The 243,793-nt window shown below is 42.0% G+C and overlaps 2 protein-coding genes and 4 long non-coding RNA genes across 6 annotated transcripts; 4 read left to right on the top strand and 2 right to left on the bottom strand.

Moving 5' to 3' along the window:
* The first annotated feature begins 20,462 nt into the window (after window positions 1-20,462).
* On the top strand, window positions 20,463-71,780 carry FHIP2A (FHF complex subunit HOOK interacting protein 2A). The gene is made up of 17 exons (XM_037904050.2): window positions 20,463-20,724; window positions 33,279-33,357; window positions 35,729-35,898; window positions 38,967-39,071; window positions 39,428-39,550; window positions 43,712-43,984; window positions 44,825-45,021; window positions 46,301-46,415; window positions 46,528-46,604; window positions 46,704-46,896; window positions 48,907-49,076; window positions 50,017-50,160; window positions 52,254-52,344; window positions 54,870-55,013; window positions 64,685-64,825; window positions 67,116-67,219; window positions 67,305-71,780. Exons 1-17 carry the CDS (start codon window positions 20,680-20,682, stop codon window positions 67,408-67,410), a joined length of 2,277 nt encoding a protein of 758 aa, XP_037759978.1. The 5' UTR covers window positions 20,463-20,679; the 3' UTR covers window positions 67,411-71,780.
* A 2,413-nt stretch (window positions 71,781-74,193) lies between these two features.
* On the top strand, window positions 74,194-91,573 carry LOC122466486. The gene is made up of 3 exons (XR_006292020.1): window positions 74,194-77,145; window positions 88,305-88,474; window positions 91,154-91,573. It is a non-coding gene; the product is annotated as an uncharacterized LOC122466486 (long non-coding RNA).
* Window positions 89,441-110,180, bottom strand: LOC119566808. The gene is made up of 2 exons (XR_005226194.2): window positions 110,041-110,180; window positions 89,441-89,659 (listed from the first exon to the last, which is right to left on the bottom strand). It is a non-coding gene; the product is annotated as an uncharacterized LOC119566808 (long non-coding RNA).
* LOC122466485 lies at window positions 99,739-108,984 on the bottom strand. Its single transcript, XR_006292019.1, has 2 exons — window positions 107,910-108,984; window positions 99,739-100,091 (listed from the first exon to the last, which is right to left on the bottom strand). It is a non-coding gene; the product is annotated as an uncharacterized LOC122466485 (long non-coding RNA).
* Window positions 110,181-110,212: 32 nt separating the features above from the next.
* TRUB1 (TruB pseudouridine synthase family member 1) lies at window positions 110,213-154,019 on the top strand. The gene is made up of 8 exons (XM_007056324.4): window positions 110,213-110,616; window positions 114,176-114,271; window positions 120,488-120,543; window positions 137,718-137,799; window positions 148,220-148,292; window positions 150,908-151,047; window positions 152,129-152,185; window positions 153,144-154,019. The coding sequence occupies exons 1-8, from the start codon at window positions 110,463-110,465 to the stop codon at window positions 153,356-153,358; spliced, it is 873 nt and encodes a 290-aa protein (XP_007056386.1). The 5' UTR covers window positions 110,213-110,462; the 3' UTR covers window positions 153,359-154,019.
* A 19,978-nt stretch (window positions 154,020-173,997) lies between these two features.
* LOC122466730 lies at window positions 173,998-194,112 on the top strand. The gene is made up of 4 exons (XR_006292471.1): window positions 173,998-174,154; window positions 175,605-175,651; window positions 176,226-176,385; window positions 193,921-194,112. It is a non-coding gene; the product is annotated as an uncharacterized LOC122466730 (long non-coding RNA).
* Window positions 194,113-243,793: the final 49,681 nt, after the last annotated feature.

Raw genomic sequence — 243,793 nt, 5'->3', positions numbered from 1 at the left:
TAGATAAAAGAGTGAATCTGCAAGTCTTAGAGAAAGAACAAGGGCCACCATATTATCCAGGTCAATACCTTTGTATGATATACATTCAGCAAAGCCACTTTCTTATGATCTTTTTATTAGCAGAGGTTTAAATGTTTATTTTAGATATTTTTGTTACATTTTCTTCCCCCTTTCTGCTGTAAAAATCTACGAGGAGGTGGATATGCTACGTATTTAAGGTGTTGGACCCAGCTGAATTTTCCATGTAACCTCACCTGCTTTGAAAGATGGCCAATGTATCGCAACAAGATTTATCCCAGAGGATATTTTCCTTTGCCTAGCACCAATCCTGAGCTCACACAGATTCTACGCTAATTCCCCACAATGCCTTCTGTTATTTATTCTGGAAAGTCACAGTACAGAAATACAGATGCCAGTGGATTACTGAATTCTCTTGTTTATGGTGCTGCTAAAATAAAATGCTTCCTCATGCTGCCCTCTGCAGGATATGTTCTCACACATAATGGTTATTTGCTCTTTTGGCAAACCATGCTGGTTGCTTTACACACAAATGCACTGTTTCGAAACACAGAATTTATCTGTGTTCTATTAGATTGTACATCAGCTGGTGCCAACAAAATGTACTTTTTAGCATGATAAACAAGTTTTTAGTTTCATGGTTATTGGTGTTGAGGAGCTAGAAAAAAGGCCACCTTGATTTCTATAAAGGAAGCCAAAATATGAAGTCTTGAAGTAGGGATAAATATTCTGGATCTGCGGGAGCCCAAATAAACTCGAATATCATGGTATTTATAGTTTACCATGGGCTATATTTTGCCTTACTGAACCATTTATGGGACCAAATAAACACAATATCTGGTCTTCCGATGATATTTTTACCATTTGGGATCGGTTAGAGTCACAGAATCATAGAACCATAGGGTTAAAAGGGAACACAAAGGTCATCTAGTCTAACCCCCTGCCAAGATGCAGGATTTGTTGTGTCTGAACCATCCAAGACAGATGGCTATCCAGCCTCCTTTTGAAAACCTGCAGTGAACGACATTCCACAACCTCCCTATGAAGTCTGTTCCATTGTCCTACTATTTTTACAGTTAGGAAGTTTTTCCTGAGATTTAATCTAAATCTGCTAGGCTGTAGTTTGAATCCACTGCCTCTTGTCCAGCCCTTTTCTCCATCTTGTTTATGAAGGAATCACTGTGATCACCTACCTTGACCTCCTGTATAACACGGGACAAACAGCTTCTTTGAATTAATTCCTGTTTGAATTAGAGCATATAAAAATATCCAATCCTGATTTAAAAATTGATAGTGACAAAAAATCCATCACAACCTTGCCAAGAGCTAGGATTCATGATGTGACAGAGAGACTGCTGAGACTCATCAAGCCCTCGGATCGCTACCCCTTCCTGCTTCTCCATGTGGGCACCAATGATACTGCCAAGAATGACCTTGAGCAGCTCACTGCAGACTATGTGGCTCTGGGAAGAAGGATAAAGGAGTTTAAGGTGCAAGTGGTGTTCTCGTCCATCCTCCCTGTGGTAGGAAAAGGCCTGGATAGAGACCGTGGAAATCATGGAAGTCAACGAATGGCTACACAGGTGGTGTCGGAGAGAGGGCTTTGGATTCTTTGATCATGGGATGGTGTTCCAAGAAGGAGGAGTACTAGGCAGAGACAGACTCCACCTAACGAAGAAAGGGAAGAGCATCTTCACAAGCAGGCTGGCTAACCTAGTGAGGAGGGCTTTAAACTAGGTTCACCGGGGGAAGGAGACTAAAGCCCTGAGGTAAGTGGGGAAGTGGGATACTGGGAGGAAGCATGAGCAGGAGAGCGCAAGGGGGAGGGCTCCTGCCTCATACTGAGAAAGCGGGTCGATCAGCGAGTTATCTTAAGTGCCTATACACAAATGGAAGAATCCTGGGAAACAAGCAGGGAGAACTGGAAGTCCTGGCACAGTCAAGGAATTATGATGTGATTGGAATAACAGAGACTTGGCGGGATAACTCACATGACTGGAGTACTGTCATGGATGTTTATAAACTGTTCAGGAAGGACAGGCAGGGCAGAAAAGGTGGGGGAGTTGCATTGTATGTAAGAGAGCAGTATGACTTCTCAGAGCTCCGGTATGAAACTGCAGAAAAACCTGAGAGTCTCTGGATTATGTTTAGAAGTGAGAGCAACAAGGATGATGTCGTGGTGGGAGTCTGCTATAGACCACCGGACCAGGGGGATGAGGTGGACGAGGCTTTCTTCTGGCAACTAACGGAAGTTACTAGATCGCAGGCCCTGGTTCTCATGGGAGACTTCATTCACCCTGATATCTGCTGGGAGAGCAATACAGTGGTGCACAGACAATCCAAGCGGTTTTTGGAAAGTGAAGGGGACAATTTCCTGGTGCAAGTGCTGGAGGAACCAACTAGGGGCAGAGCTCTTCTTGACCCGCTGCTCACAAACCGGGAAGAATTGGTAGGGGAAGCAAAAGTGGATGGGAACCTGGGAGGCAGTGACCATGAGATGGTCAAGTTCAGGATCCTGACACAAGGAAGGAAGGAGAGCAGCAGAATACGTACCCTGGACTTCAGAAAAGCCGACTTTGACTCCCTCAGGGAACTAATGGGCAGGATCCCCTGGGAGAATAACATGAGGGGGAAAAGAGTCCAGGAGAGCGGGCTGTATTTTAAAGAATCCTTATTGAGGTTACAGGAACAAACCATCCCGATGGTAGAAAGAATAGTAAATATGGCAGGTGACCAGCTTGGCTTAACAGTGAAATCCTTGCTGATCTTAAACACAAAAAAGAATCTTACAAAAAGTGGAAGATTGGACAAATGACCAAGGAGGAGTATAAAAATATTACTCAGGCATGCAGGAGTGAAATCAGGAAGGCCAAATCACACTTGGAGTTGCAGCTAGCAAGAGACGTTAAGAGTAACAAGACGGGTTTCTTCAGGTTTGTTAGCAACAAGAAGAAAATAAAGGAAAGTGTGGGCCCCTTACTGTATGCAGGAGGCAACCTAGTGACAGGATGTGGAAAAAGCTAATGTACTCAATGCTTTTTTTGCCTCTGTCTTCACAAACAAGGTCAGCTCCCAGACTACTGCACTGGGGAGCACAGCATGGGGAGGAGGTGACCAGCCCTCTGTAGAGAGAGAAGTGGTTCGGGACTATTTAGAAAAGCTGGATGAGCACAAGTCCATGGGGCCGGATGCGCTGCATCCGAGAATGCTAAAGGAGTTGGCGATGTGATTGCAGAGCCATTGGCCGTTATCTCTGAAAACTCATGGCGGTCGGGGAAGGTCCCGAATGACTGGAAAAAGGCTAATGTAGTGCCCATCTTTTAAAAAGGGAAGAAGGAGGATCCAGGGAACTACAGGCCAGTCAGCCTCACCTCAGTCCCTGGAAAAATCATGGAGCAGGTCCTCAAGGAATCAATTCTGAAGCGCTTAGAGGTGGGGAAAGTGATCAGGAAGAGTCAGCATGGATTCACCAAGGGCAAGTCATGCCTGACTAATCTAATTGCCTTCTATGACAAGATACTGGCTCTGTGGATGAGGGGAAAGCAGTGAATGGGTTATTCCTTGACTTTAGCAAAGCTTTTGACGCAGTCTCCCACAGTATTCTTTCCAGCGAGTTAAAGAAGTATGGGCTGGATGAATGGACTATAAGGTAGATAGAAAGCTGGCTAGATCATCAGGCTCAATGGGTAGTGACCAATGGCTCCATGTCTAGTTGGCAGCCCATATCAAGCGGAGTGCCCCAAGGGTCGGTCCTGGGGCCAGTTTTGTTCGATATCTTCATTAACGATCTGGAGGATGGCGTGGATTGCACCCTCAGCAAGTTTGCAGATGACACTAAACTGGGAGGAGTGGTAGATACGCTGGAGGGTAGGGATAGGATACAGAGGGCCCTAGACAAATTAGAGGATTGGGACAAAAGAAATCTGATGAGGTTCAACAAGGACAAGTGCAGAGTCCTGCACTTAGGACGGAAGAATCCCATGCACCGCTACAGACTAGGGACCGAATGGCTAGGCAGCAGTTCTGCAGAAAAGGACCTAGGGCTCACAGTGGACGAGAAGCTGGATATGAGTCAACAGTGTGCCCTTGTTGCCAAGAAGGCTAACGGCATTTTGGGCTGTATAAGTAGGGGCATTGCCAGCAGATTGAGGGATGTGATCATTCCCCTCTATTCGACATTGGTGAGGCCTCATCTGGAGTACTGTGTCCAGTTTTGGGCCCCACACTACAAGAAGGATGTGGAAAAATTGGAAAGCATCCAGCGGAGGACAACAAAAATGATTAGGGGACTGGAACACATGACTTATGAGGAGAGGCTGAGGGAATTGGGATTGTTTAGTCTGCAGAAGAGAAGAATGAGGGGGGCTTTGATAGCTGCTTTCAACTACCTGAAAGGGGGTTCCAAAGAGGATGGATCTAGACTGTTCCCAGTGGTAGCAGATAACAGAACAAGGAGTAATGGTCTCAAGTTTCAGTGGGGGCGGTTTAGGTTGCATATTAGGAAAAACTTTTTCACTAGGAGGGTGGTGAAGCGCTGGAATGCATTACATAGGGAGGTGGTGGAATCTCCTTCCTTTGGGGTTTTTAAGGTCAGGCTTGACAAAGCCCTGGCTGGGATGATTTAGTTGGGGACTGGTCCTTCTTTGAGCAGGGGGTTGGACTAGATGACCTCCTGAGGTCCCTTCCAATCCTGATATTCTATGATTCTATGATGAATTGATCCAATTGTTATTTACCCTCAAGGTTTAAAATGTGCTCCTTTTTTTCTCGTCTGAATTTGTCTAGCTTCTATTTCCAGACATTGGATCTTGTTATACCTATGTCTGCTGTCATGGCCCCTAATTCACCTGTCTTGGGACCTGATCCAACATATATAGGAACTGAATTGGGCCCTTAAGGATCAGCTTGGGCATACAGGACTAGAAACTCAGGAACCAACTCACAGGACCACATGTTGTGTGTCTGCTCTGGAAACACAGTTTTTTTGTGATACCATAAGTCTCAGCCCCACAGAATAACCAATAGACAGACCCCACACTAAGCATGATGCAGTCTTTTGGAGGTTGAGGGAATTGGAAGAGGGAATACTAAAAAGAGCAAAAATTAATAGAAGTGAAAAAAATAGAAAAAACAGGACTAAGTAGGTACTTACATGGCCCCCATCACAGCAATATCTGAGTCCTTCCCATGAAATTAAAAATAGGAATAACACTAAGAATCCCTCTAGCTTCACCACTTGTAGGCAAAATAGCTTGATGGTGAGATCCCTGGTCATTCTTATCTCCTGTGGGAATGAGTTCTTTAGTTTAGTTCCAGTTCTTGTGAAAGGTCTGTCTCTCAAACTCCCCCACGTTATCAAGAATTTAATTTTTCCAGAGGTACAAAGCTCTTGCGGAATGTCATGGTCACAGAGGTGAGAGGAGCTTGCAGGGAGTTAGGGCCAATCGCATAGAGGTCTCTGAATAACAAACTGAACTGGACTCAGTATTTAGGAGCCAGCACAGACAATGGAGCACTGGGACAATATATTGTTATACAGACAGGCTGCTGAATTTTGTAGCTACTGAAGCTTTCTTCAAGCAAATAAATTACAGTAATCAAGCACACCCAGGGGTCATAAATGCACAGCTTCCTGTGGCCAGGTCTGTATTTAATGGAGCGCAATCTTCTGTTGCAGATAGGCACCATGTTGCAATACATAAATGCATGTCTTTGACTTGCCCATGCACATTTGGTTAAATGCACTCACAACAATAGCACCTGCAGCCTCACTTTATGAAGATCAGAATCCTGCTTGCTAAGACCTAGACTTAAAACACCAGCTTATATCATACAACATTTTAAAAGAGGGGAGAGATTTCTTGGTGAACCTCCCTACTTCTGACCAAACAGTCAAGGGAAGCGTGCAGCTATCCATGAAACATGGATCTCTATGCCCTCTGCTGGTGAAAATGGCTTTTGTTAACATGCCAGGAAATAACTAAGCCAAATTGCCAACTCATGCTACTTACTATTCTCAGACTGCTTGTGCCTCTAAAGTATTGGAAGTTACCCAACTATTTATCATAAACATACAATCATGCACATTAAACTTGACAGCAAAGTGGATAGTAGAAGAACCAAGGATAATTCTGGTGAACAAACTGGACACAGCTGGTGGAAGCAGAGGGCAGCCAAAAATCCTGGGGCTGGCCAGTGGCAGAACCAGAACCCAGCACAAGTTAGAGTAGCTGCAGCATGGCTCATACATGGGCTGGAGCAGTCCGCTAGTGACCATTCTACCAATCCAGGATCACCAGTGTATGTTGTGATCTAGCCTGCCCCCAAGAAGTCCTTTGTCTGTCCACTTTGCCGAGTGAAGGAGTAGGAAAGACAAAACTGGATCCACTGGGTTTACACCAGTCAAGAATTCCCCCATGTTGGGGGAATCCTCAGCTGCCAATTTAAAGCTGGTTTAAGATCCCTTTGCATTGCTGCACTAGAGTCCAAGGATCTGGCCTAAGGTCTATACTCCTTCCGGAAGATCTTGCAGGCATTGATTCCTAGTGGTAAAGCTATGTATGAAACAGCATCACCCAACACTTACATCATGTAATGTTATGAATAATTAACAGGTTTTTTTAAGTCTGCGAAGATCTGGGGTTTGCTAGATAATTTTACCATCGTTAACTATAGAACCACTACCAAGTGTCTCCATTGTACATATTTTAGACAGCTGGTTCAGTATTAAGATATTTTGATGATGCCAAAATTTTAGCGAACCCAAACTATGTGAAATAAAAACCCCACTGCTATGCATCAGAACAAATGTATTGCATTGAAAGTAGGACAAAAATTTCCTCTCAATTCTGAAAAAATATAAAAGGCACATATTTGTTGAAAATGTTCACTGTCCCATTTCTGCACTTGGACAGTCCTGGATCAGCATAAACTATTCTGCATGAGTCAAATTAGATAGACTCTGTCAGGATCAAAGCTTGCTCACGATTAAACAGATTATCTGATGCTGTTTTAGGGATTGACAGATTACAGCCCTTAATCCAAAAATATAAATAATGATGAAACCCTACTACGCATTACAAAAGAAAATCCACACAGCCAGAACGGAGCTTGAAATTTTTTCAGCGCTCAGGTATCTCTTTGCAAGGTCAAGACTGAGACCAAAATTCTCCTCTCCTCTCATATTCATTTGATATACTGTCCTGCTGTCCCTGTGGCTACAAAAGGAGTGTGGTCTAGGGCAGTAATTCTCAACCAGGAGTCAGGACCGGCTAGGCACCAGCAAAGCGAGCACGTGTTTGGGGCAGCACATTTCTAGGGGTGGCACATTTCCAGGGGAGGCATTCCAGCCATCCTTTTTTTTCAGGGCCGTTGCGCTCTCAGAGCTGCGCCACTTAGATGGGGCTAGGGCGCCGCGCCCCCAGCCGCAGCGGGAAGGGGAAGCCCCAGCCCCGGGATGCTGAGCTGCCAGGGCCCAGCCGCTACCTGGGGAGGAGACGGCGAGTCCTGCTGGGGAGCCGGGGCTGCGCTGCCTTGTGCCACCCCTTATATCGGGGCTTCTCTGCATGGCCGGGCGGGGGAGGGGGTAAAGCCCCTGCAGGCGCTGGGAGAAGGTGACATCACTTCCTCCACCTCCAGCGCCGCCAGCGAGCCCCAGCCCCACCTGAGCTTGGGGTGGCAAATTCTTTGCTTGGGGCGGAAAAAAACCTAGAGCCAGCCCTGCCAGGGGTACATGTACCCCTGGGGGTATGCAGAGGTCTTCCAGGGGGTACATCAACTCGTCTAGATGTTTGTCTAGTTTTACAACAGGCTACAGAAAAAGCACTAGCAAAGTCAGTACAAACTAAAATTTCATACTGACACTAACTTGTTTATACTGCTCTGTATACTATACACTGAAATGTAAGTACAATATTTATACTCCAATTTATTTAGTTAATAATTATATGGTAAAAATGAGAAAGTAAGCAATTTTTCAGTAATAGTGTGCTGTGACACTTTTGTATTTTTATGACTGATTTTGTAAGCAAGCAGTTTTTAAGTGAGGTGAAACTTGGGGGTACGCAAAACAAATCAGATCCCTGACAGTAGTCTGGAAAGGTTGAGTGTCACTGATCTAGGGGTCTGACTAAAGGACTCCTGAGTTTCAAACGAAGCTGACAGTGACTCCTTTTGTGGATTTGGGGCAAACCACAGCTTCATCCTTACTTAAACCAAATGCAACCCACTGAACGTACAGAACTTAATCCTTAACCTCCCTGCCTCAGTTTCCTCAATTTACCAAACTAACTCAAAGGAGTATTGGAAGAACTAATGGATTAACATCTGTACAGTGCTTTAATGAAAACTGCCAAGTATTTTTATTTGGAAGGGCAGAATATTGGAGTAAAGTTGCACCCTGAAGCTCTAGGAGCAGAATTTTTCTCAAAATATTATTATTTGTATTGAAGAACCCCAATCACAGAGCACTGTGCTAGTCTATGACATTCTTTCCTTAAAACTCAATTTTAAAGTTTCTATGGTCAGAATCTTACTCAACAGATCTGCTCCCTACGAGTGCTATACAGAATATTTGCTTACTATGCTGTCCAAAAGGTTTTATTACCACTGTTGACTCCCCATAGCTCTGCAGAACAAACACAGCTCTGGAAAGTAAATGGATTCTCTTCTGGCTTGTGAAACATCAGCACAGGTATTATCTAAGTCTGATCACACAATGTGTATTACTGGTGATAAATCAAAAGCCAGAGAGCAGTTTCACTTTCAGATCCCAGAATCAGTTTGCAGGGCTTGCGGTCAAAAAAAACATCTCTTAAGAGCTCCACTGTGTCATTTTTTTAGCCACCTTTTCAGAAGACAACTACAGTCAGCAGGTTGGTTTTTTTTTTAATTTTTCTTGGGATAAATTTAGAAGTTGGTGTCTTTTGGCTGGTCACCAGTAGGATTTTTCCCCAGTGTGCAATTGGGCCAGCTGTATTCTGGGTTTTTTTCACCTTCCTCCAGAAGGGATAACCCACAGGTGGAGACAGAATGCTGGAGGGGGCAGAGTAGTGCTCTAAGGGTTAAAGGGAATCCTCTTGCTTAGGCTACGACTACCCAACAGGTTAGGATGTGATTCTCAGCTCACACACACATACATCTTGTCTGAGCTAGCATGCAAAAATAGCAGTGTAGCCATGGTAGCTGTCCCAAGTATGTACCCACAGGGTTCAGGTGGGTTTGTAATTGGCACGGCTAGCCTATGCCACCGCTGCCCGTGCTACCACAGCTACACCACTAAGTTTAGCATGCTAGCTCAAATGAGAGCTAGCACAAATATGTCTACGCAAGCTGGGAATCACAGCCCTAGCTCATAGGTACATGGAGCCTGAGATGCCTGGCTGATGTGTCTTGCTCACACGCTTAGGATTCAACTGACTGCCAGAGGTAGGTTGGGAACGAATTTCCCCCCCAGGTCACATTGGCGGGGACCGCGGACTTTTTCCACCTTCCTCTGCAGCATGGATCACCTGGGCATGTCTCACCTGATCAATTCCCTGCCATTGCAGGAGCTTCAGGCATCGGTGGCACCTCAGTCTACTCTTGCCTGTTCTCTGCTTGTGGAATACAACAGTTCAGTGGTCTGAGGACTGAAATGCTTTAGTCTTAACTCAAGCGACTGGGCTCAACATAGGCATAATTGGGTGAAATTTAATGTTGCGTGATTTACAGGTAAAATTACCTGATCTAATTAACCTTCTGGCCTTAAATGAAACTATGAAAGGGAGAGAGGGATTTTAGTCACCATGGAACTCTTACTTGAGGGTGAGCAGTAAAACCTGTATATGAAGTTGTAGTGTCAGATCTTCAGCTGGTATAAATCAGTGTAATTGAATTGATTTCAACAGCTGTACTCCAATTTCCTTCTTCTGAGGACCTGAACCAGGAACTTTTTTTAATCTTTCTTATTTCCCTGTCTCCTTTTCAGTTTTCTGTTAGAGATGGTTTTTTCAGGTGCAGTTTTCCCCTGTAATGTTTGTTTGAAAGATCTGCAAAATCAGCAGGAGCAAGAGATTCTTCAACTGATTGTTCCTGGTAAGAAGAAGGGTTTGCACTACCAGCTAAAATGCTAATGTTAATATGGGTACTAAGAAATGTGCCAGTAGTTTCCATAACTGCTAATGAAACCAAGCTTGCTAGGTCCTAGTGTTTTCCTTATCATTCTTTTGTTACTCATGCAAAACAGATACAATTTGCTCCAATTCCCGCACCACACTGTGTAGAAGACAAGGGGAGCACAGAAATCAATCAACCATGAATAAAACTGTATATTTTTTTCTTACTTTAAGATATGTATATTAGGAAAGTCTAAGCAGCACATAAAACTGCTTTGACACCATAATTATGCTCATACACTTTGCAGACTATGACCCAGTGAAAGCAAGAATTCACTGAGTGCTTTACTGGCTACTTGCCATCCTCTGAATACTGTGTTTAATGTGGGGGGGGAGGGGGGGGGATGATGAGGAATTAATTCAGAAAGTTTAGAGTCTCAGATCATTCTGGAAGCTTAGAACCAAAATGAGGGTTAAAGTCATTATTGTTACGGCTAATTGCAATATAAAGAAAAATGTTTGCAACTTTAATAATTTGTAATTTATCTTATGCCACCCATAGGAGATTAGCTCATCATAAAATTTTGCAGCCATAAAGCAGCTTTCAGATATTGCATTATAGAGGCAGGTGATGTCACCACCGATCTGGCAATCCTCTGCCATCCATAACACTGTCTGTTCACCACAGCAAACCCCCCAAATCCATTTATTCACTATCACTATTTACATAGTCACAAGTAACAATAAGGTCTAGGTCTGGGGTGGACAAAGTTCAGTGTGACCTAAGTCTGGAACTCTTGATCCCGGAGCACATAATGAGATTGCAAATGTTTTGCTGGCAGGTGGAAGATATCTTGGAAAACTGGGACAATTGGTGACAGTTTACAGCATGTTTGTAGTACTGCTGCTTCAAGTTGAATTTGAAGTGGTGTCATCCTTCTCAGGCTGACAAGTTTCAGATTGCAACACATTATGTGAGAAAGATCCAAAATCCCAGACACCCTCCCCCCCAAAAAAAATTCATGCGGGAACTTTAATTTCTGAGGGATCCAGTCATTTAGTAAATAACTCTTTCAATACCCCTATTCAATGAGTCTTTCTTTCTGATGAAAATAATATTCAACAATAAAAATGAGGGGACACCAAAGTGAGTAGAATGTAGTTAACTTTGGGACTAAACTGACTGACTTCCTTTGAAATGAGAGACAATGAGAACTATACATGGGGTATTTCTAGGGATGGGAGGGGGAAGAGTCTGACAGTGCATCCTGGAATTTTGCACTCTGTCATAGGTGCAGCACAGTACCCAAAATCTCTCAGTGGGAATCCAAATCATCATGAGACCAATTGACTCCAAACAAGAGCTCAGGGCATTCTGTTACCCTGATTCGAGCTGAGTAGTATCTTATACTCCTTTTGCAGTACCCACTGGATAACAGGATGGTTTGCTCCTATAAAAGCCAGGCAGGCCAGAGAACAGCCAGCCCGGTCAGGGGAGGAGCCAGGCAGGCAGATAGATAGGTGCGACGCATCACCAGACCCGGCTGAGCAGCATTAGGCGATTGGGTCTGATTATTGCCACTGATATTGATGAGGGCCCCAATGACTACGAGAGGGTTGGGTGAACACTCCTCTGTGACTGCACTGTGGGACTACACAGGATTGGGAAACCTTGTGACTGTCCCTAGATTGAAAGAAAATCCTGATTCCTAGACTGCCAAAGGCTGGAAGCCCACAGCCTATGTTAGGGAGCAGGTCAATTGCTTTATCTTGTCACTCCAGGTCTTCCTATTTTGTGATTGGACAACAAACAGAACCCTGGGGTAAGAGCTAGGAACTGAGTTAAGTGTGCTGATTGTTTTCCCCAGGCTGGGGAGCATGCCTACCAGGAGTAAGAGTATCAAAATGTAGACTTAAGAAACATCCATTATGTAGCAAAGTCTTAGATGGATAAAACTGTTAAAAGGTACAATGCACTATCCCTAATCCCATTGATATTTACCTCACTCCTCGAGTAGTTCCACTGATTTCAGTAGGGCTTCTTGAAGAGGAATGCACTATTATGCAACATTTGACAGAAAATGTTAGGAAAAAATCATCAACCAAGTACAACTAATCCAATAAAAATTATAGAAACACGCCATTCAAACTCTTGATATGGATAACAGCTGCTAAATTTCTGTAGGGGAGGCAAGAGGATATTTTGCCATTACATTAAACAATACATGAAAAATACGGAGTTCTTCAATTTCTCTAGGTTGACATTAACAATCTACATTCATGTGTTCATTGTAACTCCATCTGAGCCTTCCAACATATGAGTTATACGCTCAGGGAAGGTCTACACTAGAAGCGCTACATGGGCACAGCTGCACCGGTGCATCTGCACCGCTGTAGTACATCTGGTAAAGACACTCTATGTCAACAGGAGAGCACTCTCCTGCAGGCATAATTACTCCACCTCCGTGAGATGCTCTCCTGCTGGCATAGCACCAGTGTGGATAGTGCTTAGATCGCTGTAACTTGCATCACTCATGGGGTGTCTTTTTCACACCCCGAGCAGTGTGGATTTGATTTAAATCATGATTTAAATCACTAGTCAGCGACTCAATTTAATCATGGATTTCTACATAAAAGTGCATTCTTGTTGGTTGTTATAACCTTACTACATATACTTCACAACTCAGAAATAGATGTAGGTTTCATTTTTAGAAGGTGCACACTATACATTTTTAAAGTGATTTATTTTGAAAACTTTTCAGATTACTTTTACAGCTATATCAAAAAATGAATGATTGTTTGGTTATTTCGTTTACCAAAGGTAATTAAAACAGATATTTATGAAGTCATTGGGAGGTAAACTATCTCCAATTCAACAGGTTAATCATTAATATTTGGAGGATTTTCTTGCCATGCTAAATTAGGAGGAGAACATCACCAGACAGACATTTAAATTGTTTTATTTAACTAACACAACAACGTTATGTATTCTGGATTTTTTTCTTCAACAGCAAACATATAATATTTTAACAAAACAAGCATATGAATTTTTGAATTTAGTTAAACATTCAAGTTTTTTAAAATCAGGTTTGTTTTTGTTAAAATTGTTTTTAACTAAAATAGTTAAATGAAATATTAAAAAAAAATTAAATCGACTATGTCAGCCAGATCAACATGAGAAACTTAAAATATTGGCTTCTGCAGCTAACTCCGTCCACTTCACCTTCATTTTCCTGTTTGTTCATAATCTGGAAAAGAAAAACAAGCTTTTCTGCTTCAGGTCCCAAACAATTTCTCAATTTGGAATGAATTAGTCCAAAGGAAGAAAATATTCTTTCTACACCAGCAGAAGAAGCTACTGCTGCTAAAAGTGAGATTATCACTTCAAAAGTCTCTGAATCCAAGTGCTTAAGTGACTTCCACCAGTTTACTGGTGCGACTTTCTTTAAAACATCATCAGCAAACATATATTTCTTGAATGGTTCTTATTCCCAAACTGGGTCTCTCTTACGGCCTGCTGCCATTATAGGTTTTCCCTTCTAGTGAGAGAATGGTATGGTAGATCTCAAATCAATGAAGGCTACACTCAGAAAGACCTCAAGCCTTCTGGAATATGCTGCTCAAACAATTTCACTTTTGTTTCTGCTGCCTGTCCCTCCCTTCTCACATTTATCTCCAGACTTCTTCTCCTTGTCCAGATCTATTCCACCCCCAACAATCTTCTATTCATTGAACTTGTTGAAACGTTGCACTTTTAGAGAGAGGTAAGGGATTGACTCTGTGTACACAAATTTGCAGAGGAATAATAGGGTTGAGGTCTGTTATTTCTCACCCCATAAGATTGGGTCCCTAATCCATGAACTATTGGAACTTATTTACAAAACTTTTCTTAAACATTACATGAATATATTGTCTCATACTATAGAATTAGAATTTATAATCCCTATTCGATGATGAGATATCTTTGAGCTATAATGTATCTTAATTAAAACTATCTTCAGATAGGTTTTTTCCTCAAAAAGCATTTTATCTGATTTTTATCCACCCTGCCCCTGAGCGACGTAAATTAGATCAACGTAAGCGGTAGTGTAGACCTACCCTCAGTAATAGCAGACTGAAAACCACCAACAGAAGATTTACTTCAACATTAGATCATATTTTTAAAACTTGGCCTTCTTTTTGCACCCACAATTATGTGCAGATTCAAGTGAAGTCATTTACATATCTAACTAATGTGGGCTTCATCAGGTAGTTAGACACCTAAATAAAATCAACTACACCTGCACACAACTGGTGGGGCAAAACTGTGCTCAACATTATTTCTGACCACCAAATTAATCTATTCAAAATCATGCCCTCTTGAGCGAACCCAAATGCATACAAAATCAATTAATGCAATAGAAAAATAAGGTCAGATATAATTTGTGGCAGTGGGAGCATGCAGATAACAGAGAAGAGTATCTGTCTATTACAAACAGATGAGAATATTGCATACACAACTGAATCTGTAACCAGAGCCAAAAAGGCAATGAAGAAAAAAGACATACATGTGTTTACTTCCTTCTTGTCTGTGTGTTCATTTGACCATCTATACAAACATAAAGCTGCAACTGACCAAACTTTTAAATATTTTACTGATTTAAGTCATTTCTTGTATGCTAACAGATATAGGATTAGGAGATTTCTAATGGAATAAAAATGTGCTTGCTTCAATGGCACACATTCTACATTTGTAATAGGCTTTTGAGCAGCAAATATCTGTAGGAAATTGTCTCTCTGAAAATCAGGTCTTATTTACAAAAGGTCTTAATTGGAGTCCCAAGATCAGAGGCATCTCTTGAAAATTTGGATTAACGTGACAAAGTCCACAAAGACAGTCAATGCCAGTGCTGGAATTAGAACTCCAAATGATTTGCTCAAATTTACACAGCAACTCAAAAGCTTGGGTCTAGTCTTGACTCAGTCTCTGTGTTGCTGTGTAACCTTTCCTTCTCAATTGTGTTTGAGATTCCTGATTCAATTGTGGTTTTTTTTTAATCTGTTGATTCCCCATAGACTCTGCAAAGCTACACTGATATTGTTTCACTGAAAGAAACTCTAATAAGATTGGAACCTTGGTGTCAGGCCAATTTAACTAGCCTGTTATCCCCTTCATGTGATAAGAATCCTTTACCCGGTTATCACAAACTCTAGCTTTATCAAGGTCTAAACTAGTTGGATGACTAAGCAGAAACAAAACAAAACAGCAGACCGTAAGATCTGCTTGTCAGGAAAGATCTTGATTTTAATAAGTCTAAACGTGATACCCCTAAACTAAAAATTCCTTCAATCTGGGTGATTCTATGATCAATTCAGCCATCAGGGCATGAGTAGGGAACCCTATCTTCCCAGAGGCATTTCACCTTTCCAGGAGCCCTTTGTGAACTCCTTCCACTGAATACCTGTGAAGAAGACAGCAAATGGATGGATGGTGAAGTTAACCCCTTATAAACTGGCAAATCCACACCCTGCGACACACAGATTCTAGTATTTTCAATTAAAGCTATTTTAGGGATCTAGCTTATTCTGCCTTCCCCACTTCCAAACAAAACCTTGATCAGTCATGGACTCTGTTACTGCTAATGACACTTATTTGTTCAACTGTGACTATTTCTTAAAATTATTAATTTTATGCAAAATTCTCTGCCCTTCCCATCAAATCCACACTCACCCACCGCCCAAGAAAAACATCCACAAAATACTCCATGCTGAAGATACAAAGACATTGCCCTTGTTTGTTTTCAATCTTACCTGTTCAAGTAAGAGTTTCAGAGAAAGAAAACACATACACTGATCTTCCAAACCAGTAGGATTAAAGAGACATGGACATGCAGTTTGGTCCCCAAATTTGGGTTCTCATCGATATATTACCAAATTTATTAAGAACAGAAATGCTTTTAGGATTTTTCAAAAATAGCAATGAAAACAGGTTTGTTTGATTATGGGGGATGTAAACATTTCCCAAACACAACAGCACCATGGTAATGCATAAGACCCAGAAAGTGAAATAAACTAAAAGTGAAACTGACAAGAAATTTGACCAAAGTACAGAAACTAAACAAACAGCATACACAGTGAAAAGTCAATTTGATTTTTAAATTACTGCAGGTTTAATAATCTGAGATATTAGGTGACCCAGGTAAGAATTTAAAAAAAAAATATTGGGAAGGATTTTCCCTCCTGCTGTAGCCCCAGAGATGAACAATGGAGAATTCCCACCACAGGCGTACTCAAGGTCCATCCACACTGCAAGCACTGGCATGGGGGACATGCTGGAGTGGGGCAGGAGGGGATGTTTCATGGGAGAAAGAGTGTGGGCCACAGTGTGTAGCTCTAGGATTCTGGACATCATTGCCACCCATACACAGCAGAGGGCAGGCTGCTATAAATTAAGAAATCCCCACGGGGCCATTTCAATGCCTAGAGCAGCTTGGAATCAGGAGGGCACAAAGGTGGCTTAAGGTCACTTTAGCCCTCCCCCAACACAGTGAATTTTGTGCTAAATCTCTAAAAGGTACAACACACAATCCCACTCTTAATTTTATCTTCAAAATATCCCTCTAATCATTCATTGAAAGTCTGGGTGTGAATTTGGTTATCATGTACATAAGAAATTATGATTCAGAGTGTAAAAAGTTTACAGGTATACTAATGTACTTTCCTTCTGGTTTACAAAATTTTGCCAAACAAATCTTGAGCTTCTCCTGAACAAAAAGTCAAATTGTTCTTCTGTGATGCTGACAAATATATCCAATACAGACTGGAGTGGTGCCATCAAGTTTTATAGGATATGAAGCTACATCTTCAGATATAAAAGGCTAGTGCATTACATCACTGTCTATTCCATTTAAATTAATTTAATCTGAACAATTTCCTGAACATTTAGGAGATAAAAAACAGCTATTGTTCCAAAAACAATCTCATTCTCAATTCAAATGTTTGACTCTCAGCTACTTCTTAATCCATCTTCAAGCAGGAGACTAAACTCTAATGCACAGCATTTACTATTACAGACCTCAGTACTTCACTACAGCAATGAAGCATGTCCCACAAAACACAACACAGCAAAACTCTGCTCCTACTCCTTTTAAAATTGATGGAAAAGTTTCCATTGATTTCAGTGGAAACAGAATTAGTCCTAAATCAGCAGATGAAAATTCGATTATTATATGGTGTGATGCTGGTTCTATGTCCATAACTGAATCATCCCCAGGAGCCCAAGGATCTTAAGCACGTCTATACTGAGTTTTTCTGCACTGTCATAGGTAAGTCACTTTTTGCATTATTTCTACGATAGTGCTTTGCACCGGTGTAGCAAAAACCTGCACTGGTTGGGGAAAAAAAAACAGTAGTGCAAGGCCTGAGATAACAACATATTTTTGTCTGATAATTTGAACTATTTCAGGAGTCTACAAAAATGCACAGCTACAATATATAATATATGCACTATGAACCAGATTCTATAGCATCAATTGCAGTTCTGCACAGAGTGGCTACAGATTCAAGCCCTATGTATTGGAGATTATATTCAGTATTATTCTCACTAACTCAATTTGTTATGTATAATAGGCTTAAGGGAGTGCTTAGGAGTAATCATAAAATGGTAAGATTCTCTTTTCTTAAAGTCAGAAATTCAGAGTTGAGCAGTCCTTGCAGGGACTCATTTTTATGACCATAAAACTAATTCTAAGCACATCTAAATGTTCTAGATGTTTTTAAAACTGTTTTATGTACAAAGGCACTCTTAGAATAATAAGAGGTGCTCAAGCACTTGGAAAAGCTCTGTTCTGCTTTACCATCTGTGTTTAAGTGATTTATGACTTCATAAATTATGAAGTATGCTTAGAAATACTTTCACTGTTAATAAAACTGTCTCCTTGTATATCTTCAAGGTGCCTAAAATGATTAACTGTTTCTTTGTTTGTTCTGCTACCCATATTGATGGATAAGCCTCATGCAGAAAAAAAATATTTTTGCACTTGTAAATATCATTTAAAACTCCCACACTCTTCTAGACACCCCAGTAAAAATATAGGAACTCAAAGAAAGTCCCCAAAAATTCACACTGAAGAAATCATATTATTATTATCGTAGATCAGGGGTTTGCAGTATTGTAGCTGTGTTGGTCCCAGGATACCAGAGAGACAAGGTGGGTGAGGTAATATCTTTTATTGGACCACCTTCTGTTGGTGACCTGAAGAAGAGCCCTGTGTAGCTTGAAAGCATGTCTCTTTCACCATCAGAAGATGCTCCAATGAAAGATATTACCTCACTCACCTTGTGTCTCTAGATCAGAGAGGTGTCATTCTGTGCAGGGGCCAAATCCCATATTCAATTATGATCTGTGGGCAGGGTATAAATTTAGGATTCCATATTTCCTGCAATCTACAGCAATCTCCCACTGATGCCATTGGGAGGTTAGCAGAGAACCTGACCTTTTAATAACTAAACTTTTAGGTGGTGTTTGTTCAGAACCTTACACATTCAGCATTGTTCAATGCGAAAATCTATTCTTCTGTAGGACTACCACCATATCTGCCCTTTATTTCTCTTCCTTCCTGTTCTGCTGTCTATGTTTTTCTCCATTTTCCCTGTCTCCTTTGTTCTTCCCTTTGCATTTCCTCTTCCCTGCCGCTACTCCCATTTCCCACCTCCCAACTTAAATAGCTGATGTTGACACAGAAGTATCATCATTGGGCTTTAGGGAATTAACACTTCAGAGTTATTGTCTGAAGCTTTCTGAAGATGCAGGCAGACATCAGGGCATCAGTTACATTCCATTCAATTTGGAAAGTTTGAAATTTACTAGAAATTTACTTCTTTTTTTAAATGAAAGCTGAGACTATGTCCTGTAGATCATAGGTTGTATATTTGACACCCCTGGCCTGAATACTATATTAAATATATTATTATTATTATTATTTGTCTTTTGAAAGCAATAGGAGCCCCCATCTGGACCAGGACCCCATCATGGTAGGCTCTGTACAAACGCATAATAAAATTATAGCCTTTTCCCCAAAAAGCTTACTGTTAAAACAAGTCCAAACATACTGAAAAATGCCTATTAAAACTTTTTATCATAATCTCACATTATGGACACTTTCCAGACATATGATCAAATGGATTAATGACCTCAATACAGAAATGCAGAGATACCTTCAACTTCTTTATACTATTGCTCGTATACAAAACCTACATCTACTGAGAACATACTGTAAAATATGGCTATTTGGGCCACCTAGAAAAGATAAATTTGGTAATCTGAAAATAAAAGCCTTAATTAAAAAAACATTTTTATTGATGCTTTCTTTTGTTGTTGATTATGAAAAAGAAACGTCTCAGCTATGCTCTGCGTCAGTCACTGTTCCTCAAGTACCTATGTACAATTATTCACTTGCAAAAACCGGTTTTGTTTGGTTTTAACTCTCACTTGTCATGTCACATTAAATGTAGGCTCCAATCACACATGCACTTAGACCTCAGTCCTTCAAACCTCACAGCAGTAAAGTTAAGCAAATGGCTAAATGTCGTCAAGATCAGAGCCTTACACCAGGACTACTCAGGTGTGTGCAGTTAAGCATGTGCATAAGAGCTTGCAGCGGCCCTGATTCTGCAAGCTACTCCATCTGTGAGTAGCTATACTAGAGGAAGTGGCTGGAGCGCCCTGTGGGTACGTCCAAACAAAACAGATTGTAAGATCGGATGACAGACCTAGGGTCCCATTTTCTGACAGAGACATGGAATCACCATCATTTCTACACTTTGCTAATGCTTTTACTTAACATGTTTCCTTTTACCCAGTTCTCCATCATATGGGAATCCCTGATCTCTATAGGCACGATGACAGGGACTCCACCACCCTTCCTTCTAGTATAGGATCCTTGGTGTCTAAGCTGCTGGGTGAGAAGATTCCTCCCCACCACAGGCGCATCCACCTCAGAAAAAATAATGGAATCCTTAGTCCCTGGAGAACTGGTTAGAGGAGATACCCCTGCCCCTCCCAATATAGGATCCCTTGTCTCTATAGGCTGAATAAATGGGATTTCCCCCCAAAATATGAGGGTGGACAAGGAGATTCCTGTGGGGCTAAACAAAGGGGCTGGTCCCAGTGGGACTAGAGGAGGGGGTTCCTGTGGGGCTAAACAAAGGGGCTGGTCCCAGTGGGGCTAGAGGAGGGGGTTCCTGTGGGGCTAAACAAAGGGGCTGGTCCCACTGGGGCTCCACGACCGGGCTCCCAGGCCCAGCGGCGGGGACTCCCCCGCACAGACCCGCTCTGTGCTGTGGGGGCAGCGGCCCCTGCCGGCCGAGCGGGGAAAGGCGTCTCCTCAGCAGCCGGCGCCGCCGCGCGGGCGGGTGTCAGTGCCACGGTGTCTGTCGGGGAGGGAAAGCAGGAGGCTGCCTGGCTGCGCCCCTAGCCCGATCCCCGCGGCCAGGCCCCCCGCATGCAGCCCTCACCCTGGAGCGGAGGCGGCGGATCGAGGAGCTCTCGCGATCCTCCCGGCAGCGGCTGCTCCAGTCCAGGGACAGGATGTTCTCCAAGCTCACCTCCATCCTGCAGCACGCCGTGGAGGCGGTAAGGCCGCCGGCCGGCCCCGCCGCGCCACACCGGGGATCCAGCTGCGGCCTAGTCGAGGAGCGGGGCCGCCTGGGGGAACGCGCCCGCTGATTGCCCCGTTGCTCCCCTTCCACGTTGCTCCCGCTCCGTGTCCCCTCGCCCCACCCGGCATCCCGCTGCCGGGGAGGGAGGTGACAGAGGTGGGGGCGCGATCCCCATTGTCCCCCTTCCTGTGCCTGCCGGGGGCGGCTGTTACGGCCCCTCCCCGCCCCCCCTGCCGCCCGGGGAGCGGTCCCCCTTTGGCCTGCCCCCAGGGCAGAGCGGCGAAGGATGGGGTAGCTGCCTGTAGGGGCCCTGGGCGGTTGAATGGGGACCGATGCTATCCGCACTGGCCCCTTCCCCAAGGAAGGGGTGAATTTACCCTCCCCACCGCGGGGGGCGAGAAGGGGGCAGCTGAGGGCAGCCAGCCTAGGCCCGTTGAGAGCAGTGCCCCCAGGGTCACTGGCATAGCCCCCTTGTCCCCGGCAGCCAGCGGGGAGAGGCGAAGATCTCTCTCTCGGGCCTTGGAGACGGGCTGAGAAATTCCCCAGAGGCCCAGCCACCGGTAGCGTCGTCGATAATAACCGCCCCCCCCGCCCCATTAGCCCAGGCAGAGAAGCAGAGGTGCATCTTCCCCCCTCCCTCCCCCTTCGGGATTTTAGAGCCAGTGTGGAGCAGTCACTGACCAGTATTCACATTGAAAGCTCCCCTTTCTTTGCCCCAAGGCAGAGGTGAGGATGCCTTGAGGAGGGGGGTTGTTAGTTATTGTTTCTGAGTGCCTAAAAACTTGCTGGGTGCTTTGCAGACCCAAGTAAAGCTACAGCTGGGTTAGGGGAGCTTCCCCGGATTTTCTTGGTCAGTGTGGTGGTGTAGCAGTGTCAGGGTCTCTCTTTGGTTTCCTGCACAGTTAACAGCCTCCAGAAATTCTGCTTTTTAATACATAAACTTTTTTGTTTTAAATTATTGACTGAAAAATCAAACTGGATTTCTACCAGGCTAAGTCAGTTGCATAGCCTCCAAAAAGGTTACATTTTGGGAAGTTAAGTAGCAGGGCCCATTTCTCAACTTGCTGCTTTTGCAGACTACGTAGCTATGATTTTTTGTCAAGATGGCTTTATTTTGTCTTCGCTATTTGCATGTTGTATTTGCTTTTCACAAGATCCAGATTTTTAAATTAGTTTATGAATTTGCATAGCTTTTCTCACTGACCTGTAAGTCTTGATTTGTCTTTCTTTACTGTTGTTTTTTATTTATCCGTGAAAAGTGTTTTGAGATAAGTGACTTACTATACTATATTGACAACTCTATGAAACCTGTAAGGCCCTGATCCTGCAAACACTTATACACATACTCAGATTTAAGTACCTGAGTAGCCCCATGACTTCAGTGGGCATAAGTGTTTGCAAGATTGGAGCTTGAAACGCTACAGCCTTAGTTTAGATGTTAAAGATGGGCAGTGAATTGGTAGGAATAATCATAAAATTTATTAAAGTAACCCTTAAAATGTTCTTAGAGAGGAAAACTGGTCTGCCTTAAAGTTGTTAATACCTGATGGGAGATGCACGTTCAGATGTGATCCTTCAAAATTTTACACACGTGCTTAGCTTTATGCATGTGAGTACTCACATTGATTTCAATAGGACTGGTCATGTGTAAAATTAGGCTCATATTTGTTTTCAAGATCATGTTCTTCCTGAGGTTATTGTTTTTAAAACTATAAAACCACCAGTGAGTGAAGTTTTTTAAAAAGATGGTGATTTCAATGAAAACACTGTGTTGGTGACCTGTACAAATACCATAATAAATAGAAGATTTATGTAGGACCAACAAATATTGGATGCGTGAGCCTGGAAACGGTATTCATGTGAGCAGTTTCATTGTCTTCAGTGGAACTACTTAAGTGAGTAAGGGTGGCAGGATTGGGTGAAAGACTTTTATTCTTGCTGGCTCTGCAATGAAAGTTAACTAATAAATATTAATTCCCAGAACTGGGCTTATATGATTGTTTACTTATTTGTGTGCCAATATAATCAAAAGTGCCTGTTTATTTTAGGGCCACAAGAAATACTAAGAAAAATCAATATGCCTATCAGTAAAGATAAGCAATTAGAGGATAAAACAATAAAAATAAATTAAATTTTAAAAAAATGGGAAGCATGTAATTTTGTGACTGCTATAAACCAAAACGCTCACCTCTTGGCATCCTGTTTACAAGTTGAAGTCCTCATCCTGTGTCTCTTAGTCTTATGAGTAAGCTCAACAAGTATTGTGGGGCTACTCACAGTAGTAAGTATTATGTTCAGTAATATTTGCATGATTAGGATATAAATAGTAAGAATTATAATGGTAAGAGTGAAACATGAACTCACAAAAGTGAGAGGATATTGAGCATGGCTACAACTTTCTCTTTAAGAAAAGGAGTACTTGTGGCACCTTAGAGACTAACCAATTTATTCGAGCATAAGCTTTCGTGAGCTATAGCTCACTTCATCAGATGCATACTGTGGAACTCACGAAAGCTTATGCTCGAATAAATTGGTTAGTCTCTAAGGTGCCACAAGTACTCCTTTTCTTTTTGCGAATACAGACTAACAGGGCTGTTACTCTGAAAACTTTCTCTTTGAGAGGTGTGTGGTACAGTATTCTAACCAAAGTACTGAGACCCAGAAACTTCTGATTTCTAATCCCAGTTGTTACTCCTTTGTGGTCTTAGTGCAGTGTGTCCTGGAAGTCAATAAACCCTGGACTATGTCAGATCAAGCAGGTGGGAAGGAAGGTTAGCTGGCTCCAGAGCAGTTTAGAATCACCTTCTATTTGTAAGGTCTATAGCAGTGGTTCCCAAACTGGGGTTCACAGAATGTTAGTTACAGGGGGTTTGCCAGAAAAATTTCACTAATGACGGCCAGAGGACCCCGGGCATTGGAGGCAGCAGGTGGGACAGCCTGAGCCCCAAGGAGAGCGGGTCCGGACAGTTGGGGCTGGCAGTCCGAGCCCTGGCAGTCAGCGGGACCTGCAGCCCAAGCTCAGTGGAGCTCAGTTGGCCGGAGTGGTCAACGGGGTCCGGCAGCAGGAGCCCCACGGAGTGCGGAGGAAATTTAAACTTAAATCCCTGGAAATATTCATTTTTAGGAGGGGGTTCATGAGATTTCACAATTTAGTGAAAGGGGTTCGCAGGCTGTTAAAGTTTGGGAGCCACTGGTCTATAGAAACAGGATTTTCAGAACACGTTGGAGCACTCGTGCCTTATCCTGCCTGTGGAAGTGATCCATGCCTGATGCTACAGAGGCAAATGTTCTCTACTTTACCAGTAAAGTTGATAGGTACATTCTACAGTACGGTGGAGAGGGATAGTGCTTTCCTGATCCCTTCAGGCATGCAGTTTTATTCGCTTTCGTAATGCTCCTGTCCTGCCCTCTAAGTACAGGAACAATTAACTTTAGAAACTGAGGGTACATCTACACTACCCGCCAGATTGGCAGGTATCAGGGATCGATTTATCGCGTCCAGTGTAGACATGATAAATCAATCCCCGATCGCTCTGCCGTTGACTCCTGTACTCCACCGCGGCGAGAGGCGGAAGCGGAGTTGATGGGGGAGTGGCGGCAGTCGACACCTCGTGTCTTCACAGCACAGGACTTCAGCTACGCTATTCTCATTGCTGAAGTTGTGTATCTTAGGTCGATATTCCCTTCCCCGCCATGTAGACCAGGCCACATATTCCTATAGTCCGAGTTCCCAGCTTGCAAGGTAACAGTTGATTACCTTTATTATCTTAGCTTTCACATATGAAATAATAATCGAGCCACAGTGACTGACTCTGTGACCTATGGCAAGGAATTCCAAAGGTTGACTGTACACGGTGTGTAATCATTTGTTCCAACTGTACTGCCCTTTAAATAATTGATTATCCTCTTGTTCCAACATTGTGATGGGGAAAAAGTAAGGGGCCAATCATTTTTCATTTTGCTTTCTTAATTTTGAATGTCTTAATCAAAATATTCTCTAGTCTTTTTCCTTTGCTGTCTAAATAATCCTAGTTTGTGGATGCTTTCTAAACACATCTCTTCTATATCTGCTGAAGCTCTTTATAATACAGTCTTTAAAAAATCCTAGTTTTTTGCAGTCTCTTATCACCTGTAAATCCTCCCCCGTCTCAGCTATCTTTGCTGTCCTTCTCAATCCCTGCAAAGATGAAGACAGTAATCCAGATGAGGATCCACCACTGTGTGATGTATTACGCTGATAGAATGATCATAACTATAATAGCCAAGTACAGTAGTGCCATCTTAAGACAGAGGCATCCTTGAATTTGATTTTGTGTGTGAGTTTTCCTGTTGTTCTGTGTTGTTTTAGGTCCAAATTCTTAGTGGGACTACAGGTATTTGATAGGGTTGATTGTTATGTTCCAGAGAGTCTGTCACAGGTTTGTTACAAACAGATGTTTTTACCCTGCCGTTAGACAAATGTGCTCCCTACCCGTGTATTTGTGTCTGACTAATCCAAACAGTGTTGAATCTTCAGGGCTGCCAAGAAGTGAATGACAATGCACAGCAAATGGGGTTTCAAGTTGTTGGTTTTTAGCTCTCTTTTTTCCCCCTATACTCCTCACTTCTGTTTTCATAAAAAGAAATTGAATCTTGAGCAAGTATGTGCTCCATTGTTTGTTTGGTCCAGGTTATGTCAAGATTGATTCTGCAAATTGCTAAGGGCTTGTCTACACTTAAAATGCTGCAACTGTACCTCTGCAGCTACACCACTGTAGCGCTTCGGTGACGACGCTGTCTGTGCCAACGTGAGGGGCTCTCTGTCAGCGCTGGTAAACCACCTCACTGAGAGCTAGTAGCTAGGTTGATGGGAGAATTCTCCAGTGCTGTCTACACCGAGGGTTAGGTTGATTTTTTCAGACCCCTGAGCGACACTAATTTCCTCATGTAGACCAGGCCTCAGTCTTTTTAAATACTAACCTTTGGGGCTTTTAAGAGATATTTACATGTAGAAAATCATAAACTTTGAGCATTTGGAATAGCTCTCAATTTCACTTCAAAGTAGGATAATTCTGTATCATTATATAGCTGATTGGCAATTACAATAGGTGTTAGCTGCTCCTAGGGTCTGTAAATTCTTACTAAATCTCTCTAGGTGCTTATCTCTCAATTGTACCTTATTACAAAGATACCTAATTTGTTTTAACTCCAGTTTCCTTTCTGTTATTGTCATGACAGGTTCCTTCTAGCCCAAACTAACTTTAACGAATGACTAGGCTTTTCTTTTAAAGAATCACTTAACCTTGCTTATACTGCCCTGAATCCTTACCTTCATCTGTATAAGTACTCAGAGTGAGGTGTTGTCTACTTGATTAGATATAATATAATAACTCGTGTTTCTGAGAGCAGATCAGACTAAACCCTTCCATTATAATTTCCTAATAATTTATCAAGGACTGTGGTGGAGTCTCTATCGCTGATAATTTTTAAATCAAGTTTGGATTTTTTTAAAGGTACACAGGAAACAAGCAGAGAAGTCCTATGGCCTGTGTTATTTAGGTCAGGCTAGAATCTATATGATTACAATAGTCCCTTCCAGTCTTATAATCTATGAATAAAATAAGAAAGTAGAAAAGCTTATTACTATTTCTAATGGTAACAGCTAAACTTCTGATCCTGCAAATATTTACACACGTGCTGAACTTTACACCTGAAGTGAATGGCGTCCTGTATAAACTAGTGGGTGGTTTCACTAACCAGAGAAGGGAAATAAAGCTACACACACTTTTTAAGGTCCGTTCCTCAATGCAAGTTTTATTATCCACCAAGCAGTCACAGATCAAAAGCAAATCAAATGAAAAATACTGGGCAATAATCCCCAGAGACTTTCCCTGTTTCAGCCATCTGGGAGGGAAGAGGACCCACCTTTTGCATCCCATTAAGGCCCCTTTGCTGTAACTTCCCCTTCCTTTTCACTCTGTGCTGAGCACCCATGTGACCTCCCAGAATCTGTTCAGAAGGTTCACTTCTACCGTGTACATTGGCCTGGCCGAGTGGCACTGAAGGGAAAACCCTGACCTCAGTCTTTGTGGCCTACCCCTAGTCAGGTTGTAAGAGAGCTGGGAGGTAGCCTTCCAAGGTCCTGAGTGTATGAAAAATGTTACAGCAAATATTTATAAAATCTGTGAAGAAAATCCGTCTGAATGTTGTCTGGTTTCCTGAGACTTTACGTATTTTTTTTTCCAACAACTCATAATTTTTTATTTTTTGAGAGTTGTATGTTGGGCAGATTTTATAGTTAGCAGTCGCCCCAAGGATCTGTAATTCCCATTAGATCGAAAGTACTAATTTTGGAGGGATATTTGGGTGGGACTGGGTCACAGAATCATAGAATATCAGGATTGGAAGGGACCTCAGGAGGTCATCTAGTCCAACCTCCTGCTCAAAGCAGGACCAATCCCCAATTAAATCATCCCAGCCAGGGCTTTGTCAAGCCTGACCCTTAAAAACTTCTAAGGAAGGAGATTCCACCACCTCCCTAGGTAACGCATTCCAGTGTTTCACCACCCTCCTAGTGAAAAAGTTTTTCCTAACATCCAACCTAAACCTCCCCCAGTGCAACTTGAGACCATTACTCCTCATTCTGTCATCAGCTACCACTGAGAACAGTCTAGATCCATCCTCTTTGGAATCCCCTTTCAGGTAGTTGAAAGCAGCTATCAAAGCCCCCCTCCTTCTTCTCTTCTGCAGACTAAACAATCCCAGTTCCCTCAGCCTCCCCTCATAAGTCATGTGTTCCAGTCCCCTAATCATTTTTGTTGCCCTCCGCTGGACGTTTTCCAGTTTTTCCACATCCTTCTTGTAGTGTGGGGCCCAAAACTGGACACAGTACTCCAGATGAGGCCTCACCAATGTCGAATAGAAGGGAACGATCACGTCCCTCGATCTGCTGGCAATGCCCCTACTCCATACCATCCTCCAGATCATTAAGGAAGATATTGAACAAAACCAGCCCCAGGACCGACCCTTGGGGCACTCCACTTGATACCGGCTGCCAACTAGACATGGAGCCATTGATCACTACCCGTTGAGCCTGATGATCTAGCCAGCTTTCTATCCACCTTATAGTCCATTCATCCAGCCCATACTTCTTTAACTTACTGGCAAGAATACTGCGGGAGACCGTGTCAAAAGCTTTGCTAAAGTCAAGGAATAACACGTCCACTGCTTTGCCCTCATCCACAGAGCCAGTTATCTTGTCATAGAAGGCAATTAGATTAGTCAGGCATGACTTGCCCTTGGTGAATCCATGCTGACTGTTCGTGATCACTTTCTTCTCCTCTAAGTGCTTCAGAATTGATTCCTTGAGGACCTGCTCCATGATTTTTCCAGGGACTGAGGTGAGGCTGACTGCCCTGTAGTTCCCAGGATCCTCCTCCTTCCCTTTTTTAAAGATGGGCACTACATTCGCCTTTTTCCAGTTGTCCGGGACCTCCCCTGACCGCCATGAGTTTTCAAAGATAATGGCCAATGGCTCTGCAATCACATCCGCCAACTCCTTTAGCACTCTCGGATGCAGCGCATCCGGCCCCATGGACTTGTGCTCGTCCAGCTTTTCTAAATAGTCCCGAACCACTTCTCTCTCCACAGAGGGCTGCTCACCTCTTCCCCTTGCTGTGCTGCCCCATGCAGCAGTCTGGGAGCTGACCTTGTTCGTGAGTAAAGTATCCAGAAAGAAGCTGGTCAGTGGTGTGTTTCAAAGCTCATGGAGCAAACTAGAGCACAGGCTCGTCAGCGAAGTGTTGGCTACTGGAGCGGGTGACCAGAGGCCATTGCCAGTCACTGCCGACTATAGTGGGCGGCTTTTGCAGTTCTGTTTATTGTGTTCCAGCCATCTGAGCTAGGAACACACACATCATTTTTTTTATAATTGGGATTTAAAATTTATTCCTGAAGGCTGAAAGCTTTTCTTTGTGTAATTGAGGACTGAGAATTGGTCATGACCCATGGAAACTTAATTAAACTTTAATTAAAATGGTTGAATATAATAAACTTATAATTATTTCCATGGGTTAAATATAACTGAGATGAGTAAATACATATTTCCCTTTTTTGCCTATAACTTGAAGGTGGCTCCTTCATATGTGGTAGCTCATTAGTAAACTTTGAATTGTGTTTGGTCTTGGTCCAGATCCTAGAAGACAAGTATCAATGCTTTTAGAAAAAAAATCATTATTCAAATTGGCAATAGTAATGCCCTGTTAGTTTCAGTGGGTAGATGATAGTTGGCTGTGGAGATTGAACTACCTTTTCACCCTTATGGGTGATCCCTCCTTATCAGGGTTAAAGCATGTTCTCAGGAATCTTGCACTTCTGCTAGTTCTGTACTTGTTCTGTAGATGAACACAATTTCTACCAGTATAACTATTTGAGAGGTGTGTGTGTGTGTGTGTGTGTGTGTTTTAAATAAAATAAATATATCAATACAAAATCTATGTGCATACCAGGCCCTAGGTCAGGGATGGGCAAACTTTTTGGCCTGAGGGCCACATCGGGTTTCCGAAATTGTATGGAGGGCCAGTTAGGGGAGGCTGTGCCTCCCCAAACAGCCAGGCATGCCCCCCCCCGCTTCTTGCCCCCTGACGGCCCCCCTGGGACTCCTGCCCCATCCAACCCCCCCTGTTCCCTGTCCCCTGACGGCCCCCCTGGAACCTCTGCCCCATCCACCCCTCCCTGTCCCCTGACTGCTCCCCGCCGCCCCATTGAACCCCTCCTCTCATTCCTGACTGCCCCCCTGGGACTCCTGCCCCATCCAACTACCCCTTCTCCCTGACTGCCCCCGGAACCACTGCCCCTGACTGTCCCCTGCTGCCCCATCCAACCCCCCCTTCCGGATTGCCCCCCCAAGACCCCTGCCCCCATTTAACCTCCCTGTTTACCGCCCTCTGACCACCCCGACCCCTGTCCACACACTCACCCCCTGACCACCACCCCAAACTCCCCTGACCTCTATCCAACCCCCCCGCTCCCTGCCCCCTTACCGCGCTACTGCTACAGCTGCGCCACCAAGAGCACCAGGACAGGCAGCCGTGCCGCCCAGCGGGAGCCAGCCACGCCACCGCGCAGCACAGAGCACTGGGTTAGGCCGCGGCTCTGCAGCTGCGCTGCCCGGCAAGAGTTCGCAGCCCCACTGCCCGGAGCATTGCACTGGCGGCGCAGTGAGCTGAGGCTGCGGGGGAGGGCCAGGAGCTCAGGGGCAGGAGGGTCCCGTGGGCTGGGTGTGGCCCGCGGGCCGTAGTTTGCCCACCTCTGCCCTAGGTTATACCAGGGGTAAAAAAAAATTATGTAGACGAGCCCTTGGTCTAGGGCTGTCCTTGAGGCACTTTTCACCAGCACTAAATCCTCTCTAGCCTAAGAGAAGAAAAATCTAAAACTTTAAAAAGTACTTTCCTTCAGTTTGCTGTCTTCCTCTGAAGAAGTAATTAGTTAGTAGAGGAGTTTCACTCCATCAACTACCCTCCTTTCCTACTCAGCCTGTTGTTTTTCTTCCTCTCAGTCTCTTATATTTTATAAGATTAAACCATTTTTCAGGGATTTCAGGAGCATGTAGGCCAGGGGCAGGCAAACTTTTTGGCCTGAGGGCCGCATCAGGTTTTGGAAATTGTATGGATGGCCGGTTAGGGGGGGCTGTGCCTCCCCAAACAGCCAGGCGTGGCCTGGCCCCCGCCCCCCTGCTTCTCACTCCCTGACGGCCCCCCCCGGGACTCCAGCCCCATCCAACCCCCCTGGAACCTCAGCCCCCCTGGGATCCCTGAGCGCCCCTGGAACCCCTGCCCCTGACTGCTCCCCGCTGCCCCATCCAATCCCTCCTCTCATTCCTGTCTGCCGCCCCGGGACCCCTGCCCCATCCAACCACCCCTGCTCCCTGTCCCTGACTGCCCCTGGAACCCCTGCCCCTGACTGTCCCCCATTGCCCCATCCAACCCCCCCTCTCCTTCCTGACTGCCCTCCTGGGACCCCTGCCCCCATTCAACCCCCCTGTTCCCCGCCCTCTGCCCGCCCTGACCCCTATCCACACCCCCGCCCCCTGACCACCACCCCAAACTCCCCTGCCCTCTATCCAACCCCCCCTGCTCCCTGCCCCCTTACCGTGCTGCCTGGAGCACTGGTGGCTGGCGGCGTTACAGCCGTGCCTCCCGGCTGGAGCCAGCCACACAACGCGCACCACAGAGCACCGGGTCAGGCTGGGCTCTGCAGCTGCGCTGCCCCAGGAGCTCACCCCGCCCCCCCAGAGCATTGTGCCAGCAGCGCAGTGAGCTGAGGCTGCGGGGGAGGGGCCGGGGGCTAGCCTCCTGGGATGGGAGCTCAGGGGCTGGGCAGGAGGGTCCCACGGGCCGTAGTTTGCCCACATTTGATGTAGGCTGAGGAAGCAATCCTGCAGTCCTCAATCAGCAAAACTCAGTGAGGCCAATAAGAATTTTAATTGAGTAAGAACAGCAGGATCTAACCCTGAATTACCTTTTCACCTCTAAGAGCAGTCCCTTGAGGGCTGTATTGAGGCAATTTGTTGGGGGAGAGACAATGTCTGGGAAGCTTGTGACTGCTGCTGCTCTCTCTGTGGATAAATTATTGTCAGTGCTGGAAATTGAAATCCTCAATCTGGCACTGGCTTTCAGAAACACTGAATTCACCTAGAAACAGATGAGGCTAAAATAGAAGTGGAGAGCAAAATCGCATCAGTCAAGGGTGAATTTTTAATATAATCTATTTTAGCGTTACTTTTGAAAATAATGTGTGCTGAAAAGCCATGAGGAAAAGCCCTTTATCCCTAAGAAATGCTCTCTGCAGCCATTTATGAAGCAAAATTTAGTTCTGATTATATATTATTATAGAAACCAGTACAAATTGATGGCAATAATGGCTTCAGCCACCCATCCCCGGCCAGCAAGGAAAACAAAGCCTGATATGTAAAGATCTGTCCTGTATCTTCAGCTACTTCTCTGTTTTGCAGTAACCAAACAAGATGTATAGTAAAATAAATATTCTGCTCAATGAAAGACTTTCAGATGCCTTTTTTTTTGCCTCATGACATTTGGTGCACTAAAATGTTATGAGGTAAAATGTAATGTCAGTGCCCAGAATAGCCTTGGGGGAACAGAAGAGCAGTCAGATAGCAGGGAATGGATAAATGGTGTATAAATTCGATTGCTTAGTTGACATTTGGGAGTGAGTGTCCTAACGCTGATCCTGTTAGCCATCATGCACAGTTACTTTTGAATGTCTTTCATTTCAAAGTCTTGTGTACAAAAGGTCAGTAATATTAAGAACTCCTCTTTCCTTCGGCACATGATGTGCTGTTCATATATTGGATTTTGCGTTTTTAGCCAAGATAAATGTAAACGTCATTAACTAGAGAAAAACGTTGGATGTATAAAATTTTCAAGGGTATGCAAAGGTTTGAGAGCCCTCCATTCCCATTGGCTTATTGGGATTTGAGGCGACTCAAGCCCCTAAAGGGGGAAATTGGAAGCAATGATTTATGGTTTGAAGCCTCAAATTTGAAATATCTAGACATGAAGAATCACAGATTCCAAATCCCACTGGAGTGACAGCCCTTGAGTCTTCTAAGAGGAATATACTGAGCTCCATGGAGTTTGGTCCTTTCCAGTAAGGATGACCTTTCCTCCTGTTATTGTACAGTATTCTACCCAGTGATTATCCAGCTGGCTGCTGCATCCTGGCCTCTGGAGTGGCTGCATTTCATTTCAGCAGTGTGTGGGTGAATTGTTTTGGCGCTCCTTCCTAAGAAGAATTCTGTGTAATGAAATAAAATATAATTAAATAGAGCCCAAGTTTGATACATTGAAGGTCTTGAGATTTTTGTTATAGGAGGTTCTATTCCGGTTGTGAATAGCTGTGAATGCCATGTCTTACGTTTGGGCCCACCGGCTGTGCTCCACCGAGCAATTATTGGCAATCCATAGAGAGCTGGGTGGCCATGATACTGGCTTCCCTTGTCTTCAGCTGCTCTTTTGAACTGTCCAGTCTCTTAATTCCAAAGAAGAGCCAGGAAGGCTATAAAAACAGCTGGAAACCAGAAGGAGTCGTCATCCTGTAAATGAAAGGGGGACCTCTTTCAGGGGCTGGAGCTGAATGAGAGAGGAATGTCCTGGGGAGAAATGAGGGAAGCAGCTGGCCAGTGTAAGCAGGGGAGCAGAGGGAGAGAGTGGGAAGGGGAGATGATATGAAGAGCAGAAGCAAAGGAGTGTGATTAACTTTCTTCTTAAAGGACGAAACACTTATATATAAAATTGTTGGGAAGTACTTTCTTATGTGAGCAATTCCTTTAGTTGCCGAAGTATGTTATATAATCACAAATGGGTGTACAGGTGTTTATGAGACAATCTCACTAATAAGATGTGGTCCATGTATGAACAATTTTAGAGCCACTGCTTAGGGATTAAGGATAGAGTCTCCTTCAGTCCTGCAGGAAATATATTTTGATCATTTCTTACCACTTAGTTTTTTTGTTTTGTTTTGTTTCCATAGCTTGCGCCATCCCTTCCGTTACAAGAAGATTTTGTTTACCACTGGAAAGCAATTACGCATTATTATATAGAGACCTCAGGTAAGAGAACTTTTTTTTTTTTTTTTTTTTTTTTTGCATCTTCACTATGGAAAGAGGCAAACTGGAACTACCTCGGTGCTGTTTAAAAGTGAAGATTGGGAAATAGCGAAACTGTTTTCATTAAGTAAGTTCCTCTTTCTTTTTCCAAAGTAACAAAAAACATTTGTTTTAAAATATCCTTTATCTTTGATTTACCTTTGACAAAGCACCTTGATAGAGGGTGAACAACAGCGGATGTAATGCCTCATTCCCTGTGCACTTTGTTGAGAATTGTACCTTTTAAGGTCAGACCTAATTTCTGGCTTCACCTGTTCAGTTCACTCTAAACACACATCTGCAGAAATGTAATCCTTCTGATAACCCTTCTCATTTCTGTTGCATTGCCTCTTTTCCTTTTCTTTCCAAGGTTTTACCACGTCTTCACAAAATCACTTTGCAGTCATGTACACTTGAACAATCATTTCTGAAGCCAGTCAGACTTTCATACAATGCTCAGTACTGGGCATCTTTCTGTATTTTATCTTGTTTAATTTTTTTCTCAGATTGTGTCTCTCCTTAAGGTATTTTGAGACTGCAACTGTGAAAGTTCTTACAGATTTCATCCATGTTTGACAGAATCAAACCAAAGTTAATTAAAACTCTAGTGTCTGCCTTCTGCTCTTCTTCATTTAATTTAAAAGCTGGCTGTTCAGTTGAATTATGGCTGTATTTGCTTAATGTAAATCACATTTCCACCATTCCAACAAATACATAAATAATCGTCCTCCTAATCACTTGTTCTAGTCTGTTGTCTTTAAAGACAAATATCACCATGCCCTATGTACTCTTATCTCTGCATGCCTATTAGAGTGGCTATTGAATGTTGTGTTCACAACCTCAGGACTTCTGATTTCTTGTTTAAATCAATATGTACTCAAACTGACATATAAGCATGTGTGGTGCAAAATAAAAATAAATTCAGCTTTGGCTTCGGTACTAAATATTTATTTGCAAAAACCCAAGCTTCCATTCTTGCTGCTACCTCTCCCTCACCACCACCTTCCCCCAAATGAAAATCTGCAAAAAGATCTTGAAAACTATGTGTTTGGATATGCTACCTTTGAAATCAATGGAAATTTTACCTTTACTTCAGTGGGAGCAGGATTAGGTCTTAGAAGCCTTACTTCAACAAGTCAGTCTAAGCTAACTGGTGACAGAGAGAAAACTGAAATTGCCCTGATGTGGCAATTCTCTTCTGTGACCTTGTTTCCTTTTGCATTCAAATGACCGTTACAGTATTTTAAAGTTATTGCATAAGAAGAAATGACTAATTCCACATTGCGTTAGTTGTTCAATTAAAATATGGCAAAATAAAAATTTGCTTCTAAATTCCTAGAAACACACCAGTGCCATACAACACCTTGGGTTAATGCCTGTTCTCAGTTACACTGGTGCAAATTCAAAGTAACTCCATGGCCTTCAGTGTAACTGAGATCAAAATTCAGAGTAACAGCCGTGTTAGTCTGTATTCGCAAAAAGAAAAGGAGTACTTGTGGCACCTTAGAGACTTTGTAGTTCTCTCTCTCTGTAGCTCACGAAAGCTTATGCTCAAATAAATTGGTTAGTCTCTAAGGTGCCCCAAGTACTCCTTTTCTTTTTGAGATCAAAATCTGGCTCTTTTCCTTTATAGCGATCTATGAGCTGAACTGTACTCTGAAATTTGAATAAAACAATACACAGTCTTAACAAAGACAATGTAATAGTCATACTTAAGAATTTTTTTAAAAAATTGAACTGAGCCTGAAGTTTGGATATACATTATTTGTGAGATTAAAAAAAATAGGCTTCTCTCTGTCTCTCACTCTTGAAGGAATTGTTCAAGTGGAAATGAAGTAGATTCTGGATGCTGTCCACAGATTCCAGTCTTGGATTGTTTTGGGACCATCTGACAAGTACAGTCTCAGAAATTTAGTATTCCACACTTTTTTTTTTCACATTAAGGTTAAACTTCTCTAGTATCTAGTAGTCCACATTTTCAAAAGTGACCAGTAATGCTTTGTATCTATTTTGAGATACGTTAAAGAGACCTGATTTTCAGAGGCATATGCTCAACCCTCTGGCAAAATCAGGCCCCTTTAAGGTGTCTCAGGTTAGGCATTCAAAATCTCTGTTTCCCTTCTGAAAATATGGGCCAGCATATTTATGTAGATGTGAATTATCCAGTTAATACTCTCTTTACCGCTCACTGACTATGTTGTAACAATTTTTTCAGAGGGCTCTTTTAATAGTTATTTTGAAAAATGGCCATGTTTTAAACCAAAGGTTTATAATTGAACTCAAAGGAAAATTTGGTTTTTATTTTTATCATTTTAACTGAATATTTTTTATTTAGATGACAAAGCTCCTGTGACTGATACCAACATTCCTTCTCACCTGGAGCAGATGTTGGATATTCTAGTTCAAGAAGAAAATGAGAGGGAATCGGGAGAGACAGGGCCTTGTATGGAATATTTGCTACATCACAAGATCTTGGAGACATTGTACACACTAGGGAAAGCTGATGTAAGTACATCTCAGGCGGTGGGCAAGAGCCTCATCCTTTGAGGTACTTAGGACCTTCAATCCCATTAGAATTATGTCAGTTGAGGATGGTCGACACCTGGCAGGATAAGACCCGTAAACTCTATGAAATCTTGCTGATGATCGTTTGTTTCACATTACCTAAGAATGTTGCTGGAGTTCCAAAGTAACATGAGCAAATGAGTGGTCATTCAAGTCGGCCAAAGTGAAGTAGTATGGTCCATTGGTTAGAGCACAGGACCTGGGAGATGGGAAACCTTGACTATGTGACCTTGAGCAAGAAGTCACTTTGGCTTTCTGCCTGAGTTTTCCCACCTGTATATGGGGATAATAATACTCACTCTCCTTTGTACAGCATTTTGCTTGGGTGACAAATGCTTTATTAAGTTTTGTTGTTTGTTTTTCTGAAAACAGTTGTGTAGATTACAGAAGCATGCTGTCCCTGATTTAGTGTTCTGAGCTGCAAAAGACGTTCAAATTACCCTCCATAAAACAGTCTCTTGGGCACTGTGCTCTTTAGATAACTTAATAAAGCAGAGAGAGGTATGGGTGAGATTCCATATGGCATCTCAAGTCCTTTTTGCTCTGCTCCGGTGGTGCAAAGGGGATTTAAAGCTGCCTTAAGGCACCACCTCAGGTTTTCCCAAACTATTCCCACCTCTGTGGTCCCCTCCCCAGCACAGGGCGTGCAACCAGAGCACAAGGAGCTCTCGCAGTCCTGGCTGGTGGAACAGCCCCTTTGGGGATGTAGCATGAGATAAACCAGCCCTGAGTCTACTCTAATTTGTGCCAGTCTAGTTTGATGGCTTACAGCCCCCACAACTGGTAGGGTGTGGGGGACCGAAAGGTGAGTAAAGCCACCTGTGCTCTATGCCCCATTCTGAGTCATGCTATACTGCAATTGGCAGCTTGGCCCTATATATTAAAAAGCCTTTTCAACTTCGTAAAGTTCTGAATTGCATGGGACCAATATTTTGTTTTAACTGTAGAGAACTGGATGGCTCAGGACTATCAGTTAGATGGTGATAGCACATAATTAGTACTTTAATTAATGTTTGTACAGTTTCATCTTTTACATACTCTAGTCACCTTAGAGCCTTTCACATCTATGTCACTGGTACAAATCTAGCCCAGGTCAGTAGTGACCACTTGGTGTTAAGTTTTCATGGCTATTCTGTGGCCTGTGTGAAGTTTGTTTTGGGACCTCAGTCCATTTCCCAGGAACAGGAAATGTCCTCAAAACTGCCACCGCCACTGTTGGTGCCATTCTTGGCAGCCTTATCCACTGAAAGGCCAAGGATTGACTGGATCATGGAGACTCAATTACTCTTTCATCCCTCATGGTAGTACCTTCATGTCATGGTGGAAGTCAATCAGTTGGGCAGTGTAAGAGCTTTCACTCCTGCTGCCTGTTCTGAGGATAAACAGAGCACTTCATTCTCCAGGGTTGTCAGTCTTGCAACGTTCACACATTCACTTGATGTTTCTTGTCTTGTCTGGTTGGTTCTTATGTGTAAAGATAGTTTTCAGTTTCTCTGAGCCTGTGGGACAGCAATCTCTTCCTTCTGGGAGCACCTTTCTCCCAATATTCCTATCAACGTGGCATCTGTCTTGCAGCCTGGTTAATGAGGTGCCATAATACATAACATGGCTGGGGTATTTAATTAGCAATGTATTTATTAGAAATATAGTTGGTTTGATACAACTACAAACTCCGTGAGGAAAACATGATGCAGTTGAGCTGTGTGAAATGCAAAACTGGCAAAGTGCTTTTAAGAGTCAAGAGAAGTCATTACATTTACAAAAATATGTCTGCACAAGTGATTCTTGGACAGCATGTCATTTATACTTTACCATTTGTGAATTACCATTCATACTTTACCACGTGTGGACTAGTTGACCTTTTGAGGTCCCTTTCAGCCCCTACAGTTCTGTGATTCAGTACACCTGAAATAAATACGTGGTTCAATGTGTGCAGGGTGTTGCAGTTAACTCCAGTTAGGGAATATTCTCACTTTGTTCTGACTATGGTATGTCTACACAGCAGCTGGGAGGAGTAATTCCCATCTTGGGTAGACATACACATGCTAGCTCTGTTTGAGCTAGCACCCACAAATAGCAGTGTAGCCACAGCAGCTCATAGTAGCCATCTGAATACAATCCTACCTGACCTCCTGTGTACATACTGAGGTGGCTAATCTAAGCTCCATGGCCACACTGCTGTTTTTAGGCGCTAGCTTGAGCAGAGCTAGTGCATGTATGTCTAAACCCAAGCTGCAAATCACACCTCTCAGCTGTTATGTAGACATACCCTTAGGCTTATTACATTATTCTACCATCACGGTATGGCTCCACTAGACTTTTTTAACTCAAGTTAATTGATTGTCTGTTAACTAACTAAAGTTAACGTGCTTGGACAAGCTACTATGAATACACCACAAATATTAGGGATTTACTTTAGGCTGAGCCCTTGGGTAGATTACAGGCATTTTTGTCCCGGAACAAACATTTGTGGAGTGTCCAGATTAGCATGTACAAGAGTGCTAGGTAATTCAAGCTAACTAGCAGTCAGTTAACTCAGATTTTAAAAAAATCCTCTCATGTAGACAAACCCTAAGTGGTGTGTTAAGTGTGATGATTTTACTTGCAGTAGAGCTGTACCTAAGTTGTTGATATATGATGTTGGGCTTCTGTAGTGGCATAAACTTTCCCACAACCCACTCTGTGTGTTCTGTTATACAACTGAGTTGGCTAGGCATAGGCTCTTAGATGTTAAAAATATCAAGTTTTGTGAAAATAAATATAATTTAAAAGCATGCATTCAATTAATTAATGTAAAGGGTGTGGTTTTTTAATAAAATAAAGCATGTATAGTTAGCAAGACCTAATATTTTCAGTTGTTTTGGATCAACTATTTAAATTGATCTGTTTATTTATGATAAAGCTGTTCAAAAGGATGTTAATCTTATTTCAATTTAATCTCAGCTGTTTTGGATGATCAGCTTGTATGTTATTTATTTCATTGTTGTTCTATTTCTGTTGTGGTCTAGTGTCCTCCCGGAATGAAGCAGCAAGTTTTGTCTTTCTATACCAAACTTCTAGGAAGAATTCGACAACCTCTTCTCCCACATATAAATGTATATAAACCAGTGCAGGTACGGTTCAAGTTTCAAACAAACATTTATTTGTGTATGGCAGGCTTTTTGGATGTCAAATGTAATGGTTTCTCTCTTGCGTGGAGTTTCTGTCTGGGGTTTTTTGTTTTGTTTTTAATCCCCCAGTGCAATAACAAATTACTGATTGGGACCTCTGAGTGTTACTGCAGTGCAAGCAGTAAATAATAATATCTCATGTATACCGGTGTAAATCTGGAGTAACTCTGTTGAAGTCAATATACCTTAATGTCATCAGAGAACCGCTTTGAGAAGAGAATTCAGCCTAGAGTGCCTACCAATAGGCTACTGGGTTTCTTCCACTTTTAATTGTCTACTTTTTTTCCCCCCACCCACAGAAATTAATCAGACTTTGCGGTGAAGTTCTAACAGCACCAACAGAAAATGAAGAAATTCAGTTTCTCTGCATAGTATGTGCAAAGCTGAAACAGGATCCATACCTGGTCAACTTCTTTCTTGAGGTATGTTTACAAGTATATTTCAAAACTGGTATATTACAACCAAAAAATTCCTGAGAAGCAGATTGGTGCTGCACTGGCTGCTTTCAATTAACTGAGTGTCATTTTCTTTAAAGTATTCAAGGGATTTTCTTTTATTTTTATTTTCTATTAGAGAAACAGTCTCATTCTTTTGTTCCGCATCTTCATTCAGAGCTCACATATTTTTCTGCTTGAAACCATGCCTAATGCAACCATTAGAGGGCACTCTCCAAATTAGAAAACCAGCATCTTAGGACTTGTCTACATTACCCGCAGGATTGCCGAGCAGGGGTCGATTTATCGCGTCTAGTGTAGACACGATAAATCGACCACTGAGCGCTCTCCCGTCGACTCCAGTACTCCACCAGAGCGAGAGGCGCAGGCAGAGTCGATGGGGGAGTGTCAGCTGTCGACTCACTGCAGTGAAGACACTGCGGTGAGTAGATCTAAGTACGTCGACTGCTGAAGTTCACGTAGCTGAAGTTGCGTAACTTAGATCGATTTCCTCCCCTAGTGTAAACCAGGCCTTAGTCAGTCAGTGGGGAAGTAACAATGTCGTGAGTGTAACATGGGAGTCCTGCATTCAGGAGTAAAATTGGACTTCTTGCTTTGTTCTTTGCCTCAGGTCATGGGAGAATAAGTGACTATCCCATGAGGCTTTGAATGCACCTTGCAAAATGCTGAGGGCCTTGGGGGATTGGGCCCTTAGTTGGTAGTGATGTATGTGGTCTGGAATGCTAGCCTGAATAGCCACAATGTTGGCTGACATCAGAATTAGAAAGTTTAACAGCAGGAAGATTTGGAAACTTCAGGATACTACTGAATTTAAAAGAGAGTTCTAGGATCACTGAGTTTTGTCTTAGAGCTCAGGCCAAGCCTTAAGAGATTATTGGAAGCTCCAATGTTTCTAATCATAGTAGCCCATGGCAGTCCTCTTCACAACTTCTAGAGGAGAGTTATTTTCACACAGGACATTTTAGATTCATTTAGTTGGAATACAGAGTTTGTTGATTCTGCCAGTCCATGCCCCTAGCCTTTCAGAGGCTCTAATTTGTAACTTGATATCTGTCTCAGACCTTGGAAGACCTAAGAGGGTAAATTCCCAGTATGCCATCTGATATTATCTTGCAAATTCCATTAACACAGACATAATTTATAGCTGAAACTCTGGTGCATCACTCCAAAACTGTACCTGCAGGTATATCTAAATATAGCATCTTGCTGGAAGTTTGTTTGTGGAGCTGTGCTATATCTCGTTTACTTCTAAAGTTGAAAAAAAACCCAGCAGGCACCTATCGGCTTTTTTTCAGTTGTTCTCTAGCGAATTAGTCATTCTATTACAGAAGTTTTCAGCTGTGTTGCTTAACAAGCATTAGGATCAGGGACTAATTGCATGGCTACATCTCTTGGGAAAATAAATTTGCTAGGTGAATGGCAGTTGAAGTAACCTTCTGTAAGCCATTTTTGAATCCTACTTAGATCTTGTGGCAGTGAGTTCCTCATGCTATTTGTGTGTGGTGTAAAAGAGTTTCTTTTCATCAGCTTTAAATTAGTTACCACTTAATTTATTGAGTGTCCCCTTGTTTCTGTATTGAGAGGATACATAGAAATGGCTAATTTACCTTTTCTGTCTCATTCATTATTTTATAAACCTCTGTCATGTCCCCTCTTACTCATTTCCTTTCTAAATAGTCCTTACCTTTGTAATCTCTCCTGATATGGAAGGTTTTCCATACTGTTGATCATTTCCACTTCCCTTCTCTGGAACTTTTCTATTTCTGCTGTATCTGTTTGGGTGGTGGTGGAGTGACGAAAATTGAATACAATATTCAAAGTGAGGCTCTACCATCAGTGTATGACATTACATTATATTTTCAGTATTCCCTACCCTTTTGGTTACTGCAAGCTAACAAGCTGTGAAGTCACTTAATGATAAAGTGAAGTTGCACCACTCTCAGCAGAATTTGACCCCCCAGTGTTTATCTACGTCATGAAAATCTACAAATGTATTTTTATATTGCCTACTCTCTACTGGGTTTTCTGATCAGGTCACTCAGAGGAGAGCTTTGTAGAAAGCATTGAATATGTATTTTATGTAACCTTTTTTATTAGGTGATTCAGGATCTTGTCCTCTACTCTTGCAGGAGGCAGGTGAGCAGCTAGACTGCAGAACTGCATGACTAGACACATGCAAACTTAAATATACACAGAAACTCTGAATGCATGTGTTCTGATGTACAGAGGCTGACACTACCTGCACCTATCAGAAGTAACTGAGTTTGAACATAGCATATCACTCTAAGGGTTCACTTGTGGAATTCAAGCTTTCTCATACAGGAGTTATTGTTCTTGATACAGGCACTTCCCATTTATAGACAACAAGAAATAGATCCTAGGAGGTTCAGTAATTTCAGTTTTAAGGATAATGTACATTAACATACTGATTGCTTTGCATCCTTAGGCCTTTCGCAGTGTAGAAAAAAGACCTACTTGTAGAAAAGACAATTTTATGTTCTCTGAAACCATAATCTTTCCAACATACCCCCAAATCATACTTCTGTTGGACCATGGAGTAGACTATAAATTGTGATCCCTGGGTTACCTCCCCATGGACTTCAGTATATTCGTGCACAGTAGCAATGCAGAACAGTGTCTCCACAAAGAATGCACATCATCTAGGCAAGTGTTCAGAGAATTTTTGTAGTTTGCTGTCTGACTGTCGTGTATTTATTTCCTCCTGGTTTGTGTGTACTAAAAGCTGGTAACCCAACTGGTGACTCTTTTAAATGTTTAATGCTCGTGCAATATTTGAAATAACTGTGGCCTTATCATAAATATCATAGGATCTATAATCTTATTACTGTGATCACTTGAAAAATTGGTCTTAAGATGAAGTCCAGTGTATGAGTCTAATACAGTATTTACTCATCTAGGTCTGTGCCAGAAAAACAGAGAATCCCTACCCCACAACCAATCTCTCACTCGGTCTTGTAGAACACTAATGTAAATATATCTTTTATTTGTACAAAACAGATTTATAGAAAGAAGGCTGGGTCACATTCTTTCAAGGTAACAAAGCAAATGTCCCTCAACTCTCAAGAAAGTGTTGTATGAGTATTAGGTGTCCAGTGATAACTTGGCACCCACTCCTTCCCCTCTATGAAATCTACTAGATATCTTTAAAAAATACAAACAGAAAAAAAATATCACTTGAGAGTAGCTCACAAGTCTTAGAGAGGCTTTTTTTCACTTTGAAGGCAAAATCTCTTCAAGTGAAGAATCAATTTCATTTTCTGATTGGAATCGGAAATGGTGTTTCCATAGTCACAGAGATAAAATGGATTGAGGTCTTGACCTGAAAACCATGTGCTAGTGTCAAAAGTTGCCTGCATAAAGTAAATGCGAAATTCATATTGGAGATTGGACAAATCAAATAGTATCCACTTCAGTTGTCTGATATAAAGAACAAAACCATCTCTTTTCCTTTGTCTTGGACAAGCTAACACAGAAGCAGCCTTAAAATGGTTTGGTATAGAGTTTGGGAGAAATTTTGATAAAGTACAAAATGTGTTAAATTTAAATATTCAGATGCTTCTGCACCCATAATATACTACACAACTAATACATCCAACCTTGTAAAGAGCTACAGTAGAACCTCAGAGTTACGATCCCCAGAGTTACAAGCTGACCATTCAACCACACAGTTCATTTGGAACTGGAAGTATGCAATTGGGCAGCAGCAGAGACAAAAAGAAAAAAACTGAAATACAGTACAGCACTATGTTAAATGTAAAGTACTAAAACAATAAAGGGAAAGTTTAAAAAAAAAAAAGATTTGACAAGGTAAGGAAACTGTCTCTGTGCTTTGTTTCATTTAAATTAAGATGGTTCAAAGCAGCATTTTCTTCTGAATAGTAAAGTTTCAAAGCTGTAAATTTTTGAAAGAACAATCATAATGTTTTGTTCAGAGTTATGAACATTTCGGAATTATGAACAGCCTCCATTCCCGAGGTGCTCGTAACTCTGAGGTTCTGCTGTACTTGATGTATGTGTTACATAAACCTTTATTTTCGTAAATTTCTGCTTTAGGGCAAACAGCATTTTGATCAGTATAATCTCCTGTCCTAATGTAATGCTTTTCAGAACAAGTTAAAAGCATTGGCTTCCAAAGGATCAGCAAGTGTAATTACAGAAGACATGCTAAAAGGCCAGGATTCGTTGATGACAGACGTTGGGCAGTCCATTCAACCTGAAGAAATATCTAATGCTGCTGGAGCGGAGCAAATAGAGAAGGAAGATGATCTATCCACAAGTCTGGATGAACTAAATGTCACTTCATCACCTGAGGCCTCAGCTGTTCGTCTAAACCAAGACTATAATTTAGTGAATTCTTTGCTAAATCTCACAAAAAGCCCAGTGAGTCATTTTCGATTCTACTCAGTGTGGTAAAATGAGTAAAGTGTTTTGGATGTTGCTGGAAGGGAGTCATTTACAATAGATATGTGTGTGTGTATATATATCATTTAATGCTTAAGAAATCAGATAGCTTTTTTTGGTAGACCATTTCTTTTGCAAATTTCCAGGTGAAAACAAAACAAAAAATTCTAGAAAATGAATTGACTGCAATCTGATATTCATTGGGATCAACTAGTTTAAGGATGTTGTATGCTTCCAAAGCAAGTTGAGTGGTTTAATTATATCACAAAGGAATATGGAAAATGGAAGAAAGGGCTACTTTATATAGCATCAATTAAACCAAAATAATAAACCAAACACACTTTTTGTAAAAGCTTCAGTAGACCTGATTCTGTCTGTGAACTTGATTTCTTGTCAAAACAACCACTATGGGTCTGATTCAAGTCCTGCTGAATTCAAAGGGATCATTTAGAATTAACTTCAAGGGGAACTGGGTAAGTAAGGCCCTGTTTACTGTAATGGTATCAAGAGCAGAAAACTTTACATACCCCATAGTTGTAAAGTGATGTTTTACATTAGATTAGGCCCAAGCCAGTGTATACTCTTTAGCACTGGTTATATAAACTTGAATGTTATGCTTACCATGTCAATAACCCTCTTCAAAAGAAAGATTCTAAAACAAGTTTAGTAGAAATATCTATTCTAATTTCTGAACACGGAACATCAAGAATCCACTCAGTCCCTTTTTGATTCTGTTTCAAAGATCCTTTGGTTTCTGGTGTTTGATTTCAAATAAATATCGTTCCTGATTTATTTAACTCTTCCATGTCTGTTTGACAGGATGGTCGAGTAGCAGTAAAGGCATGTGAAGGCCTCATGCTCTTAGTGAGTTTGCCAGAGCCAGCAGCAGCCAAGTGCTTGACTCAGAGCACTTGCTTATGTGAATTGCTGACGGACAGGCTCACCACACTCTACAAAGCCCTGCCTCTGTCCGTGGATCCATTAGATATTGAATCGGTTGAGGCAATTAACTGGGGGTAAGAATATTGTTTCTGTTTTTAATATTTTAGATAACTTTGTACCACATACTGAAACTAAATTTCTGCCATTAGCTAAGACCTCTAGTACAGATAAGGCACCATGCAAGCAGTTTCATTAACAGAATCCAGATACAATATAGTAGTACTCTTAAGACTTGAGACATACATTGCAGTGATTATTGAGTTATGCGCAGATTCGGCTGCCAGTCCATGCACAGTCAGTCATTTGAGAGCAGCTCTCCCATTGAATTAGATTAGAGATCTGTCTGTGGTATAACTGCAGAATCAGGCCTTGGATTATTTTCCTTTTTGAATGTCAAGGACATAGGAAATTAGTAGACAAACTTTTTGGTGCGTTCAGTGAGCACACGGATCCAAGAGAAACAGGAAGTATCTGTTTGATGAAGGACTGTTTTAACATTTTGGTAGTAAAAGTCAAGAGGGCAAATACAATTGTTATATAACTCATCAACATGGGGCAAAAGATAGTAAGCCTGTTGTTCTAACTACTTGTACGTTAGACTCTAAAAATACTTTTTACTTTGGAATTTACTTCCCCGTACCCTGCCCCAGCATACTGTCTTGGTCCCAGTACTTGATCGTGGTCTGTAAGTTTCTACACAGGAATGATATATCTGATTTTAAAAAGTTCTTTAGCAGCTAAAGGTGATATAAGATCCAGTGGCTGGAAATAGAAGTAACTAAAAATCAAATTGAAAATAAGATGCAATTTTTAATAGGGTAATCCACTGTTAGAACAACTTACCAAGAGATGTGGTGAATCCATCATCACTTGGAGACTTCAGATTGAGATTGACTGTTTTTGAAAAAAATATGCTCTAGTTCAGCCCCAAACTATGGAGTGGGCTTGGTAGTGTTCACTTATGTATTAGGGAGGAATAATCCCACTACCTCAGGAATGACTATGTCAATTTCTATGGCCTCTGTTACTTGGGAGGTGAGATTGGTGACCCTTCTGACTTAAAAACCTGTTAAAACATTCTAGGTCCATCCATGTAGAATTCTTCTGCTGGCCATACCAAGTATACTTTAGCATGCCGTTGAAATCAATAGACTGGTAATGATAGCACTGCAGGATTTGTGGAAGACCAGCAGGAAAACTGTTAATATTCCCTCTTTTCTCTCTAATTGCACTCCTGCTCCCATTAAAGCAGATGGAGAATGTTGCCATTGAATTCAGTGGGAGTAATATTGGGCCCAGTGTTCTTTAAAGGTATCTAAACTAAATATATATATTTGCTCTTGTGTCCTCCAGTTTGGATTCATATAGCCACAAAGAAGATGCATCTGCTTTTCCAGGGAAAAGAGCCTTGATTTCATTTCTCTCCTGGTTTGACTACTGTGATCAACTTATTAAAGAAGCACAAAAGGTTTGAAATGTTTTCTGGAATAAATATGGGTAATCCAAAACTAGTTTGGCAAATAATATTGTTCCACATCTCTTGAGTTTGAAAGGATAACATTTTGTGGCCTGTGTTTTAGACTACTGCTGTTGCTATGGCAAGATCTGTACGGGAACGATTTTTTGTTGGTGTCATGGAACCCCAGCTGATGCAAACGTGAGTAGTCTCTTCGCATGTGGAACAGCTGGATAGAAGAGAAGTTAAGTTGATATTTTCAGTTGGAATCCAGTAGCTAACATTAAACTTCTTGTTCAGTTCAGAGATTGGGATCCTTACATCAACAGCACTGTTGCATCGTATTGTCCGTCAAGTCACTTCAGATGTGTTGCTGCAAGAAATGGTTGGCTTTATACTTGGAGGACACAGAGAGCCAGAAACCCTGACAGACATCAACAGACATCCATTGCGACACAGGTTAATCGAGCACTGTGACCATATTTCTGATGAGGTGAGAAATCGTCATGTCAATGTGTCTAAAATGCTGCTCTGCTGTGAAAAGTGACTGCAAAAATGGCATTTTGAGGTCCCATGTTTATTGTGTGTCAGTCACTTCTAGCTGAGTTTTACAGGTAAAAAGATGGCGGGTGGGAGGGTTCTAACTGCCAGCCCTACAGAACTTCCCTTGGGAGGTGAAACTCGGTGTTGACTCTGACTAGAGCATCAGATTCTCTGTGCTGTATTTTAACATTATTTGCAGCTATGTATGTCCGTTTGGGGTTGCTTGTACATGTGTTACTGAGGATAGATTCTGGCCCCTACATGGGGAGTTGAATTTGTAGTTCTAATGATGATGCATCATCCCCTCTCTCCCTTAGTTGTGCAGGTTCTGGAATGCGGACAGATAAAAAGTAGTAAAAACGTATTCTTGTCACTACAGTCAGCAGATAGGACAGAGACTATACACTGTGCAAATGTGCTGACTAAGAAGGTGCTGTCATTCCTTTTATGCCCTGATCCTTAAGCTGTTCTATGCAGAGCCATTTTGAAATCACTTGACTGCAGTTTTCAGAGTAGCAGCGTGTTAGTCTGTATTCGCAAAAAGAAAAGGAGTACTTGTGGCACCTTAGAGACTAACCAATTTATTTGAGCATAAGCTTTCGTGAGCTACAGCTCACTTCATCGGATGCATAACAGTGGAAAATGCAGTGAGGATGTTTTTATACACACAGACCATGAAAAAATGGGTGTTTATCACTTCAAAAGGTTTTCTCCCCCCACCCCACAATGGCCCACCTTGATTATCATACACGTTGTAAGGAGAATGATCACTTTAGATAAGCTATTACCAGCAGGAGAGTGGGGTGGGGGGAGAAAACCTTTTGAAGTGATAAACACCCATTTTTTCATGGTCTGTGTGTATAAAAACATCCTCACTGCATTTTCCACTTTTATGCATCCGATGAAGTGAGCTGTAGCTCACGAAAGCTTATGCTCCAATAAATTGCTTAGTCTCTAAGGTGCCACAAGTACTCCTTTTCTTTTGACTGCAGTGAGGCTCCCCCTTGGAACAGCTTGATGAGTCAGCCTTTTCAGAAGAGAGCCACACATCACAAATGCTTGTGTTTGTTAAAGTCCTGGCTTTGTGCTTTCTGTTTTACACCACCCCTTATGCTTAGAGCAGCCTCTCAATTTAAATACTCCAAGCCCCTGCCCTCTGCTTCAGAAAGACCTCCCAAACCTGCCTGAGGTAAGAATCTGTGTCTTTATATGTCTATTTCACCTACCTACTTAAATGCAGCAGCCAATGCTTACAAACCAGGGCACCAAAAATTAGGCACTTAAATTTGTATTTAGGCATCTAAATGAATGAACTGAATATCAGACATACTGAACACCACTCAGATCCTACTGAAGTCAGTGGGAGATGCGGGTGCTCAGTATTGCTGAAAATCAGGCCACTTTTATTTTAGGTGTCTAACTTCAGGCATCCTGGTTTGACATTTTCGGCCTATAATTCCAGCCATAAAATCCCCATGGCACTCTGTGTCAATTCTGTATTGTATCCACTAGTGTTTTTAGGCCTTGATCCTATATCCGGGTCTACACAAGCGCAGGGGCCTGCCCATGTTGGTCTGGTTGTAGAATTAAAGCATTCGATTGTAATGTCTTTGGGCAGGGTTACTGTTAATTTGGCACAGTTCTCCTCTTTTACAGGACTCTGTCTATCTGATGCTTTAGAAAAGTTAAAGGTTGTCATGTGTATATTCTTTCTGACTTTTGTGTGGTCTCTTCATCTACATTAATAGATCACCCAGTATGATGATGATCCAGTCCTGACTAGGATATTTGAGTTCCTGACTAGGATATTTGAGTTTGGCTGTAATATGAAAGACTAATATTAAAGAACAATCTCCCATCATGCATAAACACAGCTACTCTTAGTAAGCTAAGAACAGTGGTTTAAGGAAACACTGCTTGCATTTATTTTAATCCTTTATTGTTTTTTTTTATGTTGCAGATCAGCATAATGACTTTAAGAATGTTTGAGCACCTTTTACAAAAACCTAATGAGCACATTCTTTACAACTTGGTTCTAAGAAATTTAGAAGAAAGAAACTACACAGAATATAAACCACCCTGTCAGGAAGATAAAGATGTGGTGGAGAATGGACAGATAGCAGGAGCAGTGTAAGTGTTTCTGTTGTATCGGTGAGGGACTTCACAATGGCTGAGTACACCTTTCACTTTTTATTTTTAAAAAAAAAAGCTTTAAGACAGTTTTTCTTCTTTTATCTAGTTGAAATAAAATTGAACGTGGATGACATTTAGTTGTCATTGTTTGCCATTTGTGTTAACAGCATTGTAAAGATTTAACCATAGTCAATGTAGATTAGTTGTTGCACAGTTTACTCCATGAGCAGCTCATGTATGTGATTAGAACAGTGATAGATGATTGTAAATTAGCAAACTTGTCTTTCTTACATAATAATACACACAGGTTCTGGTTTAGCAATTTGTATAGGCTTAACTTGAAGCACACAAGCAATTCCATTGACTTCAGTGGGGTTGCTAACATACTTAAGGTTAGTCATATGCTTAAGTATCTTGCTGAATCAGGGCCACAGTATCTTTAAGCTTCATAGTTTTTCATGAAGCTTACAAACACCCTTTTGTGCTTGATATATAAGCATTATCCCCTTTTTACAGGTGGGATGAGAGGGTGGGAAATCGGGTCAAAGAGATTAAGGCCCAGATCCTCAAAGGTGTTTAGGCTCCTAACTTTCATTGAAACCAATGGAAATTAGAACTAAATACCTTTGAGGATCTGGGCCTAAGTGATTTGATATGCAGAGGTATCGGCATCAGAGCCAGAACCGGAAGTTCCTGGCTCCAGCTCAGACCACTAGACTATGCCTCTCTCTCTTTTTTTAAGTTAGTCATCAATTTATAAATGTTGATACTTCATAATAATAATTCAGTGAAGTGGTATTGAAATTGTGATAGTCTAGAATGTGTGCTGGCTGGTCAGAGAAGAAAAATAGAGAATGTGCCTTTGATTCAGAAGGCTTCCTGCCTTCCCTAAAATTCCGTGAATTATCTGGTGTCTCTGTCTAATGTAAACTTACAGAGACCTGGAAGAAGATCCGTTATTTACTGATCTTTCTCCGGATAACACATTGTCGAATCAAGAGTGGCTAAGTGCTTCTCCTCCCATCAGCCCAGAACATCCAAAAAACGATGGGAAGACTGAAGTTCATAAAATTGTAAATAGGTGAGTTGAAAAAATAATTTTAAAAAACTGTTTTGTGTGTGTAATTTAAATCAGGGATGTAGTTAGCATAGTGCTGATGTTCTGTGTAACTTGGAGGAATGATGCACCGGAAATAAACTGTTTCATTCACTAGGCTATTCCATAACGGTTAGTGTTTTATAGAAAGAAAATAAAATAGTTCAACATAAACCAAAAGAGAACAGAAAACCTTTCCAGCCTGAGGTCCATTCTAGGTCTTTGCTCTCTGGAGAGGGTTCAGAGAAGAGCTGCAAGAATGATAAAAGGATTAGAAAACATGCCTTATAGTGATAAGTTTAAGGAGCTCTATCTATGTCGCTTAACAAAGAAAAGGTTAAGATGTGACTTGATCAAATCTTAAGTACCTATATGGGAAACAAACATTTAATAATTGGCTCTTCAGTCTAATAAACAAAGGGATAACAAGATCCAATGGCTGGAAGTTGAAGCTAAACAAATTCAGACTGGAAATAAGATGTAAATGTATTACAATAAAGATTATTAACCATTGCAGTAATTTACCAAGGGTTGTGGTGGATTCTCCGTGACTGCCAATTTTTAAATCAAAATGCGTTTTTAAAAAGATATGCAGTAGTTCAAAAGAAGTTACTTTGGGGAAGTTATATGGCCTGTGTTATACAGGAGGCCAGACTAGATTATCACAGTGGTCCCTTCTGGCCTTGGAATCTATGAATCTGAGTGTAAAGCTATCCCTTCTCATTGATATTCATTCTGTTTGGCTTCATCTCTCAAGCAGCCTCTCTTACAGGGCTTGACCATAGTCCTTCCCCTGAGGGAAGGGGAGGGAGAAGCTGAGTTATAGGTAACCGATTGCTTACTGGGGACCATGTCACACCTCTGTCCCCTATAACATTTGGCTGTGCACACTGGACAGCAACATGTCCAAGAGGACAGACTCTCTGATCTAAACTATTTAGTGATTGTAATTCTTCCAGTCATTAACATGAAAATTGGGGTTAGATGGTATTTGGTCAGTTAATACATATTAGCGAGGGAGCACTGGTATTTTGGTTCTGACCTACCTATGTACCCAAAAATAATCAGTCGTGTGAGAGGCAAGAAACAGACTGAGACCAATGGATATGGAATTGAATACTTAGTTTTTCCCCCCATATACCGTTGCATCCAGTTTATGGTGGACATGGTTTGGAGCACAGACAAAAAGCAATCTGCTAAACTGCCCATTTATATTTTCATCAGCGGAATGGAAATTTTCCAGGTATTTGCAGTGCTTTGATGGAAGAATGAACTTTTTTTCATACATAATAAGATCCACATGGCAGATTTCAGACTCCTGTATTCCTCTCTCCCTCCGTACACAGAACTCCCATTGGTGTCAGTGATAGTTCCATGATTGTAGGGAAAGCTGAACATTGGATACAAGATCTTTAAGCCACATTTTCTCTAACTGTCCAGAAACTGGGTAGTGAGAGCCACCATTTCCTGTTTGTGCTATATTCATGATAATTCTGTGACTGCCAAGGTGGTAGTTTTTGTATCACAATAAATGTCAGCAATATTTGTAACAGGAACATGTTATTGCAAATCATGTAAATTCTTAACTGTTCTTTCATCACAGAAAACTGACAAACTAATGATTTATTAACTAAAAAAAATTAGTAATAACTTTTCACATGAAATCCCTTCTTTTATTTGATTTATTTGCCAGTAGACTTTCCATCTAACTCTGCTTTGAGCTGGATGTAGTCTGATCTTTAGCAAATCCTTGGAATTGGTTATGATTCTCCACTTCACTTTTGCCTCCCTGCTTTTAGAAGTCACTAGCCCTCTACTGGCTTCTTCACACTCAGTGCTAGATATTCAAACTCTTATGCCCACAATTCATTAGCACAGGCAGTAGTTAAATAGATAGACATGTTTCAGTACGTTTCATAGCCCTTCTTCCTCACACAATGTTATTGGGTAACCCCCTCTGTCAACTGGAAGAGATCGGTCATTATTGTATCTACCACTCATGTATTGATAATGAAAAAATAGTGTCCTGCCATTGTGGGACTAGATTTATTTATTAATGTATTTTTGTTCCTTTTTAGCTTTCTCTGTCTAGTACCTGAAGAAGCCAAATCATCATACCATGTAGAGGGCACAGGTTATGATACCTATCTCAGAGACGCCCACAGACAAGTATGTCACACAACTATAGTCTTTTTCTTTTTCGTTTCTTCTTTTTTCCTCTTCATTAGCCAATGCTCTGGGTTTTGAATTGCTTGTGAGAATTTACAAAGGATTTGGGGACACGTACCGTTCTACTAAAAATATCTGAAGATAAGCTAGTAATGGGAAAGGTGAAAATTCAATTGCCTTGGACTAATCAGGAATTTACCTTTAGAGATTTTTAATTGAGTTCTGAATCCCCCTTACGCAGCTCTAATGGGAATTATAGATGATTTTAAATGCATTAATATTCCTGTAACAAACCTGCACCACAGATTGGTTCAGAAATTGCCTTTGCATTTATCTGCATTCCTCTACAGTAGAGGACTGCCTGGCAAGATCTTCGATAGAACTTAGTGGATGTTAAAATTCTGCAGAAGAGTTAACATCCCAGTGCTTTAAAATAATGGTTCAGTGAGACTAATGTGCAGCCTAAGGCATGCAGGTTTGATGTTAAGAAATTGGTGGGAAGGGAAAGCTTTAATTTTGCATATTTTGAAATAACAAAACATAGATTTTATTTCTAAAAACATGATCTAAAGTCTCCTTGGTCAGAGGACAATCAGCATTCGTTTGCTGCCTTTCTCATGAAGTCCTGTGACTCTCCTGTAATGGAACAGAATTGGGCATACAGGGTGCATGGGGGGTGGGGGTAGAGTAACGAGAACAAAAATACATGCAGTGGTACTCTAAGGATTTCCTACTCTCTGAATTTTGATAAGCACACATTCAAATAAAAAGCTTTGCTTTCTGTGCTTCCTTTATGGTTTTAGCCACAACAAGGGTCGGTCCTCGGGCCGGTTTTGTTCAATATCTTCATAAATGATCTGGAGGATGGTGTGGATTGCACCCTCAGCAAGTTTACAGATGACACTAAACTGGGAGGAGAGGTAGATACGCTGGAGGGAAGGGATAGGATACAGAGGGCCCTAGACAAATTAGAGGATTGGGACAAAAGAAATCTGATGAGGTTCAACAAGGACAAGTGCAGAGTCCTGCACTTAGGACGGAAGAATCCCATGCACCACTATAGACTAGGGACCGAATGACTCGGCAGCAGTTCTGCAGAAAAGGACCTAGGGGTTACAGTGAATGAGAAGCTGGATATGAGTCAACAGTGTGCCCTTGTTGCCAAGAAGGCCAATGGCATTTTGGGATGTATAAGTAGGGGCATTGCCAGCAGATCGAGGGACGTGATCGTTCCCTTCTATTCGACATTGGTGAGGCCTCATCTGGAGTACTGTGTCCAGTTTTGGGCCCCACACTACAAGAAGGATGTGGAAAAACTGGAAAACGTCCAGCGGAGGGCAACAAAAATGATTAGGGGACTGGAACACATGACTTATGAGGAGAGGCTGAGGGAACTGGGATTGTATAGTCTGCGGAAGAGAAGACAGCTGCTTTCAACTACCTGAAAGGGGGTTCCAAAGAGGATGGATCTAGACTGTTCTCAGTGGTAGCTGATGACAGAACAAGGAGTAATGGTCTCAAGTTGCAGTGGGGGAGGTTTAGGTTGGATATTAGAAAAAAAATTTTCACTAGGATGGTGGTGAAACACTGGAATGCATTACCTAGGGAGATGGTGGAATCTCCTTCCTTAGATATTTTTAAGGTCAGGCTTGACAAAGCCCTGGCTGGGATGATTTAGTTGGGGATTGGTCCTTCTTTGAGCAGGGGGTTGGACTAGATGACCTCCTGAGGTCCCTTCCAACCCTGATATTCTATGATTCTATGATTTCCTGAAAAGAGAGGAAAATGTGAAGGCAAAAATAGCAGGAACAGTAAAATTCTCATAATGTTCTAATTTTGGATGCAGGAAAGGGCATACTGTCTTCTCTTATTTCTTTCTTGCCTTGGGGAAAGGAGGATTCTGGGAGCAGTTTGAAAATAGGATTGGTTTCTGCCTCTTATTCTCAATGATATGCATGGTCTCAAATTATTCCACCCACAAAAACATAACCCTCCACATCGGTGCAGTTACACACAAACAGCTGCTCTGCCTCTTTGCATCTGTGCTTGGAAGCCCAGTGGAAGATGCACAAGTACCTATGCTGTGTGCACTGAAGAAGAATTCCTGGATCTGATTCTTCCCTCTCTGGCACCAGTTTAACTCCATTGACTTCAGTGGAGTTACTGATGGTTTAGGCGAATCACACCCAGTGTGTGTAAGTTACTGTGCCTGTCCAATTTGTGTCCCAAGCAAGTGGCTAGTTTAGGTCTCCATTTTCCCCTCTGGGTGCCTGTATAAGTCCCCCATAATGTTGCACACATCAAGAGGAAAATAAAGTGCCTGAATGAAGGCTGATAATAATTTTTGTCCTCGATGTTTTCAAAATGGGAATATTCTAAGAATAGGAGTTCTCAGATAGCTGCCATTGACACTCTCAAGTGGTGTAGGTTATTAAAAGGAAATGGTTTCCACAGAGGTTTGTAGCTTCTTGCTTTTTTTCCCTCTTCAATTGTTTGAGTATGTATTGTTGACTCTTTCTTCCCAGTTCCGGGATTATTGTGCAATCTGTTTACGATGGGAATGGCCGGGGTCTCCCAAATCTTTGGAAAAGTGCAATTTAGAAGCATCGTTTTTTGAAGGACATTTCTTGAAAATTCTGTTTGACAGAATGGGCAGGATTCTCGATCAGGTAACAAAACACATTGTTATGACTCGTTTCTGATGCTTTTATCCCTGATAAATGACTAATCTCCACCTGGTCACATCAATACCCACTGTAGATGTTTAACATAGTAGTGCATTATTGTGCAACAAATTCTGTGTAGCTTGACTGCACTAACTAGTAGCTGTTAAGTTGTTGGTTTTTACTAATATTGGCAATCTTGTCAACATGCTGAGGGAGCATTATCTATCTTATCCTTGCTTTAGGGCTCTCTAGATTACTAAATACTGAAGCGATTGGCACTTTATCAATAGCAAGGGTAGATGACAACATTCTCACTTACACTGAACGCCATAATTATCTGTAAAAAGAAAAGGAGTACTTGTGGCACCTTACAGACTGGTGCCACAAGTACTCCTTTTCTTTTTGCGAATACAGACTAACACCGCTGCTCCTCTGAAACCTATAATTATCTGTGTTAACTACCTGCTTTGTGTTCTAAATGGTTTCATGAATGATGCCCTCCACTGAATGTCATTTAAAGCTACAGATGATTCGTAGAGTAGAAATGTCACTACAGTATATGGAGGGCAACATGATACATAGGATCTCCTGTTGTCAAATTAACAAAAGCACAAGTCCTTCTTGCATGTTTGTCCTTCCAGGAGGAGGTGGGGTGTTATGAAGGAATAAAGGATAGGAGAAGAACTTTTTAACTACCTCTAATATTCCTTTTTGTTTTATAACTACATGGTCTTTGTATCAGTCTGATTTGTTCTATTTTGATTTTTCCAGCATTTATACATGGCTATACAGGTAGCCATGTAAATTCTTCAGTATATAGAGTATTTTACAGTCTAGATCTTTACTATATAATATTGTTCTCAAAGCACTGTGCAGCAAATTAAAAGCCAAACTGTATTACTATATCATCCCAGGCTTTCTCAGGGTTGGAATAAATATTCTCCTCTCACCAATGGTGCAAGGAAATTTTGAGAGGGTACTTTTTCCAAGCCCCCAGCAGATCACTTTAAAAATAGGTCTCTCCACCATTTCGCTATGTACCAATGTTAAAAATGTAGTTATCAGGGGTGAACAAATTGGCTGTGAGTTTAACGGGCTCATCTTGCTGAAAAAACATGAGTCTAATACATGAGGTCCAGACTAGTATAGTGGAATTTACAGAATATAATTCTGGGTAGAAAAGAAATCCTTTTTGGTTAACCCTATTTCACTTTTTCTATCTTAACACCCTTGGTCCACTACCAATCGCTCCCCCACCCCCCTTTTCTATTTATCTCTTCTCCTTTCTGCCTTTTTCCCCCTTCTTTGTGGCTGCATCTTCACGAGAAAAAACAAGTTATGTTGATAACTTGATATGCAGTAGCATATCACTGGCAATAACTAATTTGAGGTAAAATCCTAGTCAAAACTAGGCCGTTTATAGTTTGCACACAAGTTAGCGGGTCGATTTATGTGAAAACTATAAACTATAAAACTTGTCTTCACTAGGATTTGAACACGAGTTAGTTAACTCCAGTTAGCTGCCTCAAGTTAGGAACACACCTTTTCCCCCTAGTTAAGACAAGGCCTGAAATCTAAATTATTCCCTCGGTAGTGCTATGTGGAATGCTTCATAGGTGGTGTTGCTGTAGATGCAATGAAACTATTTACAGGAGAAGCATATGATATTAGAGAGGCCAGGTGGGTGAAGTAATATCATAGATAGTGTTCTAAGCGTGTGATACTAGTCAGTTCCCTCTGCAGCTAGCTCCAAGTGTAAAACTAGATGCTGCTGGTACCCAATTTCCTGTGATAGTGTACCACTTTTGGTCGGGGCAGAAGTAGAGCAGATCAGGGATCATGGCAGAAGGGCAACGGTGCACAGCAGATCTGCCATGGGAGTGCTTTGAGAAAAATGGGGTGTGATGATAATTTGTAAAACCCAGGAGACTGAAAAAGAACGCTGAAACACTTTCATTGCTACACCACTCTATCTAGGGGTTTTTGTCGTTTTCAGTTCTGTCTACTCTGTCCAGGTTGAGTATGCCAAGGATATGTTTTCAGCCTTCACATTGGTTTTCCTTGTTTTTTTTTTAAATTATTTTATAGATCAGGTTAGATACTTAATGCATTACTTAATACCGAATGTTTTCCATGTTAAATAGGGTTGGTATGAATCTCAAAGCAAGGAAACCTGTGTGTACGTATATACCATGAGCTGTTGAACTTTAATATTCCAGTCCTTTGACCTAGCTCACTGCAATTTGGGGGCTATGAGAAATTTTACATTTTGAAGGAAACAGGGAAATGCTCCTCTAGCATGTGGATTTTGTATCTGTCCAACCTCTTTTATCTGGATTAAGTTAAAGAACATTGTGTGCACTCCCAGTGTCTTGCTTCCAGTAAATATGTATTCTGTGCATTATTAACTAAAGCAATACTGGTTTTAAATAATAGATCTGAGTGTCATCTGCTTTTTGGAAAAGCTAATCTTATACATATGATAAAAAGAAAAGGAGTACTAGTGGCACCTTAGAGACTAACCAAATTATTTGAGCATAAGCTTTCGTGAGCTACAGCTCACTTCATCGGATGCATTCAGTGGAAAATACAGGAGGAGGAGATTTATATACACACAGAACATGGAAAAAATGGGTGTTATCAATTGTTACCAGCAATGCCCCTCTGCCATGTACATTGGTCAAACTGGACAGTCTCTACATAAAAGAATAAATGGACACAAATCAGATGTCAAGAATTATAACATTCATAAACCAGTCGGAGAACACTTCAGTCTCTCTGGTCACTCGATTACAGACCTAAAGGTCGCAATATTACAACAAAAAGACTTCAAAAACAGACTTCAATGAGAGACTGCTGAATTGGAATTAATTTGCAAACTGGATACAATTAACTTAGGCTTGAATAGAGACTGGGAGAGGATGGGTCATTACACAAAGTAAAACTATTTCCCCATGTTTATTCGCCCCCCCCCCCCCCCGACGTTCCTGTTAACTGCTGGAAATGGCCCACCTTGATTATCACTACAAAAGGTTTTCTACCCCCCGCTGGTAATAGCTCATCTTAAGTGATCACTCTCCTTACAGTGTGTATGATAACACCCATTTTTTCATGTTGTGTGTGTATATAAATCTCCTCACTGAATTTTCCACTGAATGCATCCGATGAAGTGAGCTGTAGCTCACGAAAGCTTATGCTCAAATAAATTGGTTAGTCTCTAAGGTGCCACTAGTACTCCTTTTCTTTTTGCGAATACAGACTGACACGGCTGCTACTCTGAAACCTATACATATGATAATCTTGTCTCAGTGATGAGACATAAATTGTAGCAAATAAAGGGATCAGAATATATCCCTAAGGGATATCAGAGGAACAAATACCTACTACTGAAACAAAAATAGCATCTGTTATTGAAGCACAATGTCAATTTGATATAGTACCTGTCAGTATGGCACAATTTCTGAGTTAGTCAGGCAAGATGTCACGGTCTGTGGTGTTAAAAATACTTGACTCCAAAAGAATTAAAACAAACTGCCTCAGTCAGCCAGCAAGAGTGAAATTGCTCAAGCTATTTCCTACCAAAAAGCCCACACTTTAAAGCTAAATTGAAACTTGCCCTGGGGATAATTCTAGTGAAGTGCTAATGTAACCCAGAAAAATGAAATGTTGGTTCTATCAAGTCAGATGAAAGTGACAAATTTGATGTGGTGTATGGTTATTTAAAGGTCCACATCAAATGACAAGTTTAGCAAAACATTCAGTTCTGCTTACAGATTGTTAGCCTTCCTTTAGGCTTTGTTATCATAATAAAGTAATTAATCCATAGCTTTTATATAGCACTTTTCATAAATCAATATCAAATTGCTTTACAAAGGAGGTAAATATTGTTCCAGGGGTAACTGCACCTGAATACCCTCTCCATGGTCAATTCCAGTAGCATCATGGCACGTCTCAGAACTCCAGCCATCACCTGTCTCTGGGAAGGGAGCATGGTCCCATTCCCTTCTCACCCTGGTTTTTCATGCTGTACAGTCCGTAGCTTATACTCTGATATCCCCAGCAAGTGGTTCTGCCCAGTGGCCAGCACCTGTGCAGTGCTTTCTCTCCAAGGGCTATGAACAGTGTTCCACGCAGCTCTTTCTCAGCAGAGTGCATTTATTTTTAAGATAAAAGCAATAAAACTCCCTACATGCTTACTAAAAGCTTATCAGTGGTCACCCCCAACTCCAACAATGGGCTCTGGGAAGTGTCCGTCTCTCCAACCCTTCAGCAAAGGCTGGGATCCCCCAAGGTCCTGTGAGTTTGTTGAATCAAAAGGAAGACCGCAAGTCAGTTAAAGATCATTGTTTTATATTAAAAGCCCTTTCATTGTTTCCTAGTCTCTTAGGGTATTTTCAAGCTGCAGCTGGAAGCGAGCCTCCCAGCCCAGGTAGACAGACTCGCACTAGCAGGGCTTGAGGTTGCACACTAAAAATAGCAATGTGGACATGGCATCTTGGGTAGCAGCTCAGGCTCTCAAGCCCACCTGACCCCCTAGACTTGAGAGTCCGAGCTCCAGCTCAGACTGCCATGTCCACACTGCTATTTTTAGCACACTAGCTCAAGCTCTGTTTGCACAAGTTTGTCTACGCGCCTGGGGTGTTGACTCACAGATGCAGTGTAGACGTACTCTGGAAAACCAAGCCCGAACCAGTATATGCAAACCACCTCAAGGGGTGCTGCTTTTTTGGAGTTGTCAATCGTCCCAAGGGTAATTACCCCTTACTGCTTTTAGTTCCTGGAAGAACTATGGTAACTCTTCCCCAAGGAGTAGAACGCAATCATATATAAACCATCTATAAATTTAATACAGTGGTCCCCAAAGGTACTGCATGGCATTGCAGTATGTCACAAGTGTCATTATCTTCATTAATGGATAAGGAAGTGACTTGCCCAAGGTTCTCCAAGCAGGCCAGTGGCAGAGCCAGTAGTAAAACAGAATCCAGATTTCCTCAGTCCCAGTCCAGTGGACCACTCTGCAGCCCCTTGTTAGTAATATACAGTATGCTTGCATGAAGCAAGCCTCTTTGTTTCTTAAAAGCTTATCTGGGCCTGTGTTTTCTTCCCTTCCTGCAGTTAGAAAGCTTTCTTTGCTGTGGAAATAGGTTGGATTGAGCTGCTTCTGGCAGGTATATCATAGAAGCAGTTCTCTGGTAGTCCCATTTGTTCCTGACACATTTAAAATTTCATTTAAAATATTACACTTGTAGCTCTTGTGGTTGTGAAAGAATCTTTCTGGCTCTTACTTCATGCAGCTGTCTTACTCAGTCTGCTGACAAGGAGACAGAAACAATAGCTCTGTGAGAAGAAACTATGGCCCTTGAAATTCCAGCTAGTTCAAAACTCAGCAGTCTCTCTCTGTCTGAGCCGCCCAGCCTGCTGAGAGCACATCACCCCTGTGCTTCACGGTCTCCTCATTGAATACTGAGTCATATTCAAGGTTTCAGTCCTCTTCTCTTCAGAGTCCTCCATGAGATTCCCTGGCTCAGATGACCAAGGACTTCCCACAGCATCTCCATTCCTCTGCAGCAGTCAACCTCAAGAGGGGGATGCAGGCACTGGAAACTTGTGAGCTTTGACAGTAAGCTGGGCTCACACTGGAATTTGCTTCTTCAAGAAATGGGGGTGAACATAGAGCATGAACATTTGTGCTTTCAGAATGACATGTAAATCACACTAGGACTTGCCTCCAGATTATAATCATCCTAATACCTAGCTCTTACACAGCGTCTCCTAAAGCTGTTTACAAAGGAAGGCAAGTACCTGTTTTCTCATCTTACAGATGGAGGCTGATAGACAAACATAATTCCCACTGGCTAGGGTTGGAGAGAGAATAAAGAAGTTCTTCAACTAACCTGTAAGGTACTTGAACTCCCCTTTGAATGGCATGTGATAAAAACGTAGGAGAGGTATTAACTGCTCCCTCACACTTCAGTGGGGTATTATCTCTGAAGTATAGTGATGACATTTAAAATGTCAGCATTAAGTATTCCCGGGCCAATCATTTTAGAAAGATCATCCAACTGTTTTGAGATTTTGTGCTGAGTTAGAATATCACCTCTCTCCCAATGGGATTCCTGTGTGGAGACGATCACTAGCTGACGAATAAGCACCAGGAACAGATAAAAGCTGTGGTGAAGATACAAGCTTCATGGAAATGGATTTGCTTTCTGGGCTGAGGGGATCCTCTTAAAGCTACCCATTGATTACATCCTTTTCCCTGAAAATCTTTCTTACCAAGGAAGGCTGGAGCTTCCTTTAGTACTTGACAGCGCTGCCTTTTGCATTTGGTTAGGGTTTGTTTGGGTAAAAAGGTCACTAGAAAGCAGCACAAAATATTTCCTTCACGAGGGACTGGTCCTGCAGGTTTCCTAGACCCACATCCAAACCTTCTTCTCCACCTTTCAGTACTTGGTGCTGTCACTAGATGGCGTGGCTACCTGTGGGTGTTTTTCCTAGTACAGAATAAAAGTGAAGGAAGATAAATACAGTACAAGCCGTAAACATGGTTTTGTATTTCACATTTTCCCGTCCCTGTCTTTCTAATGTGTGTGTCAGTGTAGTTTAGTAATCATTGAGGAAAAGTGAACAGCACTTTAATCTTATTCTAGAGAGATTCTATTCTATTTCTTTATAGAGATACTTCTTTAACAGCTATTCCCAAAGAATGGGGCATAAACTGTGTTCTCACCCAGGGATCCTGAAATTCTCAACCTAACTTAATCCAAGGCTGAGCTCAAACTACAAAGATTTTGGGCACTGATCCGGCATTAAAATCAGTGGTGCTCCATGCAGGTGCAGCAATCCTCCAAATAATATTAATCATAAGACCTAGGTCTTTTATAGCACTTTTCACCATGAGATCTTGCAGCTGTGTACAAAGTAGGGCAAGTATCATTGTCAGCGTTTTACAGATGGAGGCTGAGGTAGAAAAATAATTCCTATTGCACACTTATGATTATTTTATTATTATTAATAATCATATGTATTGCATATAAAATCATCTCTCCTTTAAATTAGGAACGGGGCTATAGGTATGATAGCTGACTTGTGATTTCAAATTAGAACAAAACAAGTAGTTTGAGTGCTGCCTGAAAACAGAGATGACGGTGATTTTAAAGTATTTATCTAAAATTCAGGCTGAAAGATGCCCACAAGAATCCAAAATGCGGATAATGGCATGTATTTGTTGCAGGAGCTGTCCAAGATGCACATCTATATGTTAAACAAGTTTCAGAGAGAATTCTGAGACTTCAGACTGTATGTGTGTGGTTTTTAAAAAAAAACAACAACCCAAAAACACCTCCTTCCAGAGACGAGTATTTAAATCCATGAACATTGAATGGTATCCAGATATTTAAATGATATATATAGGCACGCACACACACACACTCTGAAACAGAATCTAAATCTGTTACTAAAGATGTAAAGTAACCCAAAGTGTTAGGTATCAATTCTGCAAGGTACAAAGTGCCCGTACCTGCCATTGGCTTCAGTAGAAGCTGCGGGTGCTCAGTACTGCCACAAGGTTGGCTCCCAAAACTGTGAGCTAGGAAAAGCCTTCTAATTCACCACTAAACAGTCCTGCCTTGTATTAAGCTACAACCACACACCAGCATTAATTTTGCTGTAGCAAAACGCCTTTTTGCACCTGTAGGTTCCTTCTTCCTGGTTTTCATACAGTTGTATTCATTTTGATGGAATAAATGGGTCCAGAGAGATACCTGACCTGAAACTGTCCAACATTAAACAGTGTTAAACAAGATTTGGTATACAGATATCTCAGCCTGCTTAGTACCATGGCAAACACTCCATTAAACATTCTTTTAACCTTTTATTAATGGTGCAGCAAAGAGAGAAAATGCAGTTTTTGTCTCTGCTGTTGGCTCTCACTTGCAGTCTCACTGCTGGACAAACACAGGTCTAGCACATGGTCTTATCAGTCACTGGGAGACCTGGCAAACTTGTATTGTATCAGCATAGATCTGTTTAGGGCATTCCTTTTAGCTGCCTCTTTCTGATCATGGGCACAACATTGTTGCAAAATATGCAGTCTTGGCTGGCTGAGCCAGTGTCTTGTTAGACAGAAGGCAAAAGGAGAAGTGTGGGGAAGGAAAAGAAAACACTGGGGAGGGTGGGGCGTGACAAGGTCCCATGCCCCAGGTCGTATTCGGGATTGAGCTGGAGCAGGCAGCGATGTCATCTGGCTCCCTCTCTGGCTGAGTTTGGTCAGGATTAGGATGAAGATCCAGGCTCCCAGGAGATGGTGGGGATGGCAGCCATGATGGTAAAGCTTGCTCCAGTAGCTAGTTTTTATCCCCGAAGTCTCTCTCTTGAACAGCAGCGAAGGGGAGTGATGAGTAGAATAGCCCATCCCCTTATTCTTTTGTCCACATATTAGACCTGATTCCTGCCACAACAATTTCGGTTCATTGATTTCTGATCTGTCACTGGTTTTGTTTACCAAGTATTATCTTAATACAGTTCTTGAGTTATATCAGGAAGCCTTTTTGTTTGGTCTAATTGAATCTGTCTTGTTTTTGTACCTTTTCCCATCAGTATTTGTTATTATAGATTATTGTGACATTTTATGAACTTTCACTCACTTTGTACAGTTGAGCTCACAATTAGGGTACATTTGTACAATTAGGGTACATCACAATACCCACTCTAGTTGTGACAGCAACAGCTACTATAAACAGCCTCTGTAATTGCTACCTCAGCATATGCTTATTATTGTCTCCTGACTTTCCTGAGAATTCTCACTAACTGGGGGGCAGCTGGCCAACACTCGCACTCCGTATCATTCTGGCTGTGATCAGAGGTTTTCTGGTGGGTTTCTTGGCCACGTTGATGGTCTGATACACCGTTAATGCCAACAGTACTTCTGTAAGTGATAACTCCACAGCCATTCATTCTGGGTTTTTTCCCCACTGCAGCATGATGCTACCTTGGTGAATGTCGTGAGCATTGTCCAAATATGAAATGTAAATATCAGCAAAGGCCTTGGCAGAGCTATACAGATCCCCATAGCAAATAAAAACAATGAAAAAAGGATTTTCAAGTGTGAAGTCACGCAATGAAAACACATGTAAATGTTGGCAATTACAGACTTTCTGTTCAATAGCAAAGAGCCTGAGCAGTAGCCCTTGCTGCCTGGTCACATTCCTACCCTGCTGGGTTTTTTTATTTAGAAATCTTTTTGACGCTGATCATTTTGTTTATTATTGTGAGGAAAATTTTAGTATAGTTATTTATCTACCTGTCTTAGGTCTTTATATGGCTTCCATTACCATGTAATCTGTTGCTCAGTTTCTTCTGTTATGACACTTTATTAGTGATCAGATCTTGAGAGCATGTATATACTGCAGCTAGGGCGTAGCTACTTTCAGTCCATTACACTTCTGTAGCTAGCCTCATCTCCTGCATCTAATACATTAGGTCATGATGCAGCTTGCAAGAGCAGGAAAGTCCAGGGCTGATACACCTCAGTTGTGTTGTGAGGTAGTTGTGGGGATGGGAGGATTTGGGTCTGACTTGATACCCAGGATTTAGAGGAAAGTAGCTACATAAGTATGGGGTAGACAAAGAGGGAGTCATAATGAAAATAACAGTGTCCTTTTGTTTGTTTGCAGCCATACGATGTAAATTTACAAGTTACATCAGTGTTGTCCAAACTCTCCCTGTTTCCCCATCCACACATCCATGAATACCTTTTGGATCCCTATGTAAATCTGGCTTCAGGCTGTCGATCTCTATTCTCCGTTATTGTCAGGGTGAGTATACGACCAACTAACATTTATATGTGGCTACAGTGGTGATAAACTTAATAGCTGTGTAATGAATGCTAAAGGAGGGTAATTTTGGCTTTAGTATGGCAACTGTCTGGTCTGTTGAAAGGAAAACACTTTTTTTTTTTAAAGCACTGAATATGGATTTTCATACCAAATAACACTGGAGAATACACTTTTCAGTAAATCCATTTACTCTCCATTGGTGTCTCTGAAATTGTTTTACTTGCCATGTTTGCTGAGTTTCAAAGATGTGGATGTAAAATGATTTCTTTCAAGGTTTTGCCCTTCATCCTGCAATAAAGTTGTTTTAATTCTGAATGGGTCCTGTTGGAATCATTGACATGGCAGTGTCCTGTAATGCCATAAGTACAGGCATATGTCTGCACTAGACGTGGATTGTAAAAGAGCTGCTTTTATTGAGCCACAAGTCAATTACTCTCCTGAACATGCTGTGCTTTTGGATGGAATGCGATAGCATATCGTCATCTGCCCTTCAAGCCTGATTCATTCATCCTGTCCTACCTGTAACCCTACTGCAGATCCGTGTCCACTATAAAATTACTGTACGTACCTCAAGTCTCCCATCTCTCCCTCTGATCTCATCTCTCCCTCTGATACCGGGTATGATGAGGTCTGCAAACCACACACAAAATACAGGCAGGAACATGTTAAGAACCCTTCCTGCCTGCAGATCGCAAAACCAGCTCCACTGGGGATCCCCTGACAAATGTCAATTATGAAGAGACCTAGTCCCCAATGGCTGTAGCTAATCACTGCAAGCCCACATATAAAGAAAGAGAAACAGGATGAAAAGGAGCTGGGGCAGAAGAGCTTGAAATGTCCAGGGAGCAACGACTGTCTGCTAGAGGAGCTAGCACCAGGCTACTGCTGAGAGATTTAGAACCCCCTGGAAGCACAAGGAAGGTAGATGGAGATAGAAGCCCTGAGAGCCAAGGGCTTTTTGACTTGTTTAGGTTACCTTTACGGCCTCTGGCTTCTTCTGTTTGATTTGATTTAAGCCATTATTGTGTGGGTCAAACACCAATGTAAGCAGCTCGAACTGGAAGTCACCCCTTCTGCAGTCCCGAAAGCCAATAAGCTATTGGGTAGTTTCCTATACCAATATTTAGGGAGCCAAATTCACCACTAGGATAACTGTGGAGTCAACAGAGTTCCACCTATTCATAGAGCAGTGAATCGGACCTACAGTTACCTGGGCCTACAATTATTGGGACTTCAAGTCTCTGTTCATCAGTTGTTCCCATATCTCTAAGTCCTACTCATGTTTTTAGTTCTTATGCACTAACACTGTCTAGTGACGAGGTTACAAATTGGTTTATGAGTCTGTACAACCCAAAGGCACATGATTTTAGATTCAGAGATTCCTCAAGTTCAGTTCCTCCAACCAGCAGGGGCATTGTGTTATGTGAAGATGACTGTACTGTATCCAGGTGCTCCCTCATGGCCTCTGCAGTGCCCTGCCCCTCTTTCCCCTTATTCAGGGCTCTCTAAACAAAGTCAGAGCCCTTCTTGGGGTCTGGGTTTTTAATTAAGTTAACAAAGTTGCCAAAAACACATAAGAAATCTCCACCCATCCTTAAACTGGGCATAGCTCTTCCTTCCGGAAGGACTGTCCCTTCCTCAGGGACCACTTCAGGAGACCCTCTCTCCCTGCAGGTTCACTCTGCAGTCCCCTTCCAGCTCTGCTCTTCCTTTGAGCTCTCTTTGCTGTCACTCACAGGCTTCATCTAGCTAGGGCTCTGAAGGAGTCAAACTTGCTCCTTGTAGCTGCTCCTCCCCACCAGTCCCAGGTCCACACAGTCTCCTCTTACCTGAGCTTTCTCGGGTTACTAACCAAGCTTCCTGCCTTGGGAAGTCTTAACTGTACAACCACCTGCAGCTTCCTGCTGCCTTTTTTATTGGAATCATTTGATTTCTCTCACCTGAGGCTAATCTTGTAATCAGCCCTGGCTTAGCCCCAGGCTCTCCAGCCGGGGGCAGGCAGCCCTGTTGCCATGACACTCCAAAATAACATGGTCTCTGCAATAATTAGCAGAGGGAATGCTGTAGATGTCTGGCAAACTAGATCAAGCTGAGTCTGAGCCACCTGAGTCAGTGGCAGAAAGATTCTGAATATCCCTCACCCATGTTGGGCAATTGTGAAGATGAATTAATGATCTTGTAAGTTGATCATTATTTGAATTCTCATTGGTTGTCTCTTTATTTGGCTCTCACTTCATATGCTACTACTTTGCCTCTGTGTGATTTACAGGTTGTTGGAGATCTTATGGTGAGAATCCAGCGCATACCGGATTTCACTCCCAAACTTCTGCTGGTCAGAAAGCGTTTGCTTGGATTGGAGCCTGAAGGGCCCATGTAAGTAAATAAATTGCAAATCCTCCACACAAACTGTTTTCGTGTGAGGCTTCTTCTTAGCTCCTGTTGTTTTTTCCTTTCCCAGTATTGACCACATGACATTACTGGAGGGTGTGATTGTACTGGAAGAGTTCTGTAAAGAGCTAGCAGCGATTGCATTTGTGAAATACCATGCCTCATCTACACCCTAAGCAGCCGCTTGAAGTGACTGGGCTACAAAATCGAGTGTTTCAGTCAAAGAAGACTGTTGACTCCACCAGACAAGAAGGGAGAGAGCCTCCTAACAAAGTGTTGATATAATTTGACAGTTGTTATGGATGGCAGTGGAGGGTGAGTTCTTGGTCACTGTTCATGATTTCTTGGCACTCGCTGCACTCCGATGGAGATGTAATCAAATGGACATTGAACCCAGGATGCAATCAAAGGGACTTCAGGGCAGACAAAACATAACATTTCCAGTCACTGTTTGAAGAGCTGAAAAAAATGTCTGAAGACCACAAACTTCAGAACTTTGGTTACCAGGCCATTGTTTTAACAACATTTTAGGTGGTAAGGATTTTTGATATGTTCTGGGGCTCATATACTTCAATTGTCTTTTGTGATCGTTATTGCTTTTTAAAATATCAAGCTATTTCTCTAATGTTTTCATGTCATAAGTTTTTTCTCTTCAGTTGAAAATATGAAAGGAAAAGAGTAAAGCAGCATGTGTAGTTACAAGTGATACCATCTAAAACATTGGAGAGAGGATTAAAAGACCTGCTAATACATATGTAGTATGATATGATCCATGTGGGATGAATTCTACTTTTGTGAATCTTCTTATATTGTAGTGAATTCTGGGCTGGTGAATTCTGATTCATCACTGTGTTATTCCAGTTTTAGACTGGTGTAACTCCTTATATTAATGAAATTATATTGCCATATGTTGGTGAATCAGGGCCTGTATGTAGACAACGATCAAATCCTAAGTATGCATGTTTCTAGTGCTGTGCTCTTTGTTTTTCCAAATGGTTTCTGCTAAGTTCAGCTGTGTAACTAGACTTGCCTTAGATTTTTGTATGGGAGCTCCAGTTTGTTTGATCCATGTCATCTTTACAAGGATGCTATTATACAGGTCATTAATAGTAGTTGCTAAAACCAGTATTTTTTTAAATGCTATTTAACATTGGTTTAAGAATATTTTGTGCCTTGAAAATTGGCAGTGAAAATGTTCTGTTGTTTTTCAAATGTTTTACTGCTTGTCTGAATGTAACCATAGTGTCCAGACGAAGAGTGACTGATACCGTTTTGGGCAGCAGTATAAGGGATGATTCAATACTTAGGACCAAAATTCTCCACTGGTTTTCACAACGCTGGGATGCAAAGATGTTCCCCAGTTCATTCTTTGCAACATGAATTCTACCAGCCAGAGCAGGAATTTCCATTGCAGGCCAAGGGGCATGTACGCTAGCGTACTGTTCCTCCTGAATGACTGCAGCTAGCACTTGCTGCTGACAGCAGCATAAGTACTAGCAGGCTGGAAGGGCTGGATGTGCTCCTTAACCTTCCTATCACTCTTGGAGGTCTCTGTAGAGAGAACTGCCTGCCTGTTTACACAGGAGAATGCCTTCATATTGACACAGTAGCACAGACAGACCAAGCAGGATTGAGCCCTTAATGTTCATATTCCATTTCTTTGTCTTTTTTAATATCCTGTCGGACAGTGAGTGTCAGTTTCTGATCTCATTTCAGTGTAAATCTGGACTAATTTAATCTCAGTAGCATTCCTCCTGATTTCCATGAGCATAACTGGGATCAGAATCTGGCCCTCCATGATTTTGATGTCTGTCTGTTTTTTTTACATTTATGGAATCTGGATTTTGAACAAGTCCTGAAGTTACCAGGTGCCTTGTCCAACAAAATTGAACATGCTCACAGTTAATGGGCTAAATTCACCACTTATTCACAGCATAAACGCCAGTGGAGGGTCCTGCTGGTGAAAATTACAGGGCCACAGGCAGATAGAAGTGTGGAGTACCACTCCAAAAAGGGAAAAGCATTGCCCAAAAGTGGCTGTGGCCAGGGAGTAAGATGATTCACTATCTCCCTACGGGTCCTCCCATCAACAGAGCTCTGGCACGTCAGCTAGAATGAAAGATATTCTCAAGAGTGGGTAGCAGTAGGAACCTGGGACTTAGCAGCCATATGCACCAGCTTTGCTGAATGTGCCCCAATAATGTTTTCATAACAAAATAGCTTAGTAAAATAGAGTTTAAGAAAGGGTACTTTCTCTTCATTCCCATTCTTTACATGGGTATTTGGAAAGTAGCAAGTGATTTTGTTTTCAGTGCAATGTGTACTACAACTGATCCATTTTGAGAAGCTTCATTAATATAATGTACCTGCCTGTACATACAGTATAAAAAAGTATGTATGTGTGTAGATTTATGTTTAATGCATACATTTTTGATAATTTAGGCCCCGGTTCTGCAAAGCGCTGAAGCATGAGCATAAAGTTAGGTATCTACTTAAGATCCATTTAAAATGAGTATGAGTTAGGAAAACACTTGAAGTTAAGCTAGTGTTTAAGTGTTGTGCTGAACAGCAGTGGAGTTATGCATGGTCTTAAATGCTTTGCTTCATCAGGGCTTTGTTGTTTTAGGTTTTAGCTTGAATTTAATTACACTTGCTGCAAAATTTAATCCTGTTTTCATTATTTATTAAAGGAAAAAAAACCTCTGATATTTAGAATACTCCTAAAGTCCCATTCACAATGTAAACTGTAGCAGACATAATGCTATGAAAAATGAGAGTGAGGAAAAAACAAAATCCACATTAGAGCATTCCAAACAATATGATTGTTATAAATCCATGTAAGAGGTGCAGGATCTCAGATGGAGACATGAACGTCATTTAATTTTTTTAAGTCAGTTGCTGCTATCGGCGCTAATTACACAGTAAGGGATTGCATCAGTTCGTTCATGCAAGGATACCTGCAGAGTCTGTAGTTTTTAAATGCAAAAGGATTTACCTAGCTAGAAGCCCAATTATTTAATGCTTGAGTTGAACAATAAGATATCACTATAAATATTCTTAAATTCAAGATGTAATTGTCTAGCATTCAGTCTTCAGTGCGTTTAGTAGCCATAATGATATTTCACAAACCAAATATTATTCAGGCCACAAATTATAAAAAGTTGATCCGTCTTGATAGTAAGTGAAGCAGTGCTCGGAAAAGCTTGAGCCCTTCTGGTTTGTATTGGTGCTGCTTACAATTATTACCATAAATTGTGACAGTGACTTTTATTTTTGTAAAAGCGATGGACTCTTTCTTAAGAGATGGAAATAGTTTAATTTTGTTTCTTGGTTTTCATGCACTTTTATTTTTAAAAGTAAAAATTAGTTCAGCTCCATATTTTTACTCATTGAATCTATGCATGTCATTGAGTTGACGTGTGTGTGTGTGTGTGTGTGTCTCTGTGTGTGTGTGTGTCTGTGTCTGTGTGTGTGGTTATTTATTACCCACAAGTGGACACCTGAGAAACATGGCCTGATACTCAGAAGTTCAGAGCACCCGCAAATCTTTCCAGTGTCAATGGGAACTGCAGGTGTTGATCACCTTTGAAAAATATGGCTAAGAGTATTATTTTGAAATATTTGAGGGGAAAATACGGGGATAATTTTGGTTAAGTAAGTAAATTCGAACTGCATTTTTACCCTGATGCACAGTTTTTGTAAATAAGGACACATTTTTATTTTTCTGCCATATATTGTATGTATTGATTTAGACTCTGATGTAGAAACTTTTGTAATAAGCAACATGCTACATCTGCTAGAACAGAAGTTTGTCCTTAGTTTATTTCCATTATGATTGTAATCTTTCTAGTATTCAAATCTTGTCTGTGTAATGTTCGTATAATGTATTCATTCGTGCAATATGGGAGCTGTGATTTGATACACAGCTTCAGTCTGGTTGTACATCACCTGTGTAGCTATAAGGACTGAGCTTGCTTACACTATTGCTAGTGTAAAGATTGTTACACTTGATTTTACAGGGCACAAGTAATCATGGAATTGCTTTGTAAATACATGGTAATTTCTTACCATGCATTGCTGTATGAATACACAGTTACTATTCAATTATGAAGTACATCATTATTTGTCTTTAGAGAAATGTTACAATGAAGTACTATGTAAAATCTACAGATTGCATGGTATTTCAGGTTGTATGATAAATCCAAACATATATATAATATCATACAGGGCTTTCCAACCATGATGACAATATTTTCTGTGCCCTGTAAAATAATTACTCTCTCTATATACACTTTTTTTGTTTTGCCTCCTGCCTTGTTTACATTAAACAGAGGATATTCAGTAAACTTTTTTATTGAACTTTATGTCGGTCACTGACTGACAGTGTTGCCAAGGTTTAGCAGACATGGGATATGCAACAAAGGAACTGTTGAAACAGCCACATTTCTATAATTAAAGTACTAACTTTTACAAAGGAGGCGCTGATCAAATTCAATTTTTGTGCAAAAAATGCATGCAGGATTAAAAGGGATATTCTAAAAATAAATTAATTTCAATGAAGTGACTTATTTTTTCAGAATTCTAAATAAGTTTTGTATGTTTAGAGGAAGAAAATGGTACAAAATCATTGAAGTGATGATGATGATCTTGCTTGTCTTTCATCCTGAAGGATTTTCAAGCATGCTACAAACTTTATATAATAATCATGGTGGCCACATCTGGGGTAGAACGTGTTGGATGTTTAAGAGAGTACACTACTGTTTAGGATACAAAATGAAGCAGTATACTCGCTCCCACTCAAACTGGAGATAAAATAAGAAGACAAAATGTAATCACTCAGAACACAGGTTAATGCCCCCTACTCTTGAGAAAAGTCCCTTAGGATCTTTAAAGATTGCAAGTGGTCAGGACCCTGGTCTCATGCCACCCCAAGAGTACAACGTGGGTTTATTGATTCTGAAACACAAATGTCACCTACCTGAATCACTGCCATTGCTTCTTGAATCTTATGATTGCAGGCTTCCCCTGATGTATACTGGGATGTGTTTGTTTTCTCCTTCCTCTGAAGTTTCAGTGAAGGCCATGGCTGGAAAAGGGGCACCAAATGGGGTGGGCCTATGTTCTGAAGCGGTACAGAGAATAGTAATCTTTCTCAGATGCCTGGCTGGTGGGTCTTGCTCAGGGTAAAAATTATCAGTGTTTTTGGGGTCAAGAAGGAATTTTTCCCTAGGACATCTTGGCAGAGACCTTGGGTTTTTTTTTTCTTTCCTCTGCAGTATGGGGCATGTGGCACCTACTAGGATCATCTGGGTATATCTCACCAAATAAATTCTCTGCCATTGCAACATCCTCCAACATCAGTTCACCTCAGTCCCTTCTGTTCTCAGCCTGTGACACACCAGAGTTTGATCTCCTGAGGGCTGTAATACTTCAATATAATGCAGTTTGCTGACTCAATACAGGGGTAACTGGGTGGAGTTGAATGGCTGTGATATACAGGAGGCCAGACTCGATAATGTGATGGTCCCTTCTAGCCTTGAACACTGTGCTGTTAAGCTTGTCTGGCCACGTTTAGCTTCTCAGATCTAACAAAATCACAACCTGAGTTGGTTTGTGGTACACATCTCCACGCTAATGTATGTGGCATTCCGTGTTTGAAAGAGGCGCTTGCTTTGCTTTATTTACTTTGTCAGATGCTTTCCCTTGAAAACTCCTTCTGTTTTAGTCGCATTGTTGTTGCTTTGACGTCCTCAAAACATTCCATTGCAATCCTGCATCTCAATGTCAGACTGATGTATTGAGGCTTCCTAGTTTTGATGAACTATGAACTAGTCTTCTGCTTCAAGACTTTGAGGCTTTACATACTCTTTTTTTAAAGTCACAGTAGCCCACCCAAGTGCGGCCTCTACTATAATGATATTAACCTGTTTCATGGAATCTGATTAAAACTCAGTGCGGGTATAGTTAATGCAGGACCTATTGGATTTGTTAACCTTTTAACACATTCAGTGCTAGTGGTGTCAAAGCCTCAAGGAGTTTGGCTGATTTGAAATGTGAAGCAAGTGGGTGAAGGTAGATTAATCTTCATTGAGTCTGACACAATTTGTATGTGTCCTTTGGGCCTAGAACCATGTGCTGCTGATGCATCTTTTTCCTGCTGAAGCTTTTTGTGTGAAGGGTGACTACTTGGAACAGGAAAGCTGAAGTGCAATTCAGAAATCAAGTGAAGCATATGGTGGATTAGAACCTAAGCATCTGGGGAGTCTCAAAAGGAAGGAAACTGTGAAAAGCTGACTGTTACAAGTTTGGACAGATCCCTGGCCCTGCCTTCGGAGTCAGAGATCTGTAAGGTGCAGCTAACTGAAATCTTACAGCTTGCCATCTATCCAAGTGGCATGGCCCATTCCCACTGTCCTTGGCAGGATGGTTTTTGTGTTATGTGGCTGATGTGTTTTTTTAAACTGCGTTTCATGGAATTGTTGCTCATTATTTACAAAAAATGCTGCTGACTCTATAAAATTCAATATACTACTATAGAATAACAATTATGGCATTGGGTATTTTTAATGGCTCATAACCTTCATAACATGTGGTCTCATCTTGCTGCTTCTGCCTTTCTGCTCCATGGCATCATAATTAAATATGTTTTTTTTCCCCCTGATGTAATACACTTTCAAAGTGAAAAACATTAAAACTCCTGGAAACAACAAGATGTGGCCCCTACCAAAGTACTGTGTAACAGTGTGTCACGTTGTAGGACCCTGTAGAAAAATACAGAGCTAGTCTGCTGACTCACCCTGGTAGCCAGATGAGATGGATCTCATTACCATCAAACAGCTCTGAGCAATAGAAGAGCTAGAAGAAAGGGAAGAAGGTCCTTCAGAGTGCCCCAAATCAGCCCACTTTGGAGTTAAGGCTTATATTTGTAAGTACAATTCTGTCCTAGAAAATTTGTTACATTAATAATTAAAGGCAAACTCCAGGAATGTCTCTGGGGTGTGGGGAAGAGATGGAGTGTGTTTCAAGTGGGTGGGGATGCCAGCAGTCTACAGTATCTCAATCCCCAGTTCACCAGAATGAAACAGCACAAAATTCAGGTCTTCCTTATACATGGTAATTCATAAATGTCTATGCCAAAATAGAACAGGGCTGAGAAGAGCAATAAAAAACTGGAGGCTGGATTGATTGATTGGAGAGGATGCGTTAAATATATTTAGCCTGGCTAAATGATGACTACAGCACACAGTGCATATAAATCTTCAAATAGGTGAAGGGTTAAACACCAAGAATAGAATTGTCTAGCATAATTTAAAGGAGTTTAACGAGGAGTAACAGGATGACATTAATGAAAATTGAGACTCAATATCAGTTAAAACTTCCTGACAGTGAGATCTGTTAGCCTGTGGAACAGTCTTCCCAAGTAGAGTGGTAGAAATCCCATCACTTGACACATTTTAAAATCAGACTGGACAAAGTGCTATTAAATGTACAACAGAAATCCAGCCTGCATTGGCAGGGAAATGAACTAAACCAGTCTTACATCTCAAGATTCCAAGCTAATTATGGGTTCCCGAATAACTTAAATTGGTTCTGCCAGAGTGCAGGGGCTGGATTCTTCTGCTTGAAAAATCTCTTGTAAACCAAACAGTTCTCTGTAATCTGAGTAAAGTAAATTCTAGTCCCATAGATGAGAGCCATGTGAGTAATAACCTCATTCCAAAAGTTGCACCCTCCACAGATAGCGGGGTGGGTTATTGCCTGATTAGCCTTGCCAAGGAGTCCTTCATGCTGCAATGCATTACAGGAGAGAAACAAATAACCCAACTCCTGAAACTTCATTATCCTTTTCTTGAGAAAACCCATTGCTACATCCCTGTATCCACAGGAAGCCCCTGTCACGTTTGTATTTCTTAATTTGAGTTTATTTTCTAGGTCATGAATTTTTACTTCCTGGGGTTTTCAAAGACTGCCATTTTCACTGTTAGCAGAATGTCCATCAATACGGTCCATAGCTTCAGTTTTCCTCTAACCTTCCTGTAAAAGTATGAGAAACTTTTCTAACTTTCATCTTCCTGTCTTCTGAGACACCCTTCCTGTTCCCTTGCCTTTTTAATAGGGTTGGCACCTCCAAGACTCAGGAGGGGATCCCTTGAGGGCTGAGGTAAGGGTTTTTTTCTATTGCCCCCTCCCTTCTGATGAGCCTTAGGTCTGTCCTGCTACCCAGTGCTGGCAGGAGCCACGCAGTAATTACAAGATCACTGTGTGGCTGCGTGTGCACGCAGTTTATGAGGAATGTTGGTCCGAAGTGAAAAAAAACCCAGCATATTAAATCTTTTCACTGGCAACACAGTACAAAATCCAGCCAGGCCTGGTAAAAATCAGCCAGGTGACAACCCTGCTTATTAAATCCATCTCTTCAAATTTCTCAGAACATCTTTTCTCCTTTTCGACTATCACAATCAGCTGTGAGTTCAACTTAGTAAAGCAGTGAGCTGATGGACAGTATATACCAAAAAAGGGCCTGATGCTGTAATCTGATCCATGCCTGTGGACCTTGGGGCCTGCATACAGAGTCCTAGGCTCTGCCCACAGAGATCCAATTGCAGGCCTAAAGTCCTATCCACAGAAGTGAAGCTGGCTTGGATTCTGGGGTGAAATCCTGGCTATAATGAAGTCAATGGGCGTTTCCAACTCATTTCTTAGCTTTAGGTAGCGTTTCAACTTTCTGACAAGGAACAACTGCAGAAATGATGTAGGAGGAAATAAATGAGGTGGCAGAAAAGCACCACCCATGACCTTAAAACAATCTGTGAACAGAAAATTGGCCTGGGAGGCTTTAATCTTTTTTTTTTTTTTATAATTCTTTATGATGGCGGGGAAAAGGTTGATATTGTCTAGGTTTGGGGTTTGGTTTTGTTTTTCATGGAAGTTTTTTAGTCTGCTTATTTTACACTTGGAATAGAGGTCTTGTTTTTCCTGGAACACAGTGCGACAGGCTGACTGAACTAGTAGCATTATGACATCACAGCGGGCACAGAAGTGAAATCTGAATAACTGAGAAGAGAGAGGATTTTTAGTCAGACTGTTCAAAACTTTATGGGTTTGGTGGGTTTTTTGGTAGGTTTGCTTTGTTTTTGTTTTTTAAGTAACACCTATTTAACTCAAACACCGGACGAACATTGTTAAAGATTCAGTCACCTGCACCCCTTTTAGGTCTTGTCCACGTAGCGACATTTTTTCAATATAAACTAAGTTGTGAAGTTAAACTGATAGTAATACAGGTTGTGATGGGGGGTGCTCCCCACACTGGCCCTGCAAGAGCTGAATTGGGCCAGGTGGGCCCAATCAGCTAATTAGACTGCAAACAAGGGAGCCTTAGGAGGCAGCTAATTAGAGGGAAGCTCACCTCTGCAGGAACAGAGGGGGCCTATATAAACCAGGACGTTTACAATAGAAGAGGCTGCTAGGAAAGGTTGCAGCCCCTCTCTGGGAAGAGGGAGTTCTCTGGTATACCCAGAGAAAGGGGAGGAACCAGACGAGTAGGAAGCAGTCCAGGGAAGGAGCAGTGAGGACCAGTACTGCTGGGTTGAGGGTCCCTGGATTGGAACCTGGAGTAGAAGGCGGGCCCAGATTCCCTTACCAGCATGAGGGCATGGCATAAACAGGTGAAGCAGTGAACAGGAAGACCTCCTGGGTTACTAAGGGAGTCAGAGAATTGAAGGACTGAACCCCAGAAGGGAGGAAACGCTAAACAGCATAGAGAGAAGGCTGTGTGTGAAGAGGACAGCTGCAGCTCCTGAGAGTGAGAGCGGGGCTGCAGAGGAGAAACTGTTGGGATATAACTGCCGCAAGAGGCGTAGGCCTGACCCAACTAATCCCCAGAACCGTCAGGAGGCGACACTGTCCCAGTGGTGAGTAAAGCGACCTGTGACACAGGTATAACCCCCCTCTGGACACTCATATACTGAAATAACCATGTCTGCATATGTGATTATACCTGTATAGCTGGTAAAACTGTCTTGGGTAGACAAGGCCTTACAACAAGGACAGAGAGAGCTCCCATTTCATTGCTGTGGCCCTCAATCAAAATCAGGAAAAATAATAATAGTGATACTCTGTAATTATCTGTTTAAATCTTTAGCCCTTTGGGGTAAGGACTGTCTCTCACTGTGTATGTACAGTGCTGATTGCAGGGGGGTCCTGATCTCAGTTGGGGTTACTTTAATAACAAAAAATAAATCATAATAAGACTTGGTATTTCTAAGGTAATAAACATAGTACAACAAAATGTTCCAGACCTTATTTTTACATCCTAACAAATTAAAAAGGGGCACAAACCGAATGTTCTTTTCCTTTTGCAGTTCATTTTTTAACTCATGATACCAATTTGGTCTGCTCACCCTCTTATTATGAAACTTCTAAAAGAGGCTGTGTTCTTGTTTTTTTAATGCATCAACCAACTCAAATAATATATTTTAAGTATTCCTTTAATAAAAACAATACAAACCCTTACAAGATTAAATGTGATCTGGTCACCTCGTCAGAAAGTACCTTAGTTTCAAAACCACTTGCTGAAAATTATTAAATTCCTGAAGTGAAGTTTGACAAGCAGAATTCTGGCTGGTTCTTTAAGAAGGATAAGCTGTAACATCAGTATTTATATAATGCATTTCTGTGCTGGTGGAGACAGAAAGCAAAAATTGATCATCAGAGGTCGCTTTAGACTACAGTATAATTGACATTGATTCACTGAGATCTGAACAGCTATAACATAAATCTGATATTTATCCAGTAAATCACTATTTGTTTATCTTAATTTCATTTCAGGGGAAGCAAAGAATGTGGGAACTGTAACTAATATGATACTAATTCTAGTCAGAGTCCTTAGTAATTGACACCATTAAAACCTTTCATAAGTTTACTCAGTGCCCATATGCCTTTCCATTATTAGATTCTTGCTGATTGGTCACTGTGTCTTGTTCTGTTCTCCATTTAACTCCTTTTTAATCACCTTTATTATTGTCCTTGCATGACAGTGATATAATATGCCTGGGTCCCAACAGAGCCCTTCTGTTTTGTGTCAAGAATGCTGACTTCTTGGGTTTGTGTTCTTGAGTAACTTAAGCGTTTAACTCTTGGTTTTAGGGCTGGACAACTTCGACAATTTATACCATCTGTAGCAAGTGATGTAGCAACATCTAGTGATCAGCTCTCATACGTCAGGGTGTGAGATGATGGGGGTTCAGAAAGGAATTATTTACCATTAGGTATGTGCATTATGGATTTTTCACCTTCCTTGGGTACCTGCAGCATCCAGTGCTGCCTGCTGCCACATATGACAGCAGACCAATGGTTTTATAAGGATTTATTTGTGTTATGAACCTAGGGCTAGCAGCTGCTGATGTGCTAGTAATGGTCAGATGCCGTACAGAAGATCCTATAATTAGTTTCCAGTGACAAAGTAGCAACAACCCTACTCTTAAAGGAATCTCTACAGTCAGATGATGGTGATGTCCTGGTCTCTAACATGTTACCTAAATGAGTACCGCCCTTTGTCAATGTGAACCATGGGAAAAGCAATAGATGACTTTTTAATCTGTCCACTTAACTTTTCATACACCTGCCTATATCTGATTGCTTCAGAGGCATCTTGACTTCCAGCTCATGACTGTTTTCTACAGAAGCTTTTCATACTGATGAACTGAACATCTGTGTTCATGGGACATTATCAGGGACTTCACAGAGCTCTCATTAGGCTCCATGGCAGGACTGAATGGTCTTGGACAGTAAACTACCCTCAGATCCCTAGATATGCTCTATCTAAGAATGGCCATAATGGGTTAGATCAATGGTTCATCTAGCCCCGTGTCCTGTCTTCTGACAGTGGCCACTGCTAGAGGCTTCAGAGGGAATGAACAGGGCAGTTTATTGAATGATCCATCCCCTCTTATCCACTACCAGCTTCTGGCAGTCAGAGGTTTAGGAAAACCCAGAGCATGGGGTTGTGTTCATGGCCATCTTGGCTAATAGCCTTTGATGGACCTGTCCTTGGCATGGGGCTAGAAGATGCCCCTTAAGCTATTCCTGTGCAAGGACTGCAGGATCTGGTCCAAAAGCAAACACCACTGGAACCAGGCACGGGGATGTGTAGGGGGAAGGTAGGGACTATCATTCTTTAACACTTACATTGCAGCACCCTCTAAAGGCTTTGACCAGATTGGGCCCCATTGTGCTGGGTAGTGTACAAACCTTGAAAGTGACCATCCCTGCTCCAAAGAGCTTACGACCTACAAAAATAGCACAGGGTCGTATCCTGCGGTCCTTACTCAAGCAGCCTCCCTTGCCTTGATGTGACTTCAGCTCAGTAAGGACCTTAGGGTGTGACCCCCACGTGACTAGATTCCAAACATTTTAAACACACATTTCACTCAGATCCTCACCATTACATGCTCCACTCGCCACCCAATAGCTGTTAACTTCCCCTATAAGTTTTGATTTTACCAGACTATCCTCTTCTTTGTTTTGGGATCCCTCCACCAAGCTACAAGGGGTCACTGTTCCGGTGACCAACATGCCAAGAACAATAGTCATTCCTAAGGACCTAGCGAGAAGTGGGAAACAAAGAGCCTGTTCGTGGGAAGCTGAAGAAGAGCTCAAAGGCTTGTCCCTTCCACCAACAGAAGTTGGTCCAATAAAAGATATTCCCTCACCTTCCTTGTCTCTCTACTGGTAACCAGGATTAGTAGGGCCCAACCAAATTCACAGCCATGAGACACACGTCACAGACCATGAAATCTAGTCTCTGCCTGTGAAATCTGATCTTTTGTGTGCATTTACCCTATACTATACAGCTGAGACCAGCATTTCTCAAATTGGGGGCCATGACCCAAAAGGGAGTTGGGGCGGGGGGAGGGAGTTGGGGCGGGGGGGGGGGGGGGGGCTGGGGTTAACAGTATTGCCACCCTTACTTCTGCACTGCTGCCTTCAGAGCTGGGCAGCCAGAGAGCGGCAGCTGTGGGCTGGGCCCAGCTCCGCAGGCAGCAGTAAGGATGGCAACACCGTACCCTGCCCTCCTTACTTCTGTGCTGCTGCTGGCGACAGCTCTGCCTTCAGAGCTGGTCCCCCAGCCAGCAGCCACCATGCTCCAGCTGTCTAGCTCCGAAGGCAGCACCGCCGCCTGCAATAGCGCAGAAGTACAGGTAGCAGTACCACATCCCCCCTAAAATAACCTTGTGACCCCCCCCAACTCCTTTTTGGGTCAGGACCCCTGCAATTACAACACCGTGACATTTCAGATACAAATGTCATGATTTGAGCTATTTAAGATTTTTAAAATCCTATGACCATGAAATGGACCATGAATTTGACGGGACTCTAGTTATAAGTTACCCACACAGCACTTCCCATGCAAGCTTTTACCTTTATTCTTAAATTAAAAAGCATTACAGAGAAAACATGAAAAACAATAAAAGAAGCTACATTCATGCAATGAGTTTACCAGAGTTCACCCCAACCCTAACAGATTCTGTCAGGAGCAGTCCCTCAAACCCCCATTGAAGGGGGATTCCTTATGGTTACAAGTCGATCACACATTCAGCTCAGAACAAGCACGCTCGTAACATAACTCATGAAGTCTGCTCTTTATACGGTTCAGGGGTCTTTGCTCTGGAGTTTCCAGAAGCAGGTAATTGGTAGACAATGGTTTGTACTCTCAGGGGGTAGCTTGAAAAATGAGGATTTCAAGTGGGTCATTTGTATTTCTCAGGCACTTACTAGGAAATCCACTTCACAGTTATTGTTCCAAAAAGTCCTTTGAAGTTCCTAATACCTTCCAGGTATTGCATTGGTCTCTCAGAGAAGGTACATAAAGTACATACAATTCCACAACAAGACATACACAACTGCATTTTTAATACAGTGGCCACCAAAAATGTTAAACTTAATTCAATAGTGTTCATTCAGGATATTGCAGGATCCCGTCAGTCTGTCATAGCGGGGTATAAGTGCTAATGTGCCATTTACTGTTGTAAAACACCTTGTCAGCTAACTTCCACATATCCATGCATAATACTGCTTGCTGAAAACAGTTTATTTGTAATGAAACAACAAGGTGCACACTGGGCCTAATTTTATAGCTGAAAACCAGTTTGGTGATAGAGAGGTTTTGCAGCCCTTGACTGACAACTAGCGGCATTTGCTTTTATTAGGATGTGACATGGCAGAATTACAAGCAGGGCTTTGCTAGTGCAATGTAAATACTTGCTTTCCCCGCTGAAATGTATTACTCACTCTGATCTGTCCATGCCTGATGGCCAGGGAGGCAGGCACTGTGGCAGTCAATAAGAGGCTCTTGCAATCTGACCTCCAAGGATAAATAACAGCGGCTCAGCCTTTTGCACTGACACATTACTCTAAAATATTTATGCCTGAGCATTCAGAATCACTTAGCCCTGTGGTCTACCTTCTTGGTCCCTGCCAGGCAATGTCCATAATTCAATGGCACAAAACAAAGTAAAAAGGCTACATTAGGGGACAGTATTTTTACTGCCCCCTGAGCAATCTTAAGTGGGAGGGGGAAAGAGCGTAATTGTACAGCCAGCCAGCTAGGAGACCCAGAGACTTGCAGCTGCACCCCATTGTTCTGGGCAATAGAACAAGCATGGTGTTGGGTTCCACTGTAACTGCAGCAGGCTTTAGCCCTGTTTATTTTTAGATAGGAGACTTTAAAAAAAAAAAAAAAAAAAAAGCAGTCCCTGATGTCAAGTTCTCTGGTTGGTCATTTTCACAAAAGCTACATGAGATTCTCTCTCCTCTTGGCTGCTTTCAATGAGGACAGCAGGCAGTCGCTCTGTTGGCAACCGCAGCAGAATCAAATCGTACTGCAGCAACAGAACAAAAGCGCAGGACTCAGTGCAAGAAGCAGAAAGTAGGTTAACAATGAAAGGTATGAAGGGGAGCAATTATTTCTTCCCATCATGGAAATGGGGTGTTATAGCATCTTTCTTTGGGAACATGTACATTCACTTCTTTTTTCTCTTAATATATCATAGAACACAATGCTCCTTTGCCTCATTTTACTGAATACTTTGACTTTTTCAAACACTTCCCTTTGGTGGCTCAGTTGGTAGCATACTAAGATTTCCAAAGTCACCAGAATTCAGAACTGACCTTGGGATTTGTCCCCTCGCACTCTGGCAGAGGCTAAGGACACAGGCAGGTGTTTGCAGCTGCTGGGTAGTGAGGGAGAAGATGAGATTTCAAAGAAAGTGGATATTTTCAGTGAAGTAAGATGGGGTTTGGAGGCTAAAATGAGCCCTCCCTTGCTTAAAATAAGGTAGGACAAAAGACCATCAAAGTTAGGCATGGAAAATGCCAGTGAAGATCATAAGATCCATGTACCTACCAGTCAGTGCTGGAGGTCTGAGTCCCTCAGTAGTTGAACTGATAATACAGGAAACAAGACCATAAACAAAATTTCCAAGAAAAGGGGTGGGGGTTTTTTTTGGTTATTTTATTTAACTAGGCCCAAAACCTGACTGTGCCGAAGACAGAGCTTTGCCATTGACTTTAGTGCTACCAGGACTTGAGCTTTAAATACTTTTAATTCAAAACCAAAATAAAAATAAAAACACAATACCTTGCACTATGTTGACTCTAAATTTGGGCTCTGGCAGGTTGCGGGTATTTTTCCTTTTGGAATCTATCCTAACAGCTGGATAGCTCCTCTTCTTGAGTGAAAGGAGAATCTCAGTACCAGTATTCTATTCCAGGCCCCCCGCTCCTACAAGGTCTGTGTATTGCAGATATACACATGCACACAAGGCTCATTTTGGTTAGCACTGGTTTTCTTCATTCTTTGTATGCACTGACTTCAGGACAAATTGTCATCAGACACCTCAGGTGCATCTCTTGTTGCCTCATTAAAATAAGCTACCATACTGAACCTATGGAAGCATGCATAAAAGCCAGTGGTACTCGGTAAGAAAGCAACATCAAAACTGTCAACCATGAATCATCAATCTGTAGCCTTTAATAAAAAAAAAAAAAAAAGGCTTTTCCTATTTCTTACTTTCCTTCCACTATAATTTTCAGCTGTAGCAATATCCATTAATAGCAGTTACATTGTTACACAGTTGTGACATTTCAGCAGCGCCCTCATCCATTTCCGTCATTGATCCACATGGAGGGGGGGAAAAAAAAAAGGGAAAGGTCGAGCTCATTCTTTTTCTCTGCCCCCACTTCTTGCCAGATGGCAGCTGCTCACTCCAAGCTGTAAATCCCTATCAGGTTTCAGAAGCTTGGTGTTAATTGCCATGGTACAAAATTTGACCCTGGAGAGCAAAACTCAAATTAAAGCGGCGGGACCACAAAGTGGGTGAAACAGTAGAGATGGTAATGGAGCTGGAGCTGCTTACCTCAGCAATGATTCTGCCCCACAGCCTTCAGACAACAGTGGGAACTATAAATTAGCACCTGACCTCTAAAATACATGCCACTTCTGACCCCGCTGGAATTCTTATTGGAACATAAGACTGGGGAAGAGGGAGAATCTAAAGCAATGTACAGAATATGGATCAGAAAGAGACCAACACACAAGCCAGACACCATAGGGATAGGTTCTTAAATAATAAATGCAGATTTGAACATGGTGAAAAAAACTGGCCTTATTTTGGACACTGGCAGTTAATCCATATTGGAATCTTGTGCTTAAGTAATTTGCTGAGTTACAGAATTGTTGAACTAAAAGAAACATGTCTATAACTTGATTTTTTTTTTTAATCTATCCAAGTAACTTGTGGACACGTGCTCTCTCTCTCTCTCCTTTTGTTCTGTTCTTCCTGATCTCTACCTTCATTTTGGAGCAGAAAAAAATAATCAAAGGATAAAATAAAAATCCTGTTTGTTTTCAAAGGTCCACACAGCAGTAGCTAATTGGTTTCCAGTCAACTCTAGATTGCCTTTGATCTCTGAAGCTCTTGCAAAGGAGTACTTTGCTAAATCTCATGCATATGCATGCCATTGGACTTACAGGAGACGTCATTTGGAAAGTCTGTAATTACCTGTGCAGTGGCACTTATAACGAGAGACTGATAACACTGTGTTTGTACCCCCTCTTCTATCTGAGGAAATGCAAAGCATTCTACAAACATTAATACATTAAGACTAAAACTACACCCCTGTGAAGTAGATGAAGTAAATCATATTACCCCTATTTTACAGATGGGGAAATAGAGGTAAGGGTCACACAGCAAGTGTGAACCCAGATTCTTTTGATTTCAAGACAACTCTGATTTAACCACAATCATTCTTCCTATCGGTCCACCTTTGCAAGCAGATCATCCACTCAGATTCTTCTTTCATTCCTTAATGCCCCTTTTCCCCCTCTTAAAGAAACTTTTTAAATGATTTTAAACAAAGTGCAGTATGCATTCCAGGAAAACAAGTATCTGAGATAACTAAGGTGCAATAAATATTCTCAGTTTTGTAGGAAACTCACTTACTTTCTGCAATAAAGCCAATAGTTTGGTCACAAGATACAATTTTGTTTTTTCTTTCCTAAGGCACAGCGACTTGGGATTATCTATATATACACATTCAGAGTCTGTATCTGAAACAGTTTCTTTAAATAAATTGTATACTGTACACTCATTTTGCTTAAAATTGGACTCCTGTCAAGCTTGTACCCTAGGGGAACCACCAGCTTCACTGTCAGAATCACTTTCTGTGGCTCTGAACAGGTTCATTAATGAAAGAGCAGCATCAGCTGTGTGGAACATTTTGTCCCTGAAGGAAATGGTGCCAGAAGCAGCCCTAATACGATTTCTGGCTCGGTCATGTTTTTCAGGGTAGCAAAGATAAAGGTATTAAACATGGCTTTCAGGTCTCCTACACAACACTTGAGAATTCTGATTAGTGATCCAAGAAACAGAAAAATGCCAGGCTAATAATTAGAGCCCTATCAAATTCACGGTCCCTTTTGGTTAATTTCACAGTCATAGGATTTAAAAAATCATAAATTTCATGATTTCAGCTATTTAAATCTGAAATTTCTCAGTGTTGTAATTGAGGGTCCTGACCCAAAAAGGAGGTGGGGGGGGTCACAAGGTTATTGTAGCGGGGGGTTGTGGCACTGCTACCCTTACTTCTGTGCTGCTGGCAGGGAGCTGCTTTCAGAGCTGGGTGGCCGCAGAGCGGTGGCCGTTGGCCAGGCACCCAGCTCTGAAGGCAGCCCCCTGCCAGCAGCAGTGGAGAAGTAAGGGTGGCAATACCATACCATGCCAGCCTTACTTCTGCACTGCCTTCAGAGCTGGGTGGATGGAGAGCAGCGGCTGCTGACACACGACCCAGCTCTCCAGGCACATGCACAGAAGTAAGGGTGGCAATATCATAACCCCCCTCCTTAAAATAACCCTGTGACCCCCTGCAACTCCCTTTTGCAACTCAGGGTCCCCAATTCGAGACATGCTGGTCTCCCCCGTGAAATCTGTATAGTAGAGGGTAAAATCACACAAAAGATCAGATTTCATGGTCTCTGACATGTTTTTCATGGCTGTGAATTTGGTAGGGAACCTACTTATAACTGTAGCAATTACTCCTGTTAATCATCTCTGAAGAGAAATGAAGTAAGTTCTGTTTGGGCAGCCCATCTGTGCTGAGGATAACAGTGTAGTTAGGGACCTGTGCAGCCTGGAGATACCCCTGTCAGAAGGGGAAAGAATGTGGGTCTCCACCCAAAAAGGCAAATTTGGGAAGCCTGGAAGTGAGTGCCCTTGCTGGACCACTGAGAGGAAATACATGTGCAGTTGCCCCAGGCTGTGATACAGTTTTCTAACCAACTACCTCATTTAAAAAGTTTCACAGCAACTATCATTTATAGAGCCAGAAATACCCATAAAAATGGACTACAGCATTCTCCGCTAACAATCCGAAGAGCACGACTTACTCCAGGATAGCAAACCAGTCTGAGATTTTTCAAAGCTGCCGAGGAGACTTGCATAACTAAATTCCCATTAATTTAAAAGGAAACGGGTGTCTAAGTCCATTAGGTAGGCTTGTAAAGCTCAGTTATGTGGTGGTAATATTGTAGAATATTATATTTTACAAAGGTTGGTGTACTATTACAATCTGTATAATCCATGCTCGTTGCTTGAAAAGCAGACCATTAATCTGTATGGAACTACGGGCATGCCGGCCCGGCAATAAAGCACTTGTGGCTAGCCTGTGTCAGGCTCATGGGGCTGCAAAATTGCAGTATAGCCATTCAGGCTGGGTCCTGGAGTCTAGGCTCCCACCCGAGCCTGAACATCTACACTGTGATATTGTAGCTCGGCAGCCCAAGCCCCCAAGTCAGCGGACACAAGCCAGCTGCAGTTGTTTTATTCCACTGTCCACGTTCCCAGGGCCAGCTCGAGGCACCAGCAAAACAAGCAGGTGCTTGGTGCGGCATTCCGGCGCCGGCCACGCTGCCCCTAGAAATGTGCCCCCGCCGCCCCAGCTCGCCTCCGCCTGCTCCCCTGAGCGCGCACCACCGCCGCTTCCCCCGCCTCCCTCCCTCCCTCGCCGCGCACCAAACAGCCGCTTGGCAGGGCCAGCCTGGGAGGGAGGGAGGAGAAGCCGAGTGGCAGCACGCTCAGGGGAGGCAGGGGTTGTGGGCGGGGGGAGCCACAGGAAGCAATGGCGGGGGGATGCAGCACGCCCGGGGAGGAGGTGGGGCCGGGGATTTGGGGAAGGGTTTGGGTAGGGGCGGAGTTGGGGCAGAGTTGGCTACGGAGGGCACGAAAAAAAAGCGAGGGCGGCCAAAATTTTTTTGCCAAAAGTGAGGTGGCAAAAATCCCAGAGCCGGCCCTCGACGTACCCCATATATTCTGTTAAAGATATAGTAGGCCAGATTCTCATTTACACAAAGAGTTCTTTATATCACTCTAATAGTGTAAAAGGGCCATACAGCGAGTGAACATTGCATTTACACTTACTTCAAGACCTCGTTGTGCTGCCAGAGAAGTGTAAAGGGACCATCACATATATGAGAATCTGGCTCATTGTCTAGACATTTAAAATTGAGTTGCCCAAGAAACAAGTCGGAGGATGGCCTTGTGGTAAAGGAACTGGACTGGGATCTAGGAGATCTGGTTTCAATTGTTGGCTTTGCGACAGGCTTCCCGTGTGGCCTCGATCAAGTCAGTTAATCTCTCTGTGCCTCAGTCCATCCATTAAATGAGGACACCAGAGCGGGGGGCCTTGTGGTGATAAATTCAGCAAGGATAGTGAGATTCTGAGAGGTTACTGATGAAAGGCCTATTAATAAATATATTGTCCATCATACCAGGACAGCAAAATTCCCAGTCCACACTCTCTGACCCAAGCAAGTTGCTACCCTTCACCAAAAGATCTTGGTGCCATTAGTTGACCGGTGTCTCCAAACTGAGACTGATATTGAGTGTCCTGCCTGAGCAACCTTATATAACCACTGAGTACCAGAGAAAGATCATTAGCCTGTGTTGCCCCTTGCTAAATTCTTCCTCTGATTATAGAGAATAATGTCTCTAAAGAGGACATTACAAAGTCAACCAAGCAGTGTGTAATAGAAGATACCATAAAGGGCTGTTAGAGGAATTCCTCTTTCTTCCTTTCTGGGGCAGTCCACCTGTGTACATACATATTCAAGATTTATAATCAAGCATAGCTCTAAACTCCTTTGTGAGTGTTAGATTCTGTATTGGTGTGTCTGGGGAGAAGATAGCAAAAATTGTTTGTTTGGGGGGTTTTTTTGTCAGAGTCTATTATTGCAGGTATTCATCTGTTTTATATATATTTCATTAAATGCAATTAGATTGACTGGAATATTTAATTAAAACTGCAATAAAGCTGAAGCGCCACATACGATAGCAGAACACAAAAAACTTGGGGAAGGCCTGAACTTGGAGGAAGTTTATATCCTGGACTTTATGGCCTAGGCCCATGTTTAGGACAAATATTTCTACTCTTTTAGGTGGCCAAAGAACGTCAGTTTCTCTGCATTCTTACAGTCTTAAAACACCCTATCTTCTTGACTCATGGTCTGAACTCCTAGCTTCATGGAAGGCCTGCATGAAGCCCACCAGCTAAGATACAGACCTGTTGGCTGGATGGGCCAAGAAGAGGGTGACAGAAACAGAAACCCAGAGTTCAAATATGGTCAAACTTCAGCTGTCTGGAGAAATCTGGTGCTCAAGTTGAATGGACTTTTATCTATCTTTGGAGGTAAGCAATATTTCAGTGGGTGGTGAAAAATTAATACACATATCGACTGTAGTAAATGAAGGCTTGTCTGTTAGATGGCTGAATGTCAGACTCTGATGTAGGGAATTGATTTGTTTATCGCTTTACTTATAAAATCCCACAATGATAAGATATTTGTGGTAAACGCCCTATCCTGTCCCAGGAACTATACTGCAGAAATCAAGCAATTTATTTGAAGGGAAAAACCTCTCTCTCTCTCTCTCTCTCTTTACCTACCCAATCCTGCAGAGTTTACTGAAGAAAATTTCTTATTGACGTCAATGTAGATACTTCCCAAACTATTGCATCTCCAGTATATTTTCTTCTAAACTGTTGAATTTTTTTAAAAAAAATACCCTTTTTTCTCTTGTGCTGCAACGTATAAGACAGACTTGCACTGAACAAGTGTGAATTCCTTTGTATTTTATATAGGGATGATTTTTTTTCAAAGGGAAAAAATCTCACTTTGGGTCTACATAAGTGGAAATACAGATGAAGAGCGGTGCTTACACCAAGAAAATTCCCACTGACTTCATTGCTGGGGAGTCAATCTGGTTTGATCACATTTATCGCTGGTGTGACTCCACTGACTTCAATCCTGACTTCATTGCCAATGGAGGAAGAGCATGGCCCATCTTGTTTTTGTTATAACGGTGAAATTTGCCCCTGTTCAGAAAACCAGCTCAATGTCTGTGTAGTATTTGGTGGACGTAAGTAGGTCTTACGTGCTGCATAGCCATTATGCTGGCCCTGAGAACATGTTGTTTCTCCTCTCCCCTCCCCTCCAAAAAACTTCCAGACTAGCAGGAGTTGCAGAATTAGAATCACACAGGCTTTGGAAAACTGATGAATAATGATCTGTCTTACAAAAATTCTCCTTTAAATCAGACCTGTGTAAGACTAGATGTGCCCAGATTAAAGGATAAGTCTAAATTGGCAGGCCCCTGGTCAGGGAATGGTATATATTTTATCTGATCTGCAACTAGGTAGCTCCAAGGAGTCCTTTAAAGAGAGAGAGCATAAATCCCAGCAATCAGTTCAGAGCAGCTAGAAAAGAAGATAAAGTTCCTGTGTCTTTGTGCTGTATATACCTCCAGGCATCTTCCACCTGATGTTCTCTGCAGGCGGATTTCAGCTCTGCTTCAGAGATATTGAGGGAAGCTGTATCTGAAAGCAGAAAAATAGAGGAGATCTCCCATAAGATTTAATTTTAAAAGGACAGAGTGGGGGTGGGGTGGGAACAAAGGTTATTATTCAGCATTATGGCATAATTTTTTCGGCCATCCATTAAGAACACACATAATACTTGGCTGATTTAACTGCTGACTATTATTTACTGTATGTGCTTGCTCCCAAGAGTCAACATCCGAATTAGTGTCTTTCATTTACCACTCAATGCACTTCTGGGCAGGGTAAAGAGTACAGGGTGAGGCTCAGATCCTCAGCTGAGGAGCACACAGCACAACTCTGGGAAGGTGGCTTTATGTCTCCTCTCTCCACCCCGAGCCTGGACAAACTATGCAATAGGCCAGTCCCCAGCATCCATTAAAAAAGTCTGGGATAGAGGCTTCCCTCTCTGGGATTTTGTTCCAAACTCCCACTCCTTGCTTTGTGGCCTTGGGGGAGGTAGGAATTAATCTAGAAATCACTCCAACACACAGCTCTATCCCAACACCTTTATCCACAGAATCACTGTGTCGATGCAAGGAATAGTTAATGCCACTATAAAAAACTCAGTGTCTCACAACAGGACTCCTACCCCACCAGCAAACAAACAGTTCCAACTGCCCATCCAGCCTCAGTGTCATGGATCAGGGCACTTCCTTCACTTTGCGGTGCAAGTTGCTAATGGCCATTTATCCAGGCTAGTCCGTGGGCCTGCCTCCCAGCGCTGACTGCACGCGCAGTCTCTTCTCAAATGCCATCTTCATGCTTCAGTGGGAAAAGAGCTGGCAGCAGGAAGCTGAGATGGGATTTCCTGCCAGCTCTTCATCCCGTCAGGGCTTTGAGGGGATGGAGAGGCCAACTCCTCTCTGCCCATCCCTTAAACAGCAAGAGTTCTGGGGACAGGGCCAACCTTAGAGGATTGCTGCTAACGTGTGACGTGCGGGCTCCAAATGCCTGAACACTGCTTTAAATTACACTGTCCGCCAACTGTCCAAAAGGGCCCGGGCCTTGGCAACCCAGCCATATCCTCTATTCCAGCCACAAAGAGCCGATGGCCCAGGAGCCATTACTTTGGTTCTAAGATACTCAAGCAGCCTCAGGCAGCAGAGTGATTCTTTCTTTGTGCTGGCTGCATGGTGCAAAAGTTAATAGGGGAAAATGCTTGGTATTATACTTTGTCATATAGTTTTCAGTGAGGAATCAACCAGGAATCTTTTAAACTTCATTCAAAAGCAAAGTTCTTCAGTACAAAAAATTAAATTTTTAATTTGACCCTGAATTAACTAAATGCACCCAATACTTCTGAAAAATAAAGACACAGTTGTCTGAGCTGTTAAACTGTATGAAAACAAATGGAGGGGGGAGGCTTAAATTACTTGTTTAAGTGGCAAATATAGCCTTTAAAAAATCATGGGACACCTAAGGCACCATTTTATGGACTGTCTCAGACAGAAATTTTTAAAATTATATTAATACATATTTGTATTACAATAGTGCCAAGAGGCTCCAGCTGAAATGGAGACATTGTCCTAGGCACTGAACAAACACATAGTAAGATGACATCATTACCTTCAAAGAGCTTACGCTATAAATAGACAAGACAGACAAAGGGTAGGAGAAGAGAAGTATTCACAGGTGGTGTACTGGGGCAGAGAGAGAGAGAGAGGAAATGACTTGTCTGAGGGAGGTCAGGTCGGAAATTTGTAACAGAGTCAAGAAGTGTGCCCCAGTTCTCCTGGGTCCTAATCCCAAACCTTAAGCACAAGATCTTTCCTCCCTCTGATAACACTTACAGCATGCAAGTTTAATGTGTGAACAACAGCAAAAACTTGACATAGAAGCTAAATCACAGTAAGTGTCTGTATCGTATTAGTAGTCACAGTGGATGAAATTCACCCCAAAGCAGAGGGATGAAATAACCAATCAAATTTTACGATCAAATCATTGATTTCCCTCCCCCCCACCACCACCCCAATCCCTTGTTACTGTTGTGTGTGGTGTGCAGGCAACTTGGGGTTCCCACTTTAGTTGTCAGAGTCATTGTCATTTGCAGTAATATGAATTATCCCCATTTTTTTTTCCCGATCCCATGAACCAGAATGACTATAAGCTTTTTGTAACTCATTCATCTGGACTCTAAGTTTGGCAGGGTGTCAGACTGATGCCATGGCAGCCATATCCATGATGGATTTTTTTTCCCAGGACATTTAGTTCCTGCCATCTGCTAGTTGGCTCAAGTCTAGAAAATTCAGATTTTGTTGCCCTCCCAAAGTGTTTCATTATCTAGGTTGTTTTCAGAGTATCCAGGTTGTCTTTGTGAGGGTTCCAGTGATGGAGCACTTGAGAAATGATAAAATGCTTCAGACTTTTTCAAACACTGCTTTGTTTATTAATAAACAATCATTGTAATAATTAATCCCTGTGCAAAACACCTGGGAGCCAACGATCACAAAATGTTTCCAAATATTTAATGAAGATTCTTGGGACATCTTCCAAACATTTTATCATTTTCTCCATTTGGCCCGTTACACCAGCCTGGATTGTTTGGTCAAGCCTTTCTCTTTTGCTGTTCAAGGAGGCAAGTATAGCTTGTGTTTTGTCACTTTTTCTGGGTCAAGAAATCTCATTTCAGGGTAAGAAACCTGGCCATTCCACCACCGAGTGCCTGTGGTGGAAGTAAAGCATAGGTGGATGCCTTCCTGTTGGTAATGTGCAGTTAACACAATCTACTTTATCTTTCATGTTTCTTTTCCCTTTGAAAGGAGGTAACATTTTATTCAAGGTTACATAGCACTTCTCATTAAGTTTTCTCGTTTATCTGTCAGACTTCAAATCAATCTAGCATAACATTTAGATTAGAAATGGACCTCAGAGTGAGTGTTTGATAATAGAGTGAATTAGATTTAAAGTAGGGTTTAGTTATGAGATGCAGCTAAGGTTTGAGCTCATCAGCATCAAAATCTCACCATCTGTTTTTATGAGACTTCTGCCTCTAAAGATGGAAATCTCAATAAGATACAGCTGATGGAACTCTGATTTAAATCGGCTGTTCTCATGAGATTTCTGCCTTCTTGGTAAAATCTCACCTGGATCCTGAAAAAAGGTCCCTCTTTGGGTTTAGATATGCAGATTTGATAGGCCTCTTCCGGTCGTGGATCTGAAGATATGGCAGGCTCCTTCTGGTTTTGATGAGATTGGATTTGGAAATTTAAGATATGGGATTTTGGATTCTGCTTCAGGCCTCTATCTACTTTAAGCATGTTCAAAAATGTTACATGAATGGAGTTTCTGGATGAAACCCATACAAAAAGGGACATTCAAAGTACAGTAGGAAAACAAAGATCTAGGCATATGAGGGCACACCTGCTTAATGTTATCCATTATTCTTGTTTAACTGATAGCTATAAGAAGTGGACCCTTAACCAGAAAACACAATGATTATTTTCTGCAAAGAAGTTCTGCTGGGATGTTGGGCTCAAATTTTGTATGTCTCTGAAGTTCAGTTAAGTTACATTTTATTTTTGTTTGTTTCTGCAATAGATTAAAGCTGGAAGTTTTCAGCCTCAACTGAAAATGAGTGTTTTTGTTTTTGAAATAGGGTGGGGAATAGCAACAACTGGGCACCAATTATACAGTATAAGATTTAGATAAATTTAGGGCTAAGACAGCTCTCTTGCCTCCAGCCATTGTAGTTAATAATTTAGAGCTGAATTTAGGGGCACTCCAGCAGCAAAGTGTAGCATTATCCAATTTCTGTTGTTGCTCAGAAATGTAGCAAGCTTATTAAAAATGAATGGGGTAATCAGACAAATTCTATGGCTCTGCATGAGTGTCTCATTAATGTTTCACTAAGGAGCATCAAGACTAAATAGACTGCACTAGATTTAGCAGTAATAAATGTACTTCAAAAGCAGTGGAACTTAATGACCTTCCTCTGAACACAAGGATTAGAAGCAGAAGGGTATCAGCAAAGCCATCGGCCGTACTCGGTAACACATGCAGATCTCCTTTTGCACATCTCTAGTCACCTTATGTAGTTTCTCATTCACCAAAATATCAGTTTCCCAGTATGTTCCATTCAATGCCTTAGAGTAAATTTTGACACTGTTATTCAGTAGCTGTCATAACCATACAGCTAAGGGTAGTCTAGAATTCCTCCTTATCTGTAAGGGATTAAGAAGCTCAAATAACCTAGTTGGCACCTGACCAAAAGGACCAGTGGGGAAAGAAGATACTTTCAAATCTGGGGGGAGGCGGGCTTTGTGCTCTTTGTTTTGTGTGTTCTCTGGGGAAGCAGAGAAGCATCAGGTCAGAAAACTCCTCCTAAAATGAATCTCAATATTGCAAAAAGAGTAAGTAAATAAGGCAAGGTGCGTTAGATTATCTTTTGTTTTTAGCTTGTGAATTTTCCCTGTGCTAAGAGGGAGGTTTATCCCTGTTTTTTGTAACTTTAAAGTTTTGCCTAGAGGGGAATCCTCTGTGTTTTGAATCTGACTACCCTGTAGTTACCTTCCATCCTGATTTTACAGAGGTGCTTCTTATACTTTTTTTTCTCTATAATAAAGTTCTGTTTAGAGAATCTGGTTTACCTATTTGGTTGGTATATTATTCTCAAGCCTCCCCAGGAAAAGGGGTGAAGGGGTTTGGGGGGATATTTTAGAGAACAGGAACTCCAAGTGGTCCTTTTCTTGAATCTTTGTCTAATTCACTTGGTGGTGGCAGCAGTACCCATCCAAAGACAAGGAAGGATTTGGGCCTAGGGGAAGTTTTTAACCTAAGATGGCAGAAATAAGCTTAGGGGGTCTTTCATGCGGGTCCCCACATCTGTACCCTAGAGTTCAGAGTGGGGAGGGAACCCTGACAGTAGCAGTCCAAAGCATTGCAGCTTATCATGATATTACTACAGTATTTGGGACGACTGCTGTAGAATATTATAGTTCTATTCTTTTTTAGTAGGCTACAAAATGCATCTTTAATCATTGTCAGCAATTAGGTCCCGATATTGCCAACTAATGAGCACCCTCTATCCCCCATTGACTTCAGCACACAGTACTTGACGGGATCAAGCCCTGAAGTTGCATAATATGCAGTTCACCTTGAAGTAGGATTCAGAGATTTAAAAAAAAGCTTTTGCCTTTTGTGAGTCAGGGAGCCCCACAACACCATACTGTAATTCATAGTCAGACCTGATACACTCATTACCCCCAACATGCACTGTTGTCATATGTATTTAAAAGGTGTCGTGAAAGGTATCATATGTAAAGTGGTGACATGCTGGTCCTGAAAATCATTGCATGATTTATGTCTGGGTTGTGTATAAAGAGAGATGTATGTGTCCTGGAAATACCGTCTTAAAATCTGTTTGGAAGGCAGTGCCTACACCCAGCCTGCCCCAGGCAAAGGAATGTGTATTTACCTGTCTGGACAGCTTGATTACTGGCAGAAGAGAGTGAAAGTACATTTACATATATGGTAAACAAAACTATCAAGGTGCCAAGAAGCAGCTTAGTGAGCCCACCGTAAGACAGAGTCTGCACCCCAGGAATCTTTCCTGGCTCCTGAGGCAGAGACAATGGACTTTGGGTACTGTAAGGGGAGCAAAAAGGCATTTTAGTTATCCATCACACAGGGAACAAAGGGGATAGCGTCCTCTGATTCTGTGAACCTTGAGTCCCCCAGCCTGGAGATGCTGGTAACTCGATGTGAGTAAGAAAACTATTTAGACAAAGATTGTAACTTGCTAAAATTAGGTTTGTCACTAGAAAGCATGTGGTGTTTGTTTCTAACTATATCTGCCTCTTTTCTTTTCTCATCCTTCGCATCACTGAAATTTGTTCTTTGTGAATAAACTTATTCTTGTTCTATTACAAAACTATCCCAGGGCTGTGTATTAAGGCAAGATATGAGTCTTCAGCTAATCTAACAGCCTGGTGTATGCTCTGTTTCTGTGGAGACAACAAACCTAATACTTTCTGTGAGTATCCAGCGAGAGGGACTGGACACGGCAAGGAGACATCTCTGGGGAATTTGAGAATGGGAGCTCACTGATTGTTTCCTGCATGGCAAGGTTTAGACTGGCAGAGTCTTGAAGAGTTTGCTGGCAAGACAGACAGGCTGGTGTGTCAGGGAGCTGAGCGAAAGCTTACCAGCAGCAAAGCTCTCCCTTGCTGAGGGACGGGGGTAACACAGTGGCTCACAGTTCTGGGTGCCTTGAGCAAGGCATCAGAACTTTGCTGCTGCTTTATGGTAAGCCCCGTATCAACATTTTATTTTAAAAATGAACTTTTTTTTTTATATTGAAAATAGCAGGTTGTCATGCCCCTTTCTTTGATGGATCACATGAATCATGATGTCACTGAAAGTAGCTCTTTGTCCCCTAACAGAGGCAAATGTGGTCTTAAAACTGAAATGAATCAGTTTTAAGAAAGGAAGAACTCAGACTGGCTTTCAGATTCCAGTTGGATATCATAGTGCTGTCAGTCGGAAAAAATGTTTTTTGAACAAACTTATTTTTGTATTATCTTTTCCCCATACAAAGCATCTAAAATTCTGACAGGAGAAAAGTAAAAAAAACATTGTATCTTACAGCTGTGTATCTTTTTTTCAGTTGTATTACTCAGAAATATATAAGAATCTGGAAGGAAAGGTTAATCAGAATATAACGGCCATACTGGGTCAGACCAAAGGTCCATCTAGCCCAGTATCCTGTCTTCTGACAGTGGCCAATGCCAAGTGACCCAGAGGGAATGAACAGAACAGGTAATCATCAAGTGATCCATCCCATCGCCCATTCCCAGCTTCTGGCAAACAGAGGCTAGGGACACCATCCTTGCCCACCCTGGCTAATAGCTATTGATGGACCTATCCTCCATGAATTTATCTGCTTGTAGCCAAGAAACAGTAGAACTGATCAACAGTAGGTTCATATTTGGGTCACATCATGTGGAAGGAGAAGGTCTTTGATTTAATGGATGACAAGAGCACTTGTCCCACCTGGAGGGTGTTTAACATTCATTGGCAATGTGTGTAAATGAGAGAGCGAGGCCTGTCTACACCAAAAAGTTATATTGGCATAGCTGTGATGGTCAGGAGTATGACAAAACCCATAACCCGAACTGATTTAGCTATGCAGAAATAGATGCATCTGCACTGGGGGTTATGTTGACAGAGGGCTTCTGTCAACATAGCTAACTTCGTGTGGGGAGGTAGTGTTCCTATGTTTAGTATAGGAACACTACTACTTCTGTTGGTGTAGGCTGCATCTACACTACAGGGCTATGCCAATGCAGTCCTTGTCCCTGTATCTTGGGAGCCATTTAGAATACTGAAACCACGTTAATGTGTATTATCTGAGTGACTGTAAACATGAAACCCTTTATTTACAGTGTCACATTTCAGAGTAAAATCAGACATTAAAAGTTAACCATTATAAGGCTGTATCCAGATCATCCCGAGGAGCCCTTTCTTGTTTTCACAACTCGGCAACAGAACCAAACTTTCCCCTCTGTCTTTTATTATTACGAAGAGAGACGTTATTGGCTTATTGTTACAGGTAGTAATTAGCATCTCTACACACTCCAAAGCCTAAACAATTACAAAATTGAATAATTTATGGTTAAAGTGAACTATTTCTGTCCACTATAATACAGTGTGCGTTGGAAGGACACTACCTTTGCCTGGAGCACCTCACTTATTGAATTTAGGCGTCTCATTCATTAGTGATACAACCGGCTGTTACAGCCTGTGTGCAGTAGCTACTTTTTTTTTTTTTTTGGGGGGGGGGGGGGGGGGGGAGTGTCTGTTTGCGCTTCTGAATTAACTGGTGCTAATCCAGGGTTACTTGTGGTTATTTAGGGCTAGATTCTGCCATGGGCACATTCAGAGGTGCAGCAACTGCACAGCAATTGGAGTCCCAAGGATTTAATTCTGACAGCTAGGCTTTTCTCCCAGCCAGAACACACTGGTATGTCCATCCTTCAAGAGGGTGCTGCATACTCCCCCTCAATACTAGGCTCGCTGTGGGCACGAGGGAAATGGCAGGTCCATGGCTTTGACTTCACTTTCTTTTCAGCACCTGGAAACTGCAGCAGATAGACTTTTTGCTGCTTTTAGAAATTCTAGCCAGCCCTTGCTCAGCACTGCAAGAGAAGGTCAAGCGTCTTGCATGGGAGGGCCCGAATCTAGCCTGTAATAATGTTATACCAATAAAATAAAAACCAGCAGGATCTTATTAAAGGGAAAAAGGCAAAATACCACATTTATTGTGAATACAGAAAGAATCATAGTAAGCAGTTAGTTACAGCTGTAACATTCCATTCAATCTCATCTTTATTCACACATTCATTCATTCACACACACACACACACACAGGTTCTGCAAGGTTGTTATCATAGTAAGCAGTTAGTTATAGCTATAACATTCCATTCAATCTCATATTTATTCACACATTCATTCATACACACACACACACAGGTTCTGCAAAGTTGTTATCATAGTTACCAGCCTTAGAGTTGCTCATGCCAAGCCACTGGCCAGGTGGCCTGGACATGAGGAGGGAGCAGGGCCTTGTCAGATGCTCATCTGATGCTCCTGGAAGTTGGTTTGCAGAATCAGACCCCAAAGTTCTCACTTTTTAAAGTCTATTTTTATAGGAATTTCTTCCTATGCCAGTCTATGGGAATTGCTTCATCATGCTGTTGCTGAATCAATCAGCAGATAGCACATTCCTGACGGCTCCAAGATGTTATCTTGTTCTTTGGTTCTCCCATTCTTGAGGCTGTTGGGTGGATTCCAGTCTGCCCTCCGGGGGTCCTCTGGTTATTTCCACTTGACGCCTTCTTCAGCCGATGGACACTGGATTCTTAGGCTGGCACCTCCCTGATCATTCAGTTATTATCCACACCAAGCATCCATCCACATACATCCTCTATCTCTATTTTAATCACAATTGTTAATACAACAAAAGGGCGGGGAGTCTCTGGGTGCTGTTTCTGTTGTTAGAGTATTGCTTTGAGAACAGACTCTGTCTTAGAATGTACTAACACAATTAGCAGCTTGCAAGTTTCACACACAGAGGGAGAGAAACAGTACCAAAAACCAAGAGACCTCTTAATTAGTAATACCCTGGAATTTAAACTATGGGGAATCAAACTCATTTGTGATTTTAATACAGAACTTCTTTAATATGATCCAACAATAAATCATGATGGTCCAGATTGTACCTCCAAGATCCATACATGAAGGAGACCCTCTACTCTGGGCCGTCTCCTCGCTGCACAGAAGGTGGGAGGCTTTCAGCTGCCTCCAGACCACTGACTTACCTCCCCAACTTCGGACGCCATGCAGATCTGGGACGTGGTGGAGACTGGGCAGGCTGGGAAGAAGCGTGATTGAGCAAGGGGAGGAGGGTGCACATAATTCCAGCCCCAAAGACAATCCCAAGAAAAATAATACAGCTTGGGTTTGGAGGAAGGCACAGCCTGGGGGAGTTCCTGGCAGAATGAGTGCAAGGGAGCTGTGCTGTGAGGCAATCCGGAAGGACGTGTGAGAAAAGTGTTAGTCTGAGGCAGAGGACAGTTTCATTAGCAACAAGCTATGTGCAAGGCAAGCAGAGTTGTAGGAAAGATCTTTACTGAGCATGATTAGAGGACTGAGTTACATGCTGAAGCCTGTAAGTTCCTGGTATCTTCTTTCTCCAGTTCCACACATACCACAGGGGACACACCAGGTCAGGGGATGGGCCCTACAGCCATTTCCTCCAGCGGTTGAACTGTACCTGGATGATGCAAAGGGATCTCTGCAACAGGATCCTTGCGGAGATTTCTCCCCAGAATTATGTCTCTGCAAGTCAGTGTTCAGGGGATTTATTTTTTTTAAACCTCTTAAAAAAAACCCCACACAACTCCTTGCAGCTAAAGAATTGAGTGAGGTAGCATGGAACATCACTGCTTTGCACTAGACGTTTGGAGAACTGTTTGCAAATTAGTGCCGCCTATGAAAATCCAATGTCACAACAGGAATCATAGCAGTTCATAGACAGGCTGGGGCCTACAGGCCAGGTACATTCGGCCCAATCATACACAGGGTCATTGTGATTTTGTGAGACAAATAGATATCGGTATTGACGGGCAGATTTAAAATACTTCTGTTAATATACTAACTTCTTCCTCAGACTCTAATCCTAATGTGATCTCTTGCAATTAATCTTCTCCATAATAGTGCAGAAAAGGACTATCGCCTGTGGGCATTTCTTTTAAATTTCTATAATTATTAATAATCATTTATATAGCACTTTTCATTCATAGATCCCAAAGGTCTAAAACTATTGGACAGATTCCCATGGAAACCAAAATCCAGAATCTTCACACGTCTCCAGTGCTCTTTCTGTAGAGGAATCTCATCACTGAAATGTGACCACCTCGGGAATGAAATTCTACAAAGAAGAATTTCAGAGGGTTTTTTCTATTGACTCCATGGGAGCAAGCAGGACCTTAGCTTTGACAGATCTAGTAAATTATAGCTCCATAGATTCCAAGACCAGAAGGGAATCTCAGAGGTCATCTAGTCTGACCTCCTGTACAATACAGGCCACAGAACTCCCCCAAAATAATTCCTCTAGCTTATCTTTTAGAAAAACATTCAAACTTTATTTAAAAATGGCCAGTGATGGAGAATCCACCACAATGTTTGGTGAATTGTTCCAGTGGTTAATTATCCTCCTTGTTAAAAATTTATTCCTTATATCCAGTCTGAATTGTGTCTAGCTTCAGCTTCCAGGCGCTGGATCATGTTATACTTTTCTCTGTTAGATTGAAGAGCCCATTATCAAATATTTGTTCCCTGTGTAGGTACTTTATAGACTGTGGTCAAGTCACCCTTAACCTTTTCTTTGTTAAGCTAAATAGATTGAGTTCTTTGAGTCTATCACTACAGACACAGCTCATACTACAGGTTGCAAATCACATCACAAATCAGATGACAGTGTATAAGTACCTTCATGGAGAGAAAATACCAGGAACTAAAGGGCTCTAATGTACCAGAGAAAAGCTTAATAAGAACCAATGGCTGGAACCTGAAGCCAGGTATATTCAAATTAGAAATTCCATACAAATTATTTAACAGTGAGGGTGATTAACCACTGGAACGAACTACCAAGGTAAGTGGTGGATTCTGTATCTCTTGAGGTCTTCAAACCAAGATTAGTTGCCTTTCTTGCAGATATGCTTTAGCTAAACATAAGTTATGCTCTAGTCAAAATAAGGGCTCAATACAAGGGTAACTGGGTGAAATGTAATAGCCCATCTTATACAGGATGTCAGACTATATGATCTAATGGTCGTTTCTGACCTTAAACTCTGTAAATCTATAAGTCCACAGAGCGGCAGGCAGGACCTCAACTGGCTAAAAATAATGCCTCATTCCTCTCTTCCTCATTCCTAAGTGGAATCCAGCTTCTTGAAGAGTTAGAATTCTTCTAAAGCAATTGTAATAATAAACCTTGCAAATTTAAACAAGGGCTCAGACTCTCACGGTTACCTTTGTTAGGAACAAAATCAAAGGGCTGAGAAATGTATTTCATTTACATTTTTCCCCCCAGGCATATCTGATTCTTCTGATTCCAGACACTGCCTGGTCTCTTGTCATTACAGACTCAAGATTATATCAGATTAATAACCACATCCCACTCAGTATTAATTATATATCTTGCCCGATTTACTAACATTTAATATGTTTAGAAAACCCTTTAACGAAAGCTGTTAGACTATAGCCTTGTGATTTTATCATTAGCCAAGAAATCTAGCTAGTCTGCTCTCTCACTCATTGGCTGATTCACACAGAAATTTGCTTTAAAAGAAAATAATTAATTAATTAAAAAACATAGCTCCAATTTTACAGTCAAATCCTGTTCCTGTTTCAACTGGCATAGATCCAGATTAATTCCACTGAAGCCAGTGGGTGAAATTCTTCTCTCAACTGCTATACCACTATAAATTATAAGTAATTCTGTTCATGTCAGTGGAGCTACCCTATATTTATTTCAGACTAATGAAAGCAGAATCCGTGCCAGTAATCCAGAGCAAAATTTGTCTCTCATAGTTACACAAACATTTTTTCTAGAATTAGAAAAAAACAAGTATTTTTATAAACAAGTAAAATTACAACAATTTTTAGATTTAATTTCTAAATTTTAAATTGGTGTTAAATATCTCCATTTCTTTTCCTCTGAAACAAAACAAAAATCTATTCATGAAATATTTTGGATTTAAAAATCATTTTTTCTATGGAGGATAATTACCCAAAAGTACTAAAACCTAATATTGGTACAAATAGAGTTAAATAGAAAGTTTATTTGCAATGATGATTTATATTTTTTTCAGAAATGCCCCAATGCAGCAAGGTACTTAAGCACGTGCGTACAATGGGTAGTGCTATTGACATCAATGGGACTACTCGGGTGCTTAAAATTAAGCACATGCTTAAGTACCTGGCTGAATCTGAACCAAAATGAACCAACAAACAGCAGTGTTTATCACTTCTTTTGATGTTTTAGCTGCTTGGATTACATGAAAAAAGTTATTCTTCCTCCCACACTATATTCAAGAACTTACTTACTAGGTGTGATGCTGTCTGATTGAATATGACCATTGATATTACCACTGTTATACAATTGCAACAAATCCTGTTCAAAGTATGTCATGTAAGGTGTCAACAGAAAAGTTATGATTTGCTAAGTATGATAATCCTGTTTAGGTGCATGTATCCTCTTTGTATCTGAAGTTACCAATATTGACTATGCACTTGTATCTTACACGTGAAGTATTCCTGTGTGGCACCCTGCAGGTAGAATTTACAGACAGCTATGTGTTGATGACCCACTAAGGACACTCAACTCACAATGGGTCATCGAAGATATTCATCCCGTCCAGTAAGCCTTCCTGTGGACACCTCAGAATATGGGCAGTGGTTGCCTCTGTGTGCCATCAAGCCATGTAAGGACATGAGATATGCTCATGTGACCCTGGACTCCATCTTGGGCCAGTAATTTTCCATGCACCTGGGCTGTGGGCTTCGTTTGAGACAATAAAGTTCCATGCACATGGCACCTAAGACATCTCTATTTTGTCTTTAATTTCCTGCTTCATTTCTCTGGACTGGATTTCTAACAAGGAAGCTTTGAATAAGGGCTGATAAGACCCAAACTGTTTGGGTAATTCCAGAGAGACTTTTACAAGCTAGCAGTTTATTCCATCACTGCTTCAAACTTGATATAAGGACTTTGCAATCACTTTTGTGTGTTATATATATGATCTATTAACCATTTATAACTCTTCTTTTCTTTTATTATTAAACCTTTAGTTTTTAGTTAAAGGATTAGCATCAGCATGATTATTGGGTAAGAGCTGAGTTATATAGTGACCTGGCCAAGTGGCTGTCCCTTGGGATTGGAAGGACCTTATAACTGATTAAATTGATTTTTCAGTTACCACTCATAACGTCTAGTGTCTGGATGGTGAGCTAAGGACTGGAATGCCTAAGGAGACTGCATTTTTGTTAACTCCTTGTTAATCAGTGTGGTGGTATAGAAGTTCATTTTGTTATTGTCTTGGTATAGTCTAATGACAGAGTAACCACCAATTTGGGGTGAGTCTGCCCTATTTCTCAGCAGTCTGTCCTGAATTTGGCATCCTCAGCTGTGACGCACTGTGGCATGGTGCCTCTAGGTAACGATTAAGGCCCCAATCCTGCAAGCTGTTGCACCCAGATACAGACACAAGGGTGCATCCATGCAGAATGATTTGCAGAACTGGAGCCTACATTTTCACACATCTGGATCCTTGCTTTTATTTTTTGCAGAAAGAGCATAAATAATTTATCTCCCTGCAATTATTCATTGTATGTGGACATGGAAAACAAAGTTGGAACCATAAAATGAGTCACAGAAAGTTGATACATGGTCACAGATTTCCATTATTGTGTCTTCTATAAGACACTGAAGTCCAGTGTCATTTATCTTAATTTTTTTTTTTTTTTTTAAAGAAAAGGCCACTTTCCCACAGCAAGCACAGCAGTAATGAGCGTCACTTGCAGAAGGAAATGTCACTCTCTATTCTGTTCTGTGGGCATCCTGGTGAAAGCCCTGGGTTATAAATACCACCACATTAGCTAATCAATAACAATTTTTTCTTCTCTGAAAAGGGCACTCCTTCAGTAGTTCAGAAAATCGAATAATGAAACCAAATTAACCATCACTAGTAAAACATAACTGAGCCAGATCCAAAGCGAATGAATGTCAGTGTAACGCCACTGTCTTCACGTGAGGATCTGGGCCACCTTTAAAACTAGAGCCCTGCAAATCTGTGGATATCCACTTCATATCTGCGGACCATGTTTGAGGATCGGATGCGGATACAAATTTTGTATCTGCACGGGGCTCTATTATAATTACAAGACTTCAGCCACTTGTAAGGGCTGCCATTTCAGCCCTTGGCCTCTTTAGTGAAGTTGCCAACAAAGTTGACAGTTGGGTAGTGCTGTTTTGTGTTCTGGATCCTAGTTAGCTGGAAACCAGATCGAGACCAACGCTTCATTTCAAATAGGTTACTGAGCAGATGGTAATGACGTTCAAATACCACCAATGAGACAAATTTTAACTTGTGATCTTGAGATAAGTGATTCAAGTAACTGATTCCCAGCTCCAATTCCCTGAGTTCTAAATAGCGTTGCCTGATGAAAGGAGAAGTCTGAATCTATTTACCACCCACCCACCCACCCTTTATCTGTAATACACATAGCATTTGGTAACTTTACATATTTCCTGGTTTTGGGCCCTGATCCAATCCCCAGTGAAGTCAAAGCAAGTCTTCTATAGTCTTTAAAAGGTCAGGTCCTTTATGCATGTTTTTTAATCATTCAGGTAGAATTAAGGGGCCTAAGATAATTACATGCTCAGCTCCCATTGCTTTTCAGTAAGAGTTGAGAGCTTAACTCCTTTGAACTCCTTGAAAATCCTAGCCTTAAAGAAAAACAAAAAAATAGCAAAACAAGTTCCTCCTTATTTGCTGGAGCAATGCTGGAATTCAGATGCAAACGCTATGCCCACCCATAGTGTTAAGTTACCTATATTAGCCAAATCATTTCAAAACCCTTTTCTGATTTAAAGGTTTCAGAGTAACAGCCGTGTTAGTCTGTATTCGCAAAAAGAAAAGGAGTACTTGTGGCACCTTAGAGACTAACCAATTTATTTGAGCATGAGCTACAGCTCACTTCATCGGATGCATACTGTGGAAATTGCAGAATATCATTATTATATACACAGACACCATGAAACAATACCTCCTCCCACCCCACTCTCCTGCTGGTAATAGCTTATCTAAAGTGATCATCAAGATGGGCCATTTCCAGCACAAATCCAGGTTTTCTCACCCTCCGCCCCCCCACAGACAAACTCACTCTCTTGCTGGTAATAGCCCATCCAAAGTGACCACTCTTTTCACAATGTGTATGATAATCAAGGTGGGCCATTTCCTGCAGAAATCCAGGTTCTCTCACCCCCCTCCAAAAACCACACACACAAACTCACTCTCCTGCTGGTAATAGCCTATCCAAAGTGACCACTCTCCTTACAACATGCATGAAAATCAAGGTGGGCCATTTCCAGCACAAATCCAGGTTTTCTCACCCTCCCCCCGCCCCCCCCCACAAACTCACTCTCCTGCTGGCAATAGCTCATCCAAACTGACCACTCTCCCCACAATGTGCATAACAATCAAGGTGGGCCACTTCCAGCATAAATCCAAGTTTAACCAGAAGGCCGGGGGGGGGGAGGTAGGAAAAAACAAGGGGAAATAGGCTACCTTGCATAATGACTTAGCCACTCCCAGTCTCTATTTAAGCCTAAATTAATAGTATCCAATTTGCAAATGAATTCCAATTCAGCAGTTTCTCGCTGGACTCTGGATTTGAAGTTTTTTTGTTGTAAGATAGCGACCTTCATGTCTCTGATTGCGTGACCAGAGAGATTGAAGTGTTCTCCGACTGGCTTATGAATGTTATAATTCTTGACATCTGATTTGTGTCCATTTATTCTTTTACGTAGAGACTGTCCAGTTTGACCAATGTACATGGCAGAGGGGCATTGCTGGCACATGATGGCATATATCACATTGGTGGATGTGCAGGTGAACGAGCCTCTGATAGTGTGGCTGATGTTATTAGGCCCTGTGATGGTGTCCCCTGAATAGATATGTGGGCACAGTTGGCAACGGGCTTTGTTGCAAGGATAGGTTCCTGGGTTAGTGGTTCTGTTGTATGGTATGTGGTTGTTGGTGAGTATTCGCTTCAGGTTGGGGGGCTGTCTGTAGGCAAGGACTGGCCTGTCTCCCAAGATTTGTGAGAGAGTTGGGTCATCCTTCAGGATAGGTTGTAGATCCTTAATAATGCGTAGGAGGGGTTTTAGTTGGGGGCTGAAGGTGACGGCTAGTGGCGTTCTGTTATTTTCTTTGTTAGGCCTATTACCAGCAGGAGAGTGGGGTGGGAGGAGGTATTGTTTCATGGTGTCTGTGTATATAATAATGATATTCTGCAATTTCCACAGTATGCATCCGATGAAGTGAGCTGTAGCTCACGAAAGCTCATGCTCAAATAAATTGGTTAGTCTCTAAGGTGCCACAAGTACTCCTTTTCTTTTTTCTGATTTAAACCAGCCCTTAAAAAGCAGCATCTCAAGTAATCTGTACAGGAAGGTTATTCATAGTCCCTAGCTGCTGGTGCAATATTGAAAAGCCAAGATGTTCTTTGCATGAATACCTTTATGCGGATGGTGATGTTCACATTTCTGTGCAGTCTGTTTCACTGATCCATCTAAACATCAGCCCACTAATGACAGTGCTAGGCACAAGTGGCTCACATTTCAATCCTTAGATTGGCATCTTTTTTCACAGGACTTTTAGAATGCAGTTCAAACTGTTTTTAGCTAGGACAACGTTAGAATCCCATTTTTAAATGGTTAGGTTAACATATCTAAACTACACATGCAAAAGGGACTTCTCATGCCAGGACTGTTGTAGGTAGAGGTTTCATGTCTCACGCTTTGGGATAAACCCTGTTGTCGTCAAGCGTCACCAGTGTGGTGCTCTGCTCTATCCAATGTTGATAACAGTTGGCTGCGTGCGTATGTGCTCTCCCTGTGTGCTGTCCCAGCTCTGTGCAGATAGCTGGCCCAGCAGATCTCGAGCAAACCACCCAATGACCACAGACTCCGATAAGGTACGAAGGCACCCAGCCAGGTTTATTGCCAAACGAAACAGTCTCTAGCTCCCCAGATCAGATGTCTACACTTCTGCTAGTACATATATATGCTCCCTGACAATGGAACAGCTCAGTCAGTGGAGGAATTTACCACCATCCCCTAGACCAGACAAAGCCAACCCCCCAGGGATGCATTTTTATACACAGGTACAAACAAGTTACACATCACTCCTGACATATTGTGGTACAACCCCTCTATGTGTTAGGGTGCCACCTCTCACCTGGTACATGTTGGTTCAAACAGAACAACTCTATCCACCATATTACCCTTTTCCCCCTGTCTTTAGGATGGGTCAGCCTCTTCCTTGTTATCTGTGTGGAATGTGCAAGTATCAGAGTGTTCTGGTACCATCCTGGCACATCTTTATATCTCCAGTGTCCAGTACCTTTTAGGTGTATATATATATTTTTGCAACATCAGCCCTCTCCTTGCCAGACTCTGAGCAGGGCCTGCCTCTTGCTCACAGCTTAACTTTGCTTTATTTTAACAAAGTTCAGGCCTTAGGCCTCATACCGGGCCTCTGATACAAGGGTTTATGTTTCAAGGCCTCATCTTACTACACCTGTGTCCACTGAAATCAATGGCAAAACTCCCACCGACCTTTTCCATGAGTCCAGGTTTCTCCATTTACCTTCTAGGAGAGGATCATGGCACCTCACTTTCATGCATCAGCAATGATGGCCACATGTACCACTCCCTAGGAAATTAACCCTAGAGTAGCAGCCAATATTTTTATGCTCAGAATGTAGGTCTAAGCAAAGAATTTATATAATTAAGTCCTGCTTTACCTCCAGATGGTTTATTTTTCCTGAGACCTGTCTATAAAAGATTACTTAGCACTTTCAAAGCACTGTACACCCATTATCTTTTAAGAGGGAGAGGATCATTAGAAAAAACAAACTACAACTAACACACAGGATTTCACTAAAACAAATTACTCACCTGTGGCCTGGCCTATGTGGTACTGAAGTCAATGGAAGCTGAAACTGTAGACTGAGGCTCTGCATAGCAATACGGGAGAGAAAGAAAGTGGCTAGGCCATGGGTGTAGGATTCAGAAGCTCTGTATTCAGTTCCCATCCTTGAGCAAATCAGTTAATCTCTCATAGGCCACAGAAGAAGTAGATAGATAGATACAGGCCTTGATCCAGCACTGAGCTCCATGCAAACAGAACCCTGCTTGCTGACTTAAGTGGGGTGGGCTCCAGGTAAAAGTTTGCCGCTGTGAAGCTCTGTGCTCCACACGGGATACCCATTCCTCTCTAACCGTACACATATTTGTTGCTAAAAGTGGAACTTTGTTTTTATCTGCTAGGTTTATGTTCTCTGAGAAAATTAGGGCCCCAATACTGCATTCCTTGCTCGAGCACAAATTCCATTAGAGCCCATAGGAGTTTTTTCAGAGTAATAAGTGTGCAGCAATCAGGCCTGAAGAGTTAGATCTGAGTGGTACACTTCCAACAGTGACTAAACTGAATGGCTTAGAAATCTAGAAAATTCCTGTCCTAGTAATACAGTACTTGCTTGCAGGACTCTAAAAAAGCAGGAAGATTAATAGCCTTAATACGTACTCACTGGAATACAATTATTTAAAGTCCTGTAACAAAGGTACAATGACTAACAGTGTGATGGGCAAGAGGGAGAGCTGTTTTCCAAACCAATTAATCAGAAAGCCATGTACCTTGCTGCAGAATGATGTAGTGTCTCTAAATAGGGTGACTAGACGTCCCGATTTTATCGGGACAGTCCCGATGGGACGGTCCCGATTTTAAGACATTTGTCCCACGTCCTGACCGCACATCGGTCAGGATGCCCTTTGTCCCGATATCAGGGACCGCTCACCATGAGTCCCCGCGTGCACCAAAATCCCGGGGCTGGCAGCGCTTCCCGGGGCAGCTCCCGGCACCTGCCTGTCGGCAGGAGCCTACAGTGCAGGCAGCCCCTAGGCACAGAGGCGGAGGGGTGTCTCCGGGTGCTGCACCAGCTCCCTCCTGCCCAATCAGAGCTGCAGGGGCGGGGCTTGCAGGCACCGGCAGCAGGCAGAGAGCCCTCCGCCCCCCCCACCCCACCGGTAACCTCCACTTTGCCCCCCGGCAGGTCCCTCTGGCTCTTAGGGTCGGGGCGGGGCGGGGGGCTCTCTGCACACTGCCGGTGCCTGCAAGCCCCGCTCTGTGGCTCCAGCAGCTGCCACTGGCGCTTTTCCCGGCCAACTGGAGCCATGAAGCTCGCGCTTGTGGCGGGTGCAGCACGTGGAGAGTCTGGAGACCCCCCCTCCTGCTCTGACCCTAGGAACCAGAGACCTCCCAGCAGAGCTGGTGAGTGCAGCCAGGGAAGAGGGCAGGGTGTGATGGAGCGAATGTCGTGTGTGGGGCTGTGAGGGTGTGGAGGGCGCTGGGCTGTGGGGGAGGTTTGTGAGTTTTGGGGTGCTAGGCAGTGGGGGAGATAGTGTGTGTCAGGGCAGTGGGGGTCTGTGTGGGGCGTTGTTTAGTTGTGGTGGTGGGGCTGCGGGGAAGGGCACTGGGAGGGAGGAGAAATCTGTGTGTATTGGGAAGCTAGTGAGTGGGGGATTCTGTGTGGGGTGCTGGTCAGCTATGGTGGGGCTGTGGGCGGGGGGGGGCGCTGGGCAGGGGTGGTGGTGTGCACAGCACTGTGCATTTGTGGTGGAAATGGGGGGAGGGAGTTGGGGGGGCTCTGGCCATAGTGGGTTCAGGGCACAGTGGATCCAGGGGGTGTTGGGCAGGGGAGCTGTGTGGCACAGCATGGGCCCACCCCCAACAGGAAGGGGCACGCAGGTAGCACAGGGCCATTCTGGGTCAACAGCCGTAACTGTAAATTTGGGGACTCTGAAGAAAGAAAGTGAGTACGGGCCATAAAAAAACCCCACCTGCGTGCGACACGGACGAGCAGAGCAACTCGTGGAGACGAGAGCCGGCAGGCGGAGGGCGCAGTTGTCTGTCCTCTCCCATCCCCCACGGTGCACAAAAGAAACCCTCCCAGGCGCCCCCAGCAAAGCTGCACGGTGCCATCCCTGTGACCCCCCCCGCGACCAGGTGTGTCTCTGAAAAGCGACTCACCCTTTGCACAACCCTGTGCACACCATGCCCAGAGCAGCAGCAGCAGCCTGTGCACCGCAGGCGGAACGGAATCCCGGGGCGGGGGGGGGGCACAGCAGCGCCCCAGCCCGGTGCTGCCCGGACACCGCCCCTCCCGCAGCAGGCAGAGGCGGGGCTGGCCCAGCCGAGCTGAGCTGCAGGGTGAGGCCTCTCCAGCCGCCTCCGCGCGCGCCTGCTCTAGAGCGCGCGCGCCCGGGGCCGGGCACGGCGAATCCTCCATCTCCCAGCGCGCGGGCCTGCGCGCGACCGGCCCGGCCCGGCGCGCCGTCCCTCGCCGCTGCTCTGCTGCAGGGCCCCGCGTGGGTAGCCAGGAAGCCGGGCCCGAGCCGCCTTCCCCTGGCCTCCTCGGTGCATCTTCAGCCTGGGCGAGCCGGGCCCGGAGCATGGCCGAGAAGGTGCACGGGACGCTGGGGCATGTTCTGGCCAACACAGCAGCAGCTAAACTCTTCTCCCTGAGCGGGCTGTTCGCTGTGTACAAACCCAAGGGGCCCACTTCAGCTAACGTGCTCAACCAGCTGAAGGAGAAGCTGCTGGCAGGTACCGCAGGGAAGGGGCAGGATGTCACCCTCGGGCTGGGTGCGGGGAGGCCACGGCGGGAGGGTCAAGCTGGGACGGGGGGTGCCTTGGGAGGAGGCAGGTCTGGATGACACATGCTGGGAACTTCATGCTCTTCCTACAATGGTAGGAGTCCCACAGCGTTAGTGCTGAGAGTATCCGCCTGCACCCAGTACTTTGCCCTCTAACTGTATGTATGCAAAGCCAATTGCTGCACCATCAATTCCCCTCTGCAGGTGGCTGGGGCCCTTGCCCCTGTAAGTGTCCCATTCCAGTTACCCCAGGCCCAGGTAAGGGTTTTGTGTGTGCAAATTACTGCCTGAGTGTAGCTTCCTTGCTGTGCAGTTTGCACCTTCACCTGTTCATATTCCCTAATCAGCGTAGTTTGAATCCACACCTAATTTGTCTCCACCCCTTCTTCTGCGCATGGAGATAACCATGAGTCTGACATGCACATTTTGATACCTGATGTGCCCCTGAAAGTTTCAAAGGAAGTTTAAAAATCCAGATTTTCCAGGGCTGCAGAGCTGGAAAAGTCTAAAGGAGGAATGCTTTGGTTAGAGAGAAGTGAGATTTGTAAAATGTCTGTTAAAATACATATGGACAATAATCCTTCGTCACAGGAGGGAGACACTAAAAACTGGCCTAAAATTAAATCCAAAATGAAGGTGCCGCTTTCAGTCAGATGTCTGATTTCAAAAATACATTGTCCATTTGTTTCAGAGTAGCAGCCGTGTTAGTCTGTATTCGCAAAAAGAAAAGGAGTACTTGTGGCACCTTAGAGACTAATAAATTTATTTGAGCATAAGCTTTCATGAGCTACAGCTCACTTCATCGGTGTTCACCTAGTTAGGCTTTTTCAAGCTTCTGGTATGTATATGGGACTCCTCTTTGTGAATCTCCATTAAAGGCGTGATTTAGTATCCCAGCAAACACAGGCAAGGTCTAAACCACAACTCCTAGGAAAATATTACCTCTTCCTTTTCAAAGTGCATATCACTGTTGTCTATCATGGAAAGAGAAAGCGAGAAAAATATATTTTCTCCTTAATTTTTCAGATTGTTTACTCTGGTGGGTCCTGATCTTGCAGTATGATCTATGGTGGTGGGATTCTTATTTCTCCATCAAGTCCCACTGAAATAATTTCAGTCCCACCCAGAGGCCCATGAGTCTGTATGAGTGGAGCAGAATTTAAGGATTGTGAAAAACACAGTTGGAAGGCTACAGAACCAATCCCCATGCCACTCCTTACTCCACCTCTCCATAGTGAATTGCAGGGTTGGGGTTTAAGATTGTAACCTCCTTGGGAGGCTAGGACCATGTTATCTTGTATGCAGCACGTAGCATGATGGAGCCCTGATCCTGATTGGGGATTACAGAGTCTCCTGCAGTATAAGGCCCCAATCCTGCATTGAAAACTGCAGTATTTCTGTCCCATGTAGACACCTGTTGAGTGGGGCTCCATGCAGGCACAGGGGTCTGCCCATGTGAGTCCCAGTGCTGGATTAATGTCTGTGTAGTATAATTACAGTGTTAGCGCTTTGTTGACAGCTAGTTTCTAAGTTCTTCCTGTTGTTTGTATGGGTCTCTAACTGTAACATAAGAGAGAGAAACACTTGAAATAATAGGAAAGTTGTTATAAAGTACAGAAATTGGAAATGGGTTTCAGAGTGGGAGCCGTGTTAGTCTGTATCAGTAAAAAAAAAAACAGGGGGGAGGGATAGCTCAGTGGTTTGAGCACTGGCCTGCTAAACCCAGGGTTGTGAGTTTAATCCTTGAGGGGGCCATTTAGGGATCTGGGGCAAAAATTGGGGATTGGTCCTGCTTTGAGCAGGGGGTTGGACTAAGATGACCTCCTGAGGTCCCTTCCAAGTCCTTGTGGCACCTTAGAGACTAACAGATCTCTTTGGGCATAAGCTTTCATGGGCTAGAACCCACTTCATCAGATGCATGTAGTGGAAAATACAGGAGCAGGTATAATAAATACATGAAAAGATGGGAGTTGCCTTACCAAGCGTGAGGTCAGTCTAATGAGACAGTTCAATTAACAGTAGGATACCAAGGGAGGAAAAATAACTTTTGTAGTGGTAATGAGAGTGGCCCATTTCAAACAGTTAACAAGAAGGTGTGAGTAACAGTAGGGGGAAATTAGTATGGGGGAAATTAGGTTGAGGTTTTGTAATGACCCAACCACTCCCAGTCTTTATTCAGGCCTAATGTGATGATGTCCAGTTTGCAAATTAATTCCAGTTCTGCAGTTTCACGTTAGAGTCTGTTTTTGAAGTTTTTTTGTTGAAGAATTTGCCACTTTTAGGTATGTTATTGGGTGACCAGGGAGATTGAAGTGTTCTCCGACTGGTTTTTGAATGTTATAATTCTTGATGTCAGATTTGTGTCCATTTATTCTTTTGCGTAGAGACTGTCTGGTTTTGCCAATGTACAAAGCAGAGGGGCATTGCTGGCACATGATGGCATATATCACATTGGTAGATGTGCAGGTGAACGAGCCCCTGGTGATGTGGCTAGGTCCAATGATGGTGTCCCTTTAATAGATATGTGGACACAGTTGGCACCGGGGTTTGTTGCAAGGTTTGGTTCCTGGGTAGGTGTTTTTGTTGTGTGGTGTGTAGTTGCTGTGAGTATTTGCTTTAGGTTGGGGGGCTGGCTGTCTCCCAAGATCTGTGAGAGGGAGGGATCATCCTTCATGATAGGTTGTCAATCCTTGATGATGCGCTGGAGAGGTTTTAGTTGGGGGCTGTAGGTGACGGCTAATGGCGTTCTGTTACTTTCTTTGTTGGGCCTGTCTTGTAGTAGGTGACTTTTGGGTACCCTTCTGGCTCTGTCAGTCTGTTTCTTCACTTCAGGGGATTTGGGGGCATGTTTAGCTCTTTCAACTGTATATTCAGTTGACTTCCTTTCAAGTTTACAATGGCCCCGAGAATCTGCTGAATGTTTCTTTTTCAGGGAGTGATCAAGGCTGTGGAATTCCTAGGTGGGATTGTAACAGGCCAGTCACATTTCCCCATATGAGACTATTTGTTATATGCCACCACAGCAGATGGGCAACAAAGAGCAAATTCCACTCAGTTGGATGTAGGCATCCCTATTGAAACCATTCATGTAGCTGAGTGGTATGTGGCCCATTATGTGCAATCAAATAAAGCAAGAATGCTCAGTGTACCTGATGCTTTCTGTGAGTGTGTTCAGCTGGTAATATAATAGTGTTACATGTTGCATTAATGAAACAAATCAGGTAACCTGTCCACTCTGGTGTGTCTTGTATATTCCTTTAACACTTCTGTTTATAATGGGTGCATAAGATTATTTATAATTAGCTGATAGCAGCCACTTTCGCAGACAGGAAATTATATATGTGTGTGTATATATGTATATAATTCATGATTTAATCAGAGCATGAAGAAAAATGATTTCCACTGAATTTGTTTTGTCTTTTTTGATATATTGCAACATAAATAAGTTTTTTGCATTTGCCATGTTCTGAGGTTGTTCTGTAATGCGTTTTGTCAATTTATTTTTGCAGAAGCTGGTATACAAAAGTGTGCAAGAAAGAGGAAAAAACAGATTTTGAAGATTGGACATGGTGGGACTCTAGATAGTGCAGCTGCAGGAGTTCTGGGTAATTAAAATATGAACATCTGCAACAGTTGCCTTTGTTGTTTTTATTTAATGAATTGTACTTCTAATAGCCGGAGAAACAGATACTTTTGTTTGGCTAAGCTGGTGTTTTGTAGCTGCTGTAATATTCTGCAGTGTTTGTTGTTATAATAATGCTTTATATTTCTATGTCTTTATCTCAAAAGATCCCAAAGTGCTTTAGAAACTAGAGATACGTAGGATTCAGTTCAGCTATGGAGTAGTAGTAGTTCCTGATAGGAAGTGAAAAATAACCCATTTAATAACAAAGGCATCAATGAGGTTTCTACGTTTACTATCTCTCAATGATTTCAATATCAAGTGTGTTCCATTTACTGGTAATGGAATGATAATTGCCAGCTGTGTAAAGTCAGCCTTGGGTCTGAGAGTCAAGATGGATTAATCCCAGCTTGCACACCATCATCAATAATTTTGTTGAAGAACAACATAGAGCAGAATCTGCAGCTTCCATAATCTTAGCTGTGTTGCTCTGTAGGACTAAAAGGAATAAAAACAGTAAAAATTCTGTTTTGTAATTGAATTCAACAGGTGTGACTGTGAATATACATAGGGAACAGATCCACTGAGTTTTGACATAGTCACTTCTCAAAGTAGAACTTTGCTTCAAGGAAACAGACTGTTGCTAGTGGCTGCCAGTAGGTTGGTAATTGTCTCTCTGTGGCCTGTGTGCATTGTAAAATGTAACTCCCATAGACTAGAAGTAAACTTTAGCTCTGCTTGTTCCAATTTCCTGTTTACTCGGTTGCCATTTGTTGAAGAACATTGTTTCTGGATCTGAAACGGAAGGTTCTTTCTCTTGCACAGATGTTCCTACTGAGCACATTATTTCTTGTTGTGGGGAGCCATCAGCATTGATCCAGAAAACAAAACAAAACAAAAAATCATTGAGGCCTTTTAATTGCTTCTCCTACTGTCTTCTGGCAGCCAGTGGGCTCCAGAGCTTGCATCTGTGGCATGACAGAATGTATTCAAGCTTGGTGTGTGTGTGTGTCTGGTAAAGACAGAGAAGTGCATCAGCTTAATATGGTTCCGATCGATGCTTCTTCACAAGGGCAAAGGATGTTTTGTTCTAGTGACACAGAAAAATCAATGCAAGCCAAATAGAAAAGGACAAAATTCATAGGAGGGTGGGAGCAAATGCTTTCAAATTTCAAAAGATGTGAGAAGAAATAGTTGGGGGAGGGGAAGAAATAAAATAAAAATATTTTTTCTAACAGTTCAGTTAACTGTTGTCTCCAGCGTATTGGTGGTGGTGGGGGAAGCTTTCTTCCACCTACAAAGCAGCATCACAAGAAGCCTTTGAGGCTACTAAACCTCCTCTCTTGGTCTGTGCCTGTGTGGCTTCAAATTTCAAGATCTATGTTCTGATCCTTTCTCACTGCTTGATATCAGACCTTTCTGCATATTTGTAACAGCTGGGTGAAAGCACTCTCTCCACTGATGTTCTAACATTTGAGAGATCACTAGGCAATGCTTGAGCAAGGCCTAATACAGTTCACTTTGGGGTTTTTTTTTAAGGAGCAGCCTGGCTCTAATGTAAAGCCTTTGGAAAACTTTAGACCAAACATTTCTGATAGTCTTCCTCAGCGGCTGGAGTTCTGCCCCGGAATAGGAGTTGAACAGACTGTAGTTATGCGAAGTGTGATGGTTGCATGGTGGAAGGTGAGAAGAGAAAGCAGAAAATTGTGCAAGAACTTTGATATGAAAATCAGTTTCAATCACCTTCTTGACAAGGCAGAAGTCACCATTTATCCTCTCAGAACTGAGCACAGGCTGGGGAATGGTTGGTGCATGGAAGTCATCTGAGATAAGAGACACCCACTTGGGTAGTGGCTGATGTTCTCTAGTTAGCCATGAAATAGGTTCAAAATGTGAGCAGCAGCCCTAAAAGCTTCCCCCACCCCGCTGCTACTCTGCCAGTGTTCTTCTACCCTGACCTGTAGTGACTCCCCTTTAGGGGTCAGAGCAGTTCAGTCTGCATGTCCGTGTGAGCTTCAGCCTCTCTTCTGAACCTGGCATACGTTCTGCAACGAGTATTTCATTTGGTATAGATCACTGACTATCAGATTATGACCACTTTCAATCACTGTTGACCTAAGCTGTATTTGAATCACTGACCTAGAAGTTAAAGACTTCATAGGGCATGTCTACATTGCAATAAAAAACCCGTAGTACCAAGTCTTAAAGCCTGTGTCCACTCACTCCAGTGTGAGGGGCTCACACTATGGGGCTAAAATAGTAGTGTAGAAGTTTGGGCTCAGGCTAGAGCCGGGCTCTGAAACCCAAAGGGAAGTGAGTCCGAGCCCATTTACACTACTATTTTTAACTAGTCAGTTGACCCAGATTCTGAGACTCACAGCTGTGGGTTTGTTTGCTCTTTTGCAGCATCAGTGTCTCCATAGTATGTTATTGTACCCCATGAATTATGGTGTTAAAACAAATGGACGTGGAAAAGAGCTATCGAGTCATTGAGTCGGTCTCCCAGCCACTGCAGGATGGTTCTCTATGGTACATGCTAACAGTGTTTTGTCAAGTCTGGTTCTAAATACTCTCAGTGGTTGTGGCCCCTCCACTTGCTCTGAAGGTATATCTACATTGGCAGTAAAAGACCTGCAGCATGCCCATAACTGACCTGGGCTTGTGGGGCTCAGGCTGCGGGCCTATACAATTGCAGGGTAGTCATTCGGCATCAGGCTGAAGCCCCAGCCCTGGGACCCCTTGAGGGGGGTGGGTCTCGCAGCTCAAACTCCAATCCAAGCTCAATCCAAGCTCAAACATCTACACTACTATTTTTAGTCCTGCAGCCCGAGCCCCACAAGTCCGAAACAGCTGACCCAGGCTCTGAGACTTGATGCTGCGGGTTTGTTATTGTAGTGTAGACGTACCCTGAGAGACCTCTCTCCCAGACTCATTCTCCTTGTCAGGGAGTATTTCCTGTCATCCACCTTAAAATGTCCCTGTATTAGTTTCATCATCTGACTCCTTGTTTTACCATCTTGTACCCTTCTAAAGAATTTCTCTCCTCCGTGTTTGCACCCTTCTGCATACAGCTTTCCAGGTTTCTCCCTTTGAATAACTGAGCCATTTAGTTCTCCACTACTATCCAGTTCTAATAAGGTGCTTGGATACTCTGGAGCTGAGCGCATTGCAAATGTATAGACACTGTTTTTCTGCAAAGATGCATTTTTATATGACTCTTTATTTCATACCTGGCGTATGTCTCCGTCTGTGGGACTCAGGCTTGTGGACTCAGTGTTTGCAAACCCCTGCTTGAGCGTTCACACTGCATTGTAAACCTAGTTCTACCATTGCTGGACCCAGGTCTCAGCTGTGCCAGTGCATCTATACTGCACGACACAGACCTTCCATCCTGGTTCTATGGCTTGACCTGCGTCCATACTGCAAAATGACAGGGCTTGGACCCAAGTCTCAGTGGGACCTGCCCATTTAGCAGCTTCCTAGGACCTGGGTCCTGTCTGCTTGCTCACCTGAGTCAGACTGATTTGTGTGTGGTTGGCAGCGGGGTTTGGACTCAAACCTGAGTCAGAGCACGGGTTTAGTGTACACTGTAGACATAGCCTTGTAGGCTTGCCCTATTGCAAATGTGGGTAAAAAGGGGTGATTTAAGGTTTTGAGCACCAAGTAATTTTACCACAAAAATGGCTAAAAATCATATAGTTCAGAGAGACAGGAAATGGTAGGTCCAGTCTTAATGCCAGTTCAGGGATGAGAGTCCCGTTGTTTCAGCTACATGGGGTTCTTGCCATGCCATGGGGAGTGGGAAGGCACTATGATTTAAAGACAAGCAAAATAATTCTTCAGCTGGCTAAATTGCTTTTGTCTTTGTGTTGAGAAAACTCTAAGAACATCTTTAAATTAGAGCTGTAATTTTTTCCTTTATTCAGTCAATTTTCTGAGATATCCCTTTAGTTCCATCAAGGTTTAATAGAAGTTGAAATTCTATTTCAAATGAGTCCAAACACTCCTGTTTTGCATATAAAAGTGTTTAAGCTCTTAGAAGTCATTTTAAACTTAAATGATTCTTAAATAAAGTTGTTCAACTTAAATGGTTATGCGGAGAGATTGTGTCTTATTTCTTACCAATCTATAGAGAGGTTTTCCTTGCCTCACTGAGTTTGGTAAGGAGTTGGTTAAACATTGCCAGATAACTAATTAATTTCCCAATTAATATGAATGATTTTATACTCAGATGGCTTCTTATATTAGTAATCTGTTATAGCAAGGTCATTTGATTCAATTTTTTACATAAAACATCCACTATTCACATAATAGTGGTATTGAGGCAGTTATTACATTTGCAAATACACATCTCAAAGCATTTAAGGGACAAAAAAGGTTTTCACCTTCAAGAGGAAACATAGAGTTAGACATAACTAACATCATCCGTAAAACATTGTCCAACCATAAATGATGTTCTTACCATTTGAAGACTTTAGACCAATTATAAAAGAAATCAGTTTCAATAAGGATAATTCTAGATTTTTCCCTTTTCAAAGAGGGGCGATAAAGACGGCCTCTTTTATTACTCAGTTTCTAGCTCTGATAATGCATCCTAAAACATCAACCCCCTTTGGAATATCCTAAATACACATCCAGATCTCTTTCTAAAACACAAGTATTTTAAGAAGTTGTTTTCTTGAGATAAAGATCATGTCTATACCAAACTAGTGTCCTGTACAAGGGGAGGTGTCCTGTTCTTTAAAGAGACACTCTTGTTTGTTTGTTTGTCTTTTGACCCAATGGTTCCTACATTTACAGCTTGTAATTAACTTTTATCAAATAGTCTATACAAGGCACAAATCACAATAATGAACACTTTTATACTATTTTGAAAGATGTGTGTAAAAGAAAATATAGACCGTTAAAGCTAAACAGAAGTTGTAAAGCTGCATTCCAGAGCATGTATAAACATTCTAGGAGGTAATATATTTGGTTTTATGGCTAACGAGGTGTTCTCCTTTTTGACACTTTTGGTGCCTGTTATTGGTTGATGGAAAGCAGAGATTTCCTATGGATTCCCTTAATTAGCTTTAACCTTTGATTTCATTAAATTAGCAACTAAAAACTTAAGCACATGAGCTATCATATTCTTCAAGTATTCTGTGTGGAAACAATTGTATCTCCTAAAACTGAGTAAAGGCAAAGGCAAGATTATACTACTCTAACAGTATAAAAGAGAATTATCATAATTTTATTAATAACCATTTTGCATCAATATTGAGGTATATCCACTACACAAGGTAGTACTGGAGAATCCTACTGTGTACTCTTTGTATGGTGATGACAGTTTTACAAATGTGTGGTTACAGTGTACCTGGTTTTCTTGTTTTCCTCTTTCTGTTGTATCTACTACTTCTGAACACTGTGCAGAAAACCAATGGAAAAAGTTAGTAAAGAAAAGCACATTACTATAGGAAGTTTTAATGTGAATTCTAACACAGTAAAGCGATTTTCCTACCCATTTACTTTGAAAATCTGATTGTTAATCGCTTTGACACGTCAAAATGTAGTTTAAAATTGGAAAAGCCAGTGGGCCACACAAACACGAGTCTGCCTGTTTGATTTATAAATGATTCTAGCAAGAGACTCAGGGACCTCATGATTATTTTACTTTCTTGCCCTGGTCCTATCACTGCCAAACTAATTCCATTACGGTATACCTTAGCTGTGTTACTGCAGGCTGCTAATAACCTTTAAATGGTCCATTAGTTACAGCAATGTCTTTAGCTCACTAACAATGAACCTTGCCAAAGACTTTATCAGGCCAGACTGAGAGCCATGGTTTGTGCTATGTCTTTCTTTACTGAAGACTGCAGCAAAATAAATCAAGTCCAATCACAGGGTAGAATTAAAGCATTTTAACAATAGGCAAAGCTTATCTGTCTTCTGCTTCTTGTCCTGTCCTCAGTCCCAGTAGATAGAGCATCAGAGGTATTTTCTCTTAGGCAATATCTTTATCTTTTGGTATCCTCCTCTTAAAAGACTCATTCAGCTGATCATGATAATTGAGGCCACTTATATGCTAGCAGTGCAGGAAATGTGTTATTTCTGACTAACATGATGTATGGCAGTGAGTTGAGTGATAGTGAGTAGAGGGAGAATGTGAATCTAGTTAATGGAATAGAATGCTGTAATATTTCTCTTTCTGTCTTTGCAGTGGTCGGTATTGGAAAAGGAACTAAAATGCTGAGCAACATTTTGGCAGGCTCCAAGGTATGGCACACTAAGTTATTGATCTTAATATTTTTTCTGTGTCGAGGTGAATTGTGATACAGGCAAGTAAAACATCCAGCATCAAGCAAGGACTCAGAATGGCTTCATTCTTCAGGGACCCAAAGTGTCGCTATCACAAGCATGCTTAACTGTCTGTCGGAAACCCTTGTCACTCTGATGTTGTCTCAGAGAGCTTACTGATGATTGGGGTCTTTTGTAGGAAGGTTTTTTCAATGTTCAGTTCTCTGTAGATTTTAAATATGAGATATAGAAACACAATAATGAATGATGTCCTGTAAATATTGTAACTTCTTCTGTTTTTAAATCAAAACTTTAAAATCCCCATCCCCCCTATCCTTTCCTTCAAGTAGATATAAAAGAGTAATACTATAATTCTTCCATCACAAGCTGTTATGAAATTACATCTGTTCTTCACATATGATTTCTTAAAAATTCCATGCAGTCTTAAAAGACAAAACCCTTTGATTTTTTTTTTAATCTTTATTATTAGTATTGCTATAATGGCTAGATGCAAGTGGGGATGGGGGCTCCATTGTGCATAATCCCAGCCCCAAAACATTTGACACAAAATGTAACAAGCAAGTGTGAGCAAAATTAGGAAGGGAGGATAAAGGTGACAAAAATAATCTATGTAATCACACAAATTTATATATGTGGTTACTGATGTTTCCAAATCATCCTAGATAATAAAAAACAAACAAACAGCAGTTTCCCATGGATGTATAACCAGATCATTAGTTGGCTGACTTCTTTGTAGGTATCACAGCAAAAGTTGGTCAAGAGGAAGGAATTGGAGAAGGAGCGGGTACTTTGTTCTGGGTTAATTCCACTGGGGAGTTCCATGCATCGAAGGCAGCATGACATATAATGCATAGATGGTTCTAAGAGTGGCTGTCAAACAGACCTGCAAGGCTAATAAGTAACCTTCTATTAATGTTTTCTTATTCAAAACACACTGTGCATTTGGGACATTATGCGCTCCTAGACTCTGATTTTAAGGACTCTTTGATCAGGGGAACATATATACAAAGACTTTGTGGGACTCCAGTCTTGAATGGGGATTTTGGGAGCTATCATACAAAAGAGAAAAGCATCATGTATTACCAGCTTAAGGACTGATCTTGCAAACATTTACCTACCTAAGTAGCATTAGTCATGTGAGGAATTCCTTTATCGTCAGTTGGGCTATTCACATGAATGAATTCTGTGCATAAGTATTTGCAGGATTGAGACATTAGTATGCAAAGCACAAGTGACAACAGGTGGATTTGGAGAGCTATCATTCTGCATAGTTAACAGATGGGAACTTGACTCACCTCTGGTTGTACTTTCTGGCTAGTTGCATCAAAACCTTGACTTGTGTGTTTACATTTCCAGGCAATAGATGTTGGGTAAGTGGATAGGTGGGCCTGCTCCAGTTAATCCAGTAGGATTGGTTCCAGCCCTAGGTGTTAGGGGTTTTGCATACATCTTGAAAGCTGAAAATGTAAAGTCCTGTTGTTTAGAGAATACTTTTAAAATGGGAAAATGGGCAAGAATACATGAAGAAATCAATATAACAGTCAAGTGCTGTCCAGATTTTGTTACTTTAGGAAAGTCAATAATGACTTATAAATAATTGACTTTTTAAAGTCAATTGACAGCTCCTCTAATGCATTTCATGCTGACTATTTTTCTTCCTTTTTTCATCTCTGATCCATGACCAGTAAACTATTTATAGATGCTGTGATGATGATCTGAACTAGAGCCTGACTGATATTCACCCAGGTTTAAGAAGAGATAAAAGACAGAAAAGCAGTTGTGGCAATAGGGCCTGATTTAAAGTCCCTAGCAGTCAATTGCGATGCAGTTTTAGATTTGGTTTTGGTAAGTAATGAGGATGTCCTAGAAGAGCTAGTCATAGGAAATAACTTTGGTTCAAGTGATCTTGAGTTTATTTAGTTTAAATGAAGTAGAAGGATAATCAAAAACCAAGCAATCAGCTATGGATTTTGGTTTCAAAAGGGAAGACTTTGGGAAATCAAGGGAATTAGTTGAAGACATCAACTCGATTGAAGCAATCAAAGACTTAAATGTGGAAGAGGCTTGGGATTTATAGCTGTATTAAAAAAAAAAAAAAAAAAGAATAAGAAAGGATGAGGTTGGGTGCTATGCAGTGTGGATGGGAAGGAGGTTGAAGAGGAAGACCCAAAAACTAAATGAATGACCCAAAAACAAATGCCTTGGTTTTCTATAAGGATGATAATATGGAACATGGGTATGAAGGCAGGATGGCAGATGGAAATGAGTGTATAGAAATGGAAATTACGACATCTGAGGTGGGAGAAAAATGTGAAGATCTTAATGTGGTTAAATCAGGGGGACCAGATAATTTCCATCCCAGAATACTGAAAGAACTGGCACATGAGATTGGTAGCCTAGGAGCAAGGATTTTTAATAAATCTATCTATCTGGGGCTAGTGCCATATGGCTGGAGTATAGCTAACATTGTCACTATATTTAAGAAAGGGAAAAAAGTGATCCTGGCAATTGAAGACCTGTTAGTCTGCCCTCAGTAGTGTGCTATAGAACAGCTGTTCTCAAAATGTGGGTCAAGACACCAAAATGGGTTGTGACCTGATTTTAAGGGGGTTGTCAGGGCTAGCATTAGACTTTCTGGGATCCAGGGCTGAAGCTGAAGTCCTAGCTCCAGCCCCACCTGGGGTAATGGAGGGTCAGGTTGTGGCTCCCTCTCCACCACACCAGGGGTGGTGGGGCTTGGGCTGTGGTCCTGTCTCCCCTCCCCAGGTTGGTGGGGCTCAGGCTCCACCCCTATCCCAGGATCATGTAGTAACTTTGTCAGAAGGGGGTCATGGTGCAATGAAGTTTGAGAACCTCTGCCTTAGAACAGACTGTGAAGGAAAGGCTAATTAAGTTAATGGAGACAAACAGCAAAGGGGATATAATTCAGCATGATTTTCCAAAGGTAGATCATGCCAGACTGTCTTGATTTCTTTCTTTGAGAAATTAACTGATTTTTTTCACTAAGGGAAATACAGTAGATCTAATATGCATGGACTTAATAAAGCATTTGACACAGTACTACATGGGAAATTATTACGTAAATTAGAGAATATGGGGTTAGTACAAGCATTGTAAACTGGATAAAGAACTGCCTTAAGGGGAGAAGGCAATGGGTTTTGTTGAAGGGTTAACTATTGGACTGAAAGGAAGTTACTAGTGGAGTTCCTTAAGTATTGGTCTTGGAATCAATCTTATTCATGATTTTTATTAATCACCTTGTCACAAAAAGTAAAGTGTGTGATAATGATCTGGATGACCTTGAAGATTGGAGTGACAGAAATGGGATGAAATTCAACAGTCCCAAGTGCAAGGTCTAAGGGTCTAACAATAAGAATTTCTGGGGGCTCATCAGTTGGACATGATAGGGGAAGAGAGAGACCTGGGCGATCACAAGATGACTGAGGCACCAATGTGATATGGCTGTGAGAAACGCAAACGTCATCCTAGGCTATATCAAGCAAGGCATTTCCAGTAGTGATAGAAAAGTATTAATGCCATTGCAGAAAGCACTGGTAAGACTGCATTTGGAATACTGTGCACAGTTCCTGTCTCCCATGTTCAAGAAAGATGAATACAAAGTGGAACAGGTGTAGAGAAGAACTACAAGGATGATCGGGAAGAGGAGGGCCTATCTTATGAGAGGATAAGGGAAGAGCTTAGTTTGTTTAGCTGAGGAGAAAGAAGGCTGGGAGAGGATATGACTGATCTCTTTACATACATCGGGGGAATAAACACCAAACTGGGGGAAGAGCCATTTAAGCTAAAGGACAATGTTGCCACAAGAACAAACTGGCCAGGCTGGAAATTGAAAGGTTTCTCATTGTCAGAGGAGTGAGGTTCTGAAACAACCTCCCAATAACTTTGTGGGGGCAAAGAACCTCTCTCTCTTTAGAGCTGGGCAAATTTATGAGTGTGATTGTGTGATGGGGTTGCTTGTGCTAGTAGGAGACAGCAGAGCTGGGGTTACTTCCAGTTTGTCTTACGTTCCTAGAAGCTCACGTTTCAGGGCTTCACCTGGCCACCAGGAGGGGGTCAGGAATGGATTCTGTTACTCTCTCTTCCCAGTGTATTCTAGATATTTTTAGGTCTCCTTCCTCTGATGCATCAGAGAAGGCCACAGCCGGAGATGAGATATTGGAAAGGGTGAGGCAGGACTCTGAGGTAGTACCAAGCAGTCTCTCTCTCAGGTGCTTGGCTGGCTGGTTCTTGCTCACAAGCTCAGGTGTTTTTCCCCTAGGTCAGATTGGCCATGACCTTGGGGGCTTTTGCCTTCCACTGCAGTGACTGAGTGCAAGTCACTTGCAAGGATCATCCAGTTATTTCTCACAATGATTTCCCTGCCATTGCAGGGGCCTCGGTGTTGGTAGGTCTCAGTCCCTCTTATTGTCTCACTGTGGCACATAACCATCTAGTCTCCTGTGGTTTATATTAATTTGTCCTAGTTTTGGTTGTTGGGTTTAGTGTGAAGGTGCTGGGTTGTATTAGTTGCTTTTGATATACAGGAGGTCAGACTAGGTCATCTGGTAGTCCTTCTGGCCTTAACCTCTGACTCTAATTGGAGTCTTTCCGATGACCTTGGTGGGCTTTGGATTAGGACGATAGTACTCCTATAACTTACTATAGTTCCTGAGGTTGAGTCCCCGTTACTTGAGACTTTAACTTTTTATAGTCTGACATCCCCTTTTTAATACCTTATCCATTACAGAAAAGCTTTGTCATATTACCTAAATCAGCATTAAATAGTTCTAGCTAAACTAGTACAAATCCTTAATGTAGATGCTCCTAAATCCATTTAACTCTCATCCAAATTGGTTTAGTTTAATTTGGTAATTTATTGACACAAGTTAAAATGATTTTTAAGTGAGGGTTAAACCAGTTTGCAAATCTATGTAGATAGACTCATAGGTTTAACTGGGTGGCTACAGAGGTCTCAGGACTCATAGTAGTTAGCCATGACTATTCTTTATTCTAAAGTTGTTGAAAAACTTTTTGCCTTTTAGCTGTCATGCTGTCTACTAGATTGGAGTGTCTCTTACTTCATTATACATCATGTGTTTGAAATAATTGTTACTTTTGCTCTAATTCTCTCCTTTTTATGTTCGATTCCACTACATTCAATATGCGTTTCTGCTGGGGATTTTCTTTTTAATTCCGTTAAAGCTGTCTTCAAGAGAAATCAGATCCAGTCTGTCAACACTGGCAGCATAATTACACTCGTGCCCCAAAACTTACGTGGTTGCTGTGAACTCTGTATGGCAGCTCTACCAAAGAGATGGATGTCAGAATTTTTCCAAACGTCCTATCAAATTTAAGCTGATTTGGCTGCCACCAGCATGATTCCCTGATCTGTAATTCATACAGCCTCTGTAAAGAATATCATGATTTATCAGTTCTGTAATCAAGTATGTGACCTCCTTAAGGGCTAACTCAAAAGAAATAGAAATGTCCAGCAAAGTTTCTCAAAGCTCCAAGTTTCTTATCAAGTTCCTTAATATTTTTCCAGAAATAGACGTCTCTGTATGTTTTTTTTATTTCAAATGTTCCAGCAAAGTTGTGGAATAAATTACGGCATGTGAATGGGCTACTCTTGTGGCTCAAAGACTAGCATGCTATTCTTCCTCTGAAAGACGTGGGGTGGTCTGATCAGAGCAACTCTGTTCCTAAGACTGAGACTATGTGGAGGTGATGTTTGTGGGCAGATAATTTAGAGAGCTCTTGCTAACAGCAGAAAGTTTAAAGGAAACCATTGCTTTGGAAAAATCTCTCCCACGCTAAGATGTGCTGTAATAATGTAGCTATGCAGAAAGAAGTTGTGGGCTCATCGGGGAGGTAGGAGGCTTGACAGCCTAAGCAGCCAGTAATGAGATATTGCATTATTCTAATAATTCCCAATGGGGCAGGGGGAGATTGTGCGGCAGGGATGTCTCTAGCTCAGAAAGCCTTCACTGAAGTGACATAAAACAAGATAATCAAAACTTCAGACACCCAGGTAGCATGTTCACTCATATTTAGTTAATTGCTTTATAAAGAGCCCAACTCTGGCTTCACTCACATTCTCCTCAGCAGGGTCACATGCATCAGGGTGACCCCAGAGTCTTCACTGGGGTCATACCAAGGTAAATGAGACCAGAAGTTGGGCCATCATGAGCATTCTGTGCTCTGAATCCTCAAATACTGACAGGTTTTCTTTTCTGGAGGGTAGAATCTCTAGTCATTCTTCTTTTTTTATCGGAAGCCCCAGGAGCTCCAGTGACTTGTGGAGAATTAGAATTGACTTCCCTGCATTGATTGCAAATGCTTGAGTGGAGAGTAGGTGAATTGAGCATTTGATCTCAAAGGTTGCAGCCTCTCCAGAGGGGCTCACTATCAAAATGTCATCTGGATAATATAAAACCCAAACTCCAAATCGCCTCAAAGAGGCAAACAGGGATCAAGGGGAGAATGAAGATGCTGAGTTAGTAGCCTGATGTGGAACAGTGTGGATTCTTTATAGTTAGAAAACTGAACTCCCAAGGATCCTGAATGAGGCATGGAAACTATTTCAATTATCCAGCCTTTTTTAAGTGTAGCTTCACCATGTTTTGTCTCATAAATACGGAGCTTGCTTCTTAAGGATTCTCCAGGAGAAACTGGACCAACTTCCTTTGTAGTATGAGAACTTCTTACTGACTTGTAAGTTTATTGTAGGATCATTCTAGGAAGTGGCTGAGTGGATTCATGCGCCATCTAATCCAGTACCATTTCTGCAGAGGTTAGTCCCAGATGTTGTAGAGAAAGATGCAAGAGCCTATAATGAAATAAATGACTCATAGGGAACATTATTTCCTAATCAATAATTTACAACGAGTTGTCTTATGCCCAGAAGCATGAGAATTTAGATCCCTACGTTTTTGTATATTATCTAATGTAATTGTTGATATAATAATTATGCATATTAATATCTAATTCTTTTTTGACTTGGCCACCATCATGTGGCAATGAGTTCCATGGGGTAATTATGCCTTTTTTTTTTAAAGTTTCCTTTTTTTTTTTTTTTTAAAGTTTCCTTTTTTCTGTTAAATTTTTTTTGCAGAAACATCCTAGTGCATGCAGTGAATTTTTTCAAGTGTAAGAAACTAAATGACTGACTTTCTTTTCAGAGGAATCTTTATGTGGCACACATCTTTACTGTTTAGTATTAAAACACCTTTTCCCCACAGTAGCACCACACAAGCAGATCAAGGGCACCTGCTTGCCTTGTGGTATTTTATCTAGCCAGCTGTCCATTCCAGTAAAATAATACACTGTGCAATACAGACTAAGCAAAACGTTGTGAGGGGATGTCTACATTGCAATTAGACACCCGCAACTGGTCTGTGCCAGCTGACTCAGGCTTGCGGTACTGTTTAATTGCAGTGTAGATGTTCGGTCTCGGGCTGCAGCCTAAGCTCTGGAACCCTCTTACCTGTCAGGGTTATAGAATCCGGGCTTCAGCCCAAGACTGAATGTCTGCTCTGCAATTAAACAGTCCCTCAAGCCTGAGTTAGATACCCAGCCGCGGGGATCTAATTGCAGCGTAGACATACCCGGAGTGAAATCCTGGCCCAGTTGAAGTCATTGGTAAAACTCCCATTAACTCCAATGGAGTCAGGACTTCACCGTCTTTCATGATTATGTGATTATAAATTTGTCTGAAATGGTTTTATTGATGCATAGTGAAAATAGCACTGTCCTAAATGAAATAAACACCTACAGCATGGAAGTAATTATTGTAAACAAATGTAAATTAGTTATGAAAGTTGCCAGGAGTATATTCAAATGGTCCCACAAAGTAGATCTTCTGTTGTACTAAAAGGCGGTGACATGCTGCTTCATTGATTGGGGAGATAAATTTGTCACTTGTCTTTCCTATTATGGCCATTATTTTGCCTATAAATCTACTCAAGTGAGAATATGGCTGGCTCTTGGGGGTGGGGTGCGGTGTGGGGGGAGTTTTTTCTTTAGGACTAGAATTTTTCGATGCCCCTACACTTAACTGCACCTTACTCCACAAATGCTCCTCAGTAGTCCCATTGACTTTAATAGGACTAAAATCATGAGTAAAGGTATCTGTATTTGGCTTTTCATCATTAGTGAGGGTTAATAATTAAAAGCATGCACTCGGGAGATAAAAAGGTAAAATGTGAAAAAGAATCCCTTGACTGTTGTGCACTGTGAAACGCGCTGAAGTAAGGGCCAGTTTCCTTGGGAAGCTTCTAATCTTGGGTGGGAAGAACCACCTCTTCCCTAAATTTAAGAATCAGTAAAACAAACAAATACTCCCCCTCTCACACACCCAATATTTGCACTGTATCTTCTCCTGTTTCCTTGCTCCACTGAAAGAGAGATGATCTGACTCTTCATCTGTTAAAGAATTTTACAAGAAGAACAGAGCAGAGTCTAATCATTGAAATGATGAACAGAAAGAGTGTGAGGCTGTGTAAAAAGCAGATGCTCCTGTAGCTGTGAAGAGTGAATTGAGTAGATATTTGCTACCTACTTCCATGAATATAACACACGCACATTGGAAAAATGATACATGCCCACACTACTTATTTTAGACCTTGACAAGTGTTTCCTTTTTTTTAACTGAACAATTTAAGATTATGGAGGGTACAGTAAGAAATGATCGGTCCTCTCTTTTACACTGTTCCACAGTGGAGGACAAGGATTCACTGATTAAATTAATAGCAGGTAAACTTATCATCAATAAGAGGAAATACTGCTTCAAAGAATATGTAATTAGGTGGTGGAATTTGCTGCTAATTATTATTTGTTGTACTGTAATGATTAGGAGCTGTAGTTCTTGTAAATGGAAGTGGCAGAAAAATAGCCATATTAGGGCAAGAGACTGAAATTAAGAGAACTGGGTTCTAGTCATAGGCTTCCTGAGTAAACCTTGAGAAAATCACCTGAACCCAGATTTTTCAAAAATTGATTTTGAGTGCTTCAATTTTTGTGTACCCACTGTGACACACAAGGCCTGATTGTTTTCATTCATATATATGTTGTGGATGATAACTGTCTCAAGATGGTCACCTCACATCATGTCAACTTTTGAAAATGGGTCTTAGTGTTCCTGCCTCCTCCCTTCTTCCTTGTATAACGGAGCTAATACTTACCTACTTAACAGGGATATTGTGAAGCTGAATTCATTGTTTTAAAAGTGCTTTGAGATACTTTGATGGAAGGCACTGTGGAAATGCAAAGGGGTGTTCGGTACAAAAAGAGTGTGTTCAGATAATGTTATGCCTGCACAGTGAAGCATGCAGATGTCAGGAAATGCCAAAGGTAAGGCTCCACACACAACCTTGACTCTGTCAGGCTCTGATTCCAGGCAGTCGGACCTGGTGGTTGGAGTGGTGGTCAGTGCCGGATGTAGAATCAGGACGTGGCCGAGGGCAGTGGTAAAACTTGGTTCCAAGGACAGGCCATGGGTCAGAACTGAGGTCAGATCCATAGACAAACCGAATCGGTATCGTAGTGAGAGTCCAGATGCAGGCCATAGGTCGAAGCAGGGTTGGAGTCAGTCCTAGGGCTTGGGAGTCAGGAGGTGGATGGAGGGCTGGATAAAAGAGAAGGACATGGACAAGGCTTGAGCAGGCTGGAACAAGGCTCCGGTAAGGTTGGGGCAGGAACAGGAACCAGACGAAGGACAGCCTGGAAGCCTAGGGAGTCTGTTTTATTATTATTATTTATTACATAATAAAATATCATACAGTTTCAATCCAGTGTTTATCTATAGCACTGATCACCAGGGTATCTGAACATTGAACAGGTAAATTAGATCTGCATGCTGATGTCTATAGCACACTTCATAGAGGATTCTGCTGTTTGCCTTTTTTAGGAGGCATTCTGCAGTAGCCATTTGTACGGTAACCACACATTAAATGTTGCTGTCAGAATGTATTGTATAGATTAAGTGAAAACACAGAGTAATAGTGAAAGGCTGCTGGCAAGTATAGGCTATTTCATTTGACAACTACGTTCTATTTGAAGCTAACAGTCTCGTCCCTTGAATTGCACCTAAGCAAGGCTGCCATATATCGTGAAAAGGAAATATGTTGTATATGGCTACTAAGTAACTGATCTTGATAAGATGACTTGTGCCAATGAGACATTTTGCAGGGCAAAGGGTGCACAGCTGCTAATCCTTGTATGAGTTTATTGAGAGAACTCAATGCAAAACATACTGTGTATACCAACTATGCAGTTTTTTCCAGCAGATCGTAACTTGGTCAAATCAAAATCAGTTTTCACTGGAACACGTAAAGGCATTCCTCCCCCATAGGAGCTACTCCTCTGGCAAATTTGATCTTTCTACCATGACTCCTTTTTGCTAGAGATACCTTTTATTAGAGGGAAGGTCAGATAGAATCGTCTTTGTATAATGGGGAAGGTGCTGCTTCCCATATCCCCACTTCTTCCCCCCGCCATCCCCTCCTCATATCTTAAAAACAACTCAACTGTGTTTGCTTAAGTTAAGAAAAAAATTCACATGGCAAATTTCAGAGCAAAATGTGATAATTTTGGAAAGTTCTGTGTGTCTGAAAATGGGGTTTGAATGGAAATGCATCTGCAACCTTAAAGTCTCTGACAGTCCACTCTAGTGGTTTATATCTGCACTGGAAGATTTGTATTACCCTATATATTTTTTTAAACATAGGTACTGGAGCTACTGAATTCAAACACGCTTCTGGTTTCCCTTCCCCTCCCTCTTTTTCCTCCCACATCTTCCCCCCAAAATATAGGTTATAAAAGGGCCCCAGGTATGTAGTGCAGGTATTAATTTGCCTGCTGCCCTACCATTAGTGAGCTGGCTCTGCGTGCTGTCTATTTCTCAAGTCTCTCTCTTTCATGTTAACCGCAGGGGCTAACCTATTAATATCTCTGCTTCATGCTCTATTCATATTCAGACTTTTTTAAAGTACAGTATTGAAAATTTTGAAGAGGCTACACTTACTGTGCTGTGGGAACTGTTGCCTCACAAAATGGAGAGTATTTAAAGAGCCCGCTCCAGTTAAAATTTTTCTGTTTTCTCTCTCTCCTACACCCACCCCCTCCTTCTGACCTCTGTAAATTACATATTTGTATTCGCTACATATACAATTCTTCCTTCCCACTTCAACAAAATATTAAATAACAGTGCTGACACACTGAGTCAACTTTTTTTTTTTTTTAATTATGAAATCATGGGAGTCAGAAACAGATGACCTGTTAGCAGATCTGTCTATTCCCACGCTGAAACAGTTCTGTTCCTTTTGGTGCCCCTTTCTAGTCACTCAAAGATTCTTGTACCGCTGCCATTTGGAGTTTACTAGATCTTAGCATGAGGAAACTTCTTTGGATTTAACCTAAATATTAATTTTCATAATTTACTTTGACATTCCTAGTTATACCCCATTGCACCATTCTAAAACCATCTCTTTTCTCCTGTGAAGAGTCTGTTCTATTTCTGGGAGAAAGAAAATCCAGAATTTCCATAATACCCGATTCCTCAAAAAGTTAGGGGTGGGGTGGGGGGTTGTGTTTCCCCTGTGTAATCCATTGAACAGGTGGTAGAGTTTAGCAGTGGGAAGGAGGGAATGAGCTTGTGTCAAAACAAAACTGGAAATGACCTCTATTCAAGACCAAGGTTGAGATTTTTTTTTTCTAGTGAGTGCAGAGAGTTTCCAGTGGGGAAGGTGTCTGGAAGCTTTGAATTAAGAGACCTGGTACTACCAAGCAGCTGGTTTCTTGAGTGGGTCTGCATGTTGTAAGACCTTGTTTGTGCTTAGCAGTGTGACCATGTATCACTGAAATCTGGGGGATGATCTGAGGTCCCTAATATTTTTACAAAACTCTAGTATTTTGTTCTAGCTTTAGAATTCCCTGCAGTCTCTGGCTACATCCCCCGAGTTATCAAATCATTCCCTGATCTCTGGCAGAACTTTCGGCTGCAGGCTCCCCCCTGATGGGTGGTGCTAGTGTTTCACTTTGAAAATCAGGTCACCCCTATGTTTTAGAGCGTTTTAAGTAAGAGGGTGATATAAGGGGTCAGACAATCCAGCTAGTCCTAGGGTAAAGATCAGATAGTTCTTCAGCAATGACAGAACGATTACAGCATCTAGCAGTAAATAAAATTTAGTATGGCTTTAGCACGAAGTCAGCTTTTTCACGCAGGAGAAAAATGGATGCTAGAGGAGAGAAATTGTAGTTTCTCTGTAGTAAGAGGACGTTTGCTATTTGTTAATTTTGAACTTGTCATAAAATTCTTTTTGTCCCCTCTGTAATCTTAATTTTGTCTTTTGGTAACATTTTCAAATTGTTTGGGGGCCTCCTGCTTTTAATATGTCTGATCATGGCTGCTGGAAGTTCTTTTGTTTTGTAAAATAATCGGGACTAAAATAATCATCCATTTTCTCCTATCCTTGGGCTGTCTTTTCTATTTAGAGCCAGGCATTGTTTCTTGCTATTTGTTTTGAACAGTGCTTAGCACAATGGAACCGTGGTCTTGCCTGAAACCTTTAGGTGCTATTGAAATAAATTTGACAAGTTACGTAAATAACTAATCTTGGTCAGGAGTTAGTGATAACTTTTATGAATCTATGGACACAAATTAAATGTACTTTTATAAATAACCATATAGGGCCAATTTCGTACATACAGAGGCCCACGTTTGCAACCAAGATGCATCTGCAGGTATGGGAACTGTAGGCGCAAAGCATGCAATTACATGATTAGGCACCAGCTTGGTAGTTTTGATGCACACTTACCCATTTTGTGCTCCAGCTGATTGCTACCAGTGTCCTTGCAACCTCTGTAGGCTTCCTATGCTCACATCTTAGTCAGGCACATCATATATTGATCTTCTATTTATCTCAAATCTGATTTCTTTGATGATTCTCAGTCTATCAAATAGGGTTCTTAGCTTTTTTTTTTTTTCCTCCTACAGTCTCATGTTCAATTGCTGCTCAGATTTGAAAATAGCTTATCCTCAAATGAACTCTAAGAACCATTTGTCCTACTTCCTACAGTCCTTCCTTTCCAGGAAATTCCAGCAATGAGAACCACCTTGCAACTTTAAAGACAGCTACTAATGACCCTATTTTACAATTGCATCCCAGAGGTTGAGTCTCTCTTCTAAAAGTTGCTGTTCCATTTTTTTAAAAAAGCTTTTAAAACAGGTTATAATTTAGGATTTCAGGTCTCTGGCCCTTTTCCCAATAAAACTTTGATATATAAAATAAAACAAAACTGAGAAGTACTGTTCCCATGGTCTCTCTGGCATTTTCACTGACAAGTGGTATGGACATGCCTGGCTGTCAGCCTAGGGTCTCTTACCATTGTGAAACTGACTAGAAAGAATGTAAAGTTCCTAGCTATGGGTGCAGGGAACCCATGTACCTTTTCTTCCCCCCCCGCCCCGTAAATCTGTATATTAAGCTTGGGTATCAGGGTTTAACCGGTAAATATCAGTTGAAGTCTAAAACTGGAAGCATTTATTTAGAGTGGCTGTTCTTTTACCAAAAGAAACATTGTTATGTAATCCCCGGGGGGTTTGCCATTTGTGTGTGACTCCTGCCAGTCTTACCCGGCAGAGCCAAAGGGAATGGCTCAGGTTACCAGGGTCCCACTTGCAGTGATGACTGCAGGAAAAAAAGCTGCCCCACACCTCTCATCCTGCAAATCTGCCAGTGGGTGACCCAAGCCATTGAGATGTGTCACGAATGATCAAAGTGTGGAACACCTGGCTTTTGTTCCACATCCCACCATAATTGACAGAATGCCCCATGCTTTGACACTAACGTCTGTTTTTAGGGATATTTCCTCACTGTGTGAATGAAACAAGCCTGTTTTACAGTCTCTTACAGTGTGGAAAAGTGGTGGGGGAAAATCCCTGCACAGCTTGTTTGAGCACTGGGAGGCTTAGAGAGAGGGTTTCTGCCTGAACCTCACGTGGAGTGCCTTGGGGAAGGCAATTTTAGAGAGGAAGTAGGTGGTGGGTGCTGCCCCACAATACAATCAGTTTAGTCTGGGAGCAGCTCAGTCTCCGATGGAAAAATGCAGTGGCTTAGCCTGCTTCCTCCCTTTCTACAGTTGTTAGTTCATGGGGTCACTCCCTCAGACACCTCTCTGCTTTTTGCAGGGAGGAGAGAGAAAGACAGGGCAGAAAGCCCTGAGCTGCTAGAGGAGGGTCGTCTCCTCCTCCAGTCACTGGTTTCTGCTCTGTGAACCACAGCTGTAGTTTTCAGCACACGAGAACAGGGAGGCAGCACTAATGTTGTATGTATCACGTAATGCAGTGCACTTGGGAGGTTTGTCAATTCCCACAACTTTCTGATTGCCAGGCTGGCTTTGGCTCCAGTTGCTATAGAAGCAAGAGCCTCCCTCTCCAGATAGTAGCAGGGCACATGTGACCATTTCTGTCCAATACAGGCTTTGCCACAATTATCCCTCCATTGTCTCCTCCAGATTAGATAGCTGTAGGTGGGGCTGAAAGTTGAAGCTAGTGAAGAATGCTGCCGCTTGCTTGTTAAGGAGGGTTACATTGGATTGGTGCTCCATGACGTGCAGTGGCTCCCAATAAACTTCTGGCTTGAATTCAAGGTGCTGGTTTTAACCCATGAATCCCTAAATGATTTGGGACCTGGTTACCTGAGAGATCAACTCTCAACTGTATATCCCAGGGAGAGATTAGCGGAGGTGATTGGGCCAGAGCTTGCTCAGTAGAGATGAGAGGGAGCTGCTGGTGGGGTGTTCTCTGTGAGAAGTCTTCAGCATTGGAACTTGCTCCACAAGCCCATCTTTGTTACCCTTTGGAGTGTGCTGCAGTGCCCACCCTCTTTCTCTTTCTGTTAAGGAGGGTCTGAGCTGAGCTGGAGATGCTGAGGAGCAGCTGTTTCTCTATGGCGATGTGGTAATTTATCACTTATGAGAGAGCTGGATTGGCGCCTGTAGATGTATTTTTAAAAATTGAAGAGAGAAATGGCCAGTGGAGATGGGAAAAGGTCACCAGAATCAGACTCAGTAGATGTTTCTGAGGGCAGGGAGAGCTTAACTCCAAGGGAAGACACCTATTCCGAATTCTAAGACAGTCAAGTGAGGTCTAAGAGGAGCATTAGGCTCAGTCTGAGCTCTTGGCCTCTCCTCTGCAACCTCCGGTGATCAGCAGGGACTGAAGGGATCCCAGACCCTGTAAATGGCCTATGAGGACTGCAATAGATAATTACAAATACCCAATGGTGCTGTTGAGATTGATAATGAATCAAATATAACTCTCAATTTCCTCGACCTTTTGTGGCTTGATTTTTCTCCAGGTGTGGATTAGTGTACCCCTCGCTTTGTTGGTCTATAACTAGACTGGGATTTTCTCTTTGCAATTATCCTTTGATACACGCACTTTTTGTAAATTAGAAAGGTTTATGACCTTATGTAGAACCGAAGAGATAGAAACCCAGGCTGTGGAATGTGTTCACCATTCAGTGATGGAGTTTGTTTATATAGATCCAGCATAAAGAATTTTTCTCCACTGCTGGAATGTTAAATTTAACAATGTGGTTGTAATGGGTAGCCTGAGGCTAGTTGCTTATAACCAGATTTTAAAAAATCATCATCCATGCCAGGAAGATGCCAGGGCTTTCATTCCATTGGAACCTCTTTCAGCCTGAAATCTAATGAAAGACCTTAAAGGTTTAGTAGTAATCGAACCATTCAGACCTGTTCACGCACTCATTGTAACATCTGAAAAAGTTGTCCAATATATAGTATTTTATTTTGCATCTTATTGTTCAAAAGTCCTTTCTTGCTCTCTGGCTGTGCCCCAGTAGTTTGAAGACTGTTCTCCTTATTGCTTTATTTACAGAGAGAGAGAGTTGTAAACTAGTAACTTTTGTCGATTGTTTGGAGATTATTGTAGCCTGGCACCCAAGGACACTGATAGGCCATATGAATAAAGTGTAGGTGGCTGCAGGCCTGATACCTCTGTGACAATTAGCTTAGCCTAATCAAGGCCTAACTTTTCATAAGTAACTAACTCATAGATGACCTTATGTCACAAGGTGTGTTTTACAGTGGAACACGACAGAAAATGGTGAAGTGAGGAACCGCAGATATATGCTTTTGGGATTTTAGAGAAAGTTTGGAGGATGTTGAGTTTAATCAAAACTTACATGTACTAATTGCAGGTATACTCTAGCAACTAGTTGACTTAAATGCTAATAACTATGAGGTAAATGGTTAATTAACCTATAGATGTTAGGAACCCCAATATTATTGAGATATGGAAGCCCGTGGCTAAAACCATCACTAAATATGTATAAAGCTAGTGGGTGTTAGCATAAACTATTATAAAAGTTGGTACCCAGACTGTGGGCAGTGGGAGACATTAGAAAATGCTGACTTGATGACTACATGTGAGACAACTCACCTGCACTGAGGGTCCCTACGAGGGATGATGTGAATAATGCATGGAGTACTGGGCGTTCTGGCGCTATCTCCTTTGCTATACTACAGGGTGTGTAATTCTGTTTGTTGTGCTAATAAATTTTATAGCATTGATAATCAGATAATTCTTCTTCCTTTCCCGTCCATACTATGGTGTAGTACTCCATTCCACTGCTGAACAGTTGTCCTGCTTTGCCTCAGAGATGGCCGCATTACCGTGGTTCATAAGTCCTTCATCTTCTCTCTGTCTCATATTGTATTAAGATTGTAAAGCACTGTGCAGTCCTTTGGGATGAAAGATCCTACTGTATTTAAGATGATATTATGGCAAATATTTTGCTCATTCTTTTATTTCACTAAAATATTTCTATTGTTAAGCCCTTACAGCACACCAACTTAGTTTTAATGTCGCTTAGCTACCACATTACCTAACTCTTTTTGAAAATTCTAAATCAATGAAAGGATATGTCCACATAATGCCGGATTTCATTTCTTGTGAGTTTCGTATCTTAATATTTCCATCTTTGGTTCCCCAGAGTTGTGTGGTTGGTTATTCACGATTCAGCTTTAGTAGTGCCATCTGAAGTTCTCACTAGATGTTCAGTTAAAACTCTTAAAGACATTAATCTCTTCTTTTTCCTTCACAGAAGTACCTGGCCATTGGGGAATTGGGAAAAGCTACTGATACATTAGATGCTACAGGAAAAGTAACTGAAGAAAAGCCTTATGGTAACTTTAATTAAATCATAGATATAGATTAATGTAAAGTGCAATAAATGGCCTGTATCTTACCAAAGTGAGGGAGACATTTTGGACTTCACCCTCTTTAATTTTTTCAGCATTGCATTTGAGGGAAAGGAAAACAACTGACCTGCTGCAACGGTTAATATTAAAAGAAAAATACCTTCTTGGGGACAAGAGGATATAGCTCTTTGGAGCTTTGTGTCTCATACGATGCTGAGAATTAAATGTAATTTCTAAATCAAATTGCATGATTCTTTCAGCTTTAACCTCAGTGCCTAAGATCTCACAGCTGGGTCCAGCACAGTGGTTGATTTCAGTTTTTTCAAGAAACTAGCCTCAAACTAGTAAGGTGAAAAATAGAATCAGGCATAGCTGTGTTGTTTTGCCTTCAGTGTACTGGCATCACCAGTAAAATTGACAGGTTTCAGAGTAACAGCCGTGTTAGTCTGTATTCGCAAAAAGAAAAGGAGTACTTGTGGCACCTTAGAGACTAACCAATTTATTTGAGCATGAGCTTTCGTGAGCTAGTGAGCTGTAGCTCACGAAAGCTCATGCTCAAATAAATTGGTTAGTCTCTAAGGTGCCACAAGTACTCCTTTTCTTTTTACCAGTAAAATTGTCATCCTTCAGTGAACAATCCCATGAGGGATGCCTTTGCCCTTCAAACCCAGAAGGAAAGAAGTACTTTCGTCTCTCCTCCAAAAAGCCCCTTTAAGTACAGGCTTTTTTATTTTAAGATGGGGCTGGCATAGACTCACTTTTTCACCTGTTCATGCCGTCTCTATTTTGCAGGCTGGCTCTTAGCAATCTAAATAAATGAGGCTCTCCTACACAAAGACCACGGTGCATAGGTTTGACAGTTTTGAACTAATTCTATTTACTGCTTTGTCAGTTCACACGTTCTGGAGTGCATTCACAGATCGGGCAAAGAAACCACTGTGTGTCTGAGAAATAATGCAGGACTAATTGGGAACCCACCTGAAAGTGTTTTGCCATTAATTCTTTTCCAACATAAAAAGAATGCTCTAGATAGTTGGTCTCCTAGCAACTCTTAGAAGCCCCACTCTGTTTCTGATACCTAGGAACAGGTAAATACAATCAAATTACCATTCATTATCTTGTGATGAAGAAGGTATGCTGAATTTTTTCCCTTCCCTCTTGTTTGTAATTTTTCTCCTTACCCTTGGTGCAGGCAAGCACCAGTTCCTGTTTCACCCTGAACTGCATTGCCGATGCTGGCTGGTAATATCTTTTTGACTGCCTGGTGCTGCTCAGAGAACTTGCTCACTCTGCCTCCATTCACTACTGAGTGGTCAGGGGCTACAATAGAATCTTATTATCCATCTATCTAGGCTTTTGTAAGGTTGCTCATCTGAGTTGCTAAACCACACAGTTTTATAATAGGTACAAATCAAAGTGGTCTCTACTTGCTTCTCAGAAAGGCAGAATGCATGATTCTGTGCTAACACTGTTACGCTGACAAAATACACTGCAGAACATTCACCAGGCCATGATGAAGTATTATCACAAGTAATTAAAACTCAATTCCCATTGCCAGAATGGATGAACCAGGTATGTTTCATGATCCATTAGCCTTGCTTGCTTGCTGTCTTCACTGCATTCAGAAATTTACTGGGGCTTGCCGCCATTAGTGCAGACTAGTGAGATTGTATTGTGAATTCTGCAAAGGGGAGAGCAGAAGAACCACGTCCTCTCCTCCACCCTTACTTCCCCCTATTTGTTTCCTTCTCTTCCCATCTCTTAACAACCTCCCAAACGGCTGGTTTCAGCTTCCTCCACAGTTGCTGATTTTTTTTCACATTATACACTGCTGAGGTCCGGAGCTGAATTTCAACTTCCCTTTGACCTTTAGGTCCTAAGCATGTGAGATGCCAAGTGCCCCCTATTCCCATGGAATCCAGGACTGAGCCCTAAGTGTGGGGGAGGGAAAGCGGCCTACGAGACATGCAGAATTCTTCCTCAAGGATCACACTGGGTGCAGAGTGGAGAGCACTTACAGAAAACTGCCCATTGTCTGAACCAGAAGCAAGCAGTAAAATTTTATAGAAAAGTCTCTAGACAGAAGTTTAGAAAATAAACCATTGTAAATATAAGTTACACATTGCAAGGATGTGTTGAAAAGGTCTGCTTGGATTTTAATCCCCCCCAATCTTTTAGTTAATAGGTTTTGGGTTTGGTTTTTGTTTTTGTTTGGTTTTTTTTTTGGGGGGGAGGAAAGCACCTCGTACAGCGAGATTGATTCTTGCTTCCTCAAGTGGAAATTGTTTCACGTTATTGCCTTACTGTTGGAAAATGAACATGGACTTTGAAAGTAGCTGTGAACTTGGTTTAGAGCTCCTCTGATGCTTTTCTGAGAGAGCCGTTTACATTTTGTGGCTCCTTTGGTAATGATCCACAGTAGTATACCCACGTTCCTCCCCAGCCTCTTATTGGCTAAATCCAGGCATTGGGAACAGAACTTGCAAGGACCAGCTCCAGATCTTTGCCAGTGAAGTGAAGAAATTGCAGAACACATTAATAGAACTGGTTGAATAATTATAAAAGAGAGAGAACAGCCCTCTTTTTCCTCTTTGAAAATCATTTGCAAGCAGACTTTATCCCAGATCCTAAACTGATATATACTGGCATAGCTCCATTAAACTGACACTATTTGGTGATCTATATCCTGTTTATGCTTATCTGATGAATAGTTTATGCAAACAAACACTGAACAAATGTGACTCTTTAGCTTGTACTAGAGCGCTCTTACAATAATTTGTATCCTTTTTTTGCACATATTATTTTGCTTGATCTTAATCATTGACCTGTTTTCCTTCTATAATCTTATCAGCATCCCAATGCACTGTTGACCTGAGAACTTCTGGTCTCAGAAGACAAAGGAGTTATTTTGATTTACACCAGTATAGATAAGACTAGAAGTTCTTGGGTCAGTAGTACATCGGAATCTTGATGGACTTGCAGCTGGGGACTATTCCATCAGAATCTGGCCTGTTTCAGCAGAGTCACGAATCCTATATAAACCCACAAAAGCAAAGACAGCTTCAAGATAGCAAAAAAATCCAAACGGACATATCAGCCGGACATATCAGCCTGTAATGGCATTGGGGGAGGAGCAGACAGGATTGTCATTTTTAATACCAGCCTGTTCAAACCGTGAGAAATTGCAGAACACAACCATTATTTATTCTAGGTCCTAACAGGCTAATTTGTAAATGTTTACTTTGATAAACCGACATTGCACAACTTCGTTTGTTAGTGACTGAACTGCAGTATGCCTCACTTTTTCTTTTTCTTTTCAAAGATTACTAAATTAGCTGTGCCACAAATTATTTTCTCCAGAGCTTAGTGGGCTCTTTCGTATTCCCCTCTCAATCTGGGGAGTATGAGTGTGACGGGTTGGATCACAGAAACCCCCTGGGGGCTGCCAATTGGTGTGCCAAGACTACTTCTGCCCCTGATTTCCTTGCCCTCCCAGCTTGGGACTTCAGTGCCCTGCCTGGTTTGAGCCACACCCGCTAGTCTGCTGCAAACCCAGACCCAGGTCTGAACCACATCTCCTAACAGCTGTAGGCTTAAACTGAAAGCAGCTTAAGAAGTGTTCCTGTCTTTAACACTCAGATGCCCAACTGCCAATGGGGTCCAATCTCCAAATAAATCCATTTTACCCTGTATAAAGCGTATACAGGGTAAACTCATAAATTGTTCGCCCACTATAAAACTGATAGAGAGGTATGCACAGCTGTTTGCACCCCACCCCCAGGTATTAATACATACTCGGGGTTAATTAATAAGTAAAAAGTGATTTTATTAAATACAGAAGGATTTAAGTGGTTCCAAGTAATAGGAGACAGAACAAAGTGAATTACCAAGCAAAATAAAATAGAACACGCAAGTCTATATCTAATACAGTAAGAAAACTGAATGCAGATAAAAACCTCACCCTCAGAGGAATTTCAGTAAGCTTCCTTTTACAGACTAGTCTCCTTCTAGTCTGGGTCCAGGAATCACTCACACCCCCTGTAGTTACTGTCCTTTGTTCCAGTTTCTTTCAGGTATCCTTGGGGGTGGAGAATCTATCTCTTTAGCCAGCTGAAGACAAAATGGAGGGATTTCCCAGGGGTTTAAATAGACTTTCTCTTGTGGGTGGAGACCCCCTCCTCTCTCCTTTGCAAAGTCCAGCTCCAAGATGGAGTTTTGGAGTCACATGGGCAAGTCACATGTCTATGTATGACTCCGTTTTTACAGGCAGCAGCCACGATCCACAGGCTACCTTGAATGTCCTTATGTAGAGTTCTTATGTGGATTGGAGCCTTCCAAGATCCATTGTGCATTAAGTGCTTCTTGATTGGGCACTTAACTTGCAAATTCCTTTCTAAAGAAGCTGACTAAATGCCTTACTAAGGCTATTTAAAATCAAACAAGTATACAGCCAATATTCATAACTTCGAATACAAAAATGACACATGCATACAAATAGGATGAATATATTCAGTAGATCATAACCTTTACAGAGATATGTTACGTGGCATGTGTAGCATAAAACATATTCCAGTTATGTCATATATACATTCATAAACATATTTTGGTGCACCGTCACAATGAGATCAAAGCAGGAATTGAACCCACCTGTGTCATTAAGTGCCCTAACCACAGATTAAATCCAGGCGGTGAATATTGAAAAAGAAAACAAAATGACACCCCTGCTCAGTTTACATACCAAATTTCAGTGGGAGCAAATGGGTTCACAGTGGAAATGCTGACAGGCTCATAAGGATAGTATTTACTGGCATATGGGTTCTTCTATGACACCGTGCTAAACTGCAGCAAACAGCAAGATTGCAAAACAATAACATACATGAGGTTCTTTAGGGGAAGCTCTGAATTTATGGTATAAAGGATTCTGCCATTCCCCTCCCCTGTTCTAGTGTGCGTTGGTCTCCCCAAATCCTTGACTGATTTATGAATCACTGCAGCATTACCATTAATAAAAAGAAAAGGAGTACTTGTGGCACCTTAGAGACTAACCAATTTATTTGAGCATGAGCTTTCGTGAGCTACAGCTCACTTCATCGGATGCATACTGTGGAAACTGCAGAAGACATTATTATATACACAGAGACCATGAAACAATACCTCCTCCCACCCCACTCTCCTGCTGGTAATAGCTTATCTAAAGTGATCATCAAGTTGGGCCATTTCCAGCACAAATCCAGGTTTTCTTGGGGGGCGGAGGGTGAGACTAACACGGCTGTTACTCTGAAACCTAAATTACCATTAATGACTCTTCTTTTAGACAGCTGCTGGGCATAATGGCAGCATCTGCTATTGAAATTGCAGTGTTTGGTTTGCAAAAGTGAGGCATAAGTTGCTCTCCTCCGATGCTGCAATGGAGAGGAGACTCTTTGTTTTTGGGGCCTAAACCCTTATGCATATTGTGAGATCCATCTGCTTTGAAGAACTACTTAGAGTGCAGAATAAAACCTAATAAAGGGACTGAGAGTGCCATCCATTTTATTTTGTTTTAAGCAGAACTCTCTCTTGACTTCACTGGGGTGACATGAACCAAATCTATTTTATGAGAAATGGGGCCAGCCAATTCCTAGTCATTCATTGATTTGCATGTGGATTACAGGTGTGCGGTTTGCTTTCTGAACCAATAAGAGGCAACTGTCGTATTGAAACCCCTCTTAAGCAACCAACAAAACTGGTTACTGAAGAGACGGCCTTCTAATAAAAACAGTGCAGAACTGTACTCAGTACACTGGGGGCAATCTCTCTAGAGAGAAGAGATAGGTAATAAGGGTGTTTGCTCAATAAAATGGCAATAGTTAGAATGCATAAAAAAACATAACGATGCTTCCGTGAGCTTTAATGGGTTAGATATTTAAATCTTGACAGTTAGGGAAATTTGATGTGGTGTTCCCACTCTCTTCTCTTACTGGAAAGAAAATGTGCGCTTTATATCTCAAATGTCCTGAAAGATCATTCCCCTAAAGCTATGGGATTAACTGTTAAGAAAAGCTGCTTAGTTTAGCGAAGTAGTTCCCTCCTTTATCAAAATCAAAACTAAGACGGTTTTCATAGTCTTTGTCAAGGTTCCTCCCCCACTCTGAACTCTAGAGTACAGATGTGGGGACCTGCATGAAAAACCTCCTAAGCTTATCTTTACCAGCTTAGGTCAAAACTTCCCCAAGGTACAAAATATTCCACCCTTTGTCCTTGGATTGGCCGCTACCACCACCAAACAAATACTGGTTACTGGGGAAGAGCTGTTTGGACACGTCTTTCCCCCCAGAATACTTCCCAAAACCTTGCACCCCATGTTCTGGACAAGGTTTGGTAAAAAGCCTCACCAATTTGCCTAGGTGACTACAGACCCAGACCCTTGGATCCTAAGAACAATGAACAATCCTCCCAACACTTGCACCCCCCCTTTCCTGGGAAATGTTGGATAAAAAGCCTCACCAATTTGCATAGGTGACCACAGACCCAAACCCTTGGATCTGAGAACAATGAAAAAGCATTCCGTTTTCTTACAAGAAGACTTTTAATAAAAATAGAAGTAATTAGAAATAAGAAATCCCCCCTGTAAAATCAGGATGGTAGATACCTTACAGGGTAATTAGATTCAAAACATAGAGAACCCCTCTAGGCAAAACCTTAAGTTACAAAAAAGATACACAGACAGAAATAGTTATTCTATTCAGCACAATTCTTTTCTCAGCCATTTAAAGAAATCATAATCTAACACGTACCTAGCTAGATTACTTACTAAAAGTTCTAAGACTCCATTCCTGGTCTATCCCCGGCAAAGACAGAATATAGACAGACACACAGACCCTTTGTTTCTCTCCCTCCTCCCAGCTTTTGAAAGTATCTTGTCTCCTCATTGGTCATTTTGGTCAGGTGCCAGCGAGGTTACCTTTAGCTTCTTAACCCTTTACAGGTGAGAGGAGCTTTCCCCTGGCCAGGAGCGATTTCAAAGGGGTTTACCCTTCCCTTTATTTTTATGACAGTCTTGCAATATAGTTTTCCAGAAAAATGAATACTCAGGCCTGAGTGGAAATTGGAAAGTATTAATAAAATAACATATGTTGGGGTTTTTCAGCTCCTGACTATAACCCCTCCCGCCCCAGTTCCTGCTAGTGACTACCAGTTTCATCTGCTGGGAGGGAGCATTAACTTTCACAATGTCCATTAAGAAAAGGAGTACTTGTGGCACCTTAGAGACTAACCAATTTATTTGAGCATGAGCTTTCGTGAGCTACAGCTCACTTCATCGGATGCATACTGTGGAAACTGCAGAAGACATTATATACACAGAGACCATGAAACAATACCTCCTCCCACCCCACTCTCCTGCTGGTAATAGCTTATCTAAAGTGATCATCAAGTTGGGCCATTTCCAGCACAAATCCAGGTTTTCTCACCCTCTGCCCCCCCCCCCCCCCCCCCCCACACACACACAAACTCACTCTCCTGCTGGTAATAGCCCATCCAAAGTGACCACTCTCTTCACAATGTGTATGATAATCAAGGTGGGCCATTTCCTGCACAAATCCAGGTTCTCTCACCCCCTCACCCCCCTCCAAAAACCACGCACACAAACTCACTCTCCTGCTGGTAATAGCCTATCCAAAGTGACCACTCTCCTTACAACGTGCATGAAAATCAAGGTGGGCCATTTCCAGCACAAATAGAGGTTTTCTCACCCCCTCCCCCTTTCCCAAAAAACACACACACACAAACTCACTCTCCTGCTGGCAATAGCTCATCCAAACTGACCACTCTCCCCACCATGTGCATGACAATCAAGGTGGGCCATTTCCAGCATAAATCCAAGTTTAACCAGAACGCCTGGGGGGGGGGAGGAAAAAACAAGGGGAAATAGGCTACCTTGCATAATGACTTAGCCACTCCCAGTCTCTGTTTAAGCCTAAATTAATAGTATCCAATTTGCAAATGAATTCCAATTCAGCAGTTTCTCGCTGGAGTCTGGATTTGAAGTTTTTTTGTTGTAAGATAGCGACCTTCATGTCTGTGATTGCGTGACCAGAGAGATTGAAGTGTTCTCCAACTCGTTTATGAATGTTATAATTCTTGACATCTGATTTGTGTCCATTTATTCTTTTACGTAGAGACTGTCCAGTTTGACCAATGTACATGGCAGAGGGGCATTGCTGGCACATGATGGCATATATCACATTGGTGGATGTGCAGGTGAATGAGCCTCTGATAGTGTGGCTGATGTTATTAGGCCCTGTGATGGTGTCCCCTGAATAGATATGTGGGCACAGTTGGCAATGGGCTTTGTTGCAAGGATAGGTTCCTGGGTTAGTGGTTCTGTTGTGTGGTATGTGGTTGTTGGTGAGTATTTGCTTCAGGTTGGGGGGCTGTCTGTAGGCAAGGACTGGCCTGTCTCCCAAGATTTCTGAGAGTGTTGGGTCATCCTTCAGGATAGGTTGCAGATCCTTAATAATGCGTTGGAGGGGTTTTAGTTGGGGGCTGAAGGTGACGGCTAGTGGCGTTCTGTTATTTTCTTTGTTAGGCCTGTCCTGTAGTAGGTGACTTCTGGGAACTCTTCTGGCTCTGTCAATCTGTTTCTTCACTTCCGCAGGTGGGTATTGTAGTTGTAAGAATGCTTGATAGAGATCTTGTAGGTGTTTGTCTCTGTCTGAGGGGTTGGAGCAAATGCAGTTGTATCGCAGAGCTTGGCTGTAGACGATGGATCGTGTGGTGTGGTCAGGGTGAAAGCTGGAGGCATGTAGGTAGGAATAGCGGTCAGTAGGTTTCCGGTATAGGGTGGTGTTTATGTGACCATTGTTTATTAGCACTGTAGTGTCCAGGAAGTGGATCTCTTGTGTGGACTGGACCAGGCTGAGGTGGGATGGAAATTGTTGAAATCATGGTGGAATTGCTCAAGGGCTTCTTTTCCATGGGTCCAGATGATGAAGATGTCATCAATATAGCGCAAGTAGAGTAGGGGCGTTAGGGGACGAGAGCTGATTTGTGCTGGAAATGGCCCAACTTGATGATCACTTTAGATAAGCTATTACCAGCAGGAGAGTGGGGTGGGAGGAGGTATTGTTTCATGGTCTCTGTGTATATAATGTCTTCTGCAGTTTCCACAGTATGCATCCGATGAAGTGAGCTGTAGCTCACGAAAGCTCATGCTCAAATAAATTGGTTAGTCTCTAAGGTGCCACAAGTACTCCTTTTCTTTTTGCGAATACAGACTAACACGGCTGTTACTCTGAAATGTCCATTAAGTTCTGGGATGAATGGGGAGCCTCTGCCTAATTCAAGAAGATAAAGGAGAGTGGGTTGGAGGAGGACATGAAAGGAAAGGGTGAGAGAAATGGAACAAGTTAAGCCTTATCCAAGTTTAACTCAGTTATGCAGAAAGAAAAAATGAGAGGGGAGCAGAGGATCCAGGGAAAGGAAGAAAACTCACTTGGGGGCTTCCCTACGTGCATAAATTGTATCACTTTTACTATACTGGTAATGGATGCAGTGATGGCAGTATTCTTGTACAGGTAGGGGGATAAATTACACCAGTATAAGGCATTTCTTTACCAGTGTAACTGGATCCAAATAGGGGTTGTATTGGCATAACTATTTCAGTAGGAAATTTCACCCCTAACTGAAATAATTAAATTTGGTACAAAAACTGTGTGTGGACCAGGCCTTAGAACTGATTTCCTAACTACAGCTCCCTTTCCCCTTACGCCAGAGGCTGTGAAGTGGTATGGCATAGAGCAGCTATGCGGGTCTACTCTACCCAGAGATCCTGTTCAAGGGAAATTCCCAGCTGGCCAGGTCTGCTGGGTTTGCAGACACTTTGCATTGGCAAAGGGACAGTATCAGAACAGAGAATCAGGCCCACTGTATTTACTTACTTTTTTTTTTTTTAAAGCTGCAGTTGAACAGGATGCTTGAGCACATGAGTAGTCCCACTGACTTCAATGGGATTTAATTATTATTTGTGTTGCTGTAGCATCTAAGAGCCCTAATAGTGAACCAGAACCCCACTGTGCTAGGTGTTGTGTAAGCACAGAACAAAAAGGAGGTAACAATAATATTTGCAATCTGGAGCATCTTTCTGTATTGGTGCCTAAAATAGGACTATTTAACTAAATTTTTAAAACCGCAAGAAACGTGTAAATCAACCCAGACAATTTGCCCTCCTTAGCTTAAGTTTACTCTCACTCTTACCTCCTCCTCTACCCACTGTGGTCTCCCACCATTTTCTGTGAGATTCTTTTCTTAGGTTAGATTATAAGATCCAAAGGGCAGGGACCTTTTTTCTTTGTACCAGTTTGTAAAGTGCCGTGGGCGCTATATAAATAATCAGTGCTAACGTATACTTGTTTCCTTTTGACAGATCAGATAACAAAAGAAGATCTTGAACGTGTGTTGCAAAAGTTCACGGGGGACATAATGCAAGTTCCTCCACTGTAAGTTCTGTAGTACTCAGGCACTGCCAGCAGCATTACTCCACTTGGAGCATTTTTCAGCAGAATCCAGTTTTGCCATAAATAAAGAGTTCTCTTTTGACAAGAAGATATTGGCTAAGCAGGTGCAACCTTTGAGTGGGCTAGAGTTTACTTTACTGCCTTTATCCTAGTGCAGTGGTTCTCAAACTGTGGGTCGGGATCTCAAAGTGGGTCGCAAACCCATTAAAATGAGGTCACCAGGGCTGGCTTAGACTTACTGGGGCCCGGGGCTGAAACCCAAGCCCCACTGCCTGGGGTCAAAGAGGAAGCCCAAGGGCTTCAGCCTTTGGTGGCGGAGCTCATGTTACAGGCCCCCTTGCCTGGGGCTGAAGCCCTGGGGCTTCTGCTTTGGCCCCCCCTGCCTGGAGCGGTGTGGCTCAGGCTTTGGGCCTCTTTCTCACCTGGGGCAGTGAGGCTCGGTTGGACTCTGGCTTTGGTCCCCTCTCCTGGGGTCCTATAGTAATTTTTGTTGTCAGGGTCATGAAGCAATGAACTTTGAGAACCCCTGTCCTAGTGCCTAAAAACAACTGCCATAGAAAAGCACATGGAGACTCAGAATTCACTCCTTCAGGATTTTCAGCAAGGATTGCACAGGGTCAACCTCCCCACAATCAAGTCCAAAAAGGAAAAAAAAAAAAAAGGAATGTTTAATTCTTAAGTACCAACTTTATAAAATGTTATGATAAAGAAACAATAATAATAACACCTTAATTTCGATAACATGACATGCTCCTTTATAACCCACATGCATTATCTTCCCAGTTATACATGAACATAAGTAAAGAAAACAAATCAAATATAAACAGGTGATTCCCAACCGAAACACGGTGAGAAGTAACTCAGAGGTCCCAAAAACCTAGGTTAAGTTCACCTGAGTCTTAGATACAGTCTTTGATCACCAAAATGTATACAGTCTGCCGAGTCAAAAGCACTGCAACATCTTCCCTCCACTTGCTTGCAAAAATCTCCGGCTGGAATCTATGCAGACTACTCTTCCTCCTCTGCTAGTCAGCTAACTAATTAACCAACTGCTCAGTTTAAGTATATAGACTTAAAAAAACAAAACAAAACCTGTTACAAGAAAAATACAAAATTAAGAAAAGCAAAACATAAATGACACTTTCACCATCATCGTTCAAATAAGAGAAAAGTTGGAGAATCATACAAGTTGAGACAATTTAAAACAGTTTGGCTAAAATCAAGCAACCTTCCAAGTATACAATTAAAATGAAAAAAATTAGTTTTCCCTTTCAGTTTCTCCTTTCTGTAATTAACTCTGCCAGGGCTTCCCTGTTGGAGGGTTAACAGTATCACTATCCTGCTGCAAAAGGCTTCAGAGTCAGGGGGAAACAGCCTGCTTTCTGCTTTGTGTCTCCGCTTCTCCCAACCCACACACTTGTGTATGGCCTTTTGTAAAGCAGCTACCCTCGTGGAGTCTGAGTCCAGTTACTGGGAAGGTACCAACCATACCCAAAACTACCACACCCAATTCCAGAAACTTCTGAGGTGGAGTGTTAATTGTGCATCTGCCTAACAACAATGAACCAGACACAGCTCATTCCTACACACCCTTCTCTATAGATCGCTTAAAGAGAGATCCTCCTATTAAGCATGTGGGTTACACAGGCTGTAGGATTTATTAACTTGACAAATTCAGAGCTGAGGGTTATGTTGATTTGAACATCCGATACAAATGGTCACATGGTACTGTGTTTTGTGGCAAAATTTTAACTTTGAGAAGGAATCTGATATTATTTTTGCAAGAGTTTGTCAGGACACTGCATTATCTGCCAGTTAGTGGAGAATATTTTGAGACTTCCACTTCATTCTGTAAACAGAATGGTACTTTAACTTCCGTGTTTAAGAAAGAAAAAAAAAAAGTTTGAGATTATTTCAGTACTAGCTTCCTGAAAATTTAAGTCTATTTTCTGCAAGCTACATATAAATCACTTCTGGTAAACTTGGGTAGTTTTTCTTTTTTAACATCATCCTGAGCTGATGACTGCAGTGGTCTTTGGATAAGGCCCTTTGTCACCAATTAAATTAATCTAGTTTAATCAATAGTGGTCAGTTAGACATACTGAAGCAAGGCTGGGTAGTTGGTAATTGCCTCTCATGAGAGACTCAAGACTGAGGCAGTGGAGATACTCTGAGTCAGGGTCAAGGTGAAGGGAAGCTGTCTGTACAGCATCAGCTGCATTGCCTACCGATCATGGGCCCAACATAACATTCGGTATGTGTGTTGGTCCCATAGGCTTCAGTGGGGCCATGTGTTTGTCAGTTACCATACCCACTATTGATTCCTCACTTTCCTAAGCAATTAATTCAGTTATGAACCCTTTTAAAATGCAAGTATTGAATAGGTGACTCCCAACATTTATTGCACTTAACTATTTCTCGTATAAAGAGGCTCTTGTGTACAAATGATTTCCATAGTTCTTTTTTTATGAGCACTTGGAGAGGATTAGAAGGCTAAAATATATCCTTCTGTAGTGCAGTATTAATAGGATTTTGAGGACAGGAGGCTTGTTGTGTTACAGCTGTATGACATACATTTGTGCGGTCTATCCCACCAGCTATTCTGCTCTGAAAAGAGATGGACAAAGGCTGTCGTCTCTGATGAAGAAAGGAGAAGCAGTGGAAGCAAAGCCTGCTAGGCCGGTTACAGTATACAGCCTCTCTCTCCAAAACTTCCAGCCACCGCTGTTCACACTGGGTAAGGGACAAAGATTTGATGTAGGCTGATGCTCCCAGCTTGTCTACACTCAAACTGGAAATGAAATAACTAAGTGGGTATCAGTTCACATGGTTAGTTATTTCAGTGCGCATCTGCACGTGGGCGCTTCATTTTGCAACAAGAGTGCCCCGATTCGATTTGACGTAAGCTGATTTCATATTATCGTTCGGTGGGGAACTTGTCCGGGCTGGGAAGGGAATTATTCACACCCACCACAATTGCATTCCTGACCCCTGGCTCACTCCCTCCTGAAAGGGGGAGGGAGGAACAATGATATGACCCCGTTTCCAATTCAGGGAGAGGAGATCCACGCTCCCTTCTTCCATCTGTAAAGAAATGTAGTTCACGCATTAGGACGTGCAGAAATGAATTGGAGGAACCTTTGGAAATCTTATCCTCCTTTAATATTGACAGTGAAAGCAGAACAGTTATATGCCTTCTGGAATCACTCTGATTGCTCCTTTGGTCTACTACATGTCGTGTTGTTAAAAGTGGGTACGGCCACTATATTTCAGTGGTGTATGTTATTTAAATAGTTAGTTATTTTATGGTTGGGAGATTAGCAGCTGATCACTGCGGGAGGCGGGGAAGGGCAGGGATGGGGAGTTAATGAGGACAGGAATAGTAAAGCTGGGTTTTTATAATGTCACAGCTCATGTCAGCTGTGCACTTTAAGTACAGTCAATATTTTAAAGTGCTCATTGTCGGTTTGGAGTAGCACTTAAAATGACTGTTTTTCATCATTGGAAAGATGAAACTTAAGACCTTTTGAAACCTTTCAAATGAACGAGACTGAAGTATTTATTAAAATGCCAAGGCCAATAGTTAATTTATAATGCATTTGTTCAGTCACTGTTATGTTTTCTTTCTCTCCTTTCTGGCTTTGCAATCTCACCCGCACATATGTTACAGGATGAATAATTTATACTGTATCCTATAAATATTTTATCACTTGATTGTTTGCTTAGTGCATTTTTACATTTGTTTGGGAGCACGGTTTCTGTGTAAAGTAGATTTCATACTGGGCTGGCAATTTACTATGTCACTGTTAACATTCCAGATGTTGAATGTGGGGGTGGCTTTTATGTGAGAAGCCTGGTCAGTGACATCGGAAAAGGTAGGCTTGGAAAAAGCATGACTGCGTAAGGAATGTACATCTCTGCTAATTGAAGAATATTCTCCTTTTGCATATCTCTGGTCACCAGACCTGATGTGCTGGGCTGCCAAGCTGTCATTCACTTTCGTGTGCTAGGGTAGTTGCCTCTGGCGCATAAAGGAAAGAAGCATAAATAATTGTGAAGGAATCACAAGGGAGAGAATAAAAATGGAGAAGGTGAAAGTGTTGGGCAGAAAAAAAAATGCAAGGCCCTGTGATTTTATTTATTTTTCCCATTACCAGTGTGTGCTTGATCCTTTAAAGGACAAATACAGAGACCTGATCCCTCCCCCAAATTTCTCCTTTTGATTGCATTTCAAAATCATTTTGAAATTCTCCCACACCTCAGGAGATTAAGAGTATATTTCAGAGACTGTTCTTTATCCTGTGTCCAAAGCCCAACTCTATCTGTGCTGTATCCTTGTGAACCTGATTCAGAATCTCTTTGGTCTCAGGGTGATTAATTATTGCATTTATCATATTTATCATAGATTGTTCCTCATTTTATACTGTTCTAGTAAGTGATATAAAGTAAAATTTTAGAAAATGCCTAGGCCTTATTTTTAAAAGGGATTGAGGCTTTTAAAAGTGGAACTTAAGCTCCAAAGTCACCTTTGAAAATTTTACCCTGGATCTGTTTTAACGTACATTACTAATTTTCTTTTTGTATTTTGATATGAATTTGCAAAATCTCCTGAAGACCTTCATTCAGATTCTGATCTCCTTTACTCTGAAGTAAACCTGTTGAACTTGTTCCAGATTTACCTTGATGTAAGTGAGCTGAGAATCTGAAGAGGAGCCCCTTTTCTCCAACTAAAAAAATGAAAAAAATTAGCTCAGTAGGGGTTTTGAACAACATCCATAGTTTTTAACTTGAATATTCACCTTTTCTGGCGGCTTTCTCCTTTTTATGCTGTAGAACTCTCTTCCTGTGCCAATGTGCAAGAGCTGACCCGGACCAAACAAGGACCATTTACACTAGAGGAGCATGCACTTCATGAAGACAAATGGACAATTGATGAAATTGCACAGTCCTTGGAGCATTGCATGTCGCTTCTTGCAGTAGAGCCATCTCTTAAAAAATTAAAGACTGAGCATTCTGAAGAATCCACTGTGAATTGTGAAGATAAGTGATGTCAGGTCAAGGAAAAAGACTGAATGATTGAGACATCTTAAGATTGGAGTGGGATGGGATTGTCTTGCCTTGCTGTGTAAATTTACAGCCTTGTGCATTGAGGATGACAAATTGCAAGGCAAAGAAAATCATCCCTTTCTATCTTTTTCTTGTGCTAAGATACATGCGCATGCACACACACAGTGTCCAGCATTTATTATTTTCTCACTTATATTCTGCACTGCACACAGTAAATGGATCTGTCACTAATGTAGACTCCTCATTGTACTCTTGAAAGACCTTGCAAGATACATTTTTGATACTACATTTGCAATACAAATTTTAAGTTTAAATTTTGCAAAATGTTCCTGGAAGGGGAAATATTTCATTTTCTTTCTGTAGCTGTTACTCAAATTCACATACTGGAAAATGGAAACAGAATTCCATGCCAGTTTGAAAGATGCAAAAATGTGGAATGGCACTTTTACTTTGAGTTCTTAAGAGATTTCTTGAAATAGAAATGATCCCACTGTAGTCCTTATTACATGGATTGGTCTGTCAGTGGAATTTCACTGAGGCCCTGGTCAGCATTGCTTTGAATGAGTTGTCATATAATAAATACCATGATGAAAATTTCAGTTTAGCTGAACTGCTTATGCAAATAAACAGTAAGGAACACAATATCTCAGACTCTTTCTTTCTGCATAGAGATGCGCATATCTCCATATTGGTAAAATTTCATAATTTCTGTCTGCAAATATATTGAGATTATAGTTACCTGTTGTGCTCTTTTTGGGACAGAAGGGATTCACCTATTGTCCCAATGTATTGCCTGAGGTTCCTAATCAGCGCCAGTGGCTTGGATGGAGGCTTTAGGCCAATGTAGTACTGGGTTTTGACCTGTGAGGCCCCTGGTAGCAACTGTGTTGGTGACAAAGTGACCCACCATGAAGGATTTAAGTTGCTCAACTGGGGCCTGATCTAAAGCCTGTTGAAGTCAATGGGAGCCTTTCAGTTGATTTGAGTTGTATTTAGATCAGACCCCTACTGACTTACAGCCTGAAGTTGTTGGAGACCATTGGAAAGCACTACTATCATAAGTTCTTTCCATGTGGAAAGAACTATCCCACCACACTTTCCTTCTGGAAGAAGGGGTAGCACAGTAACAGCCTGAAGATGAGTATTATTGACCCTACTTAGAAGAAGTTAGCAGAGGGTCACCAGCCCTCTTGTTGTAGTGGGTACTGGGGATGTGCAGTTTAGTAAGGAAGTGATCACTGAGAGATCTCTTGCTTCATGTTGCCTGAAGGATTAATGATTGATTGGCAGCTGTCAGCTAAGTGGGATGGATTGGCCATTGTTACAGTTACAGAAGGCCACCATTTTAAGGCCAAAGGGTACCACTATGATCTTCTGGTCTGCCCTTCTGTCATATAACGTAGGGCATAGAGTATCATCAGACTATTCCCGAAGTGCAGGAAGTTACTCTTCCTTCCTATGCAAGTGAACACTATCAAGCCCAGTATCTTTTATTTACACACATTAAACCTTGATTTAAAGACTCCAAGTGATTGATTGAATTCACCACTTCCCTTGGAAAATTGTCCCTGTGATGAGTCTCACAGATGAGCACCCTACCCACCAGATACAGAGTCATTCTCCCTTTCGGGACCAGTGAATATTCAAGTATTTTATACAAGTAGAAGAGCTTCACCAGGAGAGACCAAGACACCCATCCCAAGCTACCCAGTGGTTAGGGTATCTATTTGGGAGGTGAGAGATCAAGTTCAAGTCCCTGCTCCAATGACTATTGAAATATTTCTACAAACTGGATCAGCTTCAATGGGAGAGATTGAGACCTGCTACAGAATACCCCACAGCCCAGCAGTTCATGCATTCTCCTATGCAGGGGTGGGTTCCCTGCTTCACATTAGCAGAGTAGGAAACAACCTGGGTCTCCCACATCCCAGGTGAGTGCTAATCACTGGGCCATAGGTTTATAAGGGAGGTGGCACCACCTCTTCCTCCTTCTTCCACCCCAACCACATCTTTTTTTTTTTTTTTTTAGATTTTTCTAGAACTATCCAGTGACCCCAAAAAATCAGTAATTTTCCCAGTTCTGTCTACAACAGGCGAGGTAGTTAGCATTTTTTCTGCTTTATCTCCAAAGGAAACCAAATGAAATAGCAAACAATCACCTTTCAGTGTACATCTCTTGAGTGATCAAAGACTTGGATTAAAGCCCTGTTTTTTTTAAATTGTCTATCCTAGTCTTCCTAGGCTCTTGTAAAAGCCTAATTAGTGTTATCCCAGTGGTCCTGTAGAATTTAATGGTAAGCTTTCACTTTGTTCACATATCCTGGGGATATCTTTCTGGGTTTTTTTCCAATAGCCAACAAGAATAGAGTCTGCCAGTCTAGTTGTTATATCTGCAGGGAGTTGTTTTGGAGGAAAGGACTGGAACTGAAAATCTCCTTTTCTATTGTTAGGTAACATATGTACATAGTGCAATAACTGTCTCACACATTTGTCTCATCTGTTTGCTTGGTGTTTACCACTTTTCTCAGTATTCTTTTTAAGCTTTCTAAATATTCTTAAGTTCAGCAGAGTGACATATTTTCTTCTGCCTTTGAGTTAGTTTGATTGTGTCTAATTTGCTGCAGGCATTACCAATGTACTCATCATTGTGGTAATGAAGAGCCTGTTCCAAAGCCTATTACAATCAGTGGAAAGGCTCCCACTGACTTATGTGGGCTTTGGATGAGACTCGAAGTGCTAAGCAAAATCTACATAGAAAGCAGAGAGAGAGAGAGAGTGTGTGTGTCTAATCAGGCATTTTCCTGAGTCATCTTTGAGGGCTTGTGAAGAGGTATGTAGACAAAGTATCTTGCCATGGGCTGTCTAAGGAGTACAGAGTTTGGTTCAAGCCCTGCATAAGAGTGACCTTGCTACCTGAGAGAATGCCTTCTCCCTACAAATTTGACTTCCCATAAAACTTTTGTTTCCTTGTGACACATGGTCAGGACACAGGGAGAGGTTTGTGAGGGCAGCAGTCAGAACTTTCTCAGGGGGTGAGGCCTGAACTCTGGGACTCACCCCCACCAGAGGAATGAACAACCATAAAGACTTTCTCACTTGCAGAACTAAATGAAAAACTTCTGCTTAGTTTTCCCTCAGCAAGTTCCTCATTCCTTCATCCCCTCTGTCCCACAGATAAAAAGCTATAAGCTAATCGTTTGCTCTTCAAACTGGGAAGGAAGGAAGAAAGAGTGCGTTCCTATTTTAAAATAGCTGCAGGGTGCCCAACATCTACAGTAGGGAGCGGCACCTAGAAGGTGTTCGTGTAAAGAGCAAGCTTGACAGGACTGTATCAGTCAGTGAAGCCATGAATGAGGTATGCACAGCATTCCAAACACTTGTCCATAGTACCCCTCACAAGGTGGTAGCATAGAGGGAACTGACCTTCAATGTTGGGCTATCTGTCCCATAACTCAGACTACCCTATCTCTTTCCCTGTGCCTCTACCTGTGTGCTCAACTTGGTCTCTTCACTCTTTTCCTATTTGTTCTCATGTTCTTTAATGGAGCACTGCCTTCCAGGTCTCCTCTCCCTGCAGAGATTCCCCTCTCTGAACACAGGCTACCCTTATATCTCCCAGCAGTCCTGGTCCCTAGTGTCTTGCTGCTGTCACATTTCTCTTGTACACTTAGGGGGGCAGGCTACACCTGGCACAGGTGCAGCTCACAATGTCAATGTCACAGCTCAGAATAGCTACTTCAGGGATGCTTTAGAAAGTTATTAAAAATATTTTGGGACTACTCCTTGTATCCCTCTATTTGTAAAGACCAGGTAGAGTCTTAGCTACTATGAGTCCTGTTGAATGGGGACCAGAGGAAGGTGCTGAGATCTGTAAAAAGGATCTAAAAACTTTTTCTAGACATAAAAATTCTCATGACCTTAAAGTCCAATATCTTGGAACTTTCCAGGGCTGGAAATGAGTGCTCAGTCCCATTGGGAACCTTGGAATCTTTCTGCCCAATGGTAATTCCAATTTTCTTTTAAACACTTAAGGCCCAGGGATGGCAGACTTTAAACTCACTTTATGTCTAGAAGAGCTGCCTCTTTTCCAGAGCTGAATAGCACAACTATTCAGGGCATTGGTTAGGGATGATTTGGGAAGATTGACATAAGAAGTACCCAAGAACACAGATGAGATGTGTTCGTCGTCAGAGAACAGGTGAGGTAGTCAGAATTGCATGCTAAATGTATTGTATGGGTCTGCAGCATGCCACATATGTAGAGATGATATGCAATACATATGCACTATGTAATTTTTAATACCGGGAAAAGGCTTGATTGGAAAAGTGTGGTTTGTTTTTGAAGCTGAATACTATCACATTGAGCACAGTCTCATCATCTCTAGCACACAGTAATGTGCCAGACTTGTCAGTCTCTGCATGCATTGGACATGCACCTTTTCCACAGCTGCTTCCATGTCCTTGCCAAGGGTTATATAATTTATCGCTGTTTCATACTTTTGCACAGTTGGAATCCTACTTTCCTTACAAGGTCATCTTTTAAATGTGAGGTTCTCTTCCTAAACTCCAGTCATCTTATTGCAACAATTCTCCAGTATTCCTTTGTATTTTTGATTTGTGTTTTTTAAAGTAACCAGTGGCATCTTATGTATCCTAATCAACTGTGGGATTCTGTCCATGTATTCCATAATTGTTTTTTATAAGTAGTTTACTATTTAGGCTCTTCTCCTTTATCTTTTTTCTTCTTAACTTACATTGTTACTATTTATAATAGGGGAAAGTTTAAAAAAGAAAAAGCCAAATTTTAATAAGAGAAGAACATTTCTGGACAGTTAAATTTTTTGTTGTTTTAAATGCATGATCGTTTAAGTGCACAGCTCATCAGTATACTTTACTCAAAATTCTCAGGACTGGGTTACTAGAGTACCGGTTCCTTTTCACTGGCCAAGGTCAAGAAAGTTTTGTGTGTGCGCATGCGCACACGTTTCCAGTATAGACTAGCCATAGGAAAATCATGCAGGACAGTGTGTGAATTTAGCCAGCCTGAATTACTGTCCCCATTAAGAAGCAGTCATTGTTTCCCTGGGCTTAAATTGGTTCTCTGGGAAACTTCCTGCTGAAGTAGAGTGCTAATAGTTAAGTGCATCCCAAATAACCAGCGTGCACTGTATCATCTGAATGCTTGCATCTCTACTTTGAAATGAGATGAAACATTAGTCTGGCTATGTTTGTGCTCAGCTGCTGAAATCATGGCTGTGTTGAAGTGGAGGAGCAGCAAGATCATAATCGGAATGCTACAATTTCAGCATTCAAGACAGGTCCTAAAAGGGTTCGGTGAAATTAGGTGGAGAAAATATTGGACAAATTTTCACTTAATTCCTTTGGGGCACTATAGTTTCTCTAATACTCTCCCAAAGAACTGGTCACTTCTTCTTAGCGTATGCATGATATGCCTCAGGTGGCACATGACCAGGATTCACCACCGAATTTATAGCAATAGAATGAGACTTTAAAGAACCCCTAAGATTTTGCTGCGGAGGTAGAAATGTTGGGCCTTGTTTTTCCCTCGGTTTCCCCCTCGCCGCTATTTAAAAGAAGGAGAAAACCTATTGCCCAGATGTTGTCGGAGGGAGATAAATTGAACCAACACAGCAGCGTCCACCTTAATTCCTACAGAAGCTCCTGTGCGCTTCTTGGTGGTGCTTTCCACAATGGGAGTGAACGGTGGTGAAAACAATCTTCCATCCAGACCATGTGCAAAAGACCGAGCATATGTGGCTTTTAACTCCAAAAGATGACGGTGAGAATGAACAGTTCAAGTAATGAAGCAATTAAATCTGTAACGTATGCAAGAAATGGAATGGCTTTGAACAGTCTATAATATGTCCTTTCCCTCACCAAAGCTGTAGCACTCTCCCCATTTAATATAACTCCTCCCTTAAAAGGGCCTTATCCTGTAAATAATTTCTTCTCCATCTTCAAATGAACACAGCCATTGATGCAGTGAAGAGGAAAAATCAAGTGGGTTTTAAAAGAAAGGAAGGAACTGGTAGCAAAAGTAGAAAAGAACTGGAAGTGATAAGACCGTGTGCACACACTCCTTCCTCCCAGCTCTTGACATTAAAAGGAAAGGGAAAGGACACTCAATCTTTACTCCATTTTTCTGGGACAGGGACCACATCAGATATTTCTCTCAGGATCAGGGCAATGAAGGCCAGATTTGCAAACTGTGTGCATTCATTAATTAAACAGCAGGTGCATCACTTTCTAGGGAGATCTCAAACTTTTCGGCACCCTTTCAAGTATTAAAAATCTTATGCAGTAAGTTGAAAAAGCTGCATATGGTTTCGGATCTTGTGTTATATTTTCTTATGTGATTGTCCCTAATGAAGAGTAAACTTATTCTAAAATACATATTCTTTTAAATTTCACAAAGAAAAAACAGTGAATAAAAGACTTCTTAAACTAGTTTTGGCTTGTTTTTTTTTTTTTTTTTCTTTGCTGGGGCACATAAAACAATTTGCTTAAATACATAAAATCATAGAATCGTATGACTGGAAGGGACCTTGAGAGGTCATCTAGTCCAGTCCTCTGCACTCACGGTAGGACTATACATTATGTAGACTATCCCTGACTTGGATTTGTCTAAACTGCTTTTAAAAATCTCCAATGATGGAGATTCCATGACCTCCCTAGGCAATTTATTCCAGTGCTTAACTACACTGACAGGAAGTTTTTCCCATGGGCGGTGGGTACAATAGGCCGGGGCGGTTCTATCATCCCTGGCTGGAGCCAGTGCCGTGGCACGCTGGGTTGCTGTTTTTCGCTTATTATTATGTGCTATGCAGATTCCGGGGCAGTGGTATCTGCTATAAAGCTTCCTGGGTTCATCAGTAATCTCCCTGAGCTCCAGAGAGATTACCAATGAACCTGGGAAGCTGAGTAGCAGATACTACCTCCTCAGCCGCTCCGGAACCTCCATTGCACATATAAAAAGATCAGCAATCTTCTGCTGAGGAGGCAGGCGTCTGGTGTTTTCCATTCCATTCTCCGGGCTGGGGCTACTGGGTGGCTTGAGTCGGCCCGGGACTGGAGCTGTCCCAGGCCTTCTCTGGCTGTGGGAAGGGGGAGATAGGGGGGCTAAGTGCTCCTGCTGTGGGGGGGTGGGGCCTTGTGCAGAAGGGGGTGGGGTTGCAGGGCTAGCCTCCCCAAAGGGTGGGGTCCACCCTCTGCCCACGGTTTTTCCTAATGTCCAACCTAAACCTCCCTTGCTGCAATTTAAGCCCATTGCTTCTTGTCCTATCCTCAGAGGTTAAGGAGAACAATTTACCTCCCTCCTCCTTGTAACAACCTTCTATGTACTTGAAAACTGTTATGTCCCCTGTCAGTCTTTTCCTTTCTAAACTAAACAACCCCAATTGTTTCAAACTTCCCTCATAGGTCATGTTTTCTAGACTTCTAATAATTTTTTTTCCTCTTCTCTGGACTTTCTCCAATTTGTCCACATCATTGCTGAAATGTGGCGCCCAGAACTGGACACAATACTCCAGCTGAGGCCGAATCAGCGCAAAGTAGAGTGGAAGAATTACTGCTCGTGTCTTGCTTACAACACTACTGGTAGTATATCCCAGAATGATGTTTTCTTTTTTTGCAACAGAGTTTTAATCCTATCTTCCAAAGCACTTGCAACCCCTCCCAGCTTGACATCGTCCACAAACTTTAGAAGTGTACTCCCTCTGCCATTATCTAAATCATTGATGAAGGTATTGAACAGAATCCAACCCAGAACTGATCCTTTCAGGACCCCACTGGATATATCCTTCCAGCCTGACTGTGAACCACTGATAACTACTCTCTGGGAATGGTTTTCCAATCAGTTATGCATCCACCTTATAGTAGCTCTATCTAGGTTGTATTTCCCTAGTTTGTTTATGAGAAGGTCATGTAAGACAGTATCAAAAGCCTTACTAAAGTAAAGTTCTACCACATCTACTATCTATCACATCCACAAGGCCTGTTACCCTGTCAAAGAAACCTGTTAGGTTGGTTTGACGTGATTTGTTCTTGACAAATCCATGCTGATTCTTACTTAGCACCTTATTATCTTCTAGGTGTTTGCAAATTACTTAATTATTTGCTCCATTATTTTTCGAGGTACTGAAGTTAAGATGACTGGTCTGTAATTCCCCAGTTTGTTGTTCCCTTTTTATAGATTGGCACTATATTTGCCATTTTCCAGTGCTCTGGAATCGTTCCCGCCTCCCCCCTCCCACCCCCAGTGTTCCATGACATTTCAAAGATAATCGCTAATGGCTGAGATATCTCCTCAGTCAGCTCCTTGAGTATTCTAGGATGTCTGTCATTAGGCCCAGATGACTTGAAGCCGTCTTACTTATCTAAGTAAGTTTTAACTTGTTCTTTCCCTATTTTAGCTGCTGATCCTACCTCATTTTCACTGGCAGTCACTATGTTATCATAAAAAGCTTGAGGAGTTTTATATGAAAATACATAATGAAAATTCTTATTGAATTCTTTACCTACAAGAAGCATTGGTTTCCATTTCTGTTTAAAAGATGCTATTGTATGATGCCCTTCAAAAGGCAATATGTACCACTATGGCTTTTCATCAAATTGAAATAAATATTAATTACAACATAGGGGTTTTTTGTGTGTTTCTACAGAATGATAATTTAGTTCGTATTAGAATTTTTATGGCTTTACACAGTTGCTTTATTTAAGTTCCTTTTATATATTCATAATATGCATTCACACATACTGGATGTACTGTCATTTGAACACTATGTACTCTTTATATATAAATACTGTATCTAGTGTAACATTCATGCTTCTATTTTAAAGTTAGATGTACACAGCCATAGAAGAATACCTTTTTTCTTGATTTTTATACTCTAGTTTAACTCTGGGTCTGTAAGTATTTTAGACTGTATTCAGCAAGTATGTAAGCATGTGCCTAACTTTAAAGTATGTGACTAATCCTATTGACTTCAGTGGGACTACCTGAGTGCTCAAAAATAGGCACATACTTCCAGTGGCTTGCTGAATTGGGGCCTTAATTATTTCATGTCCACATCTGTGATTCTCTTTTCTCACAGGCATGAGTTGCTGGACTGAAACAATATGTGTATATGGTACGAAAACAAAAACATGCTCTGAGTAGAATGAATACTAATTGTCTGGCATCAGATTTAATTTTTTTCTCTGCCCAATGAAAATCTAATGGCTCTTGCTTTTAAAAAATATTGTCAGAATTGAATTAATGTTTCAAAAATTTGTTTGCCTAGTAAATCCATTGATTTCTTCTGAAGGAGGCGCTAAAAACTGTGCAAAATAGAGAAACGTCGGTTGTTGACTATTTTGATGATGTGCTTCTGGCGTTGGGATTACAAACTCTGTTATTGAGCGATATCCCATGTAGATAAAGCTTGCCTGTCCTTTCCACATGGATCTGTGGATTTTAGCGGCTGCTAAGAGGTCTAGAGATCCCTGGCTCCAACCCCCTGCACCCCCTTGTAAATATTTTCTAAGGTGGGAGAGGCAAGTACCAGACATTGATGACATAAACCTATGTTATTTGTGAAGGAAGGAATATTCACAGAGGTCTGTTTTGTATTCATCTATTTGTAGTACCAACTTTTTGAAAAAACAATTTCCTTATATAACCAGAACAGTCTGTTACTGTCCAAAACAAGTAATAGCATATATAGGAGGGGTATTGTAGTGAGGAGGCATGGCCTCCTTCAGAGGCGGATGTGGAGGAAACGTCACAAGCCACCTGGTAGGTGGAGCCAGGAGGACCCGCATACCGGAAGCAGAGGGGCAGGACAGGAAGGGGAAGTATAAAAGGCCGGCCCGGCAGCTCAGTTGGGAGGGAACTGCGGAGGGAGACACATATGTCTTCCCTGCTGTTGGAGTGAGATGCTGAGGAGAGCCGTGGCTGCTCTGAGGGCCTGCATGAGCTTTCTGAGACTGCTGCCACTCCCACTGCCGAGGAGCTGTTACTGTTACCCTTGGCGGTATATCCTGGGGAGACACAGGATGACTCCTGGGAGCAGGTAGGCCCAACGGGGAGAGTAGGAAGAAGCCCAGGGAAACTAGGCAACAGTCTGGTTAAGAGCTGGCCTGATAGAAGGTCAGTGTGTTGCCGGCGGATCCCCGCTGACTAGTGGCAGACCGCTCCGCTACTGTTAGGGCCCTGGGCTGGGACATGGTGGAGCTGGGTGGGCCTATGTCCCCCCTGCCATCCCACCCCTGGCGTAGCAGTACTCCCCGTCCTTAGCCCAGGAGGCCTGCATCAGCCTACAGTCTGCTGAGCTAGGACACTAGACTGTAACTCCTGCCTGAGCCCACTACACTGTGTTTGGGTGCTTTACCCCTGCCTAAGCCTTGCTGCCCTGCCCTGACCGAGGGCTTGGGATCATAGACTGCAGGTGCTCCACCCTAATCGTAGGTCAGAGTCCTGATTGTTTACTGCCCCATGCTGCTTGAGGCAGGGCTTATACTTTCTACAGCTCTGCCTGACTGAAGGCCAGAGTCCCGGCTGTTTGCTGCCCTGCCCTGAGTGAGGGATGGGTTTATAACCACAGGCCAGAACCCAGACTGTTTGCTGCCCCTCCCTGCTTGAAGGCCGGGACATGTTGAGTACTGCTAATTCCCTCTCTCTTTGTTTTGAGCATCCTCTGGCAGACCAGACTGCGAGGAGGCGTGGCCTCCCTCAGAGGTGGATGCGGAGGGACGACCATGACTGCCTAGAGGCATGTTGTAGGTTGGGCATCCCCGCTGACCTCCAACATGCATATCTGAGAGAGGCCATCACTGACAGCACTGGCAAGATGGCCCTGCCCCTTTGACTGCTCTACCCTTTCACTTTTCCCTGGGTCCTTCTCACTGCCGCATGGTCTGAGTCAGATCTCCTGCTGGTCTCTCGTTCTTGGTGACTCATTTTGCAAACTTTTCTCAAAAAACTGTTTATTATTTTATTTAGTTAGGATTTTGTTGTTCTATGTAGTAATTTTCTTGTTTCTGAAAGTTTTGTATGATTATAGATGGAAGAAGCTGCTCCAGTGGTTTCCTGCCAAATAATCCACTCCCTTCTACCCTCCCCCAGCACCTGTCTGGGTACTGGGCATAGGATTTTCATCAGTTCTCTGTAGTAATTTTCTTGTTTCTGAAAGTTTTCTTCAAGTCTGAGAACGTGGGGATTTTCTTGTTTCTGAGATCCCTGCTTTCTATTAGGTTGGAGCAGGATGTTTTCCTCAAGCTGTCCTTCTCCCCAGAATCTACGAGATGTATATCTGTGTCATTGCAACAATCCATTGAATTTGTGACTAACAACTCTAGGAAACAAGGCTACAATCTGGGAATGTTGTTGACTGAGCTTCTGGAAGGGACTGACTTGAAGCAACCAGTTGTCAGGAGAAGGAAATTACTAGGAGCTCTTGGTGAGTCAAGAAAAATGATAGGGTCTGAAAAAGCTGTCCAGGCACATTGTGGCACAAGGCTAGAAAGAAGAAATTTTATAGCATTTCTTTTCAGTCCTAGTAGTTTGTGAAAATTTGGACCTTATATTGTCACAGGTCCCTCAGCGTATCAGACCTTTATTAGTGTTAATCAAGGGCTGAGTATACATACATACTGAATGGTGGATCTCTGTAGCTTTCACTCGCTGTTTACACTGACTGAGCTTAACATCTTTTAAAATTTTTGTTTTAAGGATTAAGCCTGAGTGTTTGCAATATCCAAATAAAACGTAGTGGGAAATGAATAAAGTTTAAATTCAAATGTATGCAAATAAAGATTCTGCTTACATTTTTAATGCCATTTGCTAATGTCCTCACTCCTTCAGCAACATCCTAGCGGACAGCCCCCTCCTGTAACCATGTAATGCCCTGTTGTCTTTAATCGTGCTTTATGTGGGCAGATACAAAAATCCAACTCTGTGGAGGTTATAGAAGAATCTATTAAAATGTTTTGTGATGTGCCAAGAAGAGTTGTCTGAAATACTGTTGGTTTTTTTGTTTTTTTTTAAAGGCTGACTTTTAAGGAAAATTGATTGTTTTTGTGACTTCAGGATAATTTCCCACGCTGAAAAGGATACTTTAGCCAGGAAATATAACACTCTTGCAAAAGTAATATTTCAAGACTTTTATGTCAGCATGTTTAATCTTGAAACGGCCTTAATGTTTAGTTTGAGGTAAGGACAGCCCAGAAAATATTATCTATAGGTTAAGTAGAGTGTTTGCTTTTCAGTTGTGGAAACTTAAACTCTGATTCACAGAGACCAGTAATGAACTGCTGTAGATAGGGAAAGTGCTTAGTTTCCTGTGCTTCAAAATCTCTCATTTTCAGTGAGCAAAATTTTTGAAACGTGTCTACAATGGAAGAAACTTTAGGCCACATTTTTCCCCTCTCTGAGATCACCCATGCAGGGGACAAGAAGCTCAGACTGCACATACCAGCTTGCATAGTTTGCTCGGAATTTTTCCATAGGGACCAGTTTACTGCCATCCAGCATTCCTGCACAAGTAACCAGGGGCTCCACTGCCTTATCTCCTGTATCCCAGTCTACAAGGAAAGGATTTCCACTGACTTCAGTGGGAGTTGGATGTGGTCCCTGATATATAACCAATATCACACAAACTGTTGCAGTTATACCAAATTCTTGCCTTTGAATATGTTGAGGTGAGAAGGCTGAAAGCCAAGTGCCTTCTGATGCCAGAGAATTGCAATGGCAGTATATAGTTTAACAGCATATCTAAGTGCAGCTTGGAAATGTTTTAGGCTACAACTTTGCAACTGGTAATGAATTTTTATCAGTTCCCTGCACTGTTGGAAAAGGGCCGCTAGTTAATGATTCCTCCATGTTATAATGCCTTTTAAAATACTGTATTTTAAACACCGTATAGTACGGACCCTATCCCCCTGTGCTGTACAGAGGAAGAGAGACCGGATGTTATTTTATGAGTGACTACAATGTGCTTTGTGCTGTCCTTGCCTCAAGGAGCTTACAATCCAAATCAAATGCAGAGCGTACACTTGAAACAGATGCTACTTGCACTGAAGATCCTAATTTCATACAATGAAGGTTTAAACGAAGCAGTGCAGTTTCTTTATTTAGATTTAACAATGGCAGGTGTCAAAAAAGAAGCGAACTTCATGGACAGATCTGAAAGAGAGAAGATAAATACTTCATGACAAAAAAAATTATAAGGAATATAAACCTTTGTTTCAGGAAATAAGACAAACACTAACTGCTTGGGAGGAAACTTTTCTGAAGGAAAATTTCTTCTCCATCATTTCTTGGACCATCTTCTGAAGCCTCTGATACCAATGGGCAGCAGTATTTGATTCGATAGCCCAATGGTCTGATTTGGTTTCCCAGTTCTTGTGTTCCTATGGGCTTGTCTTTATAGCCATTATCTTTTGAGTTGCTCCAGCTCGAGTTCCATCCACACACACCAAAAACTATTACCTTGAGTGTGGTGGTTCATCTAACTGGAGGTGGCTACTTGTCCAGTTAGCACAATTTGTAAGCTGCTAACATATCAGCTCTGTGGAGCTCAAGTGTTATTTCGCAGTGTGGCTGCTCTCGAGAGGAGTTAACCTGGCTATAGATACTACGTTAATGAGGGTAGTTAATTGGAACACAAAGCATTCCAAACAGAAACCTTTACATGGAAGAAGGTGTGAAGAAGAGAGTGGGAATTCTGATGTGTTTAAAATGTATTAAGCTATAACTTAGTCTTAATCTGCTGATTGAAATTGCCCCAGCCTGGCAGTCCCCCATTCAGTTTGGTGGGGAAGGGAGAAGGAAATGGTGACGTTGCAAGACCTTGTGGTTGACTGAGCCTAAAGCTATGGAATGTAACAATGCGGAGAATTGCTGAGTACTTTTTGTCAGAAACACACATGATATGCAGGTCTGGTCTACTCATCCTCTTCCATAACTACATCTGTTCTGGTGTGTAACATCTCCATAAACAGTTATGCAAAAACAGAATCCTTGAAGAGCGAGTTATAATGCCCTCTTTAAAAGGTAAATTATAATATCTCTCTGACATAACACTTTCCATTAGTAGATCACAAAGCGCTTTACAAAGGAGGTCGGTGTTGTTATCCCCATTTTATAGATCAGGAAACTGAGGCATGGAGGGGAAGTGATTTGCCCAAGGTTACCCTGCAGGCCAGTGACAGACCTAGGCAGAGCATCTAGGTCTCCTGAGTTACAAACCACTGTACTAGCCACTAGACAACACTGCCTCCCATTATTTTTAGGGTCAGGAATGTTAAGCCCCAGAAATAGCCTTTAGAAGAACTGGTCACACACTTTGACTGGTCTTTTAAAGCAACAATGAAGTATTTCATTTCTCTGGCTTGTCTCGCCTAGTATTAATGTTCTAGTAGTGCTTAGGGGCACCAACCAACGTCCGAGCCTCATTCTGCTAGGCACTGCATAAAGAGATAGACAGAGAAAGACCATCCCTACTCCGCAGAGTTTACTATCTAAATAGGTAAGACAGACAAATTGTGGGAGGGAAAACAGGGCCATCAAGGTGATTGACTTTTTCAATGTCACACAGAAAGTTAGGGATAGAGCAGAGATTAGAACTGAGTTTTCATGAGCTCTGTCTATTGCCTCATCCATCCGACGAAACGGTCACCTGAAATGTAAAGTGGAAGCTGTGTGCACATTATAGGATATATAAACAGCTATTGGTAGGAACATGCATGGGGATTATTCCTCTTTGTACAGAACTGGTGAAACAATCTCTGGGCTAAATAGTGTTTAGTTTATTAGTATGAATTAAAAAAACAAGCTTGATGAAAATACCATCTTTTTCCAGGAATGTGTGTGGCTGTCTGTGACCGGTCTTATCTGGACCGGTGATCTGCTAGGTCACTCCAATCCTCGACTCTGGGAGCCAGCCTTATCCTGCTCTGCTCTGAGAACCCCCACTCCCGGGCTGTTCACGCACAGCCTCTAGCATGTAAGCTGCTCCCAGCTACGTGAGTGAGCACTTTTGGCCAGCTGCTGCTTGTATTGTGTAACTGAATGACACTAGCCAATATCTCCGGTCCCAGACACAACCCTTGGAAATTCCATCTGGCAGTGTCCAGTTATGCCCGCTGGATGCTGCAAGCTTATATGAGTTTGTCAATTTAACAAATAAATGTACCACACTTGTTATCCCAAGGGAAGTTTCTGACATGCTTCAAATCAAGTACACTGCTTCAGATAGAATAAACAAACACATTCATTAACTACAAAAGATAGGTTTTAAGTGATTATAGGTCAAAGCACAACAAGTCAGATTTCGTCAAATGAAATAAAAGCAAAACACATTCTAAGCTGATCTTAACATTTATATGCTTCTCACCACAGGCTGGCTGGTTGCCCTTCAGCCAGGCTCTCCCCTTTGATCAGTGCTGCCGTCACTTGGTGGTGGTGTCTGTAGATGGAGGTGGGAGAGAGAGAACATGGTAAACATCTCTCCCTTTTATCATGTCCTTTCTTCCCTCTTGGCTTTGCCCCCCCCCCCTTCAGAGTCAGGTGAGCATTATCTCATCATAGTTCCAAACTGACTAAGGGAACGGGGGTGACTCACTCGAGATTCCAACAGATCCTTTGTTGCTGCCTAGGCCAGGGTCCTTTGTTCCTGTGAGGCTGGGCTGCGTTTGTCCCATAGATGCCCTGGTGAGGTGTGAACTGCCCTTCTGATCCTGGAGAATTTTGCCTGGGCTTGTCCTAAGCCATGAGGACACGTTTTCAGCCTCATAACTATATACATGAAATTACAACCTATAACATTACTATAACAACAATGCTCAGTGCATCATGAGCCTTCCGAAGACACCTGACATGACAACTTTGCATTGGATACCACACAATCATAAGGATGAACATGGGGGTGCAAGGTGTCCCACCAAGGTACAGAGTATCACACTGTCTAATGCATTTAACTGAATACAAAATAGCTGTGATGTTTGTGTTTGTATTTATCATCTGCAGCACATAGATAAACTATGAGCAAGGGCCAATTCTGGCCTCAGATCAGTGTAAATTCAGAGTATATCCATTGAGTACAGTGACATTCATTCAGCCTTATAGTGGTGTAACTGAGAGCAGCATTTTGGCCTAGAGAATTTTGAACTGCAAAGACATCCGCTAATGAAGTTTAAAAAATGATGCTAAAATTGGATTTCCCTTATGACTGGCTGTTCTCCCATTACACCTAGCTGGAGATGCAGAATGTAGGAAAGCTACCCCATTAGTTGTCGCTTCAGAATTACTTCAAAAAAGAAGTCCTGAGCCTCCAGGAACATCTTTCTAGCAACTGACTAATCTCTGCAGGTCGTTGGCGACAGCTACAGTAAATCAGTCTATCCTCAGGCGTGGATGTTGCCAATGAAACTCAGAGAGATACATTATGTGCAATCCTGTTAAAGAAACCTTACACATTTAAAAGCATATCGAAGGATAGGGTTTAAATATAGAGTGTCTTTTGCAAAGCTGTCTCTGGCATTGTTTCCTGCACTTCAATGAACACTATGCTAATACAACCAGTCCCGACCTCTGTCTGTTTCCAGAAATGGCAAGGCTTAAATTGCAGTGCTCTGGTGTTGTTAAAGTGCTGCAGCTCAGTGTCATTTCTGATATGAAAATGTTTCTCCTCACAACTTCAGAAGAAATTTTAAAATCTGTCAAGTTTTTTTTCCCTTCAACAGAAAGAAAACCACCTATCAAAAGAACAAAATATTCCTTAACGTGTTCCTACAACTAGTCCGCCTCTCTGTCTTTGCTAACGGTGGCTAAGACATAAAGGACTATTGTTGTATAACGCGGTGTAGTTGTGTAGCAGCTCTCATGTGAGTTACTCCTGGGGAAAGTCTGTGCCACTGTGAAAGTGCAGAATTAATGTCCCCTGCAGAATTTTTTTCCCCTCGCAGAATAGTTGATTCTGATGGAGAGGCGAAGGGAAGCTGCAGTTACACTTTTTGCCCACCAGATGGCACCAGAAGAGAGGGCAGCAGGCTCATGGGCCAGAACAGCTAGCCACAGAGTGGGAGGGGGCAGAGGCTGCCTTCCTCGCAGCGCCCTGGTCATGGGACCAGGTGAGGAGAAGGAGATATGGGATATGGAGAGGACAGACGGAGCTGCTGGGGGTGTCACACAGATGGGTTCAGAAGGGCTAATGCGGGGACAGATTGGGGCAAGGGCATGGGAGCTAGTGGGGAGACAGCATTGAGCCAGGGGCTGAATGAGAGTGGGGGTGCAGGGACACGGGACAGGGCAGATGTGCCTGACTGAATGGGAGAGGCTAGGGGTCAGCCAGGACACAAATCAGACATCAAGAATTATAACATTCAAAAACCAGTCGGAGAACACTTCAGTCTCTTTGGTGACTCAATTACAGACCTAAAAGTGGCAATTCTTCAACAAAAAAAACTTCAAAAACAGACTCCAATGAGAGACTGCTGAATTGGAATTAATTTGCAAACGGGATACAATTAACTTAGGCTTGAATAAAGACTGGAAGAGGATGGGTCATTACACAAAGTAAAACTATTTCCCCATGTTTATTTCCCCCCCCCCCATTCCTCAGACATTCTTGTCAACTGCTGGAAATGGCCCACCTTGATTATCACTACAAAAGGTTCCCCCCCCCGCCCCGCTTTCCTGCTGATAGTAGCTCACCTTACCTGATCACTCTCATTACAGTGTGTATGGTAACACCCATTGTTTCATGTTCCCTGTGTATATAAATCTCCCCGCTGAATGCATCCGATGAAGTGAGCTTTAGCTCATGAAAGCTTATGCTCAAATAAATTTGTTAGTCTCTAAGGTGCCACAAGTACTCCTTTTCTTTTTGCGGATACAGACCAACACGGCTGCTACTCTGAAACTTTTCTAAAGCAAAGGTAATCTTTAATAACCGTAAAGTGTGCTCTATCTTTTTTTAATCCCCCTTATGTTTCTTTACTCCCTTCTCTCTAATTTTCCATTTTCTCTGTTCTTTTTTCCTTTTTGTTTATTTTCTATCTTCTTTGTCTGCCTGACTCTTTACCATTTCTTTCCCTCTTCCAGTGGGACCCATCTTTCCCTCTAGTTTTCATACTGCTCCCATCCCTTCCCTTATCTTTTTCCTTTTCTTGGAGCTCCTCCATCTTTTTCTCTATTCCATAATTCTTCTCTAACCTTCATTCTCCTCTTTCTCCCTCCCCACATTGCCCAATCTCACTTTATCTTCCCTGGGTCAGTCCCCAAAGTCTTTCCTTTACCTCCTTTACCCCAATCACTCTGCACACATGACAAGGGAGGGGATCCAGAAGACCCTCTGCCTTGAGGATATCAATCTTAAAAATTCAACTTGCTGCATTTTTAGAGGTGAGTTTGAAAAGCTCCCTAACTGCAATGATATCAGTGGGTCTCTGTCTTTTATGACTGTTCTGGAGAGGTGCATTCTTTACATTTTGATTGAGTTAGAGATGTCAGCAACTGTTGCCAGGGAAACCTGACTTCTAAAATTACGGTAGTAACACTTCCTATCAAATACCATATCAGATATTCAGGAAATACACCAACAGCACAGAAATAAATTGAGAAAGCATCACAGTGCAAAACCAGTGGATGTTTGGTATTCAATAAAAGAGAAAAGCCTTAAAACGTGGGGATAAAATTGCGTCCGCAGGCAGATGGTAGGGTCCAAACCTGCAACCTTGATTTAGGAAAGTAGTCAATTGAATTACAAACCAACGCTGTTGTAATACTTGAGTCATGTAATTGCTGTAACAGGATAATTATTGATACCCCCTATTTCATGTCCAGTAAATACATATTTTTTAAAAAAAAATAGTAAGAAATAAACAGTTGTTCTCACCAGGTAATTCACCAAAGATTATCTCACTGCTAGAAACTAGGATGTTAAGCTATTTATAATGCATTCCCACACAAAATACTGAAGTTCGGGTTGTAGACACACGTCAGTGGTTTGAATGCACGTTGACTTTCAAAAAAATTGAGAGTTAAAAATTATATTGTAGATGAAAAATCTAGGAAATGTAGAGCTAAGACTGTACTTCACAAAAAGGTCCTCCAATTACTTTAATTCTACCCTACTGGCGCTAAATAAAATTTGGCAGGAACCATCTTTTTGTTCTATGTTTGTACAGCACCGAGCACAATACTTCCTGGTTCATGACTGTGGTAGGTGCTACTGCAAGACAAATAATAAATTGTAATAATTCCTACTTCTTTAGATGCAAAGTGGCAAAAACATGTACCACCAAACACTGGTTTTACAATTGTTTGCATACATGGATGTCTGTGATACTAAAGGCTTGTCTTTATGAGGAATACTTATATTTCAACATATTAGCTAAAACTAATCTTAGTGTAGCCAAGGAAATAGTAGTTTTAATATGTTTAACTGGTTGAGGTCAACCATAGGATCCACCAGGGATTACCTCAATCAGCCAACATATTAAAACTACAGTGATCTTGTCTACACTAAGATTTAAACATAGGTTAACTAAAACATGATAAAATATATATTTTTTTCCTATTGTGGACATAGCCCTGGTGTGATGATTTTGTACCACACCAACTTCTGCTGTTTTCACGTGAGTGCCCTAATAGCATGATTTGGACATATAAGCATAGGCACTGACTTTTATTTTTCCCCAGGGGTGCTCCACACCCGCTCTGCCCTTGCTCCACCTCTTCCTGCCCCCTCTCTGCTCTCCCACAAGCTCCATGGCACTGCTGATTAGTTAAGCAGGGGTGCTACCAAACAGCTGTGGCTAGCACCCACTATTTTTTCCCCCATGGGTCCTCCCCACCGTGTCCACATGGAAGGATGGGGGGGAACCTAAAACCCTACCAAACCATGACACATCACTGCACATCCTTCTCCTCCCTGGGGAGAGGAAGAGAGAACAAACAACATTTGACATGTTAGTCACATTGATTAATGCATGACCGGAAGGTGCTCAGATACTCCAGTGATGAATATGGTGTAAGAACCTATATAGAACAGAATGTGTCTAATGACAGATGCTTGGTTGCCATATAGGGTCTGATCCTGTGAAGAGCTGGCTGCTTTGCAGAATTAGAGCCTTAATGAATAGTGGATAATAATTGCCTTCTGCATGCTGTTTGTTTAGTCAAGACTTCATAAAGATATTTTGCGAAGTGCTGCTCATAAAGAAAGCCAGGAAGCAGCCCAACCCTTACACGATCAAGAGGAGGGTGATCTAACTGCTGTGATCACAGATGTGTTTTTCTTAAGTGTGCTCAGGTTGCTGTTATGAGGACAGAGTTAAGGTAGTTGAGGTGCTTTATTTCATAGATGCAACCTTAAGCTTGAATTTCCAAGGTTTCTATTTTTTGCGGGGGAGGGCTGTAGTTTTTATAAACCCTAATATTTTTGAAAGATAATATGTACTCAAACTATTGATGAATAATAGGGCTTTGTGAAAGGACATGCTCTTCCACTGGGTGGGAGAGAGGATAACGAGCTCCTCTGGGCCTGTGCTGCACTAACTAATGAGGAGCACCTGCACACCTTGTTTCTCCTGGAGGAGAAGGGGCCTAAATGGGGAAGCTTACTATAGGAAGGGGGTAGTGATGAGGAAGAAGGCTGCTCCATGTAGAAACTGCTAGTTAGAGAGGCAAGCTAGTTGAAGAGAAAACAGCCACCGAACAGGCTGCTTCCAGAGCTGCCCCAGCTGACAGCCAAGCAACATGCCCTAGGAAGACAGGTAGGAGGTAAACCCCATGAAGGGACAATTGGCTTTTGGAGACAGAAAAGACTTTATGGTCCCAATGTGCTGACTGATAGGCCGGCTTTTGTTCTGCCAGGTTCTCCTCCTTTGTAAGGGAGGAAGAAGAATCAGCCCTCTGCCCGGGAGCGATTCCCCCTAGAGAATGCCTCCAAAAGTGGCCACTGGGGGAGTGGAGAGGGTAAATGAAGACAGTAGGACGTGGGGGGAGGAGGGACTAAGCCATCTTGACCCCTCTTACAGGCTTCTACCTGAATTTCACTTCCACAAGGGTTTTTTTGGGAGGGAGGAAGATCTGTTGTTATTTATGCATGCTTAAGTCATAAGATCTGCTGGAGAGGAGCATGCATCCAGAGTGCTAGGGCTGGCAGAAAGAGGGTTGAAAAGGTGGGTGGTTATTTAGATCTAATATAGCTTGCAGCTGCAAAAGTAACTTCAGAAAGGACTTGTGATTTAATTCCATTTCTTTATGCTGCCCATCCGGCACCTTGAAGTCCTCTGACTGCTATGTCAGATTCACCCTAGTGGTCTGGTGCAGCATTTTTCTTTCGCATGCCCTGTGGCTGATATGGTAGCTGCACCCTCAGGAACAGTGCTGTAGACAGTGAGCTACAGTTCTGGGAAATACATGGCATTTAATTATGTGTGTAGCAGCTAAAGATTCAGTAGAATGTTGCTAATTTGTGGTCAGGGTGGATGTTGTCAATTAGGAAGCAAGGAGCAAAGCCTAAACCCAGTTGCAGCCTCTACAGTGGTCTGGAGCAGGTTTCACAGTAGCAGCAGTGTTAGTCTGTATCCGCAAAAAGAACAGGCGTACTTGTGGCACCTGAGAGACTAACAAATTTATTTGAGCATAAGCTCTCAACCATTCCAGAGCACTGTACCCTTTCAGGAGTCTGATTTGTCTTGTGTACCCCAAGTTTCACCTCACTTTAAAAACTACTTGTTCATAAAATCAGACACAAAAATGTCACAGCACACTATCACTGAAAAATTGCTTGCTTGTTTTGTCTGCATGAAATAACTCCTTGCCTCACTGCAGGGCTGGGGGCCACCCATATGGAGGCTCCCAGATCCTGCACTGTTTTGGAGAAAAAAGTGTACTTCAGGTACAGAGGTGTAAGGATTGATTTGCCCCCAAGTAAATAAAAACACCAAGGAGTTGAGGATCATTCATCATCAAATGTATTTTTCTCATTTGTCAGTTGCAGTTAGGCTTAATTATTTGCAGTACTCTATAGCACACAAGTACTGGTATTGGGATATCTTTTATAACAATAATGGAAGCCATGATGTAAATGCATTTGCTTGATCTTTGATAAGAGGCAGAGAGAGACTGCGTGTGTGTGCGTGTATTTAGTTAGGTCCTAGTGTAATGGCTTTTAAGTGATTGTTCTCCATGCACTAAATGCTACTTTTTCTTCTGCAGAGTGGGCTGGAGAAAGCTGCTCAAATTCCTGCCAGATGACTAACTGGGTAAGTGTGGACATTAAGGATATTTCTGAATCTGCAGCTTTATTTGTTGTCCTTGTCTCATTAAGGGTTTTATTGTTTGCATTCCAGGAACCGTGAACTCTCCAGCTGCGGCTCTGGCTTTGATAAATTGTCATTTTGCATGCTTGGAAAATTTAACTTTGTCATCACTGACAAAAATTTTTTTTGTTAATTTGCTTTTGTGTAAATTTTGATACTGGAGCTTTCTAATTCTTCTCAATGTTTGTAAGGCAACTTTGAAATCAATGGGGCTTAGCTAGTAGATCTGATTGCAGGGCTGGGACCTAAAACTGTGCGGTAAGCACTGTTCCTTATTGTATTTTTAAATCCTAGCCTTTATTTTTATTTGGTATGTTTTACTAATAAGCCTGCTATTGCTATGTTCAAAATGTGACCTCTAATCCAGCAGCTGTGACATGTCTTTTCCTGAATAGAGCTAAATTCACATGATGATTTGTACCCAAAAGAATGGCTCATGTCTGTCTGTTTGTGTTCTGAAAGCAGAACCAGTCTGAATTGCATTGTCGTCATCTCACCTGTCTTGGGTTTTTTTTAGGGAGAATGCTCCACTCTGCTACGAAGTGGATGCAGGTCTGGGGTCCAATACAGCCAGGTACTGTCAGCTGCCAGGGACCTCAGGATTAGTGAATGGTGCTCAGCATCTCACAGGAGGCAAGAATGTAGAGCTGGGCTTCTGACAGACTTACCATTTCCAGGTGGGTTTGCAGTGTTCTGTGTTCATACTACTGTGCAGTGAGCGGGGATGAACACTTAAGATTCTAGCGTGAGAAAATGGTATTTGGGCCAGGCAGGGAAGGGAAAGACTGCAAGGGGGCGGGGGTGCACTGAATGGAGGGGACAGAAGTGATTTAGTTGGGAACACAGAATAGGTGAATTTGAAGGTTCCTGAGGTAGCTGCTCCAGTTGCCTTCTTGTTATGGCTTCCCCCTTTCCCAATGGACTACAGGGCCCGCTTCTCCCATTTGCTAAAGCTGAACTGTGACACAGCGCTCACAATAGGAAAAGCAGGCTGAGGCCTCATCAAGTGCCAAGTGAATTGCCTAAGAGAACCCTGGCCCCGTGGGTGGGCTGGGACTGGAGCTTCCCTTGATCGTTTTGACCTATATTAACCACTCATCAGTTCTATTTAGCTCTGCCACAGACTGCATGAGTTTGGGCACGTCATCTAACCTCTCTTCCCCAGCTTCTCTATTTGTAAACTCAGGATGTGGTGGTGGGAGATATTTACATACTTTACAGGGGTGCTAAATTCCTTATGTTTGTAAAGACCATTGAGATACTCCAGGGAGAAGTTTCCCTATATGGGCCAAGTATTACTTATTAGGGCTGGCTAGACAGTGTTGTAGGTGATTTTTTTAATTTAATTTTTTTTAAATGGGCGGGCATGGGGGGAGAACAGATATTGTGATTTCCCTCCCTCCCACTGTTTTCTTAGCTGCTCTAATAATGTCATGTAGCTTGAACTCCATTCAGCACTTTGAAAATGTGGCCCTCTAATGGGGGGGCCTTCACCCTGGAGTGCCTGGAACAGCAACACCATTGTGTGTCTACTTCAGTTTCCCCTACTGGGCTTCAATGAAGCTTATGTATGTTGACCTGTGCCTCCTTCAGGGGTCTAGTTTATTTAACCTACAGGTGGAACATGTTAAAAATAGCCTCCCCTCAGCCTCTCTAGCTGGAAGGGGAGGGGGCTGACTTAACCTTAGTCCTAACAACCCCACTCTTCTCTCCTCCTCCCCCCAACCATGTCCTAGTCCCTTACCCGCAGGGCTTCTTGAGCCAGAACCATCTTCTGGAGCAAGGAGTCCAAGGTCATCCGCTGGGCAAAGGGCCTCTCCTTTTGGGTCAAGGTTCCCCTCATAGTTCAAACTGTAACAACTCTGCCTCAGGACAACATATAATTCCCGTGCTCTCTTGTGGATGGTTGGTTGCCTAGATGAATGTTAAGGCAGTCGTGTCGTCCGTCCCGTCCCCCCCCCCCCCAGTTAATCCAAATTGTTTGTTAACTTCTTCCTGGCATATTAACAGGATTTATATCTGAAGTGCCCTAAGGAGTCCTCATAGCTGTGATATTTCAAGTCATAAAGGATTACAGTTAATCTTCTAAAAAACTCAGTTTGGAGTTACATTCATGGAATCCATAGCTAGTCATTTCTAAATTCATATTACTGCAGATCTACTTATTGCTTTGTAGCCCATGATAGTTGTTTCTTTTTCAAGAATTCAAGCTGTATTCTTTTTATCTTTAAAGAACATTTAATATTTATACTATCAAAGTAAACCTTGAGGTAACAACAGCTGGAATCGTAAATATTTCTGCAAAAGGTGAATTGTCAAACTGATGATATGCTTCGGAGTCTCATTCTCTCTTTTAAGCCTGCTCTCCCCTCTTTCTGGCTCATCTTCCTTGAAGGTTTCATCTCAAATGTGAATCTCTTACAGTCTAGGAATTGTTGTAAATGAGAGATTATTCTGCGTGCTTTTTTTAGTTACTGGAACTTTAGGATGAAATTTTGGTGTCACTTTAAGTAATGGAGTCCTCTGAACTTACAGTGGTATACTTAAGAGCAGAATTTGGTCCTTTGTAAATGCATCTGTTAGGTATGCATTAATTTACATGTTCAGTTTCCACACCTGCCTCTGAAATATAAGATGCAAGACACAGATGTGCAGCTGTAAGTAAATCTTTACTTTGTAGTTAGTTTGCGGGGGTTTTTTTTTTTTTTTTAATTTCAGTTTAGTAAGATACTGAGGAATCCAGATGAAGTGGCTTGACTATTCCACAAGGATTTACAGTATCAATACATTCTACAATTAGTTCTAAAGCCAAAGTCCACGTTACTTTTTTTTTTTTTTGGCAGCTTTTTTGAAGTCTAAATTATGAACCAAGTCTTGCTTGTCATACTCATGTGAGTAGTCCTATTGGCTTCAGTGCAAATACTTACATAAGTAATATGAGCAGAATTTGGCCCTAAATGGGATTTTGACATATACCTTTAATAGTTTTTCTTTTCCCTCAATGAACTGTGTGAGTTTGAGTGGCCCATTTATTTTCATAGCCCACTGGGGCTTATGTTTCTTTGCATATTTAAGAGAAACCTCTAGTTTACATAAGTGGAATTTAATAGATATATTTGCCATATTGTTTGTTAAAGCTACAAGTTCTATATGACACTCTAATTATTTACGGAGGTGTATTAAGTTTGCATGCTGTGTAGTTGAAAAAATCATCAAGAGCCCACTTTTTTTTTTCTTAACAAAAGGTTTTCAAGGACTCTTAAGGATTAAAGGTGCTCTCAAGTCAGCCCCCTGCTATCCCACACAGCTCTGATGCAGACAAAGTCAGCCCTAGGATAATTAAATATGCACAGCTTCAGGCTAGCACAAGCAGCAACAATGTGTTCTCTCTTACTGTTCCTAGGTACTTCTAGCCAACAGAAGAAATACTTGTGTAAATTCATACATTTTTATAACTCATTAACCTTTACTTCTAGAATAAAATACCATGCAAAGTGCATGTGTAATGTGGCAATATCTAGAACAATTCACAAAGCTGAATACTCAGAAGGGGTCAAAGTAACATTCACATAATACTTTAGTCTATTGACCTAACAAAATCGCAGAAACCAAATCATTATTACTAAGCTGGAGCTGAATATTGGCAATTCAGTCTCCAGGTGGAACCAGTCCATCTTGAGCTGTGTGCTAGGGTAAGCCACTAACATCTGTGTCTTAGTCCAAATATTTGGCCTTGTCTATGCTACCGGGGTAAGTCTACCTATGTTACGCTACTTCAAATAGTTATTCACTTAGCTGGAGTCGACGTAGCTTAGGTCGATTTACTGCGGTGTCTACAGGAGACACTCTCCCGTCGACTTGCCTTACTCTTCTTGTTCTCATGGATGCCTGGAGAGCGCTCTGTGGTTGACTCAGTGGGTCTTCACGAGACTCACTAAATTGACCTCTGCTGCATCGCTCACAGCAGCGTTGATCCCCGGTAAGTGTAGACATGGCCTTTGTGCCTAGATTAGGGTTTACACATGCCTGAGCCTGATGGTAAACAACAAAACGTTTGTGTCCTGGAATAACCTCTGCAGAATGTCTAGACTAGCAATTATAATTGTTAGTTTACTTGAGTTAACTGATTGGCAATTAAATGAATTAAATAAAGACGGGGTGAAAGTAAGGCTGTATGGGCCGGCACGGCCCACCGGTAAAAAGTGGACACCCGTACCGCTGACAGAGCTTTAAAGGATCCTGCTTAAAGCGCTGCCGCGGCAGCACTTTAACATCCCCGCCCCTTCTGCCTGGGGCCCCGCCCCTTCTGCCTGGGGCCCCGCCCCTTCTGCCTGGGGCCCCGCCCCTTCTGCCTGGGGCCCCGCCCCTTCTGCCTGGGGCCCCGCCCCTTCTGCCTGGGGCCCCGCCCCTTCTGCCTGGGGCCCCGCCCCTTCTGCCTGGGGCCCCGCCCCTTCTGCCTGGGGCCCCGCCCCTTCTGCCTGGGGCCCCGCCCCATACTGGTAAGAGAAACATTTTACTTTCACCCCTGAATCATGACCACACTATCTAGTATAAACAAACCCTAGGTGTTAAGTGATGTTTCAAATCATATTCTCGTAGGCCTGGGGTACGTGCAACACTTGTACTGGTTTAACTAAACTCAGTTTTCACCTCTGTTTAGTTACTTGGGGCAAACCTTGTGAGGGGAAACTGAAATCCATTTAAAACTCACCTCAATCTAGCTTAGTTCCACAAATTTATGAAATTCCCATCCCTCTGTTAATAGTTGTAGTAGTACATGGTTTTTATTCCCGTTGTACAAGTTAGTCATAATGTACCATCTGTCTCTCTTTCTGCCCTTCCCCCCCCCCCCCCCCCCGTCAACAGGTATCTTAGGAAACCGTGTGGTATGCAACAGTTTCAATGGACATCGTGTGTGTGTGTGTGTATATATATATAATATAAAAATATTTTCATTTCTAACAAACCTAGAACTACTTTTTTGTTCTGGTGGTGGTTATGGTATTTATCTTTTCTGGGATAAGGGGAAGGGGGAATTAATGTAACTCCTTCTGCAGTCCCTGGAGAAGTGGAATCTCATATGTAATGTGAACAGCTGCTGTAGGCCATATTTTTTTTAAAAAAAAAAAAAGTGGGGAAAAAATACTTTCATGGTTTTCAATTTTCTCCTCACAAGTAAGAAGATCACATTTTTGTTGCACTCTAATTAATATGAGTGCCAGTGCATGACTTCCCAAGCAGGCAGATGCTCTGAATGAAGTTAATGTATATTTTTATTGATCTTCTGTCACAAGGCTTTTTCTTCTCTTATGTCTATACAGGAAGTAATGACTAGAAAAGATGAGCAATCACATGCAATTCTAACCAACTTAAACTGGCTTTTGTAAAGGGCAAGACGGGGGTCAAGATAAAATTACTGGAATATGGGGCATGGGGTTTTCTGGTTTTCCATTTTAATGAGCGGTTTGGGCCAATTCCCTTTTTAAATCAGAATTCAAAAAAATTCAAATTAAGAGGACTGACTTCTAAGGAAATTGAATATCCATGCTCTGGAGTGAAAGTAAAACTAAGTTTGGTACTGTGGCTGATACTACAGAAAGCCATAATATTCCCCTCCGCACACAATAGAGAATTTAAAAACTGGACTTCCTGAAGATGTATTGATTTCCTTTAAGTAAATAAAGGCAGATTTCCCATTGTGCTATGGCCATTGATGAAAGCCCCACCAATAACCAGAGGTAGTCAGAAGATTGTATGTGGTAAAAACTAAATTATTTCCACCTCCATTTCAACTGTTTCCCCCTTTGAGCTGATTCTTTTAAAGAAAGCCAGAAGAAAACACACTTAATGGTGGGTGTGCAAGCTTCATCTTGGTCCATATTATAATGGATGTAAGAGTAGGTGGGTCACACTGATTCTATAGGAGGAACCAAATTCCATTTTTAATTAGGATTTATGGGTCTGGGTAAGAATTTAGGATGATTTTCATTCCTCCATCTACAGCAGCACTTTGGCACAAAGATCGAGGGTAGGATTTTTAAATAGTAATTCTCTACACTGCAATCGGAGGTAAGACTATAGCATGTGTAGACATAGCCAAGCTAGCTTTGATCTCTCGAGCAGTGTGAAGCTGTGGCCACACCCAATCTTCTGTTGTCGTTTTTTTTCCTTCTTCCTGCCTATGTGCACAGAAACTGGTACCACAATAACCTAATTGGCTGTCATTCATGGTTTTTGTTATCAGTGCAAGTCTGTGTGTGGAGACATGTTTGTTTGGTTTTTTTTTTTAATTGATTTTAAGTTGTCTCAAATAAGGCACTCTTATTCCAAAGCAAGAGTATCCAAACACGGGTTTGCACCCAAACAATCAAACGTGAGAATTACAACTGCTATCATTATTGTGTTTCCATATAGACCGTCTATTCTTTCTCCTCTTCGCTTTTCCAACCCTACAGTGATTCCTAATCCCTCTACTCCCTCCCCATCAAATTCTCAGGCTTCATTCCTAATTCCTTTCCCCAGGGGCTAGAAAAAAGCATTGAGATAATTAATGCTGACACATGTGAAGTGTCCCATTAGACTTTAGGATTAATATCCAGTGAGACTGAAGGGGGATGGGTAAATTCACACATCCCAGAGCCAATGAATGAGGCTGTCTGCAAACTCAGGCAGACAACACTATGGATGTTGGTGTTAGCTTACATTTTTCTCAAGGAGATCTAGAAATTTAATTTAAAAAAAAAAGTAAAGACTTAAGTCTGCAGATCAGAATAAGACAGGACTGCTTAAGTACACTGTCTAGGTTGGATCCAGCCTTCAGACTGATTGTTTAATATCTCTGTATAAGAGATTCTGAGCATTTAAATAAAAATTCTTCCTTTAACAAAAAAATCCTTATTTATTCCACAAATGGATTTCTGTTAACTGGTCAAGTGAAATGATTACAAGGCTATAAATAGTGTGTGTGTAATGCTGCATGTAGGGGAAAGGACAAATCAAAGACAACCTGGAAAATGTGTTTGAAGTAATACTCAATAGCACTCACAGTCTACAGAAATAGCTTTTTTAAATTGTACAGAAACGAGTCATATTATATTATTCTATTATAAGAGAAACGGCCAAACATTCAACAACGTTGCCAAAGCAGGCTTCGGGAAACCAACAGAGTCGGAAATAGGTTACAATATACTGGAAGTATTAAATTATCTGAAGGCCACATGCATTAAGATTAAACGTCTTTCTGAAATGAGTGTATTTTAAATGGTGGAAATGCTACAGGGAGCTAAAATGAAAGGTGCGTGTGTTTAGCATTTGGCACCAGGAAGGAAATAATGCACCATTTACGGGTTCTCTGAACTGCTCTGGGATCTGGGAAGAGTAGTTGTGCAACCTGGGTAAATGTTGGTCTCTGAGCAGTAGCAGAGAAACCCAGTAATTGTTTTGTTTCATCTTTCATTTTGTAGAGTATGGGACTAATCTTCAAGTATTAACTAGGGAGTTTCCTTTGAGGAGCAAACTACACTCTGATTAAAGGATTCAAAGGAGCTACTGGGATTTCACTTCTGTAACCTGCAATTCCCCAGGGAACCAAAAAAAGGCAAGGTGTTGGAACCACGAGAGACACCCACACGTGCTCCTTGACTCCACTCTAATCTTCAGCCTCACTGGCTCCAGGAAAGCATGCTTGCAGAGATGCCCAACCAGCCCTGCCCCTCCCTAGTTCATCAGATTCACGGAGCTAGAGCCTCCTGGAAGGGATTTGACAAGGTTTGGGAGAAGGATGGAGAATGGCAGCTGGGCAGAACTCCTCCCCTTTCAACAGAGGGCTTGGTTCTGCTCCCATTGAAGTCAATGGCAAAGCTCCCCTCAAATTCACTAATCTAAGAGCAGGCCCACAGAATGGTGTGGGGCACAGGCCCTTTAGTTACAGTGATGTAAATCGAAAGTAACTCTATTACAGTCCTTCTGCATTTACATTGGTGTAACTGAGAAGAATTTGTCCCTTTGCATCTGTCCCTTGCTAATGACTAAGAGATGCGCCAGGAAGTCATTGCACGTGATCGAGGTAGAAGGACTGGTGCCAGACAGTGGCAGCAAAACCTTTTTTAGGAATTTAATATTCAGCGTGCAGCTTTCTAAACAAGCAAACGTGTTTTTAAAATTCCACTGCCCAATTGCACGAGTAGACATCTGTGCACATATAAGCCCTGCTGCCAGTGGATGCATGTGTCTGGAAGAAAGCTTTACACCAGAATAGAATACTTTAAATTAGCAAATCTTTGCCACTGAAACCCACAAAGAAATGTGTCCTTTCTATTATGCCAGGTGCTTTTCCAGTTGCGCACCTTGTTAATAGTATTTTTAAGTGGTTTTGAAATGATCCAATTGCCATTTTCCAATAAAATACAGAATTTGCAGTGATGGACTTCCACCATGCAGAAGGGGTGGAGGGGGACACAGTTCACTAATATTCTAAGACTGGCATAATCAGCAAAAAAATACAAAGACCTTGTGCCCGTGAAGACCAGTGAAAGTGGCTGACAGTGAAAATCCACCTGCTCACCCCAGCTGCACGGGCTCCAGTTTTATATGTTGTCATAAATATAAAGGGAAGGGTAAATCCCTTTAAAATCCCTCCTGGCCAGAGGAAAACTCCTCTCACCTGTAAAGGGTTAAGAAGCTAAAGGTAACCTCGCTGGCACCTGACCAAAATGACCAATGAGGAGACAAGATACTTTTAAAAGCTGGGAGGAGGGAGAGAAACAAAGGATCTGGGTCTGTCGATAGGCTGCTTTTGCCGGCGATAGACCAGGAATGGAGTCTTAGAACTTTTAGTAAGTAATCTAGCTAGGTACGTGTTAGATTATGATTTCTTTAAATGGCTGAGAAAAGAATTGTGCTGAATGGAATGACTATTTCTGTCTGTGTGTCTTTTTTGTAACTTAAGGTTTTGCCTAGAGGGATTCTCTGTGTTTTGAATCCAATTACCCTGTAAGGTATCTACCATCCTGATTTTACAGAGGTGATTTCTTTACTTCTATTTACTTCTTTCTGTTAAAAGTCTTCTTGTAAGAAAACGGAATGCTTTTTCATTGTTCTCAGATCCAAGGGTTTGGGTCTGTGGTCACCTATGCCAATTGGTAAGGATTTTTACCAAACCTTTCCCAGGAAGTGGGGTGCAAGGGTTGGGAGGATTTTGGGGGGAAAGATGTGTCCAAACTACGTTTCCCAGTAAACCCAGTTAGAGTTTGGTGGCAGTGGATATTCCAAAGACAAAGGATAAAATTAATTTGTACCTTAGGGAAATTTTAACCTAAGCTGGTAAAAGTAAGCTTAGGAGGTTTTCATGCATGTCCCCACATCTGTATCCTAGAGTTCAGAGTGGGGGAGGAACCTTGACATGGTGGCAGAGTGGTGGGATTAACAGGAAATCATTTTGAGATCAATTTGAGATTTTTTTGAACCAGAAATACAGATTTTAAAAAGGAAATTTTTTTTTCCTTTGGAGCTGCTGGAAAGCAGCTTGTTTTTTCTCTGCTTTGGGGCCAGAGGAGAGACAAAAGGGGATTATCTTTGTGAATTGCAGGTTTTCTTTGCCTGGAGGCAGGGTACTTAACCTCCTGCAGGGAAAATCACAGTCTTGGTAAACCAGAAGTTTTTTTTTTTTACTAAAAGTAAATAGGGTGGGTGTTCTACCCATTTGCCTAGAGACAAAAGTGGCAGCGTTTTTAGGATTTTGATTTTTTTACAAGGCGCACCGGTTTGAAAAGGAATTTTCTTTCCTTTAGGCTGCTGGTAAGCAGGTTTCCAAGTAGTTGGAGGTTTTTTGCTTTGATTTGGGGCCAGAGCAGAGACAAGGGAATTGTCTTTTTCTGTAGGCTGACAATCACTATCAGAGAATAGGTATTCTATTCCAGCACAGCAAAATTTTACAGCCAAGTTTTGTTTGTTTATTTCTAAACCTCGGGTGTAAAGTTAGTTAAAAACAGAGAGGTTAGGATGACAAAATCCACGGCTCGACAAAAGCTGGAATTAGCCAGATTTCAGGCTGAGGAAAAACAAAGGGAACATGAAAGACAGATAGAACTCATGTGGCTGAAGGTGGAGGAGAGGGGGAAAAAGAGAGGAAGCATGCACTGGAGATGGAGAAGGTAAAGGCTCAGCAGAATATACCAACAAACCCTAGCAATCCTTCTCCAGGTACCACTCCCCATCCCAGAAAGTTCCCCACCTACAAGGCAGGCAATGATACTGAGGCCTTCTTAGAAAACTTCGAAAGGGCCTGCCTTGGGTACAACATCTCTACTGACCAATACTTGGTAGAGCTGAGGCCGCAGCTCAGTGGACCCTTAGCTGAGGTGGCAGCTGAAATGCCTAAGGAACACATGAACAAGTATGAACTGTTTAAATCCAAGGCGAGAGTCAGAATGGGGATAACACCCGAGCAGTCTCGTCGGAGGTTCAGAGCCCTAAGGTGGAAACCAGACGTGTCATTTACCCGAGATGCCTACCACATTGTGAAACATTGGGATGCCTGGATATCGGGAGCAAGTGCTGAATTTCCAGTAAATTTGCCCTTCCTAATGCAAATGGAACAATTCTTAGAGGGGGTTCCTGAGGAAATAGAAAGATACATCCTAGATGGGAAGCCCAAAACTGTAATCAAGGCAGGAGAGATTGGAGCCAGATGGATGGAGGTGGCAGAGAAGAAGAAAACTGGTTGCAGTTGGAGCAGAGACCAGAAGGGACAACCCCAGACCACACCCTATTACTGGGGACCGCCAAAGGCCCGAACTACCTCCCAAAGAACCCTTCAGACACCTTATCGTCCCACCACCCTGTTCTCCAGCAACCCACCTCGCCCCAGTGACCCGTCAACTGGACAATGTTTTAAATGTAACGAGCTGGGGCATGTAAAGGCCAACTGCCCCAAGAACCCCAACAGATTACAGTTCATTGCACCGGAATCACACCAGAGGTCCGCAGGCCCAGATACTTCCCAGATACCCTTGGAGCGGAGGGAAACTGTGAGTGTGGGCGGGAAGAAGGTCACCGCGTGGAGGGACACCGGAGCACAAGTGTCAGGTATCCATGCTTCCTTAGTGGACCCCAATTTAATCAACCCAGAGATCCAAGTGACGATTCAACCCTTCAAGTCCAACTCTTTCAATTTGCCTACAGCCAAGTTGCCTGTCCAGTACCAGGGCTGGGTCATGAACGTGGACTTTTGCAGTCTATGATGATTATCCCATCCCCATGCTGTTGGGGGAAGACTTGGCCAATCATGTGAAGCAGGCCAGGAGGGTGGGAACGGTCACCCGCAGCCAGGCTAAACAAGCCGTGAGGCCTAGTTCTGTTCCGGAAACTTCTATCAGGACCCGGTCAGAGGTGATGGAACCAGACCCCAGGCCAATGTCTGCAACAGTAGTAATGGATCCAGTCCCAGAGACCCAGACGGAACCAGTCCCAGAACCGGAACCAGCCGAACAACCAGCACCAGACCCGTTGCCAGCACTGAATCCAGTACTTGCAACCTCAACACCAGAGGGCCCCACCGAACCTGAACTGGCAGCAGCCCATAACCCTACACAAGAGGCTCAGCCAGAGCCTGAATCCCAACATAGTGCACCAGCGGAAAGCGGTTCACAGTCAACGGAAACAGCCCCATCACCTACATCGCTTCCAGAGGGACCAAGCATAGGTCCACAATCCAATGAGGAACTGATGTCTCCAGCATCAAGGGAACAGTTCCAGACCGAACAGGAAGCAGATGAAAGCCTCCAGAGAGCTTGGACGGCGGCACGGAGCAACCCACCGCCTCTCAGCTCTTCTAATCGATCCAGGTTTGATGTAGAAAGAGGACTTTTATACAAGGAAACTCTTTCTGGTGGACACCAGGAAGACTGGCATCCTCAGAGACAGTTGGTAGTTCCAACTAAATACCGGGCCAAGCTCTTGAGCTTAGCCCATGATCACCCTAGTGGCCATGCTGGGGTGAACAGGACCAAAGACCGTTTGGGGGGGGGGGTCATTCCACTGGGAGGGAATGGGCAAGGATGTTTCTACTTATGTCCGGTCTTGTGAGGTGTGCCAAAGAGTGGGAAAACCCCAAGACCAGGTCAAAGCCCCTCTCCAGCCACTCCCCATCATTGAAGTTCCATTTCAGTGAGTAGCTGTGGATGTTCTGGGTCCTTTTCCGAAAAAGACACCCAGAGGAAAGCAGTACATACTGACTTTCATGGATTTTGCCACCCGATGGCCGGAAGCAGTAGCTCTAAGCAACACCAGGGCTAAAAGTGTGTGCCAGGCACTAACAGACATTTTTGCCAGGGTAGGTTGGCCCTCCGACATCCTCACAGATGCAGGGACTAATTTCCTGGCAGGAACTATGGAAAACCTTTGGGAAGCTCATGGGGTAAATCACTTGGTTGCCACTCCTTACCACCATCAAACAAATGGCATGGTGGAGAAGTTTAATGGAACTTTGGGGGCCATGATACGTAAATTCGTAAATGAGCACTCCAATGATTGGGACCTAGTGTTGCAGCAGTTGCTCTTTGCCTACAGAGCTGTACCACACCCCAGTTTAGGGTTTTCCCCATTTGAACTTGTATATGGCCGTGAGGTTAAGGGGCCATTGCAGTTGGTGAAGCAGCAATGGGAGGGATTTACACCTTCTCCAGGAACTAACATTCTGGACTTTGTAACCAACCTACAAAACACCCTCCGAACCTCTTTAGCCCTTGCTAAAGAAAACTTACAGGATGCTCAAAAAGAGCAAAAAGCCTGGTATGATAAACATGCCAGAGAGCGTTCCTTCAAAGTAGGGGACCAGGTCATGGTCTTAAAGGCGCTCCAGGCCCATAAAATGGAAGCATCGTGGGAAGGGCCATTCACGGTCCAGGAGCGCCTGGGAGCTGTTAATTATCTCATAGCATTCCCCACCTCCAACCGAAAGCCTAAGGTGTACCATATTAATTCTCTAAAGCCCTTTCATTCCAGAGAATTAAAGGTTTGTCAGTTTACAGCCCAGGGAGGAGACGACGCTGAGTGGCCCGAAGGTGTCTACTACGAAGGGAAAAATGCTGGTGGTGTGGAAGAGGTGAACCTCTCCATGACCCTTGGGCGTATGCAGCGACAGCAAATCCAGGAGCTGTGCACTAGCTACGCGCCAATGTTCTCAGCCACCCCAGGACTGACTGAACGGGCATACCACTCCATTGACACAGGTAATGCTCGCCCAATTAAAATCCAACCTTACCGGGTGTCTCCTCAAGCTAAAACTGCTATAGAATGGGAGATCAGGATATGTTACAAATGGATGTAATCCGCCCCTCTGGAAGTGCATGGGCATCTCCAGTGGTTTTAGTTCCCAAACCAGATGGGGAAATACGTTTTTGCATGGACTACCATAAGCTAAATGCTGTAACTCGCCCAGACAACTATCCAATGCCACGCACAGATGAACTATTAGAGAAACTGGGATGGGCCCAGTTCATCTCTACCTTGGACTTAACCAAGGGGTACTGGCAGGTACCGCTAGATGAATCTGCCAAGGAAAGGTCAGCCTTCACCACACATCTCGGGCTGTATGAATTTAATGTACTCTCTTTTGGGCTGCGAAATGCACCCGCCACCTTCCAAAGACTTGTAGATGGTCTCCTAGCGGGATTAGGAGAATATGCAGTCGCCTACCTTGACGATGTGGCCATATTTTCGGATTCCTGGGCAGACCACCTGGAACATATGCGCTCAAGGACTTTTTGTAGAAGAGAGGCAGGACTAACTGTTAAGGCTAAGAAGTGTCAAATAGGCCTAAACAGAGTGACTTACCTTGGACACCAGGTGGGTCAAGGAACTATCAGCCCCCTACAGGCCAAAGTGGATGCTATCCAAAAGTGGCCTGTCCCAAAGTCAAAGAAACAGGTTCAATCCTTCTTAGGCTTGGCCAGTTATTACAGACGATTTGTACCGCAATACAGCCAAATCGCCGCCCCACTTTCAGACCTAACCAAACAGAAACAGCCAAATGCTGTTCAGTGGACCGAAAAGTGTCAGAAGGCCTTTAACAAGCTTAAAGCGACACTCATGTCTGACCCTGTACTAAGGGCCCCAGACTTTGACAAACCGTTCCTAGTAACCACAGATGCGTCCGAGCGTGGTGTGGGAGAAGTTTTAATGCAGAGAGGACCTGATCAAGAATTCCACCCTGTAGCGTTTCTCAGCAAAAAACTGTCTGAGAGGGAAAGCAACTGGTCAGTCACTGAAAAAGAATGTTACGCCATTGTCTACGCTCTGGAAAAGCTACGCCCCTATGTTTGGGGACGGCGTTTCCACCTGCAAACCGACCATGCTGCACTGAAGTGGCTTCACACCGTCAAAGAAACTAACAAAAAACTTCTTCGGTGGAGTTTAGCTCTCCAAGATTTTGATTTCGACATCCAACACATCCCAGGAGCTTCTAACAAAGTGGCTGATGCACTCTCCCGTGAAAGTTTCCCAGAATCAACTGGTTAAAATCGTCCTTGAGATGTGGAAAATATTGTTAGTCTTTATGTACTTGGTCATATATTTAGAGATGCATGTGTCTTATTAACTCTGTTTTTCCTAGAGCTCCAGGAAGAAATCCCAGCTAGTGTTTCACCCTAGCTGAGATTTGAGGGGCGTGTCATAAATATAAAGGGAAGGGTAAACCCCTTTAAAATCCCTCCTGGCCAGAGGAAAAATCCTCTCACCTGTAAAGGGTTAAGAAGCTAAAGGTAACCTCGCTGGCACCTGACCAAAATGACCAATGAGGAGACAAGATACTTTCAAAAGCTGGGAGGAGGGAGAGAAACAAAGGGTCTGTGTGTCTGTCTATATGCTGCCTTTGCCGGGGATAGACCAGGAATGGAGTCTTAGAACTTTTAGTAATCTAGCTAGGTATGTGTTAGATTATGATTTCTTTAAATGGCTGAGAAAAGAACTGTGCTGAATAGAATAACTATTTCTGTCTGTGTATCTTTTTTGTAACTTAAGGTTTTGCCTAGAGGGATTCTCTATGTTTTGAATCTAATTACCTTGTAAGGTATCTACTATCCTGATTTTACAGAGGGGATTTCTTTACTCCTATTTCTATTAAAAGTCTTCTTGTAAGAAAACGGAATGCTTTTTCATTGTTCTCAGATCCAAGGGTTTGGGTCTGTGGTCAACTATGCAAATTGGTGAGGCTTTTTATCCAACATTTCACAGGAAAGGGCGAGGGATGCAAGTGTTGGGAGGATTGTTCATTGTTCTTAAGATCCAAGGGTCTGGGTCTGTAGTCACCTAGGCAAATTGGTGAGGCTTTTTACCAAACCTTGTCCAGGAAGTGGGGTGCAAGGTTTTGGGAAGTATTTTGGGGGGAAAGACGTTTCCAAACAGCTCTTCCCCAGTAACCAGTATTTGTTTGGTGGTGGTAGCGGCCAAACCAAGGACAAAGGGTGGAATATTTTGTACCTTGCGGAACTTTTTGACCTAAGCTGGTAAAGATAAGCTTAGGAGGTTTTCATGCAGGTCCCCACATCTGTACCCTAGCGTTCAGAGTGGGGGAGGAACCTTGACATGCCCTTATATAAATCCATGGTATGCCCACATCTTGAATACTGCATACAGATGTGGTCCCTTCATCTCAAAAGAGATATACTGGCATTAAAAAGGTTCTGAAAAGGGCAACTAAAATGATTAGGGGTTGGAATGGGTCCCATATGAGGAGAGATTAAAGAGGCTAGGACTTTTCAGATTGGAAAAGAGTAGACTAAGGGGGGATATGATAGAGGCCTATAAAATCATGAGTGGTGTGGAGAAAGTGAATAAGGAAAAGTTATTTACTTGTTCCCATAATATAAGAACTAGGGGCCACCAAATGAAATTAATGGATAGCAGGTTTAAAACAAATAAAGGAAGTTCTTCTTCACTCAGCGCACAGCCAACCTGTGGAGTTCCTTGCCTGAGGAGGTTGTGAAGGCTAGGACTATAATAGGGTTTATCTGTTGGACCCTTGATGGTGGCAGCAATAAAGTCCAAGAGCAAAAGATAAAATAGTTTGTACCTTGGGGAAGTTTTAACCTAAGCTGGTAAAAGTAAGCTTAGGAGGTTTTCATGCAGGTCCCCACATCTGTACCCTAGAGTTCAGAGTGGGGGAGGAACCTTGACATATGTAAATTGGCTTCTCATGCATTCTCAGTCCTTGTGCTTTTGGTAAGAAGGAAAAAAGAGCATAATCCTGATTTGAGTTTTTATATAATGTTTCCTCTCAACTAGTGTGAGAACAATTGGGTATTTAAATGCTCCAAGTTAAGTGTAGAATATATTTTCTTTAAAACCTTCTCTTTATTCCCAGTTCCAATAAAAGTAACTAAGGAGCTGATTCCTACAAGGTCCTTCATTCCTGTTGAAGTCACAGCTAAACATTCTGGTCCCATTTCAGCAAACCACTGAATGCTTCAGTGGTTAACTTTAACAATTGGTATTTTTTGACCAGCTCTAGTTCTGAGGCCTGTATGAAGCATCCAAATAGTATCAAATCTCAGCAAGTGGATCTTGCAAGAATTTGGTCCCAAATATTGAAATTGACACAACTCATTTCTGACACATGACATTTCTGCTGTCTTGGACACCTACAAACTATACCCAGAAAATAAGTTGTGTGGTTCTGGATCTCATCCATACCTTCAAAAGCAAAGAGGTGGCTTAGATGAGGGTGACTCTGAACCCCCTAAATTTGGGGAAAAGTGGATGTTTGCCATATTTAGGTTCCATTTCAGACCCAGCTATACTTTTACTTATTTAGCTAGCTATAGTATTACAACTAATATTCTAGTTTTCCTTTACATTAATCCATTGGTGTCATACCTCCTTAATCTTCCAAAACAGAAACTTGGGAACTGAGGTAGTACAGAGAGACACAATTAGGGACATAAAAGCCTATGCAAGAATTCTAAAATGATGCAGGATTCACAGATAAGTTGCACTATAACTTTTGTTTCCTGAATCAACATTCTTGTTAATTATTTACTGCAGTAGCTGTCCTGTTAACCAGTGTCATGGTAATGCAGTATGAAGACAGAGTTGGGTCTCAAATGAGGGACAACTGAGAGGTCTGTTTTCTGTAATAAGATCAGGGTTCTCTTTCACAGTGAAGAGTATGGCTGTGTTCAAGGGCCCTTTTAACAATAATGTCCTTTGCTACTGAATTGGATGCATGGGTTTAAAGCCAGTACTGTTTGAGGCAAATAGGATTAACACTAGCATCTCTGTGGACACCAGAAGATCTCATGATCTCTTCACCCCACATTTCTGATGTAGCCTTTATTTTTCCTGAAGTTTGCCTTTTACGATTTATAAACATAATCGTGATTTTAGTGAAATGGTAACGTAATTTATCTGTCTCCTATAATTTGAGATTGATTTCCTGGTGGAAGATCATTAGGTTTGTATTAAGTGCAACTGCCCACGCTTTGAACTGTACCCTGTTTCTCTGACCAAATTAAAGTAAATAAATAAAGACCACAACTAAAGGGATCAAAAGAAAATCTTCATCCAAAAATTCAGAAATAGAATCCTACTTTTAGAGATGGAGAAGCGCTTGTTATACTGTTGGTCCATCCCCTGGCTGAAAGAGGATGGATCCAAATGCTAAACACAGATACTATCTCAGATATTAAATTCTCACAGTTGAATGAGAGCGGTTAATACAAGTTCCCAAGAGTCTTAAAATTAAATATGGCAAAATTGGCTGGTAATAGATAAGAGGAGATCATTGCAGATAATGCTAATAACACATTAGGCTGTTCTTTTCTCTTTTTTTTTTTTAATTTTTATAGAAAAACATCATTTGTATCATCAACTTGCTAACTTCCTCCATCTCCATTAGAGCTGTAAACAAAAATTCAGGTGAACAGAAGTGCAGGGAATGATTTATTTGGAAGGGAAGAAAATCACCTCCAACTCTCCCAAAAATGCTTCACCAACAGAGCTCTATGATCATTTACACCATCTGAGGATCTACACCCCTCTCTGTTCTTTGGGCCTTAAAGAGAAGGAACATATACTGGATTTGGTTCCTCTTTTCCTTGATGCTCTGGGATGTATAAAGAAGGCTCTCTTCCCTGCACCCGCCCCAGCACTTCCTTTATCTTTTCCTTGGAAATATTGGGAATATCAAGGATCATCTTTCCTGTTTTCTTTCTCAGGTTGCCCATGGAGGACACAGGAGCTGGAGTGGAATCATTCTCAGCCCTTTGTTGAAAGGATGAAGGAGAGGGAATCTCTGAGAACAGCTTTTCTCCCAAATCTTTCTTAAGCGTTTGATCCCAACAGGTGTTAATGAAAACAGACCAAAGTCCAGTTTTAAACAGCCTTATATAAAAATCTGTTCCCTTCTTGCTTTGCTCTTGTTTCTTGTGATGGCGCACTACCCAGAGGCGCTGACTTTCTAATGTGCTGGGGGGTGCTTGATACATGCGGTGCCACAGGCCCCGCCCCCACTCCATCCCTTCCCCCAAGGCCCCACCTCCACCCTGCCTTTTCCTGCTCTGCCCTCACCCCGCCTCTTCACACCCTGTGCCTCCTATATGCTGCTGAACAGCTGATCACTGGCATGCGGCAGGCACTGGGAGAGAGGGGGAGGCACTGATTTGGCAGGGCCGCTGGCAGGTGGGAAGCCCTGCAGGGAAGGGGAGGGGAAGGAGGTGATCAGTGGGGCTGCTGGTGGGTGCAAAGTACCCACCATTGACTGGAGCACCCATGGAGTCAGTGCATATGGCTGCAGTCATGCTCATTCTCCCATTGATCACAGAATTTGTGGGACGAGGGAGTTGCTTTAAGTCAGCTTTGCTGTCTCTGGATTCTTTGAGAGCCAGCCTGGCCCCTGTTGTGAGTCAGAGCAGCCCTAGGATTGCTCTAATTTATGCATGCGAAGGGAATAAGAAAATAGTGAGGTCATGCCCACCCCCAATGGTCTCTCCCACTAAAGGGCCTTGGTGCAGGCAGGTGCCAAACTTCTCTGGCAGCTCTTGTGGATTCAGGAGATGTTCTGGTCTGTTCTAAAGGCACTTTAAAGCTTAGATAAAGGAGGGGAGAGTATTCGTATAAAATTTGCAGATGGCACTAGGAGATCTTGCACACGCTTGAGAGGACAGGATTAGAATTCAAAAGAATCCTGACAAATTGGAGAACTGGTCAGAAATCAACAAGCTGAAATTTAATACTTCATTTAGGAAGGAAAAATCAAATGTACAACTACAATATGGGGAGTTTCAGAATAGCAGCCATGTTAGTCTGTATTCGCAAAAAGAAAAGGAGTACTAGTGGCACCTTAGAGACTAACCAATTTATTTGAGCGTAAGCTTTCGTGAGCATCTGATGAAGTGAGCTGTAGCTCACGAAAGCTTATGCTCAAATAAATTGGTTAGTCTCTAAGGTGCCACTAGTACTCCTTTTCTTTCTACAATATGGGGAATAACTGGGTAGGCGGTTGTACAGCTGAAAAGGATCTGGGGATTATAGTGGATCACAAATTGAATGAGTCAACGTGATGCAGTTGCAAAACAGGCTAATATCATTCTGGATGTATTAATAGGAGTGTAGTATGTAAGATGTGGAAGGTAACTGTCCTGCTGTACTTGGCACTGGTGAGGCCCCAGCCAGAAGTGTCCGCTTCTGGGTGCCACACTTTAAGAATGAGGTGGACAAATTGAAGAGAGTCCAGAGGAGAATGACAAAAAAGATAAAAGGTTTAGGAAACCCAACACTTAAGCATGCTTCTTTCTGAGGAAAAGAAGACTGAGGAGGGACCTGATAACAATCTTCAAACACGTTAATGGTGGTTCTGACGAGGATGATGATCAATTTTTCTCTAGTCAGTGAAGGTAGGACAAGACGTAATCAGTTTAATCGGTATCAATGGCAATTTACATTAAGTTTTTCCTAATCTCTACTGACTATAAGGAGAGTAGGCTTCCAAGGGAGGTCATGGAATCCCCATCATTGGAGGTTGCTAAGAACAGGTTAGACAAACACCCGTCAGGAATGGTCTTGATCCTGCCTCGGCACAGGGGATGGGCTAGTGCCTTCTTGAGATCCCTTCCGGCCCTACATTTCTATGATTAATGCAACCCATGCAACTCTCATTTTGGAAAGCAAAGGCTGATACCCGACACGAGACATGGTAGTGGGCATTGAGAAAACAGTGGGGTGCTTTGTTTAGAAGAGCATGCAAGCTGCATGCCGAGATGGAGGGCTGAAGACAGCTGGGGAATAGTGGGAAGGTATTGAGCAGCACTCAAGTGGTTCTAGTTTGAATCCAGGCTAAAGAGTGGTTGTGTGAGCGGCTGACAAGCTGTGCTCACTTGAGTTTGTCTATATCACCTCTCTGGCCAGCCAGCTTAAATGATAGTTTGTGTTTTTTTTTATTGTGGACAGGACTCTGTTATAACTAGTGTTTTTAACTTTGCAGTGAAGACAAGCCCTGTGATTGTAAATCTCCTCTCCTCTCAGTTGCTTAGGTATCTTCACTTCCATGGTACTTGAGATGTCCTAGTGCTACTAGTTCTCCTGTGGCTTAGATTGTCTTCCAGGTAAGAGAGGGTAGGCAGGACCTCAATTTCTAATGTAAAATTAAAGAAGAACCCTCACCACACACCCCTTAAACAGCCCCACGCTACCAAAACCTTCAGACTTTCTTTACACCTCACGAGGAAAAGGGGTGGGGAACAACCCCACTTTTTTCCTTTGCAGCTTATGGTTAATATTTTGTGGGTATATGCACGTGTTGTTGCAAGTCACAATGCACCATCTTACATTTACATAACACTCTTCACTCCAGACATTTCCAAAGTGCTTTACAAACTGGACTTAAAGCGTAATACTTCATCTAGCAATGAACTGCAGCCACCGCTGGTGTTGAATAAGCCAATTATTTAACATTGCACTTGAATGTGACACAGTAGTTGAGGATAGGAATAACAGAAGCATACACTATACGCTCGGAACTAGAGGAGGAATTTAGGTAGACAGTATGTGGTTGTCCAATTCAAATATACTAATGACCTTGGGTTTAACATCCCTATCTTGTAAAAAGTTATATGAATTCAAAATGCCCACACCTGGACAGGGGGGAGCACCTCAGTTTTGTCTCATCTAAGAGAAATAAATAAGTTACTAGTCCATATACTATTTAATAGTTTTCTTTCAACACTCTTGGCATAACAGTGAGTTTTATTTGAAAAAATATGGTATTTATTTCTCTAGAATCATGTGGTGTTCTACTACTCCTAGACAGACAGTGCAGATGTTGTATTCTGTAACAATGCAGCTATTTTAATCTCAGAGGACAATGACTTCATTTTTAATCCTGCAGTAGGAGGAAGTAGGATGCCACAGGATAAGTCTGGTAAAACAGTGGTTTGAAACCAAATATACCAGTATTTGAAATGAAAATAGGAAAAATATTCTCCACTTTCAGAGTAGTAGCCCTGTTAGTCTGTATCAGCAAAAACAACAAGGAGTCCTTGTGGCACCTTAGAGACTAACATATTTATTTGGGCATAAGCTTTTGTGGGCTAAAACCCACTTCATCAGATGCATGGAGTGGAAAATACAGAGGCAGGTATAAATACACAGCACATGAAAAGATGGGAGTTGCCTTACGAAGTGGGGGGGGTCAGTGCTAATGCGCCAACTCAATTAAGGTGGAAGTGGGCTATTCTCAACAGTTGACAAGAAGGAGTGAATACCAAGGGAGGGGGAAAATCACTTTTGTAGTGCTAATGAGGCCAATGTAATCAAGGTGGCCCATTTCAAACAGTTGACAAGAAGATGTGAGTATCAGCTAATTTCCCCCTGCTGACACATTCCATGCCTCCACCTGGGGGGCCCCGTCCCCCTGGTATGAGAACCTGTGCTCTACAGCACCAAGACCTCCCAGCCACGGCTGAGAAATAAATATATATATGTAAATAAAGTCAGTACCACCCCTATCTAAAGCCAAATGAAGTGAAGCAGTGTGGGAGTCCCCTACAGGTGGCTGACTACAAGAGAAACATCTCCTTGGAATGCAGGGAAAAAAATAAACAGTCGCATAGAGCAATTAGATGGGTCAAATAACAATAAAAATGGCCTTCTGTTTATCTGACAGTTACTTTTATTTCAAAACAGCAAGTGGAAGATGAAGGGGGGAAACCCCACACTAGCTTCAGTAAAATATTTGTTTTAGGTTATTTCTAATCTCTGTGATAAAATAAGCAGTGAGATCTCTGAAAACTCCATATTGGCTTTCCCAGATAAGATGTTTTTTATGTAGGTTCTCATATGAAGAACAAAGTTTGGTGTTTGAGGATGCGAAGAACCATATTTACTTATGCACACTCTTTGTGTGTTCAATGCGTGATCTTTGTGTCATGCATGTATAATAATTGAACACGGCTGGTATGGAAAGCTTTCTTGCCAGTTTCTTATGCCTCCACTAGAAAACAAGCTTTGTTACTTTAGAGGATGCCTTGAATATTTATTTATTATGAGACATATCAAATTTTTATTTGCTCAAGCACAAGTAAAAAAAATTCAGAATTTTGCCCAGATAGGTATGAAAATTACTATTGTATAATGAGAGCAAGAGACAGTGAAATATAAACGGCTAAAGCTCCTATTGAGTTTATGGGTAAAATGAAAGAATTTCTTGGCAGTAATGCAGATATGTTGACCTACCAGAGACTTTCATACTCTAGATAAGGTTTCACACCACTTGCAGCCTTTCTGGATTGAAGCCAAGGGAAAGTCATGGGAATCTTTCTATTGACTTCAATAAATTTTTGTAATAGCTTAGTGGCTTTCCCAAAGAAGATTTTGGTTTGGAAAAATCTTTTTTTGCCATCTTGAGGCATTGGAAATGACTGACACTCTATGCTTTCTTTTCCATACATGTATCTACCTAGAACAACCAATTAAAGATCAAAAGGCTCCGTCACATACTTTGTCAATGTCTAAAACAGGAGAGAATCTACTGGTATCAGTGCAGTCTCATAACTACAGGGACTAGAAAAACTTTATTGGCTATGATGTAAAAAAACAAGGCTTTACCTGGAAGAAGGAAAACAAATCATGTTTTAACAGAATTTCTCCACATTTCTGCAGAGGAATAAAAGCAGCTTAAAAGTGGTGCAAGATGATGGCTGATAAAACATCGTCAGGTAAACTGTCTAAGTAAGCTCCTGGGGAAGGAAGCTGTAGAAATGATTAAATAATAATCACCACCACCAGGTTCCCAGTGACTTTCAAGATCTTCTTGTGAAACAGCCCCGAATCCTTCTTAGACCTGTGAAAACACTGCCAAAACTTCTTTGGTGACAATGCAATACGATTAACATCATCACAAACCTTGACAGCTGAGGAAACTTGGAATAGCAAGTTGCTTTTCTCATAACAAATTTCATGCCAATTTTTTTCTCCTTTTCTTGGGAACATCATGTGGAGGGAATGATAAGGAATATTTATGTTTCAAACAAGCTAAATAAAGTAGAAATGCTAGGGACAATTGATGATTAATTCTTTGCACATCCTTTAGCCTCTTTCAATCCAAATTTAAGAGTTTGCAAACAATAATGAACATAGCCTCACAACAACCATATGGCTTTAGGGAATATTGTCGTCTCCATTTTATATATGGGGTGAGGCCCAGGAAGGCTAGCGGACTTGCCTGAGGTCAGCGTGTCTAGGTCAGACCAAAGAATAGAAACAAGTTCTCAACTCCAATCCTGTATTTAAACCACTAAACTATACTTCCTTTCATATGCCATGCTGCAAGTAGTAAGTGCATAATAATAGCTAGATTCGTGAGATGAGGATAGGAATCAATAAGTGTTGTAGTCAGTGCAGGTCGGCCGGGTGGAAATCCATACTGATATAGAAACTACTTCAGGAATCTGGTTTCCAGTAAAACCATTTTGATGGGCTAGATTAACCAAATGACAAATCTGGATTGTATAATGGTTTAAGATTAGGGTAAGATTTTTTTAAAGATATTGAGGGCCCCAATTTCCTGTGTGGCAGAAGGGCAAATTCCTTTCATAATTCCAAATATTGCGTTCAGCTCAAGCCTTTGCGTGAGAGTGAGAACTATCCTGGTTAACAATCTAAGCCCATTTATATGTAGAGATGATAAATTTTGGTTTTCTGTGTTTTTTTTTTTTTTTTATTCAGTCCCCACAGTATGAATTCTGGAAGGGTCTCCTGGGATAACTAATTCTGCTTGGAAGAAGAAATACCAATCATGATTGGAAGTTATTAAAAACAGCCCTATATTTGGTACAAGTTAGCACCTTGGGTCAGACCCTTCAGGGAACTCAGCTTGGTGACTAGAATCTTTTCAAGCTGGTTTCTCTGGATACAGGATCAGAAAATTTATTCCAGTTTAGACAACTAACTATCTAATAATGAATAAAACAGTTGCCATTAAGGATCCAATCCGCTCTACCCTGCCCACCCAAAATTTACGTAGCATTGGGCCCAAAACAGCTAAATGTAAGCGGGGGAATAGTCCCGCTCTTGTGGGGAACTTTCCTGGCTTCTGCACTACCCCAGTGAAGTGGGCTAGCAAAAGAATCTGAGTCCTCGCTCCCACTTCCTTTGCCCAGTGGCCTCCCTGCCCTTGAGGACTCCCCTTCCACTCTCCTGTCTGGCAGAGTCCTCGTAACCCCAACAAGGCTGGGCCCAGGATTCCTGGGGGGCTCGACCCCCCAACCCTGCTGTGGTCACCTAGGACAGGGGCTAGGGTGCCCCCACTCCGGGGTACTCTCTCTGCACTGGGCACTTCTCTGACCCACTGACCATTACATACAAGTTAAAGCAAATGCAAGTTATTTAATCAACAATTAATTTTAAAAAGAATAAGGGAAAATGGGAAAGGTTAAAGGAAACGCATCAACCTGCTCTGTGGCAGGAAACATCACAGTGTCTCTGGAATGTCAGGGCAGTTCACAGTCTGTTCCTTGTAAGTCCCAGGCCTTCTTCTCAGGCCCTGGCTGTGCTGTAGGGATGCTGTGTGTTGGACGCTTGCTCTGGTGGTGGCTACATGCTCTCAGGATCTAAGTGGTAGGACCCTTCTTCCCAGTGTCGCCCCTGCCCTGTTGGGGTTATGATCCACGCCTGGCCTGCAGAGCCCCTTGGCTGAGGCATCTCCCTGTGCTGGGCCTGCTGCCCAGGGTCCCCTTCAGTCTCCCGAGCTGCACCACTCTGTCTCTGTACTGCTGCTGCTCTGCTTCCAGCTCCCTGGGCTGCTTCTTTGGCCCCTCTGGCTCTGGTTGCTGCAGCTCTCCTCCCAGGGCAAGTCTGCTCTCTCTGGGCTGTGCCTCTGGCTTTGGGGCTGCAGCTCTGCTCCCAGGACAGGGGCTGCTCTCTCTGGGCTGCTTTTCTGGTCCCTCTGGATCTGGCACAGCTCTGCTCCCCAGCTTAGCTTGGGCCCCATCTTTCTCCTTAGCTCGGCCCCACTCTGTCTGACCCAGGCAATTCCAGCTCACATGGAGGACAGGACCTCTCTGATTAGCCTACCCACCCTGTCATTCAGGCTGACCTGGAGCATTGGCCTCTCCCCATTGTTCCTGGGGGCTGTCAGTCTCAGGGTCCTGATTCCCCATCGACCCTTCCCCCTTTTTAGTACTGGGAGCTAGCAACTAAAACACCCCCACTGAATGTTAGTAAGGGGGCAACAGTCCCCTTACATAAATAACGAGCATCCAGTGAACAGTACTACATTTCTCCTGCTACAGCTAGTGCTACAATCCCTATCTTTTTATCTACATTGCCCTCATTAATTTTTTAAAATTAATTTTAAAGGGGAAAAATCACCATGGTTTTTTAAATGAGGAACGGTTGAAATCCGCATTTAATGCCTGTTAGAAATTACATTGCAACTTACATTTGCTGATTCCCACTGTGATTCAAAACCTGAATGTTAGATAATGTATTCAGTCTTCTAACCAGTGCTGAAAGTGATGAAAACATGTCATTTTTCTGACATGTGTTCTCAACCAAGAGCTCTTTACTTGTCTCCTAGAAGTACAATAGACAGCCCGTAATAGCTCAGATCCAGAAGCAATATTTTTGGGCTAGATTGTGCAATCCTTACTCTTATTACTAGGCCCTGATTCACAAGAACAGTCCCACTGAAGGCAAAGGAGCTACTTGTGAGTAAATCCGTACTAACATGAGGTGGAGTTGCACAATCCATCCCTTTGTGCTTTAATTTACATATATGTAAATATGGCAAAAAGTAAAACCCCCTAAAGAACATAGCACAGGGAAAATTTGCTAGGAACATCTTGCTTAAATTGTGTAAGGCATATTTTATAGCTACCATTCAAGCTGCTTTTAGGAACAGTGACTTTAAACTCCAACAAACCAGAGTCTATGACACAGCCATAAAAATCTATTTCAGGTGAGGAACAATTTTTTTTTTCTTTTTAAATATAAAATTTTGATTTGCTTAAAAATTCAAATATAAATAATTGTTGCTGTTCAGAATTTTTTCTGTTCTGTGCCATGACAAAACCTTTAAAAAACTGTAAATTTTACATTAGTCTATAATGTGGACTAGTCTCCTTGTATGTTTTAGGGGAAATGAGTGAGTTATTTAGAACAGTGGATTGACATTGTGCATGTCCAATAATTTTTTCTTAATCATAGTGAATTATAAGTATCTGTACTGGAGACACTATTTCGTAAGTTGTCTGTCCCCATATTCTTGCCCAATGTACTGTGCTCAAGTTGGCTTTTGCCATCCATTATAGAAGTCACTGCATTTCATATGGATTTAGGGCTTCATCCTGAAGATACTTACCATTGTGCGTAATGCTCACTATCCCAAGTTCCCTGGGATAGATTGGGATCCAGATGCAAGATGGGGCTTAAATGTGGAACCCTATGTGCACAGGAAGGTATCATTGGCACTGGCACAGGGCTCTGTGCGAGTGGATCCCAATGCCGTAGTTTGTAAAGTGCTTCAGGATGGAAGATGCAAATTATTGTTGCTATTATTGTTGGAGTCTTTTTCTGACCCATGCTGTTTGGGAGTGATGGTGGTTGTGGTTGTTGGCAGCTCAACAATTGTATATTCTGATATTTTCCCCTGGGTTGCTGGAGAGATGTCTTCACATGCTAAAAGAAGGATTTGGTGGTTGTGAAAAACTTCAGATATTTCAAATATAGTCATGTTTTTTCTTACAATCGTCATCTTATACACTGGGAGACAGGGTAGGGAAGACATACTTCTTAGCAAAACTCACCTTCCAGCTGAGACTAAATTTTTCCCCCCTGAAAGTTGGGAGTAAATTGGAAAGGGCTCAGAAAAGAGCAACAAGAATGATTCCAGGTCTGGAAAACTGCGCCACGGAGACTTAAGAAGCTCAGTCTAGCTTAGAAGATTAAGAGGTGACTTGACCATCGTCTATAAATCCCTCCACGGAGAGACGATTGTCATGGTATCTGGTATGGCTTATAGCTGAGAATGCCAGTCCCAGGTTGGACTGTTACAAAACAGGGCAGACACCTCAAACTGGTGGTTATATCCTATAATTAGATTTCACCAAGCCAGTAACAAGCGTGCACTCCTGGATTACTATAGTATAGTTTTGCCATGGAGCCACAGACAGTTCCCTTAAGTTCTATAGCCCTTCTTTGCCATCCAGATAAACTGGACTTTATGATGAAAGGTTATTAAAACCAACATTGACCACACATTAGGTTACTCTTGACCCCAAGGGGCCAGTCACTTACCCAAGGTCAATGGATACTCTTAATCTCACCAAAGACAATGCTATAGCCAATTTCTCTAGTAAAGTAACTAAAGATTTCTTTTTCTTAGCTAATGAATGATTCATTGAGAGGTTAAAGCGGGTAAAGTATACTACAGGTGAGTTGTTTTTTTGTTTGTTTGTTTTTAAAATCCAATTGATAGTAGTGATGTGGTATCTGCTCGTTTCCCATAGGTCTTTCAGGGTTGCCCAAAATGGCTTTAGGGACCACTGTCTTGTTGTCCGGGGGTGTTCCAGTTGCATCCAAACAGATTAAAGATTCAGGATCATTCCCTTGAATCAGTGTGCCTTCTGTGAGCGGGATCTACTGACAAGTGTCTTGACCCACATAGGTGCTTCCTTTCATGAGAAAGATTAGGAAGTGCAGACTGGGACTGTGAATCCTTTGTTGCTTAATGGCCCTTGCTTTGAAGTTAACAAGCTTTTAATTTACATTTCCAAGGCTCTGATCTCCAGTGGGTAAATATAAACACAATGTGATAGCCAGAAACAATCCTTCATTATTTTTTAATGAAGTTTTACATATTAAGTGAACTTGCACTTAAACGCTAATACAACCATTTGATCTAGGGGTGATTAGGTACAATATAAATCAACAAGTTTTATTTGAGTGAAGACAATGTTAGCATTTCACTTGTTTTCAAGCATTTAGAACAAATGTAATTTATCGGGGCATATGCCATGTAAAGGTAATGTGACAACATCCTCCTTTGCTCTATTCTAATAAATAAATTGGTTTGAACATATATGACCTTTTTAATGTTTTTTTGTTTGTTTGTTTCTATGAGCATGCGAGTGAGTTAGCCTGCTGTCTTGGTTTGAGCTGGCAGTCAGTTGGGCAGTGTTACAAATATTTCTGATAGCAGAGGGCTCCTTATTCTAACAGACACTGGCAGAACTATATGCAATGGCTGGAAACAAAAGTTAGATAAATTCAGACTAGAAATCAGCTGCACATACCTATGGATGTGGTGGAATCTCCATCACTTGAATTCTTTAAATCAAGATTGGATGCCTTTCTAAAGGAGTTGCCCTAGCTCAGCCAGAAAGTATGGGCCTGATGCAGGTATTGTAGGGTGAAATCTACAACCTGTGTTATGCAGAAAGTCAGACGGACACAGGAGTCACAACTATGATCATTAATGGTTTCTTCTGGCCTCAGAACCTATGAATCTCTGAGAATGAGGTGTAGGCATGTGAATGTGGGGAGTGAAAATAGAGTATAAACTATTTTTCAGCCTCCTATACAATTCACTACCCAAGTCTATTCCATAATAACTATAAAATAAATGTAACTGGCTACCTTTCCCGCTTAGGATTTTGGACTAATCAGCTGAAAGTCATCATTAATAGCATTCAGAGGTAGTCAACCATGTAAAAACACGTATAGACCTCTTTGGACAAGAGGTGGATTGCAATGGTTATTCTTTTTCACAGTCAATCTGAACAGTGTTGCGGTTCCAAGCATCTTTAAAAGTGGTCAATGTTTGTTCAAAATAAAATTAATTTTTATTGAGGAGATAAATTTGGAAATACGATGCCTAATTCTGCATAACATGCAGATCCAAAAAACTCTTGTTCAAATCAGTTCTAAGTTTTGGATGAACATGTCATTCAGAACTTGAGATAACCACTACTAGAGGGAAATGGTGGAATTATCAATAATAATGCAAGAAAGGAAGAAGTGTTCAATTTATATTTCTGCACAATTGTAAATGGGAGATCATCATTGAACAGGTGAGTTTTTTAGGCAAGGTTCAATTCTTGGCCCTATTCTATTTAACATTTTTATTAATGACCTGGAAGAAAACATAAAATCGTCTGATAAAGTTTGCAAATGACACAAATTGGGGGGGGTGGCAAATAATGAAGAGGATCTGGGTCGCTGGGTGCAAGCAAACAAAATATGTTTTCGTATGGCTAAACGTATACATGCAGAAACAGAATGTAAGCCATGCTTACAGGATGAGGACTGTATCCCAGGAAGCAGTGACTCTGAAAAAGATTTGGGGATCATGGTGGATAATCAGCTGAACATGAGCTTCCAGTGTGATGGTATGGCCCAAAGGACTAAAGTTATCCTTGGATGCATAAACAGGGGAATCTCAAGTAGGAGTAGAAAGATTATTTTACCTTTTTGTAGTTGGCACAGGTGTGACCACTGTTGGAATAATGTGTCCAGTCCTGGTGCTTGCAATTCAAGAAAGATGATAAATTGGAGAGGGTTTAGAGAAGAACCACGAGAATGATTAAAGGATTAGAAAACATGCCTTATAGTGACAGGCTTAAGGGACTCTATGTAGCTTAACAAAGAGAAGGTAAAGGGGTGACTTGATTAGTCTATTAGTACTTAAATGGGGAACAAATATTGGATAATGAGCTCTTCAGACTAGCTGAGAAATGTATAATATAATCCAATGGCTGGAAGTTGAAGCTAGATGAATTCAGACTGGAAATAAGGTACTTTTTTTTTTTTTTCCAGTGAGGGTAACAAGGGTCATGGTGGATTCTCCGTCAGTGACAGTTTTTTTAAATCAATATCAGATGGTTTTTCTAAAAGATACGCTCTAGGAATTCTTTTGAGGAAGTTCTGTGGCCTGTGTTATACAGGAGGTCAGGCTAGAATGATCACAATGGTTCCTTCTGGCCTTGGACTCTATTAATCTATAATGTCATTGAAGCATTTTACACTTTTCAGCTGCAGAAAATGTCACTACATTCAAATGCATTGTACCTTGAGAAAAATGCTGATAAATGATTATTATAGTGAGATATGTATATGTTGTATAAAAGTTAAATGCAATAAGTCTGAGAGTGGAAAGATAGATATGGAAATCCGATATCTTGTGAAGGGTTATTGTGTTTTAAATTTGGAGACTGATGAAAAAATGAAACAGTATGATTTTTTTCATAGATTCATAGATATTTAGGTCAGAAGGGACCATTATGATCATCTAGTCTGACCTCCTGCACAGCGCAGGCCACAGAATTTCACCCACCACTCCTGTGAAAAACCTCTCATCTATGTCTGAGCTATTGAAGTCCTCAAATCGTGGTTTAAAGACTTCAAGGAGCAGAGAATCCTCCAGCAAGTGACCCGTGCCCCATGCTACAGAGGAAGGGGAAAAACCTCCAGCACCTCTTCCAATCTGCCCTGGAGGAAAATTCCTTCCCAACCCCAAATATGGCGATCAGCTAAACCCTGAGCATCTGGGCAAGATTCACCAGCCAGATACTACAGAAAATTCTTTCCTGGGTAACTCAAATCCAACCCCATCTAATATCCCATCACAGGCCATTGGGCCTATTTACCATGAATATTTAATTACCAAAACCATGTTATCCCAACATACCATCTCTTCCATAAACTTATCGAGTTTAATCTTAAAGCCAGATAGATCTTTTGCCCCTACTGCTTCCCTTGGAAGGCTATTCCAAAACTTCACTCCTCTGATGGTTAGAAACCTTTGTCTAATTTCAAGTCTAAACTTCCTGGTGAACAAACGGATATAAACTGGCCTTGTGTCCACATTGGTACTGAGCTTAAATAATTCCTCTCCCTCTCCGGTATTTATCCCTCTGATATATTTATAGAGAGCAATCGTATCTCCCCTCAACCTTCTTTTAGTTAGGCTAAACAAGCCAAGCTCCTTGAGTCTCCTTTCATAAGACAAGTTTTCCATTCCTCGGATCATCCTAGTAGCCCTTCTCTGTACCTGTTCCAGTTTGAATTCATCCTTCTTAAACATGGGAGACCAGAACTGCACACAGTATTCCAGGTGAGGTTTCACCAATGCCTTGTATAACAGTACTAAAACCTCCTTATCCCTACTGGAAATACCTCTCCTGATGCATCCCAAGACCGCATTAGCTTTTTTCACGGCCATATCACATTGGCGGCTCATAGTCATCCTATGATCAACCAATACTCCAAGGTCCGTCTCCTCCTCTGTTACTTCTAATTGATGCATCCCCAGCTTATAACTAAAATTCTTGTTATTAATCCCTAAATGCATGACCTTACACTTCTCACTATTAAATTTCATCCTATTACTATTCCTCCAGTTTACAAGGTCATCCAGATCCTCCTGTAGGATATCCCTGTCCTTCTCTAAACTGGCAATACCTCCCAGCTTTGTATCATCCGCAAACTTTATTAGCACACTCCCACTTTTTGTGCTGAGGTTAGTAATAAAAAGATTAGTCCCAAAACCGATCCTTGAGGAACTCCACTGGTAACCTCTCTCTAGCCTGACAGTTCACCTTTCAGTAGGACCCGTTGTAGTCTCCCCTTTAACCAATTCCTTATTCACCTTTCAATTTTCATATTGATCCCTATCTTTTCCAATTTAACTAATAATTCCCCATGTGGCACGGTGTCAACGCCTTACTGAAATCTAGGTAAATTAGATCCACTGCGTTTCCTTTGTCTAAAAAATCTGTTACTTTCTCAAAGAAGGAGATCAGGTTGGTTTGGCAATTCTGTTCTAAGTGCAACTCCCATTGCAAACTTAATGATGCTAACTCCTCTGTTTTAAGCAATGCCCAAGACATTCCAAAAGAAAACAGACATTTTATTAATTCACTGGACTGAAAATGTTTCTATTCAGGCACCCTGTGAAAACTAGAGGGTTTTTTTTTTTTTTTTAAATCCTCTCTCCATCATTATGGTGATTTCTGTTCCATGGTTTTAAGTCCCAAGGGTGAAAAAAATTATCTTCCGCCTACAATTATCAAGCAGGCATTGTTTAAAATCCTTGTTTTGAGCCCAGAACCTGTGTTGTCAGAGACTGAGGCGATTGCAGATGATTATCTAACTGTCTGTGTCTCCAGAAGGCAAGTATATCCCATTATTTTTAGAAAGAGCTGACTGGACAGCAAATACATCTGTTTTAATGGTGACAGACCTGTTGGAGGAGAATGAAATCATAACTCTTAGAATAAATGGGTGCAATGGTGCGCACTCACCAACAGTGCACCCCCATGTGTCAGTGAGATGTTGCGGAGATTTTCATCTCTGGTGCCTCCTGCAGCCCGTCTGTCTTTGCATGCCCCTCAGCCCTTTGGCTGAGATGCAGCTAGTCTGACCCCCTTCTCGAATAACAAAATATCCAACTGTAAGTCCAAACAAATGTCTAGACTAATAATTAGTCAGCCCCTCTTAGGCTACACTGAAATGCTCTGCTTCTTGGCCCTGCCTCCTTGGCAGGATCTCCCTGCTCCTTACAGTTCCTATCTCAGATCCTGCCTGCATGAAGCTTAACCTGCTTCTTCTCTTCCAGCCTGATTGCCCCACACCCTTCCCAGACAGTGAACTCTTCTTGCTCCTCTCTCCTGGGTCCCCTCCCAGACTGAGTTCCTAGCTCAGTTTAAGTAGTACTTTCTCTGATCCCTTTTCACTGGGGTCAGTTATCACACTCAAGTCTCCATCACACTCAACTGGGGGATAGCTAGCTGGCTAGCCAGCCTGTGCCCGGGAACTAACCAAATTACTGAAAGTAAAAATCAGTCCCACTACATGCTGTAAAATTTGGTGACAAAAAGAGAAAACTGGAAGTTCTTTTCCATCTCTTGAATAATTATATTGCTTCACATTAATAGAGTGCTTCATGTCTTCAAAGTGCTGTGCAGACATTAACATATCCTTCTAATATTCCTGTAAAGTAATGAGCATTATCTCTGTTTTGCAGACAGGCGAGTGAGGTACAGAGAGGTTAAATGATTTGCTTGAGACCACAGAGCTAGTCCGTATTAGAACCAGAATTACAGCCCAGGAATTCTTCCCCAACACCACTAGATCATAATGCACCTTTTATGAGAAATGGAAATTAATTTTTAATATCCTTGTTACCAAAGCAAGAATCTGGATTTTAGAAAGTTTAAATATTTCATTATTTATGACTTCATAAAACCATAATTTGTAAAAGAGAGATTTATTGGCTTTATTTCTCCATGACAGTTATATTGCATTTCCAATCCTTATTGATCTAATGGGCTTGTCATTTTTAGTAATGTTATCAGTCTGCCCCAAGAAACAGCATTATTTGACCATTTATATTTAGGAATTGTGTACACATAACTGCAGTGTGACTTTTGTTAAGTATTAAAATGAAAGTTTTGTCATTTCAAAAAGCAAAATTAACACATTTTAATTCATTTGCAACCATTCTATTTTTGTAAGTGAAGGCAATGTTCTGAAAGGTGCCAAACTAGCAACAATGCAGACCTCTGCCCAGAATTTTGAGTATTAACAGTAATAAAATTGTTGATATATAGGACTAACATCTCAAGATTTGGGACTGCTTTACAAACATTAATTAAGCCTCAATATGCCCGTCTATGAAGTAGAGCAATGTCATGTATATGTGCACCACTGCCCTCTACAGGATGGTTAATAAGACCTGCTCAATGGTTGTGATATGTTTGACAGTGGCTAAGCTAGAGATCTAATACTACCTCAAGTAAGAGGTTTTTCCTTTTAGCTTGAGTGCTAGTAGCCTGCACTTTTGCATCAGAATATCTTGAATTATATTGCTTCCGACAGAGATACTAAAGTCTATGCAGCCATTGAATCATTCTAATAGTAGTATTATACCCATATATAATAGGAATGAACTGTGCACAGAGCCCCCAGTTCAGCCGTGCATCCCTATTCAGCAAAGTACTTAACATGTGTTTAAGTGCTTTGCTGATGAAGGATGGACCCAAGTATGTTTGCCAAACTAGGGCCAGAGAACTTCTGGTTTGCCCATAGTCACTGAGTGGCAGAATAGGAAATAGAGTCCTGATTCTCATCCCTTCCCACCCTCCACAGCTATAACTACTACATTGTATTGTCAATCGTTGGAAAAAAACAAACAGAACTTGAAAATGTCAGTTAGTTAATGTAGCGCTTATTCAGTTTGTGAGCCAGAGATTACAAACAATTTTAAAATGTACTCGCTTAGATACAACGTGATGGGGCCTATATAAAATACTAAGCTAGATGGAGAGCTGAATTCCTCGTTCTGTAGCTGAACTGGTTTTGTGACATGGCTTTGTCTGCTAGCAGATGGACTGAGACCGACAACCACTGATCTTTAAATAAAGTCAAAAAGGAGTAAATTTTCCATACCTTTCTGTAATTTTTATATACTGTATAATTGTACTTACATGGGCCTAAGGGAAAACTGTGAATATGCAGTAGGATTAAGAACATATCTTTAAAAGCCTTAAATACAACAAGTGTAAGCCATCCATAAGCTCATAAAAACCCCTATCTTCCAGGGACAATCACAAATCTACATAATATCCTTGCATCCTAGATTTTGCATATGAATCTGCTTCAGTGTGAAGCCATTTTGAAAACCTTATGTAGCTAGATAGCTCCATATTACCATAGTTACATATCTGATGAGACTCAGATGAATAAATTATTCCATGAAAGGTCAGTTTTGTAACCTATACACTTAAAATTTCGTCTAAATCAACCTGGAGAAAATGGTAGCATTTTTTAATAACTCTGTCTTCGATATGACAAACTACAGCCTTCTGAGCGATTGCAACCCATACATGTGGGCATTGTCATTGCACGCTTTTGATAGTGGAAGAATTCTGCTCCATTGGAAAGTAAGCAATGAAGCTATTTTCAGACCCACTCCTGTTTACATCTAACACACAGTAACCAGCCATATGATATGGACCTGATGGCAAAAGTAGACCTGAGTGTATAATTTACCTTGCCTTTTGACTCATAAGTAACAAATGCGGCTGAACTCCCGTGTAAAACATTTTAAGGACAGATCCTTAGTTAGTGGAAATTGTCATCACTTCTAGTGTCTTCAACAGAGCTATGACCATTTTCACATCCTGAAGACCTGACCCATCATAGAAAATGAGGAAAACCTAAGCGGTATTACCCTATTTTGTTGTTAATTAGCATGTATACTAATTTACACGCAGAAAAGGATGCAAAGTAAGTCTTCAAAAGGCAGGAAATGCTAGAATTGTTTGCCAATGCAACCTTAATTGCACCCCCTTCTATGTAAGCACTATGATACAGTCTTTAATTACATGATCACATCCTTTTTTTCCCACAGGCACCCTGCCTCATTCAGTGTACGGGATCGATTGTGCTCAGTTAATGAGCAGCTATTCAATATTTTGTTTTATCCTCCTTGTTCAATGGGTGGCCTTAAGCCTTATTTATGGCCACTATAAAAACCCTTCTCTGAATACAGAATTACTAATTTCCTCCTGGGCTTTTCTTTGGCACTCATCACTACAGTATCTGAGTGCTTCACAAACATTAACGGATTTATCTTCATAACTCTCCTGGAGAGGAGGGAGGCGGTATTATCCCCATTTTACAGGTGGGGAGCTGAGACAGATTAATGTAAAAAATATCTACTAATTTTGGGTGCCCAATGTGAGACTCCAATACCTGATTTTTCAGACTAGCCAGCATTATGTCATACTTTAAACGTTCGAAGCCTCGTTCCCACAGAGTTCAGTTGCAGCTCTGAGCGCTCAGCATTTCTGCAGCTCAGAAACGAAGGTCTTAGGTGGTCACGAATTGTCTGTTCTTTATGTTCCAAGTGCTTAACTTGTGAAAAGTTTGGTTTAAGTGACATGCTCAACATCACACAGGGTAACCAGATAGCAAGTGTGAAAAAATCAGGACAGGAGGAGGGGGGCAATTGGTACCTATATAAGACAAAGCCCTGAATATTGGGACTGTTCCAATTTTATAGGGACAGTCCCATCTGGTCACCCTAGCATCACATATGAACCCTGTGGCAGAGACATGGATGGAATCCAGTTCTCCAGGGCAACATTTAACTCTTTTAACCTTGTGACTATCCTTTCTTTTCCTGAAATCCCCTGCCTCACACCTTCCGCATCAATTGAAGTGGAGGTCCGACAGACAACACCCTCCTTCACTACACAATCAGGATTTATCCCCAGAGTAGATCCATCCTATGCACTGAATGAAGTGGAGTCCTGGGCGTGGGAGGGGGGAAGAAATCCTTTGTGATCATGTAATTTAAAGACTGTCCTACATGCACACAGGCGCAAAATTAAGGTTGTATAGAGTCCTATAATGGGAAGTGTCTGGGCAACCTTAATAACAAGTGATACTATCAGCACCATCTATAATAATAGGAATGTCTTGCAATGAAGAGAGGGGCAAGCCAGTCTTATGGCTAAGGCAAAGGACTGGGTGACAGGTAACTGGGGTTCTTTTCCCAGCTCTGTGGGGCCTTAGGCAAGTCATTTGGGAACAAAATTTCAAAAGTGGCTATTGATTTGGCGTGCCTCTATTTTGAGATGCCTTGCAGCACCTTGACTTGGTTTTCAGTGATTCTGAACACAGACTCCTGCTGATTTTCCCATGAAGTTGTGGGTACTCTGAAAATCAGATCCTAAATATCTCATGTAGGACATCCAAACACAGACATCGGGACCTCAGTGGCCAGTGTTCACAATGTGGCCTTAAGCTTCATGTCTTCCTTCTATCATCTGTAAAATGAAAATATTACTACTTACCTACCTCAGTCACGGGGTGCGAGGCTAGAATACATCGTGTGTAAAGTGCTTCTGAGATCCTATAGAAGGTGCTATAGAAGCACAATTAAAAGACTCTGTATCAGTGAAAATTAAATTTCCAACCTTTAAAATGTTTTTTGTGAGCATTTGTACCCAATTATTATTTTTCATTCTTGCACATTCTCCTGATAAATCTCCTACTTTATACAAATGCGTCCATCTAGGCAGTAAGAAAGGAGCATTGGTGGCTAAACGTGTCCTTTAAAGGTTAAAGTATAATAAGTACAAATGAAAGGCTGTCGGATTTTGTTCAATTATGCTAATGTTTTAGAGAGAGCGGAGCATTATTGCTATATGGCTTGGGACAAAAACCGCAAGGGGGGCGAAAAGAAATGATACATGAGCCCTTAGGCATTCTATAAATACAGAAATTTGATATTAACATGGGAAAGAGTCACACACAAGTAAATGGCAGCCTATCCCTCTGAGGATGCTGGCAGGTGTGTGACAGGAATGCAGCTGGTTTGGGGCCTAGGACAATGACTTTGGTGTGAGGGGGTAAAATGGGTAGTTGAGGGCAAACCAAACAGTAAGCCTAGGACTCCTAAGAAGCAGATATGTGTAGTGCAGTCATTTGTACAAGATGTGGACTGAAATTTCCACACCTGTGTTGCTTTCTGGCCTGTACCTTCCCCCTTCTGCAGTAACCAAAGTGATGTTGGGTTGGTCACTTCGTAAATATCCTGCTGATTTGCTCAACACAGCATGCTTATGCTCCTTTTTGATGAGTGGTCAAAATCTAATTTTTATTAACTCCAAAGAGCTACACAGCTCTTTGCTTAGCCATTTAGTCATATAATACACGCTGTGTAACTATTAGAGCATTAGAAAGGAAATAAAGAATGTAAGCACATCCATAATACTGTACAGCTTGCTGCTGACATGGTAGTGATCGGTCTACCAGTCCTAGCAAAAACAAAAAAAATACTGCAAGGATTTGAGATGGCTGCCAAGTTAGTATGTGAAAATCCGTCAGTAGTAAATATCAGTATGCTTCAATGTATGCAGTGTTGTTGTAGCCATGCTGGTGCCGGGATATTAAAGAGACAAGGGGGGTGGGTAATATCTTTTATTGTACCAACTTCTGTTGATGAAAGCTCTTCCTCTGCAAGCTTGAAAGTTTGTGTCTCTCACCCACAGGAGGAGGAAGCTTTACTCACAAGTTGGAAGGAGAGAGCCATCAAGCAGAAAATTCTTGATTTAAAAAAAAAAATCTTCCTCTAAAATAAGAATGGTCTGAGCTTTATTGATTGATTTGAAGAGCCTAGGAATCCATTAATGGACCAGGACCTAATTGTGCTAGGCACTGTGAAAATGCAGAACAAAAAGACAGGCTCTGTTCTGGGTTATAGAGTAAAGACTCAATTATGCAAGCTTCTGAGACCCACTTCTGAGAGCCCATTGACATCCACAGGGAACTATTTTTGATGTGTCACCCTTCATGGTTCTATTTCCTGATGCCACTGATGCAGCTGACATTTGCCCATGGTGGTTATTTGTTGGACATCATGCTGAATCAGTGAATGGTAATAATAAAGCATTTCTTTTTAAAACAAGGGGGATAAGGAAAGGAGTGAAAACGGTAAATCAGCTGGGAAGGAGGAGGATGTTTTAAGGTAGTGGAACCCCTCCTAAAGTGACCTTCCGTTTCCCCTAAAATATGTAAGATCAGTACTACTAACAGGTATACTTAACAGGACATCCTGTATTTTGTTCTTCTTTGTCCTATATGGTATATATTACAAGACTGGTTGTAGCTGGTCTGACAAGCATATCTTTCTTGTTTTTAATGCACCACTACAATAAAAACAGTTTTTCTGGAATGAATATTTGTGTGTAGATTGAGGTATATCTTCCTAACTAACCCAGCAGATGTTCTGGATAGAATTCTCCTTGTCATTTTGTATCACTTTTACTTTACAAGTCAATGTTTTCTCTAAGCTCTCCTCTTCTTCCTTTGTCAGTTTCTACTGTTTTTTATAAATGGATATAATTCAAGCACCACTGATTTACAGTTTCTAACAGATGAACTCTTTTGCCAGCCTTTGGCAATTCCTCATATAACTCAGGCATGCGAGAACCCCATTATTTGTCCTGCTGAACAAGTTCCAGACATGATGATGAGGATATTTGGGGGATTTATTTAGCTCTTTCCACTTAGGACTGGTTTTCTCTTGCATACTATAACTAGCTGCTCACATGATATCGTGTCATGATAGGTTCAACAAGGATAAGTGCAGGGTCCTGCACTTAGGACGGAAGAATCCAATGCACCGCTACAGACTAGGGACCGAATGGCTAGGCAGCAGTTCTGCGGAAAAGGACCTAGGGGTGACAGTGGACGAGAAGTTGGATATGAGTCAACAGTGTGCCCTTGTTGCCAAGAAGGCCAATGGCATTTTGGGATGTATAAGTAGGGGCATAGCCAGCAGATCGAGGGATGTGATCGTTCCCCTCTATTCGACATTGGTGAGGCCTCATCTGGAGTACTGTGTCCAGTTTTGGGCCCCACACTACAAGAAGGATGTGGAAAAATTGGAGAGAGTCCAGCGAAGGGCAACAAAAATGATTAGGGGTCTGGAACACATGACTTATGAGGAGAGGCTGAGGGAACTGGGATTGTTTAGTCTGCGGAAGAGAAGAAGGAGGGGGGATTTGATAGCTGCTTTCAACTACCTGAGAGGTGGTTCCAGAGAGGATGGTTCTAGACTATTCTCAGTGGTAGAAGATGACAGGACAAGGAGTAATGGTCTCAAGTTGCAGTGGGGGAGGTTTAGGTTGGATATTAGGAAAAACTTTTTCACTAGGAGGGTGGTGAAACACTGGAATGCGTTACCTAGGGAGATGGTAGAATCTCCTTCCTTAGAAGTTTTTAAGGTCAGGCTTGACAAAGCCCTGGCTGGGATGATTTAATTGGGTATTGGTCCTGCTTTGAGCAGGCGTTGGACTAGATGACCTCCTGAGGTCCCTTCCAACCCTGATATTCTATGGTTCTATGATTCTATGTTTGTTTTTTTAACATAGAAGGAGTTCTGGTGTTACATTTGCAAATAAATGCAATGCTTAGATAAATACACACATACTAACACTTTTGCATTGCTCTAGTGACTTTTACTAGACAATCTCAAAGCTAAGTGGCATGCTCCTCCTTTTCATGGCATGGTATGGAGAGAAGTACTTTGTAGTGACTTTCTATGAAACGTGACCAAGACTTCATGCATGGGCAAAAATGTCTATGCAATATTCTCGCTGCAGCTGAAAAGCCTTCTGTCAGGCAGTATGATGCAGCTTTATCTTTTCTGCAGCATCCAAATATGGAGGCAAAGGAAGGTATAGGGACCAGCAATTCTACAAGTACATTCCCACAGCAAAACAAATAGTAGATATGGGTATGTTAATGTTGCTCTGAACAGCTTCCACTTTCCTGTGTATGCTCTCAGATTCCCATCAGAGTTATCACATGAGCACAACCTGTGTGTGCGTGGAGAGTAAGTGGCAAGAGAATCAGAAGTGCTGCTATTTCTGGCAAGACACAGATTGCATAAGCATTTCCCAGATTTGGTTTGGTGTCCATTGTTTATGGGGATCCTCAGCACATGTGAATTTGGCAGGCTGTACATTTCCTACCTATTACACACCATCACCAGAGGCAATTTTCCAGAGAGGTGCAACACTGGGACACAGAAGTTGTGCATACTTTGTGAAAGAGCACCCGTGTTTTTAAGTCTGAAGATGGGGTGGATGTGACCAATGGTGGTTAGTTGGTTGTTTTTGTTTTTTTCCATAGTTAGCAATTTTCTGTGGTCATCTAACATCACTATCATATGAAAATGTTTTGTATATAAACATTAAGAATTTCTTTAGTCATTCAGTAAATATGCTGCTTGGAAGGTGTTGTAAAATCCTGCACAAACAAGGTCTTGTCAGCTTTGAGGGACTGGTGACTGAATAAACATAACTAGTCAATTGCACTTTCATTACCAAGGAAGGAAAAGTCTGCATCCAGGTTCCATTTAGAAGGATTTTTTTTTTAAGGGGGGATGGTTTATATTGATCCTGTAGTCTAATACCCTTTTTGTAGCACAAAATTCTGATGCAAAAATATTCAGTAGATTAGAATAAAGAGCCTAAACTGAGGATTAGAAGCAGTAAACCAGATGATTGATTGATATATATTTAAAGCTTGTTCATGGAGGGAAAAGGTGTTTTTTTAAATAAATGTCACTTTCTCTAAATTTAATATAATGCTACTGTTAAACAATCCAGACGTCTATATTCACCCATTGACGAACCACTGCTTCTAGTACTGCATTCAGCCAGCAGTTCTCTCACATTGATACAAACCAGGCAGTGCATCCCCAGCACTAGCAAGTCATTTTGAGAATTAACCTGAGTAAACAGCATTTCCAGAGGATGATTAGCACAATGAGAAACAGGGTGCTGCCCATATGGGCAAATACGGGTGTCACCCCAGTGCGTAACTGGAGTAGCATTGCAAAGTATTAATTACAGAGCAAGATGGGGTAAGATATATTAAACCATTTATTGACAATGGAAAACGAAAGTAAACATGGGTGAATGTCAAAACAGATCTAGCCCAAGGTCCCCAATACTATACTGAGCCTTGCACTCACGCAAAACACTACTAACGTCGATAGTGCTCTGTGTGGAGACACAGCTCATTGGAGGATTGGAGTCATACTTTTACTACAGTCTTAACTCTACCATGATTCCTCTTTGAATTCGTCTACCTGCATGAACTAGAAGAGAAAGCAGCAGCTGCTGCACCTGTTGCAGGGTTTTTCTGCAGCAGAATTACCCCCACTTTCTCAGAGTCTGTTGCCTGGTTATTGCTGCACCTGTGAGGCCTTAAATTAACCACAGCTGAGCTGGCTGGGATGTAATGGTAGTCAAATATGAGGCAGTAGCAGACAGATTCACTCTCTCTTTCTGGATTAAGGTGCCGTAATTTCCACCCCATCGAATAGGAGCTGCTAGTTTCATGAGCTGGAAAACAGAAGAATCCCACTAAATGATGGCTTTTTCCTTTCGTTAGGAGATTCTAATCTGTCCTTTCAATTACAGTTGAACTGCAGGCACTCTGCTTCACTCAGATATTCAGTTAACTCCTAAAATAAGGAAATAACAGAAAAATGGCCCATTTTCTGCTCTGGGGAGGTATTATGAAAGACTGTACAGAAAAGAAATGAGCAGCACTACAATCACATATGATCCCTCTCCCAGTTGCCTAAACAAAGAAGGAGATGAAAGAGGAAAATTAAAGGTAAACCTGACTGGGGGCTTGGAGAAAAGAGAAATCCGTGCCAAACTTGGTAGGTCCATTCTTAGGGCAGGTCATCCTGGCCTACTGATTAGTACCTGATTCCTCCCCTCTCCCTGCACCACTGAGCTGCCCACACAGAACCCTCTCAACCCACACCAAGCCCCTCCACACTTGGATCCTGCATTGCTGAGCTTGCCTGCTCACATCTGGTGCTTCCATCATGGAGGGGCAGGGCCCTGGGGTGTTTCTGGGGCAGGCCCGGTCCTTGCACTGTGTCAGGGTTGGTTGCAGCCTCACCCCTGAGTCCATGTCCTGGGGGAGAGCTGCGCTGTGATCTCCCACCTCTGTGCAGCTAGTGGCCTGTGCTCCCCAGTGCCATGCTGGAGCCTCCACGTTTATTTGCCAAATAAAATTCGCAGCATTTTAAAATATTGTGCACAGAATTTTTAATTTTTGACCTGCTTGGAGGGCTGAGTCACAACAAGAAGTGGACCACTGTGGGGTCCAGAGTGATCAGTGGGGGGCATTAGACAGGAGCAAGCAGCTACACCACACTAGACACGAGGAGGTGTTCTAATGGTAAGTCCACTCTTCCATGTGGAAGTACAAGAAAACAATGAGACAATATAGTTCAGCATGATAGCAGTGATCTCTGCATACCAGTGGCCTAACACTTGCCAAGTTCTTGGTACGCATCATGCAAAGAAGAGGTTTCAGAGTAGCAGCCGTGTTAGTCTGTATTCGCAAAAAGAAAAGGAGTACTTGTGGCACCTTAGAGACTAACAAATTTATTTGAGCATAAGCTTTCGTGAGCTACAGCTCACTGAATTCATCAGATGAAGAGAGCTGTAGCTCACGAAAGCTTATGCTCAAATAAATTTGTTAGTCTCTAAGGTGCCACAAGTCCTCCTTTTCTTTTTGCAAAGAGGAGGAGGAATTTTGAGTTTTGAGGAGGAATCTGAAGATGGATTTTGAGGATGTTTATGGGGAGTGTCTCCCAAGCATGTGGGGCAGCATGGGAGAACGCACAAAAGTGCTTGTTTGAAAATTTAGCAAATGGGCAATAGAGGCTGGCATCATGGTCCAAATTGGAGGTGAGCAGCAACTATATGAAAAGGTGATAGGTACGGCGTGGAGTGACCACATAGATGTAGCATATTTTGGGAAGACTGACGTTCAGACTAGAGATGAAGCCACACAAACCTCTGCTAACGGGTAATATGCTTTAAGTAAGGCTTTGCATAGTTTCCTTCACTGAAAACTGTTGCTTGTAGGCTGCAGAGCTAAACTGTTGCCAGGATCTTGGTGAATTTCACAACAGAACTCCGTTTCGCTGAAAATTTCAGTTAGTGAAAGCTGACATTATGCATCACTGAAAGGCAAACGGAACAACCAGCCGATGTACCAGTGTATGCACGGCTGAACCTGCTCGGCTATGGGTAACCATTGCTACCAGTGTGGCATGTTCAACTTTTTTCTAAAGGCTGACGGAAGCCAACAGTCCATTTCAGAGCCTCTGCAAGGGCAGCAGACCAACTCCTCAGATCACACTGTTTATGATCTCACTTGGGTCACTACCGCCAAGTCTGAAAATGCATGACTGCTATCGGTATTGGAAGCCAGTTTGTCTGATACCAAGCTCCAGGAATATGGTATATCTATAAATAAGGCTGTTATCAAATGATATTATTATCACCCGTCTTTAGGGTCCTGATTAATTGAAGAGAGGACAGCAACTCTGCAGTTCTCTTGTAAAGAAAGTCCATTCATCTTCTAAATCATATCAAGCCAACTTTGACCCTAAATCACATAATGCCACCTGGACTTTTTTTTTTTTTTGTAGCAAAACTTGCAGCCAATTTACCAGGCCAAGTTTTGTTCCACTCTCTTGGCTTTAAAGTTGTTGATGCAGCAGCTTCAGAAATACACACTCAGAATGTCATGGAAGGATAAATCCACAGATGTGCTACCTGTGCTCATTTTGAACATTTACACTTTATTGCTCAGAAAGCAGCGGTCTAATTGTGCAGGTACTGCGCTAAATGTTTCGTTTTAAGCCACAGTGAAAAGGACCATCTCATGAAGTACCTTAAAGAACAGAGCCGTATTACAATTTACCTTCCAAATTCAAAGAAACTATTCCCATTCTATCCCACTGGCTTCTCATCTAGAATACTGTGGGCCTGATCCTGCAGTACCAAGGACCATTCATTTCAGTAAGCTTTAGATCAGGCTCACGTGTATAGTCAGGAAGGGTTTGGGGGGGGATGATCTCAGTATTTCTGAACCTAATCTTCTTTCACATGTACTCCTTTACCATCAGAAAAAATTCTATGACTGGATCACCTGTTTTAATCTGATGAAAAGTGACATGACACTGCAGTGCTGAAAAAAACCTGCTATCCAGAATAGGGTTGCCAACTTTCTAGTCGCAAAAAACTGAACACCCTTGCCCTGCCCCCTGCCCTGCCCCTTCTCTGAGGGCCTGCCCCCCACTCACTTCATCCCCTGTCCCTCCATCACTTGCTCTCCCTCACCCTCACTCACTTTCACTGGGCTGGGCAAGGGGTTGGGGTGTGGGAGGATGTGAGGGCTCTGGCTGGGGGTGCAGGCTCTGGGGTGGGGCCAGAAATGAGGGGTTCAGGGTGCAGGAAGGGGCTCAGGGCTGGGGCAGGGGGTTGGGGTGTGGGAGGGGGTGTGGGCTCTGGGGGGGGGAGTTTGGTGGAGGAGGGGGCTCCGAGCTGGGGTAGGAGGTTGGGTGCAGGCTCTGGGAGGGGGCTGGTGCAGGATGGGGTTCCAATCTGGGGCAGAGGGTTTGGGTGTGGGAGGAGGTTTGGGGTCCAGCCGGGTGGCACTTACCTAGGTGGCTCCCGGTGGGTGGCACAACGGGGCTAAGGTAGGCTCCCTGCCTACCCTGGCTCTGCGCTGCTCCCGGAAGTGGCCGGCATGTCCAGACCCTAGGCGGAGGCACAGCCAGGCAGCTCTGTGCGGTGCACGCTGCCCTTGCCGCAGGTGTCGCCCCTGCAGCTCCCACTGGCTGTAATTCCCAGCCAGTGGGAGCTGTGGAGCTGGTGCTAATGGTGGGGGCAGCGCATGGAGCTTCCCTGATCGCACCTGAGCCTAGGGGCTGGACATACTGGCTGCTTCAGGGAGCTGCGCAGAGCCAGGGCAGGCAAGGAGCCTGCCTTAGCCCCGCTGTGTTGTCAACCGGCCTTTTAATGGCCTGGTCAGCAGTGCTGACCAGAGCCGCCAGGGTCCCTTTTCGACTGCACATTCCAGTCAAAAACTGGACGCCTGTCAACCCTAGTCCAGAACAGTCAAAATATAGAGGCTGCTGGGAGAGGTTTTGCTACAATTCTGCCTCTGAAGTGATGTTTTGTTCCAAACTCTAGTGTTCTCTGCTTCTAATAACACAATCATTTACTGTATTTTTTTTATACTGTAGCTTGTATATTGTAGTGACTGCTTTAGTTAAGGTTGAAAAACACTTTCCATTGTAACCCAGTTTTGTTAAACCTATACCTTTCAGGATGAAATTTTCCAGGCTCATTTTCCTGCCTAAAGGTGACTTGAAGGAGGGAGAGTTTAATCTATTCTTGAGTGAGAAGGGGGAAATGTTTCCATTATTTAAATCAAAATGTATTGTAACGTTATTGTGAACAAGACAAAAAGCCAGATTGTTGAATATGAGCTTGAGAGCCATAGACACTACAATCTTTTATCTAGCCACACAGTAGGCCGCATGAGCGGTAGCAATACAAATCTTCACAGTGCCTCACCAGGTGTAGGAGTAAAAGAATAGTTGTCTCCAAGACCCATCAAATCCTTAGCCCTTCCGCTGAGATTGTCTGTCTGTCTGTCTGTCTGGTGTCAATTATGGCGGTGATTTTCTCACATGGACTGAGGTCCGCTGGGAATTAGACTGAGACCTATTTTACAGGCGCTACCCAGCAGCTACCAGTTGGGAACAATCTTTGGTGACTAGCAAACTGAGCTGGATTTAAAACAGTGACCTATAGCAGGAGCTCCTCTCAGTCCTTTAGTGCTTTTAAATTTCCCTGGGTGAAAAATAAGAATAATGAGACCTTTGTCTCTTTAGAACAGTGTAATACAGAGTCCGTATATGAATTTCCAGGACCCATTCGCTCTTATAAATAATTTATTTTAGTGCACTTTTCTTGCTTATTTTCCATTCTGTATTTGAAGTAGCTCGAGGGCTCTAGAATGCCTTCTTTTGCTCTTTGTCGATCTTTCAAATACATCTCTCTGTAGGAGATGTACATTTACATTGAAAACACACACACACAGTTTGACACAACTAAGAGATTCTTTTTAGGAAGGGACCAGAACTGGAACAATAGGGGATATTGCAAGTCAAAAATTAGGTAGATCAGAAGAGCTCTATGAAAACGTCTGTAAATTGCCTGCTCACACTTTGCCAATATTAATCCAAAATAATGAGCACTAGAATTTACCTAATTTGGCAAATAAAACAAATTAAGTTGCGCAAATTGCTTTTAAGCAATTTGCATGCAGTACCAGACTTAACATGCAGATGCTAGTGCTACTGTTAGGCTAAGGGGGTGAACATGAGGAAAAGGGTAATAAGTTAATATTGACTTCTGTTGAGGTGATTAACAAAATGTATTGACCCCATATGTAAATATTGATTTGGGAGAAACCTAGATCAATTCTTTTTTCTAGGGACAATAGATTTTGATGTTCACTAAAACAAAAGGTCAATACATGTATTGTTCCATAAGTGATACAGTTTTGAAATCCATGGCCATAATAAAGAGATTTCTAGGTAACATTTCAAAGAGGTGGTAAAGTCAGAGATCCAGAAAAAAAATGGAAAAAGTCTTTCCATTGAAATGGTCACAGCCAATCAGATGCACTGGTTTGTGCATATGATTTGAGTGTTTACCATGGTTCCAGGGTTGATTATTATATTTACTAATTCAGCACTCTACTCTCCTCTTCAACCAGTCAAAAGCAAAGATTTGTGTACTTGTCTAAAAATAAAAATTATATCATTCAGTTCTGTTATCTTTAGTGTAATAGAAAGCATGCATGGACCATAATACAAAATGCTCTATACCACTGGTAGTTCCAAGGCTAAAGGGATAAGTGAGTGCACATTAATAACTATGAAAAGATTAGCAGTTTTTGGTGTCTTTAATTAAATTCTTTCTTTTGAGGTGCTTATGAATGTTAAAATTTTGGTCTGTTACTAGGATATATTGGTGGCAAACTATGGGTTTATGGGGGGAAATGGGGGCGCTTAAGAATAGAGGATGGAAATCTTTGATAAATATGGACATTTTAATCCTGAAACAGGCTGTCTCTTACCATGGGTCTGTTTGTCATGACTGACTATAAAAAGATAATGATAAAGGGAATAATAAAATAAAAGATGTTTTTCTTTCCTTTTGAATCAACTTCCTTTGATTCAGGGAGAATGCTTGTGAAAGTGACTTTTAGAACTGATAGGTTGAGGATAAACTAAAACACGAAAGGAATTAGATGAGGATCAGGGGTATCTCAAGACATGACCCTGAATTTAGGATAAACAAGTAATTCTTGTTTAGGCCAGACTGTAGCCCATCCTATGGGCCTAAGGGAGGAAGTAAATGGGCATTTATACCCCCTTATTCCCAGCATGGAGGGGAAAGCAGCTTGGATGGAGTTATGTTTTTGCACAGACCCCCATGCATGTGGGTGGAAAGAGGTGGAAAATGGGCAGGTCTTCAGCTCTGCTCCTGATGTTATATGAGTGCTGCATATATGTAAATAGTTTAGATAGCACTCAAAAATATATAACACAGTTCCTGGGTTTTGTTGGACCAGTAAAACTTGCATCCACTGCAAATGGCTTCCTCCAGCAGCTTTTTATATATTGCCATCTTACTTTTAATATTTGTTGGGTTTAGGGTGACCAGACAGCAAATGTGAAAAATCAGGACGGGGGTGGGGAGTAATAAGAGCCTATATAAGAAAAAGACCCAAAAATCGGGACAGTCCCTATAAAATCGGGACATCTGGTCACCCTAGTTGGGTTGCTGAAAACTATTATGATGTGTTGGTCTTTAAAATAATTGATTCTTAAATGGAACTCCCTGAAGCCCACTTGCACAAAGCCCCGCACGAAGAGGAAGAGAGGTGGGCCCATCCTAAATCTATAGGCAGATGGTAATCAATTCTGCAGTTACATTATGTTCAGGCAGAGGGAAATCAGCTAAATGAAGATACAGTAAGGGATAATGGGAAAATCTGAGCACATGGACAGCAAGGGGAAAGGAAGTATAAATACTGATTGGGATAGTAGTCAGCAGTGTTACAGTTAGGTATAGTCCTTTACTTAACTGGCTAGAAAACTGAATGAGGTCCGAAGTCAAAAATTGAAACGCTTGTACGTGAATAAAAGGAGTCTGGGTAATAAAATGGAGAAACTGGAACTATTGGTGCAGGAGGCCAAACCAGATATAGGGATATATAAAGAAACAGTGGAATAGCACTCATGATTGGAATACAGGTTTTGAAGGGTACATGCTGTTTAGGAGAAATAGGAATAAAAGATCAAAGTGACAGACTAGCATTCTTCAACAATGAAGCAGCAAACTGTAAATAAATTCTGGGTGCTATACTTTAGGAAAGATGTGGATAAATTAGAGAGAGTCCAGAGGAGAACAACAAAAATGTTAAAAGGGTTAGAAAACCTGAACTATGAGGAAAGGTTTAAAAAATGGTCATGTTTAGTCTTGAGAAAAGAAGACTGGGGTGGGGCGGGATTTGATAAGTCTTCAAATCACTCCTGGCCAGAGGAAAAACCCTTTCACCTGTAAAGGGTTAAGAAGCTAGGATAACCTTGCTGGCACCTGACCAAAATGACCAATGAGGAGACAAGATACTTTCAAAGCTGGAGGGGGAGGGGAGAAACAAAGGCTCTCTCTCTCTCTCTGTGTGATGTTTTTGCCTGGAACAGAAAAGGAATGGAGTCTTAGAACTTAGTAAGTAATCTAGCTAGATATGCATTAGATTCTGTTTTGTTTAAAGGGCTGATAAAATAGCTGTGCTGAATGGAATGTATATTCCTGGTTTTGTGTCTTTTTGTAACTTAAGATTTTGCCTAGAGGGATTCTCTATGTTTTGAATCTGATTACCCTGTAAGGTATTTACCATCTTGATTTTACAGAGGTGATTCTTCTACTTTTTTTCTTCAGTTAAAATTCTTCTTTTAAGAACCTGATTGCTTTTTCATTGTTCTTAAGATCCAAGGGTTTGGGTCTGTGTTCACCTGTACAAATTGGTGAGGATTTTTATCAAGCCTTCCCCAGGATTTGGGGAGGATTTTGGGGGGAAAGACGTTTCCAAGCGGGCTCTTTCCCTGTTATATATCTGTTGGACCCTTGATGGTGGCAGTAATAAAGTCCAAGGGCAAAAGGTAAAATAGTTTGTACCTTGGGGAAGTTTTAACCTAAGCCGGTAAAAATAAGCTTAGGGGGTTTTCATGCAGGTCCCCACATCTGTACCCTAGAGTTCAGAGTGGGGAAGGAACCTTGACAGGAGAGTTAGGTTAGATATTAGGAAAAACTTTCCAACTATAAGGGTTAGTTAAATTCAGAAATAGACTTCCAAGAAAAATTGTGAAATCACCATAATTGGAGATTTTTAAGAACAGGTTAGACAAACACTTGTCAGGGACGGTCTAAGTTGGTCCTCCTTCAGGGCATGGGACTAGACGTGATGACCTCACTTAGTCCCTTCCAGTCCTACATTTACACGATTCTATGATAATATGGAACATGGGCATGAAGGCAGGACAGCTGATGGAAATGAGTGTATAGAAATGGAAATTATAACACCTGAGGTGGAATTAAAACTTGAACAGCTTACTACGCTCAAATAGGCGGGACCAGATAATTTCCATCCCAGAATACTGAACTGGCACATGAGATTGCTATTCCTATAGCGAGGCATTTCTAGGAGAGAGAGAGAGGTATTAATGCCAGTGTACAAGGCACTGATAGGACCTCCATTTGGAATACTATGTACAATTCTGGTCATCCATGTTCAAGAAAGATTAATTCAAACTGGAACAGGTGCAGAAAAGAACTATTAGGCCCTCAGTTCCCCGATCATCCTATCTTATAAGAGGAGATGAAGAGATTGGCTTGTTTAGCTTAGGAGAAAGAAGTCTGAGGAGGAATATGATTTCTTTCTATAAATACATTTAAGCTAAAGGACAATGCTGGCACAAGAACAAATGGGTATAAAGTGTCCATGAACAAATTCAGGCTGCAGATTAGAAGCCCACTTCTAACCATCAGAGGACTGAGGTTCTGGAACAGCCTCCCAAAAGTTGTTGTGGGTAGCTTTAATTATTTTTGAGAGAGCTGGAGAGAGTGTGATTGTATGATGGGGTTGATTGTGTTGGTAGGGGGGAGGGGCTCAGTAGCTGTGTGGCTCATTTCCAGTTTATGAGTTTAAGTTCCTAAAAGCTCACCTTTTAGGCCTTCAGACAGCCACTTGCAGAGGTCAGGAAAGGATTCCTCCTCCTCCTCCCCTCAGTGTATTCTGGGTTTCTTTTTGGGGTCTTCATATGAAACATCAGAGAAGGCCACAGCTGGATGGGGTGGGCCAGGTTTCTGAGGTGGTACTGAACATTCTTTCACTCAGGTGCTTGGTTGGCTAATAATACCAATACATAGTGATTACTTGCTCACATTCTCAGGGTCTACAGGATCACCATATGTGGGGTCTGGAAGGAATTTTTCCCCAAGTCTTACAGGCAGCGACCTTGGAGTTTTTTTGTTTTTGTTTTGCCTTCCTCTGCAGTGTGTGGGTGCAGGTCACTTGCAGGATATCTGGGCGTACCTCACTTAATCATTCCCCTGCCACTGCAGGGGCCACAGGCATCAGAGCTTCTCAGTGCCTCCTGACATAATAGTCTAGTCTCCTGTGGGCTGTAATACTTTCGTCTAATTTCAGTTCTTGGATTTAGTGTATGGGTGATGGGTGGCATTGGTGGCCTGTGATCTGCAGGAGGTCAGATTAAACGATCTAGTGTTCCCTTCTGGCCTTAAACTCTGATTGTTCCACCTCTTCATAGAGGCTCTCCACAGCCCCTGTGCAGAGGTTCCTAACCAAGGGGACTATGTAAGTGCTATTTGTATTTATGTTGTTTGTTTGTATTACAGTAGTGCCTAGAGGCCTCATTTTACTAGGTGTGTACATGCACCATAATAAGGCATATTCAGTGCCCTAAAGGGGGGGCTTGCAATCTAAATACGTAAGACAGGTAAAGATAGTGAAATGACTAGCCCTAGGTCACACATAGCAAATCAGTAGCAGAATCAGGAACAGAACCCAGGTCTCTTGCATCCCAGTCTGATGCCCTATCCACTAGGACATGCATCCGATAAAGCGGGTATTCACCCATGAAAGCTTATGCTCCAATATGTCTGTTAGTCAATAAGGTGCCACAGGACTCTTTGCCGCTTTGCAAGAAGGGCGGACAGCATGTCCCTTGGCCCGCGCCGCTTCCCGCAGCCCCCATTGGCCTGGAGCAGCGAACCGCGGCCAGTGGGAGCCACAATCGGCCGAGCCTGCAGATGCAGCAGGTAAACAAACAGGTCCAGCGCACCAGGGGCTTTCCCTGAACAAGCGGCAGACCGGCTTTGAGAATCACTGCACTAGAGTACTCTGCCTCCGAAGTGTTGTTTCACTTGTACCACTCTTGGCTGCGTCCAGTTCTTCTTTCAGAGTATTAAACTGGTGTAGAGTCCACCTACTTAGTATGCTGCTGTTCAGTCTACTCCCTCCCCATCTCCATCAGTGTGAAGTTACCATGGGGGCTCTACTGTGTGTAGGGTCTTGTATAGGCACTCCCTCAACAGTGTTCACATTTTAACTTATTTTCAGAGCTCAGCAAGAATACTGTGGATGCAGAATTGTTAGTGGTTCCAGTTGCTCGTAGAAAGCAGTGGTCCAAAGGTAATTTTTTCCATTTTAGAAAAACAATACTAATACATAGTGACTATAAGACAATTGCTGTGTGGATCCATTGTACATATCTAGCAGGTTTGTTCTCGCTTGTATATTTTAACTCCAGCGTCCTTTAGACACTGCATGGAATGGGGTTATTTTAAAAATACATTAACGTTTGATTGAGCATGGGATGCCAGCCAACTAAATTTCTGAATTTGAAAAAATGTGCAGCATCAGCTTTTTGGGGAACATAATGGACAGACAACGCTCCAAGTACTCATTAAAAGGGTTTCTGGTAACTTATGTCGAGTAGAATTAGGGGAGGTGTAAATCACTGAACTAGCATAGATGTATTTGAAATGGAATATTCAACTCCGTAGATGCCAGACCTGAAGCTAATGGGAAGCTTAACTACATCGGAGTAATATCTTAATGGTAGAAGGCATATTTGAAACACCAATGTAGAGATTTTATATTTAATTTAAACATGCTTATTGAGGGAATTCCCCTGATATTTAAAATGTCCTCTGGCAGCGGTGGGGAAATGTTTGTGTAATTACATACAGTAACACATAACATATAGTGTATAGATAACATACAGTAACACTTTTCCATTGCAGAGGCTCTGAGTGCTTTACAAATATTAATATCAAGTACTATTTATATAAATCTGGTCATAGTGATGGTCTCTTCCCTTAGCTGCTTCTTGGCTGCATTTTGCTCTCTGACACCCACTACTTCTCTAGGAAGTCTGCCATTGCCCCTAGAACTCTGGAGAACTGCAGTTTTGTTGTGGTTGCGGCGGTGGGGTGAGTTAGTGACTGTGGAACTCCCTTCCTTCTGGGGGTATCCATCTCCACGCTTTCCAAAAGCACCTGGAAAATGCTATTTTTCAGTAATAGTAGTAGTAAATATTTATACTATGGTAACATCCAAAGGGCCTAATTGGGATTGGGGCCCACCGGCTGTGCTGGGTACACACACAGAAGAGGCAATCCCTGCCCTGAAGGGTTTACAAGCCAAACACAACTGGAGGTAGGGTAGGGGATGTGAATCCAATATATAAACAAATGAGTATGGTGGGGAATTGGCACCTCGTTGTTACATGTATGGTTGTGTGTGTCTGTCTATCTATCTATCAGATGTGTTATCAGTTTTAATCTCTATTGGCCTCTATTTGGATCTTCTGCTCTTACTAATGGGCCTCATTATTTGGTTTATTATCTGTTTTCCTGATGTTTAAATTGTTGGGCAGTGACCAGTCACCTCAATGTGCCTGTCAGAGGGCAGGTGAGGTGAGGTACATGGTATAATAGTTGTTTATGTCTCCAGATACCTCTGCGAAAGCGTGTAAAGGATCATTTCCCCTCCTACGGAAAGGTAGCTCCCTCAGACATGGAGGGCCATACTTGTTTTAATAGCAACACAACAACTTTATCTCTCAATAAATTCAGTATAAGAAAGTGGAACAGACTTGTGTGTACAAATATAATTCACAGTGACAGGATGTCCGGTCTAGGATTTTTCAAAGAGAAAACTATATGGCTGATTCACTCCAGCACCTGGACCAGGTGGGCCTCATTAACTCCAGTTCAGAAGGAATACCATCTAAGGCAAGAGAGGCTATGTAATAAGACTCTGAGAAAGCCCAGGCTCTGGTTTAAGCCGGGGGGAGAGGGGGAACAGGAGGCATAACTCAGTGGTTTGAGCATTGGCCTGCTAAACCCAGAGTTGTGAGTTCAATCCTTGAGTGAGGGGGCCATTTAGGGATCTGCCCCCAAAATTGGGGATTGGTCCTGCTTTGAGCAGGGGGTTGGACTAGATGACCTCCTGAGGTCCCTTCCAACCCTGATATTCTATGATTCTATGAATATGTTAGTGAGCTATGAATAAAGGCAACCTTAGGAAGGTGAATGAATATTGGGCATAAACTCTGTGTGTGTGTGTTGTGCTGTGCCGAGAATGAGGTGGAGCTTTGGGCCCTTATCATTAAAGGGGCCAGGGGAGAGGAGTTGTTGGGACCAAAGTATTATAGGTGATTTATTTTGTGTCCTTTCCTATGGATGCTTTGATATCCTACACATTAAAAATAATTACTCCTAGATATTGAGGAAAAATATGGTGTGTTTGAAAACCAATGTTCAAATGAGCTGGAGTTTAGGCTGGCTTCTTTTGTAATATCTGAGCCAGCAATGACTTCAGCTTGTGATAAAAGCAGGGTGACAGCTTAATTTAAAAGGTTTTCAGTGTATTTGAGACTGGGAAATCTGAATGTTTTAATGGGTTTAAGGCGGCTTTTAATTCAATTCCAAGTTACTCGTTATTTCACCTTTCAGCTGGGCCACAGTGATAATTTAATCATGTTCCCCTAGACAAGCCATCTAAATTGCTCTTATGTTTCTGTGCAGATGTGCAATTCACCCATCATAATAGGGGCTATGACAGGTTCTACCCTCCCACCCAAAAGCAGGGGTACTGCTGTGGTTTATGGCCCTAATCTGCTGCATCACAGGCACATAGAATTACTCAGCAGGCTCTATACCCAGTATAACTGTGTTCTGTGTCAGTCCTCTGTAGGCTATCACGGAGGGGGGGAGGGCCAGGGTATGCTCAGTGATTACTGGGATCTACTGCTCCCAAACCTCATGTTGTGGGGTGCACAGGGATAATGGCCTCTTTCCTAGTCCAGGGACTAAAGTAAGGTCTGTGAGTTCTGCCCCCCTCACCTCAATTCTTTTCCACAGAGACCCCTTTTACTCTGTGTTCAGGCATAGGGATGATTTCACCGTTGCTGCCTTATCTAGGTTCTGAACACACACTCAGAACCAAATGTACCTTTACAAGGCATTTCCTGACACAACTCTTTAAATGCGCCATATAGAAAATATGAAAGTTTTAGTGCTTTGGGATTTTTTCATGAAAGACTTTACAAATTCATTTTTGTGTGTGAAAGTACTTCTCTTGGAAGTAAGCCAACCTAAGTCAAGCGTTTCAGTGAATACATGGTAAAATGAATATCATGGCATTCCCCCATTCAGACAGGATATTTCTTAATTTTAATTTTCCTTTCTAGATGGCTAGATGCTACCGACAATTTTTCTTCCAAATTCATTTGATCATCTCTGTTTTTGTTACACTGAAGGCCCAGCCAATGATAGGTGTAGTAGAATTAGCTATTGTTGAATTTCATGTTGCTTTGCTAGTGACCCATGGATGTAAACAACCAATACTATCCCACAGGGACCTTTCTTCTTTCCTATGGATTGCTGAGTATGTATCAGTAGCACTTTTTCTGGCTAAAAGGCAAATAAACATCTAAGCCCTTTAAAGTATTTTTTCCCATTGGTTAAGGATGTCTGGAAATTTTATCTTCCTTCAAGGTGGTCATTGCCAGATGGAGTCTCAGCAATGACTATGTGAGTGCATTTACATCCTATTATCATTCTCCTGCTGCAACTTTGACATTCTTAAGGTAGATGTGGGAATCCATTTTATACCCAATATATCCATAGATGTTATCGCTATTACAATAGTTATTTCTATGCAGATGTGGCATCCATTAGGCACTTGGCAAGTGTTCATACACAGCATTGGACATCAATGAGTGGTTTTATATAAAAAACCCATTGGAGTATCTTATTAACATAGCCTCTGATGGATGATGCATCTAACAATACTTTTTAAGTAGCACTGTCAATATGAAGAATGAACCCAAGTCCTGTTGTGGGATCTTGATCCTATAACTTTCTTGTTGAGGTAAGAGTGCTAACAACTCATTCATATAAAGAATGTAATTATTTATTTATTTATTAACAATACATCAATTTTGAAGTTTTTTTTAAATAACTCAAATAGAGAAAGTTAGATGGATGGGGAAATAACTATTTCAAAAAATCAATTATATACAAAAATAATAGTTACGGAAGAGTAGATTATTCAATTAAACTTACCTTCTTACAAACCTATAAGCAACTCTTTTCCCAAATATAATCAAATATTTTATTTATAAAGGTGCTATAAAGAGACTTTAAAATGTCAATATTCACTTTATTGTAAAAAGTTCTGCTTGTTATGCTGTCATTTCAGATAAGTGTGCACCCCTAAACGCTATTCAAATAAAAGTGAACCAACATATTTTGAAATAATGATTTTACTTAGTTATTCACAATTCAGGAGAACTTTTCTACTGCTACAGACTTGTCAAAATGCCTGGCTATTTACTAGCTTCAATATGCAGAAACATTTGCATATAAGATATACAGAGTGATTAACATTGTGCATTATATGGGCATTAATATTTAACTGAAAGGTGGTACCAAAGTTACTTAAACCACTAAATAAATCTAACTGATAAGTCAGGATGAAAAATTAAGTCATTGCATTTTAACTTAGACTATGGTAGCTCCTCAATCAGTACATTATGTCCCAATGAATGGTGTCTCTGCTTATGACAAATTATTTTTGGCAGTGTAATTAGGCACTTGGGTTATTTAAACAGATAGAAGGTATCTCAGCCCAAATTGTGACTTTTTTCTTACACTATCATAAATGACAAAACAGTTTGTCCTACCCTGGAAAAATGATAGGGTGGACAGAATTTCAAAAAACTTAACAATTATATTGTGCGTGGAAACTCTTGTTACAAAAATAAAATAAGAATAAACATCCATTAAAGCTAGTACCTGTACATCAATGTCATTTTAGTAAGCCTTCCAATCCTCTGAACCCCTTTTTATGTAGATTATGTTATCTGTCCGTGTGGCATAACAAAATGCCTTATCTGTAGTCAGTAATATAATTGATCTGAAATGTTACCTTTAATTATGTGTCTCTTGGTTTTGACACTACCACACAGCTAGGAAAAGGAAAGTTGCCAAGGAAAGTTAATGAAGAGGATACCAATCTGTTCCCAGTTTTTATAGCGTTATTTAGACTCTCACGGTAATAGTTGTTATTTTGTAGTATTATGGCATGCAGGTCTGACAGAAAAGTAAAGTGTGTTACATTAAATTAATTTCAGTGGGCCAGATGTTCTCCTTCACTTGTCGTCATGGAAGACAGATAAAGCCAGAATGTCTGGAAAGGGAAGATGAGGAACTGAGGTTCCACGATATGTTGACTTTGCACAATCCCCTCTGCAGGACTGAACACAGTGTGTCTTCTGGTTGCAGAAGGTGTCAAGCGCCTGGGAGAAACCACTACGTGTGGCATAATTCCCACAAGAAGTGACCTCACAGGAACAATTGCTGCTTCAAGCACAGGCCTCTACCATTTGTACTTAAGGGGAATGATAACAGTACAGGGCTATAACACACAGGTAAGTAACTCTGATTCAATCTAGAGGAGAGAAGTGTTAAATGTCTATATTAATAATTTAATTATCATATCAACAAATGGTAGATAACTTTTTGGGATATTTTGAAATGATATACAATTGTCTGTGTGAAATGTATTACTGCAGGAACAGAACAATTCTTAGTACTGGTTATTGGAACTTGAAATAATTGTAGAAAATACGGCAGTTATTGTTTTATATTTTCCTGAAGTTTAACATCTTAAGATGCAATTAAACGATAGCTTCTTTGGCTGTCAAAATGTTATATACATGAGAATTACTACTTACTGAAATGAAAGAATCTTCATAAACTACTGAATTACTGAACAGCTAGAAAAATTTGCATCACTTCAATAATCACACATGGCTATTTAATTTCTCATTTAGGTCCCTACCATACAGCATCTAGTTGAAATTAATAAGAAATAACTTTCAGTATAAAATGTTAACTTACTGAGTTCATTTTTTAGATACATAGCTTAGAAAATTAATTACATAGGCTAGCAATCATATTTATAAACAATCCCCCAATTTCTCAATTTAATGAAAGCTGAAGAGCAAAAAATTAGCAGCATTTTATTCCACTATGCTATTTTTTCTGCTGTAGTCCTTATGATGCATTCATGTTCCTCCGCTTTGCAAGCCCCACCTTCAAAACCTAATGTCATGACTCCTCAAGCATGCCAGGGAATTGAATTGCATTCTCATCTTCCCCAGAATCCCTCCCATAGGTTTTAAGTACCTCTATATCGGTCTTATCCTGTGCAGCCCCAGCTAGTGAGATGTCCAGCCTGGGAAATGTTCCCATATCATCTGCATCACAGTTCCAGGGCACCACAATATAATAGATTTGAGAAGAAAAAAGAATCACTACTCTGAAAAACTCACTCAGTGGGAGAAAACCATGTAGAATGATGGCAAAAATAATACTTTGTCTTTTTCCTTCTAAGGGTCTCCACACTCTTTACAACAGTTAATGAATTAAGCTATTGCAGCATCATCCCCGTCATCTATTTAACTTGAATAAGTCTCATAACACCCCCACCCCCATCTTTGCCTTTCTTGGTATTCTCCCTGGTTCTATAAAATGCACAGGCAGACACTGTATTTAAAGAGCTCACATAAACTAAAGAGCTGAAATATTTGCTTACACCTTGGCACATATGTCAGAACTATCATTTTGTTCAAGTCCTCTGGACCCCAGTGGATTACCCCAGGAATTTTATTACTAACTTTAAACCTGTTTCAGTGTCTTAGCATCTACTTCAGTGGCAGATTAAAAAGGAGGAGGGATTGCAAAAATTGACATAGGTCTTAAAACAACAACTCTTCACAGATGGGATCTCAGTCTGACTTTCAATATGTTGAATCACTTGTCTACAGCCTGAACATAGCTTTCATGCTTCAGACACAATACCATAATATCCTGCAAAGGCTACACTTGCATCACAGAAGCCTGGAGCATCTCTCTTAATTTTCTCTTGGGAGTAAATCTCAAAAGCATACATTTTCCTCCTGGGCGTATTTTCTTTCTTCAGATACCAAATATAATCTGGTTGAATGTCAGATTGAGAAATAGCTAGGAGAAATTCTCAATATTGTAAATAATAGCTTCCTGGAGCTTCTCATTCTGAACCATAAAAGGCTACCCTTGAGTTATTTTCAATAAAATACATATATACACATATATATGTGTATATATATATATATAGAGAGAGAGAGATTGGTTTAAGAAGTGTGGTTACAGGAAAATCATACTATATGTATAATTTTAAGTTATACATTTTTATAGGGACATATGCAAGAGTGGATGTGTAGGAAATCATATAGAAGGGCCCAAACCATGAATGCCAGAACCAGACCAGATGTTCTCTAAAACTGGATTCTGCTCAGTTCTGGTACTGACACTTAGCTTCGGAAAAAGAGATTTAAAAAAACCAGGGTGGGGCAGAGAAGGAGAGATTTTAATTTAATAAGAGAACATTTGGATTGTAGTTTACTTAAAATCAGCACAGAAGCTGCTTAACAATAATTTGAGCTCCAGAAAGGATTCTATTATATGACCAAACCCAAGGAAAAAATGTATGGCAAAATGACAATGTATCAAAGTTGATTTAGGATCAAAAAGGAAAGTTTTTAAGATGATGGGTAAGAAAGGAAATCCACCCCATGTGATATCAAGAGGATGGAATATAAACTGTAGCAAGTAAAATGGGGATTAAGAGTAAATTTGAAGAACAAATAACTGAAAGTACAATGACAAATAATAAGAGACTTTTTTAAAGTACATATGGCATAAAAAGTCCACAGAAGTTTGAGACCAGCAGGCTCTACAGGTAGTAATCAAAAAGGTGAAGGAGACCTCAGAAAAGGTAAATAATTTCTTTGATTTGTTCTTTGCAACATAGAATAGTCAGTTAGAATGTACTCTGTGGGTTTTTCTGTACAAATAACTAAGGGTAACAAGTGTGGAGGATAGAGGTCTCTCTTTTTTTTTTTAATGTACTGAAACAACTTGAGAAATTAAACTGCAATTTAATCAATAAGACCAGGTGGTATTGCTCCAAATCACTAAGCACCAAAGGAACTGAATTACAGTACAGTTGTAATTACATTAATATGTGATTTATCATTTAGACCAATGACTATGCTGCAGAACTAAAGGGTGGCCAAAGTTGTACCAATTTTTCCAACAGGCTGAGAAGTTTTCCTTTAATACCAGGAGAAGTAATTTGATGCAATTCTTAAACATAGGATTATAAACCACCTCCATGTGTATGATAAGATAGAGATGAACTTTTTGTCATTGTACATAAGGACTCCCTGAATTTGGAAAGAGTTAATAAAATAGTAGATAAAAGAAAACCGGTGGATATGATTTATTTTGATTTTCAAAGCTTGTAATTAAGTCCTTCTCAATATAGTCCTAATTCAGAAAACTCTCCTAATTCAATACAGCATTTAAGCATATGCTTAAGTACATGTTTAAATCCCATTAAGGTCTACGGAATTTGATCAGGTCCTTAAAATTAAACACATGCTTCAACGCTTTGCTGAATTGGGGCCTCAGTTAGTAAAGAAACTTGTAACTATGGTGAGCTAGAAAGGTTCTTTCCAGATTAAAAACTGAGTGAGAGAGAGAAAAAAAGGAATAAATGGCCTTTTCTTAATGTAGAAAGCAGCTAATAGGTAATGGTATACCCTAGGGATTATTGCAGGAATTGGAGTAGTTTGTTATACTTAGTGATATGGCAGAAAGGGGTGATTGTGAAGTGGAAGTTTGGGAACAAGAAGAAAATTAATTATATTAGTCAAGACTAACAGGATTGTGGGGAGACTCCAAAGGAGTTAATTGTGCAGATGAAATGCAGTGGAGATGTATGCAGAAAAATGTACACCAGAAAGAACTTTTTTAAACTGGTAAATATAGATGTCTTCGGAATTACTTTTAATAATTAACGGGAAGCACCAATGTATTAATACAGACACCAAAATGAAGATGTTTGCTCAATGAACGACAGCAGCCAGAAGGGCAAATTATTCCTAAACTGAAAAGCTTCTCCTCCGTGTCAGTGAGGGAGAATCATATTAAACTTTCATATAATGGAAATTTCTTGAACATTTTCCCACTCTTCAAAACTTGCCTTTTTCATGAGCCAATGTCAGAATCAATGTATAGGTATTAATATTTGTTAAGAACTTATTGCTCAGTTACCGTACCTAAGCACTGTATGTGAATTTGAAAAGCAACCATGAGGCTGTTTTGGGGTGGTCAACAGAAGAAATCTCCTTATGTTTTGTATGGTGTTGTGCCAAGGTGATTTTGTTGGACTGATAGTGGGATGCGATCTAATGTTAGACACTTCATGAAATGTTCATAATGAAACTATTATTAAAGCTGCTTATTTTAAAAAGTACATAATTTATTCTAACCTTGAAGAAAAGAGTCTATTTTTCTCAGACTTAACCCTAAACATTTGAAAGCATGAGGATTTGCTTTGGATTCACAGGGGAGTGTGGGTCAAAATTAGCTTATAATTCAACCCCGAGCTGCTACTTTAACTATGTAGAGTCTCTGTCTCCTTCACAACATAATTTTGCTTTTACCTTAAAAAGTGGTCTATAGTAAGCTCATCTCTGGCAGGTCTCCTAAAATTTACAGGAGACAGGTCTTCTATTCTTCCTGAAAAGACCTTAGGAGGTATGCAGGAGATAAGCTCCTCTATCAACACTGCACAGGTTTAAGAGGGTTGAGCAGGAGCTAAGATAAGGGAAGTAGAACCTATGTGCATCTTCAATATATTGGTGACATGATGCACACATGGCTAAGTGGGTGATTGTTTCCCTTTTGGGGGGAAAAGTTGCAAAAACATTCACATTTCCCCCCTTTTCCCCCTGCTCTAAGAGTGGATAAGAGCTTGCTGTTTACTCAGTGCTAAAGAAGCTGATCTACTTGAGGTGGCCAAAGCTTGTCTGTTTCATGGTGGAGGTCCTCTGCTCTGTTCCCATTGGTGACCTGTGATAAGGCAGGTTATAGAAAAATATTGGATAAAATTGGTCATTCCTTGGGCATTATTTTGACAATGTCAACCCCACACACTCCCCCAAGTCTCCCCGTTGCCTTCCACATTTTCACTTCATTGAGTTTAATCTTATTGCCTTTGTCTTCAAGGCCCATCACAATTCTGTCCCTTCCCTGATTATCTGCCCTTGCTTTTATTGTGTCAACCCCTTGCCATTTCTGCTGGGCCACTAATGCCTACTTTGCCTGTTTCTCCCATAACCATCTTCGTACCACCCCTGCACATAGAATATTATTCCAGAACTGATCCATAAGGACACTGTCCTCATTTTTTTTCACATTTGTCCCCATACGTACTACTTTTGTGACGCATCCAATAAAGTAGTTGGTGATTATATAGCAGGACATTTGGATATAGCTGGGTTGTATTTATTTAATAATTTTTAAATCTCTTCAGAAAGTACATACAAACTTTAATGTGATTTTACTAGTCAGATAGACTTTTCCAAGACAGCAGTACTGATGTTTCTAATAACTAGCATGTCATGTTATCAATATTGATGGAGCCTGGGTTTCATCTGCCAGAATGGTTTCTGTTTAATCTATAAATGAATCCAAAATAACGTGCAGACCTCTTTCTTTTTGTTACAACAGGCTTCATTATTCTTGATCCAAAGTCCACAATTGTTTTTTAATAAATGGGGAAAAATATAACCCGCTGCTCTTTGCCTTCAGAGCTACAAATTCTGCAAATTAACAAAAAACTCAGTGAAATTCTGTTTGTGTGTGATTGCTTGGTTTGCCCTGAAGCTTTTGGTTTTAAATACAGGCTTGATTCGGCATTCCTTGCACATCCCAAATTCCTGTTGACATCAACAGGATTTCTGCGTGTATCAAAAATCCAGGATAGGGCCGACCATTTCCTTTTCTCCAAATATTGGCTTTCAGTAAAACAACAGAAACATTCGTTTTCTCTTCTTTGTGCTTAAGATCTTTCTGGATTTCCAAAACTCCATACCTCATTTAAGACCTTTATTGTATTTTAGTTTACTCACCAATGGTTATTGGATTTGGTCACAACAGACTTGGTCTTAATGCCAGTGTAAAGTGTTTGTGTGTATTCAGTAATATAAAATCCTTGTCTGGGTTTCTCAAAAGATTTTTAGGTTCACCCTATAGATACCATAAATCAGTATGGTACAGAGCCTTTTGTGCGCTTCGTACATTTATGTTTTAAAATAGAGTACTTGTTCGGACTTATTTATGGAAAGAAGTGAATTCTTCTAGGAAAAAGCAAAATACTGCAAGGAAGGCTCTTCCAATTAAAACAAATGTAAGCTGGCAAAATCACCCTTTTTCAGGATTTGACCTGTTAGATGGAACAAATGTGAACAGAGAGAGGTAGGTGCGCTGGAGGGTAGGGGTAGGATCCATAGCTACCTAGAGAAATTGGACGATTGGGCCAAAAGAAATCTCATGAGGTTCAACAAGGACAAGTGCAGAGTCCTGCACTTAGGACGGAAGAATCCCAGGCACCTCTACAGGCTGGGGACCGACTGGCTAAGCAGCAGTTCTGCAGAAAAGGACCTGGGTGTTACAATGGATGAGAAGCTGGATATGAGTCAGCAGTGTGTCCTTGTTGCCAAGAAGGCTAACAGCATATTGGGCTGCATTAGTAGGAGCATTGCCAGCAGATAGAGGGGAATAATCACTTCCCTCAATTTGGCACTGTTGAGGCCACATCTGGAATATTGTGTCCAGTTTTGGTCCCCCCACTACAGAAGGGATGTGGACAAATTGGAGAGAGTCCAGCGGAGGGCAACAAAAATGATCAGGGAGCTGGGGCACATGACTTATGAGGAGAGGCTGCGGGAACTGGGCTTGTTTAGTCTGCAGAAGAGAAGAGTGAGGGGGATTTGACAGCAGCCTTCAACTACCTGAAGGGGGGTTCCAAAGAGGATGGAGCTCAGCTGTTCTCAGTGGTGGCAGATGACAGAACTAGAAACTGTGGTCTCAAGTTGCAGTGTGGGAGGTCTAGTTGGATATTCGGAAACACTATTTCACTAGGAGGGTGGTGAAGCACTGGAATGGGTTACCTAGGGAGGTGGTGGAATCTCCATCCTTAGAGGTTTTTTAAGGCCCGACTTGACAAAGTCCTGGCTGGGATGATTTAGTTGGTGTTGGTTTTGCTTTGAGCAGGGGGTTGGACTAGTTGATCTCCTGAGGTCTCTTCCAAACCTAATCTTCTATGATACTAAAGTTGCAAAATGTATCAGCGTGGATAACGGTGAATCTTTCTATGGGGGGGTAAATAAATTTGTGTCTACTGTAGCAAAGTCTCTTTCTGCCAAATGAAAGAGACTGTCATTTCTTGTCACCAATGATGATACAGAATGGTGTAGCTGACACAGATTCATCCTGTGGAAGAACAGCACAGGGTCTGTGTCGGTAGCCTTATGTTGCTCTCCTACCCCAAGAGGCCCTGATATAGGTGGCAGGTCTGGGAACAGAAGGACATGGATCAGGGTTGTGCTTGGAAGGGTCAAAAATACAGGGATTCTGTACAGCAAAAAAGGCCATAGGCAACCCAGCTAAGGTAAGTTAGAGCAGCCCCTGGGACTCAGCCAATTAATGCTGGGGGCCATTTCAGCCTCCACAGCTGCCCAGAATCTGGATGTTATCAAGGTGGTTTAAAGCTACCTCTGCATCCATTCTGATAATTATGGATTGGATTTTTTTTGTCATTCTCCCTCAACATTTTTGCAGTCTTGGCATACAGTGCCTCATGAAAGACACATATTATCTCTTTCAAATGAAGTTTTTTCCCCTCAATATTTTGAATCCAATTAAGGATTTTGTAGACCATGGACATCTCCATTGCTGGTGCATTTGTGGTCAGCAAATACCCAACATTGGCCTGAGTCATGTCGACCTTGTTGCATGCCTGGATGTTCAAGCCAGGTCAGGAGCTGACCATGTGGTTACTTTCATCTGTTTGCCTCATCAGAGACCATACTGGATTCTTAACTTGAGCATTTTGAATGGCCTCTTCATTGGTTCCATCACGGGAGGGCCAACTTGGTTACCAGCATTACAAGGAGGAAGCAATAATTGTGGAGGAGTGATGCTGCATATTTTAACTTTCTCTGCATGTGGAGCTTTCTTGGGTTGTCCTGAGACTGCACTGCAATACCATTTACTCTGTGATATCCCTGCACCACTGAGTGTCTCCTCAAATCTGTTGATGCCGTCATACACCATAGTTGTGGGCATGCAGGGCAGAATATTGGATGGTATTGCCACACCTGACTCATTCTCATTAGCCAGCTTCTGTAGATGGAGGGTATGATGCTCTTCTCAAGGAGCCTAGAAACATAAGCCATTGTGTTACCCCTCTACCTCAGCAAGAGAGAGCTTTGCTGGGCTTGTACTGGTCATCTCCCTAGCACACCACCCTGTTTGCCTCACCAACTAACTCCTCAAGATTCTGCCAGTCTGAACCTTGCCTTACAGATAACATTCAGTGAACCCCTTTTCTTGAGTTCCCCAGAGATGTCACAGTGCAGTCTCCAGTCCCTGTCACTGGACATTCACAGCAATTATAAAGTTTGCTGCCCCCAAAGAGATTAGCCGAGGACTCATACTTTATCTCTGTTGTATCATACACATGGAGGTGGTTTATAATCCTATGTTTAAGAATTGCATCAATTACTTCTCCTGGTATTAAAGTCTTAAAGGAAGACTTCTCAGCCTGTTGGAAAAATTGATACAGCTTTGGCCACCCTTTAGTTCTACAGCATAATCAGTGGTCTAAATGATAAATCCCATATTAATGTAATTACAACTGTATTGTAATTCAGCTCCTTTGGTGTTTAGTGATTTGGAGCAATACCACCTGGTCTCATTGGTTAAATTGCAATTTAATTTCTCAAGTTGTTTCAGTACATTCGAGGGGGGAAAAAAGATACCTCTGTCCTCCACACTTGTTACTCTTGGTTATCTGTACAGAATAACCCACAGAGTACATTTTAACTGACTATTTTATGTCAAACTAAAAATATGTTTATTAATAAGGAACATAGATTTAGGTGATATTAAGCAAGAGAAAAAGACAGGTATGGTTACAGACAAAACAAGACACGCTTTCTAGTGTCAAAGACTTAGCAAGCTACAGTCTTTCCTAAACAGCTTTCTCACTTACATCAAGCTACCAGCATCTCCAACTCTCCAAGAAAGAGGGTCCAGTGTTCACAGAATGAGAGGGTGCAGTCTCCTTTCCCCCCTAAGTGATGGGTTATTTCCTCTTCTTTTTTTATAATGCAGTACACCTTTGAAAGTATTCAAGTGTGTCCCCAGATAAAGTTTTTCTCCTGTGTTGCTATTCAAGACAAGTGTGTCACTAGCTTTCATAAAATATCTTTCTTGATACACTTTGTATACAAGCTTGTTGTACTATAAGTCAGTTCACTCAATTGTTTATTCTTTGGAGTTCAGATCCTCTGTCCTCCTCCGGGGGTGTCTGGGCCCTGATTGTCACAGAGGGCAGTGTCCATTTCCTCCAGCTGACTATAAGATATCCCACGACCTAGTCATCTGAGTATCTTAACCAACTCCATGTTGCCAGTGAGGGATTTCAATATCCACGGTTTGTGCCTGGCAGATTTCTGCACACCGCCAATAATGGCATATATATAATCTTGGGAAAAGGACTGTATGAACTTTTGAATTTGTGAGGTTGGTGTAGTCTCTTTTGTATCCCATGTAAACACCTTGAGGAAGTCTGAGAGATATTCGCACTGAGGTGTAATCAGGGGTGAAAGTAAAATTTCTCTTACTGGTATGGGGGGCAGTTCTCCCCTCCTGAAGGGGCGGGGCCTCAGGCAGAAGGGGCGGAGCAGGGTGGGGTGGGGGACTCCAGTGGCGATTTAAAGGGCCCGGGGCTCTGGCCGCTGCTGCTACCGCCACAGCGGCCAGAGCCCCGGGCCCTTTTAAATAGCTGGCCCTGGGGTAGCTGCTCCTTTTGCCCCCCACATCGGCTGCCGGGGGGGCAAAAGGGACAGGGATGTTACAGCGCTGCCGTGGCAGCGCTTTAAGCAGGGTCCTTTTGCCGCAGCAGCACTTTAATGTCACTACCCTTTTTATGCCCCCCGCCCCCCAATCCGTGGCTTTCACACACTTTAAAGTCAGAAGTACGGGCCGGTACAGGCTGTTACTTTTTACCGGTATGCCATACCGGCCCGTACTGCCTTACTTTCACCCCTGGGTGTAATCATTATCAAAACTCTCTGGCTGTGGAGGCCATGGTTGATCAATGTTGGATTTCTTCAGATCCAACCACATGACCACAGCACATTTGCTTCAAGACCTGATCATGGTCTTCTGACAAAAGTGCATCCAGTTCAGAGTCTATTCTTAGATTCTCCTTAATTAACATTGCCGCAGGAAGGTTATCTGGTATTACCATGTTTTGGCATTATTATCTGATATAACCTACAGGCTATTACTGAATTCTGCTTCCAGTTTTCTCCAAACATATTTCTTG

The sequence above is a fragment of the Chelonia mydas genome, chromosome 7 (assembly GCF_015237465.2).
Source record: "Chelonia mydas isolate rCheMyd1 chromosome 7, rCheMyd1.pri.v2, whole genome shotgun sequence".
Classification (NCBI taxonomy): domain Eukaryota; kingdom Metazoa; phylum Chordata; order Testudines; family Cheloniidae; genus Chelonia; species Chelonia mydas.
Note: the sequence above shows the minus strand (reverse complement) of the source record. Positions and strands in the feature narration are given on the sequence as shown.

Coding starts and splice junctions, on each gene's coding strand:
- FHIP2A (XM_037904050.2), top strand. CDS start 20,680: ATGTTCTCCAAGCTCACCTCCATCCTGCAGCACGCCGTGGAGGCG. Junction 33,358..35,728: donor TTATTATATAGAGACCTCAG/GTAAGAGAACTT, acceptor TTTTTTATTTAG/ATGACAAAGCTCCTGTGACT. Junction 64,826..67,115: donor TATTCTCCGTTATTGTCAGG/GTGAGTATACGA, acceptor TGTGATTTACAG/GTTGTTGGAGATCTTATGGT.
- TRUB1 (XM_007056324.4), top strand. CDS start 110,463: ATGGCCGAGAAGGTGCACGGGACGCTGGGGCATGTTCTGGCCAACACA. Junction 151,048..152,128: donor GCCACCGCTGTTCACACTGG/GTAAGGGACAAA, acceptor TTAACATTCCAG/ATGTTGAATGTGGGGGTGGC. Junction 152,186..153,143: donor GGTCAGTGACATCGGAAAAG/GTAGGCTTGGAA, acceptor TTTATGCTGTAG/AACTCTCTTCCTGTGCCAAT.